Genomic DNA, 288358 nt, shown 5'->3' on the forward strand with positions numbered 1-288358 from the left:
ACTCCTTTGAGGCTCTCTTTATCGGTTTTTAAAAACATCAGTAATATTTACCTCAAACTCAGGGCTGTTGTAATTATTTAAAAAGACAGTTTTTTAAAGCATTTCACACCAGTGCCTGTCATGTGACAAATGATAATGAATGCTTCATTTTCTGTTGCAAAAGTATGTTTGATTAGTGTACTATCTAGGAATTTACAGAATAGTTTGACTATGCATGCAGCTTGTTGTAGAAGTCTGAAAAATCACCCGGATAATTGTTCCACCCCAGGGAGGTCAGGGAGTAATCCTATAGTTAAAAAAAGGCCCACACCTGGTTCCCATCTTCCAGGACTCTGCACTCCAGAGGCCTTAGAATTAACTCTTGGGACTTTTAATTGTTCCAAGTGGTCTCAAAGGGCAATGGTGGAAATATGCTGAAGAGTAAATTTAATGAAACTGGTCAGAGGAGAGTTTCAGGAAAAAGCTATAGTCTCAGGGAAGACAAACAGTAAAGCAAAAAGGATACAAATTATTTGTTCTAGAAAAGTTGAGTACACTAGTGAGGTTGTATTTGAATGGGCTTCAGTGGTGGCTCCGACCCTTAAGAATCTGGCGGCAATGCAGGAGGCCCTGGCTCCATCGTGGGATCACGAAGATCCCCTGGAGAAGGTAATTGTTACCCTCCAGTATTCTTGCTTGGTGAATTCCATGGACAGAGGAGCCTGGCGGGCTACAGTCCATGGGGTCGCAAAGAGTCGGACACGACTGAGCAACTTTTTCACTTTCAAACTTTGTTAATAAAAAGTAAACTAGTGGGATGGGGGACCGGGATGGGGAATACGTGTAACTCCATGGCTGATTCATATCAATGTATGACAAAACCCACTGGAAAAAAAAAAAAAAAAAGAAAAAAAAAGTAAACTATATAAAACAGGGCAAGCTAGGCTAATCTGATTTTGTGCACTTGCTATTTCCATACGCAGAGCAAGTTTTGCTCTTTGAATCCCAGAAAATACAAGAGGAATGGGAGTAGATGACAGAACATCGACCATAAGTCTGTCTAGTCCCGACCACTAAAACGAGTGGGCTAGTCAGACCATGATCAAATGCCTAACTTTCACAAAGTCAAAGATAATCTAGGTTTGGCTGCTCTTTGCGGTCCCACTTCCATCATTTTTCTTTTACTGACTTCTTCCTTGCCTGGATAAAAATTTGCATTCTCGATTGGGATTTTGGTGGGGCCTAAAAATTATTCCCGAAAAAGCAAGTTTTTCTGGTTGGGTAAACACTGCCAAAATAAAGTTCTTCATTGCATATATAAATCCTTCTAAGGCAGGCCTTTTTCTCTCTCCCGGTCCAGGATTTTCAAGCTTTCAACAGCCAAGTAACGCGCTCCACTCGCTTGTGTATTCCCTGGGAAAGAATTCCTCCTTGGGGGCGATGGAAACGCCCTCAGTGAATTTTCTGGCACCAGCGGGAGTTTCAAGTTTCCACCGCTCGCGGGGAGGCGGCAGGCCCACTCCCAGCTCTGGGTTTGGGCGGTTCCGCTTCCCCGGGTATCGGGCTTCACTCTAGCCCAGTCCCCCGCACGGAAGGAGTCGCCCACCCCAGTTCTCGGCCCCGTTCCCTCGGGACTGCGGAGCCGCGGCCGGGTCCTCGCGCGTCCCCGCCCCGGACGGAGACCCTCCCTCCCCCGGGCGACGCCCCGGCAGGCGAGTGGCCGCTAGCCCGAGGGGCTGGGCGGGGCTGGGCCGGGGCGGGGCGCGGGCGGCCGGGCGGCGGTCGCCGCAGCGGCGTTGGCGCTCGGGCCGCGGCGCGAGGCCGGCCGGCCGGCAGGGGGAGGCGGGGGGCGCGGGGCGCGGGGCAGCCCCGCCTCTCCCTCGAGGAGCCGCCGGGCAGCCATATTGCGGAGCTGTCTGCGGTGGCGGCGGTGCCTCTCCTCTCCGGCGTCCCGGCGCTCGCTCCACCGCCGCCTCTCTCTGTCTCTCTCCCTCTGCCGCAGCCGCGACGCCCGCCGCCGCCGCGCAGCGCCCCGGCCACTCTCGCGGCGGGAAGGAGCCGCCCGCTCCTGAGGTAAGCCGCCGGCGCGCTCCCTTCCCCCACTGCCGCTCCCGGGCTCCGCCGCAGCCGCTGAGGTGGCGGCGAGAAGTCCGGCGCCCCGTGCTGCCCGGTGGCCTCGCCGCCAGGCCCGCGGCGACGCTCGTGCTAGCGGTCCGGCCGGCCAGGCCGCTCCCGGGGTCGTGGATGCCGCGAGGCTTGGCCAGCCTCTCGGCCGCGGCCTGAACTCGCCGCCGCGAGCTGCTCCCCCCCGGGCGCGGGTCCGCCCTCAGCGTCGGCCCCGGGCTCGGTCGGGCTCCCGCCGCTCGGGCGCCGCCCCGGGCTCGGCCTGGCTCGTCCCTTCTAGGCAGTCTTGAGAATTCAGATTTAAGCTTAGGAAAAATGACATTTTTTTCTTTTTTTTTTGCTGTGGTAGGGAAGGGATTATTACTTCTCCCCGGTCTCCGATTTGAGAGTAAAGGTGTTGAATTACTAGAGAGCGTGAGTTCCGCCGTGGCGAGAGAGGGAGGTTGCGTGACGGGGCTCGGGGCGCGAGCGGCCCCCCGCACCCGCGCGGCGGCCCTGGCGGCTCCGGCCCCGGCCATACCTGCTGCTGCTGCTGCTGCTGAAGTTGCAGGCGCCCCCAGAGCCCCGTAACTTTCTCCGATTTTGTATCTTAGATCCCAGTAGACAAGTTGAGTACATTGCAGTCCCCTCTTCGTTTAAAGGGTTGTAAACGTAATTGTAAACGTAATTCTCAGGCTAACTTTGAAAGGGGCGGTCGGGGAAGCACTATATTATTTTAGTTTAAATAGAGCACATCACATCCTCTACAGATGTAGCGTGGTTCTTTATTCACACCGTGTATTGAGCGTTTTTTTTTTTTTTTAATACCATTAAGAAGTCGGTTATTAGCGAGGTTGGAAATGTGTTGAAAGTCAGCTTCATCAACGATATGTTTTAAAATCTACTTGAGATTTTTGTCGAAATTTTAATGAGTTCTGTGACAATAGACAAGCATGGTGTAAATGTAGATACCTAACATAGTAAGCATTTGTTTGATAAACGAGCGCTCGAAAATAGGCATTGCAATCTATTGTTTACTGAGCATACATTTTTTTTAGAGCACTAAATACTCTTTTTTTATGTCGGATGGAGCTCTGAATGAACAATTGCCCCGTTCATTTGCTGGATAAATAATGGCTTAATCCATTTGCCATAACAGCATTATTCGAGTTAAGAAGAGAGACTAATATTCAGGTTTGCATTAAAATTTTTTTCAGTATTACATTATTTTCATGTGTGCATTATCTTCCAAAGACTAATAATTACCTCAAATGTGGTAAAAACGTAAAACATTTCTTTTGAAGTTAGTGGATTGTAATTCATTTGTAAAATGAATTGCACTTTGTTTCTTTTGCTTAATTACTTTTTAAAGATACATAATGATATTAAACAATTTTTTTTTAGTGAGGGATGAATAGATACACATTGAAATTCTTTACAGTCTATTTAAATGAAACAAAATTTGTGGCTTTTAGGAATGTTGACTTCTTGCCCTTGTGGATTATACATCGTTTTGTTCACTACTGTATTCCCAAGCATGGCAGAGCGTAGGAGAGGCTCAGAACTGAAATTAATTTCAGCATGGGGAAAGTATGTTTAGTCTGTCCTTTGTTTTGGACATTTGCATTAACTGGAAATTAATTTGATATCTTTTTTCTGTGGTGGTGAGAAATGACAGATTGCTGTTCTTTCTCTCTTTTGCTAACACTCAGTAGTCTCAGAGAACAAGGGTTATTTCTTGATTTTTTGCTTTCTCTATTCCCAGGAGCAGAATTGGATTTTATTATTCATTTTTCTCTTTGGCAGGCGGTTGAAATGAAAGTCTTTGTGTATTTTATCTTAATTTCAGATCTGAATCTTCTAATATAATCTAATGTAATTTTCTGGTACGGTGGAGTCTGAAATCTTCAGTTAGGATGGGAGTCAAGTTTTTTCATTTATTTTTAACTTAATTCAACGTAACATACATCATTTCAAAATGACAAATTTTAATCAATATTTCCCAAAGACCAAAGCCTAAAAAAGTGTGTCGTGTTAAGACTGTGAGGATAGTTATGTTGGAGAACATACTTGATAAAGAATAGTTAATATAATATTAGGCGATTGGTGTCAATCTGGGAAGTAAAGAAAGTCACCCTTTCTTGGATGGCTTGGACATTCTACAGACCAGTAGCTCTTCTCAGGACCCTGATAACTACCCTTGGCTTACTGGAGTCAGTGGAACTGGATTGGATTGCTGTAAATTCCACTCTTAGAAGGTGATTTTAAACCTCATGGTGTCAGAAGCCCTTCAGGGAACTTCCCTAACTTCTGCAGCAAGTATATGCTCATCTGTTGAGTGGTAGGTGGCCAGTCTGACCTCAGAGATTTCCTCAATTTCTAGCCTCTTTCAGAGGAATCCTGCTTTACTGTTTATATTAGTTCTTGGTATATTTTTCAATATTCATTTACATTGCATGTATTTTAAACCACTTTACATGATTATAAAATTAATAAATTTTATGACAAAGTTAAACAGAAAGATGTTAAAAGTTCTCCCCAACTTCCCAGAACACCCTCCAGTCTTGTTTTTCAGAGGTAATTGCTCTTAACCATTCCTAGTAAATAGAAAATGCCAATATTTATGGAAGGGTAAATACATACTTTATATGTATCCCTTATTTGCAATTTTAAAGTCTTTAAAAGTAAGCTTATTTTGTAACAAACAGTGAAAGGATGTTTGTTTATTACCATGTTGAGTATTCAGTACTTAATATTTCTTGGATTTTCATCATTTGAAATCAATGGAATTTCCTATAAGAAGTGTTTACGTACCTGTGTAAATTTTTTTCATGATTGAAGGTGAACTCACTTTGTTTTCTTCCTAGGGTATGGTATATAACTGACACTGGAAAATATCCTTTAAAAAAGGGTTTATGATTTTGGATAGTGAAATGTCCCAATGATAGATACAGGTTTTTACCTGGAAACTGTTTGTAAAGAAAATGTGGTTCATGTGATTCACTTGTTTATTTCTTCTTTCCTTTTAATAGTGAATCCAGTCTTTATCTTCTTAGAGAGAGGGTTTTTCTCAGGTTAGTATTTGTATAGGTTTTTTTTTTTCTTTAATATTATTCATTTTTGAGTGCATTGGGCCTTAGTTGCAGCACATGGTGTCTTTGTGCTGCATGAGGGATCTTTCCTTGGTGAGCAGGGGCTTCTGATTGAAGCGCATGGGCTCCAGAGCGAGTGAGCTCTGTAATTGTGACCTGCAGGCCTAGTTGCCCTGTGGCATGTGGGATCCTAGTTCCTTCTCCTTCTTTGGAAGGTGGACTCTTAACTGCTGGACTACCAGGGAAGTCCCTGTATAGGTGTGCTTTTTTGTTTTGTATTTTTGAATAGCCAATATGTATAGAAAGTCTTGCACATTCATAGAATTTTAATTTTTTCTGCTATTGCAATATCAGTTACCTTTCAGCAGAATTCTAAAGTACATTTTATAGAGGCTAGTTATATATATCAATAAGGTCATTGGACTTTCTTTTACAATCTGGTGATCTAATATGAACAGAATGGTCTAGAAACATTGTTTCTTTTCTGCTTTTCTGCATCATTTACTTATATTTGAAAATAAACAGTTTTAGTTCTAGTAAAGTTGATTTATTTCAAAATGACATTCTCTTTACTGTTAAGAAGAGATCAACAAGTTACTTTGTAGACTAAATTCAGCCCACTACCTGTTTTTGTAAATAAAATTTTATTTCAACACATGATAGCTCATTGGTTTCCCTGTTGTCTGTGGTTGCTATTGTGCTACAACAGAGAGTAGTTGCAACAGAGGCTTTGTGGGCCACCAAACCTAAAAGGTTTACTTAACCTGGCCCTTTGCAAAAAAGTTTGCTGACTCCTGTTTTCAGGTATCATTCATACATTTGGACGTTTATAATCACATGCCAGATACTCTTTGCACTTGTTAAGTAAGATAATGAGACCATCACACTTTAATGGGAATATATTCGTGCCATTTTATATACCATGAAGTGTATTTAAATGCTCTTTGTGTATATAAACTGTAATTCATATTCGGTGTAACAGCATTGTAAGTACAGTTTTTTGTGATGCGAATTCTTTTTGTTTTGTACTAAAAAAAACTTGTGTTTCTTTAAATTAGCTAATAACCTTTTTATAACCAGAGTAATTTTTTGTAATCAGAAATCCTGGTAGTACTCAGAATGATGTGGGCACAAGTGTAATAGAGGGACCATTAAAAGGGAGAATGGAGATCTCAGCCCCGGTTAATTGAATCCAGTCACGCCTTGACTTTTATCGAGAGTGTGGGATGGACTAAACTAAGGACTAGCCATCCTTAGCAGTCTTGATATTTAAGCTGTTTCTAGATTCTAGACTGAAGGAAACTATAAAATTCTAGCTTGGTTATTAAGCAAAGTTGGCACTCTAAATCTGTGCGTTTTCCGAACCTTGACTGAAAATATTCTGTGGGGGTGGGGAAGAATTCTGAAAGTTCCAAAAAGTTAAACTTGAATTTGCTACACGCTGGCAAGTATTTATATAGCATTTACATTGTATTTACAATGATTTACATAGCACTTAACATTGTATTTACATAGTATTTACATTGTATTAGGTATTATAAGTAATGTAGGGATAATTTAAAGTATGTGGGAGGATGTGTATAGGTTATATGCAGGTATAGTTTACATGTATATGTAAACTATATGTGTGTGCATGCAAAGTCTCTTCAGTTCAGTTCATTCACTTAGTTACGTCCGTCTCTGCGACCCCATGGACTGCAGCATGCCAGGCCTCCCTGTCCATCACCAGCTCCCAGAGTTTACTCAGACTTATGTCCATTATGCCATCCAACCATCTCATCCTCTGTTGTCCCCTTCTCCTGCCTTCAGTCTTTCCCAGCATCAGGGTCTTTTCCAGTCAGTCAGTTCTTCGCAAAAGGTGGCCAAAGTATTGGAGTTTCAGCTTCAGCATCAGTCCTTCCAGTGAATAATCAGGACTGATTTCCTTTAGGATGGACTGGTTGGATCTCCTTGCAGTCCAAGGGACTCTCAAGAGTCTTCTCCAACACCACAGTTCAAAAGCATCAATTCTTCAGCACTCAGCTTTCTTTATAGTCCAATCTCACATCCATACATGACTGCTGGAAAAACCATAGCCTTGGCTAGATGGACGTATGTTGGTAAAGTAACGTCTCTGCTTTTTAATATGCTCTCTAGGTTTGTCTTAACTTTTCTTCCAAGGAGCAAGCTTCTTTTAATTTCATTTTTATTTAATATTTTAATTTAAAGTCTCTTCCGTTGTGTTCAACTCTTTGCGACCCTATGGATTGTAGCCTGCCAGGCTCCTCTGTCCCTAGAATTCTCCAGGCAAGAATACTGGAATGGGTTGCCCTGCTCTCCTCCAGGGGATCTTCCCAACTCAGGGATTGAACCCGAGTCTGTTATGTCTCCTACATTGGCAGGTGGGTTCTTTACCACTAGTGCCATCTGGGAAGCCCACATATGTATAAAGATGTACATGTACATGTATTTCGTATAAGGGGCTTGAACATTTTTAGATTTTGGTGTCTGCAGGAGGGTCCTGGAACCAATTCCCTGTGGGTACCAAGAGGTGACTGTATACCTAAAGTGCTTACCATTTATATCTAATTGCTAAGCAGTATGACAATAAAAGTGAAAAAGTGAAAGTGAAGTCACTCAGTCATGTCTGGCTCTCTGTGACCCCATGGACTGTAGCCTACTAGGTTCCTCCATCCATGGGATTTTCCAGACAAGAATACTGGAGTGGGTTGTCATTTCCTTCTCCAGAAGATCTTCCCAACCCAGGGATTGAACCCGGGTCTCCTGCATTGTAGGTAGATGCTTTACTATCTGAGCCACCAGGGAAGTCTATATGACAATTATAGATATTATTAGATGTGTCAAATTAACTGGCCTTTAAATTTGATTGTCAAATGAGATTATTGAAAGAGTCTTAAGTGGGATGATAAAGGCCTGAATTTGGAAGACCTAGTTAGGGGTTTTTATTTTTCCCCCAGTATTCATGGTTGCTGTTTCTTGTAGCCTTTTGCTTACTAGTTCACTCATCTGAGAGGAAAATAATTGACCTTGATAATAATCAACAGAAAAGTTCCAGTGAATATTATGTACTTAATTTAATAACATCTGAGGCCCTACTGTGAGCCAGACACCATTCCATTTTCTCAGAAGGGAGATCGAATATCTCAAAAGTTAGAAACTCACTAGGACTGCCATGTAACCTTTCTGACTGCATGACAAAGTACTGTCTAATTTTAAAGATATTTCAGAAACATACAGACTTTGTTCTGCTTTGAAAATTAAGTTACTGTAATAGCTGGTGTTTCAAAACATGTGGAGAGGATTCCTCAGGTCAGTTTAAGACGTTTCTTTCCTGTATCTAGGAAACTTACACGAACCTGTCTTTGTTTTCCCATTTTTAAACATTTATTATATGAATTTTTGATGTTTCCTTAAGTGTAAAGTGAAGAAACTGGACTGGATTTAGCTTTCTTACCTTTTAGCATTTAAAATTAGTTTTTGCAAATGGTACTATGTTGTTTTTCTGCCCTCCTAGGAAACAATACAAATATAATGTTTTCTCTTTTTTAAGTTTAAAAAATTCATTTAGAAAAGAATTTAAATTCAGTGTAAAACTTAGCTTTCTGCTTTATGTTTGTTTTAGGTTCTAGAAATGCTTTGCATTTCCAGTAATGTGTATATTGCTCAAAATGTTGAATATTTTATTTCCTTGAACAGAAATCACTTCCTACATAAGCAAGTACTTAATACCTTATTTAGAACTGCCTGTCTTCCTTACAGAAAATTAGATTACAAAGGTAATTATATCAATATTAATGTGCACTTACAGCATCTTTAGAAGTAGTGTTTTTGACCTGAAAACAATAGAGGAAAGAGCTTTAACTTCTTGAAATGCTCTGGTCATTGGGATGAGCTTCTCTAGAATAATGTCAGAGGAAGGCAGAATAGGATAGCCAAAAGAGCACAGAACTTGGACAAAGAGGACTTCTGACTTTGTTGACTGGCCTTTTTACCTTGGGCAAGTGACTGATTTGGATCTTCATTCGCTTAGTTAGAAGAACAAGGGATTGTGATTCTTACCTTGGTCAGAAGGAGGAAGGGCATTTATTAGGAAGATTAGATAATGTAGGTAAAGTGGCTGAAGAGTGAACTTTCTGCAAATAATTCCATTTACTACCCTTGTCCTTGCTTTTGGCCTTATTTCTTTTTGGAGCTAAAATTCTTGTCCTCTGCTTCTCTTGGAAAGTCATGGCATTATGTAGGTAAAGTACATTATTACTGCTGTTAGATTCAGTACTTAACAGAGCTAAAAAATTTAATAAACAGTTCTTTGTATATTTGAGGTTTTAATACTGTAGGTCTGTAAACTTGAATAGAGAGAAAACTTAACATCTTTACATGTTTTCTTCCATTATGAATGTGGACAGCAGTAGCAGAGACTGTTTCCAATAGAAATTGTAATATTTTCATGATGCATTATTGTCGTAGGTCTCAGAATGATGTTTAATACCCGTCATTACTTAAAGTTTAATTATTAGATGCACTGGTAGATATTTATTTAAACATTAATAAAGCACATAATTTACTGTATCATAAATTTGTGCACTTTATATTTTGATAGTTATAGTTCAATATAATTGGCTTTTTATGTGATACTGTGTATTTTATGTATCTAAAAGATACTTTTCTAGGAAGGAGTTCATAGACTTTACCGGAGGTACCATGTTGGGGGGAAAAAGTGATTAAGAACTTTTTTGGTAAATGCCATTATTGCATTAATTTGACTGTCAGAATTACCTTATTAATTCAGTTTGTATTTTGTTATACTGCTTCTCAATCCCCCAGTAATGTGACAGAGGAATCCTTTTGTAATTTTATGGTCTGTGGAGAGACCACATTTATATTCAGAGATGAGGTCTCAAAAGACAGGGAAAAAAAAGTATAGTTATGCTTGGGGAAAAGAGTATCTTAAGAATAAAATTAGGCATCCTCATATAAATTATTGAAGCGTCATTGTAGGCCCAATATGGACAGACTTAGCACCTGTTTTACCACCTGACAGGTGGGGAGAGTCCGCCGTTGTGCCGTGGATTAGTAGAGCTTGAGGTGTTAAGTGTGAGGCTGTTTTTTCCATTGTACGGAAGAAAAGAAGCTGTTTAGGGTCACCCTCAGAGTTAAAGGACCGAAGAAGAGAAAGTTTTATGTGAATGTTTTGTCTCTGAAATGTGGCACTGTGTTTGAGTACATGTTCATGCATTTTCTGGAAATGAGATGTGTATGTTGGCGGCATCTCTTAATACTGTTTGCCATGACCGCTTCATTGCTTCTGTGGGAGCCTGTGTGGAAAAGAGGTTGGGTGAGACCACTAAGAAATTTAGAAAGAGCAGGGAAGGAGGAGTAAATTTTTTTTCAATAATTATTTATTATGAGGGTAAGGGGAGAAGAGTTTGTTTTTATTATATATCTTTGATATACAGTGGTTAAGTGATTATATGCTATCATTTTTCTAGAGAAGAAAGGAAGGCAGTGAAACAGTTTTCAATATGAACCAGTTAGAGGTATAAACTGAGGACATGTATCTAGTTACCTTGGCTTTTCATGTGACATTTTATTAAATTGTTCAGTCTGCTACTAACAGGTGCCATTTTCAAGGGGAAAAATGTGCTAATATAATCATAGGAGGACTAGAAATGTACTATTGAGGTTGAATAATATTATGATAAATACTTTTTCATGATCCCTAAATTGGCTAAAATCTTAGGATTTAACTACATTTATACACAGCTTCATCCTAAAAAATTTAAGGTAGAATTCTTATGTATACCATGATAGGAATAAATTGGTATGTAGTCAAATATATTTTTTAAATTCTTATTTGATTTTTAAAATTAGTAACAGTGAAAAATAAGACTCTGGTTAGTATTAAATGCTCAGTTCTCTATACCCAAAATCCTTTGTAAGGATACCTGCTTTTTTAGTTAGTTACAATAGATGGCTATGTATTCTACATTTTTACTTATCCTTACGTAAATGTTGACACAGTTTGTCCATCTTTATCATGTAATTTCAACATTACTTTAATTGTGACTTTGATTTTAATCATTGGCTGTTATAATATCATTGTACTACCGAGAATATCTTAGTACAGTTTTCTTTGTTTTGTATATTTATTTATCTGGAGTGTACTCCAAAGTAGATTTCCTGTTCAGAGAAGCTTTGTTGCTTTTGTTATATATTGACAACTTATTTTCCAGAAATATGGAGTCAGTTTATGATGCTACTTGATTTTCAAGAGAGAACACTGGTCTGAAAATATTATTTTAGAAACTTCCTTTAGAAGTCAACTATATCCTTATTTGCAGAAGCTTTTTGTTAGGCTAGTCACTTTCCGCAGTTCATACAGATCAGTTAGGCTTGTTGGAGATTTTAAAAGCTTACTTAGCATGTGTGTAAACCTGGTTTTGTATATGTGAGCCAAGATATATTTGTTCTTTTATGTCACCAGAGTGTTCATACTAAACCTAAAACTTCAGTAGGGTTATTTTGCTTGAAAAGTGCTTTTCTAAAGAGTGTAATTTGAAGTAACTCTACTATGACAAACTTGGATAAATTATTTCTTTAGGGAAAAGGAAGCTTAGTTATTTACCTTTAACTTTTTTGTTAAATACAAAAATTACATTTTTTATTTACCTTTTTTAATTCCAGTATTTGATTAATACGTAACTTTAAGAAATTCTGCAAAACCTTATGTACATGATGTTTATTTACCTGCCTAGCTGACCCTATGTTTGATGAATACTCTTGCTGTAATTTGAGTGCTTTAACTTAGTTTATAGTCTGGCATGCAAGTAATGCTCACTTCTCCCCTTTGTTCTTCTTTACCAGTGAGATCTGGCACAGGCAGGGCTCAGCAGCCATATGGTTTAGCAACCAACAATCATCAGGACAGGAGCAAGCTGTCTTGAGGATCTGCTAACTTCTCTAGGGTGTGGCCATGGGGTCTGATATGGTAATAGAGTGCTAAATCAAGAGTGTAAAAATTGATCAGTTGTTCATTTTCTAAGTACTGTCTGACTCTTTGGGACCCAGTGAATTGTCCTGTCTCCCAGAGTTTGCTCAAACTCATATCCATTCATTCGGTGATGCCATCCAACCATCTCATCCTTTGTTGCCGCCTTATCCTCCTGCCCTCAGTCTTTCCCAGCATCAGGGTCTTTTCCACTGAGTGGGCTCTTTGTATCAGCTGGCCAGAGTTTAGGAGTGCTTCAGCATCAGCCTCTTCCAATGTATATTCAGGATTGATTTCCTTTAGGATTGACTGGTTTGATCTCCTTGCAGTCCAAGGGATTCTCAGGAGTCTTTTCCAGCACCATAATTCGAAAGCATTAATTCTTTGGCACTCAGCCTTTTTAATGGTCCACCTCTCACATCCGTACATGACTACTGGAAAAACCATAGCTTTGACTATATGGACTTTTGTCAGCAAAGTGATGTCTCTGCCTTTTTTTTTTTTTTTTTGTATAGATTATTTTATTTATTATTGTAATTAGATCTATACAATCAAAGTTGTCTTTTCACCGTCTGTGTTTTGTTAACGTGAAATTGTAGTTATAAGCAAAAGTTGGTTGCCTAGGGAACAATAATTGTATATTCAGTTTAACAGAAATAAATATTTGTCATAAAATGCAAGATTGTTACATAGCCTTGCGCCATGCAATTTATATAAAAAATTTCAAAAAGTGAAAATGGATGTTTCTGTTTTTTATTATACGATCTAGGTTTTTCATGGGGCTTCCTTTGTGGCTCAGCTGGTAAGGAATCCTTCTGCAGTGTGGGAGATCTGGGTTCGATCCCTGGGTTGGGAACATTCCCTGGAGAAGGGAATGGCTACCCACTCCAGTATTCTGGCCTGAAGGATTCCATGGACTGTATAGTCCATGGGGTTGCAAAGAGTCAGACACGACTGAGTGACTTTCACTAGGTTTGTCATAGCTTTTCTTCCAAGGAGCAATCGTCTTTTAATTTCATGACTGCAGTTACCATCCACAGTGATTTTGGAGCCCAGGAAAATAAAATCTGTCTCTATTTCTATGTTTTCCCATCCTATTTGCCGTGAAGTGATGGGACCAGATGCCCGTGATCTTAGTTTTTTGAATGTTAAATTTTAAGCTGGCTTTTTCACTCTCCTTTTTACCCTCATCAAGAATTCCTTGAGTTTCTCTTCACTTCCTGTCATTAGAGTGATATCATCGCATATCTGAAGTTGCTGATATTTTTTCCGGCAGTCTTGATTCCAGCTTGTGAGTCATCCAGCCCAGTATGTTGCATGATGTACTCTGCATAGAAGTTAAATAAGCAGGGTGACAGTATACAGCCTTGACTTACTCCTTTCCCAATTTTGAACCAGTCCATTGTTGCATTTCTGGTTCTAACTGTTGCTACGTGTCCTGAATATAAGTTTCTCAGGAGGCAGGTAAGGTGGTCTGGTATTCCCATCTCTTTAAGAATTTTCCACAGTTAGTTGTGATCCATACAGTCAGAGGCTTTAGTGTAGTCAGTGAAGCAGAAGTAGATGTTTTTCTGGAATTCCCTTGCTTTTTCTATGACTCAACAGATACTGGCAATTGGATCTCTGTTTTCTCTGCCTTTTCTCTGGTTCCTCTGCCTTTTCTAAATCCAGCTTATACATCTGAAAGTTCTTGGTTCATGGACTGTTGAAGCCTAGCTTGATGGATTTTGAGCATTACCTTGCTAGCATGTGAAATGGGCTCAGTTGTATGGTAGTTTGAAATTCTTTGGGATTGGAATGAAAACTGACTTTTTCCAGTCCTGTGGTCACTGCTGAGTTTTCCAAATTGGCTGGCATGTTGAGTGCAGCACTTCAACAGCATCATCTTTTAGGATTTGAAATAGCTCAACTGGAATTGCATCACCTCCACTAGCTTTGTTATTCATGATGCTTCCTAAGGCCCACTTCACCCTCCAGGATATCTGGCTCTAGCTAAGTGACCACTCCACTGTGGTTATCTGGGTCATTAAGACCTTTTTTGTATAGTTCTTTGTATTCTTGCCGTGTCATCTTAATCCCTTCTGCATCTGTTAGGTCCATGCCGTTTCTGTCCTTTATTGTGCCCATCTTTGCATGAAATGTTCCCTTAGTATCTCTTAATTTTCTTGAAGAGAAGATTGATCTAGGGCAATTAAAATTTCTGGTACTGTACTCTGGTAGGAGCTGAAATAACCTCTGTAAGGTTACATAGACAGCTCAGGGCTTACAGAAATGCCACACTGAGGAGTGGGTTAGGGACGTGAGCTTTCTGACCAAAATTATAAACTCCATAAAGAAACAAGTCATAATGAACTGGAAACAAAATTTAATAGGGATATAAAATAAACATTGTAGGGATAAAAGGATTCCAAGCAAATTATAAAATAGTATAGCATTGAAAATTTTTTTAAGAGACTAAAAGTGAATTTTTGGAAGTTTATATAATCACTTAAAATTTAATATAGTGGACAGGTAAAACATTAAGAACACCTGCATAGAATTAGTGACTGGAGGAGTGTTACACAGAAAGGTAAAGAGATGAAAAATATGAATATGTAGGCATGGATTAGAAAACAAGACAGTCATTATGTATCTAATTAAAGAATTGCTGACTGGGAGAGACAGTGGCTAACAATTTTCCACAGTTTGAGAAAAGCATGAATCTTCAGAATAAGAAAGCTTACCAAATCCTCAGCAAGAGAAATAGAAGCAAATCTGAAGAATGTGCTCACACACACAATCTTAAAGAAAAGCAGAGAGAAAAAGCATACCTGGAATAAATTAAATTGACAACAGACTTTTTGTCAGTAATAGAGGCCATGAGAAAACTAGTATTTTCCAAATACTGAGAGAATAACAGTTGATGTAGACTTTTATATGCTATTGAATTATTACTGAATGAAAAAAGGAAGTATTTATTACAAAGATACAATAGTTCTAAACCTTTACTCACCTAATAACATAGCATTACTTGTTTGCTAGGTTGCTCAGTCGTGTCTGACTCTTTGAGACCCCATGGACTATATAGCCCACCAGGCTCCTCTATCCGTGGGATTCTCCAGGCAAGAATGCTGGAGTGGGTTGCCATGCCCTTCTCCAGGGGATCTTCCCAACCCAGGGATCAAACCCAGGTCTCCTGCATTGCAGATGGATTCGTTACATTCTGAGCCACCAGGGAAGCCCAATAACATAGCCTAAAACCATATAAAAAATAAAATTAAAAAACTGGCATTTTGTAAGAAGAAATTAACATCCACTATCAGTTGAGAAAATGTAATACATTTTTTCTCAATTTGATCAGCTTAAACTGAAGGGACTTCCTAGGTGGCGCTAGTGGTAAAGAACCCGCCTGCCAATGCAGGAGACTTAAGAGACAGGTTGGATTCCTGGAGGATCCCATGGACGGCTCCGTGCTGCCGTCCGCAGGGTGGCACACAGTCGGAGACGGCTGGAGTGACTTAGCTTACAGGCTAAACTGAAAGGAGAGAGACTGGAAACAGAACTTGAAATACTTGATCCGGCTTGCTCTAACTCATCAAATGCAGACATACTTTATTTTCATTTATATCCAGAACAATCAAAAAAGAAACTAAGCTGATCAAGCACTAGACATAAGGGGAATGAATTCTTTGACTGTAATAAATAATAAATGTAGAAGTAAATAATAAAAAGACAGCACTCTGCCCCCAGGTCTCTAACCATTCTATTTGAAAATTTAAAACCTACTAGTGAGTAGAAATTATAATTGGACACTGAAGCACTTAAACAATAATGAAAGTGGTACAGAAAAATAGTAGAGTTTTAAATATAAGACATCAAACCCAGGTCTCTTGCATCGCAGACACATTCTTTACTGCCTGAGCCAGGGAAGCCCATATATAATCTTAGGTTTTTGATTTAAGGGCGTACATATAATAATTTTTTGTTTTATTATTATATAATTTGTGACTGAGGTTTATCTTTTTATCCTAGGATCAGTGTTCCTTTCTTCATCTAACAAAATTTTTTTTTCTTTTTTTAATGAACTTTTTCGTCAGTTTTTTTGTGTGTGAAGAAAATCATTGTTTTTTTGTTTTTTGAATTTTCTGGCATGACTGTCACTTTTGAATTACTTTTCAAGATTGAGCAGGTAAAAGGTGCATTGTTGGAGGGAGAGAAGAATAAAAAGATAAAGGTATAATCAATAGAAAGCAAGGATTACGTTTTTTTCTATTTGCAGATGACATGATTATGTAAATAACCTGGAATTTACAAAACAGCTGTTAGAACTAATAACAGAATTTAGCAAGATTGTTGGACATAAGGTTTTATGTTTTTTAAAAATCAGTTTTATATACAAGCAGCATAATTCAAAAAATGTAAAAATTCCATTTGTAACAGCATCAAAAACATAAAATATTTAGGAATAAGTTTTCAGAAACTGTTTAGAATCTCTACATTGAAAACCTTTAAGAAATTAAAAAGCCAAGTTAACTAAGCAAGACTATAAAGATACAGATTTAGGAGTTACTAGGTTAAAATGGTGTAAAAAGTTGGTTATGAGGCTGTTTTAAGACCTGAGATGATCTGATAGTAGAGATTAAAAAGAGGATTTAGAAGTGGAAGCTAGGACTGAAGTACAGTAAAGTTATTTAATGAAAGTAAGGTGATCGTAGATAGCAGAGTATCTGTCATTTCCTAGTTAAGAGTTAAGCAGTAAGAGAGAGATGAGATACTTCATGCTTCTCACTGAATTTCGTACCCCATTGTATCAGGTTGAGAAATTTCTCATGATGAAGTTCCCTCTTGTAGGGAGGTTTATTAACATGTGATCAGCTAAAATTTAGAGAAATGACTTTATTTTGATCCTTTGTTTTTATTTTAATATGAAGAATTTTCGTTTTTATTAAAGTAGTATCTTAAAAGGGAGTTGATAATACATTTTTTAAATTCAAAATTAATCGTATGTTTATCAGTAGTTCATAGTGTAATGAATAAAAGTTCTTGACAGATACTACTTGTATATAGTGATTTTCAGGTAATTATATACTTCTTACAATAGGTTTTCAAATTGGAATGATAATAATTTTTTTTCCTGGACAGTTAAATGGTTAAGAATTTTAGATCTTTTGGTAGTTTTATAGGGGGAAAACCCAATTTTGTTAGATGTTTGTAAAGACATTTACCCTAAAATAGCATGTTTTCCCTGGATTAAGATTTAGTTCTGTTGTCTTAGTGGGTGAAGATATAATTTAACGTTGGTTTTAAGGATAGTTCTGTACTTCAGGGAAGGCCATTTTCTTGCTGGTGAGTAGCATGCCAGTTGCTAGTGTGCAGACTAAGACTGTTTATATCCACCTTAGGTGGAAAAGTTACTGTTAACATATATGTGTCTCTACTTGGACTTTTAAATTTTCAAGCAGGAAAAATAATTTTCTTTAAAAGTTTATCTTTGTGTAGTTTACATTAATCAGTATTTCCTTTTTTGTCTTTGTCAGTGTAGAAAAAGGGTTGAAAAGTGTTCTGGAGTTGATTTCTTTAGACTCTGAATCAGTTCTCTGCTATCCCTCTCTCTACCAGTCTGGGCACAGGGGAGAACTTGACTCGGAAAGAGAGAATTTGGGCTCTTAGTAATCTTTCCTTTTACTATGTGTTATCTGTAATTAAATAAATTTTTAGTTGATAATCAGGATGCTTTTATATTTTTATATAGTATGTTGTTTGAGATGTGTGCTATTTTAAATCACCAATGTAAGTATTTTTAAAGCATGAGAAATAATAGAAGACTTTAAAATCAGAATAAAATGAGAACTCCGCGTTAATTGTTAACATTTTAAAATGTGAGTTTAAAATTTTATTTAATCTGTACTAATTATATTGTTAACATTATTATATAAAAAATAGATCAATTATGCTTTCTTTTCTTTAACAGGCATAAAAGAGAATTCATAAAACTGAAGAATTTTCGAAGAGGGTGACATAAAGAGAAGAAAAATGCCGAAACCAGTAGGTGTATTTTGTTACTTTGACACTGCTTACTTAATAAAGTATCAATAGCATCAAGTTCCTTTTGGAACAAGGCAAAATATCATGGTAGAGTTTTGGTGGGGGAAAAGGCACTGATATTACTGTTTGTTTTAAATTTATGTGGCTAAAGTAACATGTTATATGGGCCAGTGATAGAGGTTTAAGTATCTTGTATGTATTAAGATTACCATAGGTTGTAGGGTCAGACTTAGTTCTTATCCTCACCCTGCCACTTAATCTGACTGATCTTTGTTAGATTCAGTCCCTCCTGGTCTTAATTTCCTCACATGTGAAATGGAGATGGAATTAGTACGTGAGAGTCTGGTGAGGATTAGAAGATCCTAGTACAAACACATTCAGTGCTCAGTAGAAAGTTACTTACTGTTAAACAGGAGAACATGATGAGAGGTCAGAAGGATTTGTGCAGAATTAATTTTTTCTTAATTCTAGCTTTGATACTAGTGATAACAGTGCTGATGTTATATATAGTCGTGAAAATGAAAAGTGTTAGTCACTCAGTCGTGTCTGACTCTTTACGACTCCAAGGACTAAAATCTGCCAGGCTTCCCTGTCCATGGGATTCTCCAGGCAAGAATACTAGAGTGGGTAGCTATTTCCTTCTCCAGAGGATCTTGTAGACCCAGGGATCAAACCCAGGTCTCTTGCATCGCAGACACATTCTTTACTGCCTGAGCCAGGGAAGCCCATATATAGTCTTAGGTTTTTGATTTAAGGGCGTACATATAATAATTTTTTGCTTTATTGTTACATAATTTGTGACTGAGTTGTATCTTTTTGTCCTAGAATCAGTGTTCCTTTCTTCATCTAACAAAAAAAATTTTTTTTCTTTTTTTTTTTTTTTTTTTTTTTTTTTTTTTGAGGTTGGAATTGCTTTTATTGGGGCGAGCGCGGCAGGCCCGCCGTGGTCAGGTTAGTGTTCTGCCCTCGGAGGCAGCCGAAGCCGGGTGCCTCCACCCGCCACCTCCCTGGGTTAGTGGAACATGCAAAGCTCAGTCAGAGGGTGGAGGCAGGGGTGGAGCCGCCAGGGCCCGGGCGATGGAGCAGGAGCGGGCGGCACCGGCTGGCGGCCTGGTTGGCACGAATCGCCCGGGTTTTTCTTTTTTTAAATGAACTCTTTGGCCAGATTTTTTTTGTTTTTTCTTCTTTTTTTTTTTTTTTAAAGAAAATCATTGTGTTTTAGTTTTTTGAATTTTCTGGCATGACTCACTTTTGAATTACTTTTCAAGATTGAGCAGGTAAAACGTGCATTGTTGGAGGGCGAGAAGAATAAAAAGATAAAAGGCATAATCAATAGAAAGCAAGGATTACGTTTTTTTCTATTTGCAGATGACATGATTATGTAAATAACCTGGAATTTACAAAACAGCTATTGGAACTAATAACAGAATTTAGCAAGATTGTTGGACATAAGGTTTTATGTTTTTTAAAAATCAGTTTTATATACAAGCAGCAAAATTCAAAAAATGTAAAAAATTCCATTTGTAACAGCATCAAAAACAAAATATTTAGGAATAAGTTTTTAGAAACTGTTTAAAAATATCTACACTGAAAACATTTAAGAAATTAAAAAGAAAAAAAAATTAAAAAGAACAAAGGATATAGAAAAATATACATTGGTCATAGATATTTCTAGAGAATACTATTAGACCAGTTCTCCCCAAATGTATTGGTAGGTTGAATGTAATTCCAATCAGTTGAATCCCAGCAGTTGCATCCCTTTGGATAAAATTGACTAGCTGATTATAAAATGTTTATGGAACTACCAAAACTTATGTGGAATATTTAAAGTGATTTGGAAGAAAACCAAGGGTGGAACAGTTAACACTTCTGGATTTCAATATTTATTTTCAAGAGACAAAAATAAGACCGTGTGGTATTGAGAAATTAGATAATAGGATCAGTGGAACAAAAATGTACCTACACATACATTCTTACTAAATATTTTTGACAAGATGTCACACAATTCAATGGGGAAATTAAATTCTTTTCAAGAAATGATGCTGTAGCAAAGAGTTATCCATACAGAAGAATATGAATGTTGACCCCTTATATCACAATTTACACACATCTAATTCTAAATGGATCATAAGCATAAGTTAAAAGCCCCAAAGTATAAAACTTTTAGAAGAAAATAGAAAACATTTCTACAGTCGTGAGGTAGGCAATGATTCTTTGATAAGACACAAAAAATTTGAAGCATTTAAAAAAAATGATCAAAATTAAAAACTGCTATTTGAAAAACAGCAGAAAGAAAGTGAAAAGGCAAGGCAGAATGGGAGAAAATAACTGTAGTGTAGTGTTCTTTTAGAACTCTAAGACAACCCAGTTTTTAAAAAGTGGGTCAAAACTTTGAGCAGATACTTCACAAAAGAAGATATATTAATAGCCAATAAACACTTGAAAAGACCCTCAGGGAAAAATAAAATTACAGTGAGAAACCACTTTATCCTTACTAGAGGGGCTAAAATCAGACTGTAAAGACCATGTCTGTAAGGATGTGCATCAACTGGAACTCTTATTTCTGGTAGGAATGTGAAATTCACAGCTACTTTGGAAAACTGTCTGAATAAGTACTGGAGGATCAAGACCATCCCCAAGGAAAAGAAATGCAGAAAGGCAAAATGGTTGTCTGAGGAGGCCTTAACAAATAGCTGTGAATAGAAGAGAAGGGAAAGGCAAAGGAGAAAAGGAAAGATATTCCCATTTGAATGCAGAGTTCCAAAGAATAGCAAGAAGAGATAAGAAAGCCTTCCTCAGTGATCAATGCAAAGAAATAGAGGAAAACAATAGAATGGGAAAGACTAGAGAACTCTTCAAGACAATTAGAGATACCAAGGGAACGTTTCATGCAAAAATGGGCTCAATAAAGGACAGAAATGGTATGGACCTAACAGAAGCAGAAGATAACTAAGAAGAGGTCGCGAGAATATACAGAAGAACTATACAAAAAAAGATATTCATGACCCAGATAATCATGATGGGTGTGATCACTCACCTAGATCCAGACATCCTGGAATGTGAAGTCAAGTGGGCCTTAGGAAGCATCACTACAAATAAAGCTAGTGGAGTTGATGGAATTCTAGTTGAGCTATTTCAAATCCTAAAAGATGATTCTGTGAAAGTGCTGCACTCGATATGCCAGCAAACTTGGTAAACTTAGCAGTGGCCACAGGATTGGAAAAGGTCAGTTTTCATTCCAATATCAAAGAAAGGCAATGCCAAAGAATGCTCAAACTACTGCACAATTGCACTCATCTCTCACGCTAGCAACGTAATGCTCAAAATTCTCCTAGCCAGGCTTCAGCAATATGTGAACTGTGAACTTCCAGATGTTCAAGCTGGATTTAGAAAAGGTAGAGGAACCGGAGATCAAATTGCCAACATTCATTGGATCATCGAAAAAGCAAGAGAGTTCCAGAAAAATATCTACTTCTGCTTTATTCACTATACCAAAGCCTCTGACTGGGTGGACCACAACAAACTGGAAAATTCTGAAAGAGATGGAAATACCAGACCACCTGACCTGTCTCTTGAGAAACCTGTATGCAGCTCAAGAAACAAGTTAGAACTGGACATGGAACAACAGACTGGTTCCAAATAGGAAAAGGAGTATGTCAAGTCTTTATATTGTCACCCTGCTTATTTAACTTATATGCAGAGTACATCATGAGAAACACTGGGCTGGATGACACACCACCCTTATGGCAGAAAGTGAAAAAGAACTAATGAGCCTCTTGATGAAAGTGAAAGAGGAAAGTGAAAAAGTTGGCTTAAAACTCAACATTCAAAAAACTAAGATCATGGCATCCGGTCCCATCTCTTCATGCCAAATAGATGGGAGAAAATTGGAAATATTGACAGATTTTATTTTCTTGGGCTCCAAAATCACTGCAAATGGTGACTGCAGCCATGAAATTAAAAGATGCTTGCTCCTTGGAAGGAGTGAAAGTCGCTCATTTATGTCCAACTGTCTGCGACCCCATGGACTTACTCCATGGAATTCTCCAGGCCAGAATATTGGAATGGGTAGCTATGACAAATCTAGATAATACGTTAAAAATCAAGGATATCACTTTGCCGACAAGGGTCCGTCTAGTCAAAAGCTGTACTTTTTCCCGTAGTTATGTACAGATGTGAGAGTTAGACCATAAAGACGGCTGAGTACTGAAGAATTGATGCTTTTGAATTGTGGTGCTGGAGAAGACTCTCTTGAGAATCCCTTTGACAGCAGGGGGGTCAAACCAGTCAATCCTAAAGGAAATCAACCCTGAGTGTTCACTGGAAGACCTGATGCTAAAGCTCCAGTATTTCAGCCACTTGATGCAAGGAACTGACTCGTTGGAAAAGACCCTGATCCTGGGAGAGATTCAGGGCAGAAGCGGGCGACAAAGGGATGAGATGGATGGATGGCATTACCAACTTAATTGTGATGAGCAAACTCCAGGAGATAGTGCAGGACAGGGAATCCTGGCATGATGCAGTCCATGGTGTTGCTCAGAGTCTGACACAATTTAGTGACTGAACAGCAATGGAATTACTCCTAGAATCAAATGAAATAGCTCTGAAGTTAGCCTTCTGGGCCTTTTTAAAGCAGACTTATAAGTAGGCTTTTCCGAAAAGCCTACTTGATGTTTTTTATGTTAACATCTGATAGGTTTATTCTGTTATATTTAAGTATTTTAAATATCTTAAAATTTTCTCAGTTTTAATTTCTAATGTGAATATTGATAGAGAACTCACATAAAAGCTTTTTGGGAAGAGCATGAGGAGATCCTGAGACTGTGAAATTGGAGAAATTCTAACCTAGGGCATTATTATTGTCTTTTTAGTTAAAGGTAATTTACTGTTCAGAGAAGCTTGGTGGGCTACAGTCCATGAGGTTGCAGAGTTGGTGAGATTAATTCAGATTCACCCACAATAATTTTCCTATCTTAAGATCAACTGATTACTAACCTTAAGTACATCTTCAAGATCCCTTTTATCATGTAATGTTAATGTAATCATGGGAGTAAATTGTAGGGGTTGGGGAAGTCATGAGGGCTGTCTTATAATTCTGCATATACACGTAAAAAAATGTTCCCAACTTCATTAGGAATCAAGAATCTGCGTATTAATAACATACTGAGATATTAGTTTATACCTACTAGGTAGTTAAATATTAGCAAATCTGATAACTACTAGTGAAAACAAAGCAGCAGAAATTCTTATTCACTGTTGGTGGGAGTGTAAATTGATGCTGTTGTGTTAGAAGACAATTCAACATACGTTGTAAAGTTGAAGGTGTGTAGTTTGTCACCCAGGGGTTCTTCCAAGTTATACTTCTAGAGAAACTCAGACACTTGTACTAGGAGACATGTACAAGAACGTTCACAGCAGTTTTGTTCTTAATAACCAAAAAATTGGAAACAATTCAATGTCAATTGATAGGAAAATGATAAATGAATTACTCTCTAGTCACATAAAGATGAATGAATTGCAACTACTAACAAAAACATCAATGAGTCTTAGAAATATAACTGAAAAGGCAAATTATAGTTTAGCAAAATTTTTGTTTAAACTTTTTATTGAATTAGAATATACATATGCAAAAGAATATGTGTGCTGCTGATGCATTTTCATAAAGTAAATACATATTGTAATTGTTGCCCACATCAGGGAAGACTTTATTGGCAGGTTCTATACAATTTTAGAAAGATCCCCTGGAGAAGGAACTGACAACCTGCTCCAGTATTCTTACCTGCAAAATCCCATGGACAGAGAAGCCAGGCAGACTACATACAGTCTGTGGGGTTGCAAGAGTCAGATATGACTTAGCAACTGAACAATAACACAACAGCTAAAAATCAAAAACTAAATAATATTTTATCATAGATACCTACATTTCTGATAGCACAATTGTTTTTAAAAAAACTAAGAGGATCACAAACAGAAAATTTAGGTTAGTGCTTACCTGTAGAGATTGGGATCCCAGAAATTCACAAAGGAGAAATATACTGGTGACACTGCTTTGTCATTTCTAGTTTTTAAGTTGAATGGTAGATTTATGGGTAAAGGAAAACACTTTCATAATTCAAAATGTTCTGATACTGGATGTGTGGGTTTTCCATACCAATCAGTTCCCGGGTTCTATGTGGATACCAGGTGTGTGTCCTGCAGTTAGTATATTCTGACACAGCCACCCAGAGTTAACGCAAACCCCAGAGATTAAGGGCCCAGACCACTAGACTGCTGAAGCTAATCACTGGTAATATATGTGACTCTCTCTTCTGGCTAACTTGGCTAAGGTTTGGAGATTCCTACAATCCCCTCTTCAGGTTCTGTAATATGCTGTAACAGCTCACAGAACTCTGGGAAACACTTCACTGCTGTTACTGACTGGTTAATGTAAAGGAAACTATAAAGAGTATGGATTTAGAGGACGAGGTCCAGAGGAGTCCTGAGTATTTTCTTTCTGTCTTTGTGGAGTTTGCGATGCACCACCCTGTCAGCAAGTGGGTGCATTCTGAGCTCCTTTGTTTAGAATTTTCTGGAGCTCCAGTTCATAGGCATGATTGATTAAATCATTGGACCTTGGAGATCTGCTCTCTTTCCTCACCGTTCACCCTCCTGGATAGTTGGGATGGGTGGCTGAAAGGTTCAGTCCTCTAATGGCATGATTGGTTTCTCTGGGTACTGGCCCCCATTCTAAAGCTATTAGGGCCCATCTAGAGTCACCCATTAGCATAAACTCTGGTATGATTGAAAGGAGCTTGTTATGAATAACAGAAAATCCTCTCAAATCTATTACTCAGGGAATTTCAAGGATTTTAGGAGCTCTGCTGGGAACCAGGATAAAAACCAAATATGTATTTATTATTATATTATCATTGTTTATTTTATTATACTTCATTGTCTATGTATGTTACATATATTTTATGTGTATTAATATTTCCTAAATTATTATAAAGAAGGAGCTCTATAAGATATCTTTGATTGGAGAAAGTATTTCAGATAAAAGTACATGTGTGGAGGTACATGTGGTTTTTAGAATGAGTTAAAGATAAGGGGAAATAAGTCTGATTTAGAGTTCTAGTGTGAGTTTAAAGATAGGTTTTTACCATGTCACGGTGGATTCTAGGCGAAGATGCTGTTCTGGAATAAAAATTACTTTGGTTAAGCATGTTACATTTGTGATCAGATATTAACCTAGGAAGGTATTTACATATAAAAATTAGAATTTGAAAAAGTCTAGCAAGTAAAAGGCAATAGATGAATGCTTTTTATAAAGAATGCATTTGCAGTATAAATAAAACTAAATATTTGATTTTTGTGTTGAAAGAAATATGGAATAGTGAATGACATTCAAAGAATTTGGAGTTGTACCTCAGTTAAATACCTGCCCTGCTTTTTAGTATCTGTGTGTTCTTGGGCAAGTGACAAAGAGTTTTTTATATAAATGAACACTTCTGTGGAAATGCAGATATCTCCTGCTGTTGTTGTAGAAACTAAATAAGAATGTGAAAAGCACCAGGCCTGGCACCTCCTGTATGATAAGTATTCAATAAATCAAAAATATAAAATATCAATAAAGAAAATATTAGCTACATTGAGTTGTTTTTTCATTGCTTAAATATTTTCTCATGCCTGACATTATACTTAGGTATTTTCTTTTTTCTACTGATTATACCTTTTGTTTTTATTGCAGATCAATGTAAGAGTAACAACGATGGATGCTGAGCTGGAATTTGCCATTCAGCCCAACACAACTGGCAAACAGCTTTTTGACCAGGTATCATTCACTACATGAAGTATGCAATTTTGACACCATAGTGTGCATACTTCTTTCTGTGTTTTTCTATATCTTTACTTAAAATGCTACAATGTAGCATTTGGAATTTTTCACAGTACTTGTTCAGATGTCTTGAACAACTGTAGGGATAGTCTTTCTTATTCCTAGATTTGAGAGATGAGCCTTTAAAAAAATAATTATTAGGTATTTATTAAACATCTGATATGAAAATCATTGTAATGAGGACTAAAAGGAATTCAGTGATATTCTCCATAGTCCATGAGTGGAATAGGTGGAGATCCTAGACAGAGGGGGTAAACGAGCAATGGGCTTGTGTGTCCAGTGCACAGAAAGTCAGACTCAGCAGTGAGAGTTTGCAGTGGAATAAGTGTTTATTGCAAGACAAGACCCCAAGCAAGGGAGTGGGAGACAAGTCTCAGATCCACTCCAACTTGGTCTTTGAGTTAGAGGCTTTTTTATAGAAGGGAAAGAACAAAGAAGCTGGGGTTAATCATTATGTGATATTTCTGTGACATTTCTTAATTGTAGTTTTGGTTTGGTCAGTCAGGATGTCTCTGCTTTCGTTATCCCAGGGTCTCTTAGCTTATCTTGCCCTGGAGAAGTAACCTGTGTGTTAATGATGATGTATGATACAGGAGCAGTTTTACTGCATTATTGGTATTATCAACAATGGCAGCAGTTTTGGCCATCTGACTCTGGTTGATTAGTGTTCAGTTAGCACAGGATTAAGGTCAGAGGGGACAAGAAAGGGAGTAAAGTTGGATAGAGAGATTAATCATAAACTCAGCTGGGGAACTTGGGTTTCAAGGAGATGGCGGGAGCAAAGGCATAAGCTATAAATAGGGCCCTGATAGCAGTTTGATGTCCTAGGCTCTTAATATGCTAGCCTGGAGTTAGAACATGGATGTCATGTTAAAGAACTTGAACTATTGATTTTGTCCTTTTTGTCACTCTTGAGTGCACACTTGAGCCACCCTGGGGAGTTTTAAAGAGAAAAATAAAGCAGTGCCTGGAAACCGCCTCTAGAGATTCTGTTTGATTGTCTGGGACCTACTCTAAACTATTAGTACTTTTATTGAGGCTCCCCAGGTAAAGCTGTATATAATGATTTAAGTAGTCAAGTTTTATTGAGAAAAGGAGGAAAGAGATTGGTGACTAGGGGGTCAAGTGTTTAAGAAGCGAATTGATTGTAGAAAGGAGGAGGTAGCTTTTACATGAACTTTTACAAGAACTTTTACATGAACTTATGATCAGGAGAGCAGTAGTCTGTGGTCATGCTAAATATTGACCTTACGAAATGGGAGAGTTCCTGGTATTACAGCAATAAATAACATACTGATTACCTACTGATCCCAAATATGATGAAATAAAAATTTAAAACTCCTGGGAAGTTGTTTCTTCCCTTGACTAGCTAATAAACTTAATATACTAATTAGATAATTAATGAGCTTGAACGCCCAGATAAAATCTTTTTGGAGATGAAAGAATTTTTTTGTTGTGAGTGAGCAATTTTTTAAGGCATCATCGTAAGCAATTGCATGCAATTTATGTTATGGGTATTTTACTTTTGTGAACTAATACTTCTGTTGATTCTTCTAGGTCTCATGTTTGTAAGTACATAAGCTGTCTTACTTGAATAAAAATATGGATGGAGTTAGCATTTACTGTACTCATAGCAAATTGAAATGTTATTTATAGTGAGCAAAATGTTTTGTGTTAGTCAAAAACAAATTAGCACATGGGCCTTTTTGGTATTGGTTAGTGAGAAATAAAAGATTTGTTTTTTTTCTAAGCAGAATTGCTTTAGTTTAGATACCAGGGAAAAGGAAACTACATATTTTATGATGCAGTAATGTGTACTAGTTGAAAAACGTGGGCTCTGGAACCACACTGCTAGAGGTAGAGTCCCAGATGTCGCTGTTTGACTTCATACAAAATTACTTTCTCTCATTTTTCTCATTTGTACAGTTAGGATGGTGGTAACATTATTCCATCAGGTTTTTGTCAGAATTAATTGAGACTTCAGAAGTGTAAACTATGTAGAACAGTGTTTGATACACAAAGACACACATTTCATATTGTAAATGAGAAGATCTAAGTTAAAGACTGTTGCTGGCTGTTCCAGCCTGTCTCAGCAGTTAATTCTTGTGGTCCCTGTTCTGTTTCTTGGCAATTTGAGCCCAAATTCCAGATCCAAATCTGGTGTTACCTTGGCTGAAGTTGAGTATACGGGTGAGCTAGCTGTCAGGTCAAGGTCAGTAGGTTCAGAGTCAGACCAGCAGCCCTAGAGGCAGGAGTTCTCTCAGATGAATCGACCTGTAGCAAAAGCTCAGTTCTAATTAGGACGTCCGCTTGGAGCCGTCTGCCCTGTGGAGGGGCTCTGGTGGAGTTTGTGAGGGCCTTTGGTTTGCTGCCTGCTGACTCTCCTCACTGGCCGCCTCTTCCAGTGTACCCCTGTGGGGTTAGAACATTACTCAGCGTCATCTGTTACGATGCAAGAAAAAAATGGTAAAAGTGTTTGTATTTTTATCTTTTAATTTTTTAGGATAGGCTTTCTGATGTATTAATGTGATAGCATATGTATAACTTATAAATAAATATGCATATATTATAGTTACAATATGTTTTTACTTGTAGATGCATGATTTAAAGTTTGCTAGAAGACTTTCAGAAATAGGGAAAGATGGAGCCTGTTAAGGAATTTCACACCTGTGGTCTCTTACTTTTCTGGTGTGTTGTGACAGTCTGAAGTTAAGAGGCTGTCCCTTGTGCCCCACTGGCAGATCCCTTTTTTACTTAGCAACATTGACTCACAGAAAACCTGGAGACAAAACTGAGGCTTGCTGCTTTGGTACTGCTCTTGACATTTCTTGTTTCTGCTACTCTGAGCTGAAATATTTTCTGTGGCTCTGTTGGGACAGCCTATCTTTGCCAAAGTTAAATTTTCTGGGGTCTCCTTTGTCTATGTTCAAGTTTTTGGTTGTTTGGCATTGATCAGCTTTTACTATCACTCTGGGTATTTATATACCATATCATTCAGAGAATTCTCTCTCTTTTTTTTAATGTGGTAACCTTTCCTGACACAACTAAACTTTTTTTTTCCCACAGCTAAATTTTTTTTTCTTATTTTTAATTTTTGTATGTGTCATTTCAGTGAAATTTTTTCAAGAGGGAAAGTAAACTGAAGGGTTCCATTTACCATCTTGAAACCAAAAGCCCGGCATGTTTTTAGATTTTTATTTTAGAAGAAATATTTCTTATTATTATTTGTTTTAAACCAAGAATGTTTACTACTTAAGAACTAATATGGAATCTTTTTGTAAAGCTTTTAAAGTCCTAATAAACTCTCACCTCCCTCATTTTAAATATAGATTTAAAAATATGCTTTTGTTGGCATAATCCTGAGTGTGAGTTAATAATCCTAGCTTACCACTTTAGTTACTCTGTAGTACTCTTGGGTACCTACTACAGGCTAGTCATTCTTGGAAATGACATGAATATTAAGATGAATAAGGCAGTAATCTTTTCCTTAGTTTTAAACAGCCAAGGAGGGTAAATAGACACTCTACTACTAATAATTAATTATGATAAAAGAAGTTTAAGCAGCAGTATAAATAAAGTACTGTGGAGTTACTAAGGACCAAGTGATTAATTTTGTCTAGATGATAGGAAAGCTTCATTCACAGAAGCATGTTAGTTGAGCTGGGCCTTGCTGCTGCTGTTGCTGCTAAGTTGCTTCAGTCGTGTCCGACTCTGTGCGACCCCATAGACGGCAGCCCAGCAGGCTCCCCCGTCCCTGGGATTCTCCAGGCAAGAATACTGGAGTAGATTGCCATTTCCTTCTCCAGTGCATGAATGTGAAAAGTGAAAGTGAAGTCGCTCAGTTGTGCCCAACTCTTAGCAACCCCATGGCCTGCAGTCCATCAGGCTCCTCCGTCGATGGGATTCTCCAGGCAAGAATACTGGAGTGGGTTGCCATTGCCTTCTCCGGAGTTGGGCCTTGAGGAATACATTATTTAACAGGTGGTAAAAGTACAGAAGAAAAGCAAAGAAAAATAAAAGTACAGAAGAAACATTCTAGGGAGGGGAAGAAGCATGAGCCAAAGGTATAGAAGGGTAAAATTTATGGCATGTTCCAAGAATGGTTTCTTGCTCAGTGAGAGTGGAACATAGAATATATGAGGCTGAGTGAAGGGACGTAGGAATGGAGGTGAAGCAGCAGCTGGATAGCTTGAGGCATGGCATTTACAGGTCCTCAGAGAGTCTTCGTACCAAAATGATACTGTTTGTTTGCGCTACTTGATAGTATAATTTGGGTTGGGGGAAGGGTAAACTGAAATAGGAAAGTGGGATTAGGACAGCTCTGTGTCTTTTGCCCAGATTCTTCTTTTTATCTGTTAGGGTCATGTTGGCAGATGAGAAGGAAAAGGCACACGGAAGAGTGGATCAGATAAGGTTGAAATGACATTACGGAATTTAATAAACAAAACCTGAACTTAAATTTTTAGGAATATTGCTTTAATTAGTATGTTAAATTTAGGAAAGATCTTTACTATAATTTCCATGTGGTTTTGTTCTTCCTTTGAAGTATAGTGACTTCTGGTTACAATGTGAGTGTTGAACTGAACTTTTTTTTTTAAGGTGGTGAAAACAGTTGGTTTGCGTGAAGTCTGGTTTTTTGGGCTGCAGTACATGGACAGCAAGGGCTATTCTACATGGCTTAAACTAAATAAAAAGGTAAACTGTGTATGATAACGTATCTAGCTAATAATTAAGTTGCTTTGAAGTTAATCTTGATCATGTTAAATCGGACTGAGCGAGAAAAACTCAGAGTCTGACTGATTTTAAACCTCTTTTATAGTTATCTCTGTGAATCATTAGAGGAGTCATGTCTTTTAATTTACTAAGGTACCATCACCATATCATCTTCAAAAACAGAAATGTTCATTTTTTTCCTGTTTGAAAACTCAGCAGTAAGAAATACTATAAGGTATTGCTTACTACTTTGATCTTAATTTAAACATATTCAGGATAAGTTGCTCTGGAGAAATTTCAATTAGGTTATTAATTAGGATCTGTGAGTTATCAGTCACATTCATAAGCATAGAATCTTTTTCTCACATTTATTACAGGTTTAAGATCTTACTTAATAGATTTAGAATCTTATGTTTTATATCCTATTTTGTTCCAAAAGAGACTATTATGTGACTATGGTCAGTTATTGTGAACCTAAGATTTTTATTGAATATACTTGAAATTACTATTACAGGTGACACAGCAAGATGTTAAAAAAGAGAATCCTTTGCAATTCAAATTTAGAGCTAAATTCTTTCCTGAAGATGTTTCTGAGGAATTAATTCAAGAAATAACCCAGAGACTTTTCTTCTTGCAAGTTAAAGAAGCTATATTAAATGATGAGATATATTGTCCACCAGAAACTGCAGTTCTTTTGGCTTCTTATGCTGTCCAAGCCAAGTATGGAGATTATAATAAAGAGATTCATAAACCAGGCTACCTGGCTAATGATAGACTCCTCCCCCAGCGGTAAGTGAAGCATGCTTTTATGCTATAGTCTCTGAAAAATCATATTTTAGAAGCTTGTAAATGGTTGTGTTTTTTGTTGGTTTCTTTTTTTTTTTTTAGATTTTTAAGTTGCTAATTGGGTTAGGGTATACTTTAAAAAGTTATGACCCAGAAGCTACATAGATTTATGTACTCTGTAATTACTTAAACGTTTTGTCTCTTCTCCTTCTCACAGATAAGCAGTAAGTGGAGGCAGTCATAATTTGGGCTTGAGGAGGCATGACTTGCTACTTATTAGTAAAAATTCTCATTTTTACTAATTTTTACAAGGTAGACCGTTGCTTAATAAATGTTTTTGGAAATAGTAAGTTCCAGGCTACATTTCCTCCATATAATTAAAATTAAATTTCTAACTTTCCAAAAGACTTTTTAAGCTTGGTTATTGGACTCTTAGTCTAGTGCTCTGTTCCCATCTGCAGCATACTATTGCCTGTTCTGAACTCGGGTCTGTTCCCCAGACACAGGAAAGCCGATCTACTGACACCTGTTTGTGGTGAAGGAAAGCACAGCATTTATTGCAGGGTACCAAACAAGGGAGTGAGAGACAAGTCTCAGATCCACTCCCACCTGATCTTTGAGTTAGGTGCTTATTAAAGGGAAGGAACAAAGACGCTAGAATTAATCATTGTTTGGTGACAGCTTGGGAGTCAGAAGTCTGTGGTTTAAGATTTATCTGGCTAGGTGGCCCGTGACTGGGAGGTCTGCTAAATAACCTGAGTTTGTACATTACTGATGATATCTATAATAGCAGTTTTAGTATAGTAGCAGTTCATAGTGTTATTGACAACAGCAGCTTTAGCCATCTGGCTGTTGGCTGATTAAGTGTTCAGTTAGCGCAGGACTGAAGTCAAGAGGGGGCAAGGAAAGGCAAAGAAGCTTTGCATGTAGAGGTTAATAAAAACTCAGTAGGAGAATTTGCTTTCGGGAGACTCGGTTTCAATACAAGTTATTTCAAGGTAGCATGCTGCAGGAAAGCATCATTAGCAGGCCTTGGTTTTAAATGCCGATTCTACCCTCTGCTAATTGTGTGGCCTCAGGTATATCAGGTATATAACCTACACTCTATGAGCCTTAGTGTCTCATTCTGCACAATGAGGGTAACAGTTCTGCTCTGTCAGCCTATGTTTATGACTACAGTTCATGAACTGTGTGCTTTACAGTCCTAATTGTAAAGTGTGATACAACTGTTAGTTGGTAGTATTATTTATAAAATCTAGAAATTACATCAAATATTACTTTTGAACATTTCAGTTCTTAATGGTAGTAGTATACGCGACCCTGATGTTAGAATGTACATAGGGACTTTTCTCTAGAATCCAGAGAAATTATTACTATTTGCATAGATTCCTGAATTTTAAAATTTCTATTTAAAGGCAGAACTGCATATTATTAACCTAAAATTTAAGTTCTCTATCACTTCCTCATTTAGGCTCTTAAGTGTAATTTCTTTTTTGTAGGTACTAAATATGAAGAAATCAAAACTGTCTATTTTTATTATTAAGTTCCTTTGGTTGTAGCATTAACAATTAATTTTGGTTAGTAAATTATATTCTGTTGCTGTGTGCTTTATGGGTACCATTAAGTGCAGTAGATTATAGTAATTGATCATTAAATGTTATCTATTCTTTTGCTGTTTAATTTTATAACAATAATAGTTTTAATAGTATATATTATATATTATTCACTGAAAGAAACAGGAGTATGAGATACTTGTTAGTTTCTTCATAACTATTGGTCCAACCCAAAATTCAGTGTCTCAGATTTTGTAAGCATTGAATGGAGTAATTGATTACCAATGTAGTAGAATTGCATTTCAGATGAGTTTTTTTTCTTTTAAATTTTAAAATTATTTGTTTTTTTAAACTTTCTATTTTTGTATCAGAATATAGCTGGTTAACAGCATAGTGATAGTTTCAGGTGAACAAAGAAGGGACTCAGCCATATATATACATACATCCATTCTCTCCCCAACTTCTCTCCCATCCAGGCTGAGCAGAGTTCCATGTGCTGTATAGTAGGTTCTTGTTGGTTATCCATTTTAAATATAGCAGTGTATACATGTCCATCCCATACTCCCTAATTATCCCTTCCTCCCAGCAACCATAAGTTTGTTCTCTAGTCTGTGAGACCTAGAGAAACCCAGTCTATTTAGGAAGAAGAAAGATAGCACCTGCTGCTCAAGATTTGGTTTTTAACTTTGAAGGTCCAGTCAGGTGTCCTTCAAGTTGTTAGTCTCAGGAGGATTCATTCAAGTTATCTAAGTTTAAAAGAAATCCATAATGTCAGAATACTAAGTTTTTAGTTTAGAATGGAGGAGATACTTTCAGTCATTGATTTTATTCCATGTGTGAAAGTGAAAGTTGCTCAGTCATGTCTGACTCTTTGCGACCCCATGGACTGTCCATGTAATTCTCCAGGCCAGGATGCTGGAGTGGGTAGCTTATCCCTTCTGCAGCGGAGCTTCCTGACCCAGGAATCAAACTGGGATCTCCCGCATTTTAGGTGGATTTTTACCAACTGAACTATGAGGGAAGCCAGATTCCATGTATAGTATATAACAAACTTTTATCACTTAAGTGCCTGGGGGAAAATTAGTAATCATGTTATTTGGTGAACCTAAGTCAAACACATAAATTTAATGATTTTGATGGATGTTTATAATCCTTGTATTGAAAAACCCAGATAAGCAATCTGGTCTCCCACAGTAGAGTTTAACAGTCTGCTGATAGGAACAGTCAGCCCCACAGATACTATCCCTCTCTTGAAAAGAGCTAGATATGCATGTTTTTCTGTACCCAGTTTCTGATGGGTATCTGGGTGGTTTGCAATAGCTTTTCAAGGTGAGAAGGAACCCATTTCAGAGAATGAAGATGTCAGTTTTGAACCTACTGACATCTCCAGTGTAAGAGCAGTTTTAGTATAGCATTGGGGGTTGAACCCAGATTGTGGTAGACTGGGGGCAGTGATGTGAGGTATAGAAATAAAGGACAGTAAATACAAACAGTTCCTGAAAGGAATTTGGCTGTGATAAAGAAAAAAAACTAAGAGGAGGGGAGCATAGGTTTAAAGTGTTCTTTAAAAGATGGAAAATAATTAATTCCTTTATTCACTCTACACATTTTTGCCTCATCTGTTTTAGCACTGGGCATAATTGGCGAGGAACATGGATGTGAGTGTTGTGTGCTTCACGCAAATGAGTATACTATCATACCTCCTTTTTCTGTGCTTTGTTTTACTGTGCACTGTAGGTACTGTGTTTTTTTTTTTTTTTACAAATTGAAGGTTTGTGGCAGCCAGCATCAAGCAAGTCTGTTAGCACTATTTTTTTTCCAGCAGCTTTAGCTCACTTCATGTATCTCTATCAGGTTGGGGCGTCCTGCAACATTTCAAACCCTCCACTAGCAAAATGATTATGACATTCTGAAGGCTCAGATGGTGGTTACTTTTTTTTTTTTTTTAACAATAAAGTACTTTTAAATTTTAGTATGTACATTGTTTCTATGGACAGAATGCTGCTGCACACTTAATACAGTATAGTATAACCATAACCTCTGTATGCACTAGAGAACTGAAAATTTTGTGTAACTTGCTTTGTTGAGGTGATCTGAAAATGAACCAAAAATATCTCTGAGATGTGCGTGTATCTGGTAATATAGATAGGCAGGGATGGCAAATGATGGAGTGAGAAATATTTCCTGAGAAAATAGAGGAAAAAGTCATTTAAAGGGGTTTCCAGGAGGCACAGTGGTAAAGAATATTCACCTGCCGACGCAGAAGACACAAGAGATGCCGGTTCCACCCCTGGGTCAGGAAGATCCCCTGGAGAAGGAAATGGCAACCCACTTGTGTTTTCTGGCCTGGGAAATCCCATGGACAGAGGAGCCTGGGGGGCTACAGTCATGGGATCGCACAGTGGGACGTGACTTAGCGTGTGCACGCACACACACTCACAGGTCGTTTAAAGGCCCAAATAGACTTAAAGCCAAGGTGAAACAGATTAGCCTTATCATGAAGAAAAGACTCCTTTTTTTTTTTGGACAGAAGATTTAGCTTCCCTACTCACCTCTCAGTAATTGTTGCTTTTTTTTTTTCTTTTTAAAATATTTTCAAGGTTTTTATTTTTGGCTGTGCTGAGTCTTCCTTACTGTACACAGGCTTTCTGTAGCTGTGGCAAGTGGGGGCTACTCTCTAGTTGTGCACGGGTTTCTTATTGAAGTGGCTTCTCTTGTTGCAGAGGACGGGCTCTAGGGCACATGGACTCAGTAGTTGCAGGCTCTAGAGTCATTTAGAGTCAGTTTTTTTGGCGGGGGTGAGATTTAATAACCCCTTTATTCCATGGAGAAGGAAATAGCAACCCACTTCAGTATTCTTGCCTGGAGAATCCCATGGACGGTGGAGCCTGGTGGGCTACAGTCCACGAGATTGCAGAGAGTCAGACACGACTGAGCGACTTCACTTTCACTTTATTCCATGCACTAGGGACTCTGGAAGGGGCTGGGGTTGGGCTGAGAGCAGAGAAGGTACAATCCTAGAGCAAGGAGGGCAGGGAAAAGGACAGAAGCCAGGGAAATATGGATGCTCTAACTTATAGACCACATCTCACCCACATGCGACCAGCGCCCTCCCCAGTACCTTCTCACCCGATACTGGGTGCCTCTGCTGCCCTTGGGCTAGAGTCTGTTTCCCCAGCCCCCTCCCACCCCCCAAAACTCAGGGCCAAGGTCTCTAGAAAGCTCATGGCAGGGCCCTGGGGCCCTGTCTTGTCTTGGAGGCCTGAGGCGGCAGTGGCAGTCTGGTGAGGGGACCTGTGCCCCGGATTGCCTGGCTCTGGGGGCAGGGGTCCGGCCCCCGCGCAGTATGGAGTGGGCTGGGGAGGCCCTACTGCACTGAGCATGGTGGTGAGCGCTGGACCAGGCGCTGAGGTGGCGGAGTCCAGCGGGAGGCGCGGTGCTTGGGGCCTTGACTGATGAGTTCTGGCCAGGGCGGCTTGGGGCGCAGAGAACCGTGCAGCGCAGGGGAGAGCTGGGTGCTGGTGGCCGGTGGCCAGGCTGGCAGTGTGCGCGGAGGCCCCCAGGTGAAGCAGGCACTTGCGGAATTCGGACAAATGGCCCCTGGCTAGTGCCTCCGCATCCTGCACTGGGGACAGGGAACCCTGGGGGCTCTACCGGCTTCCACTGTCTCAAATAGCCCATAGCAGACGCCACTAGGGCTCAGTAGTTGTGGCCCACCAGCTTAGTTGCCCCACAGCATGTGGATCTTCTCGTGCAAGAATCAAACCTGTGTCCCCTGCATTGACAGGTGGATTCTTAACCACTGGACAATGAGGGAAGTTCTCTTTTTTTTTAGTTTAATTTTTATTTTATATTGGGATATTATATTTGATTTACAGTGTGTTACTTTCAGTGTACAGCAAAGTGGTTCAGTTATACATAACGTATGTCCATTCTTTTCCATATACTTTTCCAAATTGGGAATTTTTAGATACCTGCAAACCAGTCATACAGATTAATAATGCAAGTACATTATATAAAATGGAAACGAGGGAGATTTGAGATGCTTAATATAAAAAACCAGAACATAAATCTTAGTGGCATTCAATTTAATTAACCTGTACATTCAGATTTTCTTAACATTGTCATTTCTGCAGTTGGCTGCATTGCATTGCATTGCATTACATTGCCCTCAAGGCTTGCCTCTTGATGAGCACAGAGGGCAGGTGGCAAGAGAGTATTAAGACAAGAAAAATGCGCAAATTTAAGTGCTGTAAAGGTGTTCGATTTAAGTGTTGAAATTAAGAATGTTTGTTCATGTTTGCTTACATTTGTAGAAGAAACACTTAAATGATACAAAAGAAACTAGTAAGTTACTTGAAGTTTGGGGGGTGGTGAAAAAATGCTTTTTCACTTGTAAACTTATATAAAAGTATACCTGTAGAAAACATAAAAATTAAATTTTGCATAAAAGCAAGTAAATACATATAGGCAAAGAAGAATTCTGATTTTTGATTTGTTCCTCTCAAATCTTATTATTCATGGGAAAGTTACTTTCCCTGTTTTTGGTACAATATTTTATTCATTGCAAACATTTGAATTCCCATAAACTATCCATGTAACTATTTCTAAAACTTAATGTAAAATAATTTTAGGGTCATAGAGTCTCTATATTTTGAGTTCATTGTAGGTTCACCCACAGTTGTAATAAAAAATGGTAGTGAGGTCTGGGTCCTCTGTATCCTTCCCCAAGCCTTCCGTAATGGTAACATCTTGCATGACTTCAGTACAATATCACAACTAGGATGTTGGCGTTGATGCCGTCCACTGACCCCATCAAGTTTCATCAGTGTTACTGCAGTCCTTTGTGTATATGTATGTATGTATTGGTGCAGTTTTATCATGTGTATAGCTTTGTATGATTACCACAGTTAAGGTACTGAACAATTCTAGACTTTTTAAAAGCATGTTGATTTTGAATCTAAGGGGCATTTTTATAGATTTTTTTTTCCTTACAGTGTTTTGGAGCAACACAAACTGACAAAAGAACAATGGGAAGAAAGAATACAGAATTGGCATGAAGAACATAGAGGAATGCTAAGGTATTGAGTGGTTATTTTCTTAGTGTTTTTCCTCAAATTAAGGTTTTTTTTCATAACACTTTTTATTATATCAGAGTATCCCTCAAAGATTATTAGACTTATATGAATACATGTAAAGCACTAAACTTTAATCCTAAATGTTTTGTAATTTGTTTGATCTTATTTTTATATATGTTAAAATTAGCTTTATTTCAACAGGGAGGATTCTATGATGGAGTACTTAAAGATTGCACAGGATCTAGAAATGTATGGAGTCAACTATTTTGAAATAAAAAATAAGAAAGGAACTGAATTGTGGCTAGGTGTTGATGCTTTGGGTCTGAATATTTATGAACGTGATGACAAGTAAGTAAATTAGGTGGATAGTGAACTAGTCTTTATTCAGCAGTCTGTATGGCTTTAATCTTATGTGTAAAGTTCTCTTGGGGATTGGTAACTCTTAACTGCTTCTCCCTTGCCCCCAAATTAAAAGATTAATTAATATTGGATAGGTTCTCAGATAGCATACCTGTTTTCTCAACATCTTGTAGTTTCAGAGTTCTACTTCTCAAGAAGTGTATTTATCAAATAGAGTGATTTCACTTCTCTTTGAAGTGTGCTTCCTGATGTCTTGTGAGTTATGTCTGGTAACTTAAAATTTGTTCTCTCATAGATGAAAAGTGATTACTTAAATGTTTTCCTGGCTTGTAGGTTGAAATTGAAATTAACATGCATAAACAGCAACAGTGAAACAATGAATTATAGGTGTATGCGTGCTCAGTCACTTCAGTCGTGTCCAACTCTCTGAGACCCCATGGGCCATGGCCCGCCAGGGTCCTCTGTCCATGGGGTTCTCCAGGCAAGAATACTGGAGTGGGTTGCCATTTCCTTCTCCAGTGATAAAGTATGAAGTGAGTGAAGTGAAGTCGTAATTTACTGTATTTTGTAACACTTTTTGTTTGAACATTTATAAGAATTATTTTGAATATTTTTAGACATCAATAAAGTAGAATATATTGAGCAGTGACATTTTATTTTGAAATCAACCCAGAATGTATAATATGTCAGGCTCTTAGAGAACTTTTAAGTAATGATAACTGCAGTTATTTTACACCTTTCTTTTGTTTACCATGTCACATAAGCATCTAAGTCTATGCCAGTAATGCTTTTTTCCAAGATGTTTCTTTTTATTCTGGTCTCAGAACTTTATTTTCATTATTTGTAGGTATCTAATAAAGTATACATTCCTAAGCAGATACAATAATTCCAAAAGAGAGTATTTTACTGATTTTACTCTCATATTTTTTCATATATTACAAAGCAAATTAAAATGCTATGTGATTCAGAAGAGAAAATTTTGAAAGTTTTGAATGAAAAGCAAAAATGACCTGAAGAGTAAATCTTGTGGATGAAATCTTTTCTTCCTTTAAAAATTTTGAAAGAGTTTCCGTTAGAGTACCTGTTAGAGGTGTGACTTCAAATAAAGATGGGGAATATGAAAGAGGGGTGAGCTCAAGATGGGAAGGATTGGAATTGGGGATTGTGGACAGTGGGGACTTTGGACTTAACTGGAATGTGTCAGTTTCTTTTTATAATGAGAATATATTCATCTTAAAGCATGCTTTTATTCTTTAAGGTTAACACCTAAAATTGGTTTTCCCTGGAGTGAAATCAGAAATATTTCATTTAATGACAAAAAATTTGTTATAAAGCCGATTGACAAAAAGGCACCTGTAAGTAAAATTCCTTTAGTTTATGTATTAACTCTTTAAATTTTTGCCACTTTGCTATGCTAGCACTTGAAGAACGACATTGTCTATTTATTGAATTGCTTCTGAGAAGTAACCCTTTTCACAGTTTTAACTGAGATTTAACTATAGGGTAGGCAGTTTTTATTAGGGGATGATTGGAAACAATCAGCATTCCTATTTAAAAAAAGCATGTTCGTGGCTAGAATTAGTGGAGGTAACCCTTCTCTAAATTACTTGCTTAGAGAGTATTACATAATGAACTTTGGATTTTTGTAACTCAATGCCTTGAACGTAAGAAATCTTTATATTTAAATAGTTGTTTTTATTGCTCTAGTGTCAGGTGTACTCTAGTATTTTAGCTCAATTATTGAAAACACAAAGATATGGAGAAAATTTCTAGGTTAAAAAGTTTAACAGAGTTGAACAAAGATCCAATTTTGAGATTAATGGCAAAGGCAAAACAAACAAAAAATCCTCCTCTGAGGTTGAAGGAATTGATGTTCATAGTTTCTTTGGAGAAGAAAAAAGAATAAGTGTCATTTAATACATTGATAAGATAAGAATGTTAGCTTCTCCACAAAACCAGTAGGGAATGAAAGGGTGAGGGAACCAGTTTTGTGAAGGTATGGCATAAGGAGTGAAGAAATTCTGTGATTTCTAAACTATATGGAGTATGACATTAGAATTCATAGGAGAGGTTAAAATTTTGTAGAGATTATTGTGGGAAGGACTATCCTTCATGAAGATTTTAAATTCAGGCTCCTTTATGTTTAGGATTTTGTTTTTTATGCACCTCGTTTGAGAATCAATAAGCGGATTTTGGCCTTATGCATGGGAAACCATGAACTCTACATGCGAAGAAGGAAGCCTGACACTATTGAAGTACAGCAGATGAAGGCCCAGGCTAGAGAAGAGAAACATCAGAAGCAGCTGGAAAGGTACGGAGTTTATGGCCTTTCTTTTTCTTAATCTTTGACTGTGCTGGGTCTTCATTGCAGCACATGGGCACGTCTCTTCTTTTGTTGTGGAACATGGGCTCTAGAGCACACGGGCTCAGTAGTTGGGGCGCTTGGGCTTCTTAGTTGCATCATGTGGGCCTGTCTGTCCCAAGGTACGTGGAACCCCAGTTCCCCAACCAAGGGTCAAACCTGCATCCTCTGCTTTGGAAGGTGGATTCTTAACCACTGGACCACCAGGCAAGTCCCTAGTCTTTCATTTTTAATTGATAGCAGAAGGTTATCTAAAATTTAAGAATCCTCATCAGTTTCTATAAAATACTCTAAATTTACATTTTTACATTATATTCATTTAATACCATGATATGGTTGGCCAAATAGTTTGTCCAGGTTTTTCCATAAGGTGTTATAGAAAATGCTATTAAAATTGAATGACAGCATGAGTTATCACTATCCTCTTTTAAAGTGAGTATGTATGATTTTCAAGTTAGAAATCTTTTTGATAGTTCTGAGAAAATAGCTTTTTGAGACTTCACAGATGTGCTTTTCTTGAATTGTGCTTGCTTTTTACTGACAGACTTTGGTGTGGACATAGTATGAAATTTTCAAGTTTGTTTTGCTTGTGACTTGTGTATCTTCATTTTTCAGGGTAGGATTATGCTGAATATTTTGATTGGAAACAATGTCAGTGACGTGAAGTGAACAGTCACTATTCAGAGTTTAATAACACTAGCACTCCCTGCCAGTGACACTGATCTTTTTAACCAGGGTTCACTTAGACTTTCGAAAAAGATGTTAAATATATTAAATTAAGACTTCTGAAACATAAAAATACTGAATAAAATCCTTGTTTACCTTGGAACCACATTTCTGGCTCTAGCAGTCATAATGCCCAAATCTGATTCTATATTAATTTAGACTTTATGCTTTATTTGAAAAAATTTAGAGATCAAATTAAAGTTAACATCTGTTGAGGAAATCATTATAGAATAACACAATAATCTTAAGAATAGAGTAAGTCTAAAGAAAACAAAATCGAGGACCCCTAACAGAATACATAAAAACATATATTGTGTTGGAAATAACGTGATTTGAATCCAGTAATTAAATCAGTCCTCTGCCAGAAATAGTTTTGCTACCTATATTTTTAATCATTGTATTAGATACATTTTTTTTTCTTAAATGTTTTGTATAATTCAGATATTGTATTAATTCACATTGTTTCAGTCAAGTTGTCTGCCTTTGAGAAGTCAGGTCAGTTTAGTTCAGTCGCTCAGTCACGTCAGACTCTCTGCGACACCTGGGACTGCAGCATACCAGGCCTCCCTGTCCATCACCAACTTCCAGAGTTTATTCAAACTCATGTCCATTGAGTTGGTGATGTCATCCAACCGTCTCATCCTCTTGTTATCCCCTTCTCATGCCTTCAGTCTTTCCCAGCATCAGGGTCTTTTCAAATGAGTCAGTTCTTCACATCAGGTGGCCAAAGTATTGGAGTTTCAGCTTCAGCATCAGCCCTTCCGATGAATATTCAGGACTGATTTCCTTTAGGATGGACTGGTTGGATCTCCTTGCAGTCCAAAGGACTCTGAAGAGTCTTTTCCAACATCACAGTTCAAAAGCATCAATTCTTTGGCACTCAACTTTCTTTATAGTCCAACTCTCATGTTCTTAGTTGACTACTGGAAAAACCATAGCCTTGACTAGACGGACATTTGTTGACAAAGTAATGTCTCTGCTTTTTAATATGCTATCTAGGTTGATCATAGCTTTTCTTCCAAGGAGCAAGCTTCTTTTAATTTCATGGTTGCAGTCACCATCTGCAGTGATTTTGGAGCCCCCAAAAAGAAAGTCTGACACTCTTTCCCCATCTGTTTTGCCATGAAGTGATGGGACCAGATGCCATGATCTTAGTTTTCTGAATGTTTAGTTTTAAGCCAACTTTTTCACTCTCCTCTTTCACTTTCATCAAGAGGCTCTTTAGTTTTTCTTCCATAAGGGTGGTGTCACCTGCATATCTGAGGTTATTTATTTCTCCTGGCAATCTTGATTCCAGCTTGTGCTTCATCCAGCCCAGCATTTCTCATGATGTACTCTGCATTTAAGTTAAATAAGCAGGGTGACAGTATACAGCATTGATGTACCCTTTTCACTATTTGGAATTAGTCTGTTGTTCCATGTCTGGTTCTAACTGTTGCTTCCTGACCTGCATACAGATTTTTCAAGAGAAGTTAACTGCTTTTTAAAATATGTTTTAAACAGACATGAAACTATCCTGTAATTCCTGACCCCATCATTAAAGTTGCTAAGTTGAAATGTTACTTTGAGCTCTGTCATTTTTTACTGCTCTCACGTGGCTTAGGATCACATTGTAGTTCTTGATTTACTTTTAATTGAAGGATAATTACAATATTGTGTTGGTTTCTGCTATTCATCAACATGGATCAGCCATAGGTATACATATGTTCCCTCCCTCTTGAACCTCCTCCCCGCCTCCCACTCCATCCCAGCCTAGCTTGCAACTGGCCCAGTGTGAGCTCCCTGAGTTACACAGCAAATTCCCCCACTGGCTGGCTATTTTGCATATGTTAATATGTATGTTTCTGTTCTATGCTTCTCTCTATTCATCCCACCCTCTCCTTCTTATATTCATCTCACCCTCTTATATTCATCTCATTCATCATCTTATATTCATCTCACCCTCTCCTGCTTACACCCCCTGTGTCCATAGGTCTGTCTGTGTTTGCATCTCCATTGCTACCAGGCAAGTAGGTTCATCAGTACCATCTTTCTAGGTTCCATATATGCCTTAATATAGGATATTTGTTTTTCTCTTCTGACTTACTTCACTCTGTGTAATAGGCTTTAGATTTATTCACCTCATTAGCACTGACTCAGATGCATCCCTTTTTATGGCTGAGTAATATTCCATTGTGTACATGTACCACAGCTTCTTTATCCATTCGTAGACATCTAGGTTGCTTCCATGTCTTAGCTATTATAAATAGTGCTGCAATGTACACCAGGGTACATGTGTCTTTTTCAGTTACGGTTTTCTCAGGGTATATGCCTGGTGGTGGGATTGTTGGGTCACATGGTAGTTTTAGCCCTAGATTTTTAGGGAATCTCCTTACTACTTCCCATAGTGGCTGCATCAGTTTACATTCCACCTAACAGTGCACCAACATGTCATGTCCCTTTTCTCCGCACCTTCTTCAGCTCTTATCATTTGAAGATTATTTTGATGGTGGTCATTCTGATGGGTGTAAAGTGATACTGCAGTTTTGATTTGCATTTCTGTAATACTGAGTGATCTTGAGCATCTTTTGGTGTGTTTATTAGCTAGCTGTATGTCTTCTTTAGAGAAATGTTTGTTTAGGTCTTTTGCCCACTAAGTCCAATGACTTAGTTATTTGCTTTCCTATTATTGAGTTGCATAAGCTGTTTATATATTTTGGAAATTAATTCTTTGTCAGTTGTTTCATTTGCTATTATTTTCTCCCATTCTGAAGGTTGTCTTTTCACCTTGTTTAGAGGTTCTTTTGCTGTGCGAAAGCTTTTAAGTTTAATTAGGTCTTCCTTGTTCATTTTTGTTTTCCTTTCTGTTATTCTAGGAGGAGACTCAGAGGATCTTCCTGTGATTTATATAATAAAGTGTTCTGCCTATGTTTTCCTCTTAAGAGTTTTACAGTTTCTGGTCTTACATTTAGGTCTTTAGTCCAGTTTGAGCTAATCTTTGTCTATCATGTTAGGAAGTGTTCTAGTTTCATTCTTTCACATGTAGCTGTCCAGTTTTCCTAGCACCACTTACTGGAGAGACTTTCCTTGCCTGAGTGTATTCTTGCTCCTATGTCAAAGATAAGAGTTTATCGCTGGCCTTTCTGTCTTGTTTCACTGGTGTATATTTCTGTTTTTGTGCCAGTACCATACTTCCTTGATGATTGTAGCTTTGTAATATACTCTGAAGTCAGGAACGTTAATTCCTCCAGCTCCATTTTTCTTTCTTGAAATTGCTTTGACTGTTTGGGGTCTTTTGTGTTTCCATAAAAATTTTGAGGTTTTTTTGGTTCTAGTTGTGTGAAAAATGCCGTTGGTGATTTGATAGGGTTCATATTGAATCTGTTAATTGCATTTGCTGGTTTAGTCATTTTCACAGTATTGATTCTTCCAGTTCGGGAAAAATGGAATATCTCTCCATCCGTTTATGTTGTCTTTGTTTTCTTCTTCATCAGTGTCTTATGTTTTCTACATGTAGCTCTGTTTCCTAAAGTTGATTTATTCCTACGTATTGCATTCTTTTTGTTGCAGTGATAAATGGGATTCATTCTTTAATTTCTCTTTCTAACTTTTTATTGTTAGTGTATAGAAATGCAAGTAGTTTTTGTGTATTGATTTGGTATCCTGTGATTAGCTGTAGTAAGTTTCTGATGGTATTTTTAGGGTTTTCTATGTATAGTATCGTGTCATCTGCAAACAGTGAGAGTTTTACTACTTCTTTCCAGTCTGGATTCTTTTTGTTTTCTTTAACTCTGATTGTCGTAGCTAGGAATTCCAAAATTATGTTGAATAATAGTGGCGAGAATGGGCACTCTTGTCTTGTTTCTGATATTAGAGGGGATGCTTTCAGGTTTTCACCATTGAGAATAATGTTTGCTGTGGTTTTTATCGTTTTTGGCCTTTATTATGTTGAGGTAGCTTCCTTCTATGCCTATTTTTTTAAGAGTTTTATCATAAATGGGTACTGAATTTTTTTCAAAAGCTTTTTCTCCCATCTGTTAAGATGATCTTATGGTTTTTATCTCTCAGTTTGTTAATATGGTATATATCACATTGATAGATTTGCGTATATTGAAGAGTCCTTGCATCCCTGGGGTCATGGTGTGTGATCTTTTTTTCTTTTTCCCCAAATAAGTTTCACATATTCATTACTGAGCCTCATAGACTGCTAGCGAGGAAACAAGAAACATAGGAGCCAAGCATTCCATCTCTCCCATAAGTTTAGACAGTTGTGATGTTCCGACTGTGATTTGGCTGGAAGTATTCTTTCCTCTGCAATTTTTTGAAAAAGTTTCAGGAGGATAGGCACTAGCTCTTCTCCAAATGTTTAATAGATTTCACCTGTTAAGCCATCTGGCCCTGAACTTTTGTTTGTAGGAGATTTTTGATCAGTTTTGATTTTAGTGCTTATAATTGCCTTGTTCATAGTTTTTATTTTTTCCTGGTTCAGTCTTGGAAGATTGAACTTTTCTAAGAATCTGTCTGTTTCTTCCAGGTTGTTCATTTTATTGGCATATAGTTTCTTATAATAGTCTTTTATGATTCTTTGTATTTCTGCATTGTCTGTTGTAACCTGTCCTTTTTCATTTCTAATTTTGTTGATCTTTCTCCCTTTTTTCTTGAGTCTGGCTAACGGTGTGTCTGTTTTGTTTATCTCCTTGAAGAATCAGCTTTTAGTTTTATTGCTCTTTATTATTATTTCCTTAATTTCTTTTTCATTTATTTCTGCTCTGATCTTGATGATTTCTTTCCTTCTACTCATTTTGGGGTTTTATTCTCCTTTTTCAGTTGTTTTGGGTGTAAAGTTAGTTGCTTAGTTGATGTTTTTGTTTCTTGAGATAGGACTGTATTGCTGTAAACTTCCCTCTTAGTATCCCATAGGTTTTTGGTTGTTGTGTTTTCGTTGTCACTTGTTTCCAGGAATGGTTGATTTCTCATCTTCTTCAGTAACCTGTTCATTTTTAAGACATGTATTGTTTAGTCTCCATGTATGTGTGTTTTACAGTTTTTTTTACCCCTAATTGATATCTAGTCTCATATTATTGTGGTCAGAAAAGATGCTTGATATGATTTCCTTTTTTTTTTTTTTTAATTTACTGAGAATTGATTCGTGACCTGAGATGTGGTCTATCCTGGAAAATGTTCCATCTGCACTTGAGGAAAGTGTATTCCTTTGCATTTTGGATTGAATGTCCTGAAGATATCAACTAGGTTCATATGGCCTAATGTGGCTTGTGTTTCTTTAATTTTCTGTTTTGATGAACTGTTCATTGGCGCAAATGGGGTATTAAAGTCCGTACTATTGTGTTACCGTCAGTTTCTCCTTTTATGTCTGCTTTTGTTTGCCTTAGTATTGAGGGGCTCCTTTGTTGGGTGCATAAATGTTTGCCATTGTTATGTCTTCTTGAATTGATCATTATGTAGTGTGTTTCTTTATCTCTCATATATTTTTTTAAGGTCTCTTTTGTCTGACAGGATTGCTACTCTGACTTTCTTTTGATTTCCACTTTGCATGGAATGTCTTTTTCCATCTTTTCACTTTCAGTCTATATGTGTCTCTGGGTATAGTTTGCATATGTATGGGTCATGTTTTTGTATCCAGTTAGTTAGTCTGTCTTTTGGTTGGAGCGTTTAATCCATTTACATTTAAGGTAATTATTGATACGTATGTTCCTGTTGGAATTTTCTTTATTGCTTTGGGCTTCTTTTCGTGGGTCTTTTCCTTGTCTTTGTTTCCTTCCCATGGACGTCAGTTTAACTTTGTCTGTAACGCAGGTTTTGTGCTAAATTCTCTTAACTTTTGCTTCTCTGAAAGGTGTTAATTTTTCCGTCAAATATGAATGAGATTCTTGCCAGGTAGAGTAATCTTGGTTGTAGATTTTTCCCTTTTAGTACTTTAAATATATCCTGCCATTCTCTTCTGGCCTACAAGTTTCCTCCTGAAAGATCGTTAATTGAATGGAGTTTCCCTTGTATGTTGCTTGTTGCTTTTCCCTTGCTGCTTTTAATAAATAGTCTTTCTTTGTGTTTAGTCTTTATTAGTTTGACTAGTACGTGTCTCACTGTGTATCTCCTTGGGTGTATACTATATGGGACTCTGTGCTTCGTGGACTTCATTGTTTTCTTTCACATGTTGGGGAAATTTTCAGATATAGTACCTTCAAATATTTTCTCAGACCCTTTCTTTTTCTTTTCTGGTACTGGGGCACCTATAATCCAAATGTTGGTGTGTTTCATATTGCCTGAGAAGTTTCTGAGACTATCCTCAATTCTTTTCATTCTTTTTCCTTTAGTCTGCTCTTCAGAAGTTATTTCCACCATTCCATTCTGCTGCCTCAGTTATTCTGGTATTGATTGCTTCTAGAGTATTTTTGCTTCCCTAATGGCTCAGGTGGTGAAGAGCTTGCCTGCAATGTGGAAGAGATCTGGGTTCAATCCCTGGGTTGGGAAGATCCCCTGGAGAAGGGAATAATAACCCACTTCAGTATTCATGCCTACAGAATTCTATGGACAGAAGAGTTTGGCGGGCCATAGTCCATGGGGTCACAAAGAATCAGACACGACTGAGCTACTAACACAGAATATTTTAAATTTCATTGTGTGTTGTATGTCTCTGTTTATTCTTTATTTCTTCTAGGTCCCTGTTAAATGTGTTAATTGATCCTTGCGTTTTGTTCATTCTGTTTTTGAGTTTTTGGATCATCTCTATTATCATTACTCTGAATTCTTTTTCAGATGGTTTGTCTATTTCCTCTTCGTTTATTTGGTCTTGTGAGTTTCTGTCTTGTTCCTTCATTTGTGCAGTATTTCTCTGTCTTCATTTTTATTCTAACTTAATGTGTTTGAGGCCGCCTCTTCCCAGGCTTTCAGGTTGTATTCCTTCTCCCTTTTGGTTTCTGCCCTCAGTGGGTAAGATTTGTCCAGTGGTTTGTGTACGCCTTGTGTTCTGGTGAAAGGAGGTGAGGGTTTTTTCCCTTCTGATGGGCTTGGCTGTGTGGGGTGGTATATTTTGGGGTGTCTGGTAATCCTGCCCGCTGATTGGTTGGGTGTATGGTGTAGTCTTGTTCGTTGTCTGGGTGACGTGTCCTGCGCTGAGGTGTGCCGGCCGTTGGGTGATGCTGGATCTTTTAACACAGTTAACAACCCCGTGATTCCTTACTGGATTCCATGCAAGGCTGCAACCTTCCATTAGTGAGTATGTATTGCCTGCTTTCTATACAGTAGGAATTCATTGACTCTTTATTTCATTTGAACACCTGAAGGTTGTTTTATGTTAGTCCAGCCACATGGGAATTGATGGTCTTTCAGAAGTGGCATGCCAAGTCTTTGTTTATTCCCTGCTTTATAGGTCAGGGAGAGAGAAGTGACAGCTGTGTATGTGGAAACAATTTTGGTCAACCCCAATGACAGAGGAGCCAGCATACTTGGGGGAGTGCCCAGAGGTGTGCTGCTGGAGTCTCTTGGGCAGGAATAGTAGTTGGGAAGAGGCAGCAGGAGGCCTCTTTCCCTGCAGTACTTTGTCATATGTAGTTATATCCTCCTGCACAACTCTCATAACTTTTCTTTAATAGTGAAAATGATGTTCTTTTCCATGGGTTATTGGTCCTTGTAGTCTGTGTTCTTAAGTTACTTGCATCCAAATCAAATTGAGTTTACAATTTAGAGTCAGGTACCTACATTTGTAGGTACCTACACATGTAGGTTAGCTATGGGATAGTCTGTGTCACAGCTGACTGCCTGTATGACTGGAACTGAGCTGATGTCATACCAAAGAATACAGGCTTTGGAATTAGATAAATCTGGGTTTGAGTTCTAGTACTTGTTGAACCAGTAACTTCTTACCCACTATTCTCTTATCCTTACTGTGAAAATAATAGTCCTTTCAAGAGTTTTTGTGAGAAATAATAATGTCAGTATAGAAACATTTAGCAGAGTACCTAATACCTAATTAAGTAGTAGCAATAAAGAATTTTTAATATTACTAGTACATAGTTTGAATAGAAGTTGAATATAGGTTACTTTTTAGTCTTAATTTTAAGAAAACTGTAATTGGTGCCATTGATGCTCTTTAAAAAGCAATATATTCTAATATGGAGCTTCTCAGGTGGCTCAGTGGTAAGGAATCTTGACCTGCATACAGGTTTCTCAGGAGGCAGGTGAGGTGGTCTGGTATTTCTATCTCTTTAAGAATTTTCCACAGTTTGTTGTGATCCACACAATCAAAGGCTTTAGTGTAGTCAATGAAGTGTAAATAAATGTTTTTCTGGAATTCTCTTGCTTTTTCTATGATCCAACTAATGTTGGCAATTTGATATCTGGTTCCTCTGCCTTTTCTAAATCCAGCTTCAACATCTGAAAGTTCTTAGTTCACATAGTGTTGAAGCCTAGCTTGAAGAATTTTGAGCATTACTTTGCTAGTGTGTGAAATGAGTGCAATAGTGTCGTAGTTTGAACATTCTTTGACACTGCCTCTCTTTTGGATTGGAGTGAAGACTGACCTTTTTCAGTCCTGTGACTGCTGAGTTTTCCAAATTTGCTGGCATACTTAGTGCAGCACTTTAACAGCATTATTTTTTAGGATTTGAAAAGGCTGAACTGGAATTCTATCACATCCACTAGCTTTGGTCATAGTGATGCTTCCTAAGGCCCACTTGACTTCACACTCCAGGGGAATTCTGGCTCTAGGTGAATGATAACTCCATCGTAGTTATCTGGGTTGTGAAGATCTTTTTTGTATAGTTCTTCTGTGTATTCTTGCCACCTCTTCTTAATATCTTCTGCTTTGGTTAGGTTCACACTGTTTCTGTCCTTAATTGTGCCCATCTTTGCATGAAATGTTCCCTTGATATATCTAATTTTCTTGAAAAGATCTCTCTAGTCTTTCTCATTCTATTGTTTTCTTCTGTTTCTTTGCATTGATTACTTAGCAAGTCTCTCTTATCTCTCCTTGATATTTTTTTGCAACTCTGCATTCAGATGGGTATCTCTTTCCTTTTCTCCTTTGCCTTTCACTTCTCTTCTTTTCTCAGGTACTTGTAAGGCCGCCTCAAACAACCGTTTTGCCTTTTGTATTTCTTTTTCTTGCAGATGGTTTTGATGACCACCCCCTATACAACGTTATGAACCTCTGTCTATAGTTCTTCAGGCATTCTGTCTCTCAGATCTAATCCCTTGAATCTATTTGTCACTTGCACTATGTAATCATAAGGGATTTGTTTAGGTCATACCTGAATGGCCTAGTGGTTTTCCCTACAAAAAGAAACTGGGTATCACTACGAAACGTGGAGAGCCAGAGTCCTTTGTATTAATTGAATGGGGTATTAGTTGGTGATGGCTGTAGGCAGGTGAGAATTCTTGTGAGATGAGAAATACAAGCCTTGTAAGAGTGCAACATAGTAAACTTTACAAAACACTTTAAATATCATAATCAAGTTAAATATTGGCTGTACATTTATTTCATTTTTCAGTATAAAGACTAAAATTCCTCCCCCCAACTTGCTTGTTGTTATCTTCAGTCTTTTTTCCTAGCTTCCATGTCTCCTTTACCTCCATCCTTGAGGAAGAACAAATGAAACATCAATAGGGAAAAGGTAAACAGCACCAGTGCCTACCTCCAGGAGGGGTCATCTATGTTCCAGAGAAGGACTGGAAAGGTTCTGAGTTTGTAGAATATTATTGTACCCTTTGGTCTTGAGATCTGGTGAGATGTAAATATTCATAAAATGTCTCAGGGCCTCCTCAGTGTCTCAGGGCGGAAGCTAACTGTCTTGGAGACTCTGGCAGTGCTGGATTTGACTCAGCAGGGACTGAGGAGTGATGTGGGCAGCCTATTCAGCATCTTAGAGTAGCAGGCAGCTTGGCATGGAAAAAGTAGCTAACGCATATATATATGGAATTTAGAAAGATGGTAACGATAACCCTATATGCAAAACAGAAAAAGAGACACAGATGTACAGAACAAACTTTTGGACTCTGGGAGAAGGCGAGGGTGGGATGTTTCGAGAGAACAGCATCGAAACATGTATATTATCTATGGTGAAACAGATCACCAGCCCAGGTTGGATGCATGAGACAAGTGCTCGGGGCTGGTGCACTGAGAAGACCCAGAGGGATCGGGTAGAGAGGGAGGTGGGAGGGGGGATAGGGATGGGGAATACATGTGAATCCATGACTGATTCATGTCAATGTGTGGCAAAAACCATTACAATATTGTAAAGTAATTAGCCTCCAACTAATAAAAATAAATGGAGAAAAAAAAGAGTGGGAAACAAAAAGTAGCTCTTGAGCATACTAGCAATTACTTGAGAAGTGCTGTGCTCTTGATGTCACAGACAAGCCTGCTTTTTCAGCTTTCTAAAGAATACAGGAAGGGCAGCAGTATCTGTGGGGCCCCTAGGCCCTTGTTTTTCTCAGGGAAATTGGGATGCTCAAACTTTCCTAAACCTGTGTAACCCCTGGCTCATAGAGCAGTGTGGGCTGTTTACCTGTATATACTCTGTTGATTGAGATAGGATGAAAGGTGAATGTGCTAAAAGTGAGTCCAAGTCTTGGGGGAAGAGGGGCGCTTAGTTATTCAATCTTTCTTCTGGCTGTTGAGAAAGTACCTTGTAGGGAAGTCTAGAACAAGGGGGAATTCCCCTCTCATGAATGAACCATAGGCCGTAGATTATTAAATGCTGTGAGGATCCATTAAAACCAGTTGGGAAGATATGGCCACCCTTAAACTTAATGCATAGGCCTACTTTTCTTGCTGATTTATTATAACTCTCCCTGTTTGCCCCAGAGCTGGAGTCTCTCTTCATATTGTAAGCAGATAGGTACTAGGAGCTGCAGGAAGAAATAGGTAATAAAACTTTGATGATAAGCTTATCAGAGATTGCAAGTTGAGAAACTATATGGTTTGGGCTTGAAATTCAGAATTGACATCAAATGGCAGCTATGTCTTTTATAAATATTTAGGTATATTTAGATAAGTTTTAGATGAAAGCATAATTGATGTTTTTTTTAACTAAAAAGAGAAAATTATTCCATTAAAGTAGACAATATCTGATAATTAAATCTTATTCATCATTGTATTTCTGGCCCTCACCATAGAGTCTTATCCACAGTAAGCCCTTGGTAGATGTTTGATAAATGAATTTGGCTATATTTAGGCCCATGGCAGATGCATCTAAATGACAAAAGCACCCATTCCCACCAAACTCTCAGGAGGATCTTTTTAGATAGCATTAGATGCATATTATCATTTTAAGGGATTTGTCAAAGGAGATAAAACTGAGTTGTCATCTTGTACCCAAGTTTAAGTTGATACTACCTTAGAAATTAAACTTGTATTAATTGTTAATGGTTGAAATTTTTTGCCCCTCCGTGTTAATTTGCCGTTTCAAGTGAAACAGTCTTGTGCACTCCCTTCAAACCTTTGCTGTTTCTGCCAGTGGGTGGTTCTTGCTAATCTAAAGGAGGCATGTTCTTGGGTATGCAACTGTACAGTTACCTGGTTTTGTGCTTACATATAATTTATCGTCGAGTTTATTTTAAACGGTCGCTGACATGAGTTTTTGTGACCTCACAATAAAAGATATATTTTAATCCAGTGTATGTATATGTAACAGTGTTGTAGTCCTATATTCTTAACTATATGATTTTTTAATACATGTAAATTTAATGATACTTAAAATATTGATATGCTGTCATTTCTTCTTAGTTGATTCACAGTTACTACTTAGGTTTCATGTATATATTTTCATATTAATTTGCAACAACACAATGTAATTCCTTTTAAGGGCTCAATTAGAGAATGAAAAGAAGAAAAGAGAAATAGCAGAAAAGGAAAAGGAAAGAATAGAACGTGAAAAGGAAGAGCTAATGGAACGTCTGAGACAAATTGAAGAACAGACAATGAAAGCCCAGAAAGGTAAAAGTTTCTTTTTGATACTGGATTCAAAATTGTTGCTCTGTCATCAGATAATATAGTATTTCTTAATTCTATTAAATCTTTTTTAAAAAATTTTTTAATTGGAGGAAAATTGCTTTACAGTGCCATACAACTACGTGAATCAGCCATAATTGTACATGTGTCCCCTCCGTCTTTAGCCTCCCTCCCCTCCCATCACCCCACCCCTCCAGGTCATCACAGAGCACCAGGCTGAGCTCCCTGTCTTATCTCGCAGCCTCCCGCAAGCTGTTTATTTGACTCATGATGGTGTATATATGCTGATGCTACTTTCTCTATCTGTCCCACCCTCTCTTTCCCCCAGTGTGTCCACAAGTCCATTCTCTACATCCGTTGTCTCCATTCCTTCCCTGCAAATAGGTTCATCTGTACCGTTTTAGATTCTACATACAGTGCAAATTATTATGCCATGCTTGGTTTCCTCTTTCTGACTTAATTAATTCTGTATAACAGACTTTAGGCTCATCCACATCACTACAACTGGTTCAAATTTGTTCCTTTTTATGGATGACTGATATTCTTTTGTTTTTATGTACCACAGCTTGTTTATCCATTTATCTGTGGATGAACATCTCGGTTACTTCCATTTCTTATATAGACCTAATTCCATTTAATTGCCAATTTAATACTTAGTGGAATTAAATCATAAACCTTTTTAAGGTACATTCATGTATACAACCCTTATGTATTTGTTTTTCATTTACTTAAGCACTCAAATAGTTTTATATATACTTTTATTATACATTACAAATGACTGTATGTGTTAATTTTGTCCTTTGAACTATCCAGTGTTACATACACAAAAATACATTTTCAGTGCTTTCTGGCATTGAAACAAAATCTCTTTATGGATGTTTAAGTACTTTAAGGCATCTAGGTAATTTAAGGCATTTTAAGCTATTCTGACTGTCTAAACTCTTCTAGAACTCAGTCTCTAGGTTCAGTATATTAAAAAATACACAACATATAGCCATGTTTTGTTTGTTTTTGATAACACATTTGGAAGAACTTACTTCCTAGACAGTAGGTAACCAAAATGTTATATTAATGCTTTATTATTTTAATATCGTTATTATTTGGCTGTGGCAGGTCTTAGCTGTGATGATGCAGGATCTTCACTGTGTTATGTGGAATCCTTTTTCTGTGGTGCATAGACTCTCTAGTTGTGTTACATGGCATGTGGGATCTTAGTTCCCCAACCAGGGATTGAACTGGCATTCCCTGAGTTGTAATTCAGACTCTTAACCACTGGACCATCTGGGAAGTCCCAACTACAATGTATATTTAGAAAGGCTACATTTATATTTAGCAAGTGTGGTTTATATAAAGTAACTCTTCAGTCAGTTCAGTCTCAGTCAAGTCTGACTCTTTGCGACCCTGTGAACTGCAGCACGCCAGGCCTCCCTGTCCATCACCAACTCCCGGAGTTTACTCAAACTTATCTCCATTGAGTTGGTGATGCCATCTAACCATCTCATGCTCTGTCGTCCCCTTCTCCTCTTGCCTTCAATCTTTCCCAGCATCATGGTCTTTTCAAATAAGTCAGCTCCTCATATCAGGTGGCCAGAGTATTGGAGTTTCAGCTTCAACATCAGTCCTTCCAATGAACTCCCAAGACTAACCTCCCTTAGGATGGACTGGTTGGACCTCCTAGTAGTCCAAGGGACTCTCAAGAGTCTTCTCCAACACCACAGTTCAAAAGCATCAATTCTTCTGCGCTCAGCTTTCTTTATAGTCCAACTCTCACATCCATACATGACTACTGGCAAAACCATAGCCTTGGCTAGACGGACCTTTGTTGAAAAAGTAATGTCTCTGCTTTTTAATATGCTATCTAGGTTGGTCATAACTTTCCTTCCAAGGAGTAAGCGTCTTTAAATTTTATGGCTGCAATCACCATCTGCAGTGATTTTGGAGCCCCCAAAATAAAGTCGGCTACTGTTCCCACTATTTCCCCGTCTATTTGCCATGAAATGATGGGACTGGATGCCTTGATCTTAGTTTTCTGAGTGTTGAGCTTTAAGCCAACTTTCTCACTCTCCTCTTTCACTTTCATTAAGAAACTCTCTAGTTCTTCTTCACTTTCTGCCATAAGGCTGGTGTCATCTGCATATTTGAGGTTACTGATATTTCTCCCGACAACCTTGATTCCAGCTTGTGCTTCTTCCAGCCTGGCGTTTCTCATGATGTACTCTGCATATAAGTTAAAGAAGCAGGGTGACAATATACAGCCTTGATGTACTAGAATAGACAAGATACTGAGCAAAATAAAATGCTATTCTCCTTCTTAAGAATTAGTACCTGGTTTCCTGATGACCAGTAGAATTAGACATTCAGTTCTGTTGAAAATTGCTGTTAGTCTTATTTAAGATTTATTTTTGCTCCTTGCTGGTGTTGGGGCGATGCTTTTGAGCAGTGGGTAGAATAATTTGCCAGATGGGTAGCTGGAGGAGGAAGTCACAAACATTGTTATAAATGCACAAATTGATGATCCCAATTGTAAGATGATTGGAAATAATATTTCTAAGAGAAGAAATAGATTTTAAAAAGCCCTGGGTTTTTCTCTGACTCATGAGGAACCTTACTTCTCAGAGCTGTAGGAGACCTAGCGACTGTTTATTTTGAAACCCTGAGGTAGTAAAGAGACTTGTTTGCAGTCCATAGCCCATGGGTAAAACTTGTTTCCTGAATTCCGACTTGATGCTGCTTATACCACTCTGGGCTTCCCTGGTGGCTCAGCTGGTAAAGAATCCTCCTGCAGTGTGGGAGACTTGACTTCGATCTCTGGGTTGGGAAGATCCCCTGGAGAAGGGAATGGCTACCCACTCCAGTATTGCGGCCTGAAGAAGTCCATTGGGTCACAAAGAGCTGGACACGACTGCACGAGTTTCACACACACTACCACTCTAGGTGGTTTTTCATCAGTTAAAGCAGATATTCAGGATGTGCCAGCTTTGTGCTGGATTGTAGACGGACAGATATGCAGCATTCATGGGAGTGAAGCCTGTGTGCTTGACAGAAGTGAGATGGATACATACAAATTTTATTAAAGTTAGATAACATGTGCTAAGTGGTATGTGAAGAGTATAAGCAATATTTATATTAGAGGAAGAATCTTGAAAAAAAAAAAGAGCTAGAATGTACTAAAGTGTTTTTTATAAAAGGAAAATTTAAAGAAATTTATGATACTGCTTTGATTTTAAAGAGAAGACTGAAGGATAGCAGCTTTTCTTTTATAATACCTTTTCTGAGAGAACAGCTATTTACCAAATCTTTCAATCTCATTTATTTAAATATGTAATAAAAATATTACTGATTTACATACAGACAAGTACTTAAATAAGTGAGCACTAAAGAATATAAGGAAGATAGAACGCAAGAAAAAATATAGAGCATCCTTGTCAAGACAGTTTCAAATCAGTCATCCTAAGGTGAAGGACATCCAGTTTTGCTTGTTTTTTGTTTTTCTTTTTTCCTAATAATAAAACTTTTCCAGGCTGTCTAAAACTCTCTATCAGTTGTCTTGTAATTTATGCTAAATTCTCATTCAAATGATAAGTAGCTCTGACCATTTCTAAATCATAATATTTAGTAGATAAATCAGTAATTTTTTGTTTGAAAGGAAACATTTCATTATTGTCATTTTCTTAAAAATTTGATATTGATGGTATTATTTGAAATTTGAAATGTCACAAATAATTAAACAGAACCATGCTAACAGTTTGCATTGCCATATTCATTCTTGTTAAATTATTTAGCTTCCTTTGTCATTCTTTTTCAGATACATTGGTGACTGTATTTGAGATATAAGACAGTCAAACTTGAATTTAGTTTCTGTTCTAAAAAAATACCAAATATCAAAATGAATTTCCACCTTCACAAAAACAAAGCACAGGAAAGAGTTAGGGGTATACTAATTTCATTTTGGACGCTTGTTGTCATAATGACCCATAGAACCATGATGGTGTCATCCATCACCTGGAGCCAGAGTGCGAAGTCAAGTGGGCCTTAAGAAGCATCACTACGAACAAAGCTAGTGGAGGTGATGGGATTCCAGCTGAGTTATTTCAGATCCTAAAAGATGATGCTGTGAAAGTGCTGCACTCAATAGGCCAGCAAATTTGGAAAACTAAGCAGTGGCCACAGGACTGGAAAAGTTCAGTTTTCATTCCATTGGAAAAGAAAGGCAGTGCCAAAGAATGTTCATACTACCACACAATTGCACCACTCATTTCACATGCTAGCAAAGTAAGGCTCAAAATTCTTCAAGCTAGTCTTCAACAGTATGTGAACTGAGGACTTCCAGATGTTTGAGCTAGATTTAGAAAAGGCAGAGGAACCAGAGATCAAATGTCCAACATCCATTGGATCATTGAAAAAGCAAGAGAATTCCAGAAAAGTATCTACTTCATTGACTACGCTAAAGCCTTTGACTGTGTGGATCACAATAAACTGTAGAAAATACTTCAAGAGATGGGAATACCAGACCACCTTACCTGCCTTCTGAGAAACCTATATGCAGATCAAGAAGCAACAGTTAGAACCAAACATAGAACCATGAACTAGTTCCAAATTGGGAAAGGAGTACATCAGGGCTGTATATTGTCACCCTGCGTATTTAACTTCTGTGCAGAGTACATCATGTGAAATGCTGGGCTGGATGAAGCACAAGCTGGAATCAAGATTGCCGGGAGAAATATCAATAACCTCAGATATGCAGATGACACCACCCTTATGGCAGACAGCGAAGTGGAACTAGAATCTCTTGATGAAGGTGAAAGAGGAGAGTGAAAAAGCTGGCTGAAAACTCAGTGTTCAAAAAATAAAGATCATGGCATCTGGTCCCATCACTTCATGTCAGATAGATGGGGAAACAATGGAAATAGTGACAGACTCTTATTTTTGGGCTGCAAAGTCACTGCAGATGGTGACTGCAGCCGTGAAATTAAAAGATGCTTGCTCCTTGGAAGAAAAGTTTTGACCAACCTAGACAGCATATTAAAAAAAACAGACATTACTTTGCAGACAAAGGTCAGTCTAGTCAAAGCTGTGGTTTTTCCAGTAGTCATACATAGATGTGAGAGTTGGACACTAAAGAAGGCTGAGTGCCAAAGAATTGATGCTTTTGAACTATGATGTTGGAGAAGACTCTTAAGGGTCCTTTGGACTACACCGAGATCCAACCAGTCCATCCTAAAGGAAATCAGCCCTGGGTATTCATTGGAAGGACTGATGGTGAAGCTGATGCTCCAATACTTGGCCACCTGATGCAAAGAGCCGACTCCTAGAGAAGACCCTGATGCTGGGAGAGATTGACAGCAGGAGGAGTAGGGGACGACAGAGAGATGGTTGGCTGACATCGCTGACTCAATGGACATGAGTTTGAGCAAGCTCCAGGAGTTGGTGATGGACAGAGAAGCCTGGAGGGGTACAGTTCATGGGGTCACAAAGAGTTGGACACGACTGAGCCACTGAACAGCAACGGCAACTTGTTAAGCACCAGGCTGTTCTAGGCCGTTTCCTAGCTGTTGGGGATATAGTATTGAACATGTAGGATCCCTACACTCATGTAGCTTACTATTGAGGAAAGACAGAGTAATAAATGTAACAGATAATAACCATTTTATACAGTTCTAAGTGCTGTGAAGGAGATAAGCAGGGTAAGTGATAAAAGTAATAATTCTGAGTAGGAGGGGATTTATGTATGCATTGTTTACAAATAGAAGTCAAGCTTTAATTCAGATATTAATTTACAGTATGACCATAAGCAAGTCACTTTTAACTTCTAGATTTCCTTAGGTTCCTAACTTCTAAAATGGAAGTAAATAATCTAATTTTGTTTACTGAGGTTTTTTGAAATGTAGTTACAGTAAAAATTTTTTGTTGAAATTTTTTCATAAGTATAGTAATGTACATACCTCTTATTAGATGTAAGGCTCAGTAAATTTTTATAAAATGAATTTATTTTTGTAGCTACCCAAAACAAGATAGAGAACATTACCTGCCCTCAGGGAACCCCCTCTTGTGTCTCTTTCCAGTCAGTTTTTCATCCCAAATGTGACATATCTTTCCGATTTATATCATCGTATAGTTTAGTCTTATTTTTTTTCTAGCTGTGTTGAGATACAATCTACATACCACACAACCATTTGAAGTGTATGATGTGATAGCTTTTGGTATTATTCACAAGAGTTACGCAGCTGTCACCAAGATTTTGGAACAGTTTCATCCCCCCTAAAAGAAGTCCCATACCTGTTAGCAGTCACTCCCATTTATTCCCAGCTCTCCCTGCTTCCCCACCCCCCATACCTGGGCAGTTACTAATTTTTTATCTCTATAGACTTCCTGTTGTGGGCATTTCACATAAATGCAGTCATGCAAAACATGGTCTGTTGTGACTTGTGCTGAACATAATGTTTGCAAGTTTCATCCTGTCTTAGCATCTTTGAGGGACTTTATTGCTAAATAATATTCTATGCGTATGATGCCACATTTTACTTTTTCATCAGTTGTTGAACATTTTGGTTGTTGCTACCCTTTGACTGTTCTGAATATGCTGCTGTGAACATTTGTGTTACAAGTTACTATGTATTCATACGTGTTCACTTCTTTTTGCTGTAAGCCTGAGAGTGTAATTGCTGGGCCATATGTTTAACTTTTTGAGGATCTGCCCATCTGATTTCTGAAACAACTGTTTGCCGTTTAACATTCCTACCAGCAAGACATGTTTTCTCCACATCCTCACCAGCACCTGACAGTGTTTGTCTTTCGGATTATAGTCATTATAAATGGCAATGAAGTGGTGTCTCATTGTGGTTTTGATTTGCGTTTTCCTGATGGCTAATGAGAGGCATTGGGGGCAGGAGGATGAGATGGTTGGATGGCATCACCGACTCGATGGGCATGAGTTTGAGTAAACTCCAGTAGTTGGTGATGGACAGGGAGGCCTGGCATGCTGCGGATTCATGGGGTCGCAAAGAGTCGGACACGACTGAGTGACTGAACTGAACTGAACTGAATGACTAATGATGTTGAGCATCTTTCCATATCCTTATTGGCCCTTTGTATCTCTTTGGAGAAATGTATTTTCAAATTTTCTCCGCATTTTTCAGTCAAGTCTTTTTGTTGTTGAGGTATAAGACCTTTTTTTAAAAAAATTAATTAGTTTATTTATTTTGCTTTACAACATTGTATAGATTTTGCCGTACATTGACTTGAATCCACTGTGGCTGTACATGTGTTCCCCATCCTGAACCCCCCTCCCACCTCCCTCCCCATCCCATCCCTTGGGTCATAATATAGCAGTGGTACATATACACTATGGAATATTACTCAGTCGTTAAAAAGGATACATTTGAATCCGTTCTAATGAGGTGGATGAAACTGGAGCCTATTATACAGAGTGAAGTGAGCCAGAAAGAAAAACACCAATACAGTATACTAACGCATATATATGGAATTTAGAAAGATGGTAACGATAACCCTCTGTATGAGGCAGCAAGAGAGACACAGATGTATTGAACAGTCTTTGGGACTCTGTGGGAGAGGGCGAGGGCAGGATGATTTGGGAGAATGGCATTGAATCATGTAAGTTATCATATGTGAAACGAATCGCCAGTCCAGGTTCGATGCATGATACAGGGTGCTCAGGGCTGGTGCACTGGTATAAGACTTTTAAAAATTTGTGTATAAATCTCGTATCATATATCACATATATAATATGCAGATATTTTCTCGTGTTCTGTGGGTGATCTTTTCACTTTGTTGGTGGTATTCCTTGATTTTAAATTTGGATGAAGTCCAATTTATTATTTTTTGGGGGGCTTTTGTTACTTGAGTTTTTGTCATAATCCCTTAGAATCATCTTGCCTGTGTTTGAACTACATAGAAATTCATGTGTACTTATTTTTGGCTTCTTTTTGCTCAGACTTATGGAGATAGCTGTATTTTTTTTTTTAGTTTCTTTTTTTTTTTTACATTATTGTATAATATTCTACTGCATGTATTTGCATGTTTACCCATTCTCCTGGTGATAGACATTGGGGATATTTCCTGTTTGGAGCTATTATAAAATCAGGCTGCTATGAGCATTCTTGAAAATAGTAGTTGGTGTACTTATCTACTAATTTGTTGAATGTACACACCTGGAGTTGTGAGTGGACTTGCAGGATCACAGCTGTACAGAGCTATTATAGATATTGCCATCAGTTTCCCTAAGTGGTTGTATCAGTTTTCATTCCTCCCAGTGCTCTACATCTTCATCATTACATCTACCACTCATTGTTGTCGGGATTTCTTTTTTGTTTGTTTAGTCATTCTGTGAATACAGTTAGTACAATGCATTTCCTTGATGACTGATGACTTAGAGCACCTTAGCAAATCCTTATAGCTCTCTCTGAAGTGCCTTTTCACTTGTTTTGCCCATTCAAAAAAAAAAATGGATTTTCTTCTTTTTCCTATTGATCTGTTGATTCTATTGATCATGTAAAGGAAATCTTTACATGTATTTTTAAAAAAAATCTCTCCATAGTTTACCTTTTTACTCTCTTAATGGTTGGTGTCTTTTAATGAAAAGATAGCCAACTTTAAGCTCCATTTATCACTCTTTTTCCTTATGATTATGAATGTATTATTCTTTACTACCATCTAGAAACTTTGTTTTACCTTTCACATTTTGGTCCATAGTCCATATATGTGACTTTTGTAAGGATCAAGGTTTATTTTTTACCCATATGTATTTCTTACTGACCCAGATCCATTTATTGGTAAGACTTTGTACTATACATAGCATTACCTTTGTCACAAATCCAGAAGTCTCTATGTATGAATCTATTTCTAGACTTTGTTCCACCTACTAGTTTGCCTGTTGTATTGCCAGTGCCGCAGAGTTAATTTACTAGTTGTATCTGAAAAGGTTTTTAACTGATGTGTCTCATAAATATGTCATAAGTATACAATAAAATGGTAGGAAGCATATTTCAAAGACAAGGTGACTCTTGGGCTGCCGTGTTACTTTATTTTTTTTACTTTAATACTGATGTTATTCAATTCTCTTGTAAAGTAATATAAAGTACAATTTAAGTAAAAATTTTTTTATTCCCAATTGGGTACATTTCTTTTTTTTTTTTTTTTCATTAATTTTTATTAGTTGGAGGCTAATTACTTTACAATATTGTAGCGGTTTTTGTCATACATTGACATGAATCAGCCATGGTTGTACATGTATTCCCCATCCCGATCCCCCCTCCCACCTCCCTCTCTACCCAATCCTTCTGGGTTTTCTCAGTGCACCAGGCCCGAGCACTTGTCTCATGCATCCAACCTGGGCTGGTGACCTGTTTCACCCTAGATACTATACATGTTCTGATGCTAATCTCTCGAAACATCCCACCCTCACCTTCTCCCACAGAGTCCAAAAGTCTGTTCTGTACATCTGTGTCTCTTTTTCTGTTTTGCATATAGGGTTATCATTACCATCTTTCTAAATTCCATATATATGTGTTAGTATACTTTAATAGTATTTATCTTTCTGGCTTACTTCACTCTGTATAATGGGTTCCAGTTTCATCCATCTCATTAGAACTGATTCAAATGAATTTTTTTTTTTAGTGGCTGAGTAACATTCCATGGTGTATATGTACCACAGCTTCCTTATCCATTCGTCTGCTGATGGGCATCTAGGTTGCTTCCATGTCCTGGAATATCCCATGGTGTATATGTACCACAGCTTCCTTACCCATTCGTCTGCGAATGGGCATCTAGGTTGCTTCCATGTCCTGGCTATTATCTTTTATCTTTAATCTTTTATGGTATTAGTTGTTAATGGTTATATGTTATATACCTTTAAAATACTGAAGTTGAGAAATGGAACATATTAATTACTTGAAAAACTTAGTAGAGAGCCATTTAGTTTATAAGAAGACATCTAATGTCTACAGAAGAGTTTAATATCTGCTAAGAGTAGGCTCTTACCTTTAAATCTGAATATGCAGCTGTTTCACAGAGTAAACCCTCTCCTCCCACAGTATTGTGAGGTGATGCACTTCCTGGTTCATTCCTAGATTGGAAGTTTTCTCTTTGTTTGCTATATAACTATTCCTTTCCTCCAGTCTTTTGTGACTTCATATTCTAGTTATTCACAATACTTTTTTGAATAGAGAGCTCCTACTCTGGAAATGGAAAATCCAGGAGAGGAAGTTAAGCTTCTTTTTTCTCCTTTAATGCATGATTCTAGTGTGTAGCTCACTGTTTTGCTAAAATAAAATTAGCAGTGTGTTTAGTCTCTGTCAAAGAGCTAAGCGTTTAGCTGGTTGTCTTTGTAAAGTGATTGTAGATGGTGAGCCTAAAGGTAAAGGTGGTGTGGAGTTTCTAGAAGGTAGTAAAGGAAAGACTGTGTTCATAGCCATAAGAAAAAGATTGATAAATTGAACTTTTATAGTTACAAATGGGACTCTAGCCCTTGGTGTCTTTGCAGAGGGTTTTTTGGACTTCTGAAAATCCATTTCTGCATTATTGCCAGTGTTCGTCTGGCTTTTGATTCTTTCCTCATGCTTTGCTTTTTTTCCAGTTCTCCTAGATGAGCAGTATCAGTCATAGTTCTTTTAATAACCTTGCTTGTTAACTCCAGTGTCTGGCTAATTTATGGGCCTGTTCTGTAGTCTGTTTTCCCTTTTTGGGGTGGAAGAGGGGATTTTAAAGGGCCTCATTTGGTCCTATCTGGTATGCCTGGTAGTTTTGATTTAGATGCACGACACTGTATGTAAAAAAGCTATAGAGACTTTATTTTATTTTTCATTTATTTTTATTAGGCTATAGAGACTTTAGATGGTGTTATTTTTCCTTCAGGGCTGGTGGGGGTGGGGGGCGAGTGTAACTCAGTTGTGTCTGACTCTTTGCAACCCCATGGACCATAGCCCATCAGGCTCCTCCATAAGATTCTCCAGGCAAGAATACTGGAGTGGGTTGCCATTCCCTTCTCCAGAGGATCTTCTCAGTCCAGGGATTGAACCCGGGTTTCCTGCACTGCTGGCAAATTCTTTACCATCTGAGCCACCAGGAAAGGCTTACATTTTCTTTTAGAGAGGATTTAATTTTTTAGAGAGGATTTTTATTTTGACAGGCAGGGTATGTGCAGATCACCTTGATGGAGTTGTGCTGGGTTTCAGGCTTTGCTAAGGTTGGTCTCTTTGTGGTTTTCCCTTACTGCTAGTCTGTAGCCACTTGGGGGCGTCATCTGAAAGACTTGAGTATTTAATGGGACAGTTCTATCATCTTAAAGGGCCTCGAATCCAGCCTTTGATTCCCAAACTGCAAGAGGTTGCTAATCTCTCGGATGAGCTCTTTGCGCTCTGACAGCTACTTTTTGCTTGTTTCTGTAGCATCTGAGCTCATTTGTGTACATTTTAGGAGTTGGCAAATATCCTGAGGGGAAATAACGCACAGATTTTGAGACTTTTCTATTTATTTCTTTTCAGGATCTTGTCCTTTCAAGTCTTGGATGCTTTGGCAGCTCCAGAGTCTAGATCTGTTTTCTTAGCTTGATAGAATATTGCAGGCTCTGCCTTTATTCCGCTCTGCTAGGACTATTATATACCATTTTTTGTATATAAAATAAGCAAGTACATGATATGCACACAGAGATATGCTTTTCTCTCCACTTCTTTCTTAAACTAATTACACCTTGCTGTTTTCAATTAACATAATCTTGAAAGTCCATACGTATTCAAAGGTATCTTCCTTACTTTTTTACAATAACACAATACTCCATTGTAGTACATTGTACTCCAAATGTAGTACAGATACTTGAAAGTTGCTTTTTCATCAGGTAATTTATGATCATATTCTTTTTCTGTGATTTCTAAGAATTTTAATAATAGGACTTATATTTGCTTTTGTTTTATAATATCTATTCTTTCTCCAGTGTAAAAATGAACTATTGCCCTAGATTGGAAAGAGGAAGAGAAAAAATCTATAATTGTTCTGAGGTTTATAACTGTTCCAATTTTATAGTTTCCAGTCTTTGCCCTTGGGAGTAACATTAGAGATCATTTGGCTTGTAAAGTCTTAGACTTGTCAAAATCAAGTGGTACTTGTATTCAAACCTGATTGAGAAGGAGAAACTTTCACAAATTTTATTAGCTTGAACTTAGAATAACTTTCCTGGTCTACTCCTAATTTAGCTTCCATAACCATCTACATCAGTATGCTGTGTACTATTAGTGAGAGAAGCAATCTATTCTGGAAGCTTTTCCCCTTTATCCTGAAAGAGCTGAGATTCTTAAAGAAGCCAGATTCCTTGACTTTCCCACTTGACAGATCCTCAAAAATTGTGAGTTCTAGATTTTTATGACCCAGATGGGTAAAAACATTGATGTTATTCACCTTGCTTATCTAATTTTCTCAAGCGCTTCTGACCTGATCCAACGTCTGGAGGGATGTTTGTTTCATAGAAATTCTTCTTTTTTTTGACTGTGCTACATGGCTAGCGGGATCTTGGTTCCCTCCACCAGGGCTTGAACCCAGGCCCAAGGCAGTGAAAGCACCACGTCCTAGTCTTTGGACTGCCAGGAAACTCCTGAAATACTGTAATTCATGGTTTCACAAACTCCTTCTGTAAAGGGTTTGATAGTAAATATTTTAGGCTCTGCAGGCCACATGATCTGTTACAGCTTTCAGCTCTGCCACTGCAGCATGAAAGCAGTCATATATAATACCTAAATGAATGAGGGTGTGAGCGCCAGTAAAACTTTATTTACAAAAAAAGATATTGGGTTGGGTTTGGTCAGTGAGTCATAGTTTACAAATTATAGTTTACTGGAAGGGAAAGCAGGAGGATCTTTGTGAGATGTATGGCACAAAATCTTACTTTCTGGAAGAGGCTAGAGTAGATTTGAAGTTTTCAGTGTATTTCTCAACATTTAAAAAATTAGACTTTTGTACATATTTCTTAATATACCACAAAGCAATCATTGCTTTATCTACTGTTCCTCAAATTAATACTTACTACAAAAAAAAAAAAAAAAATGATAGAAAATAAAGAATACTGGGAAATCTTTATTTTGAAATTTAACTTTGTAACTCAGACTTATTTTTCTTTATTGTATCATAGTACAGAAAGAATTTTTGTTATGAGAGAAAGCTTTGTTTTCATTTGTAAACTTTTCTTATTAGTTGTTGTTTGCTTTTTTAGAAGGAGGATAAAGCCATGAACTTTGTGAGCTTTATTTTATATGTCAGTAAACGAGATAGAATATTCTAAGAAGAGTTAGATGGGTTAGCTAGCTCTGATGTCTGAGTTTTAGAAGACAAATAGTAAAATGAATTAATTTTAGAATTTAGCTTCAGTAACATCCTTTGTTACATACATTTCATCTTTATAGCCAAATAGCCACATAGAATCTTTCACATTATCTAGAGTTTAAAGTCATTTTTCTTTCCAATCTTCTCAAACCCTCCCAAGTCGTAACTGTAGTTACTTTACTTAGTTCTGACCAAAAACAGCAAACTTAAGAATAGTAAGGTGATTTGTACATGACAGTTAGTTTTCAAACCTTTTGACATACAGATTTTTAGGTTTTCCCCTTCTCTGAAGTATACAGAATGGGAGAGTCATCCTTTGTAGGACATTGCACCCACCTTCATAGACGACATTCTCTTGTCTTCTGTCGCAGATGTCTTTGCTACTTAACACAGATTGTCAGAATTAATATTTAAAATTAGTACTTTCAAACTGATTTAAACTCTTTTGGCTTTATGCTAGTAATATTTTCCTTTCTCACTCAGCTCATTAGAATAAGAGAATTAACTTTATGATCTGTACACTTAAGGATTAAAATTCATCTCATTCATCACCAAATACTATCTTCTTATCTTCCTGCTTGAGGAATGGATGAGTACTAATAATTCAAATTTTTCAGTAATTCATAAAATCCACATCAAAATTTCTATTTGAGTCAGTATTGTTTTCAGTCTTAATTTCTTGGGTTTACTTATCTAATACTTAGTTTAGATAAGTAAAAATTTCAGCAAGTTTTAAAGTGTGGTATTTTATAGATTTTTGAAATAGATGGCAGCTTGTTTGGTCAAAACTCTGGAGAGGGAACTTCCTTGTTGGTCCAGTGGTAAAGAATCTGTCTTCCAGTGTAGGGGACATGGGTTCGATCCCTGGTCAGGCAACTAAGTTCCCACATGCCACGAGGCAGCTGAACCTGGACACCCCAACTAGAGAGCCTGAGCACCGCGACTCCTGAGCCCAGGTCCTGTAGAGCTCCTGTGCTGCAACTCAAGTAAGCCCACACGCCACAATGAGCACCCAGCATAAACGAAGTAAAAACTTTAAAAAGAGCAGTATATCTGTTCTCAAAGTGTGGAGAGAGTATTTGTTTTTTTGAATTTTCATTGAAGTGTAATTGATTTACAATGTTGTGTTAGTTTTAAGTGTACTGCAAAGTGAGTCAGTTATACATATATCCCCTCTTTTTTTTTTTTTTAAGACTCTTAACATATGGTCCATTACACAGTATTGAATCGAGTACCCTGTGCCATACACACAGCAAGTTCTTATTATCTGTTTTACATATAGTAGTGTGTATATGTCAGTCCAAATACCGCTCCCAGCCCCCAGCCCCTAGTAACCATAAGTTTGTTTTCTCCATCTGTGACTTGACTTCTGTTTTGTAAATATGTTCATTTGTACCCTTTTGTTTAGATTCCACATATAAGCAATATCATATGATATGTTTTTCTCTGACTTACTTCACTCAGTCTGATAATCTCTGGTCCATCTATATTGCTGCAAATGGCATCATTCAGTTCTTTTTATGGCTGAGTAATACTTCATTGTATATATGCGCCACATCTTCTCTATCCATTCCTTTGTCTGTGGACATTTAGGTTTCTTCCATGTCTTGGCTGTTGTAAATAGTGCTGCAGCGAACATTGGGGTGCATATATATTTTTAAATTATGGTTTTCTCTGGGTATATGCCCAGGAGTGGGATTTCTGGGTCATATGATAGTTGTATTTTTGGTTTTTTGAGGAACTTCCATACTGTTCTCCATAGTAGCTGTACCAGTTTTTACATTCCCACAAACAGTGTAGGAGGGTTCTTTTTTGGAGAGAGTATTTTAAAAATAAAGGATATGTTTCTAGAGTTATAACTTGAGTTATAAAGAATTTTCATTTCTTTGCATTTTTGAAGTATAAATAGAGTTTTAAAATGTATTAGGCCTTTTTCAAGTTAACATACGGGTGTATGTTCATTTAAAGATTGCTGTTTTTTTTAAAACTGTACAGGTTATATTCCTTGCTTGTTTCAGCTTCTTTTCATAATGAGAAAATTAGAATTAATCATTGTTTTGGGGAATACATATATTTGACAGAATTGGAAGAACAGACTCGAAAAGCTCTAGAATTGGACCAGGAACGAAAACGAGCAAAAGAAGAAGCAGAAAGGCTTGAAAAGGAGCGTCGAGCTGCTGAAGAGGCCAAGTCTGCTCTAGCGAAACAGGCTGCCGACCAGATGAAGAATCAGGAGCAGCTGGTAAGGGAACCTGGGTTCTATTAGGGAAAAAGAAAAATTGAGACAAAAGCATGGATAAAATCAGTCCCACAGTTTCAGACTATATATTCTCTGAACACAAATGCATCCTTCCATGCTTAGTGGCTCAGTCGTGTCCAGCTCTTTGCGACCCTTTGGACGATAACCTGCCAGGCTCCTCTGTCCATGGGATTCTCCAGGCAGGAATACTGGAGTGGGTTGCCATCTCCTCCTCCAGGGGATCTTCCCAACCCAGGGATCAAACTGGCGCATCCCCTGTGTCTCCTGCATAGGTGGACTCCTTCACCACTGAGCCACCTGGGAAGCCCTCTGAACACAAAGGTGTTGGTTAAATGTGTTTTCAGCTCTCCTCACTATGGTATGTGTGCACTCACTGCAAAGACATACCTTTGTGAAAGTCATTCAGTCGTGTCCGACTCTGTGACCTCATGGACTATCCAGGCCATGGAATTCTCCAGGCCAGAATACTGGAGTTGGTAGCCGTTCCTTTCTCCAAGGAATCTTCCCAGCCCCAGGATTGAACCCAGGTCTCCTTCATTGCAGGTAGATTCTTTACCAACTGAGCCACCAGGGAAGCTGAAACGTGAACTCCTAAAATACATTCAAATATCTTTTTATTTGAATGTATTTTAAAAGCAGTAAGTAGAATAACAAAGAAACATGAAAACCATTTTCTCTATTCAGACAGAGGAATACCTGTCATCATAAAGGTAGTACCAGTGTAAAAATAGACAGTTTGGAGGTTTCAGTATTTATTTACTGTAATAAATAAATGATCGATATTGTGTAGCCACTGCCAGAAGTGTGCTGTACCCAAAATCAGCAGTAAAAATTCTGTTTGCCAGTGAGGACTAGTAAAATAAGAAAACAAGTTCAGATAACGGAAACTGAAAAAAAAAGAAAAAACTTCTGTAAAATTAGGCATATTATACTTTCTTTAAAGCAAACCAGAGATACAGGTAACTTAATGACAAAGTTTGGAAATGAGCCTAAAATGTTTATTTCTTCTTTTAAAAAGAAACCTAGAAATAAAACCATAAAAGCTACATGAGCCTGTAGCTAACAAAGGATACTGATCCACTTAGATTTTGTATAAGCTACTGGCGTGTTTTGCTTTAGACAAATTGCCATTATATATATTCTAAATTTTATAAGATGATCATAGTTTGACTATAAGATGGGTCATGATTGGATTTTTTTGTGTGTATTTAGTGGACCTGCAAATGATGAGTATGCATGACACCTAGAAGAATTGGGATTTAAATATTGGTTTAGGTGTTTCCTTGCTCTATGTCTTTGGGTCTTTCTGAGTCTCAGATCCCTCCCTTTGAAAAAATGGAGTAAAATCGTCTTAATTAGGGAGTCAAATGAGATTATTTGACAAAGTGCTGTAAAAAGCATTATGTAAACAGTTTTTTTTTTCCCTTGTTAGCAAGTATTTTATTGATGAAAGTTAAAAAGTAGCTCCTAGGTTCTTGCTATAAAAACAGGACTAACTTTGTGTACATAGAATAATAAAAAAAACTCACTTTGTTTCCTTATGAGCTTATAATACAAATAAGATATTTATGATCTTAAAGAAATAGTTCCTTTTTTTTTTTTCTAACAGAAGGCTCTATGAGAAACACATAAAAAGAGTCCATGTGGGAATTCCCTGGCAATCCAGTGGTTAGGACTTTACACTTCCCCTGCAGGGTGCATGGGTTCTGTCTTTGGTGGGGAAACTAAAATCTGAAAAGCCACATGACGTGTCCAAAAAAGAAAAAAAAGTTCATGTATATTAAAGCTTTTTTGACTTAAATTATCGAAACTCTATTATGTTTCTTAATATTGGTAATTGTCTTATTTATTTTAGGCAGCAGAACTTGCCGAATTCACTGCCAAGATTGCACTTCTCGAGGAAGCCAAGAAGAAAAAGGAAGAGGAAGCTACTGAGTGGCAACACAAAGTAATCATTTGTTCATCACTATCATTTACCGAACACTTATTTTGTACCCAGCATATGCTGAATTTATAGAGATTAAGATACAGTCATGATTTAGAGGGGAAGAGAGACCACTGTATGAATGTGTATGTATTGTATTTAAATATAATCTAGTGATAAAAGCTAATAACTACTTTGGGAACACAGAAGTGTTAGATTCAGTAGGAATGAGGCAGGTGTTGGGGACACCCAGCCTTAAAAGTTTAAGCTGGCTCTTGAATGACATTCAGTTTGGGGGTAGAAAAGATGGGAACTGAGGAGATAGTCATTCCAGATTGTAGGAATTGAATGAGCATAGGAAAAATCTGGTTTTAGGAACTTTGAGAATCGAGGCTAGAAAGTTTGAGAGGTCATTAAGCTGTGAAAAACTTTAAGTAAACGCCCTGCTGAAAGGAAAGAAGTTAGGAAGTATCTGAGACTTTGGACTCTGAAGATTTCAAAACAACGTTTGTACCGTGATGAAACATGGTTTTATAAAAACAGCTTAGCAGTCAGAATGATGGATGGATTAGGGTAGTGTGCAGGATTGCTTACAAGCTAATGACTCACTAAGGATGTGACATTGAGAAAAGAGGGACAGGAATTGTTGAAGGACATTTTTTGACAGATTCAAAGGGGCGTGGCAACCAAGTGATTGGCTGTAAAGTTGAATTAGAAGAATGTAGTCAATTGATACTGAGATTTCTAGTTCCAGTACGTGAAACCACTGTTGTCTGAAATGGCAAAAAAGTGAGAAATTAGGCTTTACTTGGAAGGGTGGGGAATATAGGATAGGAGAATTTAATTCAGACTTTAAACTTTTTATGAAACTATAATAATTTTTTACACTCAAAGGTATATAGTTCTGTGACTTTTCTACAACAACATGTACTTATTAGCTAAAATGGTTTTCTTTCACTCTTAAATTTTCTTTGTAGCACTTTGGATTTCATAGGGGAGTTTTTTATATCGAGAGTTATGTATATATGTACATGTTGTTTAGTCGCTAAGTCGTGTCTGACTCTTCTGTGACCCCATGGACGGTAGCCCTCCAGGCTCCTCTGTCCATGGGATTTCCCAGGCCAGAATACTGGAATGGGTTGCTGTTTCCTTCTTTAGGGGATCTTCCAGAATCAGGGATCAAACTCGCATCTCCTCTATTGGCAGGCGACATGGGAAGCCCATATATGTACATAGAACTCCACAAGAGTGAAAGCACTGTTAACTTATTTGTTAACACTTCCTTTATTAGAATTGTATAGATTCCTCTTAGGAATGATTTATGAACTTCAGGGATACATAAACTTATAAAATAATGTATCACAGAAACACATCTTGTGAATTATAGAATTTAGAAAATGCACGTAAAAGAAAAACCACATTCCCACAAACTAGGATCAGTACTTTAACATCGCAGTGCATATCCTTCCAGGATCTTCTCCTATGTGCGTATGGGTGTTGCTGTTGTTCAGTCACCGAGTTGTGCCCCGATGCTTTATGACCCCACTGACTGCAGCATGCCAGGCTCCTCTGCTCCCCTGTCTCCAGGAATTTGCTTCAGTTCATGTCCATTGAGTCAGTGATGCTATCCAACCCTCTCATCCTGTGCTGCCCCCTTCTCCTTCTGCCCTTGGTCTTTCCTAGCATCATGGTCTTTCCAGTGAGTTGGCTATTCCCATCAGGTGCCCAGAATATTGTAATTTCAGCATCAGTCCTTACAGTGAATATTCAGGTTTGATCTCCTTGCTGGACTTTGAAGAGTCTTCTCCAGCACCACAATTCAAAAGCATCAGTTCTAAAGCTCTCAACCTTCTTTATGGTTCAACTCTCACATCTGTATATGATTACTGGAAAAACCATAACTGACTACACAGACCTTTGTTGGCAGAGTGATATCTCTGTTTTTTAATACACTGTCTAGGTTTCTCATAGCTCTCCTTCCAAGAAGCTAAGTGTCTTAATTTCATGGCTGCAGTCACCATCCCCAGGGATTTTGGAGCCCAAGAAAATAAAATCTGTCTCTGCTTCCACTTTTTCACCTTCTATTTGCCATGAACTGATGGAACTGGATGCCATTATCTTAGTTTTTTGAATGTTGAATTTTAAGCCAGCTTTTTCACTCTCCTCTTTCACCCTCATTATGAGGCTCTTTAGTTCCTCTTCACTTTCTGCCATTAGAGTGGTGTCATCTGCATATCTGAGGTTGTTGATATTTCTCTGGCAATCTTGATTCCAGCTTGTGATTCATCCAGCCTGGCATTTCACATGATATGCGCTGCATACAAGCTAAAATAAGCAGGGTGACAGTATACGACCTTGTACTCCTTTCCCAATTTTGATCCAATCTGTTGTTCCATGTCTGGTTCTGACTGTTGCTTCTTGTCCTGCATACAGGTTTCTCAGACAGGTAAGGTGATCTGGTATTCCCATCTCTAAGAATTTTTCACAGTTTGTTATGATCCACACAATCAAAGGCTTTAGTGTAGTCAGTGAAACAGAAGTAGATATTTTTCTCAAATTCTCTTGCTTTCTCCATGATCCAATTAATGTTGGCAATTTGATCTCTAGTCCCTCTGCCTTTTTGAAACCCAGCTTGTACATCTGGAAGTTCTTGGTTCATGTACTACTGAAGCCTCGCTTGAAGGATTTTGAGCATTACTTTGCTAGCATGTGTAATGAGTGCAGTTGTGTGGTAGTTCATACATTCTTTGGCATTGCCCTTCTTTGGGATTGTAATGAAAACTGACCTTTTCCAGTCCTGTGGCAACTGCTGAGTTTTCCAAATTTTCTGACATATTGAGTGCATGTATGTGTATACATGTACATTGGTATCACTGAAGAATTGATGCTTTTGAACTCTGATGCTTTTGCACTGTCATGCTGGAGAAGACTCGTGAGAGTCCATTGGACAGCAAGGATATCAAGCCAGTCAATCTTAGAGGAAGTCAACCCTGAATATTCACTGGAAGGACTGATGCTGAAGCTGAAGCTCCAGTACTTTGGCCACCTGATGTGAAGAGCCAACTCATTGGAAAAGACCCAGAATGCATGGAAAGATTGGAGGCAGGAGAAAACGGTGACAGAGGATGAGATGGTTGGATGGTATCACCAATGCAATGGACATGAACTTGGGCAAACTCCGGGAGATAGTGAGGGACAGGGAAACCTGGCGTGCTGCAGCCCATGGAGTTGCAAAGAGTTGGACATGACTTGGTGACTGAACAGCAACAATACATTTGTATGTCCAGAGTGAGCTCATTCTGTACATACTGTTTCATTTTAGTCAGTTTTCATCTCATCTTAGACTATATTCAAAAGTTTTTCATTTAGATATAATTGACATATAATGTATTTTCAGGTGTATAATATGGTTCGGTATTTGTATCTGTTGTGAAATGATCATCATGGTAAGTCTTGTTAACATCCATCATCATGTAGCTACAGAAATTTTCATCTTGTAATGTAAACTTTTAAGATTTGCTTTCTTAGCAACCTTGAAATATATATATTATTAACTATAGTTCATATTAGTCCATATAATACTGCATATTATATCCCCATGACTCATTTATTTTTTACATGGGAGTTTGTACTTTTTAATTCCCTTTTCCCATTCCTCTTCCACTTTTGTTTCTGGTAACCATTGGTCTGTTCTCTGTATCCATAAGCTCAGTTTTTTTGTTTGTTTTTTGATTTTTTAGATTCCACATTTAAGTAAGATCATGTGATGATTTGATTTTTTCTGTCTGACTTGTATTACTTGGCATAATACCCTCAAGGTCCATCTGTGTTGTTGGAAATGGCAATATTTTCTTTTTTTATAACTGAATAATATTCCACTGTATATGTGTACTGGATGAAAATCCAGTATCTTAAGATTATTATTGTATTTATATTTATACTTGCATTGTATGGGGACTTCCCTGGTGGCTCAGCAATAAACAGTCTGCCCGCAATGCAGGAGACCTGGGTTCAGTCCTTGGGTCAGGAATTTCCCATGGAGAAGGAAATGGCAACCCACTCCAGTAATTCTTGCATGGACACTCCTACAGACAGAGGAGTCTCGCAAGCTACAGTCCATGGGGTTGCAAAGAGCCAGACACAACTTAGTGATGAAAGAACAACAATACAGTATACATATACTGCCTTTTCTTTATCTGTTCATCTACTGATGGACACTTAGGTTCCTTCCATATCTTGGCTGTTGTGTAAATAATGCTGCAGTGAACATATTGGGGGGATGTATATTTCATCTCGAGTTAGCATTTTGTTCCTGTGGATAAATACTGAGAAGTAGAATAGCTGGATTATATATAGTAGTCTGTTTTTAAATTTTTTAAGGGATCTTCATACTCTTTTCCACAGTGGCTACACCAGTTTACATTCCCAGTGAAGGTGATCAAGTGTTCCCTTTTTTCCACATCCTTACCAACACTTGTTATTTCTTGTCTTTTTGATAATAGCCATTCTTACAGGTATGATGTGTTATCTCATTGTGGTTTTGATTTGCATTTCCCTGATGATTAATGATGTTGAATATCTTTCCATGGGCCTGTTGGCCATCTCTGTCTTCTTTATAAAAAATGTCTATTCATATCATTTGCTTGTTTTTAAAAAATACTATTAGGGTTGTTTTTTTTTTTTTTTTCCTGTTGAGCTGTACGAATTCTTCACATATTTTCGGTGTTAACACCTTATCAGACCTATCATTCACATATATTTTCTCCCATTTTGTATCATGCCTCTTCATATTCTTGATATATATATGTACATATATATATATATTTTGCTTTGCAAAGTCTTTTGGTTTAAAGTCGTTCCAATTGTTTGTTTTTGTTTGTATTGCTTTAGCTTTTCGTATCAAATCTAAAAATTTACTACAAAGACCTATATCAAGGCACTTACTGTCTATGTTTTCTTGAGAAATTTTATGGTTTCAGGTCCTATGTTCAAATCTTTTGATCCATGTTGGGTTGATTTTTCTCTGTGGTGTGTACCATAGGTGTCCAGTTTCATCCTTTTGCATGTGGCTGTCTAGTTTCCCTTCTCCAGTCTATATTCTTGACTGCTTTGTTGTAAGTTAATTAACCATATATGCGTGGGTATATTTCTGAGCACACAGTATTCAGAATTGACCCAAAAAGTCTATTATAGCTAGTTTGCCAAGCCAGTGTCCAAAGTAGGACTTTGCGTTGCATTTGTTTGCTCTGTCTCTTAGTAGGACAGTTCTTCTTTTTGTGATACTGATTTATTGAAAGGATCCGCAGATTATCCCTCCTTTTGTATTTTTCTAGTTTCCTTATGGTGTCATTCAGCTTTTCTTTTTGCCTTCAGTATTCTTGTAAGCTGAAAGATAAGTCTAAAAACTTGAAGGATTCAAGTTAAAAGTTTCTGGCTATGATGTCTCATAAGTGAAACTTTCATATAATTTATTATCCAAATTGGAACACTTTTTGAGAGTGAAAGGGAGTGTTAATAATTACATCAGGACTTTTCCAGGCAACCCAGCACAATATAATCACTCAGATAATTGGTGATGTTTGATATTTCCTGTTGTATTATATCAGAGGACACTTAATATCTGATTAGCTCCCCATTAGTTATTTTAATTGATTTTGGGATTAGAGTAATAACAGTCTTATTCTTCCCATGTGTGATTATATTTTATCATTGCTAAAATGTAATCTATCACATGTGGATTTCTTTGTATTATATCTATATCCGTTTCTCATCAACCATTTGTACAACAATTTTAGCAGCAATTGATAATCCTTGCTAGAATTAATAGTTTTATTAGGGTTTGCACAGTGGTGTCTTTAATTCTGAAAATAAACTTCTGTCAGTGGGGCTTGTTTTTATTATCTTGACATACAGAAAGAAAGGATGACTTTTAATTACTGGTTTTCAAAGTAAGTTGCTGATAAGCTTATTTTTATGTTTAGGCTTTTGCAGCCCAGGAAGACTTGGAAAAGACCAAAGAAGAGTTAAAGACTGTGATGTCTGCCCCGCCTCCGCCTCCACCACCACCAGTCATTCCTCCAACTGAAAATGAACATGACGAGCATGATGAGAATAACGCCGAGGCTAGTGCTGAATTATCAAATGATGGGGTAATGAACCATAGAAGTGAGGAGGAACGGGTGACAGAAACACAGAAAAATGAACGTGTTAAAAAGCAACTTCAGGTATTTAAATTTGCAGTTTGTATGCACATTTAAATATAGTTTGCATTTCCCCCATTTGTTAAGACAGACTTACTAAAAAGGAATACTTGATCTTTGGAAACCTTTAGCTCTAGCTGGCCTTGTGATTGGTTTGTAAGTACTTGGCCTACAGGCATATTATTTTTTCCGTTGTATGTCCTTGTTACCAGATGTTTGTTAGCCTTGTGTAGAGATCTTAATTAGTAAGTTATTATTTAATTATAGCTTTTAACTATAGTTAATTATAGTTAAAAAGTAGAACATAATGTTAATACTGTGTTTAAGAAACAAATTTTGTTTTTAAATAGTATACGTATAAAGCAATGATAATTTAATAGACTACCTGTAAGACGTTACAGAATCTAAATTTTTTGTTCAGATTTTGTAATGGCAAAAGATCAGCTTATTAAATGTACATAATTAGGTCAAAATAGTAAATTTTAGTATTACTATACCCATTGGAGAACTTACTAAAATAAGTTCTCTAATTTTTAAATTGTGAAATCTTTAAATATTAATAAGGAAAATGAGGTGATAGTGGTACTAATATCCTTTTGGAGAAAGTTTCTCGTGGTGTAGATTTTAGATCTTATGGTAATACCAACCATAATGGCTACATTGAACCTTTCTAAGTCATTTCAAGTATTAGATGATAAGGTTAAGGAAATTTAAAATAACACACAAATGATCATAGTTGCAGAGTATAGAAATGAAAGGTCATGGGTATTCCTCTCTAAGCACTACCTCCCACCATTACTAAAAGTACAACAAACTTAAACAATTTAAAGAAAAAGATTTCACAGTGGAAATTTTAATGTAGTACAAAGTCAAAGATGTGTTATGTATGTATTTTTGTCTTTAAACCTTTTCCATAGATTTTTTTTTTAATCTAAGAAAATAATAGTTGTCGTACTGTTTATTTTTTAAACAGGCATTAAGTTCAGAATTAGCCCAAGCCAGAGATGAAACCAAGAAAACACAAAATGATGTTCTTCATGCTGAGAATGTTAAAGCAGGCCGTGATAAGTACAAGACTCTGCGACAGATTCGGCAAGGCAATACAAAGCAACGTATTGATGAGTTTGAAGCAATGTGAGAGCTGTTATTTTGCATACATGTTCTTCATAAGCTGAACCACCAACAGAGAAAAGCAGGCCTTTGCGGATGTGATGGAATGCATCCCACCTTGCCAAAGCACTTACACCAGTTTGACTGTGGTGGCTAAAAGACATTTAAGGGGAGCTTTTCAACATTAAGGCAGTGTGATACCATGCTTGATTTTCTTTTTCTTTTGGGCCAGGGAATGAAGAACAGTGCTCCATCACCTCCTTTTTCACCTTTTTCATTTTCCGTTTTTGTTTTTTTTTTCTGTTGAAGATTAACACTAATTATCATGTCTGACAAATGTGTGTGTATGATTTAAGCACTTTGTTCATTTTACAGGATGATGGTGACTTAATGAGTGTTTAGGTAGAGCACTCTTTCCTTCTCCTTCCATATTTTAGCTGCATGTATTTCCACATTCTCTCTCATTCACATTTTCTCAGTGTGTACTTTTCATACCTTAATATGCCCTCTAACCATAGCACTGCATGTTTTAATCATTGGCAGTGATTAAAATAAGCATAGGTGAAAAGTCTTTGATTATTGTGTAGAAGATGGCTATGAATCATGAAAAGGATTAGAGAGTTTAATAGTGTAGTGTACAGCTTGTGGTTAATTTTTTAAATCTCAATTTAAAACATTATTGGATTTTTTAAAATTACAGTCCTCTTTGACAGAGCTGGATTGATTGATGTTTCATCTCCTGTCATCCTTTGGTTTTCTTTGCCCACTGATATCACAAAGGTATAGACAGCAGGTAGTAAGTGGTTCCCTAGGAAAGTTTATTGATGAAACACTACTGCAAATAATAGTTGTCTCTGAAAGATTTCATAGATTGATTTAGAAAAACAGATATTTAATAAAAGAAATTATGCATTTGTTGGTAATTGATTGTCATCATTAAAAAAAAAACCCTGGACCTTTCTGGAAGGGCAGTGTATGAAAACATCAGTCCCAAGGAGGGGACAGTAATACTACCTCACTACTATACCTGCAGTGACTGGTCATTCAAACATAGTGAAATGTGTAAGCTATATGTTTTATAATACATAGAGATACTTTCCATCATAAAGGAATATTTTCGAGATTTCTTTTCCTTCAGAATATCTTAAGAGTGCTAAATTTTAACTGCCTTTTTGTTGAACTGAACTGTGGGACTCTGATTTGTATTAAAATTGTAAGCTCTCACTGGTATACTATCTTCTGGAAGGGTGTTGTATATCTGAGGAAGTGTGTATGTGTGTGTGAATGTGTGAGAGGTTGCTCTTGTAGCATACGACGAATGTCTGTACCTTCATTCTTGATGTAATTATTACATAATCATTTTAGCATATTTGGTTTCTAAATCATTGTGCTTATTTTTTTCAGTCTCTAAAGATACTTAAATTTGGTTAGTTAAATGTATTTTAGAAATTATAATTTTAGATTATATTAATTTCATTTATGTTTTACAAAGAAATCTTTCCAGTTTAAAAGATGTTGAATATTCCCATGTTCTAACATTTTCTTTACTGTAAAACACCTAGATTTGGAGATAAGGAAAGCCTTGTTTTCTCTGTGTGGTTCAGCTACTTTCCATCTGGTATTATGTGTTCAAATTTACATTTAGCTATTAAAATTGCCATTTTGTTAGACATTTTTCATGCACAATAGATTTAAGTTGTGTCTGAAAGTATCTCTTGTGCTTTTTTGATTTTGCTGACTTTAAAAGGATTAATCTGGGCAGACATTTTGAAGAGGAAAGGTTGCATTTAATAAATTTTTTGGATTGAGTAGGACAGAAGATAACTGGTTAACCTTGAAGTGACTGTTGTGCAGTGGTTGTGCACATCCTTCAAAACACTGTGGAAGAGGATGCTTCTCGCAGCACATGAGAGGAACAGATGGTGAGCCCTGCTACTCATGGTTTAAAGCATGTGTTCACTTCAAAGCATTAAACAGTTGCCATAATAGGTGAAAATTTGGATTTCTATTGGATTTTTATTAATTTGCTTCATTTTGAATTGTGTGCACTACCATTCCTACTTCAGTTTGATATCAGTGTTGAAAAATTACCAGTTATATCTGCTGTTTATAATCTATTTGTAGATTAGGATTAAAATGGATTTAATCCATTTTTAAAGCTTTGTGAATTTTTCTAAACAGGAACAACTATTTGCAATATGGGTTTTCATTAAACCAATTATAACTTTTATTATTAGCAGTTGAGAAGCACATGTTCATATAGCAGTGTAAAAATATATTAATGAGTATTTGGTAAATTCCAACAGGCTTTTCCCATGAGCATAATTTTGTGTTGTACAATTAAGTTACATTACATCTATTATTTTGGATAACATTCATTGATTAACAATAAAGTGACAAAAGCTCATGCCTTCACAGTTCACTGTTGTTATTTAACATGGATTTCTTATATACATTTCCTGAAAATTATAATCTTTAATAGATCTGTAAATTATTATATTTTTAAAATGAGAAGTGAATAGGAAAAAGTTTAAAATCCTCATACATTTACTCTTTCCCCAAAATTATTTATCTCTTTTGGTATGGAAGTAATAGTGATTGTTAATTTTCTGGAGAAATTAAATTATTAAAAATCAGCCCTCTTCCTAATAGAATATCATATAAGATTTCTAGTCATTGCTCTTATTGTATAGTGAGTGTTTAGTTTTCCTAAGGAAGAAATAATTTCATTGTCATTGATTGATCTCACTGTTAAAATGTTAATTTTTTTTAAAGAGCTATATACTAAGTGCTTCTTAAAAATCATAAAGATTATTCCTAAAGAAACAAGTGATAAATCTATTCTAAGAAAAATAAAAGCCAGGTGTCTTCTCAGTTTGTAATAATATTTGTCACTTTATTATTTCTACTCTCAAAAACAGGTAGTGATCTCTTTATTCTGATCCTGTTAGAAAAGAAAAGAAAGGGGAATTTTGTGTTAGAGGATTTTGCTTTTTTTCTGAGTAGAGTTTTTCTCTTAGAACTAGAATTAGCACTTAGGAAGTTATCTTAGACTGATTAGAACTCACTCCTGGTTATCATTAGAAAAGAGTTCCAATGTTATGATTAAAAATACCATTACTTTCTGTCTCAGCTCTTGTAACCTGTTGATAGGTGATATTTTAGAATTGAAGATAAAAAGATTTTTTAGATCCCAAAGCATCCCATTTTATGTATGCATGCATAATGAAAGTAATTAGTCTTTTTGAAATCTAAAACTTGAAAGTATAGGGATTATTGCCGTTAGCATTAATTTACTGATTAGTAAACCAGAGCTTAGATATCTGTCTATCATAACAGGAAACATTAAATATGGAACTACACTGATAGTTCTCTCTTGTTTGTTTGTTCTAAATAAATAGAACTTTAGCTGTTCTTATTCTGTACTTTATTCTTTTTTTTTTAACTAGAAGATAATCTATTAAATATTCCAGTGTGTTTATCATGTAGAATGACAAATACTCTACTACATTTTAAAAGCACTGTGGATTCAGCAGATAGCATAACTTCGTAAACTGTCAAGGCAATATGACTCCTCACGTATTACACTGTTAGCAAGGAAAAATTGGCCTGTCGTATATTAAAGCCTGTCACCTTCTCATCCCTGGCTTTTCCAATTAATTTTAACTCCCCTTGTTTCCTAGTGGACCTATTTCTTAATGTCTCCATCTTAAGAGATTTTAAAAGCTGCCATTTTCCCTCTGGAAAGATGATGACTTCTTGCTTTGCTGCCTCAATATTTCAACCTCCCTTAAACTGTGATAACAAAAGTTTTCTGATTTGAGGTTACATATACTGCTTTAGGGGATTCCCTGATAGCTCAGTTGGTAAGGAATCTGCCTGCTATTCAGGAGACCCCAGTTCGATCCCTGGGTTGGGAAGATCTGCTGGAGAAGGGATAGGCTACCCACTCTAGTATTCTTGGGCTTGCCTTGTGGCTCAGCTGGTAAAGAATCCGCTTGCAATGCAGGAGACCTGCGTTTGATACCTGGGTTGGGAAGATCCCCTGGAGAAGGGAATAGCTACCCACTCCAGTATTCTGATCTGGAGAATAACATGAACTATATGTTCATGGGGTTGCAAGAGTCAGACAGAACTGAATGACTTTCACTTTCATGCTGCCTTAGGAGTTGAAATATTCTATTTTTTCTTACAGAATTTTAGGGTTAAAGATTATGACTAGGATAATTACCCTATGGCATGTCTTTCAGTTCAAGCTTATGTTTGGCTATGGAGTTCCTTAGCTACTAAACAGTTCCAGGTTCTTAAATGCCCTTCATCTAGCGATGAACTGAGGCAACTTCGCACACACACACATTTAGCCAATACACTTTTATTCAGTATGTTGTTATATTCTAGGATATAGAAGTATGATTAGAATGACTGTGACACATCGTTTTGGACTATCTTGAAGTGTGAAACCTCAAATATTTATCTTATCTCTTGGATCATTTGCAATAATCTGTTATAATACTAAATTTCTTTTAAGATGGCAACACCATTTTATTGATTCATGGTATTTGTATGCCCAGATTCCTCCATGCTTATATCTAGTCAGTTGCTTCCATTCTTGTAGTTTATTACTGTTTTAATTGTTCAGTTTTATTTAATGGACATTTTTAAAATTTAGGTTTGCTTTGATAATCATGCATGTCATTCAGTTTGCTTCTAAAAGTAGTTGACTGGTGGTGTTTATCTTTAATTAAGTCTATATAGCCAAATGTCCATTTTCTTAGTGGTAACATGGGATCAGAATTTCTGAGATTTATGTAATAATCCTTGGGGAAATTCCTTTTGATAAAATATGGATTTATTATATCAAAGCCTTCTAGTACTGTATTATAATGTATGCCATTATATCTTATTTGTGACTTAAAAAGATGTTTTATATTATAGACCTAAAAAATGCATGAATGTCTTAGACTCATAGGGCAACACTACCTCCTTCCTTTCTTTCCTTTTGTTTATACTCAAATCTATGTAATTCAGATGTAGCATTTTAGTTTTATATGCCATCATTCTATTTATGTAATTATTTGCTTTTAAATTTTAGCTAATTTGGATAAAAAGATATACTGTGTGATGAAGGAGACTACTGCAAGATAAAGAAGAGCAATAGAGGAAAATAAGCAACTGGTAGAGAATAAGAATATACAGTACAGTTTAAGTATGGTTGTTCTCTGATAAATGACTTAATTTTCATTTTATAGGTCAAATTTTAAACACTGATCAATATTTAAAGATACTCTAAAAAAATAAAGTGCTTAATTTAAAAAGTTTTTCTAACTTTATAAAAAGACCCATTTTATACCCAATTGACAACCAGTCAGTACATAGTAATTAGTAATCTGTGTTCAATACTGAGAAGGTTAGTAGAGTTAGATTTCAGCTGAATCTTCATTACTTTATTGTATTAAAATATAAGATTTACCATTTTGACCATTTTCAAGTGTTTGGTGACACTAAGGGTGTTCACATTGTTGTGTAACCACACATCACCACTATCCCATCTCCAGAGCTTTTCATCAGCCCTAACAGACTCTCTGTACCCATTAAATACTAACTGCCCATTCCTCCCTTTTCCCGGTGTCTGGTGATCATTATCCTAATTTCTGTGTTTCTTAATTTGACAGTTCTAGGTACCTCATATAAGTGAACTGACTCCTGTATTTATCCTTTTGTATCTAAATTATTTCACCTAGCATATTTTTAAGGTTCATCTGTATTGTAAGACATATCAAAGTTTTATTCTTTTTCAAGGCTAAGTAATATTCCGTTGTACACATATACCACATTTCCCTTATCCATTCATTAGTTAATGGACATTTGGATTATTTCTGCATTTTGACTACTGTGAACAAGTGCTGCTTTGTACATTAGTGTACAAATATCTGTTTGAGTTCCTGCTTTCAGTTCTTGAGTATATACCCAGGAATGTAATTGCTAAATCATGTGGTAGTTCTGTGTTTCATTTTTTAAGAAACTTGCCAATACTGTCTTTCTCAGCAACTACACTATTTTCTATTCCCACTGGCAATGCTTAAGAGTTCCAGTTTCTTCACATCCTCAGCCAACAATTGTTATTTTATTTTATTTGGCCACTCTGTTTGCAGAATCTTAGTTTCCCAACCAGGGATTGAATCCCAGACCACAGCAGTGAAAGTGCTGAGTTCTAACCACTGGACAGCCAGGGAAATTCCTTTCATGTTGCTTTTGCTAATAGCAATCCAAGTGGATGAAGTGGTATCTCATTTTGATTTTGATTTTAATTTCCTTATGATGCATTTCTCTCTGGTGTTGAACATCTTTTCTTATGCTTATGGACTATTTGTATCTTGTTTGCTGAAATGTATATTCATGTTTTTACCATTTTATACTTGTTGAATTGTAGAAGTTCTTCATATGTTGTGGATGTTAGCCTATTACCAGATATATGAGTGCAGGTATTTTCCCATTCTGTGAGTTGCCTTTTTATTCTATCAGTAGTGTTCTTTGATGCATAAGCATTTTTGATTTTGATGAAATTTAATTTGTTTATTTTTCTTTTGTTGCCTGTGCTTTTAGTCTTGTGTTTTTTTTTTAAGAGGAAAAAACACATTTTCATGAAGGAACTATTAATGAGACAGAAGAGAGATTACGTAGAGTGGTCAAAGTCTAGAGAGATTGAAAAGTAAACTGTTTTAACTGGAATAGAAAACGTAATTTCCTGTGTACTGACTTCAGGATGGTAAAGCTAGGGAAGGTTGAGTCAGGAATTAAAGGGTGCTTTAATCCTCTGCTGAGGTGGCTTAGTTTGATTTGAAGACATCTGGTGCCTTTGGGAATGCAGTTACAGAAGGGAATAATAACTGAATTTTGCTCCAAAGGAAATTCATGCTGCTCTATACAATGGACTAGAAAGGACTGTAGTGTAATTAGCCTGCAGAAAGGCTGTGGTCATGGAAATGGTTTTACTACCTTCTGAGTATTTAAAGGAAACATTTAGATGTAATTTGCTCTCATGTTTGCTGTATGTGGTAATGTTTTTCCTTCTGCTTGTTTTCCAAATAACGTCTTTTGAAGACAGTTAAGACCTCCATTTTATCCATGAGCTTTTAAGAATGGGTTCTTTAGTGGGACGAAAAGAGAGCTGGAAATTAAGAACACCCAAGAACAAATAGACTAGATTCTGAGTTCTTATTACAGGTTGTTGTACTCTTTTACGCTCTAGTTTTATAAGCGGTTTCATAGTTCCGAATCAGAATGTCTGTTTTGGAGCATGTCACTGGGATCAGATACAGACGTTTAGATTCCAGACTCATTGTTTCATTGGAATATATTGACCAAATGTGTACTTTTGAATTATTAAGAATTGTTTATAGTTGAAAAACGCTGCAAAGTGTGCTTGCTGATGACTCTAATAATGTAGTGACTGGAAGAAACTTGAAGGTTTTTTCAAATAGGTTTTAAGGGGTTGGGGAAAAAGTTCTTTCAGATAATGATGAAGGGAGTATATATATCAAAATACACAACTCAATGAAGATTATCTCAATATACATATATAATTTTCACTGTGACAACTTTGAACAAATTAATTTGGAAATTTCTGAAGGTTTTTTAAAGTTGAGACTCATTTGATTATGCTCATCAACTTTCTTTTTTTTTTTGATTCATGTACTTAAGCCCAAATGATATGTTTTTTTCCCCTTATTTTTGCTTATCTTCCCCAGACAGTTTTAATATACTTCTCAATTTTTAGGCAATACAATTTTGAATGTAAGTGTATGATCTTTTGGTAATCTGAGTTATAGATGGATGGTTCCCCCCCACTAACTTTAAAATATGTTGATTTATCATTGGTATATAGATTAAATGTAGAAGTTTGCAGCTTTTTAATTTGTGTTTTGAGAGTACTTTCTATCAAGACAAAATATATGTAAAAAGAAATCAATCTGATGAATATGTTTGCTTTCTTTTAAATTATTTCATTAATAATTTGCAAGTGTACTACATGATCACACATTTTAGTTTCTTAGGACTTTCACTTTGATTAATTTTCTAAAAAATTTAAAAATTAAAAAAATAGTTGAAAAATATTTCTGTTGATGGGGGCAAAATCAAACAAATCACTTTTATTTAGCAGTTTATTTGTATTCTTAAAATACATTGAGAATACCTTCATTGTGTAAAAACCAGTACCAAAGAGTATAAAACCTGAATTAGAACCCAGAATCTCACCATGTGTATCATTTACAGTTTAATGTGCTGGGCCACATTGTATTTCAGTATACTTGATGTTTTAAGAATATAATGAATTGAGGGGGGCCATAGGCTATATCAAAGGCTTTCCATCAAAATGTATAGAAGATACATCCAGTGGAAAAGTAATTTGATTTTTAGAGCAGATTGTTGGCATTAACGTTTTGGGAATATTCTCAAGCATGAGGAAGACTGGAAGCCAGTATGTCTTCTTTTTTTTTTTTTTGATTTGACTCTAGTTTCTTTCTTTTTTTTTTTTTTTTGGAGTTACATGTGTTCCCCATCCCAATCCCACCTCCCACCTCCCTGCTCCACCCATATGTCTTCTATAGATTACTGATGTGATGTACAGAAATAGGAAAATGTTCTCCACTACCTATTTTTGAGCCATTATGTGTTAGTTCTTAGGCATTAGAAGTTTTAAGAGGTTTTCATTTTAATGGTATTATGAAAGGAAAGGTGAATGGGAAACTAGGGGGCATGGATTTTCTTCCATTAAGTAATGAGATTAATACATACATGCATATGCATTCACAGAGGCAGTCATTCTTGCAGTGATTTACAGAGCAGTTGCTATTTCTGCAAAGCCCTGGTAGAGTTATGAGACATAGATTTGACCCTGTGAATGTGTCAAGGAAATTGTAGTTAGGCACTTGAGACACAAACTCAAATTAAGGTATAGAAATTAAAGTAGTAAAAAATCAGAAGAAAAATTGAGGTAAAATGTTCAGGAGTTAAAATGAGAGGTTATTATGATTAGTATACAAAGAAGCATGATATTGACTTGATTAATGAAACTGGGAAAATTTTCCTTCATTTGTAAAATTCAAGCTACTGGGGAGCATCAGAGTTACAAATTAATCACTGAGTAGGCTTCCTAATAACTTGATTCTCTGCCACTAAGTAATTGCATTTTCTTTAATATCAATGTATCTGGTTTTTTTATAATAGAGTTTACTGAACAATAATGGTTTATGTTAGAATAGCCAGTATTGAAATATAATTTAATGTTCAAGTTTTCTTATAGCCCTTTTGCTAATTACTTGTTTAACTTTACACTGTTTACCATTTTTTTTTTACTATAAATTATTTTTTTACTTTAAGTAAATATCAGGATATCCATTATCCCAAATAGTACAGGTAGAATTTCCTTCTCAAACAGTGGTTAATTGTTTGTGTTGATTTTTGTAAATATCCATATATATCAACAGTTTGTATCACAGCAAAGCTTCAGAAAACAGGAGTATTGAAGGATTTTTTTTTTCTTTTGGTTATTTTTTTTGGAGATTATTTTAATCATTAAAATAATTATTGCCATATTCCCCCTCTTTTTTATTAAAAGAATTTTGAGCTATATATAAAGAAATTTTCAAAAACTAGAAAAGTAGCTATTAAGTTATAGCTATTAAAGGCATACATTTTTCATTGTCGTTATTATCACGTGAAGTTCCTTTTTAAAGGTGCTGTAGGTCATATTTAACTACTTTATGACTAAGTGTCATTTTTTTAAGAACTTGGTTAAATCATTAAAATTTTAAAAAATATGTAACCATTGAAACTGAAGTCAGTAGGTAGAAATAAGGTAATACAGAAAAGTTAAGCTTACTTCCCTCTGTCCTATAGTCTTGCCACTCTCCCCAAAGTTAGCTGTTGGGTTGGCCAGAAATTTCAGATTTTTCCATGAGATGTTATGGGAAAACCCGAATGAACTTTTCGCCAACCCAGTATCTTTTTCCAACTTATGCCTTATGGAAATTACCTATACATACAGAAGCTTGCATATGTTGTATACTTCTTGTTGTTTACATAAGGTATAGCATTCTGTATACATAGTTTGCACTTCTTTCACTGAATGGTGTATTTTTTAAAACATTACATATAGAAGTACAAAAATACCACAGTATTTAATTATGTGAATGCCCCTTAACTTATGAACATTTATATTTTTACTAATACTTTGCTTTATAAACAGTATTGCCATGTATTCTTGTACAAATACTGCTTGCATTTTATCCTGTTTAAGATACTGTGTCATAGTGAGTGTGAATGAGGTAAGTTTGTATAAGATTTAGATATTCCTAAAATAAAGGAAGTTTTTTTGGTTTTTTCAAATGATGTAAGTGCACTTTTTACATTTAAAAAATGTAAATAGTAATATGTACTTATAGAAGCACCTTTGTAGTAAACGTAGACACTTTTCATAAATTGTATTTCTGTATTTCAGGTTTAAAAGGTGAGATGGCTGTAATGGTGTTTCACTATTGAGGGCCAAAGGGTAAAAGATCTGCCAGTATATAAAACTCCTCTGACTTCTTCAAATTTTGTAATCAGAAAATGTTATTTAAAGAAAAAAGCAAATCAGTAGGGTAGGATCTTCTAAAGGTACTTTGGTAGCTTTTTGGTTTTTAATTTCCTTTGAGTGCCACCATTTCCTCAGTGTAGAGTTTTCATTTGCTTACTTTTATTAAAATGAAAAATGGCAAGGTCAGATAATTGCAAACTCTTAATGATACAAAGCTTCCCTGTTGGTTCAGACGGTAAAGCGTCTGCCTGCTGTGCGGGAGACCTGGGTGTGATCCCTGGGTTGGGAAGATCCACTGGAGAAGGAAATGGCAACCCACTCCAGTACTCTTGCCTGGAAAATTCCATGGACTGAGAAGCCTGGTGGGCTACAGTCCATAGGGTCGCAGCGAGTCGTACACGACTGAGCAACTTCACTCACACTCACTCTCACTCAATGATAGAAAGCACTTGACCATGACACCAAGCAGAGGCAAAAGTATTTCATAGAATATAAAAGTTTTCTTTGGTTTTTAAGGAGGTAGATCAACTTAATTCATCCTATTATTTATGTGATCTTCCTTTCTGACTTTAGGAGAATGTCCTTTGATTTCAGACTTTACTTTTCAGGTTAAATATTGCTCTCGTACCTATAGACTTTTGGTTAAGTGATTTTCTTGGACCCCAAATATTTTGGGGGGATACAGCCTAGATTAGTTTCAACGTGCAAATGATGTTTCATGTTCATTAGAAGAAACAGTGATGTTAGTGGTTTGCAGTCTGCCTCTCTTCCTACTCGCTTAGAGTCACAGTAAATTCTAAGCTAATGTACCAGAGAGGATCATAAAGTCTCGGTCCTCAATCTGTAGTAGTTGCCATCTTTCTATTGCTCTTCCAGGTGCTGAGTTCTGTTTTTGCGTAGGTTTCAGGCATGCTCAGAAATGCTCAGTCAAGTCAACGTATAGACTTCATAGCCCATGGTTATCTCCTTTCTAGGGGTGCAGGATCCTTTCCCAGATTCTCTGACTTTTTCAGCAGCGGTTTTGTTTTTTACAGTAGATACATAGATCCAGATGTTATCAGTCCAGATCAGGTTAGATAAACAGGCAGTCTGCTTGTCACTTAAAGAGTGTCTGAAATAGATAGGCTGAAACATCACAATGTAGTGAATTTTGTCAGGGTTTGTATTATGGCCTGGCCACTTTCTAGATGTGTAATGTTCAGAAGCCACTCAGCCATTTTGGGCCTCAGTTTCTCCATCTGTTAAACGGGAGTACCACTGACTATAAGCATTGACTATAATAATGTACATGGAATATTTTGTTTACAGCCTGGTGTATTAAAGGCATTTACTATGTCATTTTTGTTTTTCATAATGTTTTTTGTTCATCTATCAGTGTTGTATTAGTATTTGTACCTCCCTCAGTCCTATGGGTTCTATTTTTTCTGTCTTCTGTTTGCCTTTTAAGGACTTTGCGATTCTCTTTAGAAGATATTGCTCGGCATATGTTTATTGAGTGTGTGCCAAGCCCTGTGCTAAGTCTGTAGAGATAAAATAGGTTGTCCTGAGCATGAAGAGTTTGTGGTCTACTGCTGGAAAGTATGTGTGTGTTTGAGTAAGTGAGGTTCAGGGAACCTCAGCCTCTAAGTGTTGGAGTGTACCAGGGCCCAGGCGTGCCCTGTCTACAGTACTTGGCTGTCTTAGTGACCTCATCCAGTGTTGTTGCTTGAGATAGCATCTGTATGCTAAAAACAAATCTCTAGCCAAAACCCTCTCCCTTGTACTCCAGATGTGTGTGTCTGTTTACCTGATATTTCCACTTTGATATCTAATAGGCATCTCAAACTTGTTACATCAAGCTAAATTCGAGATCTTCCTCCTCCTCCCACCCACTCGTTTCTGCCTCAGCCTTCCGCTTCTCCCGCCCTCGTTTCGATGGATCTGGCCCAAACCTTGACTGTAATGTGATTCTTCTTTTCCTCTGTTAATCCACACCCAATCTAATCACCAACCTGTTGGTCCGACATTCAAAAATACATTAAAAAAATAACCATTCATACACCCTCCACAGCTGTCACCCCATCCCACAGACGGATTGCTTGTAGTGTTGTTGCCTTCTGATGGGTTTTCTGGCGTCCTCTCTTGCTCTGCTACAGTCTGTGAAGACAGTAGCCTTAGAAAGGTAAGTCAGATCCTGTCACTTATGCCCAAATAACCCCCAGACCTTTTACATCTCAGTAAAAGCTATATCCCTCTCAGTGGCCATTCAGAGCCCAAGATCTGATCGCTTGTCACTCTCAGACCTCATCTGCTGATTTCCCCATTCTCACTGAGTTGAGGTCAGCTGGCTTCGTTGTTATCCTCTAAGCTAGCCAGTGCTGCTGTTGACCTCAGTCCAGAATGGCTTTTTCCCTAGATATTTTTACGATGTGCTTCCTTACCACTTCCAGGATTTTGCTTCAGTGTCACCTCAGTGTGGCCATCCCTTTACCACCTTATTTAAAATTGCGCTTTGCCCCAGTATTCCCTACCTATGTCTTTTAACTGCTTTTCTATGTGGCACTTCCTACCCAATGTACTTTACATATATTTTTATATTTCAATATATATGTTGATGTGTATTTTTATTAAAAATGGGGTGGATGAATTCTGGGAGCTTAGAAGGAAGGCATCTAATCTTGGTGGACGGCTTGCTGGAGGAGCCAAGTCTTTCAGGATGAGTTAGTTGGTGGTTGGCGGTGAGAGGCAAAGCTAGGAGGGCCATCCAGATAGCAGGAGTTATGTGCAAAAACCTCTAGACAAGGGGGTATGCTGGAACTACCTATTCAGTCGCTAATTTCTATCCGACTGACCCCATGGGCTGTGGATGTCCAGTGGTATTCTCAAGGCTGGTTCACACATGGGTTAAGGAAAAAAGTGTACCTTAAGAGTAATTTCCAATGCTAAAACCAGGGGCATCATCTATGTAAGCAGAGACTGATGAAGTCTGAGACTAAAGCCAGCTCTAGAGTTGAGCAGGGGCTAGACAGTAGAGCTGCCTTGGGCTGTGGGTTAGGAAAGTCCACCTGGGTTACTTCTAGGGACCTGAAGACAGGTTAAGATGGCTTTTATGTATGTTCTGGAGCTACTAAGGAACTTTTGTGGAGGAGCCCTTGCATTTATTCACCCGAATATTTTAGTACCTGGTACCTTCCAGGTACTATGTACTAATCACTGGGAATATAATAGTGAAAAAGACTAGATCCTTATCAATGGGCTTACTTTCTGTGGTAAAACATGAAACACACATGCAGAATAATTTAAAAGTTTTAAATTGTTTTAGATTGAATCATGTAAAATTTATGATGTTCAACCATCTTTGACCTATAAGAGCAACAAATCTATGTTAATACTTTCAAAGGAACAAGGGAGTGAGTTGGGGAAAAAATGATAATTAGAGTAGGAAGGTCGGAAAAAGTCTCTGAGAGGAAGTGGCATATAAAAAAAAGATTTTAAAGTAAATCAAGACAGCAAAGGTAAATGCCCAGAAAGATCAGATGAGCACAGTGGGCCTGATGGGGAATCCACGCCTGTTCAGAGAGGGCTCAGCTCCTCAAAGCAGTACCCTCAGTGCTGCTGTCCCTTCTGATTCTCCAGGATAAGCCTGCAAACACCTTTTTTAAAAAGTGTCCAAAGAATAATGCTTTAAACATTTAAGTAGAAATGTAATGTTATGTGAAATCTCCCAAAGTTTGCATGTCATTTATTTCAAAACATTTAGAAAACATTTTGCAAGCCAAACAATGTGTCTGTTCTCCAGAAGTGGCCCACTGCACACTGCTTTATAAGCTTTGCTTCAAAGTATTCCAAGGGGAGAGAAAAGCATGTGCAAAGAACTTGAGGCAAGAAAGGGCATCAACTGGTTCAAGGAACAGGAAAGAGGGCAGTATGTCCAGAGCTAAGTGAGCCTGAGGGAGCATTATCTGTGCGATGAAGTTGGAAAGGAGCCAGATCTCAAGGAGCGCACAGAAGCACAGGGCAGAAGTGGAGGGACAGACGTGCAAATTTAGTGTGTGCCAGACAAGTGTGCACCTTGGGACCATGTGCCTGGAGGGAGGGACACCCTTTTCTAATCTGTACAAGGATGCCGTAAATGCTGCAGGCGTCCTTGAAGGTAGGTGCGCTATCCCATTTCAGACTTCAGTGACCTGCTCCCCTGGTGGCTCAGACAGTAAAGAACCCACAGGAAACCCAGGTTTGATCCCTGGGTGGGGAAGATCCCCTGGAGAAGGGAATGGCAACCCACTCCAGTGTTCCTGGAGAATTACAGGGACAGGGGAGCCTGGCAGGCTACAGTCCATGGGGTCCCAGAGAGTCAGACGAGATTGAGCGACTGACAAACAAAGCTTGCCCAAAGGCCACTGTAATGGCAGAGTGTGCCTTGGGTTTGGGTTTCTTTGAATTGAAAGTTGCCCTCCCGCTGTTTTTTAAAACTATAAAGGGTTAAGTTTCCAATCGGGACATTTTCACATGACTGTCCTTTGGAGGATTTTCCTGTCTGCATAACTTAAAGGTAAAGAAGAATGCCCTAAATATTATACTGAATACAGAGTAACACTGACCTGGAGACCAAACCCCATCAAATTGGAGACCAGACTTAGTCCACTTCTCATGTGGGCTAGTAACGCCAACCTGTGAAGAGCTTAGTGCTCTTGTTTTCAAGAAAAGGTGAGTATGGCTTAAGGATTTTAAGTTGAAATATGTGATTTGTTCTTGTGAGGGTAAGAAAACGTCCTTTTATTGAGTGTTAAAACCCTCAAAATCACCTGGCAGGGGAGATACCATGATCACGAAGGTGGTTTTCCCAGGGCGAGGCTTATCCATTGCACTCCGGATGTGCTGACCCCTGTGATTTCCCCAAATGTGGGAAACTCGACTGCATAATTTGTGGTAGTGCGGGACTACGTTCGCGCTTTCCCCTGATTTTAAAAAAAAAAAAAAAAAAAAAAACCCTCAAAATCAAATGGGTCTACGCTCAAGGGATCTTAGAAATCTGGTGGAAAATAAAATTTGAGATGAAGGTGGTTATGGCTAGAAACAGGCCGTTTCAGCTAGTTGATAGATGTTAAATAAAATATATTTCTGGAATTTGGTGAGCAGGACTTCAGTAACAAGTGAACTTGGTCTAGAAAAAAGTCAAGAGACTGAGGATCAGATTGCCTAGAGAGTTTCAGCCAAAGAGGAGCCGTGGAGCAAGGTGGCTGCAGTGTGAATGCCTGAGAAATAAGTCTCTCCAGCCTTGAGACGAGTTCACACTTTAAGTGAGCCATGAGGAAATGCCTACGGAGATTTCTAAACTAATTTCCAGAGCTAAAGGTGATGGAATATTTCATTAAAATTCACCAGCCGTTTTTTTTTTTTGGTCACTTAGAATATTTGAAGACAGAGAAAGCATAATTAAAAACATTCTTCAGATGCTCTGTGTGGGTTATTTGCTTTACCTTGTCGATAAAAAATGGATCTGATTTAACTTTCCTAAGAATACTTTCAAACTATTAGATTTTTGCCTGTGGAATTAAAAGGGATATTGTACTTTTTGGAGAAAAATCACTAGAATTGTATTTCGCTTTGAGGTTAGTGGACTGTAATTACTGAAAAAAGTAGGAGTTAAACTTTCTGTAAAGGTATTAAATATTTTCAGGTCCACATGTTAAATATTTTCTTTTCTTTTCTTTTTTCTTTTTAATATTTTCAACTTCTTGTGCCAGATAGTTTCTGTCACATTTCACAGCCCCGCTGTTCTGGCAGGAGAGCAGCCATAGGTGTATGTGAGTGAAGGAGCCTGGCTGCTTTCCAGTAAAACTTCATTTACAGACACTGAAATCCAACCTTCTTATAATTTTACGTGTCATGAAATCATCTTTTGACTTTTAAATCATGGTCTCAACAAAAAAATTGATGAGCTGGACTGTCCTTGAGCCATAGTTTGCTGATCCCATATTAAAGGATTTAAAAAACCATCACATTCTTCTAAGGGCCAGTGATGCGGCTTTCGCAGCTGTCTAGACTGTTTATTTCATGGTAGAGGGGTTTTATTTTGTAATAATGAGGAGATTTCCTTATAAATTTGAAAAATTTTCAGCAAGGATTCTCAAACTGGGCACATCAGAATCAGCTGCAGACTTTGTTAAAATGCTGATTTGCAGGGCTCCTCCCTCCCAAAGTTTCTGATTCAGCAGGTCTATGTGGGGCCCAGGAACTTGGATCTTTAACCAGGAGGCTGATGCTACTGTTCTGGGACCATACTTTGAGAATCACTTATTTAGAATGAGGGTGTGCGACCCTGTGGGAATAACACAGTTGCTGCTTTTCTCAGTGTCCTCAGAGTAGCTATTGACTTCTTTACCTAGAGGGTTTGAGATCTTCAAGTTCTAATGATTAAAAGACCAAAGATAATTGGAACCAAATTTATAACTCCCTATTATAGTATTTTCCTCCATCGATTTCTGGAAGTTTTAAACATATACAAACAAGAGAGTGCTTTTCAACAGGTTTAAGAAAAGGAATGTGCCTAGGAGAAATATGAACAAAGAAATATATTATTTATATATAGTATATTTTCTTACATAATATTATACTAGTAGTGTAATACTACTATACATAGTAAATATATATATATATATAATACTCAGGCATCAGGTTTTAAAATAGTATATTGCCAGTCACTTTGGCATTCTGTATTCCTCCCCTATCACATCACCCTTTTCTTCAATTTTAACTGTTTATATCTACAAGTAATGTCTTCTTTTGCATGCATAGGAACTTTACCTAATTTTGATTGCACACACACACATCTGTTTTGATGAACATAGCTGTGTTCATTCATTTTCACTGCTCTGAAGGTGTCTGTCTCATGAGTGCGCTACAATTTTTCCACTGCCCTAATGATGCCCACTTGGATTGTTTCTAGTATTTTTTATTTTATAAACAATATAGCCTGAAATCTTCTTGAACACATTTCCTAGTAATGTGAGCAACAATATCTGCACCTAGGAAGGGGAATTGATCAGTTACAGGGGCATCTTCAACTTTTCTATGTAAGCATCAACTTGTGATCCAAAGGAAGACTATATCCACATTGACTTGAGCACACTTGATATCACCAGATTTTTAACTTTTTGCCAGTTTGAAAGGTTTAAAACGTGCTTTTAGTTTGCATTTTCTTGATTACTAATATAGTTCAGAATTTTTCTTAAATTTATGGACCTTTCATGTCTCCTTTGAAATGACTTTTTTTGCCCGTTTTAAAGTTTCTCCACCTTGTTTTGATAATAAAATTCTGACTAGTTTTGACTCTTTCTTATTATTCTACATAAATTTTAGAATTAGTTTAAATACTATGGGGGAAAAACCTTTTGGTGGAAACGTACTAATAGATTAATTTGGAAAAAAATTCCATCTGTATAATAGTTAAGTATTCCTAGTCATGAATATGTAATATCTCTGCATTTATTTATGTCTTCCTTAATACTTTTCAGTAAAGTTAAAATTTTCCATTAAGATCATCTGTTTCTTTTGTTAGACTTATTAAGCATCTTATTTTTACTATCTTTTTAGTAGTTACATTTTAAAACTATTTGTGACTGGTATATAAACATGAGGTTGAGTTTTGTTTGCTGATCTTATATTTAAGAATCTTGCTCAATTATTACTATTTCTCATAATTTGTGAAGTCTTTTGGGCTTTCTGCATAAATAGGCATCTTCTGCAGTTAATACCATTCTCAGCCTGTCTTCTCATTCCATATAACTTCTTTTGCTTACCTACCAACTTGATTTGACTAAAGCTTTTGGTACAATGTAGAACATGCATGCACCTCATTTCTGATTTAAAAAGATCCTTCTTACATTTGCTGTGACATATGTTTGCTGTTTTGGTAGATGACCTTTATCAGGTTAATGACACTTCTTTATATGTATATGCCTATTTTGCCAAGAGTTTTTCTTAAATAAAAATATACTTAAAATTTGTCAAATGCAATTTCTGTGTATTTTGAGATAATGTGTGTGTGTGCTTTTTTTGTTAGCATATTGAATTAGTAGAATTTTAGAATGTTAATTAAACCAAATTTCATTCTCAGGATAACTTAGTATGATTTACATCCTAACCTATGGCTTGGCACTCCATGAACAGAGAGTCACCTGTATTGTGAATGTTGCCTCTCTGATTTGTCTGTACCTCTCACAGCTCCCATCCCCATCAAGGTCGCTGTTTTTCTTAGAGGGCTTTTAATTTTATGGTGCCACCTGGTGACGAGCTTTCAGCATTTCTGGTACTCTTCACCTTTTAGGCAACTGCATGCATGGTTTTCTCTGTTATAACTGTAACCCCTCATTTATTTTTATTTTTATTTTTCTTATACCATAATATTCACTTTACTCCCCATTCCTCCTTTTTCTTGCTCTTAGGAAAATTTTTTTCAGTATACTCATGCAAATCATTCTCTTTTCCTTCCTTTTCCTTCTCTCCCATTTTGTTGCTTTATGGGTACTGTAAATCTGCCTCATGGTTAAGAATGATGAGAACAGCACTGGCTACTAGGGGAAAATATACAGCAATACATTGTAGCATGGAATTTCATGCAATAAAGTGCCAGCTCTACTAACCTTCAAAGTCTTTGAAAATACTTAAAATTTTCTGTGAAGTGTTCTTAAATTTCAAATACTACTTAATCACCCTGTAATTAATTCTGCCCATTTAACATCAAAATTCACTATAAAGAATAAATTGTAAAACTCCTTTGTTTCATTGTTTCTGTGTTCCTTTATCCAAGTTTGAGAGTTCTACTGTATTTTACTACAAAGGCTCATGCATTAAACTGCTTGGAAACCAAACTAGTCATCCGTAACATGGTTTCCATGGGAAACAGCCCACCACAGCTGCCCTTTTGATAAATAACCCGCTTATAAGATAGAGCTATCAGTAACTGCATTTCCAATTGCTTAACCCTCAAGCATAGAAGATATGATAAACAATATTTTCCATTCTCCCTAGTCATAAGACTAAGACTAGTTTGTGCAGAATGGCTGCAACTATGAGAATTCTAGCATCTCTTTATTTTTTTTTTCTAGTGTCTCTTTAAAAAGGAGATTGAAAGTTGTTCTTATTTTCACATTGTAATAATTGTGGAGATTCAGAAGTGATTGAAAAAGAGAAGTTAGAGGTTAAAGATTAGGAAAAAGATTGCTTTGGCAGTTTGGTTACCGAGACGGCTCTACAGAATGCAGGGGACAAGGGTGCTTCTGGCTTCTGTACTGCAGCGCTGGCTTCCTTCTGTGTTCTTTTGCTGAAATGCTTTCTAACCTTTCTATGTCTCTTTTAAAAGGTGGGGACCCAAACTGTATGCGTTGTTCCAGATGCGTTCTTGCCAAAGCAGTATAAAGCAAATGTAACAGTTAGGAAGAAGGCTTTCTCACTGGGTAAGTACAACTGGTAACAGCTTCCCAGTAGACCTGCCACACCCTTGCCACTTCAGAAATGCTGGCAGGACCCCATAAAACCTGAGTCTGTGCACCCACAGCCCCGAGCCTTTCGTCTAGTGAAATGCCAGTCCAAAGAGCTGACCCAGATCCAGCCCTCCCTGTGCAGCTCCTAATCTCACCCACTCTAGATTCTTTCTCAGGTGTTTGCCTCTCTTTGGCTCTTTGCCAGTCAAGAATGTTGAGGTCAGATAGAGTTTACTACAGTGAGATTTTAGCTGTAATCTTCGTGAGGTGATTAGACATGCTACCTTAGACTGTTCTCTTACTTTGTGAAAGAGCCTTCTTGATGTAGAGTATCACTGTGCCAGCTCACACATATGATACTTGTGTGCTGCTGGTAGGATTTTTTTTCTTCTTATTTGAAAAAATGTTCAGATATACTTAAAAATGAAGTGTCATACCTATATATTTAAGAATTCCAGAATTGGTTCATAAACCAGATTAGTACTGTGCATTGATCGCAATTTGGAAACATTTAAAAATCATTGATCAACGTGATTACCATAAAAAATTGTTTCAAAGTTATGTTTCGACTCATCGCATTTCTAAATAAAACTACAGCAGTACAGTTTATCTTATAGATCTTGAATGGTACATTTGAGTCCCCCCAACTTGCTGTTTAAACCTCCCCAAATCCTACACACAAAACTCAGTGTGAATACATTGGAGACAATACTTTAAGATGTGGAATAACTGTCTGTTATTTTTTAATTCTTTTCATGTGACATTAAACACATGGTGATATATTTTCACTTAGCCTGGATAATTTTTGGAAATGATTTGCTTGTTTGGCCTTGATATTTATTTATTTTCTGATCCCAAACTCCCAGTATTTCCCTTCCCAACTCTTACTCCCCTCTGGCAATCACAAGTCTATTCTGTCTGTCTGTGAGTCTGTTTCTGTTTTATAGATTTGTGTCATATTTAGATTTCAGATGTAAGTGACATCATACGGTATTTGTCTTTCTAACCTATTTTGCTTGGTACAATATCTCTAGTTCCATCCGTGTTGCTGCAAATGGCATTATTTCATTCTTTTTAATTACCTTGACTTCTGGATTGCTATGAATTGAGTTTAAGGTCATTCACGAATCTCTGACATCCCCCAAATATTTTCATTGTTTTCAAATCCACTTGAAGGGCTTGTTTTGAAAGGCATGTAGCTGTTTGTGACTCCATAGAATCTAGTTAATCTTATTCCTGATATTTGAGCTAAAATCCTTGGTTAAAACATGTTCTGAACAATCCATAGATTGCTACAAATAATGCTGTTCTTAGCTATTCATCTTTAAACCATTTCTTCCAGTGTCTGAATTTATGTAACTCTTTTCCATTTTGGAAAGTAAGAAGTCAAGGGATACCTGGAATAACAGGCAAGTGTGGCCTTGGAGTACAAAATGAAGCAAGGAAAAAGCTAACAGTTTTTCCTAGAGAACACACTGCTCATAGCAAACACCATCTTCCAACAACACAAGAGATGACTCTACACATGGACATCACCAGATGGTCAATAATGAAATCAGATTGATTATATTCTTTGCAGAAGAATGGAGAAGCTCTATACAGTCAGCAAAAACAAGACAGAGCTGACTGTGGCTCAGATCATGAATTCCTTATTGCAAAATTCAGACTTAAATTGAAGAAAGTAGGGAAAACCACCAGGCTATTCGGGTATGACCTAAATCAAACCCATTACAGTTATCCAGTGGAAGTGACAAATAGATTCAAGGGATTAGATCTGATAGAGAGTGCCTGAAGAACTATGGACAGAGGTTCGGAACACTGTACAAGAGGCAGTGATCAAAACCATCCCCAAGAAAAAGAAATGTGAAAAGGCAAAATGGCTGTCTGAGGAGGCCTTACACACAGCTGAAAAATAAGAGAAATGAAAGGCAAAGGAGAAAAGGAAAGATATACCCATCTGAATGCAGAATTCCAAAGAATAGCAAGGAGAGATAAGAAAGCCTTCCTAAGTGAACAATGCAGAGAAATAGAGGAAAACAATGGTATGGGAAAGACTAGAGATCTCGTCAAGAAAATTAGAGATACCAAGGGAATATTTCATGCAAAGATGGACACAATAAAGGACAGAAGCTATGTGGACTTAACAGAAGCAGAAGATATTAAGAAGAGGCGGCAAGAATACACAGAGGAACTATACAAAAAAGATATTAATGACCCGGATAGCCAGGATGGTTTGATCACTCACCTAGAGCCGAAAATCATGGACTGCAAACTCAAGTGTGCTTTAGGAAGCATTACTACAAACAAAGCTAGCAAAGGTGATGGAAATCCAGCTGAGCTGTTTCAAATCCTGAAAGATGATGCTGTGGAAGGCTGCACTCTTTGTGCCAGCAAATTTGGAAAACTCAGCAGTGGCCACAGGACTGGAAAAGGTCAGTTTTCATTCCAATCTCAAAGAAGGCCAATGCCAAAGAATATTCAAACTACCACACAATTGCAGTCATATCACATGCTAGCAAAGTAATGCTCAAATTCTCCAAGCCAGGCTTCAACAGTACGTGAACCAAGAACTTCCAGATGTTCAATCTGGATTTAGAAAAGGCAGAGGAACCCAAGATCAAATTAACGACATTCGTTGGATCATAGAAAAAGCCAACGAATTCCAGAAAAACATCTGCTTCATTGACTAAGCTAAAGCCTTTGACTGTGGATCACAACAAACTGGAAAATTCTTAAAGAGTTGGGAATACCAGACCACCTTACTTGCCTTCTGCAGAACCTGAATGCGGGTCAAGAAGCAACAGTTAACCGGACATGGAACAATGGACTGGTTCAAAATTGGGAAAGGAGTATGTCAAGGCTGTATATTATCACCCTGCTTATTTAACTTCTATGCAGAATACATCATGAGAAATGCTGGGCTGGAAGAAGCACAAGCTCGAATCGAGATTGCCAGGAGAAATATCAATAACCTCAGATAAGCAGGTGACACCACCCTTACGATAGAAAGTGAAGAGGAACTAAAGAACTTCTTAATGAAGGTGAAAGAGGAGAGTGAAAAAGCTCACTTAAAACTCAACATTAAAAAAACTAAGATCATGGCATCCGGTCCCATCACTTCATGGCAAATAGATGGGGAAACAATGGAAACAGTGTGAGAGACTATTTTCTTGGGCTCCAAAATCACTGGGGATAGTGATTGCAGCCATGAAATTACAAGACGCTTGCTTTTTGAAAAAAAAAGCTACGACAGACCTAGAGAGCATGTTATAAAGCAGAGACATTACTTTGCTGACAAAGGTCTGTCTAGTCAAAGCTATGGTTTTTCCAGTAGTCATGTATGGATGTGAGAGTTGGACCATAAAGAAGGCTGAGTGCCAAAGAATTGATGCTTTTGAACTGTGGTGTTGGAGAAGACTCTTGAGGGTCTGTAAGGAGATCAAACTAGTCAATCCTAAAGGAAATCAACCCTGAATATTCATTGGAAGGACTGATGCTAAAACTGAAGCTTCAATACTTTGACCACCTGATGCGAAAAGCCAATTCATTAGAAAAGACCGTGATGCTGGGAAAGATTGAAGGCAGGAGGAGAAGGGGACGACAGAGGATGAGATGGTTAGATGGCATCACCGACTCAATGGACATGAGTTTGAGCAAGCTCCAGGAGATGGTGAAGGACAAGGAAGCCTGCCATGCTGCAGTGGAGTCGCAAAGAGTCTGAGACATGACTGAGCGAATGAACACCACCACCAACAAAATCCTTCCAATTGAAATTTTCCAGATGTTTTGCAATTTTTCCTCATTGATTTTCACACATCAACATTTTTGCTTTTTAGAGTGAATCCTTTGAGTGAGTTTAACTCTGCTATTGCCATCGGACATAGGAAAAGAAAGTTTCTGCATGACTCACACGAAAAGTCAGATCAAATGACCGACATTTTCAATTGTCCAAAGACAGATTTATTAAAAGATCAAGGGAGTTGGCAATCACCACATCCTTCAGCTTGAAAAGTCACACAGTTGTCCGCCTCAGAAGAACAGCTGGGCCCCTCCTTAGCTGATTATAGTGTTATTGACCCAAGGAAAAAACAGGGACTTCTGACAGGTTTCTAGTCCTGCGGATTTCTCTGTCAGAATCCTCACCCTCTTCCTTGTGATTGAGTGGTCCTGAGGGATTATGATGGCAAGGAATTAGAGATGATATGGATAGCCATGGACCAACAAACTATATCTGGCAGGTGTCTTCAGGGATAGAACACCTACAGCTTCGGGTGACAGGCTGTATCTGAGTCATGAATCAGCCCCAGAGGCCTCTGGTTGTCTGGTGCATTCAGACCCACAGGCTTCTTGTTCTCAACCTTTAGGCCTTGTCATTTCTCTGAGGTGCTAGGCTGATTTTGGCTTAGGAGGCTGTGTGAGACCTGATCTGATGACCTTTCCTGGACCCCTGGTGGTGGGGGAGGGGGAGTGGCCCGAGGTGGGTAAGACAGAACTGGTGAAAATAAAGTGACTGATCCTTTGGGCACACCTGTCTCACGGGCTGCTCAGCTTCTTCTCTTGTGATTCACATACAAAGGCTTATCAGAATGTGACATGAAGGGGAGTTTGTTTATACCATGATCTCATATCTGGGTCAAGATTCTGGATCTGAACACTGCAAGATCTATCATGTTAGATTCCTTCTGAGAAACGGAAGTAATTCTAGCAAGACTGGGGTCAGAGTGTAGAGTCTGGGGAACCACCTTTGTTTGGTTGCAGTGTGTACATTATTGTGTTTCCTTTGTGGCATTCCATCCCCCTTCATAATTCAGCAGTAAACTCAGCCTTGGCCATGTGTCACTGGAAAGGTGTTCAGGGTGTGCCCTTTTCATCCGTATTATGGTGATATAGAAAAGTTTCATTTTCTTCTCTCTTGCCTAATTTTCCTGTTCACTTTCTGTGTCTTCGTGCAGGTCCCTGGCATCTGACACATGGCGAGCTTTAGGATAAGGTCATACCAAGACATGCCTGATGATTTGAACGTCTCTCTCCCCCAAAGTCCAGAATCTCAGCTGGAGCCCGAGGGACGAATGTTCCCCCAGTCAGGGCTCTTGTTGATGGTTCTTTCCACACCTCAGTCGACTGTTGGCTTCCCTTTTCTTGCTATTCTGTCTCTCTCCCCACCCTTCTCGATTGTCTTTCCTAAGGACAGAGCTTAGAGAGCTGGGCCAGGACGGGGGAGCTCTGCACTGCACCCGAAAGTCCTAAGCCAGCATCCTGTCTTCAAGGCTCCATCTTCACAACAGATGCCTGAAGGCATAGGCTTCTGAGAACCCACTTTTTTCTGCATGACTAGCTTGTAAGGAGGGATAAACTGAGAGGATTTCCAAGAACTTTCCATTAAAAAAAAAATGTATGTGACATTTTTGGCTTTGAACCAAGAGCAGACTCAGTGGTATACAGCTCTGTTTCCTGGCACACATCTGTGGAATCTGGAACAATTGTTGCAACACTCTCTTTCATTCCTGGCTGTTTGTATAACTGTACATAAATGTAGCAATAAATATATTCTAACATCAGCCTGGGGCACTAGTTTCTGCTTGGTTCTGCACACTGCTGGTAGGCGGTGACTACCACATTCTCGAGGAACTGCCCTACTGACCAGCGGGCTTGCCTACCCTGTCTCAGCTTCTTGTCTTCTCTGATTTCACAGAGTGTTAGCTTGGAGTTGGCCAGTGTTTGAGAAAGAAGGCTGAGGGGTGTGGTGGCAGAGCTGGGACGTGAAGCCACATTATTAATTCACTAGGTGGCACTATTCCTGACACTGCAGGGTGGCTTGAATGTCTGAGGACTGAAGCTCAGAGGATTGGGTGACAGGTTGCAACAGGAGTCAGCTTTTTCAATAGCCACTCTTACATCCTTCAAGAATGTATTGTGCTTCAATTATATGACAGGTGCTCGCGGGGCAGGCCCAAAATCACCTCTTAAAGACTTTCAGAAAAACGACACAAAATATGCCAGCATGACATTGAATCTGTTCCTGATGTTTTTCAAGGGCACTAAGTAAGTCTGGTTATTTCAGAAACAGTGCCCTTCCAAAGGGGACACAAAGGAAACAACTTTTTTGTTATGCCCTTTGTCAACTTTCAAGAAATACCTGTTCCCAGACTGTTCTCATAGTTTATTTGAAGTCTTTGCTTTATCAGGCATTTTTTATAACTTGAAAGATAACCACATACTTTGTGTGGTTTCTTATCACTGTGGTTTCCCAGGCTGCTCCTTGATTACGAGCGGCAGGTGGTGTAGCAGCGTTGGGCCTTAAGGCCTGGGGGTGCGGTGGAGCCCGAAGCTGGGATCCTGTGGCCAGGGTTCTCAAGCAGCACTTGAGAGACTGCTGTTATGTGTTAAAACAATGCAGACAGAAACACTTGAGGAAATCACCTGGTTGGGGCCTTTGAACCACTGATCAGGTAACAATCCAAACAGTCATGCCAGGTATGTCCTTACTTTCACCTTTTAATAGATCCATCGCTGACCCCGAGGTTTCAGGCCAGCAGGGAAAGGAGGCACAGCGCGGGCCGCTGCTCCCACAGCAAATTCCCACGTGCTGCCATCAGATCCTTCCACACAGAGATCGGTCTGGCTGTGACTGCTGATACAGGGGGAAATACCAGAAAAGAGACAGGATGAATGATCAGTCGCCTCTGATACAGTGCGATAAGAGATAAACACAATTATAGATAATGCCATCTAACCAGCTGCTCACAAGCTTGTTTGTGGAGATGGGGAGGGTTGCAGATTTTCAGCCTGTGGATGTCAAACCTAGGCATGGGTCATGGTGAAGACCCTGGACGGGTCCCTACAGTGCCCTGGGCCTCGGATGTGTCTGCCAGAAAATGAGACGTTTGGACTAAGTGTCTAAGACCCTTTCTGTTCTTTGGATTAGGAAGGGAGTTAGCCTTCTTTGATCATGGGGGCAGCTGGGAGTTGAGGAGAGTTTGAAGCTCACTCATTTTCAGGTTATAAGAAATGCATGAAGATAACAAGCTAAAGCACCACCTTTGTCAAACCCCTTCTGAGGAAACAACATAGTCAGCTCCCACTTCCTGTGGGAGAGGAAACTGGCCGGACCTCGTCGTGAGCTCTCTTCTGCAGGGACAGAGGGACTGAGGTCTACACTGGGCCCTGGGACTGACGGGTGGGGAGTTGAGGCCTCAGCACAAGCCCCTTTTCTTCAGGAACTGCCCACACCAACAGAGGGGGTGATGCTGTGAAGCACGCCAAGGCCCTTGTGAACTGCTGGACTTCAGTCCTGGTCAAGCCAAGCTGTCAGGGGCATAGCAGCCAAAGGGAGCAACGCCGATCACTCCCAGTCATTTAGGAATGCACCGGCGGGCAGTGCGACCTTCGCCCAGCATAGACACAGCTGTCTCCAGCACGGCCTCTGCCCCCTTGGCCTCTGCGGGCCCCTTCCTTCCTTTCCACGCAGGTGGGACAGGTCGCTTGAGTGGTGAGTTTGCAGAGGCATGGTGTCCCCACTCCTGTTCTATGTCCCCAGAAAGCACACCTCATCTTGGCTCCTCCATGCCCGAGTTCCAATGAGGCAGGCCCGGGCTCCCGGACGAGACGGGTGTCTGTCAAATTTGGGATTCAGTATTAGAATCTAACTGCAATGCAGGAGGCCTGAATTCAATCTGGATTCAATCTGGATTCTGGGGTGGAGAAGATCCCCACTCCAGTATTCTTGCCTGGAGAATTCCATAGACAGAGGAGCCTGGCGGGCTATAGTCCATGAGGTCGCAAAGAGTCGGACATGACTGAGCCACCGACACATACATAGGGAGCCCAGTTGCCTTAGACACAAGCCCAGATTCTACAGCACTAGCTTCATCAGTGATGGAGGTGATCTTGTGAGTTTCACCCGCTTACTATTTTGCTTTAATTCCCAGTTTCACTTAGTGGTTTTACTTTCAACTTGATGAGCATCAGTATCATCTGGAGGGTTTGTGAAACCACAGATATCCCCCACCCTACCCAACCCGCCAAGAGTGTCTGATTCTTGGGTCAGGGGTGGGGCCCAGGACTGGGGACCACACTTACAGGCCCCGGGGGGCACTGAACAGAGAGGAGTTCTGTTTACTGGTTTTGTCAAACTCCAGAACCAAATGTTCTCAAGGCTGTCTGAGTCAGCTGGGTGCCCTTCACTCAGCTGGGGCCAGAAAACATTCTTGGTCTGTATGAGTAATTCTCGCAGATCAATGTCCTCTTCTAGCACACAGCCTTGGGCAGGAACAAATAGTTGTAGATTATGCTCATTTCTGTTCTGAGTAAAACATGAGAGGAATCAATTCCAGCCATAAAGCAGCCTGAAGTACTGATTTAAAAACAGAATCCAAGACATGTATGGTTCTCCTTTGATAAAAGGAGGAAAAAATGTTGCTGCTGTGCCCGCCACCCCAGCATCACACCGTCTCCCACAGGACTGAGCGGCTGTCTGTTCCCAGGGCCAGAGAGAGGCTGGACCCCCGACTCCCTTGGCCGCTGGTTCCCTCCACCCAGCTCTCCTTGCTGTTGGGTCTCTGCTTTGCCCCGGGCCCTTGGCAGAGTATTACTGCGAACGACAAGGTTTTGCTTTACAACCTGAAAGAGCCCATGCCTCTCAAAACCATTTCTTTCCCCCTGGGATGATACAGTTAGCCCCCGAAATGTCGGATCGATCAGAGCGGAAGGTTGTGCGGGCAGAGCCTGCGGCGGTTGCAGGGGGAGGCGGTGCACTGTGAGCCCACGCAGAGAGGGGCGATTGTGCTTGTGCCTCGCATTCAGCAAAGAAGGCTCAGGAAGGCAGTCTGGGGACAGGGCTACCTGTTTCAGAGGACCCAGAGGCCTGCAAGGTGGGCCGCCAGTTCGGAGCCACGCCCCGCCCCGCCTCCCCGAGCGCAGGCCACTGGAGCTGGTCGATCCTGGGGTGGCTGTGCATCTTAACCCCAGAACGAGGGCCTGTGGCCGGATTCAGAGGTTCCCCGCACCTCCGCTTTAACAGCTTGGCATTTCCCACGCCCAAACTGGGAAGCGGATTCAAAAGGCTGTCAACTGTTAGAAAGATGGAGGAGGATCTCTGGAAGCCTGCGGCTGCCTTCTTCCCGCGGCCTCCTGATGGTCTCAGCCGCAGGCGGACTCCGGCTGGGGCGCCGGAAGGGGCAGAGCTGAGGAAGCTCCCCCGCGGGGAGACTCAGAAGCAGGAAGAAAGGCTGCGGGGTGCGAAGCTCTGCGCCCTCACGGGGAGGAACCTGGGCCTGGCGGCCTGGTCGCCGAGAGGCCCCCGGGCCAGCGGCCTCCTCGGGGCCCCCTCGGGCCCTGCTGCAGCTCCGCACCTCCCGAGCTCCGCTCAGCGCAGCCGCGGAGCGTGGACTGGGGCCTTCACTTCCCTCCGCTCGCCTTCCAGCCTCATGATTTGCAGCATTTTACCCTGCGCCGCCTTCACAACTGCGAGAGGCGCCTCGTCCTGAGTTAGTTAATCTGGGAACAGACACGGCAAACCGATACATCTCCTCTGGAGTTTACTCAATAGCGTTTCGTGTAGTCATAAATTGTATTTGCCGTCTCCCTTAATCTTTTCGCAGGCTTGTTTGAAATAATTATTCAAGTGAATGAGGATTACATCTTTAGAGAGGGGAGGGGGAGGGGAGAGCTTTGAAGGCTGAGGTGGTGACGAGGCCCGCGGCCCGAGGGCGGAGCCGACCCGAGGCCGTGGGATGGGTGGGCCGGAAGCCCATCGCAACGTTTCATTCACCTTTCAGCACCATATTCTGCCTCTCATCCGGCTCTCCTGGGAATTTGTTCGACAACGAATCTAACTTCTATTTCTAATCTTATGCTGAATTTGTGCAAATGGAAAAAGCAAATGGCAGAAAGCATGGAAAATGGCAATGGCAGCTGCCTCACACAGAAGCTGCTGTGTGCTCAGAAGGCCTTGTCAGGAATCTGAAAGCTAAATGGGGCTTTGAAAAAGACACCTAAGGGCGACCCTGTGCCTGACGGAAACTGTTAGAAATGAGTGTACTGCCTTTCCTCTCGAGGCCCACAAGGAGCGCCAAGGAGTGGAGACGGGGGTGCAGACCGTAAAAACCACCTCCATCCACCACAGAACCGTTTTGCTCGTCAGAGAGCCTGTGGCCTGGGCCCTGGGCCTAACAGCTGGGCCAGGGCCAGTCCTCACAGGCCTCCCGACCCGCAGCTCTCTGGGAAAACTTCCCTCCCCCACAAGAGACAGGCTCCTTATGACTCCACACGAGCCAGCGTTGACGGTGTGGGTCTAGGGAAGTTCTGGTGCAGTTTTCCAGGTCTTGCCCTGTCCCCAGGTAAGTCAGCATGTCTAAGAATGTACAGCGGCTACACAATGCCACAGGTGTAGCATTCCTCAGAACTAGATTTTAATAAAATAGCACACCTAGGATGATCATAGGTTCATTCCTATTACTGTCTTGCAGCAGAACGATACGAGTTTGGAAGCATGCAGAGAGGCATTTGCTTTTGAGCAAGTGCTTTAGTTTTCTTATTTCTAAAATAGGGATAATGCCTGTTTCGTATGATTATACTTTATCTACTGTACCAGACCTTCACATGTGAGTGGTCTCCCCACAGCCCTCTCTCTCCAACTGGGATGGGTAGCCTGTTCCCTTCCCCAGGGCATCTTCCCAACCCAGGGATTGAAACCAGGTCTCCTGCATTGCGGGCGGATTCTTTATTGTCTGAGCCACCAGGGAAGCCCTTAAGAGCAGCAGTTGTTATAAACCACGAAGCACCAGCTCCTCTGTCCAGACTGGCTTTGTAGGTTTTGATGGTCGGGGGCCAATATCCCCTTCCTACAGGTCAGGGGGAGGGGCAGACAGGTCTGCCCAGCCTCACATTCAGGAGTGAAACTGGAGCTCAGCCCACAGCCTATTGAACTATAGCTTCTGGAAGGGTTTCTGTTTTATTACTGTTATTTTTGTTATTCCATTTAGTTTCTCATTAAAATACTATACAAAATCCTTAAGCCAAGAAAGGCAGCCAGAGGGATAAGAAGGACATGGGGTACCAAGAATTTTTTAAAGGTGAAAGTGTCCCTTCTGAAAGGCACATGGGCATGGAATATTCATTACACTAATGGCTAGAGTCCAACTCTTCTGCAACATAACATATAGACAGGAAGACTCTCATGAAAACATCTGAAACGACTGTTTTTAAGTACCTCGCATTCACCTAACAATAGCTGTCCTTAAATGTACACTATGGATCTACGTGTTCAGAGGGTTTAACTCATTTAGTCTAAACAAGCCTAGGGTTTGGGACATTATTACCTCTGTAACATGCCCGTCTCTACCTGTAGGATGTATGCGGCAAGATGGTGCCTCCAAAGGCTGTACTCTTAACTTAAGAGAAATACATTTTTAAGAAAGGTTAAAGATCTTAAAAGAAAACCTGTAAAACACTGACTGATAAAAAATGCTTATGAAAAGGCTTAAAACACCAAATGAACATCATTAATTTAAAAACAGCATCTGAAGCTGAGGCATAAATGATATTAAGTACATACCCTAACTAATGAGAGGGCCAACTAGAGGTATTTTGTTTTGAATAAGTTCATCATTATAGTTTCTGTTTACAATCTCCTCTTCCTGAATGTTACTTGATTCATCAGTGTTTATGAATCTTTTCTCTTCAGACAAAGGTTCTAGGTGGGGGAGAAATAAACTACTAGCCCTAGCCAACACTGTAGCCTAACACTCTGAGACTCTCAGCTCAGACTCTCCCACCTAATATGGGAGATTTGCAAATGTGGATTTGCTGAGTTCTCTGCCAACCACAGTTGAACATGAAAAATTAACTTTGCTGACAAAGCTGAAACAAGTTACCTAAATACATAAGATACTTAAAAAGTTTAAGTGGGGCCGAGGCAGGGGGGCGGGCGGGCAGAGTATACCTTTAGGGAAAAAAATAACAAGAAAAGTAAAAGTCTGAAAAGCAATGAGGGGTAAAAGAAATCTCCTATCTGAAATACAACAGTTTCTCACTGACACAGAACACAAGATCATTTCAGAACTGTGACCTTATCTGAAATGAAAAATCCCAGGCGGTCACAAAAGAAGTGAAGTGAACCTATTGGGGGCAGCATTAGTAAGATACTAAACTTGATTAACACAAGAGAGAGATGCAGAAAGACCTTTACAACAAAGATTCACAAGAGGTGATAAAGAAGCCTCAAGGCAAAGCCACAAGCAACCTAAGTTAATCAATGATGGAACATTATTAGAACCATAAGGTAGGACTAGCTGTCTCTGGCATTTAATTCTGATTGTCATATGAATCTCTAACACAGCTCTAACACACGCTGATACTGAATGTGTGCTGATGCTACAGAGGACGTGTCTGCACTAGCCACTGAAGGCACGCAGGCCGGCCACGGGGCGAGGGGAGGATGCTTTTACTTAGAGGGCTTCTGTGCTGCTGCATGTCAGTTTCTTCATGAAACAAAAACAAACCACCATAAGAAAAGTGAATTTTTTAATACATTTTTTTTCTCAGTGGCAGAATCACATAGCTATTTTGATATGGATTTCTGGTAGGTCTAAAATACTGCTTTTTTGGAGCTGTAAAAATCCCATTACACAAACACATAGAACAGACATAGAATAAACAGAATCACATGAATTCATCAGACAGTTATTCTAAACATATTCTTTGCCTTGTTTTCTTATAAGTTTGAAGGATCAAACTGAAATTTCTACTCTCAGCAAACGACTCTGATTTGGGAGGATAAAACCTAGAAGGAAAAGATAAAAGTCTGTAACTAGGTTCACTGGCAATGCCATGTCCACATGTTTGTGGAAGTGTGCATGTTGATGGGTGTTCTGTATTAGATGAGATATTTATAATTTCCCCAAACTGAAGAAAATCTTCATATTTAAAACGTATTCTTTATAAAAACAAACCATTGTTGTTCAATGTTATCTTCCCTTGAGGCACAAGCTGCTTCAAGAATGGGGTCAAAAGTATTAAATGAACAATTTGTTATTCATCTGAAATATCTAGACAGAAAATTGGCAAATTCGATATATGGGTTAAAAAATGAAATTTTACACTATCTATAAAACTGAATTGAAACATGCACAAAATTTCTTTTTTTACTGCCAAATTTGTCAAGTGGTAAAAACCTTAAACTGTTTTTCAGTCTGAAAGACTAAGAGCTTTAGGGAAAAAGTCACTCCCAACATAACAAAGTATTATTGTAACAGAAGCAAAAAGCAGGATAACAGAGGGCATTAAAGAAAAAGAAAAAAAAAAAATTAAAACAGTAAACACTCGTTAAAACTAGAGTTATATTCCGATCTTAAAAGAAAATATAGCAACTTAAGTGGATGACAACATTCAAAACTACTGTTCCGACAGATGTGCGTTTATGATGTTAACATCATTTATAAAGCACTGTGAATGAACACGCTCAAGTGGTATACTCCAATGAATTTAAAACCATACATGATCCTGTTAAGAGTATCATTCACTGAGAATAGTCCTAAGGTGTCTTAAATCTATACTAAAGGTTTGGATAGAGAAAGCAGGTATACATTTTGTTTCTTATAGAGAGTCACAATACCACACGTGCACTCACAATTATACTAGTCACAATTTTTAATTTTACAGAATAAAGTTTACAGCATGTAAACTTACAACATATTGATCTTCTTTAAAACAATTTTTAAAGAAGGGCCGATCTGTCATGTTTTAGAAATAAAAAACCAGCAGAAAATTGTAACTGATAAATGCAGTCTTTAAAATATTTTATGGCTAATTATATGCTAATTTTCAAAATACAACAGAATTTTTGGTCCATGAGGCCCTTAAAATACCAAAAGGTAGGTAAGGATTCCCATTTATCAGTACAAAGTTCATGAAAAAAATTCCAATACTTATTAAAACATCTTTCTACAGAATGCTTTTTTTGGATGGTTAAACACAAGAAATTAACTCTACTAAATAATGGGTGTGACCAGGCAGAAAAATAAGTGAATTAAGATGCTTTTAATATGTGACTATCTGAGAAATCTTTTTAAGGTTCTCAATAGTGGATTTTGTTTGAATGCCAACTGAAATGTAAGTATGATTTCTTAATGTGTATCAGGATTTGCTGCTTAATATGCCTTTTTTTTCTCCCTTTAGGGTAGAAATCAGCAAACTACGGCCCCTCGGTCAAATCTGGCCTGTAGCCCCTTTCTGCGAGTTTTACTGACATACAGCCATACCCATTCAGGTATGCATTTTCTGTGGCTGCTTTCACTTTAAGGGATGAGGGGCATGGTTTACAGGGATCATATGATTCTCAAAGCCTGGATGATTTACTCTCCTATCCTTTACAGAAAAGGTTTGTCAACCCTTGCCCTGCAGGGTTTCCCATGCCAATATAAAATAATGCAATTATTTCTCTACTATTACTGACACACTGCTTTCTCGGTGTGTAACAAGAAAACTCAACACACTAGCTGAATTCCTGTGTTTAACATATTTGGGACACAGCTGATCTCTCCAGCCATAATCTGTTCGATTTTAGGTCACTCAGAAATTCTCCAGGAGCTGGGTGATAATAAAATGGATGAGCCACATCTAAAAGAATGGCCAGGAAACTGTACATCCTATTTATCCTGAATAAGGAAGCTGAGTTGCAAGAAGAATAATGAAAAGCAAATATCTCTTAGAGTAATTGCCATTAAGTCAGGGGAAAAACAGCTCGAGAGTTTTCAAAACACACACAGACATATGAGAGTCATCTATCCTCCCATCTATTACAACAACTACAACATAAAGTATATTTGTTTCATAAATATATTACTGTCTATATACATATAGATACATCCATAAAAGACATGTTAAATAATTATCTGTATAAGCAATACTACTTTAAGTTTTTTTGTGTGTTTTAAAATTACACATTCTATTAAAATTATTAAAATAATTCTTTAAAAATATCAGGAATAAAGCCAGTAAAGAGTTGCTTTCCATTCAAGTGGTTCCAAATCTTATCATTGGTCATCCAGACTCCAGACTTGGTCGTCCATAACTCAAAGAAACAGTTCAATTAAGGAAAAGTTAGCCATCAAAAGCGTAACATTCTTCCATTTTTAATACTTCTTAACAAATGTGTATGCATGTATGTGTATATATATATATAAAACACTCTTTTTAGTTATATTACATATTCTCATAAATGAATCTTCATAAAAACACAAAGTTCAAGTTTCTACCAGTATCAAATATTTTATACTGGTGTGCATTTCTTTCAAATGTTTAGGTCAATGACACTCTATCAGGATACAGGGATCATATAAAGGAGGCTGAAAACTTGGGTATCGCATGCAAGAAAGGAGGAAATACTAAGGGCCAGAATTTGGCCAGTTGAATACAACTCCCTCTGTACTAAGACACAGAGACAACAAACCGGCTAGTTACTGTGTAAAGTCCAGTCAACTGTCAGTTACTCAGGGCAGAATATTCTGGTCTGAATCCCTCCTCTTCTGTCAGCTGACCACCACTGGCAGTTTCACGACTTACTAACACACCTCTCTCTGGTTATTTGTTAGTCAGTCTGAAGATATGATTAAAGTGAAAGTTTTGGCTAAAATGAAGTTCTGAGATGAGCTCTGAATTTAATTTAATGATGGATCCTTTTACTTATTGCTTTAGATAATTAAGAAATTGCTGTATCTAAAGTCAGCCAAATTGCTGTATCTCATTCTTAAGCTCGGAAAGCAACGTCAGTGCTTCCAAAAAAGGGAGAGGAGTACAGATTGCCTCTTGACATAAGAAAACTGCTCCTTCTTGGCTTGCAGTCAGTTACACTCAAGGATTTCAGTGTGGCTGCTCAGAGCTATTCATGTCAGGACAGGCAGCGGCAAGCTCCACTGTTTTGCCATAGTCTAAAATCCAGGATGCAGTGACAGATGGTTCGCTACAGACATTAGGAGGTCAAATGAAAGGGTGTGCTATACATTTCGCCTAAGAGCTCACTTAAAGAAAAGTAATAAAGTTTGGCAAGATCTTCAAACAATTCAAATGCAAAAAATTAAGAAAATGGAAGCAAAACCTACATGTACAATTTAAAAATGATTTCATACTTAAAAAAAAAAAGCAAGCTTAGAAGAAGACTGAAATGAAAGGTACTCCACGTTTGTAACCCTACTTTTGGCACTGGGTTAGCGTCTACATTAAACTTGTTTACAGAGAGTGACCGAGAAAATCAGGAGAACGATTTCACAAGTGAGCAGGTCGCTCAGAGGACGCTGCGGCAGGTGTGTGCGGCAGCGCCCGTATCCTCTGCGGGCGCAGCGAGGGGCACCTCACCTCGCAGGCGGCAGCAGCGACTGTGAACCCCACTTTCCTGAATTAGGTTTGCTGAACACGGTTCAGATTATTGGATATGTCAATATGCACAATGCCTTTTAGAAGCATTTACTGTAACCCAAATCCTACTTCATGTGACACACAGTGTCACATGAGTAGTGAAAATGTTGTACTAGTCAAAGGTGCTTGGACGTTATTTTCAGGCAGCATTTTACCTTTATTTTAAGTTCACGCTAGGTAAGTTTTAGGAGAAAGAAAATGCCAATAAATTCATTTAATATATTTTAATATATAAAACTATAAGACAGACACTTTTATTTACCTAAATTGTTACTTTTATCTTCTACCCTATTCTAGACTTCGATTTTACTTTAAAAATTTGTATTTAAATAAGGGATAAAATGTTGCCCAAAAGTCTAATCAGAGTTACACATCTGTGTTTTAACTAGATCTACAAATCAAAATAGTTCTTATAGTTAAAAAGATACAATTTGTATCAACAGTAAAAGGTACTTTCTGGTTTTTCAGGGCTTTACTTCAAACTGTAGCACGTAGAATAATCAGGATAACCATGGCATCTAGGCAGACTCCAAAAACAGCTCAGAATGAGTCTGTTAAACTAAGCAAAATTCAAAAACTGGAGGCAACAGTGAAGTCCTGTCAGTCACACAACTGTCTGCCATGGATTGCAACATCTCTCTTCTAACCAACAACAGAAACGAATCTACTCAGCAAAACCCGTGACTTTGAAACCAGAAATATCCCTTACTAATACGAGAACAGACTTCAGTCTGTATCTAAAACTACACTATTTGTGGCAAGAGTCTGGCCTTAATAATATGACAGGCCCCCCCAAAAAAATTACCTTCAGGAAAATGGAAAATATACAGTATCTTACAAAAATTTTAAGTTACCATTTACAACTCCTCCATCACCATTTCTATAGTGCAGTATCAACAAGTGTTGCATATCCTCAACACATAAAACCACCTCAGGCCAGGACAGCTAAAGAGTATATTAAATATAAAAGTTGCATTGAGAATAATTAGATTCATTAAAAACAGGCAAGTACTGCAAAAGGGTTATTTTATCCAGTATTGTTGTGCCCCCAAACAAAAAGACAAACAAACACATTAAAAAATACAGGTTAATGGAAGTCTAGGAATTCAATTCCATTTCTACTGTCTAGAAGCACATCATAGCTGGATAGCAAAGCTCTATATACTGTAACAGTTAACGGCTTTTGCCTTTTTTATTTAAAAAAATGGAAACGATTTTTTCCATTGATTGCATCTGCTTTCCTTTAAGTCAACCATATTAAATTAACTAATTACTTAACACAAAAAATCCAAACGAAAATAAAACAATGAAAAGTGCCATATTGTAAATCATTCTAATATATACTGTTACCCATTTCAACATAAACTGGTAACTTACATTTTGTTTAAAATATAAAGTCAGTGCTGTAGTAATCTTTGTTTCTATAAATAATGATTATAGCACAAAGAAGCCCACTTTCCCCAAATAAAAATAACTTAAAAAGCTGTAAAAGATTCCAATTAAGCTTGGCTTGAAAAAATAGTTTGCTAGGTCTAGTCAAATGTTCAACATTCTGAAGGTATTGTAATTGCTTGCAATTGATAGACAAACACCAAGTTAATAAAACATGAAACAAGGATAAAAAGTGCTGCATATAAACCCCTGATGCACCAAAGATTAATATCAAAGATCACAGATACATCTAATAAATCAAACTGGAAAAATTTCCAGCCAAGGATATATAGCTTTAAAAAGGAAATGTTTAAAAAAAAAAATGTTTGAATGTAAAGCAATCCCGTGATACTTCCACTATGTGGGGCTATACATACAGATTCCATGATACAGTATTTCACATAAATGGATACTATATAACCTCCTTGCTGAGAAGGAGATCACATGTGCTATTGTAGCAAACCTCCCTCAGCGTTTAAGCTGAACAAAAAAAAACTACTAAACACCACAAAGATGCATCATCTTTCAATAGCCCAGCTGTGATTTCTCCACTAGAATCGCTGCAGCCAGCTGCTGGGCGTCTGTCATGTGAGGGTTCCTCTTCATGACAAGTCTCACCAGGTCGGGCGGGAAGATGTTGCACAGGTTGACGAAGATCTTTTCTCGGCTGTCCTGGTACCTGGGGGGGTCCGCCGGCGGCGCGCCGCAGTACGGGACGCGCCACGTGGGCTCGGGCTGCTCGGGGAGGCTCTGGAAGGTGAACTGCTCGTAGCACGGCTGCGTGGGGTTATCGGGCAGGGAGTAGGTCTGCCGGTAGCCGTACGCGTCCAGCCCGTAGCTCTGCCGGTCCCAGCCGCCCAGCCCTTCCTGGCGGGCGTGGGGCTTCCGCGGCCTGGACGGAGAGCCGTCGTAGAGCCGCGAGTCGGAGATGCTGTCTATCCTCGTGGCCACCAGGGAGCGCCCGAGGTGCGGCGCCTTGGCGTGCGCCGAGCCGGGCGGGGACGGGTAGTCGCCGGGACAGCTGGACCGCGCGCCCACGGCCGGGTGCGGCAGGCGCACGGCCAGGTGCGGGAGCGGAGGCTTGTGATGGTACTTTGGTTCTTCGTGACTGTAGCTCTGCACTCTGGTTAAGGGGTCGTGGAAACTCTGCAGGAAGGGCTGGGAGTTAAGGCGGCCGTGAGGGTGCATGTGCGGACACTTGAGGTTCTCTTCCAGCTGCGGGTCGGGGGAGCTGACGTAGGGGCGGTCGTTGTACCCCACGTACGAGTCACTGCTCCCGCAGCTCAGGCTCCCTTCGCTGCTGCAGTCAGAGGCGACAGAGCTGATCCTGTAATCTGTGTCTAAGGAGAAACGCCTTTCAGGGCTCCGTGGGCCTGAGATGCTCAGATTTGAATATGCATTCAACATGGAGTAATATCCAATGTCGACGGGCGAGTCACATTTTGGATACTGTTCATAAGGCATTGGCGTTCCATGATTTTTGGTTGCCATCATCATCGGAGGATATTGCCCCTGTGGTCTTTGATCCTGAGGTGGGAAGTGAACTCCAGATGGAAGGCCATTGCTTAAAGATGTAGTGCTTTGGGGTTTGGCGGTAGAAGTAGCCGGTATGCTAACTAAGGAAGGTACAGACCTGGTTTCCAGTTTGTTTTTGGTGGGAAGCTTTTCCTCTAGGTCCTGGTAGACTTGAGTCCTTATGCTTGGGTCTGATTGCCTCTTTGGAGCGCCTCGCTTGACGTCAGAAGTGCTGTCGGCCTTAGTGCTGCAGGGGACGCTGTTGCTTTTCACCAGTCCCCCTTCGTTCGCAGTTTTGACTGCTGTGTTTCTGGACATGGCACGCAGCTCGTCAGCCACTGACCGCTGAGGCTGGCTGCCCCTTTCCGGATGGTAGTATTTGCACTTGTGTCCATACGTACACTTCTTTCCTACGAAGAGTAAAATCAGTTAGGCAAAGGAGCATTCCGCCAGATCCTAAACACTCCGTGTGGCACTCTTAACTTAAGAAAGAAGCAAGCACAGGAAAGGGAGCTGTGCTCAGGGCCACTCTGCTCCCTGCTTCTGAGAAATGCCACCTTTCAGTCTTCCCACACTAGTGCTAGCAAGAGGAATAAGAAAGTCAGCTGACTGAGTAATAATTCCCTCCATGTCCTCAACTCCTACCTGCCTCTTCTCTTCCAGTACAACTCTGCAGTCAGGTAGGACATTCTGTTTTGCAGAGCAAAATGTGCTGCTGTGATGTGATAAAGCCACTCTAATCTGATGTGCAGCTAGATGGAAGAACTTCAAGTTTTTATCTACCTGAAAACTAACTTCATGTAGAATTATCTGAGTTTTTAGAACAGTGCTTTAATTCAGAGAAAATGCATATACACTGAACCCAACTAGGTAAAAAGAACTATTTTTTAAAAATTTAATTACATTCAAAAGAACCACATACTACATGCCATCCAAAATTTTAAATGTTTATTTTTAATAACAAACATTTAATATTGTGCTCTAAAGTGAAAAAACTGAAAGTGTAGTCACTCAGTGTGTCCGACTCTTTGTGACCCCATAGACTGTAGCCCACTAGGCTTCTCTGTCCGGGGCATTTTCCAGGCAAGAATACTGGAATGGGTGGTCATTCCCTTCTCTGGGAGATCTTCCTGACCTGGGGATTGAACCCGGGTCTCCTGCACTGCAGGCAGATTCTTTACCATTTGAGCTACTTAAAGGCATTTATTAGATACTATAAAGAAAGTTACCATACGGACAAGGCTGCTTTTTGTGTTCAGGAACAATAGGTTTCTTCCTTAGAAAATTATCCAGGCTTGGGCCATGTCTGCCAAGAGGGTCATCCGGGGGCATGAACCTGTCATGGACATAATACAAAATTAAATCTAAGTAGAAGGTTGACAATTTAGTTCTAAAGACAGAGTGTAAAGAATATTCACCCTAAATTATTTATTTTGAAATTTTGATTCCACATTTATAGGATAAAAAAAAATCAGTACAAAAAGTTTTCTTAAAGAAAACAAAATTAAAATGTTTCAAGCTGAACTTGTATTTGTTTTAATTCAAACAAGTTTTGGGCCTAGCATGTTCTAATTAATTCTTCCTTTTCTCATGGAATTTTGTAAGGACTTAAGAAAACGATCACAATGGGATTTTAGGACAGGCTTTAAGAACATTAATCTTGCGAAGCAATATGAGGCAGGTGGGAGCCAGGAGAAGCAGCTGAAGGGCAGAAGGGAGAGGTGGGAGAGAGGATCAGGAAGACTGAAATGACCCAGACCCCTAGCATGCGTCAGATGCCCTGCACACATCGCTGCATCTCATCCCAGCAATAATCCCTTGAAGAATTAGTTCCATTTCACAGGTGAGTACACTTTTCTAACTTAGGTTCAGATGAACTAAGTATTTTTATCTTAGTTCACATGGCATAACCAAGATTCGATTTGTCCAACTCCACATTCATTCTCTTCCCACTATAACAAGGTTACTTCTTAGCTGAGATAGAAAAGATCTTAAGGAAATAAACATTATTTTAGATCGACTGTCCAATGGAAGCAAGAATTCATGGCATGAATACTGTCAAGAGGTTATGGCTGAGCAGTTCTATTACTTGTTATGTTACTGAACATGAAATAAACCACATGTTTACCTGCAAAATGTGAATAATGTGTCAACTCATGTGTTAACATGCCTGAGTAATACTATTGAGCAACTATGATGTTTACTATTATTATACATACAATATGGTAATATTAAAAGATTAAAAATGGAAGACAAACTCACTCAATCCTACAGTCTTAATATAATTATTTCCCATTATGTGTTGCATTTTAGTTATTTTTCTCTATGCACATAACACTTTACAAGCACAAATGCAATTTTATACTTTGCTTTTTAATAAATATTTGTCCATGTTTCTGAATAGCTGAATAATATTCCACTAGGAGATGTACTGCAATGTTACTGATTTCTGTTGTACCTTTAGTGGTCTTTGAATTCTTGCAATTATGAATATACCGAAGTGAACATTTTTGATCTTCTTTTTTCCCTTATTATATATTCCAAAAAATGAGACCATTGTTTTGAAAGGGTATTTTTAAGATTTCTGCTAAACCATACCCAAACTTATCAGTTGCATTATGCCTTTAATAGCATAGTGAAGTGAAGTGAAGTGAAGTGAAGTCGCTCAGTCGTGTCCAACTCTTTGCAACCCCATGGACTGCGGCCTACCAGGCTCCTCAGTCCATGGGATTTTCCAGGCAAGAGTACTGGAGTGGGTTGCCATTTCCTTCTCCAGTGATAATAGCATAAGGCATATACAAAAATATATTTTTAAATTTTGTGAATTAAATGGGTGAAAAATATACTCTTTGTAGATTTAATTTTCATTTTTGATTATCAACTGGTGTGCTTTTCCCCCATGTTGGCAAATCCAGTTGACCTGACATCTTTGTGCATGTCATGTGTCCATTATTGATTTAATCATGAACAAATCATGAATCATTGCTACAATATTTCAAAAAAAATAATATATTTTAAAAAGCTCTCGATACTCTAAACTAGATTTTGAAAGGCAGTGTCCTGGTGGGTCAGTGTGTTCTGCACTTGCATCCTCTGAAGGTGGCCAGCCTCTGCATGTCAGTCACTCAGGGTAGCCTGCATCTCACACAGGGCCTCCTGAGGCAGGACTCTGCGTTTCCTGACTCCCACTGAGGATGAGTGGGGACATCGGTGGTTGGAAAACACTGTCTTAGGTCTGGTCAGTGGCAAAAAGATAAGCCTGTAGCCTGCTGCCAGGGATCCTCAGATTTGCAGGGTAGCAGTGTTACTGTAAGTGGTTTTACTTACTTGTCATTGACAAATGAGTACATTAATAATCGCTCATCTATGAACTTTTTCCATTCTGGTTTCTCATTTGCCAAATCCCTGTAGTTATCATTGGACACAATTATACCATCCGACTCAAAGGCCAGTTTCACGATGAACCTGTCATCATAGCACACCACTCGCCTCCCCTGCACTCGCCGCGATGGTGTGAACACCAGGATTTTTTCCTTCTCTAATTTACGTAGGATTTCTTGATCTGTAAGAATAATCAGGGTAGGGTTTTTAGTAATAAATACATACAAAACACATCTCACAACTTTCATACAAAGTCAGTTTTTGTAACATGAACTGGATGCATGCACCCATTTAATTAGGGATTATGATTTACAGTTTGTAGATGGAGCAAATTTGTAGCTCCCAGTAACAGTTTTCCTTCGGGATTTTCAGTTAAAAAAAGGTTTAAAAAAAGCCAAAACAAGTGAACCTGAAAAACATGGAAAGTTTAAAACTTAAAAAAAAAAAGTATAAAACTGAAACATGACTGAGCAAAGTCTGATTTTCATCACATAAAGCTTTTCTTTGATAGCTGGAGCCACGAGCCATACACAGTGAACTAGCTTCTCACACATCCCTGGCACGACATTGTCCTAGCAAAGCAGTTGTGGTGGGTCCACGTCTGAGCAACGGATTCTTTCCCCCATGTTTATTTTGTAGTGCTGTTTTTCTAACTAGTAGATGAGATGATGGCGGAGTGTGCGAAGTAAAGAGGTCGAGGTAGCAAAGGGAAGGGTATTCAGATGCAGAAGTTTCAAAGAGCAAGGAGGCAGTGAAGTCACAAGTGCTGTTCTGGACGAGGCCGTTCTGTGTTCTGTGTCCTTTCCTGCTGAGACAGGTGCTCACAAAGGCCAGCCATCTGGTGGGGCTGGACTGAGGAAGAAATCAGAAGCAATTATGTGGGGAAAACAGCCATTGATTAAGAATGGACAGGCAGGGAATGCTCATTTTCTCCCTGGTTGGCATACTCTTTCAGCATTTTCTAACGCCACTGACTTGTTAGTGCTCTGGGGTTTTATTGTTTGTTTTTGTTTTTTTAAAGGTAGCAGAGCTCATATTTTGATTAATGATAAAACTGTCTACTCACCACGCCTTCTTCCTAATTTAGCTCTTTCACTCCCAGACTTCCCACCATTGTAAATTCTCGCACAAAGTGCTGGGTATGAGCTGACAGACGTCATAATATTTTTTTTAAAAAGGCTCACTTCTCCTCAGTGCTTACTAACTGGAGTTACTGATATCTGAAAAATTTCTCTTTTCAGTGGATAATCACTACAAGCCTATTCTATGGTATGTGCTGTGCTAAATGTCAGTGACATCCAACATGAAGAACATTCTCTCCTCAAGGAAGCCTCATTTATTGGGTTGGACAAGCACATAGACTGGGCAAGCCGGGTTTGTAATTGCCACAAGGGAAGTATGAGCAGAGTGTAAGGGATGGAGAGTGACATGGGCCAGCTTGGCATGTAGATTTCATGATGTCCCAGGCAAGATGAGTTCAGGACCAGAACTCTGGTTTAGAAAAGCAGCAGAGAAGTAGAAGTCTGAGTGTTAAGAGTTCGTAACTCATGGATGAATCTTGGGTTCTGCCACTCTCTATCTGGCAATTGTAGTCTTACGGAGCCTGCTTCTTTACGTTCTCAAATGCAATTTGTAGGCTGTGAGGAGTCAATGAGTTATCATGTGTAAAAGCACCCAGCACAGTGTTTAACAACTCTCAATAAGCACTGTGTCCTTCAACTAACAGATGCATGTAATTATTCATCTCTTTTGAAAATGACAGAAAACCAAAAAAAATTAAAAGCCCAGTTTCAGCCACAGATTTTCCATATGATAGTTATTGTGTGTGCTCCCTACAAACATTGAGACACCCCTCGACATCTATCAGTGAACTCATCATCAGCACTCGGCATAAGAATACTCAATAAACGACTGTGAAAGGAATATGGAAGCTACTTAAAGATGTGTATTCAGAGGTGTTCCAGTTTATTCACTGTCCAGTTTATGCACTGCTCATGCATAATCCACGGCCCTTTATCTGTGGGAGTGTTTACTCATGTAGGGTATGCCTGGATCCTGGAAGTGACCAGAGGAGTAAGACGTAGCCTAACAGTCATCACCATCTTGCTTAATTTGAATTTCTTTACCAGCTAATAAGGTTAAAAGAACACTAATTAGGAAGATAATTAGTGATAATTAATTATGTTAAATAGTCCTAACTTAAATAAATATGAATTCAGTCTAGCTGGTAAGTTAATTGAATTTCTAGTTCCTAGCACAGTACTTGATAACACACTTGTGCTCACTTGTTTAGTATTTGTTCAGTCAGTAGAAGCCTAGCTAAAGAGTCAGAGTGAATCTGTATCTGAAAACTTTATGATATTTCTTGCTGTTGTTTCAGTCATTAAGTTGTGTCTGATTCTTTGTGACCACATGGACTGCAGCACATCAGGCTTCCCTCTCGTTCACTTTCTCCCAGAGTTTGCTCAAAATCATGTCCATTGAGTCAGTGATGCCATTCAACTATCTCATCCTCTTGTCTCCCCCTTCTCCCTCTTCCCTCAGTCCTTCCCAGCATCAGGGTCTTTTCCAATGAGTCAGCTCTTTGCAACAGGTGGCCAAAGTATTGGAGCTGCAGCATCAGTCATTCCAATGAATATTCAGGGTTGATTTCCATTAGGATTGACTAATTTGATCTCCTTGCTGTCTAAGGGACTCTCAATAGTCTTCTCTAGCACCACAATTTGAAAGCATCAATTCCTCAGCGCTCAGCCTTCTTTATGGTCCAACTCTCACATCTGTACATGACTATAGGAAAAACTATAGCTTTGACTATATGGACCTTTGTTGGCAAAATGATGTCTCTCCTTTTTAATACACTGTCCAGGTTTGTCATAGCTTTTCTTCCAAGGAGCAAGCATCTCATAATGTCATGGCTGCAGTTATCGTCTACAGTGATTTTGGGGCCCAAGAAAATAAAGTCTGTCACTGTTTCCACTTTTTACCCATCTATTTGCCATGAAGTGATAGGACTGGATGCCATGATCTTCACTTTTTGAATGTTGAATTTTAAGTCAGCTTTTTCACTCTCTTCTTTCACCTTCATCAAGAGGCTTTTCAGTTCCTCTCTGCTTTCTGCCATCAGGGTGGTATCATGTGCATATTTGAAGTTGTTGATATTTCCCCTGGAAATCTTTATTTAAGCTTGTAAGTCATCTAGCTTGGCATAAATATTTCTTATCAAGTTTCTTTTTTTGGTATAGTGAAAAAAGACTGGACTGTTCAACTTACCAGTTATTATCTTGTTGATGGTTTTAGTCAAGAGAATTGTTACCTGGAGGAGAAAACACCTAACAACTTCTGACAATAGTGGTACACATTTTACAAAGTAAACTGCATACTGATGAGTTCCAGAGACCTGATGTGCTAGTATCTTAAAGATTAAACTCAGCCACATCTCACTCTGAGTATTACCATTTTCTCTTCTTTTGGATCTCATATTCCTTTCACACTCAAGAAGCTTTCATTTACATGTTTAAATATTGCTTTTTCAGTTTATCTCCCCCCTGATTATTAATGCATTATAGTTTCCTGTCAAAAACTGGGAAAGAAAAAGTACTAAGAAGCAGGGAGAAAATAAGACTTCATAAGACATGACCCAGAGGTAATTACTGTTAATATTTTGGCATATTTCCTTCTAACCATTTTTCATGTATGTTTTTTCTTCTATATTTGTGTGTATTATGTATGTACATATATGTGCACACACCCATAAAATAACAAAACCTGCCTTAAAGTAAAAGCATTTCCTGAGATTATTAAAAATTCTGCCTAAATATTCTAATACTACATATTTTATTATATAGATATAATACTGAGCCATTTTTCTAATTAATGTATGGTTTATTTCCATTTTTTTCTATTATAAGTAATATTGCACTGGATGTCTTTGTGGTCAAAAATTTTTCCCTATACCTTTGTTTATTTTCTGGGGCATTATTCCTAGAAGGGGGACTAGCAGATTAAAGTATTAACATTTTAAGACCAAACTTTTCCAGTAAGGTTGTAACATCTATGTTTCCATAGCAGTGTACAAGTAACTCCCTCCAGGCACTGAGTATTATCAAGTTTTTAATCTCTGCTAATTTGATGGGTTAAAAAAAAAGTCATTTAAATTTGCATTTCTTTATTTACTAATGAGGTTGAACATTTTCCCCCTCTTGGCATTTGCATTCTTCCAAATATACTGTTTTTATCAATGTGTAAGAGTTTTTTTTATGTTATGGATGTGGATTCTTTATTTGTTGTATTTTTCTTGCTTATTTTCAAGAAAATTTCCTCAAATACAGATGTTTGATCCAATTAAACCTATCTTTCCCATCATAATTTCTTCTAAAACTTTTAAATTTAGGAAGGTCTTACCCAGTCATTCAAAGACTATTTATAATCTCTGATGGAGATTTTTGACAATTAATTCTTCAACCATCTGTAATTTATTGTTATATGGTATAAGATAAGGATCTAAATATGCATATTTTTTCCAAAGAGTTATCCACTGTCTTGGTACTGCTGATTGAATTATGCCCACCCTTCCCATTTTACAGTTTATATAGGCTAGGGTCTGATTCCATGACTCTGGGCTCCATCATAACTTGTCTATGGGTCCTTATTCTAATTTAATGATAATTTAATAATTATAGAGAAAAATAAAGTCCTAAAATAACCATCTACATGGTGGGTGGTCACTCCACTGGTTTTTTATTTGAATAGTGTAGCTTCCTTCACACGGGTTCCTCAGTTTTGTTAATGTTAGGTGCAGAAAGGGGCAGGAAGGGTTGAATGCTGTTTGAGAACCACTGACCTGAGCAAAATGTTGAGCAACCAACAATAATTAACAGTTACAGGGGACACCTCGGCCTGAAACTCATACATTTAAAAATTACAAGATAATGCAAAATATTGGGATTGAATCATTTCCTCTACTTGACACCAGACAGCATGACCCAAGGGTCTTTTCTGATCTGTAGTCACTGTTGTTGTTCAGTCGCTAAGTTGTGTCTGACTCTTTGTGATCCCGTGGACTGCAGCATGCCCAGACTTCCCTGTCCTTCACTATCTCCTGGAGTTCAAACTCATGTCCATTGAGTCAGTGATGCCATCCAACCATCTCATCCTCTGTGGTCCCCTTCTCTTCCTGCCTTCAGTCTTTCCCAGCATCAGGGTCTTTGGTTATTGCCCAGTTTCATACCGTAGATGAGAAAGCTGGAGCCCAGAAGGGTCAGTGTGCTGCTCCAAGCGCCATGGACAGTACCTGGCACAGCTGGAATTTGAATCTAGGCCTCCTGACTCCTAGCATGTCTCTAAACGTCAGAATTTTTACAAAATTTGAATTAAAAAGTTGCAAAGTTAAAAAAAAAATGGTTTATGTAGCAAGAATTACTCTAGTTAACATAACCAGAAAGTTTTTAAACTAAATATGTCCCACCCAAGGGACTGAGTAAATCATGGCAGACACACGGATTATTCAGAGACGCTGGCTCAGGTGTGCTCGGAAGCTCACAGGCTCACCTGTAATAAGTGCATCGGGCCGGGACTGCTCTTTCCTCCAAGCAGGAACAAAGACGGTGACATCCTTGTGGCCCCTTTCCAAAAACCAATCCACTGCTAATTTTATTCCTCGGCAGGAAAAGACTTCTTTGTTTCCATGGCTGAAATATTATTTTAGAACACTTAAAATCACAACAAAACCTAAATTTGACTCCATTAATTCAAATTTGTAAACAGACATGATAACATAATTAAAATAGTTGTAAGAAGTTCAAGTTTAAGATGGAGTTTTATGGCTCAGAGAAACAATGAAATAACTAAGGGATGGAAAATTGTAAGGAACAAAAAGGAATTAGGATTATTGTGTGGAGAATAAAGAAAAGTGAGTTTTCAAATGAGAAGTTGTAAACTAGTTAGAAAGAGAAAGCTGTTTTTGATAGGAGAGGGAAAATCGGGCCTGAGCACAGTGAGAATAATTTCAGTCAAATGTAAAAAAGAAATCACATAGAAAACAAAGCTGTAAAAACAATGGAAACAGAATACTTAAGAGTTTCTAAAAACTTTTCCTTCTCAAGAGTTCTTATGCATATATTTCAATCCAGTGATTAAGTAATGCACAAAATTTATTAGGTGACTAACATAAAACACATTCACACATGCACTCAAATGAAAAATTCAATGCTTAAGGTCATATAAGAAACACTTCCCATGTCCTTCAGTGAAAAGACACCTGGTTTCTGTTTAACAATATTGTGTTGGACAAGGATTAATGACAAAAGGGCATTCAAAATGGATTAGCAGTTTTAGTGTCTAAAAGAAAATGCCCAACTAACAGTGTGGTCATTCAATAAATATTTATCTTAGCACTGGGCTCTGCTTGTGCACTTAAACCTAATAATTCAAAGTAACACTATTCTAATGTTTTAAAAGAAACAGTCTCCCACTTTCACTGAAATAATTACATTCTTATTATAGGTTTAGCCCTGAAGGCTCCATTCTTATCTATGGGACAGAAATTCTTTAATTCTTGGGCTAAGGAGGGCTGAATGGAATAAGGTAAGTAAATGCTCTGTTAACCTTTAACACAAATCAAACATTAGGTGTATTAATATATTGTTCTGGAGGTTCTCTGGGAAGCACTAAAACTGTCTAAATATGGTTAACCATATTTGAAGAACAAAACAGAAATAGGCTAACTTGCTTTGTAGGTGCCAGAGGCTATAATGCAAACCACAGGAACTGTTTGTGTTCCACAGAGCTGTCCTACTAATGGTTTGGGACAAGATTAGAGGTGAAATCAGATGCAATGAAAGTTTCAGAGGAGGGGATAAAGGAAGGGGGAGTCTGAAGTACATTTGCTAGGAAAGAAGGGTTACCTGATGGCTTCGGCAATGCCCCAGCAAATGGTACAGAGTGATGTTAGGTTTCCTAGAAAATACTGAAATTTAAGCAGTCTTCTGAAAACTATAAAAAATGATGGCATTTTCTTGTGAGGATATATATACTAATTACTCCTCAATACAAAACTCAACTTGCTGAGAGCCAAGTATATATTTCCTTTGCATTACTGCTTTGAGATTTGAGTGCATGGTGCTTTGCCAGTCACTGTGACACTTGGTGTCCTGAGACTTGAGCGTTTCACTGCTTCTGGCTCTAAAGAGAGGACCATAAGCATTTTGTGTCAGGTCAATTCATTTGGTTAAGGCAACCGTCACTTGTACTATAGAAAGATTCCATCTTGTAAGTAAAGAACTTTCATAAAATGTGTATAAATAGCAAACCACTTACAAACATGGAACATAGATTTTATAGATACTAACTCAGGTATTATACCATATGCAACACTCAGAACAAAGATTGTTTCCATTATCCACTCCGTCCCCTCTACCCACAGCCCTGCCTCCCATCCTACAAACCCTCATGGGGGAACCAAGCAAGAGGATGAATTCTACTGCCACACTCTGAATGGCAGTAGGACTGATCAACTGCTGCTGGACCCACATCTATCTCTGATTTTGTTATTTGAGAACAAATAGCTCCCTAACATTAGTTTAAGAAGAAACTAGTTGCAGCTAAACACATCCTTAACTGCTATGTTATTCATACCATAAACCAACAGAAAACTGGCAAAACTCTATTAATATCAGGAAAAATATATTTTAAGGCAAAACATTACTAGGAATAAAAAAGTTATTACATAAGAGTAAAAAGGGAGCAATTCACAAGGAAGCTATGATAATTGTGAACTCAATCTCCATATGAGTGAAAAAGATCATGGGATGACGTGAAGAAATGAACAAATTCACAGTCATACTATGAGACAGGTAAAGCAGAATACATTTAGTAAGAATCCAGACAAGTGAACAATTAATTACAAGCTTGACCCTACTAGACAAATGCAAAACCTTGCACAGAATTAAAGAGAAAATCTTTTCAAGAACACACAAAGAGTTATAAAATTGGCTGTGCTCTAGGCCACAGAACAGATTTCAACAGACATTGAGAATCTATCATACAATGTTCTTTGACAATGATATTAAAGATTAATATTGCTCTATACTGTAAACCAATTTAAAATTTTAATTTTAGACATGACCCTATTTGTAATTGTAACAAAAACTAAACAAATGTAAAGATATTATAAGGGCTCTATAGAGAAAATGAAAATTGAAAACCTGTATTAAAGAGCATAAGAGAAGACCTAAATGAGAGGAACAATATCCCATTTTCATGGATGGTAAGACTCAATGTATGAAGATGGTAATTCTCAAATTAATGTTAGTACACTAAAATCCCAATAAAAATCCTCAAAGGGTTTTTTGTGAAACTTGAGAAGTTGATCCTAAAGTTCATTTGAAAACACAAGAGGCCAAGGATAGTTAAGTAATCCTGAAGAACGAAAAAGGAGGAACCTCCCCACTAGCTATCAGTACTTTTGCATAAAACTACAGAAATCCAATCAGTGTTATATTAGCAAAGATTAAAAAACAGAAAATAAAGAACAGAAAAGTGAACCTAAGAACGATCTCTCTCTCGCACACATACATACATGTGTATAAATTATAAAAGTGACATTACAGATAGATGAAGAAAAATATGGATCATTTAACAAATGGTACTAGGACAATCAATTATTTATGTGGAAAAAATAAAATTGTACTTTCACCTCATACCACACATAAAAATAAATTGTATATAGATCAAAGATTTAAATATGAAAATACGGTAAAACTTTTAGAAGAAATTATAGGAGACATTCATATCAAGAAAGAGAAATTCTTTTTACTACCAAGGAAAAGAATGATACATTTGAACACATAAAACTTCTTTGTGAAAAAGATTCCATAAACAAAAATGCCATAGGCTGGGAGAAGGTATTTGCAATACATAGGATTGATAAAAAGACTAGTACTCAGAATAACATAAAGTATTCCTGTACATTGAGAAGGGTAATCCTCCCCTTTTATTTTTTTTAAGGCAATAGATATAAACAGTGAATTCACAAGAGAGGAAACCCAAATGACCAACAAACAAATGAAAAAAGCTCAACAGTGAAGAAATGCAAATTAAAGCCAAAGTGAGACAGCACTTCACACCCATCATATGGGGAGAAATAAAGTTTGCAAACACCAGATGTTGCCACGGATGTGTGACAGAAGTAACTCATACATTACAGGTGGGAGTATAAATTGGTATGACTATTCGGAAGGGCAATTTGGCAGTACTTTATTAGCAAGTTGAAAGCGTGTTTTCTCTCAAACATAGTAATTCCACAGCCAGTGGTACCTTGAAATCGGGTTGAAAGCACTCGGCCATTGGCCAGCCTGAGCTCTCACATGGGGGCAGGCTAACGTCTTCCTTCTCTTCTGTGGTTGGGGTGGGGAAAGGGACAGGAGCGTGGGGATGTGTAGAGTTGGTCCCTGGGTGTCCAACACTTCCCCAGCCAATCCCTTCTGGATCAGGACAAAGCAATGAATGCTAACCAGGAAGCCCCTGTTAGCTGCCCAGGCCCAGAATCATCCCTGGGAGCAGGACAATGAGCAAACTGCAGGAGGGACTGCCACAGTCTGGGAGGGGCTGGGGGAGACTGAGCTGGACCTAACCTCATGAGGCATGCTGAAGGATGTGCTGGTTATAAGGGGCCACTGAAGGAGGCTCTGATAAAGAATTATAAAACAGAGTGATCTCGATAAAGAAAATTATGAAAAACAGGATGTCAGAGTGAACACAGTGTAGCTACCGGTGCAAGTTAACTGTCTGTTGAGTGTTTACTAAAAAAGTAGGATGTTTACAAACTGAAGTTCTACTGCCATATAAATAGAGGAGAAAATTCATCATGGTTCTGTAGTCACTTACAGGCTATATGTGCATGCATTTAGGGTTTTTTTGCTTAGTAGCAAAAATAGCTAATTCTCTATTTATGAATTGGCATGGTCCTATGGGCCTCTATTTGTTATTTCAACAGTTTGATAACAGGATGCTACACCACAAGCAAGTCCTGTTGGTGACTCAGAAGATTTGTGGCCACTTTTGATTAGGAAGGAGACCCTGGATGTTTGCTATAAAGTATCCTTTTGACTTCTTTGGCTCAGTGGGATTGGTTTCCCAGGGAAAATGCCAAAGTCACTGCTAATTCTAAGTTCCTGTTGAGCAAAATGGGTAATACAGCTTGAAGGCTGTGTGTGATTAAACCGGGCCTTTAGTGCACAAAAATATAAGGAGCCTGCCAGTAGGTCTCTTTCTTAAAGGGCTTATTTTACTCTGTCATGTTTGGAATAGGCATGTTTATAAAAATCTTGCTTTGCAGTGGCCAGAGGAAGGTTCATTTGAAGCAGACAAATTGGTATATTTACACCAATTTTTAGAAAAACCCCACTTAAAATAAAAGGATTATCAGCACCTCTGGATCTCAGGAAATAAATGAAAGAATGAACTGGACAGCCAGTAAGAATGAATTTAAAAATGGAAAGAAGGGATTAAGAAATGGAAAACACCTTTCTCTTTCTCCAGGTTCTTGACCCTTCTCTGCGGTTGCTCCCTTCTACCTGCCTCAGTCTTCTTTGCTCATGTGGGACCTGGGAGAGGGAGATGACGGCTTTTGGGACAGATGATTCCCAAGGGTTTTAGGATCTGGGGATAGCTTACTTGAATGTTCTGGAATGGGTTCCACCTCCAAGACTCTGCCTGCATTCAACATGCAAAACGTAGCCAGGGAGGCAGAAATGATCAAGAGAAAGTAACAAGGAGTCTGAGAAGGTGGATAAGAAACTGTCCTAGAATTAAGGCATCAGGTTGGCAAATGGTTGCCCTGATAACTTGGAAGGAAGGGGAAACAAAAGGAGTCAGGCTGCAGAACAGCAACATGAGCCTGAAACTACAGGGCCACACAAGCCAACTTAGTTTTCATCAAATGTGGAGAGAATCCGCCTTCTCCCTTAGGAGCTCCAGGGACTCTAATGCTTTTTAGAATTTAGTACTGCTGGGTGGATCAGATCTGGTGAGGACACCACAACCCTTTTCTCCAGCTGATATCCACCTTAAGAGTTATCTTCCAGTGCCCTGGAAAGATATGCAATCATGTGCCAAGGTTTTCTGTGGCGTGGTTTCAGTTTACAGGCACGTGTGTGAGGATGGACACTTGACTGACGCAACAGGCATGATTGGTGAATGGAGTGCTGTGGCCGCGGGTCCCTTCTCCAGCAACTCGGGAGGCTCAGGAGCCTCGGATGCTCACTGCTGATGGCAAGCTTCCAAGTCTTTCTGCAAAACGGGGTGTGGGAGAAGCCACAGTGCTGCTGCTACCTGAGTCCCAGTGATTCCATCAGTGGGTCACTGAGGCATTTTCTAAATTAAGGGGGATGGATTCCGGGGTGAATTAGAATAGACACTAATACTCTCCACTTCTGTGGTAGCTTTGTTGCTGGAATTCAAGCACTTATAAGAGAAAAGGTATCTGTACATCAGAGGATAGATAGTTACTTAGGTACTGGCAACAGTAATCTAGTTGGGGGTGAAAATGGAGAAAGGTGAAGACAAAAAGAAACTCAAGAATGCAGTGCTACCTGCCTAGTGAGAGTTATTCACACAGGGAGCAAACACGTCTGGGTCTACCAACAAATAAGACAAGACTTGGCAATGAAAAGTCAGTATGTTACCACCGTAGGAAGGCTGGACACTGGGAAAAGGAACGCTGCCAGAAACCGAGGGAGATGTAACGGATGTTGCTTAACTCTGACGCCTTCCCACCTCTACTGGGGACTGCTCTGCTGAAAGCAGACAGGAAAGAATTGGCAAGTGGTGCCAACTATTAATGAGCAAAATTGACCTAATGGAGGTGCCTCATGGAGAAACCTTATATATGTTTCTTTTCCTGTCTTAGTCTTTTCCTATCCTTTCTTACAAAACTGGAACCATGCACATATTCTGCAATTTCTACTGTCCCCTCTCATTTCACCTGTATCCAGAAAAACATCCAAATTGTGGGTAACCCTAGACAACCTTCCACCTCTTGTTTTTCCCTAAGGTTCCTGAGCAAATAGGTCTTCTGTTGGAGGAACATGCTTCTCTTGTCTCTAAATGCTGTTCATCTGTTGGGAAGAGACCTCCTGGATAAATGAAAGGCTATCATATTCTGTGCTCCAAGTAGATTTTTGAAACTCCTGGGAGATGGTGAGTATGTGCTTATTGATACTGAGAGTAATTATGTGCTAGGGGTGTGCCAGGCTATGGGCCCAAATTTTGAATGAGAGGTTTTCTAGTACATGGGCAATTAATATTCCACATGGAAAACAAACTGCTCATTTATTAGTCATTGCAACTTCGCCAGCAGATTTCTGTATTCATTGTAGGGCTTATTCCAGACAATAAGATGAAATTAATTTCTAGACCAAGCTGTGAAAAGTGCTACGAAGGTCTGGGACTTGGCTAATTGAAGCCTCATTGCGTGTATCCAGGGACTCCCACTCAGAGTTTCAGACATATGTACCTACTAGTGAACTAGAAACTGGAAACCAAGGGGAGCTGAAATGAACACAAATTATCTTAACAAACATATTCTTTATACGATTTTCACTATCATAACTTTTCATTATTTTGTAAGTTCACTTTATCTCATATCTAATGGGATTATCTTTAATTTATTCACATATACTACTGTAACAAATTTGAAAAGCCCATCAATTCTACTTTTCTGTCTTCAACAGAAGGGCAATTTCATAAACACTCAAACTAATATGATATTTGTTACATCTTATATAAATATCCTGTATACTTTCCACTAGAGAACTGAAGTACTCTTTCTTACTATGTGCCATTAAATTAGTCACCTGTGATGGTTAATAGGTTACAAAGGTATATTTTGTGATGCAGAGAAAAATTCAGGGAACCACACATTTTAATGTAGCTTGCCTCAATACAGGACCTAGAAGAGAGGGAAAATGGGTGAACCATTCCATCTGCTGTATTTAGGAAACCTAATTTCATGTATTATACTGATAAGTTATATATACACATATCATTACTAGGTTAACCACAGGGTAAGGAAGGGTAATTTTAGAATTATAACTGTTATCTTCCCATGGCAGACATGAAGAGCAATTGAAAAACATGGAGAAACCTAATAAGGGAATGAAAGCAACTATTAGAGGGGACTGCTTCTTTATAATTCTTTTCATGCATTAACAAAGAAAAATAAGCAGCCTTTTTCCAATTATCTGTTATTTTTTCAAATTTGATTTTGGTTTAGTTTGAGTATTCGCTTTGAATTAACTTGTTACTTATGGGTTTCACAGGTGGCGCTAGTGGTAAAGAATCTGCCTGCCAATGCAGGAGATGGTAAGAGACATGGTTTCCATCCTTGGGTTGGGAAGATACCCTGGAAGAGGAAATGGCAACCCACTCCAGTATTCTTGCCAGGAGAATCTCATGGACAGAGGAGCTTGGCTGGCTACAGTCCATAGGGTTGCAAAGAGTCAGACATAACTCAGCGTCTAAGCACACACACACATATAACTTGTTACTTATAATGCTTGTAAAGAACCTTGGAAATCATAGGTGGTTTTTTTTTTCTTATTTTCTAAAATTTATGTAATGTGTATCCCTTATACACTTGTATATGATCAAAGGAAAGCCACCCTTAAAAGGTTTTCCTTAACTCATCTAAAATCTAATTGTAAAAATCATACCTAGAAGGTCATGTTTAGTACTACTACTAATAGTAAATTGAAAGTATTAGAAAAGAAAGTGTCAGTTGCTCAGTCGTGTCTGACTTTGCGATCCCATGGACTGTAGCACACCAGGCGCCTCTGTCCATGGGATTTTCCATACAAGAACACTGGAGTGGGTTGCCATTTCCTCCTCCGGGGATCTTCCCGACCCAGGGATTGAACCTGGGTCCCCTGCATTGCAAGCAGATTCTTTACCATCTGAGCCACCAGGAAAGCAGTAGTAAATTAGCACTACTAATTACCATGATAGTATTAGTACTACTACTAACTAGCATTACTATTAAATAGAGATGGCTTTTCATGAATAGGTCAACACAGTGAAAATAACAAAATGTGGAATTAGACATGAATTTAAGTATTGTCTTTAGTACATTTCTGTGTGACCTTGGCAAGTTACTTGTTCTGAACCTCACTTTTCTTACATTTAAAATGGAGGTAATCCCACCTACATTACAGGATTGTGAGAACCGAACCAGGTAACATCCAGAGAGTACTAACTAGACAGAGCGCCTGCACACAGAGGCTTCAACAAGTACTAGTTCCTCACTTCCTCATATCCTTTGGTCCTAATTATTTAGAAAATGGTAAAAAAGCCTGCTTTGGAATGAAAATGAAACCAGTAAATTTGTAATAGCTTTAGTCTCACTACTGAAAGTAAATTGTGATTTTTCTTTTTAGATCAATGTGTTTGATATGTGGAGATCACTAAGTGAAGTGAAAGGCGCTCAGTCATGTCTGACTCTCTGCGACCCCGTGGACTACACAGTCCATGGGATTCTCCAGGCCAGAATACTGGAGCGGGTAGCCTTTCCCTTCTCCAGGGGATCTTCCCAACCCAGGGATCGAACCCAGGTCTTCCGCACTGCAGGCGGACTCTTTACCAGCTGAGCCACAAGGGAAACAAACAAAAAAGAGATCAAGCTAATCAGGGGACTCAAAAAAAAAAAAAATCCAAAAAAAACCTAACAGATAATCCATCAGTTTTTTATAACCTTCTATATATCATGTTTTATTTAAACCAACACCTTGACCTATAAGTTTGCTACACTCTCCACTGGAATATTCAAATATGATCATAAAACCTTTGTGACCTTAATGGGTCATTATGAGTGAGTGAGTGAAGTCGCTTAGTCGTAACTGACTCTTTGCAACCCAGGCTCTTTGTAGCCCAGACTCTTTGTAGCCCACCAGGCTCCTCCATCCATGGAACTTTCTAAGCAAGCGTACTGGAGTGGGTTGCCACTTTCTTCTCCGGGGGATCTTCCCGACCCAGGGATCAAATCTGGGTCTCCCGTATCATGGGCAGACGCTTTACCGTCTGAGCCACCAGGGAATCAGCTACATATAATGGTAAGGATACAAGTTTGTCAGTGAAGTACTTACAATGAAAAACATGAGTAAAATGTATCCTTTTAAACTAGAAAACCATATTTGAATCTTTAGTACTGAAAGTCCTAAGTCCTTCAAGTTTAGATATAGTTACCTTAATATATTAATATAATGATAATAAATATTTATTGAATACTAAATTATTAACATACCTAGGTGCTCTTCAAATATTTGATGACTTTAATTTTTCAATTTTTATGCCTCGTTGCACACAAATCATGTTGAATATGTGAAAATAGATTTTAATTTTAAGCAATGTTTTCAAATACTAATGCATTATCAGTGTTAAATGATTGTTAAGAAATTCTCCTACATTTATCCCATTTTCCTTAAACAGGGAGACAGGAGTGCAGCTGGATATCATCTTCAATATGCAAACAACAGAATATTTTCTTTCCTATCACTGTAGTCTAATTAAATTTCATATTGTATTTAAAAGTCTATAATTCCATATGCTGACTCATGGGCATCTAGAACTTTTATATTCAAGGCTCATAAAGAGCAATTTATGCCAATTTTGTCACTCTTGTAGCTATTCAACTTTTATTCTCTCATCTCCCTCCCACTACACCAAGATCACTTTGAACCTAAACCTAGTGGTCAAGAGGCAATACACCCAGAAAATGCTCCCTTGTTGCAAATAACTTGATCAAAGTTTATCAAGTTGTGTTCTAACTAGAAATCTATGCTCCCTTGTTGCAGATAACTTGATCAAGTTTATCAAGTTGTGTCCTAAATAGAAATCCCACAGTGTGGCTCAGAGGCCTTTGTAGGGAGCAATGAAGGGAATTTTTAAGTGGGAAACACAGCACCCACTTCTACCTTTGTTTGTTTTAAATAGTGGGCTTCCTTTTAAGATTTGCAGGATTGTACTGCTTTAAAGGAAAATAAAAGTCTGAAAAAATCACTGATTTAGGACAATGAAAATTTCAACACAAAAATTACAATGGAAGTCATAACATGAAATAGTTTACTCTTACCCTCCAGTTGGTAGACATGGGGCAGTGTGACCAAACGTTTTGAGAATGGGAAAGGATTAGGAAAAAGGGAAGTAGAAAGATTTCCTCACTTTATAAGGTTCACAATTTGAAGACAGAATTAATAATAGGAAGCACATCTAGCTAACCTAGATCCAAGTGGGTCATTAGTCTAAAGATGCTGAAGAGAACGTGTCTGTAAAGTAGATGCAGAAATGTAAAACCTGAAACACTTTTTCCTATTATAATTGGGTGACTTTCCCCATTTCTTATAACCACTAGTTTGGTGATTTATAATTACCAATAACTTTATTCATATGAAATGGGATTATTAACATTGCTATTTCCTAGGTGAAGGTTTAAATAAGCACATATGAGGTAACAGGAAAGCTTACTGACCATTTACTGACCATCTGTTAAAATTCATGACTGATGACACACAGAGGACAGACTTAGGCTTATAAAGAGATGCGGTGGAACAGAACTAGTATCTGTCTTTGTCAGACTCCACCCTGATATAATCAAACAGAAAAAACTAGTTCTGATTCTCTGATTCTTCTTGCAGTACCTAGGATTTTCTTTAAAACAATAAGAGAAATGGGACATTGCCAACTAGCCTTAAACAGAACCTATGACGCTGACAGTCATCTAGAGGGAAATTAAGCTGTCCTTTAATTGATGTTAAGCCCTTACTAAGTTGAGACTTAAAAAACATTTCACTGAGAAGCTGCCCAATAGAAGGATGATGTGAACCACAAATATAATTTAAAATTACCTTTTAAAAAGTAAAAAGTAGGTGAAATTAATTTTAGTAATATATTTCATTTAACTCAATGCTTCAAAAATTATCATTTTTATACATATATATCAGCATGAAAATTGTTGATATATCTCACATATTTTTGTACTAGATTTTCAAAATCTGGTATGTATTTTACACTTACAGACTATCTCAATTTGGATTAGGCACATTTCAAAAGCTCAACAGCCACATGTAGCCAGTAGTCACCACACTGGACTATGCAGGTCCACTGAACATAATTTTGAGACATTTTGTTGAGAACCAAAATCAGCTTTAACTGAACCCTGGCAAGTTGCAGTCTCACATCTGTAATCTAAGCCAAAAACTTGGATTAGGTGTCCAGGAGGATTTAGTCTAGTCCTATATACTAAAGTGGTAAACAGGGCTATACTAAAATGGGCTGTCCTAAAATGGTAAACAGGCAACAGGATGGCAAACCCACCCAACAATTGAAGGCAAATTATGGAGCCTAGACTAGACAGACTTCAATATTCAAATTCACACTGAAAAGAGTTCTCAAGTCCATGTAACTTTCCCAAGTCAGATTAGATACTTAAAAGCCTTTGTGCCTTTAGAAAGATTAATCTATAAATAAATCCTATTTATAAACACTGCTAAATTCTGCTTGTATTTTATAAACATGTAGGCTTAGTCCACGATTCTTGATATAAAGAAAAGTTAACACAACTTGGACATTTTCCTGTTCATATTCTGACTCTGTATCTGTCCAGACTTTAAGAAAATGACTTCAGTGACTCACCTGGAGTGCTGTTCTACACCCCAGGTAAGATTCAGATATATGCCACACCAGCTGGTTTCTAAGACAAGTCTTTTCGATGGGTAGGAATCAAGCAGATGGTTGTTTTATGTCTGTATTCTCTGCCACTAGATTGGTATACAAAAGCAATATTCTTAGTTCTTTTGCCAGAAGTTGTCCACAATTTAACTTCTGCGTGTATTTTCAAAATAAATAGGTGTCCTTGTCTGCAGTCTTAGTGCTCAAATCCTTCTCTTAATTTCTCTACAGAGTGAACTTTCTTAAAGGTAAATATAAACATAGAGGCAATACAGGAAGGGATCCTATTGGTCAAAAATGGCCCTCCTAAGATTTTTAGCAAAGAAAATATCTTCCTAATACTCTACACAAACATGCAGCAATAAGGCCTGCCCACCAGTTAGGAGATTTGATCTAAAACCAAAAGCCTGGATTTACTGACCAAGAGAGACTTGCAATGATAGGGGAGTAGCAGTGAGGAGGAGTTCCAACAGTTTGTTCATATCAAATAGAGAAGGCGGCGGCGCCTAGCTTCTATTTCATGAAACGGGAGAATCTGTGCTGCACATGGCATAGAGGTAGTAACAAGGCTCTGGGTTTTTTTCTTGTTCACCACTCTTATTTCATATATTTGGTAGAAGCAAGGACTGTGAAGAAAGCTGAGTGCTGAAAAATTGATGCTTTTGAACTATGGTGCTGGAGAAGACTCTTGAGAGTCCTTTGGACTACAAGGAGATCAGTCCTGGGTGTTCTTTGGAAGGACTGATGCTGAAGCTGAAACGCCAGTACTTTGGCCACCTCATGCAAAGAGTTGACTCATTGGAAAAGACCCTGATGCTGGGAGGGATTGGGGGCAGGAGGAGAAGGGGATGACAGAGGATGAGATGGCTGGATGGCATCACCAATTCGATGGGTTTCGGTAGACTCCAGGATTGGTGATGGAAAGGGAGGCCTGGCATGCTACGATTCATGGGGTTGCAAAGAGTCAGACACGACTGCGAGACTGGACTGAACTGAACTGAACTGCAAGGAGACTATGGAGATACAATTTTAATGAAGTCCAGTGACTAGGTCATGAAAGCATACTGAAGAAGTCAAAAACTTTTAGGAATCTAAGAGCACTGACATCCAACTTACACTCCCTTCCCTGATGGTTCCCAAGATGGTACTTTGTTAATGGCAGGAAATGTCATCTGAACCTAAAACCACAGGCAAATAAAAACACTGGACTCATTTAAGGAAAAACAAATTTAAACTATCTGATACATGTGGATAGACAATAATTCTATACTCCACTGCTGAACTACCACAGGCTTACCAGAATCAGAATTTGAAGAATGGTAAAGCTACTTGGAGGGAATAAAAATCACAGTATCATTTAGAATTTCATTTTAGAAGTATGATAAATATTGCTTATGCTTTATTTCTGTGTCTGTATCTAGAGCATAATTTCACTCATTTGAAAAGACCCTGATGCTGGGAAAGATTGAAGGTGGAAGGAGAAGGGGATGACAGAGGATGAGATGGTTGGATGGCATCACCGACTTGATGGACATGAATTTGAGTAAGCTCCAGGAGTTGGTGATGGACAGGGAGCCCTGGCGTGCTGCAGTCCATGGGGTTGCAAAGAGTTGGCCACGACTGAGCAACTGAGCTGAACTGATACACTTCATGGTATACTTACCAAGTATCTGCCCTACTATGGAAAGAGGCCTATTTGCTGAATGACCAATTTGCAAAATTATTGAGAGGGTTTTTTTGGGTTTTTTTTTAGCTTTTGAAGAATTAACTGCACCTTTTTGTCAGTAATTGCTAGTTAGTCCAGCTTCACTAAGTATTAATTTCATTCTATTTTATATTTCAGAAATCAAGTACTTTGGTACAAAAGTTTAGGGCTTTTGCTAAACTTATTAGTTTACTCTCTTCTATTTGTGAATATTTGTCAATTTTGGGTGAATTGCTTATTTAAGAAACTTACCCAGAACTTCTATCAATGTGGCACATTTTTTAAGAGGATATTAATAAGTTGAAAGAAGTATGCTTCCTGCAAAGCAACACAGGATCCCTGCAATTTTGGGAACCATGCTGTATATTACAGTTATAGGGCTCATTCCCAGGCAATTTTGGGTTCACCCAGATCTAAGAGCCCAAGTCTCCTTTATGAAACAAATAGAAATCATTGAAAACAACTGATGATATAAATATGAAGAATTAAAATATACCTATAGGTTCATAGAACAAGATGAACTGCTAAATTGCTATGGGTTAAACACTGAATTAACACATAATTCAACATAATTCTGTGATGTTGGAGAAGACTCTTGAGAGTCCCTTGGACTGCAAGAAGATTCAACCAGTCAACTCTAAAGGAGATCAGTCCTGAATATTCATTGGAAGGACTGATGCTGAAGCTGAAGCTCCAATACTTTGGCCATCTGATGTGAAGAACTGACTCATTAGAAAAGATGCTGATGCTGGGAAAGATTGAAGGCGGGAGGAGAAGGGGATGACGGAGGATGAGATGGTTGCATGGCATCACCGAGATTGATGGATCTGAGTTTGAGCAAGCCCCGGGAGTTGGTGATGGACAGGGAGGCCTGGCATGCTGCAGTCCATGGGGTTGCAAAGAGTCAGACATGACTAAGTGACTGAACTGAACTGAAACGTTGAATAAAAAAACTGAAACAACTAAGTTTTCATTACATTAGTTACTATATTCTGGATTAAAATGCAGAATCTAGCTTTTTAATGATAATAATTGTAATTTACTGAGCACCTATTACATGCCAGGCACTCGGTACTGATTATCTTTAATTCTAATAACAAGCCTGCAAGATAAGAGTTCCCCCCTTTTTAGAATCCTGAAAACTGAGATTGGACAGTTTAAACAAGTTACTCAGAATCACAAAGATAGTGTGTAGAGAACTTTTTTAAAAGCCCATTTTGGTAATTTTAATAAAGTGCCTCTCTTTCCTACTTTTAATTTACATCTAAAGAGTCATTTATATCAGTTCTATTACTAGCATTTAAATGAAATTAAAATATATTCATCTTACATATGGAATATATCTGCTTGAGAAATCAGAAAGGAAATAAAATAATACTGTATTCTTAACTTACCCTCACATTTACCTACTATAATTTACTGTGTGTGTAAATTTATTATATAATAGGTTTGCTAAAGTACCATGAGTAGGATGTTCAGTTAAAAAGTAAAAGCATGTTTGTTATATTTTATACAACAGAAAATGGGTAAAATCTCTCTGCATTTTTGTTAAAATTAAGATTTTGAATCTGAAGTAGATATGCATTTCTAAATGACTTTTTAACTTTATGCAGATCTCATAAGTGGCAGAATGTAAAAGTTTACTGTAAATTTCCATAAGTTCTGGCGCTTTCAAAGTTATGGGCATGGCACAACATTTCATTGTGACTTACAGTATAATGCTGCTATAATAAAAATTTCCTGTCAAGTTGTTCTCTCCTGAAATGACTGAAGCATCTGTTTATGTGATGGAAGAAAATATATGATGGAGATGAGAACTGAATCTGCATTGTTCTATCTTTATAGTAAAAGGAACAGAATGAGGCCCAAATAGTGTGGGGGGTACAAGTGTGTTTTCAATAATTATATATAATAGATTGTTTGAAATGCCTCCATTATGCCATTTATTTTTGTATCTCATCATCTGGGATACATAAAATTTAGAGTTTTATGCAGATTTTCAGTTATCAAAGTACTTTTCAATTGCCACTGGGAACTAGATTTCAATCATGTGAGTTGATTGAACTGTGACATCATTTATCTAAAGGACATCCATTTTAAAAGAATTTACTTCTGTGGGCTTTGATGCTGTTTCTCCCCTCCAGGTTGTTCTGCTGACAACCCCAAAGTGCCTTTACCTCCAATGCCAAATTCTCCACTCGCGTCTTTCTTGTCTCCTCCTTCAGAGAACTCTGCTTCAAAAAGTGAACTCTCATATTATTGCTGTTGTGAAGACTTTCTCTCAAGCCCCTCAGCTAATATAGTTTCATTTTATGTAAAACTAAAAAGTCCTTTCCCAACTCCTCCTCTTCCTTCCCCTCCTCTGTCAACTTTCTAGAATAACAGTGTAGCTCTATTCCTTGGTTTCTTGACATACTGTAACTGGGTTTCTATCTTCAGTACCATATGGCTCTTGAAGACAATGACTTCCTGGCTGTCATGTCCTTGATCTGTTTTCACTTCTACCCACAGGATATTCTCTCCTTAAAGCCTCTTCTTTGATAGCATTTGTGTGTGTCTTGGTTTTACTAGCACTACTTAGACTGGTATTTTCTAAACTACTCTTTCCCTGGATCATCAGTTTTTTCCACCTCCCGACCTATTGCTATCCATACTTTTCATGATGAATGGTTCTCAACACTGACTGTGCATCAGAAATACCTGGGCACTTAAAAAATACTGTAGAGTTATTTGAGCTCTATCATATACTTCTGAGTCAGAGTTGAGCCCTGGAAAATGTATTTTGTTAAAACCCGCTCTGCTGCTTTTAGCTGCATATGACTATGGCGGCAGGTGTTTCTCTAGGCTGCCTTCCTTCATTACTTGCTTGCTTGGTGCTTCCATGGTGTTTTGGCTTTACTCATTATCACTCTGCTAAGGTACTTGTTAAACAGTTCGAAAAAAAATAAATAAATAAAAAGAGCTCCAAAAAAAAAAAAAGAAAAAAATCATTTCATGACGAAGTGTGGGAAAGGTTAAACAGAGAAGATTATTTTGCTGAAGGACTTCTCAAAGTTGTATGTACACGTCATACCTTTATGATACTTAGGGCCCTTTTACTCCATTAGAAAATGTTGTTTGCATCCAACTTGATCGCCTGCCTCCTATAATCCACTATAAATATCATGGCCAGATTATCAGTTTAAGGCACAGCTCTACTCTTGACATTTCCCTCCTCAAAGATTGTCAGTTACCTGTGGCTCAGAGCCAAGTTTAAATTCTTGAGCTTGGTATTTGAGGTTTTGGAAAATCTGACTTGAACATTTTTAACTTGCTTTTTACCTTTCATTAGATGATGAAAAATGTATAGACTCTAAAGTCAGACATATTTGGAGATGAATTACATTTTACCTGCAGCAAATTTGCTTATAAATGAAAGATAACCTTTCCATCAAGTGGAAGCAGTATTATTTTGAGGATTACAAGTTAGTCCTTCTCATACCCTATGCAGAAATACTTGCTAACATCTAAAAAACAGTGGTTCTCAAATTTCAGTAGGCACCATTATCAGTGGGGGTATTTGTTAGAAAAGGAGATGGCTGGGCTATACCTTGATCTAGACTTGGTAGGTCTATGTGTGGACTTGGTAGTTTCTAGAACTACACTGTCTAATATGTAGACACAGGCTACAAATTAATCATTTGTAGTATGGTTAATCTGAACTGAGATGTGCTATAAGTGTAAGATACCCAATTTTAATACTCAATATGAAAGAAATAATGCCAAAATATTTCTAACAATTTTTTTATTGGACATACATTGAAATAATAATATTTTATCTATATTAGCCTAGCTAAAATGTTTTTCATATTAATTTCACTTGTTTAATTTTTTATTGTGCCATTGAACAGCACTGCTCTAGAATGTACACAAGTTAACACAAGTTCCCCCAATGATTCTTTGGTAGTTATCCTCAGATCACTTTGAGAAACAATATATGAAATGTTAAGCTTTCTGAAAGAAGAACTGATACCTTTATATATCTTTATATCCCCACAGTATTCTGAACATCGTGGGCAGTTAACTATATACAAATTGAATTTACACTCACTTTACATTGTAAGCCATCAAAATCCTAAAAAAAAATTTTTTTTTAATTACATTTCTTAAGTGGAACAACAACAACAACAACAACAACAAAAAAAACAAGCACCTCAAATCATGGCTTTGTTCCCACATTAAAAAAAAAAAATCTTCTCAAAGAACTGGGATTTTATCCTATGGTTATTTGACTTTGTATAGAAATAGGCCATTTATCCCTCTAGGTTCCAAAACTGTTCAGTATGATCATACTCAAATTCTTCAATTAAAACTAATATTAACTTTATACTGGGATATGTGCTAATTTTTATACCATAGTAAAGTTAGCCAGATGAGTGGGGGAAAATATATCTGGGAAAAAGGAGGTCTTTTATTTAGGGACAAATGAGGTGAGAATGGCTGACCACTCTGGAAGGAAGAGCGAGAACTAAGACAGACACGATTAGAAATATGGAAGCTGATGCTGGGATGAAGAACAACTTTGACATTAAGAGAAATGGTCACAAAATTAGAAATATGTCTTAAAGATTGTTTAGTAATAATGAGTGAAGATTTCCCCACTTACCTCATTGCCACATTGCTGCCATCGATAACTATTGGTCTCAGATTTTCCCCATCATCTGTTATAATCTCTTGCATCGGAGATTCAGACCGCTGAGATTCCAGGGAAGACGTTTCCCGCATTATAATGTTAAGTGTACTAACTGTTTGTTCAGCCTCACTTTTATTTCCAAGTTTGACAAGTTCTCCCAGAATATCATTGATTAAAGCATCAGTACCAAGTTTGTTTAGCACAAGTTGAACCTGTTCTTCAGAATAACCTAACTTCAGTGCAAACTCCAGTTTTGTTTGGTATTCTCGCACCACATCAGGGGGTTTTTTCATTTCCTTGGATGGCTGGGACTCTTCAGGTTTCAAGTCTTGCAAAATTTCACTGCATTTGAGTATGTGAGGCTCTAAACAGGGAGACCTACATAGCTGTCTGTGAGTCTTGGATAATAAGCATGGCTCTACTGAGATGCTACTCAATTGTTCTGACTCATTATCAGAATTTGTGCTTTCTTCAGAGTCACCAGAGCTCGCATTCTCTTCAGACACCTCTTTTTCTTCCTTCCCGGAATTAACTTTATCCATTGTTGGTTTTTCTACCATTGACCAAGGTACAGATGTACTTAAATGTGGCTCAGTGCTCTCCACATAAAGGTGGCCTGGGTCATGCCCCAGATGATCCTTCAAGCCCATGAAGCTGTTATGTGTACTCGACTCCACTTTGCTGTTTTTTCTGTATTCTTGAATGCAAAGCACCCCGTATTCCTAGAGAAAAATGTAGAATATTTAGAATTTCATAGTTACTGGTTCATTTCTGGTTCAATAAAGAAGTTGGGAGAGAGTTATCAAACTACTGGATATCAACTTCTGTTTTGTCTGCATCCTCTCATCACTCATAACATCCTTCCAAGATAGTATCATGTCTTTTTCAGACAATGAAGTTAGGAATTAGAAAGGCTAAGTATTCCCTACAAGGCAGCAAAGTAAATAAGTAGAGGAACTGGATTTTTTTTACCCAGTTTTGTCTGGTTTCCAAACCCGTGCTTTCCCTACAGTATCATGCTGCTTCTCAATCAAGATGGAAGAGATTTTCCCAGAGTTAGAAAGGCCTGTTTCTACAGTGACACACAGAATATTATAAAAAAAAAAAAAAAAAAAAAAGCATGTTTTAGATATGCTATGACAGGTTATATACATTTTCTCTAAAAGAATCCATAAAAAATTGCAAAAATTCTTTTAAAGAGAAAGCCATGTGAAAAGGAAAACATTAACTTACTATAATTTAAACGTTGTTAATTTGGATTAATCTAAAGACTTTCAAAAATAATTTAGGTCTGTAATGAAAGAGCACAGATTCTACAAGAGCCAACAAGGAATGAAATAATTACAAAGTGAAACATGTAAATCCATGGCTGATTCATGTCAATGTATGGCAAAAACCACTACAATATTGTAAAGTAATTAGCCTCCAGCTAATAAAAAAAAAAAAAAAAAGAAAAATAGTAAAAAAAAAAAAAAAAAAACAAAGTGAATTATATTCCACCTAAGAGGTGAATAGTTTTGCCCTAATAATCTTAATTTTGCAAATCCTGAACACAGTAACAGAATACAACTCTCAACACTGTGCTACCCTTATTAAGTGCCAAAGACTAGTCTCTTTCATTCCACGGGGAAAAGCTCTTATTCTAGCACAATTATAGAAAGTATAGGAATATATTTCATTAGCAGCAGATAATTAAGTACACTGAATAAGTGAATAGTTTATTCAAAATAAAATTAAATAAATGTTATCTTAATTTCTTGAATTTTATGGCAGAAAATACTTCTGTATCACATTAGATAATCACCTAACTGCTATCTGCATTTGGTTAAAGTCATCTTTTCTTCTACTTTCCCCATGCAGGAATGCGTTTATGTTTTAAAAGCTTTTGCCATTTTACTAGTTTCTTTAGAATCAACTGAGATTAATCATTATTACTCTACCGGGAACAGGTTAGCAAAATAAAATTATTTTCTCTTGTGCTTCATTGTAGGGACTATATGCACATCAGTAGTTTATTTATTAAGGCAATTTCAGTGTTCTATCCATGATTAACATTAGTAAGCCAATGGCAGCTGAATTTGAGACTGTCACAAAACACCTATTTAAATAACCTAAAAAAGAAAATTGGAAAAACATTTTATTCTACTGTTCCTCAACATCTTATTTACAGTAGAAAGAAGCTATTATATAAATGCTAAGAGAAAATGCTAAGTGATTTTCTAAGAAGCTGCACATTTGAATGCATTTGGTGAACTTATTACAGAGTGAAGTATTTCTACATAATGAAATAAATTATATTACCTATGGTAAATACTAGAGAAGAGACCATGGAATCTTTAGCTTGATAATAGTACACTTAAAATCCCTCCAGTGTAGAACTCCTACACATTTCCACAGGAGTTTCTTCAGGTTTTATCCCTTGAGAAGACAGATAACTTTAACATCATTGTTCTAATATGGCATTCATTAGTTTTTAAAGAAACATCACCCTCTTTTTGCTTCTGATTGCACAAATGATAAAAAAAAGAAATTTTCCTTGGGAGACCTCTATATACATCTGCTCTATTATGAAGCTGTATCCATTTCAATTTTTTTCTATTAATATGGATGTGCATGAGCCCAATTATTAGAATTAAAGGAAGGGATTCTGAAAGCAAATCTTTATACTCAGTGATTTATTAACTACTGTAATATACTGACACCATAATGCAAGCAACAAATCACAACAGCGTTCTAATAAAGGGATACAGTTAAAAAGAAAAATCTGTATTGTGGCCTTGGTAGAGCTTCCACCAAAAGTATCTTAAACAAGGAAAACCTATTGGAAGCTGGGCTGCCTGGCAACCAGAGCTGGTTGCTAAGCGGCACTCTTTTAACGTGCCATCATGAATGCTAGCACAGTGAAAGAATAATTTGGTATGAACAAAAGCCTATAAAAGAGACTGGGACTTAAGTGCGTCTGGTTTACCCTCTGAGAACAATGCAGCTGCCAAACCAATCTGGAAGCTCCGACATCATTGTTCTGTAAACCTCACAATCTGCTCTGACTGCAGGAAGTGTATTTAATGGGCAACATTTTTGATCTCCCCAAAAAAGTTTGGATTTTGCATAAGTGCTGTTGTGAGATAATTCTTCAAGATAATGATTCACCAACCAAATCCCTGAATTGAACTAGGAAATATTATTTTAATATTGAGCTGTAATGTTTTTCTTTTGGACCATTTTAAACAAAATGAACACTTTATGGAAAATACAGTCAGTGGGGAATATTAGAATGAAATATTATGTTTAAAGAATTTTCACATTTGTCACAGAAGTAAAACCAGATATTAAAAAGTTTTTAAACTGAAAATTAACCAGCCTAAAAATGTATTTAAATCTTTTCTGTTATCACTTTCAGTCTCATACTAAAAGTATTGGTAACACTATGTAAATCTGCTCTGCTGTGTAATTTTATTATAGGACTATAATGATTAGATAGGAATAAAATGGTATTATCAGTTGTTTTCTTCTTATAATATTAAGCTAGATAAAACTCACTTGTACTGAGTGAATACCACACCTTTAGGTTGTGATAATTCACATAATTTATATATACTATGAAACTAAAATGTTTCCAAGTAAGCTAACCTGATTTTTAATATTAGGTATAAGTGTAAGCTTGATTTACATTACTTCAAAAAATTTACACCTAATTTTGTTAGGCAAAATAACTTCTCTTTTAAACTATTCTGGCTGAACTTTTTTTCACACTGACAGGCCTCTCTTCATCCTCCAGATTTCATTGGTTACCTCAAAGAAAGTTATCCAATGTCATCTTGTACTAAGCAAGCAGTTAAATAATTTTTAGTTCCTATAAATCAACAGACTAAATATGAAATAGTACATATAATGACAAATAAGTTTAATTACCAGACCTATAAGATGCATATATTTTCTCCATTACATAATATAAATTTGAAATAAGTTATTTTTATTGACCCAAATGGTAAAGATTTGGTTTTTAAAACTTTAATCTCTAAAATGCTTTCTTATTCACTTGTAATTAGTAAAAGATTGCCCTGAATGAATATGGCACTAAGAAAAATTGGCAATATTTTGAAATCCAGTCAAGAAAAAATTCAATGCTATTCTTAAAATTTAAAAGCCAACAAAAATAGTTTCATAGACTGTGGTACTTCTTAATGTAATGCAATGTGCAAAACTTTACAAGGAATTTTTATTATAAGACATCTTAGAACAAAGAATGGTATATGATCTTAATTTTTGTTCAGTGCCTTAAAAATGACCAATATAATTTTGAAAATGATTAGCAAAGACTCCAAAAACATCACAAAATTTACTATTACATGCAAGAAAGAAAACATTTTTCTCCTTAATTTTTAAACCATGAACTTTTAAGTTTTGCCATTTACTGAAATGCAAACACATATAAATCATCTTTAATCTATTAACAAGAGTCAGTCAGTTCAGTTCAATCGTGTCTGACTCTTTGCGACCCATGAATTGCAGCACACCAGGCCTCCCTGTCCATCACCAACTCCCGGAGTCTACCCAAACCCATGTCCATTGAGTCAGTGATGCCACCCAGCCATCTTATCCTCTGTTGTCCCCTTCTCCTCCTGCCCCCAATCCTTTCCCTCATTTCATGAAGAAGCAGCCTAGACAGTCTCATACACAAAGTAGGTCAGTGTTTATATTCTCACAGTTATCAAAAAACTCCAAGAATACAGCTTAACTTTTAGCCTCTATATCAGAGACCCATTATAACTGGACTTTATATACTATATTCATGAACACAAAAGGTACTGAGGAAACATTTAATGGTCTAAAAACAGATTTCTGCACTTACAGAGCTTTAGATTTCCTTCAAATATTGTATTGAAAATGAACAATTTTTCTTGCTGAAGGCCTAGTAAGTTAAAAAATAAAATAATATTATATGTTGAAAAAAGAACAAAAATGTCATGCTAATTTTGTTGATGATAAAGTATAAATATTTTAATTGCCAAAAAGAAGTTTTATACTAGCTGAAAGCAGATTTATGATACAACAGCTATTTACTAAAAATCTGCTGCATACACAAAGATTCCCCCATTTAGTGAGCTTTCCTTAAAGTTCTCATTAGATAACTTAGATAAGCCTTTATCTCAAATCCAGTAAAAAACTTTTTTATATTCTAAAGAGCATCATATTAATCAGGAATATTAGACCATAAACTTGTTAAATCAAATTGTTTGTAACATCGAGTTACAATGCCATAAAGTAGGATCTGATTGTTATCGAAATGGTAATAGTAGGAGAACAATGAAAATAAAATAATGAATATGTAATAAATACCTACTGCTGTAGTCTCTGTGTATTTAATTCCCATTGTATTTCAGTGAGTGCTGTTGTCTGCATCCCTCTAGCTAACAAAAGAAGGATGTCCCTTTGAACAGATTGGTTAATGCTCTGGGGCAACAGATGTCTACTGGGACTGCAGGAGGCCAGCAACTGGTGGCCTGCCCATCTTCCGAAAACTTTCAATAGACTTACGCATATGCTCACACAATAGGGCATGTGGGAGAAGTGAAGACCTCTTTTTAACCCTTTATGCTCTTTCTTTTCCTCCCAACTGATAGATGAAAGTCTTTGTCTCCTCCCTTCCCCATTACAGATCTCTTGAAAGCAACAGTTCTCTAAGTGACATATTCAATCTCATATCTAAAACTAATGCAAGCAAAAAATAAATAAATAAAAAGGTGGGAAGAAACTCATGAAACTATACATGAGTACTGAAACTGCTGACAAAGCAACTGAATGCTTAATCATCATAATTAAAACAAGATGAAACATCTAATAGTAATCCATCTCCCCAAGCTAGATTTTTAAGACAATGGAAAAATCTATCAAATCTTACTATCATTTTGCAGCATCTAGGTCTGACAGTGACACCTTAAGGAAACTAGGAATGTGACAAGAAGATAAAAATCTAAATTCAAAATACCATACCATTTTAACTTATCTTAAGTACAAATGATTACTCACATGCCTACTGTCTTGCAAATGTTTATGAAACTGTAAGTAATCATTTATATAACTGCAGAATAACAAGACCAACATTAAAAAAAAATGTAAAAAGTCTGCTTCACAGATATGTTTTACATAAAGAATTAAATTTTCGGGTAGTTTGGCACTATGTAACAATTTGTGGCCTTTCATCTGTGGTGCATTCTGTCCTTAACAGAGTTCAAAGTAATATTCTGAATATTTAGCAAAGTTTAACTTCCAAGGTATTAAGTAGCCCATGTACTCACGTTCACAGGAAAATACAAAGACATTGGTTTCTGTAGCAGCTTCAGGAGTAACTCCTTAACACAGTTTTAGCTGCAGACTTCCAGGCAGGCGAGAAGAACAATGAATGAGTGAACAGATGGAATGGCAGTCTCTTTGCTTAACCTATTACCGAGTGGAGTGACAGCCAATCGCAGGCCAGAAAGCTCACAATCAGTCGGCCAGGCAGATGCAAGCCAACCTCAGCACCCTGCGTCAGGTCCGCAGGTTTCTAAGATAAGCAAGTTGATGTCATGCTTGGGTCTGCCCCGGGCAGCCTGTGTATTAACGAGGGGGTGTGCGGCAACAATAGGCCATACAAAGCGGACTAGCAGGCAGCTGCTCCTGGAGAGCAGTCATTAGGGAGCAGGCTGCCAGCAAGAGACACCTGGCTTGGGCAGGCTTCAGCTTTTCCTCCTTGTTTTTAAACAAAACAAAGAAAACAATTATATTTTAAAGCAGTAAAAGTTGCCTGTTTCCTAAAAGTTGAGGCTATCCTCTAGTCTTTTCGTTTTTTGGTTCTGAGAAAAACAGAAAATGAGGTGTGTCAAAGTAGTAATTAACTACCGCAGTAACCCCTTTTCTTTAAGAATGATTTACAGCGGAAATGAGACAGAGGTTAGAGTAGAACTACTTCCCTGGAAATACTAAGGAATATAAAATATTTGTAAGTATTGGTTGATTTGTTGCAAGACAATAAAGCAAACATGATGAAAGTAAGATTGCAAAAGAAAAAGGTTTAAGAGCTTATAGACAGAACTGATTTTTAAAAGTTCATTAGAAGTCCAGTGTAGTAAGATAAAGCAAGTCTGCTCCAACTTTGTGCCAAGTGAGTGATCTAAACTGAATATTTAGACAAAACTACTTAATTTCAATCTAAAACCACCAAAATGCCCTACTTTATGTCAAATAGTGTAAAATTATTTTGTTATAGAAACTAATCATGTAATTAAAGAAAAATCTTTCATTATGTTTTAATATACAACATGATGTTATGTGTTCTATTTGTATTTCATAAAATTTGTCATATGTACAAATTTCAGTTCAGGAACAAGTTACAGAGAAGTTATTTACAAAGAAGAAACACTAACATTTCTAAATGGGACCAAGTATACAAAAATCATCCCTGTCAGTGAGGAAGCTTGTTATCCTGGTTTATTTCAAAGATCGCCAGACTCTTTTTATAATGTTATGGACTATCTGCTTTTGAGAGCTGCATAAATTATATCTTGAGTGGTCTCTGATTATGAAAATTCAATCAAAATTTAAACACCATCAGGTGTTGTGAGAATATTTCCCTACTAAACAATATCTAGAGCCGTCCTACTACTTGCTTATGTGATGCAGAACACACACACACACACACACACACACCCTCTTTTATTCCAGTGCAAATTTAGAAGAGTGAAAGCAGAAAGCTCCTCTTAAAATACAATTTTCTGATATAAGCTCATTTAAGCAGAGGTTAGGCTTTCCCATTATAAAGCACTCTACAGGTATAAAATTTGGCTAAAGCACCCCAAACAATCTCAAACAATCTAAATCAATCTCTCTTTTCACACACAAATATAGACACTACTCACAAGACCAGCTGAGAAAACTTAGAAAAAAAGTTAATATTGGCTGGGACTCTTGGGCTTGTCTTTATTGAGCTCAGTCAAATGTAAGTCAGATAGACGCTTTCTGTTTACAAAATAAGAGGAAAATATACTCTATACGGTTAAAATTTTTCAGTTACCTCACCGAAAACATTCCATATGCCTTCTAAATGCCTAAAAATTATTGGTATTTCCAGAAAGAAAACTAAAATATGAAGTATGGTGTTTGTAGGTCATTGTTTGTCTATAGACATTTTTCCTCAAAAAGAACTTAATATCCCATGGAAGTATGTCATTCCAAAAATGTTAGAAAATTTTTAAATTTTTGGAAATATTTTTAAACTAAATGTAATGATTAGATTCTAAGTATCAAACTAATTTCTAAAGGAAGAACTATTCTTTTTCTACCAAGAATTACAGCAATGTTTTTGTAACCGTTACACCCATGGCCTAATTTCATACAGCCACTAGAGATCAATATAAAGCATTTCTAATATTACAGTTTATTGCACATTATGAAGTGAATTTCATACAGTTCAAATTTTATGTCTTGGGTAAGCATATGAACATCACAGGAATCAAAAAAGTTAGAATTTTATCTTTATTTGGTGATGTGGTGGTACTTTTTAAAAAAAATCTCATGAATAAAAGGTAAGAAAGATAAATCAAGGCCACGAGTATGGTTAGTAAACAGACTTTTGGTAAAACTGAATTTGATTAAACAAGATGAAGATAAAAAATATAAATATATTCATGCAAAGTTGTTAACGACTAAAACCAAATAAAACTCTACAGCCAGCTATGTACTGACTAGAGATAGTGAGGTCAATATTTATGAATTTACATTGAACCCTTTTCCCTTTTGTATATAAAAAAGACACTCTTTAGTATGAACAGACAGTCCCTCTTTCCCTTGGACTTTCTTTCTTCTCTTTTTCCCCCATTGCTACTATAGTTACTACTTTATAGCTTTAATTCAGGAGGAGGAGGGATCTTCTCACTAATTCCTGCCAGTGTGAACATAAAGAATGAGAGAAAACTACCCACAAGCTCAGCGGGAAGCCTGATCCCTAGCACTGGATTAAGCTTTTTTGCAAACAGCAAATAAAGGCAGTGATCTGAAAAAGCTAATCAGATCCTGCTGTGGCATTTAGACTATGTTGGTTGCTAGTATTGGATAACTTGATAAGCACATTAAAACATCTGTCGGTGAAAAGAGGCCCTCCCCTGCCTTTTTTAGTCACATGGCCCCGGTCCACTCCCAGTTGCAGAGAAAATGCAGACAGCTGTACCAGGCTGCCCGGATCACTGCAATACCTACTGAGCACAGGGCGCAGTGATTGACAGTGTGGCTTCAGCAATAATACTAAAATCTGTCAGTGTCAGAGGCTTTTCTAACATTTGAAAATTCAACTGTTTGCTGAGGTATGAATGTGAAACACGTGGGTTGTCACGCTGGTGTTGGCATCAATTCTCTTTGTCAGGGGTGATCCAAACGGGCTTCCTGGTACCTTTCTCCTGCTATGGATTTGTTCTCCTTCAATCTACAGTCTCTTTTGATCCTCACACCACCACCATCGAAATAAGATTATTAATTCAAATCTTCCCAATTGCCCCCAGAAGTCTGAAAGGTTAAATTTAACAAAAAACTCTTATCAATCTGATTAAACAACAACAACAAGCAACTAACCAAAAACCTAACTTCTGGACCTGGTGTAAAGGAATGGAGCAAAATCAATCAGGGACTACTCTCTAACCTATGAGAGTTATTATATATGTAGTAAGTCAGATGAGCATGAGAGACCTTTACTATATTTCATTTCCTTAGGCTTAGATTATTTTTGTTTCTTAATTTATCTCCTTCCTTCAATACTCCCTAAATACATCCCTGCCAAAGTAATTTTCACTGACACCACTCTTAGATTTAAAAAAAAAAAATCTCAGCAGTAGATCACATCTCTTGTCCTCTGAGGTGTTCTCAAGATTCCCCTTACAGTGGGGGCTCCTCTAAGCCCTGTCATCTTATTTCCCACTTCAATTAAGGTGAAGTCACAGATGCTGAAACAACGGTTCCTTCACGCGTGTTCTCTTGCATAGCCTCACTTACCCAGATCATATTTGTTATTCTAATTCCAGCTCAAGGATTACTTTTCCATAAAATCTCCTTGGACCAGTCCGGTTTTTACTGAATTTCTATAACATGAGCAGTCTGTACTGCACAATATAGCATTTACTTATGAACCAGGCTGTAAGCTCCTTGAGGGCAGATCCATTTAATCTTCCATAATCCATACAGAAAAAAAAACCTACATGGTACCCAGCAGTGTGTTGCTCTCTAGAAGACATCTGACTGAAAAATAGGGCCAGTAAAGAAACGAACTGCAAATCTGAATGCGGGCATTCACATGAACAACATGCTCCCTGCTAGCTTTTATTTCTCCTGGTGAACAGGGGGAGCTTATCAAAGAGCCCGCGGTGATCTGCAGTGTTTCTACAGCCCTGGCTCTGCCATGAGGGCTGCTTTCAATATTCAGGGCAGCTGTGCAACCGAGTAATAGGCTCAGGCCTGGCAGGCACGAGAGGCCTCTTCTTGGTCTCCTTCTCTGGCTCCAGCTTCCTGACTAGAGAGGCACCCCTTGGAGTTACACTCCGGCCTCCTACCCCTCACCTGGGGAAGGGGGTCTGTGTCAGCCAAGCGCCCCTCCCCTGCACATCACTCTTGGGGCCTGCGCTGGTGCAGACGGCACAGAGCTGCTTTGCTCTCCAGTGCTGCCTGAGATTGAGTGATTAAATCTTTCTAATTTGCGGGTTCAATGTTACTAAGCCCTTTATGCTCTGCTCCTAAGTCATGCTCTGCAATAGCTTCATCAACAGGAGATGCTGCTTTTATGTCCATCTGCCTGGCTCCTTTGTCTATTTCTCAGCTGGTTCAGAACTAAGGCAGGAAAAAACAATATTCAATAATGTTTTGTTATAAAGAGCTACTAAGGGGGAAAAAAGGTGATGAAAAGACTTACATAAATTAACTCTGAACAGATCACTTTAAAAATACTATGAAGGGATAAAGTTAAAAAATAAACAATTCTGTAACAAAGAAAGATAATGCTTCCCCAAGTCAAAATTCTTAGGGTTTCACTATGAGAATACCTCAGCACCCTATCACTAAGAGAAGATAACTCTTGATTCTCTTTATGGTTCAGAAACAAATAGTAAATCCACAAAGTAGTATTTCTTCTCAGTGATCTAAAAACAAAAAAAACTTTTCTATAGTCACTTTAAGTGACAATATAACCCATATCCTAAGACTTCAAATATTTCCTAATGACAAGCTTCCCATTTAGTTTTTTTGTTTTGGGCTGTGCGGCTTGACTTGTGGGATTGAAGTTCCCAGACCAGAGATCAAACTTGGGCCCACAGCAGTAACAGCACCGTGTCCTCACCACTGGCTGGCCAGGCAATTCTCTCTCCTAAGCCCCCACAACCTCCACTTCACATTTTTTAAAAATTCAAGTCAACAAGCAAGTTTTTTAAAAAGGTGATCTTCAATTCCTATAGAACTTGCAGATACTCAAGGAATGAGAGGTTTTAGCAGAGCTCAGGGAATACAAATGAACCCAAAATGATGTACTAGGTTGCTAAGGCAGCTGTGTGGGGAGCAGGAGAGAGAAAACTCCTGAGGGAAAAAGGACCTGTATGATTTTAAAAGAAGTGTGAAACACATGATATCATCCATGTTAACAAAACACACAGTTGTATTAAGTACCACTGAAACTGAGGAAAAGCTGACGCAAACTGTATAATTTTGTATAATGTTTATATAAGACATATTCTCTGCATTATAACACAACTGGATGGTATATGTGGCACCTTATCTCTGACAGTAATGATAGTAACATTTACAACATCCCTCTCAAGGCCTAGTCTCTCCTGACCCCACAGCAGGTACCTCCCACTTCCCACCCACACACGGTCACTGGTGCACACTCATTTCAGCTCAGAGTATGTATACAAGCTGTATGTATACAAGTATGTATACAACAACAAGCAACTAACCAAAAACCTAACTTCTGTACCTGGTGTGAAAGAATGGAGCAAAATCAACCAGGGACTACTCTCTAATCTAGAGAGTCTTTTCTTTTTTAGGTGGTAAGTAACTATTTAGCGAACTAATTCAAAACTGCTTGACCAAAAGTTTAAAAGTGAAATTGACAGACTCAGACTATAAGGAATAACCATATCAGTCAGAATTAAAAGAGGACTCTATCATTAGGGGTCTCTTCTTGTTAATGATCTAGAAGATAGTGTAATAGGACATTAAATATAAAGGAACTCAGGAAAAAATGAAACGTAGCTTACAGCAAATAATATAAAAGGAGTTGCAAACCAACTACGACCCAATTAAAGTTCTTTGCTAACTGTAAGTTCGATCTAAATATAAATTCTTACTAATAATCAAGGCAGTCGTTTCTTATACACCAATTCCTATAAGATGAGAAATGAAATGCTTGAGTTAGTATTTCCAATGGTACTACTGGTTTTAGATAATTGTCCTAGTGTGCAAGAAACTGAAAAACTCTTGAGAGGTTGTGTTAGAAAATGCTAAGATTAGCACAGAAGTTCATAACACAATTTTTCCTTTATAGGATTCTATTCATATCAGAAGATGATATAGTAATTTACATTAAATTTAGAATTCTGAGCATTTAGGACAAGATTCCTTCTAAATGCAAATCACCAAATACTATAAGCTAAATCTAGACTATGAATCATCCTAAACAGCTGCCAAAACAATTCAACCATAAACTCTAACAGACCAAAGATTCTTGTATTTCGTTTTCTGCCGTATCTCCAGCACTAGCAGAGTGCCTACAGGTGCTTAATAAATATGTGCTAAATTACAGCATTTCAATAACTGGGCCAAAAATCTCTTTACCAGATTTATTTGTTCTTTACTTCCCTTCACATAACCTGCACTCCAGCCAAACACGAGGGTTTAAAGCAGTAGTTCTTTCAATTTGGTTGCACATTGGAATCATCTGAGGAGATTTAAAATATACTGGCATGAGTTTCATCCCGAGAGATGTTTATTTTTTTTTGGTCTGGGTGAAGCGTGGCCATAGGCCCGGTGATTCTAACGTACCACCAAGTTTAAAAACACTGACTTAAGGATTCTTTCTCCTAAAATACCTTTCTCCATAGCTTCACAGGTTAAAATCTCACCTATTAGTATTGAAGGTTCCCAACTCTGCCTTGAAACCTTTCCCAGAACACTGTTAAACTCATATTTGGATTATCTGAGTATTGCACAGGGCCTGGCATACGGTTAGGACTTGATAAATGTCTCAGTGTCTGGGGGCATGGCACCTAGTGGAAACACAGTAAATACTTACTGGAAGAATGATGTATAGTTGGTCCTCATTATTTGCAGATTCTGTACTTGCAAACTTGCCTATTCACTGACATCTATTTACCCCCAAATCAATCTTTGCAGTGCTTTACAGTCATTCCACAGCCGTGTGCATGTGCAGAGAGGCGAAAAATCTGAGTTGCCAGAAGCATACATTCCAGCTGAGGCTGAACAAATCCCTCATGTTGAAACAAGTGTCCTAAAAAGGACTAGTTAGCTCCATGATTTTCACATTTTTGTGCTTTCTGTTGGTGAATTTGCTGTTTAAATGGGCCCCAAGTCTAGAGCTGAAGTGCTAAGTGCAAGAAAGATGCGATGTGTCTTATGAAGAAATACGCATGTTAGGTAAGCTTTGTTCAGGTACGAGTTACAGAGCTGTTATAGGTTGCGAGTTCAATGTTAATGAATCAACAGTGTATACTTAATCAAGTGTCTCTAAACAGTGTTTAGCTTCCCTGGTGGCTGAGACAGTAAAGCACCTGCCTGCAATGCAGGAGACCTGGGTTTGATCCCTGGGTTGGGAAGATCCCCTGGAGAAGGAAATGACAACCCACTCCAGTACTCTTGCCTGGAAAATCCCATGGATGGAGAAGCCTGGTGCAGGCTACAGTCCATGGGCTGCAGAGAGTCGGACATGACTGAGTGACTTCGCTTTCACTTTTTCAAACATGTACAGTAAGGTTATGGACTGATTGGTCCATGAAAATATTCTGACAGGAGGGTTGCAGGAACATAATCTTGTATTTCCTCAGGAGCAATGGTTCAGTATTTGTAGTAACTTCATAGAACATAACTACAGTTGACCCTGGAACAACAGTGGGTTTGAAATGCATGCATCCACAAGACTATGTGATTCTGGGATGGCTGATCTGGAGATGTGGAACCCTGGATCCTGAAGGCCGACTGAAGTTATAGAAGAATTTCTGACTGCACAGACGGTGGGTGGTGTCCCTACTGCCTGTGATGTTCAAGGACAGACTCTTCAAGGAAAAACAAGATTGACTGTAATTTCACTCTCTCCTCAGAATTCTTAGTGACCGTACCCGTAATTTTTAATGCCAGTGTCATTCGGCAAATGGGCGCCTCTTAGGTGCCAGGTCCTGTGGATACAGCAGGAACAAAGCCAGTCCCTTCTCTCACCAAGTTCACAGAGGGGGAGGATGCAAACGATAGACACTACAGAGAAACTTTTAATCAGGGAAGGCTTCTCTGATAAGGTGGTATCTGTGCAGATACCGACATGAGGTGGAAGGAAGGTGTAACAGGCGGAGGCAGGGCTAAGTACAAAGCTCTGAGATGAAAGTGTGTTCACGGGACAGCAAGGTGGCCTCTATGACTGGTGGCAGATGAGCAAGGGGAGGAGTCAGAAAGTGAGGTCAGGAAGGCAAGGTCCAGGGAAGCCGCATCATGAAGAGCTTTGAAGGCCAACGCTTCTCAAAACTTCACACACCATTTGAATCATAGGACAATCTTGTGCATGTATGTGCTTCCAGATACTTAAGAACTGCTTTGACAAGTTTCAACCAAAAAGCTAATGGGAGTTTGATGGAGAGTGTGTTGCAGTAATACTTGCTTAAAAAGCATGAAAGATTATATTGTTTAATCAGGAATAATTTATTGAAATTTCCTCTCTCAATATAGTTCCCTAGATTTCTTTGTAGGGGGCTTATACATTTCTTTTTAAACTTGTCTTAAAATATTTTGCTTTTGTTCTTGCTATGAATGGTGGCTTTTTTCCTTCCCTCATATTTTCTAACTAGTTATTGTTGGTGTCTAAAAAAATAATTATTTTATTCTCATATATGAAACTTTAATGAATGAGGTATCTCAGGGAACTCAATGTTTCTATTAGTGCTTCACTGAGGCTCTTGGGTTTTCCAAGGAATATATAATAGTGTAAAATCATCAGACTGCCTCTTTCTTACCAATTTTTATATCTGTTGCCCCATATTTTTGTCTAATTACATTGTAATGTTAACAGTGATTATTTTGTGTTGTTCCTGATATTAAGAGGATGAGATGGTTGGATGGCATCACCGCCCCAGTGTACATGAGTTTGGGTAAACTCTGGGAAGTGGTGATGTCGGGAGGCCTGGCGTGCTGTGGTTCATAGGGTTGCAAAGAGTCGGACAAGACTGAGCGACTGAACTGAACTGAACTGATATTAACGGGAATGTCTTTAGTGTTTTACTATCAAGCATTATACTTAGCACACAGCACATCACACTGATGGCTGGTTAGGTTGTACATACACATTATACAAAACATACTTTTACATCATGTTGGGCATATTTACCTCCTCATGCTTCAGCTGTAAATAAATAGTTGTTTTGAGATTTAATGAGTTAATACATACAAAACACTTAACACTGGAACAGTGCCAGGCACAAAGTAAGCACTCAATAAGTGTTACCTATATGTAATTATATGTATATAGAGCTATACACTTACATACCACACGATATGTAGCCTTTAGAAAGTTCTTTATAGAAGTATGCTTTCCTTCTACATGAAAGATTTAGGGAAAAAATTAAAAATGTGGATTGCATTAATATATTAAGATGATCATAATCATCTTTGAAATACTAATATTGTGAACTAAATTAACAGATTTACTAATATCAAAACATTTTGGAGGATTATATATGTTGATACTTCCCTATGAATTTTTACATCAATAATCATAAGACTGGTTTGTTATTTTTCTTCTTTTTTACTTACTTGCTTTGCCACATTTGGGTACCACGATTTTGCTAATGTTAGAAAAGGGATATGGTATTCTACCCAAACTCTTTCTCAGTGACAAAGTAATTGCCCCACGTACCAAAGGGAACTAGACTAGACTGGGCCATGTGTTCCTATATATGCACCACTATTTCTAATATCTAATTTACTGGTATTCTGAAACCTGTACCTGACCCCTTACTATAAATTCTAGGACAGAGCTTATTCCAGCATGGTGTTCACAGAAAACAGGATGAGCAAGAGAGAGATCTTATAACGTAATGGCCATAAGAACTGACACCATAACACACCCTCTCCCAGAAAGTCTCCAAATATCCTGGACAAATGACGCAACTGCTCCGTGTCTCCATCTCCTCAACCATAAAACAGGGATAATAACACCACCAAGAGCACAGAGTTGTAATAAATATATAGTAACTGAGAATAGTGCTTGCGTGCGTGCGTGTGCGCGTACGGGCTGAGTCACTTCAGTCACGTCCAACTCTGTGCATGCCTCTACCAGGCTCCTCTGTCCATGGGATTCTCCAGGCAAGAATGACAACAACTGGAGTGAGTTGCCATGCCCTTCTCCAGGGGATCTTCCTGATCCAGGGATCGAAAAATAGTGCTTAGCACATAGTAAATACTAATTCTTATCTTAAAAGTTTATCCTGAAAGTGAAACTTCAGTACAAAACACAGAGAACCTGATTTTCATTATTTTATGTTTTCATTAATATAATTCTAAAGTTCTGACTTTGTTCATGATCTCACAATATGAATTTTGTTAAATTAATAGAATAATTTAGAACAATGTTTCTCAGAGGGAAAGGGGAATAACATTTAGTTTGGAAAAGCCAAAAACTTTTTTGAAAAAAGTTTTTCTTTTTTAGAAGAAAAGCAATTCAAGATTTAAGTGTCATGGAATACTTTGGCTAATAAGGATAATTAGAAGACAATGGTATCAATAAATACGAATATATATGGTGACACATCATAACTAGACTTATCTTGGTGATTATTTTGAGAAGTATAGAAATTCCAAATCACAATGATGTGTAACAGGAACTAACATTGTGTTGTAGGTCAATTATACTTCAAAGCAAACAAACAAACAAAAAAAAAATAGAAAAAGACAGATCAGATTTGTGGTTATTAGGGGCAGGGGTAGGGGAAGGCAGTAAAAAGGTACAAACTTCCAGTTATAAGATAAAAAAGTACTAGGGATGCAATGTACAACATTATAAATATAAATAACACTGCTGTACATTATATATTAAATTTTAGATTAAATCTTAAGAGTTCTCATCACAAGGAAGAATACTTTTTCTATTTCTTTAATTTTGTATCTATATGAGATGATAGATGTTTACTAAACTTATTGTAATAATCATCTCATGATGTATGTAAGTCAAATCTCTGCTGTAAACCTTAAATGTATACAGTGCTACAACAATTATATCTTAATAAAACTGGAAGAAAAAAATATTCCAAAAAAAGAAGGTAATGGTAAAAAGCTTACTAAGGAATATGAGTATAAAAATGGCTGGTTTTTTGGACCTTGGTGGTCCAGTGGTAAAGAATCCACTTGCCAATGCAGGGAACATGAGTTCAATCCCTGGTCTGGGAAGATTCCACATGCCTTGGGGCAACTAAACCCATGCGCCAGAACTACTGAAGCCCACACACCTAGTGCCCATGCTCTGTAACAAGAGAAGCCACTGCAATGAGAAGCCCACTCATTGCAACTAGAGAGTAGCCGCCATTCGCCACAACTAGAGAAAGCCCGGGTGCAGCAACAAAGACCCAGTGCAGTCAAAAATCAATAATAAATTTTTTTTTAATGGCTGGGATGAGGGAAAACAAGGCAGAAATAAAGACATCTATTTCCTGTTTTTTTAAAAAGACTGGCAATCAGTAATTTACAAGAAATACATTGATTCTGATGGTGGGTAGAAGTGAAGGGACATGGAAGAAAATGGAACTAAAATTAGAAGAAAGTATAATAAGCACTTGAAAGGAAACAAAAGTTTTCTTATAGAAAATGAGAAAACATTTCTTTCAGTTTAGCAATGTAGATGGTGGATTGTGGAAAATGATTTTAAAATAAATGGCTGTAGACAATGTTCAGCCATTGCCTCCACTTCTCTCATAATTTCATTAACATTTAATAAAGTAATAAATTAGTATACTTTTCAGAATTAGCTTTCTCTTAAGATCTGTAAGTTACTATAAAAAATTAAAGCCATAATAATTTTCTCCCTTAAATAATTGTTATTTAACAAGTCTTTTATGAAAAAAAATCCTATGACTTAGGAATCTATTTTCTTGATAGCATTATCATTAGATATGAAGTAACTGAGTTCTTATGGCATTTTTGCAGATGTTAGCTAGTTGACCAAATTCTATTTTTAAATGTGCACAACTAATACTTTTTATAATACTCTGGTGAAAGGCAGAACAATAGCAGCCTGGGGCATGCTCACCTAGTTAAACTAAATCAATCAGGTTAAGTCAGTATTCAATGAATTCATGTATTCACTCAAGAAATGTTTATGTTTATTATCTACTATGTTAGATAATATGTTTATCTATGTTTATGATATTACCTACTATGAGAGATACTGAGTGAAGATGAGAGAGGGTACAAACATGAATACAACTGCTACACCAAGGAATATAAATATATTAAAGAAACCAAATCTTCCCGACCCAGGGATTGAACCTGCGTCTCCTGCACTGGCAAGAGGATTCTTTACCACTGAAGCATCAAGGAAGCCCGATATCATGGAATACAAGAGACAAAGACATTGGCTCAGATTTGAGAAAGTTCTGAGAGGTGGATGTATAAGCTAAGAACAGAATGACAAGGACGACACATTCCTATATATACTATTGTGTATGTGTCTGTGGTAGGGCAAGATGTGGAACGGAGTAAGGAATGGAAAGAATGATTTTTCCCTAGAGAAAACAGGATCAAAGGCCCAGAGACATGAAAGATGATAAAATAAATAATGTACAATTATTGCTGCTGAAGAAGAGACTAGAAAGTCAAGAGGTAGATAGTCCATGAAAAGACTTGAATGCCATACTAATGTCTCAAATTTGTTACCTGGAAATTACTGAAGGGTTTTGAAAAAGGGAATGGTGTAGTTCTACCCACATTTTAGAAAGGTAATTAAATCAACTATACACTAATATAAAATAAAACTTGAAATAAAAACAGAAAGAATGGGGAACCACTGAAAGTTTCCAAGAATGTGAATGACGTGTTTCTAACTACATTTTAGGATGGTAATTCCAATTGTAATTAGTTTTGAGGGGCAAGAAACTCAAAACAGATGTTAGGAAGGTATTATGTGATATTTTCTAAGATGAGCCAATGGGTCCACTAAGGATTTGATATTAAAGACTAAACCGGAGAGAGTAACAAAAAATAACTGATGGCATCAAATGATATAAATACACTGCAGAGTGACGAGGACATTGGCTAAGGTGATGAGCGGCCACCAAGGGAGCTGTTTTGGAGGTATGAAGACAGGTGGGGTTAAGAGGCAGCTGCTCCTAACCAAGTTTTTACATCACAGATCCTTTATCAGTCTAATGAAGACTAAACACCACTTTTCCAAGTAATGTTTTAAATGGATAATATAAAAACAGACTGTGATACAAAAAATCAATTGTATTAAAATAGTCATCAAAATACTTAAAAATGTGATACAGTAAAATATATGTCTTTTATTAATACATTAAAATAACAAGATGTAGCAGATCTAATAACTCTCATGATTCAAAAGAAGTTAAAAGTGATAGTTAAGAGTATTTATTTCAACTGTAACACCATAGGGGAACATTTGATTTCTATGGCTGATAGGGAAACATTTGCTGTTATTAAAACTGGACTTGTTGCTTACATTAATAATTGAAACAGTAAACTTTAATTAGAGGATATGAATATAAATACTAAATCTTTTCCCATTCAAATCAGAGAATGCCCAATTTCTATCAATGGATGCTTCAGGGAACCACAGAACACAGGCTAGAAACTCCCAGTTAAGGAGTTAAGTGTGATCTGAAGAAGAGATGACAGCATCTTATTCTTTTAAAGTTTTGCAGGAAAAGAGTAAGATATAGAAAGATATTTTGGTGGGGAGAGATATAAGGTTTTTTTTTTTTGTTTTGTTTTTTTAAGAACTTTAAACCAGAAGAATGGATTCAATGGGGCAGGAGAGGAAAAAAAGGCATGCCCACCTATGTATGAATTAAAGACTAGTAATAAATAAAAGGACAATAACTTAAGAGGAAAAAAAAGAAGGAATAGCAGTGAATTGGGAAAACAGGTAGTGCTAGTGGTAAAGAATCCACTTACCAATATGGGAGATGCAATAGACGTGGGTTCAATCCCCGGGTTGGGAAGATCCCCTGGAGGAGGAAATGGCAACCCACTCGTGTTCCTGCATGAAAATCCCACGGACAGAGGAGCCTGACGGGCTATGGGGTCCCAAAGAGTTGGACACAACTGAGCAATTGAGCACATATTCACATACGAGAAAACAGAGTTGGTTCCATGAAGCAAATCTTGGTTTTTCTTTACCGTGTAATTCTCAGTCAAAATTAGCCAGGCTACCACCCTCAACCCTGCAGTCCTTTCCCAGCCCCACAAGCCCCAGAGGGCCAGGACCGCCCGGGAAAGGAGCGCAAGGTGAGGATGGGCCCCGCCAGTGTTCGGGGCAGGAGGTGCGCTCCGCTCGCTCTTCTGCCTCCTTTTTTTAATGCATCTTCAATTCTTCTTTTTCAGCTCTCAAATACCTAGAGACTCGATGCTGCCGTGTGGCAGTCTAAATACTCCTGTCCTAGTTGCTCCATCCAGTCTCCCCACAAAAATCAAAACTCGAAAAGAAAGATCAGTGCGGGTAGTGTGATGCTTATATGATTACAGAAATCATTAAGCATCTAAGTGTGAAAGATTCTTGAGGAAGGGGTCCAATGGCTACGCTAAGGACAGCTTGTTAAACAAAGTGACTGTTTAGGTAAGACTGATGAGAGACTGTTAAATGTAACAACAGCAGTCTCGGACCCCTTCCTTGTGGGCGCGCCCTTCCTTGTGGGCGCGCCCTTCCTGCTCTGTGCCTGTGTATGTCGTGGGTGCTGTGTGTGCGTGCACACGCACCTGCCTGGGAGACGGGGATGCAGGGAGAATAGAGCCCGTTCACCACACTGCTCCCTCCTGGAAGGGATTCTCAAGCCATTGGGCTTGGTAAGCAAAAGGCTACCATATTAGGAAGCAAAGATCTAGCAATTAAACTATCAGTCTCTAGACTCAGTACTTTTTTTTTTTTTTGGCCATGCTACACACCATGCAAGATCTTAGTTCCCAGACCGAGAGAGAATCAAACCCACACTCCCTATAGTGGAAGTACAGATTCTTAACCACTGGACCGCCAGGGAAGTCCCTAGACCTAGTATTTCTAAACTAAACAACTGATTATTTTATCTTCTAATTCTGATTATTTTTTAAGAGCTACCACAAAAAATTGCAGAAGATGCTAAGTACACATTGACAGGAAAATTATTTCAGGATTTTGACCAAATATAAATCCATGTTGAACTGAATGAGCTTATCCTAGGTGTTTATCATCAAATAAGTACTCGGTCTATTAACTTAAGTACTCATTTGCTATCAATGTGGGAAATAAACATTTACGATCTACCGGTTACTCTGAGGAATGCTCAGGCCCAAGGCTCAGCACCTGGCAGCGCTCTTGCCAAATTCACACTGTGCTTTCTGGCTGGCACTCAGGAATTCCAAGTGCTTTCTCTACCTGCCAGATCTTCACTCAGGTGCCACCCCAGCGTGCGATGGTCTAGAAGCTAAGTTGCAGCTGCCAACCTGGCGTGTGCTTCCCAGCCCTCTAGGCCAGTAGTAAAATTTTCTACATCAACCAAATTCACAAAATTAATTTTGTGAAGTTTTTTTTTCTTATAAGCCAAGTAACTCCTGATGGTTTTTTTTCAGAATCACACTTATAGTAACTATATTCTGAACCTACTCTCTTAGTACAGAAAATCTTTTTTAATTTTTGGATCGGGATTGACTTCAAACATTAGATGCCTCTGATTCCCTATAGACGTTCTTATTCAAAGGGAGAGATTAAAGACCTTAGGACCGCTAAAGAGGTCTCTTTAATGTAATCAAAAGGCCTGAAAGAATGCTGAAAAATAAGTTAATGGGAAATAAAAGGGCAGCAATTTAAGGCATTTTATTTTTCTTACTTAAAGGGATAACCAGAATTGTCTCCACCGTCCATTTTAAAGAATGTGGAATACTTTCTATAATTCTGCAATTTCTCCTGGCCAATCTATTCATCCCATCCAGAAACAGGTCAGGAAAGAACTAGTTTTTATTTCCAAAGCTTTACAATTTGGGGGGTAAGAGTGGGCAGTACCTGGAAGGTGCACCCTGAAATACTTTAAACTAGTAAAGAGCATAGAAATACAGAGCTGCTGGTTCAACTTCCAACCTCAGGAAATCCTAGAACACACACAGAAGGGAGTACATGAGGATCAAGAGGTGCAGAGATCTGCAGGCAGATATGCCCCATTTATGGAACACAAATATTTTTAAAATAAACTGGGAACTTAGCTTATTTTGGAAGTTACACCATCCTATCCTTACACATTGATGACACAAAGCCCTAACAATCCAAAGCATTAGATTTACTTGGTTTATCCATTGGCCTTAAATGATAAAAACCATAAAAACTTGGTATCTATACGAAACAGAAGGGAAGGTGGCAGGGCACAACCTTTAAAAGAATGACATAGCCAGAGGACACAACATAAACTGATTAGAATTAAATGGATCCAGATGGCAGACAAGTCAACTTGACTTGACCTATATCCTCAGTATACACTCATTGTAACACATGAGCAAGCTAAATAACACACCCAGAGGCGCCATGCCAGTTCCAAGGCTGACCATCAAAAGCCAAAACGTGGGCGATGGCCCAATCCTGGAAATCTCAGCCCCTTCCCCAAAAGGGCTGTCATAACCCTCCCACTCATTAGCCTATGAAATTACCCGACCCATAAAGCAAACCACACCACATTTCAAAGGCACTTGCACTCTGTGAAGGCCCACACTCTGGGGAACCGTGTTTCTCTCTGAATAAAGCCACTTCTTATCTGTTACTTTGTCTCTCACTGAATTCTTTCTGTAATGAGACATCAAGAAACTGAGCTTCATTAGGTCCTAAAACCAGGTCTGAGATCTCTGGTGGAAGAGTGTGGACTTTGTCTGGGTTAGAGTCCCAGGCAGGATTTTGGCCAGCTTCGAGTCCCAAACTGGGTTTTGCTAGGTTCAAGTCCTGGCATATGGGTTCAAGTCCCAATCTGAAGTAAATGGTTTCATATACATTAAATCTCTCTACCAGATAACCTGGTGGTTAAAAAAAAATAAAATTATGGACATTAAAAATGGATGACAATAGGGTTATAACCTGTGAGATGTGGTCAAACAGATACTCAATGAAAAAATTAATGGTGTAAATGTATTTAAAAAAAAGAAAGGAATTAAACATTTAAATTACAAAGGTCAAAATGAGCAAACAAACCAAAAATAAAGGCACACAGAAGAATAAAATAAAAGCATAAATAAGTAAATTAGGAAGCAAAAAATTGTAGAAATGGAAAGCTGGTTCTAAATATGAGGGAATAAACTAATAAGTGAATAAATTCCTAAAAACATGACCAAGAGGTTGAGGAACTCTACAAATATATAACAGTAAAAACATAATGTTCAATGAAATGGAAAGCATTCTTTCCATATATCTTTATGCCAATAAACAAGAATCTATAATTGAAGCCAATTTAAGAAAAGGTTTTAAATGTGAATAACCATGGAAGAAATAAAAACTTTAAGATTTATGCCCTCCATTCCATTTCTCACAAAGAATACTATACCTATAGGTTCTATGGGTATGTTCTAGCAAACTCCTCTGTTACTGAGATTTTCTAGGGCACCTAAGAACATGAAAAACATCCCAACTGGCTTTTGAGAATAGCATAATTATGTCGACAAACCTAACAAAGATGGACAAAACTAACCAAATATATGTATAATCTTACTTATACTTTATCCAAAAGCCCTACATGTAAGAAAGATAAGTTATATAGTATATTCAAATTATAATAATACACATTAGCCAGTAGATTTTACTCTATGGTAATAGATTTTTCTAATATTGAACATTGTTAATTCATTTAATCACAAGTAATGATTAAAGACTTGTATTGGATGGATGTGGAAAATGAAACAGACATGAAGAACCAAGAACCTTGAGATTTTTGGTTTGAGCAGCTGACTGCTCAAAGTTGGTATTAACTCTTACAAAAGTGGGGAAGACTTGGAAAGAAGACAGATTTGGAAGGACAAAAATTCTGTTTTAGATAATTTTGTTTCAGATACTAATTGCTATCCAAGTAGAGTTGTCCCAAGGTAGCTGGGTAACAGAGAGAAGTCTGGATTGGAGATAAATATTTGGTAGTCATTAGCACGTAGATGGAGATGGCAATGGTGACCCACTCCAGTGCTCTTGCCTGGAAAATCCCATGGATGGAGGCTCCTGGTAGGCTGTACTCCATGGGGTCTCAAAGAGTCGGACACAACTGAGCGACTTCACTTTCACTTTCGTGCACTGGAGAAGGCAATGCAACCCACCCCAGTGTTCTTGCCTGGAGAATCCCAGGGACGGGGGAGCCTGGTGGGCTGCCGTCTATGGGGTCGCACAGAGTCGGACACGACTAAGCTACAGCAGCAGCAGCAGCACGTAGATGGTATTTAAAAATATAGTATTGGATGGATGGAAAAATGTAGAAAAAAGAGTGTTCAGGATCCAAATTTTAGTAATCTAACAACAGACAGACACTAGATACTAGATAGATTTGTGAATACCATATTTTCATATAGAATATGTTGCTATACTTATCTTTGAAATCAAGCTAAATTAGGATCTTGATACAAAATTATTTAATATAAAAATTAAATTGGTTTGGTTTCCTGCTGGCCTCTGAATACTTCAGTTTCAGTAGCAGTGTCATTTCTGTGATCTGTAAATTATCTGAATCTTTTTTGAGGGGCAGTTGTTTTTAAAGTGTTCTGAAAGCTGCCTCAGAGGCCGAGTAATGAGGGCACTGGGACTCTGACTCTAAGACTTTATTTGAAGAAAGGGTTTTATTCCAAGGGACAAATCTGTTTCATTTACTTTAAATCATATTTTTAAAATATCATGTAATAGTCGACAATGCTGAAAAGTAAAGTGGGTCTCAAAATCTGAGATAAGGATGGAATCATTAAGTGGGCTGAAAGCAGTAAAATTCAGCCTTACTGACATTTAAACCTTACTTAAAATGACTGACTGCATGCTTAATTTAAAAAGAAAATAACATGAGTCAAATGCTGAAAATACATTTTGAAGATGTGCCTAAAAGATACTTAGGAATTTAGTAATTTAAGGGAATCTTCCCATAATACATAAATCTATTTTCAAGCTTCTTATATTTAACATTTATAGATATTTACAGGAATATATGTATGTAAGCAGGGGATACCTATGTCAGGAAACAATAGCCATTGGCATTTAAAAAGTGAAACAATAGGAAAAAACCCATTAAAATCAGAAATAAGCTCAAATACCTATTACTAGTCAATACTGTTCTATGATGTCAACCAATGCAACAGGACAAGAAAAAAAGCTGAAATTGTTAAAAAATTGGTATTATTTTGGGGTCACTATAATAGATCCTGAAAACCGAGACTCAACTGAAAACGTACTGGAAGTAAGTCCTACAATATAACTAACAGTACATAAGAGTTCAGTAGGGGATTCCCAGGTGGCTGGGTAGTAAAGAATCCACCTCCCAATGCAGGAGATGCAGGTTTGATCCCTGAGTCGGGAAGATCTCCCGGAGAAGGAAATGGCAACACACTCCACTATTCTTGCCTGGAAAATCCCATGAACAGAGGAGCCTCGCGGGCTACAGTCCATGGAATCACAGAGTCGGACATGACTGAACACAGGATAACTAGGTTATTTAAAATTGAATAACTTTCTTTTATACCACCCACTACAAAGTATAATATATAGGCATATCAAGTGCAAAATATAGTAAGGCAAAATGTCATTCATAATAAATAATGATTGCTAACATCTCTCAGGGGCTTATACATTATTGGTTAATATCCACAACCATGATATCATATGATATTACCATGATAATAGGTACTATCATCACAATTTCACACAAAAAACTGAGGCTTAGGAAAATATAAGAAATTTGCTCAAGAATACACAAATGTCAGGACAGGAATTCAAATTCAATCTTTCTGACTCTACTGAAGGAGTTTCTTAGCACTATTATGTCATTCTTATCTATCAAATTAACAAAGACAGGTCGTGCAAGGAAACAGTGATGGGTACTGAGAGCAGCACACATGGATTTCTAAAAAGAATATAAACTGGTGCAAATTTTCCAGAGGGCAATTTGCATGATCACATCTATAAATTTCTATCAAATACATTCATAAGTGTGTACAAAGATCTACATACATGGACATTTATCATTGTTCATTATAACAATTAAAAAAATGGTCATACTCTAAATACTTAACAATATAAGCTTGATTAAATTACAGTCCTACTTGAACATGCTGAATGCCACTTGGCATTTAAAATGATAATCACAATATTCATATACAAAAATAATCTTTAAAAGGATATTTAATGATACAGGAAAACATAGTATATTGAATGAACAGTAAGAAACAAAACTACATATGCATACAAATTTTTTAAAGGATGTGTTTATAGTTACTAGGAGAGTTAAAAAAAATTACCAAAACTTTAAGTTATCACTAGGGGAGAATTATGGATCACTTTTTTTTTTTTAACTTTTTCTCTAGTTAAAAAATGTGATAAAATAAATGTGTTAAAATATTTAACTCAAGTGAGAAGTTGCTATCTGACTCAGGGAGCTCAACCCAGTGCTCTGTGACAACCTAGAGGGGTGAGAGGGGATGAGATATGGGAGGGAGGCTCAAGAGGGAGGGGACATATACACCTGTGGTTGATTCCTGTTGATGTATGGCACAATATTGTAAAGCAAATATCTTGCAGTTAAAAAAAATACTTAACTTTAACTCAAAATTTAGTTTTAAAAGATAAAATGAAGTGGTCAAAATAATAGAAATGCCCTTTAGAAAACATATCTATTTGAAACCATTTTCTTCCTATGCATGATACTGCTAATTTTAACACACTTGATGACTTAAAAATTTTATGTTACTTAAGGCACTTTTCTATCTTAGCAAAAATAGAAACACCTACTTTATCAAAATAGATAATTTATTAAACATTTCCAGCATTTTAGATCTATACTAATCATTCAAAATGACAGCAAAATTCCAAGAAGTATCTAATACATAAAATTGCCAACTCAGTGGGAGCAATTCAAGAAAAATGATGACTTAAAGATAAAAAACACTGAGGTCAACAGTGGGAAGGCAGCCTTAATTACATGGGAAACCTGCTCCCTCTAAGTATACAAAACAACAAATTATAAAGTAAAAGCCAAGATTTAAAAATGACCAAAGTTACAGAATAAGGATAAAATTAAGCCCACATAATTTTGAATGGGAAATGAGTAGAGATGACCAAGAACAAAGAACAGAAACTAATTTAGCTTCACCCTAAAAGACAGGAGGGAACAAACTGGAGAGCCCTTTGAAAAATCTAGGGCTTCCCCGATAGCTCAGTTGGTAAAGAATCTGCCTGCAATGCAGGCGATCCCAGCTCAATTCCTGGGTCAGGAAGATCCCCTGGAGAAAGGAGAGGTTACCCACTCCAGTATTCTTGCATTTCCCTTGTGGCTCAGTTGGTAAAGAATCTGCCCGCAATGTGGGAGACCTGGGTTTGATCTCTGGGTTAGGAAGATCCCCTGGAGAAGGGAAAGGTTACCCACTCCAGTTTTCTGGCCTAGAGAATTCCAGGGTCCCAAAGAGTTGGACATGACTGAGCGATTTTCACTTTGAAAAATCCAAAATGTAAACTGACATATTAAAAGCAGTAAATTTGATTTTACAAATATTTTTTAATCTGGTAATCCCAATTACTCAGGATACAAGAGTCAGTGAATAAGTAGACAGAAAAACAAAACAAAATCTCTGTCTAATCAATTCAGTGAATACTGCTAAATCATTTTACAATAACATTAAGTGTCTTCTATGTTCTGGGCACTTTTACATTCATTAGCTTGAATTAGTAAAAACAACTTGCAAAGTACTGAACAAGAAATCAAAGAGAGATTGAGTTCTATCTAGGGTCACAGTCAGTAAAGGACAGAGCTGGAATTTAAACCCAGGTCTAGCTGATGTTGGCTTCCCCACTGGCTCAGTGGTAAAGAATCTGCCTGCAATGCAGGAGCTGCAGGAGACAGTGGGTTTGATCCCTGGGTGGGGAAGATCCCCTGGAAGAGGGCATGGCCACCCACTCCATTATTCTTGCCTGAAGAATCCCATGGATAGAGGAGCCTGGCGGGCTACAGTCCATAGGGGTGCGGAGTCGAACTCGGCTGAGGGCAGTTAGCTTGCACGCTCTAGCTGACATCAGAGGGCCCAGCTGCTCTCTTTCAAAGTAAAGTCTCTCAGTTCTCCAACCGAGGCAATCTGAGAGTCCTACAGGCCTTTAATTGTTGCCTAAAATACTTTTATTTTAGCCATAATATTAGCTGTTGTCATTCACCTTCACAGTCCATATCAGTCATCTGCTTCAAACTAGAGGATGTGAAAATGTCAGCAAGGAACAGCTAACAGCAAGGAGAGATGACCAAAAATCACTGCTATAAATCAATAGAAATCATTGAATGCTGCTGTCATCAACATCTATAATAATAATAATAATAATAATAAAGCTAAACAAGCATTGCTGTCTAGCTAGGATAAATCAGAAATCTTGATAACTTCTGTTCCATCACCTGGAAGATAGGCAAACAACAGTATAAACTTTATCCAATTGATGTACAACCAAATTAGATAAAGTAAGTAAAGTGCTTAACACTGTACCTGGCATAAATTAGTGCCCAATAAATATTGGCTATTATTATGTTTTACAGTAAGTGAACTTAAAGGCTATATGACTTGAAGGTAGAAAAATACAATTCATGGGTATAAATTTTTCTATTTAAAAGTTAAAATGATTTGCTCTTGGAAGATCTTAAGACTAACTTTTAGAAATTCACTTTTATAATAACCTTCCCCAGCTAAGTGGGGTAGATAGGGTTCATTATATTTTTATAGGACAAATGTATACAGCCACTCAAGAAATGACATTATACATTTTAAGTTAATTTTAAAAAGTTGGGTATACCAATTGTGTTATTTGCTCTGCACTGATTACTATGATCATCTCTTAACCATTTCCTGGCTTTTGTTCATCCTACCACATCTCAGCAGATCCATTTAAAGAGCATACTCTGTGGCCTTTAATATTCATGAAGTATCTACGAGGTGCCAAACACTGTAGAAGACTTGGGATAAAACAATAGCCCACAGTCCTTGCCCTTGAGGAGCCTAAAGACCACAAACAAGATAAAGATTCCCAGAGACAGTATAAGGTATGGTTATAAACATTTTGTATTACTGTTAATCCTTACAACAATCCTTAGCTAGTATTTTTTGTTTGTTTTATAGATTAAGAGCACCGGCACAGAAAGTAAAAAAGGAATAAAAATGAAACAGCTAACTATCACTAAATATGCAAGTGCTATAGATGGATTCACAGTATTTTGAAAACACAGGAGAGTAAATAAATAATTTTGCCTAAAGATGGGGGATTAGAAAATGCTTGTGTTTTCAATTTAAAACCCAAGTAAAAATTCTGTAACATATAGATACAGAAATAAAAAAGTAGGAGAGTGTTTATCAAAATATATACAGAAGCTATTTATGGATAAGATTTCAGGTGGTTTTACTTTTCTCTGCTTTTTTCTTAATCAACCTGCTCTACTTTAGTATCTTAAAATATAAGTAGAACAAAAATGAGCTTAAAATTGTGCTAACGCTCATCTAGGAAACTGTCAAGATTTTAAAGTTAATAGTGCATTCACTGTTTATAATAGCCAGGACATGGAAGCAACCTACATGCCCATCAGCAGACGAATGGGTAAGGAAGCTGTGGTACATATACACCATGGAATATTACTCAGCCGTTAAAAAGAATTCATTTGAATCAGTTCTAATGAGATGGATGAAACTGGAGCCCATTATACAGAGTGAAGTAAGCCAGAAAGATAAAGAACATTACAGCATACTAACACATATACATGGAATTTAGAAAGATGGTAACGATAACCCTATATGCAAAACAGAAAAAGAGACACAGAAGTACAGAACAGACTTTTGGACTCTGTGGGAGAAGGCGAGGGTGGGATGTTTCGAAAGAACAGCATGTATATTATCTATGGTGAAACAGGTCACCAGCCCAGGTGGGATGCATGAGTCAAGTGCTCCGGCCTGGTGCACTGGGAAGACCCAGAGTCGTCGGGTGGAGAGGGAGGTGGGAGGGGGGATCGGGATGGGGAATACGTGTAACTCTATGGCTGATTCATATCAATGTATGACAAAACCCACTGAAAAAAAAAATTAAAAAAAAAAAAATAATTGACAACAACAAAAAAATAAAAATAAAAATAAATAAAGTTAATAGTGCATTCAAATATGGAATGAAATCAGCTCTCTCTTTGCTGCTGAGTGTACATATCAATAAGCTTTTCTGGAAAACTTTTTCATCATCAAAGACCTTAAAGCTTATTCTCTTTGATCATTACTTCTACGAATTCATCCTAAGAACACAGATGCAGAAAAAATTTTTACTATGATGTTCAACTCAAGTATGATATTAAAATATTGTGTGTGTGTTCAGTTGCTCAGTACTGACTCTTTGCAACCCTATGAATTGTAGCCTGCCAGGCTCCTCTCTCCATGGAATTTTCCAGGCAAGAATACTAGAGTGGGTTGCCATTTCCTACTCCAGGGAATCGTCCTGAACCACGGATTGAACCTGAGTCTCTTGTGTCTCCTGGACTGGCATGTGGATTCTTTACCACCGTGCTACCTGGGATGTCCATTAAAATATGGGGAGTAACAAATACTGAAATAGGAGAATGATTAAGTAAAATATGTTCTTAGGAAGCAAATGTTTGAAATATTTTTAAGCTCATGAGAAAATCCTTAGTGCATGTTAAATGGGGATGGAAAGATGGAGCACCAAGCTCTATAAACAGTGTTAATTCCAACTATATAAGAAAAAGATACACCTTTTTAGAACCAAATCTATGAGATGATTCCATTATATAGTTTAAATCTCACAATAACAGATATATTTATTAACATGTATTAAGTTAAAGAGACCTTAATATTTGGTTCTTAGCCAACTTGAACCAAATATTCCAACTGGTTGGAACACTTGCTCTGCCATTATTAACTGTGAGACCTCTAGTAAGTTATTTAAACACAAGTTAGTTTGGTTTCCCCATCAGAAAAAAAAAAAAAGTACCAAAACACTTCTTCATAGGAGTGCAGTAAGTATCAGATGCATTAAAGTACGTACAGCACTTAGAACAGTGCTTGGCACAGCGTCACCTACTATTATCTCAACCTATAATAACCAAGTGAGATCTAAGCTGAGGTCTGAGTAATGAGCTGTGAACAAGGCAAAAGGTGAGAGGGACTACAGGAAGAATATTCCAGGCAAGCAGGAAGAACTTGGGATTTTTATTCCCTATCCACCTTTAGAGATTTGGTAATTTATCTTAAAGGCAGAATGCTTTGAATGTTCAGACATCTGCTTATGGGTTTTACCTGATGCTAGTTCACTGGGCATAGGAATTATCATGCATCTTTAAATTTTCAAACTATACTTATCAACATACAAACACACAATGATACACATTTTAAAGAACAAACTAAAAAACAGTATCACAGGAAGGCAGAACTACCCAGTAGTTAAGGGATGACTTTCAAAGTCAGACTCAGGTTCAAACTCCCTTCTGCAATTTACTAGATAGATGTGTGACTTTGAGCAAGTTATTTAAACTTTCAGTCTCCGTTTCCTCATCTGCAAAATGAAAATAATAAAAACAAAGAATAAGCATGACATTGGCCTATCTGTGCACAATTGTTCAGCTACCCAGTCGCGTCCGACTCTTCAATAGCTATTATTATGTTAGCTATAAAAACCAAAACAAAGTTAGAGAACTGATATCTCATCACAGACCTGAAAATTATCTGTATGCCATCAGATCCAAAATACAGTTGCTCAGTCATGATATCCACTGAATACCTGGGTTCCAATTTGGCAGATATAATCCATGAAAACATAGCTTCAGAGAAGCCAGTAACATAAAATAGGATACTTTTATTAGTCCAGTAATTAAAACAAAAACGTAGTAAAAGGAAATGACTAATAAAAACTCCCATCAGCATACAAACATTCCAAGTTTCTGTTTCCTATCTTTTAATATTTTCCATTATAATAAACTAATTTCATTAGACTTTCGTTTTTAAAAGCAGTTTTAAAAAAGTGGCCTCTTTTTTGTTGTTTTGTTTAAAAGTTCATTTTACTTTACATATAGTGTTTAAGTACTTGTGTGATGCTGGAGGTAAAAATGTAACTTACTTTGAAAGTAAAATGCATTTTTAAACTAAATAAAATACTCAAACATTTGAAATTATAGATACACAGTGAGTTATTAGACCATTCTAATTTTTAGGGTACCTTCAAGTAGACAGATTAAGGTAATTTAAAATCAGAATGCCAAACTGGAAGAAAACAGGTGAATAGAGAGGCAAGTCTGAAGTAATCTTCGTGGGGTTATCAACAGTAAGACAATTTTACAAATACTTGGTGAAGCTATCCTTATATTCAAACAACAGATAACACCAAAATTGAGAAAGTGCTACTAAAATTGCATATGTGATTAAGTAAATCAAAGTCATAGCCTCAAACCCTAAATATACTGACTTTAAAAAATATATAACACATTATATTCCTTGTGGTTTTAATAAAGTCCAAAAACTTGTATGAGGCATATCACTGTTTTCCGTTTATAATATGCATTAGAAAAACTAAATGAGGAAATAAGAGAACTGATGAACTTTCTCAAATTTCTAAATATACTGAGCCACAAGTATCTCTGCAACTATTCTAAGATGATTTAAAAAAAAAAATAAACCTGAATCAATAAGCGTCTCATGGGCATGGGGATATTCCAACACAATCTTGCAACCAATAGGAAAACTTTCCCTAAATCTGGATTAGTATTTCATCCCTTTATCCATCACAAACCAGGATTGCTAACGGTTACCCAAACGACAAGATACCCAGTTAGGCTAATCAGTCCTTGAAAGCTTTAGGCTGTTTTTAAGGACCTCAAGGGGGTAAGGACGAGGCAGTTAAGGGAAGAAAAGCAGGGTTCATTTCTCCGAGTTATATCTGTAACACCTCTTTGTAGGGAGTTTAACGTGGGAACCGGCCCAGCTGAATGAGCGCAGGGCGAAAATGAGAATTCGTCTGGAGATTGAGCTAGGGGTGCAGTCAGGATGGGAGGACAGAGGGGATTTCGCCACGGCCCGCCTGGGGGCGGCAGTTTGGCTGGACCGACGGATAATAAAAATCGAATGGCTGGGGCTGGGTCAGAGCGTTCGGATGCCGCCTCACCCCACAGGCGCTCCGGGTCCGAGCTGCAGCAGACTGGCTGCGGGTCCGTGTCCATCCGGGGCGCCCGGGCCCGCCTCCATGTTCGGCCGGCAGTGGACCAGAGCCCTAGGCCTCGGGGCCGGGGTGACCGGCCTCATCTCGCCCTACATCCCCGGTGGGGCCGGCTCTACCCCCGAGGGGAGGATGCGCCGGGCTTTCCGCTCGACCCCGCCCGAGCCCCGGGAACGGCCGGGGCGCAGGGACTCGACCTCCCGGGACCCGGGCCTCCCGGGGCCTGGAGCTGAGCCGGCGAGGCCGCCCCGGGTCCCGGCCCCTTCGCCCAACGCTCGGGCGCGGCCTCCCGGCCCGCAGCCCTCCCGTCGCCCGGCTCCCTCAGGAGGGCCACGGTCGGTGCGATCCGCCCCTCCACCCCCTTCCCGAGGGACAAACCTGGGGGCCGCTACCCGGCAGGGCCGACCCGGCGAGGGAGAGGCGCGCGGCGGCGGGCCCGCAGCGACAGCAGCCACCTCGGCCCTGCCCGCTCGGCGCCTCGCCCGCCCGCGGCCCCTGCGCCCCTTCCCCGGCCGGCCCCACGCGCACCCCACCCGCCACGCGCGCGCGTCCGGCTCTGTTGCTCAACCTACTTGCAGCCTCTCCTCAGCGGCCATCACCACATGCCCGGGAAGCCGGGGCCGCCCCAGGTCCCGCTGGCGGGCGGCCGCGTCTCCTTCAGCCCCAGGCCGCCGCTAGGGCGCCGGGCGAGCGGGAGGCTCCCCCATTGCCGCCCGCCCGCCCGCCGGCCACCCGCCGGGGCCCCGGCTCGGCCCGCCGCCCGCGCCGCCGCTCCGCGAGGAGGGCGAGCCAGTCTCTCCCGCGGCCGCTTCGCCCCTCGCCTGCCCGCCCGCCCGCAGCCGCAGCCGCAGCCGCTGCGCCGCCGCTTCCTCCTCCCCTTTCCTCTTTTCCCTTCTCCTTCGTTTCGTCGGGAGCCGAGCTTGGCAAACCAGCACCTGCTGCTGGAGATCACCGAGAACTGAAACAGGAAACCCCAGCCCAGGGGAAAACCCGGGAGGCGTGGAGAGGGGTGAGGGGAGCTGCTGGAACCTGTCGGGCTCGGCCGGGCCCCTGCGGCCATCCGACGTTCCCGCGCCGCCTCGCCTCGCGCCCGGCCCGGGGGTCCCGACCTCCCCGCCCCGCTCTCCACTGCCCGGGCCGGGTGGGCGCCCCTCGGCTCGGGTACGCCTCCTCCACCCGGCAGTAACACGGATCATTCCCTGGGCGGCCAAGGGAATCGCTGTCTTCCTTTCCCGGTGCTTGTTTGCTTATTATCAGTATTCCGTAATGAGGGGGTAAAAAACCACACCCGGCAGTAGCAAGACCAATACGGGAATTTATTAATAAACAAATGAAGCTGTTGGGATTTCACCCAGGGGAAGGACTTCTTGCAGTAAGGAAACTGGCCCTGTTGGAAGTGGCAACATGTCAAAATGGAGGCGAAAGCCAGGTTGAATTCAGACTCTTTCCTGAGGTTGGGAGGAGACAGCAAAGGTGGGAGCTGCGAGTGTGAAAGCTCTGAGCGCATCGGGCCTTTCTACTTCTGCGGAATGTCCACCATCCAGCACGGCCTAGGCCAGCGTTTCCGCGGTGTTCAAATTGGCTCACTCACCTGCCTGTGCAATTGTCTCCTGACGCCTCACTCCCAGCCTTGGGCAGGAGGCGTGAACTTTTAGAGGGAGAGGGAAAGGGCCGTCCCTGGATTGTGCCCCTCCCAGGGGTCACAGACCAGCCAGCTGCTTTAAGTGCCTTATCTCATTGAAGTGTTACCACAGCCACCTGAGCTAGGTGTTATAATCCCCCTTTTCCTACAGAAGACAGATGAGAAAAATTTCCCGAAATGACCCTCCTTGCAGAGGAGGGAGCCAGGTCCGTCTTCATCGAAGGCACGTATTTGTTTCAGGGGACCTTGAATCACACTTTTGATCACACTATTCACCTTTTAACAAAATTATTTCTTGCCTCTCTGAATTGTTTTCAGTAGGGGCATGCTTTCTTTAAGCCTGGGTTCTGCTGAAGCTGATTGGACTGCTTAATGGTAGTGATATCTGTGATGTTTACTGGGGTTCACACTTTCCAGTTTCTCTGCTTTTTAAAAATAGCTGTCTTTATGGCTCAGTTGGTAGCACAGATGCCTCCACCTCTTTGGCCAGCATCTGTTACTCTAGCTATGGATGATACGGGGTCCCAGCTGAGAGTATCCCTGCTGGCTGGTGTTCATGGCACAGTGACACTGCAAGATGAAAGGTGAGCATCTCACTGAGTCTGCTTTCCGCTACAGTAGGCCAAGTCTTGGGGCCTAGTAACTGAAACAGTAGACCAGTAGGCTTCTTTGGGGGCATATGTGAATTCTGTGGTCTACATTTGTAGTACCACGTTCAGAAGTTTGGCAACCTGCTCTCTGCCGCCAGGTCAGTTTGAATTGGCAGTGAGGGAGGGATGCTTGGGAAAGCATTCCATGTTCTCTGAGCCAAACCCTCAGAAGTCTCTTGAGCAGTATTAGGGAGTGGCAGGGACTTAGAAAGAGGCTGGCTTGCTGACAACAGTAAGTGACAGCATCTGTGACATGATTTTAGTGATGCCAGGAAGTTCCCCTACTCCACAATAATACCACCCACATAGTCTATCTTACTTCCCTCAATTGACTCAACTGAATTCCACTCAATATTGATTTAGCATGACTGTGTACTATATTAGGTACTTAGGAGGTGAGAGATAGAAAGTATTAAAATAGACAACATTTAGTGAATGTTCAGTATGTTCCAGGCACTATTCTGAGCACTTTGCATATATTCATTCACATAGCACCCACAAAACCCCTATGAGGGAATAACTATCACTATTTCCATTTCACAAATGAGAAAACTGAGCCCAAGGTTAAGGTCAGTAAATAACAGTACAAAGATTAAAACACAGGCAGTTTAACTCTACAGTTCAGGACTCATTATGTGAATGATACAGTAACTACCCTTAGTTACCTTACTATGTAGTTGGGAGATAAAAACTTGAAAGTTAAAAGAAGACAAAAGAATTTTTAAGTGTTAAATATGTGTCATGGGTAATAAAGGCAATGGAGGTTCAGAAGACAGAGGAATCACTTTAGACTGGAATGGATGAAAAGATAGGGTTTCAAAAGGGGGAGATTTAAACTGGATAATGAAGATGAATAATACTTTGATAAGCAGAGAGGATAAGGAAGGGCATATGAGTGAAACAGCATAAGCAAAAATAGAATGCCAGGGAAATCTGAAAAATAGGGATAAAAAAAGCTGGAAAGAAAAGTAGGACAAAATTACACAGAGATTTACAAATGAGAGAGGGAGAGAGAGAGATAGGGAGAGAGATAGAGAGAGAGTTTGAGCTTGTGTTACCTTTATACACAGAGGAATCTGTGAAGGGTTTTGGACAGAAGGTAACATGGAGAACATTTCTAATTTAGTAAAATCGATATTGCGTTGGTTATTGGATGGTTTGGAAAGGGGAAGAATTGACGCAGGGAAACAAGTTTGAAGGTCAGGATGGGAGAACAGATGGGAATGAAGAAATCCTGAGGGAGGGAATGAAGGAATCAGTTAGGTGTTTTGGTGACAAAAATCACTGAGACTTTGTAAATGACTGGATACACTTAATGGAGACTAACCTAAGAAAAAGGAGAAGTTCAAAATGACTTAGGAGTTTGAATATGAAACCTGTAATATCTCTGACTGGAAAAAAGGGAAGTCTGGGGATAGAGGAACTACTGTTTTGAGCAAATGTTTAGAGGAGTTTGGTTTTAGGCATGTGTTTGTGGTAATAGTGGGGATATGCTTGGGGAAGCGTTTCATAGCTTTATCTAGAAAAGGCAAAAAAGTTGGGTTAATGAGGCTTTTATTTGCTACTGAGAGAATAAGGATGAACATTTTATATGGTCACAGTTATAACAATAACCAACCATGGTGTTCATCTTAAGCAAACCAGAGTTCAAAGAATATTTCAATCCTTCTGTGGCTCTGAGATAAATAAACTTTAGGGAATTCCTCCTCTCTTTACTCCAAGTTCTATTTACTTGAAAGGAAAATAAGATATATGGGAAAGAAATTTCATGGCTTCAGAGAATGTCGGATTGAGGAAAGAAAACTTAAGAGATCATTGAACCTGACCACAATGTTCAGTTTGCAAATGGTGAAACTGAGGATCAAATTTTGAATGGCTGATGTTAAAACTTCAAAAATAGGCATTAGGCAAATATGGCATATTTGCTAATTATCAATGCTGGATAGCCCATTTGTATTTTATAAAAGTAGCCTGGACCTTGAATTGTGAGTCTGAATTGCATGTAATTAAAGAACTTGAGAGGCTATGGATCCATAATAGGCAAAGACTTGGGACAGCCTCACTGATAAAAGCAAATACTTTGGAAAGAACAGGTTGGAGGCAGAAGGCGCGAGGAAGAATGGTTGCAACAGCAGGACTTCTTTAAAATGTAGCTCCCGGGTAGACTCTCACACAGAGATTCATATTCGAACCTAAAAGACTGAGTTTCAGGAGTCCATCACAACTTACTCAGCTGCCTCATCATCCAGATGCCTAGTCACCTTGTCTAAGACCTCTCGGAGCCTCAAAAGTGATGGCCCATAGGTCACCTTCAGGTTCAGAACTGGTACACACCCCTGAAAACTACTTCTAGTTCTATCTGGAGTTTTATTAGTGGTGCCCTTAGGAATATTCTCATCCCCTGCTACACGTGGGGATGAGAATTATTTTCTTTGTTCTCACATCTCCTGCTTTATCAGTTATGCCAAAACACTTACCTTAGTTGAAGTGATGTCACTAGACTGTTGGATGCATCTTCTTCTCCAGCATTTTGTCCAGCACTTGATTTCCTCTGATTGAAGAGCTTCATATATCCAGGTGACAACTGTGAATTTTCATTCACAGTTTCTTTTATGTCTTTCAGAGAAGTTCTGGTTAATTCCAACAACCCATGATATGTTACGCTTCCTTAGTATTATTACTCTAAACGGCCACTTCCCAAGCACATAATCTGTGTAAGATGGACACAAAAGGATAAAACACTTCTTTTTTATGTACTACAGTGACTGGTTAGAGTTGCTTTTTAATACTGAGTTCTTAGGGAAAGGAAACTAGAGGGTGTGAGATATGGGCTGTTGGCCAATCCCACGACTTCTTTCTTTTGATGAGTTACCACAGGTTTCAATATCAGCAGCATGACTCTTGTTTTCAGCATGTGAGAAGTCAGACAGCAAGATTTTCAATATGCTTGTGTCATAGTTATGTGATTATTCTACCTGAGCTGGACAGTGTGGTTGCACTCATCTCACAGTATTTGACCAACACAGGACTTTTGAAAAAACAAACACTTAAGAAATACTCCTAAGGTGACATTTTGCCATCTCGACAAGGACCACACCTGTCATTGCAGTTCATCCTGCCCCAAAGTTTTAAAATTGCTATTTCAACATGGATTTTCAAACATACCAAAAACATCCTCATCACCTCTGTAAGCATCTGTTGTTTTAGAAGGAAGTAGGCATGTAGAATTACAAATGTACAAAAGTGAAAGAGTTGGAAACAGAATTATGGAATTTCCAGGTTAGAGTACGTCTTATGTTAAAAGGCTAAATCACAAGACTACGAATTGCAGCATTAGTTGCAAAGTCAAAAAAATTAGGATCAACTTAAATGTACATTAATAGGAAACTATTCAAATAAGTTGTAATGTTGTCATATATTAGGGTGCCATTCAGCTATGAAAGAGAGTGAAGTGGCCCTATGTGTATGGAATAAACTTCAAGATCCTTTGTTTATTGGAACAGTGAGGTAAAAACCAGTGTATATAGGATGCTATCATTTGTGTGAAAGACAAAGAATATCTCTGTGTTTGCTTATATATGCATATAACATCTCTGGGAGGAAACTTAAGAAACTAGTAAGTGTTATCCTCGACAAGGAAACTGGATGATTTGGAAGAAAGGGAGGAAGAGAGATTCAGTTTTTACTCTACACTCAACAATGGCTTTTGAATTTTGAATTGGGTACTTGAATTAGCTATTTGAAAAAAAATTTTAAGTTTGCATTTATTGGTGATGTGTACTACCCCAGGGAAGATCCCCTGGAGGAGGGCATGGCAACCCAGTATTCTTGCCATGAGAATCTCATGGACAGAGGAGCCTGGTGGGGTACAGCCCATAGGGTCTCACAGAGTTGGACATGACTGAAGCAACTTAGCACACACATTACTATTCACGTCATTCTATTTGATTCTATAAATAAACAGATATTATTTTTTTTTCAAATAGTTGAAAAGGAAGAGAAAGAGAAGAGGAAGTTGAGGGAGTCCTATGAGTTGCACGTGTGGAGTCTGGGGCTTCCCAGGAGAGGGGAAGATTCTTATGATCATGTGGAAGGGGAGATCCCATAATTGCTAAAAGATTCCCATACAGTGTTAATAACACTGACCATTTTTTTAAAAACAATGTAATTGTCAAAAGCTCCAAACTCAGATTCTATGAAGATTTCTGATAGAAATTGCTTTAACTAAGGGAAGTTCTCCTCAAAAGATGCAGGAGAAATTCCTATAAGCAAAAGGTATTGTAAATGAACAGTAGACCTGGGCAGATGAAGCACATTTTGGGTTGTTTTTTTTTTTTTTCCCATGAGACTCATCATCATTGTATTTGCTTATTCATTTTACTATGTATCTCCACATCAGAATGTGAGCTCCACAAAAGCAGGAAGTCTGTCCGTTCTGTTTGCTGCAGTGTCTTCAGTTCTCCTGTGCCTGATGTGTAGAAGGCACTTGGGTTGGTTCTAGACTGCTGGAACTGGGGACCACACACTCAGTGACTCTCTAGCTTGTGACTGCTTATTTAGGCCATAATATGTTAGAAAGCAGTAAAGATATGGCCGCGGGAACCAAATTTAGGGCTTCATTATTAGAAAGAGTGGGGCTTCCCTGGTAGCTCAACAGTGAGGAATTTGCCTGCCAATGCAGGGAGACATGGGTTCAATCCCTGGGTGGGAAAGATCCCTACCCACTAGGGAGTAGGGAGTGGCAACAGTCTCCAGTATCCTTGCCTGGAGGATATCATGGACAGAAGAGCCTGTCGGGCTGCAGTCCATGGGGTTGCAAAAGCGTTGGATACAACTTAGAGATTAATAACAACAACATCTGAAAGAGTAGGCAAAGCAGAATTCAAATCTCAGAGCAATTGGGAAATTAGAATACTTAAACATGGAGGAACAAGGCAAGAAACCAACTACTGAAGTAGTGGAGCAAGGTAGGGGCTTGGCTTAAAAAAGAGAGAGAGAAGCGAAACATAACCAAGCAGCAAACAAATGAAAACAAAGAAATTTCCCTAAACAAACAAATAGCGCAACAATAAAATAGAAGAGATGGCTGCATAATTAAGGGCTGCAGTTTACAGAAAGAACAGGACTATAAACAGAATAGCTTGCTGCCGTCACTGTACCACTGGAGAGTTGGGTGGCTGAAGTGGGAGTCACCTTGATTTAGAGTCTACATTGGCTTCAGAGTCTAGGATAGAAGTGAGTGAGCCTAGATGCTGGGGTCTGAGGGATACAGAGACAGTCAACCTAGTGCCAACAAAGGTCTGCATAGTCAAAGCTATGGTTTTTCCAGTAGTTATGTATGGAGTGAGAGTTGGACCATAAAGAAGGCTGAGTGCTGAAAAATTGATGCTTTTGAACTGTGGTGTTGGAGAAAACTCTTGAGAGTCCCTTGGACAGCAAGGAGATCAAACCAGTCAATCCTAAAGGAAATCAACCCTAAATATTCATTGGAAGGACTGATGCTGAAGCTGAAATTCCAGTGCTTTGGCCATCTGATGTGAAAAGCTGACTCATTGGAAAACAGCTGATGCTGGGAAACATTGAGGGCAGGAGGAGAAGGGGGGTGAGGACAGAGGATAAGATGGTTGGATGGTGTTAGCAGCTAAAGGGACATGAGTTTGAGCAAACTCCAGGAGAGAGTGAAGGACAGGGATGCCTGGCATGGTCCATGGGGTCACAAAGAGTCAGACATGACTGAATAACTGAACTACAACAACAAGGAGGTTCCAGGTACTCCTATCTAACCTTAGAGTAAAAAGTAATGAGACATTTACAGTGTCTACTTTTTTTTGTTTGAATGTAGACAGTCCAGGGGATAAACCGGAGCATCCAGGAGCCAGAAGTGAGGAGTCCAGTCAAGTGGCTTGAGTCTTCTCATAAACAAGTGCCACAGGCAGAGGCAGGAGATCATCTTGGCTGAAGAGATAAATAGATTGGAGCTTATTGTCGTTCAGTCGATAAGTCGTGTCTGACTCTTTGTGATCTCATGGACTGCAGCACGCCAGGCCTCCCTGTCCTTCACTGTCTCCCAGAGTTTGCTCAAACTCATGTCCATTGAGTCGATGATGCCATCCAACCATCTCATCCTCTGTCCTCTTCACCCTTCTCCTCCTGCCCTCAATCTTTCCCAGCATCAGAGTCTTTTCTAATGAGTTGGCTCTTTGTATCAGGTGGCCAAATTATTGGAGCTTCAACTTCCACATCAGTCCTTCCAATGAATATTCAGGGTTGATCTCCTTTAGGATGGACTGGTTGGATCTCCTCGAAGTCCAAGGGACTCTCAAGAGTCTTCTCAAGCACCACAGTTCAAAAGCAACAATTTTTTGGTGCTCAGCCTTCTTTATGGGCCACCTCTCACATCTGTACATGATGGGAGAAATATCAACAACCTCAGATATGCAGATGATACTACCCTAATGGCAAAAAGCAAAGAGGAACTGAAGACTGGAGCTATCTGATGGCTTTTAATGGTTTTGGATAGAGTACAGCCATTTATCTGTTTCTCTGTCTCATGACCCTTCCTTTGGTTCAAACATTTACCTAATTTGAAACAAAGTCAGTATTCCCCCCGAAATGTTTCTCTAGCTCTTCAGTTATCACATGACTTCCTCTGTTTTTTTTTTTTTTTAGTTTTGTACACAGACCCCTGGTTTACTGAGAAGGTTTAGGCCTTCTGGGTCATTTTTACAAGCATCTATTTTTAAAAGTGAGCGTTTTCTGTCTTTGGCAGTTCCTACTTTTTAATTGCAATCTTGCTTAGAGAAATTCTGGAACTTGTCACTTTATTTTTTAATTTTTACTTATATATATATATTTTTTTCTCTCAGTAAATATTTTAATGAGAACTGAGGTCTGTAACATACACAGCAGTAAGCTCCCTGGCCTAAGACTTTTGCTCTAGCCTGAGTCTGGGGCTAACAAACTACACTTAACTCACATTTGGAGAGAAGGCCATTTTGAGTGTCATTCATCAGTATCCGTTTTCACAGAAGATACCAATCTGGCGCCAGAGTCTCAATGCTAATACTTCCTCTCAAGGAAAGGGTCACATGGCAACACAAACACAGGAGCAATTTTGAAACATCTTATTGCTCTTTGATCAGGAGGGCCTTGGGATACCAATGGTTCTGTAAACACAACTTTGTCAAAATACAGTAGAACACAGAGAAAGGGAAGAGAAGAGTAGAAAGACTGGCAGGCCTTGGCTCATATATAATTCAATCCTTAGGTTTGAAGCCTCTTGAGCTGCTTGTAACTGTAAGAGGCAGCTAAATGCTCGACAAGCTTTGGCAAGGACAACTTGTTTACTAGCAGACCCTTTCCTGATGAAATGGATTACTGCTACTTTCTGTGTTTACTTTGCTAAAATGTGTGCTTGCAAGAACGTTTTAGAGTGTTGGTAGGATTGGATCTAAACAATTGTTTTTATTGTCTTGGTGGTCAATTCATTATGTACAGAAGCAGGAGCTGGCATTTTCCATGACTTTTTTTTTTTTAATATATGTAGCTGACCAATAGAGAAATTAAAACTCAAATACTTCAGCTGTATGGATCTTGAACAAGGGTTAATGGAGATGGATTTCACTGGCTTTAATATCTAGTAACCTTATAGTATCATTTTAAATTATAAAAAAAAAAGTACATTTTTTTGGTAGAAAATTTTTGTTGTTTTGTTGTTGGTTAGTCACTACGTTGTGTCTGACTCTTTTGTAACCCCAGAGACGTAGCCCTCCAGGCACCTCTGTCCATGGGATAACCCAGGCAAGAATACTGGAGTGAGTTGCCATTTCCTCCTACAGGGGATCTTCCTGACCAGGGATCAAACACGCATCTCCTGCATTGGCAGGTGGATTCTTTACCACTGAACCACCATAAGTTTTTTAAGATAAAAACATAAGGTTTCAAAGATACAAGTCATCTTCCATCCCATCACCCAGTTATAACTAACCACCATTTAACTTTTTCTTCCATTACGTATCCATATTCCACTGCCTCTCCTGATTTATTTTTTGAGTTCTATTGTTGAAGTTGGAATCATAAAAGACACAATCCATAACTTAAAAAAACCAAGTACTTTCTCAGAAAGGTAAGACATACTTTTGAAAAAACTGTAGAGAAAACACTAATTTAAATATGATTAAGTGCCAGACTTGCCCATGTTAGGGGCTCATTCAGTCAGCTGTGATCACCAGGATGCAGATCTCAAATAATTCTGTCTGCCTTAGCATTCATTCAGTCAGCAAATGTTTACTGGGCATTTACTGGATGCTGAGCTGTTTGGCTGCACCCTACTTCCTAAAGCAGACTTAGAGAGCCCCTAAGATGAAGGCAGTTGCGGGTTCCTTCCATCTCCCCTGTTCACTGCCAACCCCTCGTCTCCTTCCACCCACCCCTGCTCCCACTCACTGCATGGGATAATACAGCCCTGACGTTTTGAAAACATTCAGTATATGTTAACTCTAATTACAGGCACAGTCTCTGTCCTTGAGAGCCATATGGTCAAATGAGGGAGCTAAATGTCTAGTAAATACATTAATAAGTTGGAAAAAACAATTTGAACACTAGACAGATCTTCACTATGGTAGGATCTAAAACTAGAGTTTAAACTGCTTCTCTTACTCCTGTCTGTTTCTGTAAAGTTGTTGTTGTTGTTTAGTCACTAAGTCGTGTCTGACTCTTTTGCAACTCCATGGACTGTGGCCTACCAGGCTCTTCTGTCCATGGGATTTCCCAGACAAGAATACTGGAGTGAGTTGCCATTTCCTCCCCCAGGGGATCTTCCCAACGCATGGATCAAACCCACATCTCCGGCATCTCCTCTACCACTGAGCCACCAGGGAAGCCCTAGCACTTTCTGTAAAGTCCTTGCCACTTAATACAGTGATGGTGACACTCTCTGAAAAAGAAAATATTAAAAAGAGGAGCATGTATTTTATGGAAAAAAATATTGATAAAATTCACTTTTAGACACATTGACTTTGTCTTCTGGGAGGTCTTCTGGAACGTCCGGTTAGAGATGACAAGTGGGCTGAACAAATGCCTGCATAATTCACCCTGTGGCTTTAGCATCATCCTGGATTCTCCCCTTCCCTCACTTCCACATCGAATCTAGAAGCCAGCCCTTGTTAGTTCCACTTTCAAAATATATCTGTTAATCTGCCCTCTTTTCTCCTCTCCCATCACCCTGATCCAAGTGACCACCATCTCTCTGTGTCTTGCTTTCTTCATCTGTAAAATGTAAATACTGATAGTGCTTACCTTATGGGATTGTTATGAATCTCAAATAAGATAGTTTCTGTAAAGCACTCGAATGCTGAATGACAGACCAAAAAGTAGAGAGGATCAAAGTTGTTTGAGGCCACAGAACCTAGAAGAAAAGTAATTATCAGAGGTTAAAAGATTGGGAACTTCCAACATGTGGTGTTCCATTAGGGCATGTTTACATGAGAGTGGTGGAAAGAAAATTGAAAAAATTGCTCCATTCTATGTGTTAATTAGAATAATGTGTACAACAATTATCTATAATAAGTTTGAGTCAATTAGCTCTGTTGAGTCAAAACTTTTTGTATCAGGCCACTTCATAGACGTCTGGCCAGTCTGTGAATTTGCTTCCTTTTGGTCAGCTGCCCAGCCTGTTCAATTAGTGGGGCCCACAGAGGGTGTGACCAAACCACCGTGGTAGAGGCTGCCCTGTCAGAAGGGACTCAAGAGGGAACAGTTTCCCTTAGAAGTGGCTCTGGATTCTGGGTGTGGCAGGTACCATGAATGACACTTAGAGCTGAGAGGTGCAGTTATGCAGAGGAAAAGTAGGCGGTTTGAAGCCTGGGTTTTGAGTTCCAGCGATCAGTTCCATTTCGAACCAGCTCTGTCTGGTTCAATGTGCCTGTAATTAGAGCTAACATATACTGAGTGTTTTCAACTAACTTCAAGCAAGTTAGAAAGTTTCTCTAATGCCCAACTGCTCCTTCATCAAGTGCATATGCTCATAATTTCATAGACGCTTGCTTTGGAAAGTTCTATGTGAACTTCACCATCAGGTCCCAAATAACCTTTTTGTTTAGGAAGATGGATGGTTTTAATTAGTTATTTACTGAAAATTTTGTTAAGATACTACGTAAAGTAGCACTGCTCTTTGGGAATAGAGCAAAGATACAATTCCCACCAAAGATTTTCTCATCTTTCAGAGGTATAGGGAAGAGACATTCCTAAATGCTAATGAGAGATAATAGGGTAACCCCAGCAAGCACGACTGACATCGATGAATTTATCTCCTAAGAAGTAGGATGAAATGGGGTAGATGAGCTAATTAAGGCTCCTCTTCAAAGAAGCAGAATATTGTACTAAGGAACTCTGACAAAATAGTGTGAAGAGAATGAATAAAATGAAGGAAGGTCCCGTGGAACAAAAGGTTGACCTAAGATTTCAAAGCTGTTCTCAGTGACTGTGAATGGGAATTACTTCCAGTCAGGCACCCTGAGGGGGTCATTTGAGATGGAGAAAGAGCAGTTTGGAAGCCATAATGTGGTTTGAGGACTATAGGACAGGAAAGAGAGAGCAGTTAAATGCTAACTCACATCACATGTTAGCGCACAGCCATTGCCACCTGAAAAGTACATACTGGAATTCAAAGTGAGAACCCCCCGCTAAGAGCAAATGTTTTTGCTATGACTGCCAGCTGCCTTGTGGTGCTTAGGTTTCCATGTTTCCTTCTCTTTTAACCTAGAAGAAAACTGCCACCTACCTCAAGCTACCATGGACAGCTGGAGTAATGAGTTCAATATTTAAAAATAAATAAAACAAAATAATCAGGATTCTGGTCTTACACAATGAAATTTATTTTAAAATGTTTGGTATTCGATATCATAATTCAAGAGTTGGACCATAGAGAAGTCTGAGCACCAAAGAACTGATAGTTCTGAACTGTGGTGCTGGAGATGACTCTTAAGAGTCCCTTGGACTGCAAAGAGTTCAAACCAGTCAATCGAAAAGGAAATCAATCCTGAATATTCACTGGAAGGACTGATGCTGAAGCTGAAGCTCCAATACTTTGGCCACATGATGCAAAAAAACGGACTCATTGGAAAAGACCCTGATTCTGGGAAAGATTGAAGGCAGGAGGAGAAGGGGATGACAGAGGGTGAGATGATTGGATGGCATCACCAACTCAATGGACATGGACTTGAGCAAACTCCAGAAGATAGAGGACAGGGAACCTGGCATGCTACAGTCCTTGAAGTTGCAAAGAGTTGGGCATGACTGATTGACTAAACAGCAACAATTTGATATCATCTCTAGAAGGGCTTGAAAACCAAGCTTGTAGGTGATAGAACCAGGCGTCATGTCCACCATCACATTGCAGAAATTTCCCAGTAAAATATCACTGTCTCTGTTCACAGGTTCAGACACTTGCCCTAATGCTGGCACTGCAGGTGGTCTGGAGTCACCATGCTCTGGAAAACGAATGCAGCTTCTGTCCCTGCTATTATTACTCTTATAATTATTGTCAGTCTTGTCAGAATGGACTCTGAGCTTCCTCCTTCTTTGGTCCAGTTTCAAAATCGGAGGTGGCTGCATCCAGTCAGAGGAGTCTAGATCATATGCCAGCAGCCTAGTTGTGAGGGAGGCTGGGCAACTGGAGCTTCTGTAGTGGGAGGTGGGTTCTGTCTCATAAGCTTTCTCATGTATAACAAAGAGGTTTAGATGTGGGGGAGCCAAAAACATTAAAAGTGTAAGCAAGGTTTGTCTTATAAGAATTCTTTGTTTTGGTTACAACCTCTTGATTTAGATAGTAAAAGATATTTTAGCATACCATGCTCAGACTTCTAGACATTTCCTTTTAGCTTCTAGTTATTGCTGACAATTCCTGAGAAATACCAAAGAAAGTGAAGACTAATTCATTAGACCCTTTTACCAAAGTAATTTTTCCCACTGTGAGATATTATGTAAACATTTGCTTAGTTCAAAATTTTGAATATTTACTAGCATGAAAAATTAGGATGTGTTAGTTTTTACACAAAAAGAGTTATAAATATATTGAATAATCACTCATAAAAATAATGAGTAGGTTAAAAGAAAAAGTTATGGATTAATAAGACACTTTCTTACTTAAGATAGTCCGTGATTAGGTAGGATTATATGTTGGAAATCATCATCATCAACATTAGGGAAAGAGTATCACACTTTATATCTTATAAAATATATGAATATTTTATGTATTTTTAGATTTCTGTCCAGACCTCTGACAGAGTATACATACAGAAAGAAGATTCAGTCTCCTTTTGTCACCAATTGAATATTTTCTGTATTGTCACCAGACTGTAAATAGCAAGCTTTCTCATCAAAGCTATTTAACATTCGTTTCACAATTGATTAGCAATGCCAGTCATGATGCAGATGCATACCACATGTAAATATTTCTAATATCTATGGTCCCTGTACATCTTGCCCCAACTCCTAGTGTAGCTAATTTAGAAGTTATGAAATTTATAAGCCAGATGGGAATTGGACCATCCTCAGAAGCCTGAGAGATTTTGTCCATGTGTTTTTGGTTGTTCCATAGAGAGATCACATCTTCCCAAGTGATGCTGAAGGGATGAGTGGCTTGTCGTTGGCGCTTACTCAGTTCTTTGTCTTTCCTGTGAGTCATTATTGTTTTCTAGCTAGAAGCTGTGGCCAGCCTCTCTTTCAGGGTGCCGAGTTCATTCATTTGGAAACTAAAGAGCTGTGCTTTGCATCACGTCCTCACTGTCAGCAAAGCCAGCTCTGCTGGATTAAAATGCAGTGATGCATTAGCAGTTAGTGCAAAGGGCGGCAGGCTGCCTATCTGAGCCAAGCAGCCACGCTGAGCGCATGGAAGGCCCTGTTCAGAAGGGGTCAGGGCTGGATGCTAGGGTTAGTAGCACGTCAAGGCTGGTCATGGCAAGAAAACTGCTTTTATTTTGTGACTGGCAAGTACAAAATATGGCATGTAGGGGTGATGTGGGCTAGTAGAGCTCACTTGAAAGTGGTCACATGATATTTATCCCTAAGCATCTGATATGGGATGGACACCTTGGAAGGGATAAAGTAGTGAATACATATAAAGTACTGAGAACAAAGTGTAGTTAAACTTTTAACTACACTTTAATAACTTATAAGTGTTATTTCATTTAATCTTTATGATAATTCTATTCAAATGAGAAAACTAGATTCAGAGATGTTAAGTAACTTTTCCAAAGTCACATAGCTAGTTAATGATTTGGAGACAGAATTAAAATCCAGTCTGCCTGACATCCAGAACTCTTATTAACTCAAATTCAACATCTAGAGTTTTTTCTGTTGGTAATAGGAGTGGAAAAGTGCTGTATGTCACATGGAAAGGAAAATGTGAATTAAAGACAACTGCCCCAGTGGGCTGCTCAGACAAAGGAAGGGACCCTTGCTAAACAGATTGGAACTTCCAGAATGAGGTCCCTCGAGCCATAGCTAGAAGCTGCTTTAAGCTCTGAGGAAGGATTCTGTTGACTTTTATTGTTCTTCAGAGTATTTGACTCAAATTACTTGACTATATAAACAAACCCACAGGTGTAGGAAAACTGTGTGTGATAACTGAGTCAGGAAACAAAGAATTAAAAAGTCAAGCTATGCTAACCCTTGGGGTAATGGTGATAATCATAATATCCCAGAGAATGTTTTATTTAATGAAAGAACTTAGAGATTGTCTCAGAATGTTTTGTATGTAGAGCAAAGGTTACAGGCAAAAAGAATTAAAAATCGTTCTGACTATAGTAAAATAATTTTTGCATGTATAATTTTAACAGGTGTTTTGGAAAACACCTGAATCCTTCCAAGAAGAGACATGTGGTTGTTAAAACAGAAAGACATTTCTGTGATTTCTAGGAGGCACGGAGACTCCAAACGCTACTGGCCCAGGCATCTCATGTTTTTCATGTCTCATTTGCATATATCATCATCTAAAGATTGAATATTCAATGGACATGAGTTTGAGCAAGCTCTGGGAGATGGTGAAGGACAGGAAAGCCTGGTGTCTGCAGTCCATGGGGTCACAAAGAGTTGGACACAACTTAGTGACGGAACAACAGCAACAAGGAGTAATGTTGCAAGAAAGCTAGGGATGCCCAAGACCCTAGGGTATTGCTCTCCAGAGTACCCTAGACCTTGTCATTAATAGTTAGAGAAGGGTGCCTCTGGACCAGGAGTGCACCTGGGCGGCTGGTTGTTCAACTGTTAACTTGGTGGGTAAACTTCACAAAACCCTGTGCTCTGAATTTCAGCCAGGTTTCATTTCTCTAACTCCAAAATTTGCAAAATTGCTTCTCCTTAAATTTTTCTATGACATTTTGTGTTACTCTGCTGTGACTCCCACAGGACTTGATTACATAAACTGACTTACTTGTCTGTCTCTTTTCTAGATTCTTGGGACTGTTTTATATTTACTAAGAAAGTTTCACAGCCTAGCACATTGCTTGGCACGTGGTAGACACTAGACAGACAGCTTTGCTGAGTAACTGATGTTAAGCCATAAAAGAGTAGGAAATTTTAAAGAGGGCATGGGAGAAGGATGCTCTCTAATTGCAGTTAGTACAGTAGGGATTAATTAAAAGTCCTTCCTTTGAATTACATTAAATTGCAAAGAATTTTACATATGTTTAAAAACCCACTTGGGCTTCCCTCATGGCTCAGTGGTGAAGAATCTATCTGCCAATGTAGGAGACGAAGGTTTGATCCCTGGATCGGGAAGATCCCCTGGAGAAGGAAATGGCAACCCAGTCCAGTATTTTTGCCTGGGAAGTCCCATGAACAGAGGAGCCTGGCGGGCTATAGTCCATGAGTTCACAGAAGAGTCAGGACACGACTTAGCAACTAAACAACAACAACAAAAAACCCCCACTTATTGTGCATTTACTTTATTCCAGGTCCTGTGATGAACGAGACAAGATTCTTGCTCTTAAGAAGCTGCCAGTCTTGCTGGGTAGAATGAAACTGAAATAAATAATTGCAACCCAGTATGATATGATCAATGATTACTATGTGTTAGAACCTAAGTACTCTTAATTCTTTCTATTGTTTAATTCTAACAACCCTATAAGATAGATACTATTATTGTCCCCTTTTGCAGATCAGGAAACTGACAGTCTTTAGGTTAAATAAATCATCCAAGATCACAGAGGTGCTAGGTGGTAGAGACAGGAGAGAAACTCATCTGAGTTTGAATTCACAGACTAAGCTAGAAACCATTGCCTTGTAACTCTCTAGCATGGGAGAGGGAGTGATTACTTTGGGAAAGGAAAAGAAAAAGGGAAGAGGGAGGCCAGCAGGCATAAGTGAGGAGGTGTTCCTTAAGCAATGGTCTGAATGACAATGAGAGCAGTGCGTCAAATGGACAAGTTGGCAAAGGAAGGGTGACGGCAAACAGTTGCACAGATTTGAGAACTGAAAGACGTCATGTGTTCACGGGAACTGTGGTAGTTTGGTGTTGATTAAGCCTAGGGTGCAAGGAACAGAGTAGGCAGAAGGGTTAGACAAGGATCATGTCATGGGAATTAGAATATCCTCATGTCAGTAGCCTCTGGTAGAATCTGCACCTATATTAAACTACATCTCACTCGAGGGCCGTTTTGAACTTGGGGTCAGGGGCTGTGCAGGGGTAGAATGGACATTTGTATTACCCTGATGCTCAGGTCCTTAATGGGCGTGGGTCTGGTACTGTCTACAGAGCCCTCTGGTTTAGAGAGACCTATACAGGGGTTCAGAGAATTGCAAAGAACCTGGAGTTTTTGATGGAGAAATTGTAAGTTTGTAAAAGAGCCAAAAATAACAGCATGAGTTGATTCCTAGCTTAGACTGTAAACTACATGACTGCTTCTGTCTTTTTTTTTTAAAATTAGAGGATAATTGTTTTATAGTGTTGTGTTGGTTTCTGCCATACAACAGCATGAATCAGCAATAAATATATCTATATCTCCTCCTTCGGGAACCTCCCTCCTAACTCTCACTGTTCTGTCTTAATCACAATCACCAAGGCTTGGCATGTAGTGGGCTCTCAATGCACCACAATACATTTTGTTGAAAGAATGAATAAAACAGTAAAACTGAGAGTTTGCTACTAAAAAAGGCTTACACCTAAAGAAAAGAGGGGGAAAGCAAGAATAAGTGGAAAAAGTAACTTGTAAATTCAGGAGATAGCAAGTAAGTGCTGGAGTGACTATAACACCTGCTAATGGCTAGCAGAGCTGCTGCTGTGAGCTGGGCTCAGAGGACCTGCAGAAATCAGCTTCTGGGCTGAAATTTTCACTTCCCTTGCTAAAAAGGAGGAATCATACACAATTTCTCTCAGAGTAGCTAAGATCTTCCTAGTCCTGTTATTTTTTTTTTTTTTTAATCTTAAGAAATGTTACACATGAAATTTTTTGTTAGGGATGGTCATTAATTTTATAGGAAATCAAACAGAGGATTTAAGGTGACTATTTCTTGCAGGTTTTGTTGATAAGCATCTCATCTGACGGTTTGATTTGATTTGATGCAGTAACATAGTACCTAGAAGAACAGAGGGACTGCACTTTCTGAAAGACAATTGCTAAATCATACCACTCTCAGAGAGGCTCTTGATCGGAGCCGAGTAGGAGGCAAATTATGCTGAGGGCATCTTCTCTGCTGCCCGATATGTCCAGGGGGTCTCTGTACATATCTGGGGCTGGTGGAGATCGATATGTGCTTTGAAAATTAAAACAATAGAGGTCATATTGTCATCCTACTTTTAATGTATAAGCTCTTCCAGTGCACTCTGGAATAATTATTTCTACCCCCACATGGAAAGAGATCAGAAAATCGAAAACATCTGAGACATGTAGGGTGGAAGAATAAACTTATTTCTCCCCATCCAACTTTTCAGAATTAAAAAAAATTAAAATTCAATTCTATATTATGTATTATATATAATTATATGTGATATATATAATATATTTCATATTATATAATTCCAAAACATATTTTTATGCTTTATTTATAATTTATCAAAAATATATACAATCAGCTGTGTATGTTGAAAACAGACCTCAGGATTCTATTTATTCTTTCTCTGATATTCTATGATATTTACTCACACAAAAAATATCTTCTTTTTCCTTCAGTAATATAGAGAACAACAACAACAGCAAAATTTGAACACCTTGTATAACTCAGTTAATAATAGCAATTCTATAGTGTCATCTTTTCCTGGCTGATGTCCTGCCTGCTATGTTTGCTCAAAACATCACTTACAGACTTACATCACTGGGTGTAAATTTTCCTTACCTCCTAGCTTGTACAATATTGGTTGGTTAATATTTTTTTGTCAGTAACTCATATATTGAAAATGTTACCAAAGAAAAGTTTTACTTTTTTTTTTAACCTGGCAAAGCCATCAGCTACTATCTTTTAAAATTTCTTTCATTCCCTTCCCTTCACCTCTTCTTTTTCAGAGTTCCTGGAGAATGTGCAGGAATCACCAGGGACCCAGAGAAACTCTCACAAAATATTGTTCAAACTAGAGAATATGTGTTTCTTTTTCTTCTCATCCACCTTAAGGAATCAGTGATATTACCAAAGTCAGGTAGAGTTACATTTTGTTTAAAGAATGTGTTTTGCATCTACTTTAACATTAATTAATTTATTTATTCCTTCACTCAACAATAATATGGGTCAGATATGATGCAAGGAACTAGAGATTCAAAAACAATTAGTGAGAAGACAAATATTAAAAACAAATGATTACAGTGATAAATAAAGAGATTAGTAAAAAGCACTGTAAGATGTACAATAATGATATGATAAACTCTGCTCAGAGAAATGAAGCAAAGTTTTCTGACTATATATTTAAAGACTGAGTTAGAATTAACTTGGTAAACAATCCAGACAAAAGCATTCTAGAAAGAGGGGATAGAAGAGGTAAGGAAATCATGGTACATTGCGGGAAATGCAAATATATCATACTAGTTAAGAAGAGAAGTGGTTGCGGAAGGGCGGTGAGTCAGGAGGCAGGAAAGGCGTTAGGGGCAACATCACCAACACCCTTGTCCACCATATTTGCCATGAGGAGTTTTGACTTTCTCTTGAAGTCAGGCTGCAGGAGCCATTGCAAAATTTTAAGCAGGGGTGAATTTTAATTTTAGAGAGATGAATCTGGCTCCAGTTTAGAGGATAGATAAAGTGATTAAAACTAGGAAGTTTCCAGTTTCATTTGGCATAGGCGCTGAAAGACTGTTGTGGGGAGGGTTAGAGGTATCTCTTACCCAAGTGCTAGGTGGAGAGTGATATGAAGTGAACACCAGGATTCTGTTTGAGAGAGATACTGGGGTTGAGTTGGAGTAGAATTGTCCAAAGGAAACCATTAAGCTTAGAGTCAGAGACCCAGAAGAGTCAAGAGTGAAGGATAACAGAGCGGAATACATGGAGCAGGAGGTGCCTGAGTAAATTCCAAAGATGGAAGCTGGGATCGTCAGGTAGTGGGACTATAATATTTTCACACATATGTATGGGCAGAGTGGGTTCATTGAATGTAGTCAGGATGAGACACTTGTTAGAACTCGGTTGTGACTGTTCAATCAAGAAACACTGAAGAGCGGCAAAGTTGATAAAAAGGAAGAGATAGGTTTGAAAGGTTTTCAGTTGCTTTCTTAGGATATTTTCTAAGATAAATCAACAGCAAAATGTATCTCTAGGTAATGAATCAAATTTATTTATGGTAAGTGGTTATTTTATGTTAAACTTTGGGGTTAATTTTGGAGCCTATCAAAGACAATACGCTTTAGTTTTTGCATAATTAATACCAAGACTCTCTTTCTGACAATAGATTCAAGAATCAGTTGTTTATGAATCGATCCCCTATTCATAAGAAAACCTTATTAATAGCACATAGTGAGATACTTGCCTTTTTATTATGTATGGGAGGGGATATCCTCCAGGCCATCTAAAGCAATTTTAAGCTATGAATGTAGAAATTAAAAAGAAGTGGGGCCAGAACACAAACCACTGGAGGTTATCATCTGACTTCTCAAGAGATCACTTGTGCCTACCCTCATTTTGTGTGAACATAAATAGCCAGTGTCTATATTAAGTTCATGCAGCTTGGCTCAGAGGCAAGCTGCCTGGAGGAAAGGGCAATTGAGAGCTGCAAGCGGTAGTAATGGAGGTGCCTGCTCTTCTCTATGACACAGCTCTTTCATCCCGTCCTGCTCCTAATGCCCAGTGACCTCACCTTTTGGCCCTCTCACCCTCTTTTCCAGCCAATGGGGCTCTGTTCTCCTTTTTACAGGTGGCCACTCTATCTAAGTACCCTTGTACCCCTTGGAAAGGTAGCTGTGCTAAATCCTAACATCCTCCTTTCCAGGCTGCCTAACTTTAATCCCTATAATCCCACCCTGGCCTAAGGGTGGAGGCACTAAATGTCTACCCACCCCTCTTTAGGGATGAATCTTCAAGTTTCCCGTTTCTGTACCAGGAGGTGTGTAAGCATCCCCTTGGCTTCCCCTGTGGCTCAGCTGGTAAAGAATCCACCTGCAATGAGGGAGAACTGGGTTTGATCCCTGGGTTGGGAAGATCCTCTGGAGAAGGGAATGGCTACCCACTCCAGTATTCTGTCCTGGAGAATTCCATGGACTTTATAGTCCATGGAGTCACAAAGAGTTGGACACAACTGAGTGACTTTCACTTCAGGGAAAACAGAAGGAAAACGATGGAAATTTATTCTCAAGTAGGCATTCTCTCCAGTGTTAAATTTTTCTTTTCTGATTTCTCTGTGAAATGAAAGTGTTACACAGTCAGTGTTGGGTGATGATCTAGTCACTAAGTCGTATCTGAGTTATGCGTCCCCATGGACTGTTGCCTGCCAGGCTCCTCTGTCCATGGGATTCTCCAGGCAAGAGTACTGGAGTGGGCTGCCATTTCCTTCTCCAGTCAGTGCTGGGAGTAGATACTAAATTGCTCTGTGACAAAGCATAGTCACCCTCAACTTCAATTTAAGAGATATATTCAGATGAATTATAAAACCAGTGACTGGGTTCAGTTTAAGAACAGCTTGGAGTGTTTGAAACTTGAGGAGCTGGAGACACTCAAGGTCCCTTCAGAATTATAAAGCTAGAGGAAATAGGCTGTTCAGATTTTAATTTTTGTCTGTGCTTCCAGTATCTTTTTTGAAAACACTTTCCATGCAGCACTATTGGCAAAGAACCCATCTGTGAATGCAAGAGACACAGATTCAATCCCTGGGTTGGGAAGATCCCTTGAAGATAAGCATGACAACCCACTCCAGTATTCTTTTTTTTTTTTTTTTTTTTTTTTAAATATTATTTTATTAGTTGGAGGCCAATCACTTTAATCTCATGGACAGAGGAGCCTGGCAGGCTACAGTCCTTAAGGCTGTACAGAGTCGGACACAACTGAAGCATCTTAGCATGCACACACAGTGAAAAATTGTCAATAAATATATCTTTACAAACTAAGCTTAGGACCTCCCACCTTGGTATTTTACACTTTTTAATAAAATATTTTCAAAATTTTGAAATATTTATTTCTTGAGCGGTAACGTGTTAGCTTGACTCTTTCCAGTTGCCAAAAAAGGCAAGTTCTAGTAATTCTAGGCTTACTTAAGGAGCCGGCCTCACCCCTGCTATAGTGTTTGGCTCACTTGTTTGTTAACTCTTTTGCCCTAACTCTTCTCATGTTGGGTGTTTTTCAGTTTTAACTTCCTCAATGAGAGGACTTGGGGCAAGTGATTAGCATGGTTGATTATGGTGTTTCTGGGGCAGTTTTGCCCTATTGCCTGGCTAACCAAGCCAGGTTCATTCTTGCTGCCTAACAGTCCTCAGCAAACACCTGTAGTAGACGGATGGTGTTGTCAATCTATCAGTAGGATATAGGTAGGGCAACTGAAAACAGGATTTAGGAGTTCTTTCAGTTAAAAAAGATTCCCATACAAATAGGATCATCCTTCCCATTTTAGTTTAATAAACTCTTATTTTTTAAAATAGTGTGATGATGTATATAAATAGGTTTGAGAACCACTACCATATTAATGTAAGTGTTAATAAGAGGAGTCATTTTTCTCCTTTATGTCATTCATTTGCCTACTTTATTTAAAGATTTTTTATTGTCTTTTCCATAGTTAAATATTTTTATTTTTATATACAATTTAAATTGATAATTTTATATAAAATTTAAGTATATTATATAAAATATGCTTGTTAATTAGTATAAATCACAATAAACTGTGGAAAATTCTGAAAGAGATGGGAATACCAGACCACCTGACCTGCCTCTTGAGAAATCTGTATGCAGGTCAGATTATATGCAACTGTTTGCAACTGTTAGAATTGGACATGGAACAACAGACTGGTTCCAAATAGGAAAAGGAGTACGTCAAGGCTGTATATTGTCACCCTGCCTATTTAACTTATATGCAGAGTACATCATGAGAAATGTTGGGCTGGATGAAGTACAAGCTGGACTCAAGATTGCTGAGAGAAATATCAATAACCTCAGATATGCAGGTGCAGATGACACCACCTTTATGGTAGAAAGTGAAGAACAACTAAACAGCCTCTTCATGAAAGTGAAATAAGAGAGTGAAAAAGTTGGCTTAAAGCTCAACATTTAGAAAACTAAGATCAAGCCTTCCAATCCCATCACTTCATGGCAAATAGATGGGGAAACAATGGAAACAGTGTCAGAATTTATTTTGGGGGGCTCCAAAATCACTGCAGATGGTGACTGCAGCCATGAAATAAAAAGATGCTTACTCCTTGGAAGAAAAGTTATAACCAACCTAGACAGCATATTAAAAAGCAGAGACATTACTTTGCCAACAAATTTCCATCTAGTGGAGGCTGTTTTTCCAGTAGTCATGTATGGATGTGAGTTGAACTATAAAGAAAGCTGAGTGCCGAAGAATTGAAGCTTTTGAAATGTGTTGAAGAGGACTCTTGAGAGTCCCTTGGACTGCAAGGAGGTCCAATCAGTCCATCTTAAAGGAAATCAGTCCTGCATATTGATTGGAAGGACTGGTGTTGAAGCTGAAACCCCAATAATTTGGCCACCTGATGCAAAGAACTGACTCATCTGAAAAGACCCTGATACTGGGAAAGAGTGAAGGCAGAAGGAGAAGGGGACGACAGAGGATGAGATGATTGGATGGCATCACTGACTCAATGGACATGAGTTTGAGCAAGCTCTGGGAGTTGGTGATGGACAGGGAGGCCTGGCGTGCTGCAGTCCATGGGGTTGCAAAGAGTCAGACACGACTGAGTGACTAAACTGATAGTAAGGTATGGGTTTCCACAATGGCTCAGCAGTAAAGAATCCACCTGTTAATGCAGGAAACATGGGTTTGACCCCTGAGTTGGGAAGATGCCCTGGAGGAGGAAATGGCAACCCACTTCAGTATTCCTGCCTGGGAAATCCCATGGACAGAGGAGCCGGGAGGGCTACGGTCCACGGGTTCGCAAAAGAGTCAGACACAAGTTAGTGACTAATCAATAGTGAAGTATGAGAGACTGAATATACAGACAATGGCCAGAGCATATACATAAGTAGAATTCTAGCTCAAAACCTGCAGCAACCTGCCAGGAAACCAACCCCCTTACCTTGAGCCCAGGACGACAGTCCACTGTAAATCAATCTTGCAGGAGGTCAGCTTGCTATCTCTAGTGATAATCCAGGAAGCTAAACAATGACTTCTATAACAATCACTCCAAAATGATCAGAATGTGATTAATAACTGACAACTTCCCTGACCTTTGACCCTGCTTTCAACTGAGGGCCAACAGGGGAAAGCTAAATGTGTACCCCTAACCAATCACACAGGATGCCCCAGTCCTAGCTGGCCCAGCCACGGCATCCCCATGCCAACAGCCTCCAGTGAGAGCGCACCTGAAGCCTTCTAATTTTGCTAATAGAGCATTTCCTACTTCGCTGTCTGCTTTTAAGTCTCTCTGAGCCAAACACAAGTGATGCAGTTCACCCCTTTGCTATAGCAAGCTCTGAATAAATTGGCTTTGCTTTTCTCATTTGGTTGGTCTTTGTTTATATCCCCAGATATTATATATAAATGAATTTATATAAAATAAGCACACTCTCTTCTTAAAAACTTCAAGCAACGCACACAATGTGTTAAAAAATGCAATTAAAAAAATACAATTAAGCCAAGAGATTGAGAAATTAAAAAAGTTAAAAATGAAAGCAAGAAATGCAAAACAGATAAAAATTCTAAGTCTAAGCTCTCCACATGAGGACAAACCTTCAAAGCTTCCAGAATGAAGCCGCTTACTTAAAAGGTAAGTCCCCGGATTGCTGATGGCCCCGAGCAGGGACTTGGGGCCTCTGCCTGCCCCTTGCTCTGCCGTTCGCATCATGCCCACAGGTCCTCTTGGTTAAATGCTCTGTGTGCTGTGGGACAACTGGGTCCCTGCCGTACGAAACAGCTGTACATGGCCCAGCTTGGCGTACCAACCAGCATCCTTGGTTGCTGGACAACGTTGCCAAGGTTTCAGCTGGAGGACAGTCTCCCAAGATAGCCAGGAAGTGCCTAATACTTTAAAATGTTCCGGGTTAAAAAACAAATTTAATAGACAGATGTGCTTGGGCTTGTACTTCACCTTAATTGTTTGCATGATACCCCATGAGGCTGTCTTATCTAGCTGGTAAAATCCAGCAGTAGTGGCACTGAGGGTACGCTAAGCATGTTTCTTGGTAATGGTCCTGTGGGCTGAGGAGAGAAGGGTAAAAAATTCTGGGAATTTCAGGTTCCCCATCTCTGGCTGCTGCTGCTAAATTTCTTCAGTCGGGTCTGACTCTGTGCAACCCCTGTGGGCAGGCTCCTCTGTCCACAGGATGCTCCAGGCAACAATACTGGAGTGGGTTGCCATTTCCTTCTCCAATCCCCACCTCTGGGGGGAGGTACAATATGGAAATCAGTTAGAAAGGCAGTTGGTGGTTAGAATTCAGTGTAGAGTGTGAGACAGGTCCGCAGTCCTGCTCCTTAACCAGTGTTTCTCACTTGCTCAGCACTGGACACGTGTTTTACACTCCAGTATTTCACTCTTCATGCAGTGACCTAAATTTAAATGGCCTCTAGTAATATAGAGGTGTTTGCCTGCTCAGTCGCTCAGTCGTGTCTGACTCTTTGCAACCCCATAGACTGTAGCCTGCCAGGCTCCTCTGTCCATGGAATTTTCCAGGCAACAATACTGGAGTGGGTTGCCATTTTCTACTCCAGGGGATCTTCCTGACCCAGGGATCAAACTTGTGCCTCTTGCCTCTCCTGGATTGGCAGGCAGATTCTTTACCACTGCACCACCTGGGAAGCCCTAAAGAGATGTTTACCCGAATCAAATCTCAATAGAATTTATGGAATTGACTTACAGTTTTCATTGCTTCATGTAATTGTGCCAAATCATGTCACTTGGTTTGTACATGTTGTTGTACTCAGATGGCTTTACATATGCTGTGTGTATAAAAATATTTTCTGATTTTTTTTTCTGAAACTACATCTATAGCCAAAATTTTAGTATTCTGTGTATTATCTTTTGATTTTGGAGGGATTATTTTAAAATGCATTCATATATGGACGATTCTTTTCTCCTCAATTTGTAATACTGCCTACTCTGTCTTCATTCTCTGTTGGTGGTCTTACTTCCTACTTCAGTGAAAGAGCGTGGGAAATGTGAAACAAATAACACACGCTCCCCCATCACATTTACCCACTTACATTCATCTATGCCCATAAGCTCTGCATTCCCCCATGGCTACTGATGGAACCTCTGTGAGTGCGCTCCTCTGCCTGCATACCAGACCTCCGCTCTCTTTCCCACTCAAGTACATTTCCCAGAAGTTATCCCTTCTTGTCCTTGGAGCATCGTTTCTTGTCTTTTCACTAGAACAACACCCATCAGCTTACAAAACCCCACGGTAACACAGCGTGTCCCTGCCACACTACAGCCTGTTCTTAGCTCAGCAGCCAGGGTAATCCTGCTGAAACCTGAGTCACACTACATTATTCCTCTGTTAGGAATCATCTGATGGCTTCCTATCTCAGAGGAAAGGGAAATATCTATAAAGTGGCCAACGAGGCTCAACACAATTCCCTCTGCCCCTGCTTCATCTCATGTCCCCTCCTTATTTGCTTTATTTCAGTCAAATTAGGCTCTTTGCTGTTTCTTGAACAAGCCAAGAATGTTTACTTTTGCTTTCTTCTTCCTAGAATGCTTTTCCCTGGACATCCAGCTCCCTATCCTCCTATAAAACTTGGCTCCAGTATCACTTTCTCAGTGAGTTCTATCTTGACCACTTTATTGCATGTTCTATCCACATTCCATTTCCTTTCCTGTTTCAGTACCTGTAAGCCCCCGGGATCTATTACTTTCCAATATGTCAGTATTTGTTCTTTTGTGGTTTTCATCGATTGGTATGTAAACTTCATGGAGACAGGAATGCATATCCACTGGTAGACTCCATGAGAGAACACTGTTGGTTTGTCCATTGCACTGCCTCAAGTGACTAGAAAACTGGCTCACAACCATTTTTATTACCTTATTTTTTATTTTTTTAAAGATTATTTATTTTTGGCTGTTGGAGAAGGAAATGGCAACCCACTCCAGTATTCTTGCCTGGAAAATCCTGTGGACAGAGGAGTCTGGTGAGCTGCCGTCCATGGGGTCGCACAGAGTCAGACACGACTGGAGTGATTTAGCGTGCATGCATTTTTGGCTGTGCTGGGTCTTTTGTCGGTTTGCGCTGGCTTTCTCTAGTTGCGATGTGAGGGCTCCTCATTGCCATGGCTTCTCTCGTGGGGAGCACGGGCTCTAGGTGCCTGGGTTTCAGTAGTTGGGGTGCACGGGCTTAGTTGCTCCGAGGCTTGTGAGATCTTCCTGGACTAGGGATCCAATCCATGTCTCCTTTGTTAGCAGGCAGATTCTTAACCACTGGACCACCTGGGAAGCCCTACAAAAATTTTTAAATAGCTAGTTGTTGAATGAAGGGATAAACGAAACAAAGAAACTAAGAAAAACTGTGCAGTGTTGACTCATGGCCCTGAGCTACCCATCCATCCACACCACTGAGCTGGCTCTGAGAGTTATTTGCTTTTACCTGCATTAAGCTCAGAAAAGATCCTAGGTAAAACATCTAGGTCTTCAGCCTCATCTAATTCCTTAGACATTTCCAAGAGAGGGGTGAGCTTGGGGGTGGGGGAGGGCAGTGAGGAAACTGGAATTATAACCACAAGGCCAGAAATTCTGCCCTGACTTTTATCTATTGGATTGAGTTTACTTACTCATTCAAGAAATATTCCTAAAATTTCATCTATGTGCTGGGTACTAGAGATACAGTTCTTTCATTCATCCTTTCAGTTAACAATGCTGAATGATGCCTCCTGTTCCTGCGGCTCCAAGTTGTCTTTGCACAGTGCTAAGTGTCCAGATGCAGACAATGGAGCCTTGCCCTCAGGGAATGGTGAGGAAATGTCCTACAACCCCCTCCTGCAGGGAGAAGGCAACTGGGAGGGGCTCATTTAACTCAAGATTGGTACCTGCTGGATAGTTTGAACCAAAAGGAGCAAGCAAAGCCCAACACTCTCCTGGATGTTAAGCCTTCTTTAAGTGAGAATGTTACTTGACTCTCTTGATAATAGAAGATTCAGATTCAGCTGACAGTAGATTTGTGTTCCTTGTCCTTGGATGCTAGTATCTTATTTGACCTAAAAAGCTGGGGTTTGTTTGATAGTGTCCTACTACTTGAAGAATCTTTGTCTTTAGCATTTGTTTTGTTTCTGGTCATGAGATTTATGTTTACAACCAGAAATAGATTATGAACAAGATTCTTAAACATCCAGCGACAAATCCCTCACAGAATGCTTTGTACAGAGATACCCAGGAACTATTTGTTCCATTCATTGTGTGTTTTGCATACCAAGGAGGAAAGTCTGCCTTTTCCTTCCTGAAGGCACCATCACTATCTTTTTCTTAGTTAAAAATTTCCCTGTTTATTAAACACCCATACCAAAAAAGCGACAAAAATCAATCCCAGTGTAGGATATAGATTCTCTCTCTACTGTCTTGAATGAAGTGGATTGGAGATCCTCAACTGAATCCTCAATTGAATGAGGATTGGAGATATGGGTTATTCTTTTCAAAAGCCTGGTCGTAAAAACAAACAAACAAACAAACAAAAACCTGGTCCTTAACGAAGACAGAGGGTGAAAGCCAGAGAAGCAGACTGAGTTAAGGGTGGACTTTTGAAATAGGGTGAGAGTAACTTTACTGTGCTTGTGTGGCCTGAGGGGCTCAGCTGAGAGGTTCAGAACACATTGAAGAGAAATGAAATAATTTAAAGAACAAAGAAATGAATTAGTGTGCTGAGGGGGTGGAGGGTGTTAGGGGAATGATGGGGGAAGTGGGCTTCCAGAGAGCCGTGCAGGCTTAGAACACCCCCTAGAGCCATAGGTCAGGGCCTCCAGCCACAGGCTCTGGAGAAAACTGCTGAGCTCCTGGCCAAGGCCTCACAAGCTCAGGAGCAAGAGGAGAGCAGTGTTACTTCCCAGGGACTGGAACTGTAAAGGCCTGACCCAGTGCCTGGCACACACAGATACTGAGGGGCATTAGAAATTGTTATTACTAGTGAGTCCATGGGTCACTTTGGGAGAAAATATAGGTGAGAAAATCTTTATTCTAAAATAATTTCAGACTTTAAAGATATGTAAAATAGTGCAAAAATTCCTGTTTACCTTTCACCCATAGTTACCTGGATTTTTTACATCATACCACGTGTACTTTATTTTATAGTTCTCTCTGTAAGTGTGTGTATAATTTGTTCTCATATGTTTTAGAATAAGTGGAGATATGTTGACTCCTTTACCTCTAAATACTTCAGTAAGTATTTCTTAAAAACAAGAGCATGCTCTTATATAACCACAGAGCAATTTTTAAAGTCAGAAAATTAATATCAATCTAGTATTATTATCTAACCTACAGACCTTATTCAAATTGACTTTGGTAAAAATTTAAAAAGTGGGTTATTATACCTGTCATCTTTCAATAGACTAGGAGAGATTCTTTTCTTAACGAAGATGATATATATATTCTCTGTAAATCAGAGGGTGATCATTCAAAAAGCAAGGTTTAAAAAACAAATGAAACTGTTAACAGCTCTATGTTCAATTAAAAAAAAGATGGATTGATTTAAAATTGTTTGTAGTGGTTACAGGAAAAGGTTCAGTCTATTCGAGTAAGATTGCTAAAGGGGTTTTCGGTAATGCAAAAAAAGAAAAAGAAAAAGATGTCTGGGTCATTGTTTTTACAGTAATATACCACTGAACTCAGGGTTATTTTAGAAAATTACTAATGGAGGTGTAGAAATAGTGACTATCACATTTCTCAATGCTTTGTAAAATGTGGAATTTTTATTTCTAGCATATAAAAATGTCAAGATGTGTTCAAAGAGGAATATGTTGTTTTGGAACCACGGTCACACTCAATAGGCAGGGTCCCAGGGTCAGGGAGAAGGCGAGAGGGCCTGTCTCTCCAAAGCTGAAAAGGTTATACAACTCCTGGACAAACAGTAGGAGAGACAATATGATGAATAAGCAGCTATTTTAAGTGAGAAGCGACTGAGGTGGACTTCCTCCTGGTCAGCTTCTCATAAATCCTTAGGGTCTTGGCTGATTCTGCTTATTTAACTCAGTACAGGAGGGAGTATATACATATTCTAGTTTTCTCTTTTCTTTTCTTATCCATTTGTTAAAGTTACAAAAGCAATACACAAATATTCTTATTCTATTAAACTGGGTCTTATGAAGTTTATTTTTTTGTAGGTCAAAATTTCAAATAGCCCAATCTAATAAAAGAGGTATAACTTAATAAAAGATTCAAACAATAGAAAATACACAGAATAAAATGTAAGAAACTGTCTATTCTTACTTTTTACAATTCTCTTCCCAGAAGTAACATCTATAACTTCTGGAAGTATACCCTTCAAGTCTTTTTCTGAATATTTAAATGACATAGATATATATAATTTAAAATGCATAAGGGGGTTTGTTATATATGCATTGCTTTACAAATTGCACTATGCATGTGAAATTAGATTGCCTCATCCTAGTAATAGTAATACATTCTGTATGACTGTTTCATGCTTTATTTAACCTCAGTATTTGCTATTAATTTCTTTTTTAACATGTAGCTATATTTTTAAATGTCTTGAATGATACTAAATGGAGATCCTAGTGCATATTTTTAAATAAAATTTTTATAAATTAAATTTCTAGAAATGAAATAGATGAATCAGAGGTATATGCATCTAAAATTTCATTAAGTACTGCCAAATTCCCTTCACAAAAGAGTTTGCCAATTTATCTACTAGCAGTAGCTATTTTTCCATATCCTTGCTTATACTAGGTATTATAAATCTTTTAAATTCTAATTAATCTGATGGGGGAAGTATATTATCTTTAAAAAATATTAATTTGAAATGTATTTCCTTGATTACTAGTGAGGTCAGACACCTTTTGATAGGTTTTTATTGGCCATTTGTATTTCTCCTACCGATTATCTTTTACAATCTTTGATTTATATGTGGATTGAATATTGCTTCCCTGGTAACTCAGCTGGTAGCTCCTGTAATGTAGGAGACCCCGGTTCGATTCCTGGGCCGGGAAGATCCCCTGGAGAAGGGGTAGGCTATCCACCCCAGTATTCTTGGGCTTCCCTGGTGGCTCAGATGGTAAAGTGTGGGCTGAATATTAATTCTCTGTTTGTTTTACATTCTACTATCTCCTACTGGTATTGTCTTTTAACTTTATGGCAAATCTCATCATTAAGAAATTTTTAGTTTTATTTAATTAAATCCATCAATGTTTTCCATTTTGAATTCTGGAGCTTTACAGTTCAAGAGGAGAAGGAAATGGCAACCTGCTCCTGTACCCTTGCCTGGAGAATCCCATGGATGGAGGGGCCTGGTGGGCTGCAGTCTATGGGGTTGCAAAGAGTCGGACATGATTAAGCAACTAACACACACACACACACACACACACACACACACACACACACAGTTCAAGAAAGCCTTATCAATTTTAAGATTTCAAAATTATTTTTTGTTTTTTATTATAATTTTTATATATTTTTCCTCTAGTTCTCTATTACATTTGCCATTATTGTTTTGTATATATGTAAGTTGAAGTAAAAGTCTGGTTTTATTTTTTCCAAATTGACATATATTCTAATATTATTTGTTCAATGAGTATATTTCCTAACTGACTGTGATGTCACCTTTATGGAATATACTGAAGTCCTATTTATTTACAAGCGTGTTTTTGGACTTTGTATTCTATTTCATTTATCTCTGTATTTTTATATCCATGTCTTATTAATCTAATTACTATAGCTTCAAAATATTTTAAGGAATATCTGGGACAGTGCTTTCCTCATAATATTTTTTTAAAAATCTTTGCTATTAAAATACTCATATTTTCTTTGCATATGAAACTTAACATCAGTTAAAGATTCATAATATTTTTGTTGAAGTTTTGTCCAGAATTAAATTGAATATGGATTAACTGAGGAGCAGAATTGACTGGAAAGAGATATGAAGGAATTTTCTGAGGTCAACTGTCTTAGACCTTACTTTGTGGTAGTTAAATGGATAAATGCAATTGTCAAAACTCAATGAAATGAACACAAAATTTGTACATCTTAAGATTAGTGTGTGTACATCATAAAGCAATTTTTTAACGTGACACCTGATGGGAAGAGCCGACTCATTGGAAAAGATCCTGATGCTGGGAAAGACTGAGGGCAAGAGGAGAAGGGGGAGATAGAGGATGAGATGGTTGGATGGCACCACCGACTCAATGGACAAGAGTTTGAGCAAATTCTGGGAGATGGTGAAGGACAGGGAAGCCTGGCATGCTGCAGTCCATGAAGTTGCAAAGAGTAGTACATGACTTAGTGACTGAATAGAATAGAATACGGGAATGGGTTGCCATTTCCTACGCCAGTGGAACTTCTTGGTCCAGGGATTGAACTCCCATATTGAGTCTCTTGCATTAACATGCCTGGGGAGCAATAGATCTGATACCATCTCTATTAAAATGTACACCAGATTTTTTATAGAAACTAACAACATCATTCTAATATTTATAGCTAAATGCAAAGGAACTTAAATAGCCAAATTGAAAAATTATTCCTTATTTTAAAATTTACTGTAAAGCTATAATAATCAAGATAGTGTGGTATGAGTATAAGAATAGACAAATAAATTGAAAAAACAGAACAGAAAGTTCAGAAATAGATCCTTATATCTGTACTCAATTGATTTTTTTTCCCCCTCAATTGATTTTTGACCAAGGCACAAAGTCAATTCAATGGGTTAAAAAAGACTTTTTAACAAATGCTTCTGGAACAATAGAATATTTTTATGGGAAAAACGGAATCTTGATTTCATCCCATTCTGTGTGCAAAAATTAATACAAAAGTTCTTGAAGAAACATAGGAAAATATCTTTGTGACCTTAAGAGTAAACCAACATTTCTTGGAAGGGACAGAAAAAGCATTACTAAAATATAAATAAATTGGGTTTCTTCAAAATTTTAAATTTTTATTCTTCCAAAGTCAGCATTACAAAAAATAGGTAAGCCATAGATGAGGGGGAAATATATTTACAGGATTAATATATGAGAGAATATATTTGTATACAAAATATAAAAATATCCCCTCAAATCAATTAAAAATTTAAAAGAGGTTAAAGATTTAAATAATAACTTAATGAAAGAAAATACATGGATGAGGAATAAGTCCATGAAAAAGTGACCAGTGTCATTAGGGATATGCTAAACCTCAGTGGGATGGCATCTCATCCACATTAGAATGGATTAATAAAAGACTGACTCTACCAAATATTGGATAGGATCAGGAGCAACCAGAACCTTCATGCATTGTTGGTGGGTATATAAAGTGGTACAACCACTTTGGAGAATACTTCAGCAGTTAGGTATAAAGGCAATCAGATGTTTATCTATGAACCAGTAATTCCACTCCTAGGTATTTACCAAAGGGGAGTGAAACATATTTTCACCAAAAAAAAAAAAAACCAAACCAACCCTTTATAAGAATACTTATGGAAACTCTGTTTGTAGTAGCCAAATACTGGGAACTATCTTGAATGTCTATTTACAAAAAATTGGATAATCAAATTGTGATTTATTTATACAGTGGAATATTACCCAGAAGTAAAAAGGAACAGCCACCATCACGATCAACAACGTGTGTAAGTCTCACAGATACGATATGATATTGGATGATAAAACCCAGACACAACAGAATATACACAGGGTATTTCCATTTAGATGGAGTCCAAGAACAGGCAAAGCTAATCAACAGTGATACAGTCAGAAGGCAATTGCCTCTGAGGAGAGGAACTGACTGGAAAAGGATATGAGGGAATCTTCTGAGGCCACAGTCTTAGATTTTACTTTGTTAGTCACTCGGTAGTGTCCTTCTCTTTGTGACTGTAGGCTGCCAGGCTTCTCTGTCCATTGAATTCTCCAGGCAAGAATACTGGAGTGTTTAGCCATTCCCTTCGCCAGGGGACCTTTCCAATCCAGGGATCGAATCTTTGTCTCCTGCAGTTCCTTGCAGGCAGATTTTTACTTTGGGTTGTGCTTAAATCGGTAAACGCAATTGTCAAAACTCAGTGAACTGAACTCAAGATTTGAGCATCTTAAATTAGTGTGTGTACATCAAAAAGAAAATTCTACATAGCCTCGCCGATATACTTTATCTTCTATTTTTTAAAAAAATAATAGCCATCCTGGTGGGTATGAAGTGGCATTTCACTGTGACTTTGACTTCAGTTCCCTGAAGACTAGAAATGCCAAACATCTTTTCATGAAGTCATTGTCATTTGTATAACCTTTGGAGAAAAGTTTATTCAAGTCTTTTGCCCATTTAAAAATCAGATTTATTTTTGTTTTTGTTGTTTAGTTGTAGAAGTTTTTTTTTATATTTTGGATATTAACTCTTTATTAGATAGGGTTTGTAAATATTCTATCATTCTAGAGTAAGAATTGCCTTCTCACGCTGTCAATAATGTCTTTTGATGCATGCAGATGTTTAATTTTGATAAAGTTCAATCTTTTTCTTTTGTTGCCAGTGCTTTTGGTTTCACATACATGTTTTTTGTCTATCTTTTCTTCTAAGAATTTTAAAATTTGGATGATTCGCTTTACTAGTATGAAATGTCTCATTATGTTGGGTCAGTGCATTTTACCTTGGATTCTACTTTATTTGCTTCCAAACCAATGGAGAAAGAATGAGTGGGCAAAGTAGGGTATGGAAACTATAGCAGCCACAAAGGAACAGGGAGGTGTTGGGGCTGGCCAGAGTGGAGATGCTGAAGAAATAAAGAAGCAGAGGACAGGCTGAGGTCAGGAAGAGTTACCAAGATTTCTTTTTTTTTTTTCTTAAAATTATTTTATTTTGGAGTATAATTGATTAACAATGTTGTGCTACTGTTTATAATAGCCAGGACATGGAAGCAACCTAGATGCCCATCAGCAGATGAATGGATAAGGAAGCTGTGGTACATATACACCATGGAATATTACTCAGCCATTAAAAAGAATTCATTTGAATCAGTTCTAATGAGATGGATGAAACTGGAGCCCATTATACAGAGTGAAGTAAGCCAGAAAGATAAAGACCAATACAGTATACTAATGCATATATATGGAATTTAGAAAGATGGTAACGATAACCCTATATGCAAAACAGAAAAAGAGACACAGATGTACAGAACATTTTGGACTCTGTGGGAGAAGGCGAGGGTGGGATGTTTCGAGAGAACAGCATCAAAACATGTATATTATCTAGGGTGAAACAGATCACCAGCCCAGGCTGGATGCATGAGACAAGTGCTCGGGCCTGGTGCACTGATAAGACCCGGAGGAATCGGGCGGAGAGGGAGGTGGGAGGGGGGATCGGGATGGGGAATACATGTAAATCCATGGCTGATTCATGTAATGTGTGACAAAAACCACTACAATATTGTAAAGTAATTAGCCTCCAACTAATACAAATAAATAGAAAAAAAATAAAAAACAAACAAACAAAAAACAATGTTGTGCTAATTTTACACATACAGCAAAGTGATTCAGTTATACATAAACATGTATCTATTCTTTTTCAAATTCTTTTCCCATTTAGGTTGTTACCGAATACCAAGCAGAGTTTCCCGTGCAGGTCCTTGTAGGTTATCTATTTTAAATAGTGTGTGTAAGTCAAACCCAAACTCCCAATTTATCATTCTCCACCACCTTTCCCCTTTGGTAACCCTTCCCCTTTGTTCACTTACTCTGTGCATCTGTTTCTGTTTTGTAAATAAATTCATTTGTGTCATTTTTCTTTTAGATTCCACATATAAGCAATATTATATGATATTTTCCACTTAGCATAATAATCTTCAGGTCCATCCATGTTGTTGCAAATGACATTATTTCATTCTTTTTAATGGCTGAGTAACATTCCACTGTGTATATGTACCACATCTTCTTTATCCATTCATCTGTTGATGATGTAAACAGCACTGCAGTGAATCTTGGGGTGCATGTATCGCTTCTATCCCCTCTCTCATAGACCTTCCTCTCACCACACCCCCAACCCACCCCTCTAGGTCAACACAGAACATGGAACTGAGTTTCCTGTGCTTTATAGCAGCTTCCTGCTAGTTATCTATTTCACACATGGTGGTTTATATATGTCAATCCCAGTCTCCCAATTCATCCCACCATCCCCTTCCCTCTTTCTGCCTGTGTCCACCATGTCTGTTCTACTCCTACCTTGGAAATAGGTTCATCTGTACCATTTTTCTAGGTTCCACATATATATGTCAACATATGATATTTGTTTTTCTTTATGACTTACTTCACTCTGTATGACAGGTCCATCCATGTCTCTACAAATGGCCTTTTTCATTCCTTTCCATGACTGAATAATGTACCACATCTTCTTTATCCATTCATCTGTTGATGGACATTTAGATTGTTTATACATCCTGGCTATTGTAAATAGTGCTGCAATGAACATTGGGGTACATGTGTCCTTTCTGAATTATAATTTTCTCAGGTGTTTGCCCTGTAGTGGGATTGCTGGGTCATATAGTAATTCTATGTTTAGATTTTTAAGGAATTTCCACTACTGTTCTTGAAAGTGGCTTTATCAATTTACATTCCAACCAACAGTACAAGAGGGTTTCCTTTTCTCCACACCCTCTTCAGCATTTATTGTTTGCAGATATTTTGATGACGACTCTTCTGATCAATGTGAAGTGATACCTCATTGTAGTTTCGATTTGCATTTCTCTAATAATTAGTGACTTTGAGCATCTTTTCATGTGCTTCTTGAACACTTGTGTATCTTCTTTGGAGAGATGTCTGTTTATGTCTTCCACCCATTTTTAGATTGGATTGCTTGTTTCCTTGATATTGAGTCACATGAGCTGTTTGTATATTTTGGAGATTAATCCTTGTCTGTTGCTTCATTTGCAAATATTGTTTCCCATTTTGGGGATTAGTGAACTAAAATGGACTGGAATGGGTGAATTTAACTCAGATGACCATTGTATGTATTACTGTAGGCAAGAATCCTTTAGAAGAAATGGAGTAGCCTTCATAGTCAACAAAAGTCTGAAATGCAGTACTTGAATGCAATCTCAAAAATGACAGAATGATTGCAGTTCATTTCCAAGGCAAACCATTCAATATCAGAGTAAACCAAGTCTATGCCCCAACCAGTAATGCTGAAGAAGCTGAAGTTGTATGATTCTATGAAGACCTACAAGACCTTCTAGAACTAACACCCAAAAAAGGTGTCCTTTTCATTATAGTGGACTGGAATGCAAAAGCAGAAAGTCAAGAGATACTTGGAGTAAGAGGCAAGTTTGGCTTTGGAGTACAAAACAAAGCAGGGCATAGACTAACAGAGTTTTGCCAAGAGAATGCACTGGTCATAGCAAACACCCTCTTCCAACAACACAAGAGAAGACTTTACACATGGACATCACCAGATGGTTAATACCAAAGTCAGATTGATTATATTCTTTGCAGCCAAAGGTGGAGAAGCTCCACCTTTGACCAAGCTCCACCAAAGCTTGGTCAACAAAACCAAGACTGGGAGCTTGTGCGTCAGACTATGAACTTCTTATTGCCAAATTCAGACTTAAATTGAAGAAAGTAGGGAAAACCACTGGACCATTCAGTTATGACCTAAGTCAAATCCCTTAAGATTATACAGTGTAAGTGACAAATAGAGTCAAGGGGGTAGATTTGATAGACAGAGTGCCTGAAGAACTATGCAGGGAGATTCATGACATTGTACAGGAGGCAGTGATCAAGATCATCCCCAAGAAAAAGAAATGCAAAAAGGCAAAATGGTTGTCTGAGGAGGCCTTATAGACAGCTGAGAAAAGAAGAGAAGCTAAAGGCAAAGGAGAAAAGGAAAGATATACCCATCTGAATGCAGAGTTCCAAACAACAGCAAGGAGAGATAAGAAAGCCTGCTTCAGTGATCAATGCAAAGAAATAGAGGAAAACAATAAAATAGGAAATACTAGAGATCTTTTCAAGAAAATTAGAGATACCAAGGGAAAAGTTCATGCAAAAATGGGCATAATAAAGGACAGAAGTAGTATGGACCTAACATAAGCAGAAGATATTAAGAAGAGGTGGCAAGAAAATACAGAACTATACCAAAAAGATCTTTATGACCCAGATAATCATGATGGTGTGATCACTCACCTAGAGTCAGCAAAGTCAGGTGGACCTTAGCATCACTACTCACAAAGCTAGTGGAGGTGATAGAATTCCATTTGTGCTATTTCATATCCTAAAAGATGATGCAGTGAAAGTGCTTCACTCAATATGCCAGCAAATTTGAAAAACTCATCAGGGGCCACAGGACTGGAAAAATCAGTTTTCATTCCAATTCCAAAGAAAGGCAATGCCAAAGTATGTTCAAACTACAACACAATTGCACGCATCTCACACACTAAGAAAATAATGCTCAAAATTCTCCAAGTCAGGCTTCAACAATATGTGAACCGTGAACTTTCAGATGTTCAAGCTGAATATTTAGAAGGCAGAGGAACCAGAGATCAAATTGCCAACATCTGTTGGATTATTAGAAAAGCAAGAGAGTTCTAGAAAAACATCTACTTCTGTTTTATTGACTACGCCAAAGCCTTTGACTCTGTGGATCACAAGAAACTGTGGAAAATTCATAAAAGAGATGGGAATATGAGACCACCTTACCTGCCTCCTGAGAAATCTCTATGCAGGGTCAAGAAGCAACAGTTAGAACTGGACTTGGAACAACGGACTGGTTCCAAATCGGGAAAGGAGTACGTCAAGGCTGTTTTTTTTCACCCTGCTTATTTAACTTATATGCAGAGTACATCATGAGAAATGCCGGGCTGGATGAAGCAGAAGCTGGAATCAAGGTTGCCAGGGGAAATATCAATAACCTTAGATATGCAGATGACACCACTCTTACGGTAGAAAGTGAAGAAGAACTAAAGAACCTCTTCATGAAAGTGAGAGATGAGAGTGAAAAAGTTGGCTTAAAAGTCAACATTCAGAAAACCAAGACCAGGGTATCCAGTCCCATCACTTCATGGCAAATAGATGAGGAAACAGTGGAAACTGTGAGAGACTTTATTCTTCTGGGCTCCAAAATCACAGCAGATGGTGACTGCAGCCATGTGCTCCTTGGAAGAAAAGCCATGACCAGCCTAGACAGCTTATTAAAAACCAGAGACATTACTTTGCCAACAAAAGTCCATCTAGTCAAAGCTATGGTTTTTCCAGTAGTCATTTATGGTTGTGAGAATTGGACTAAAAAGAAAGCTGAGCACCGAAGAATCAATACTTTTGAACTATGGTGTTGGAGAAGACTCTCGAGAGTCCCTTGGACTGCAAGAAGATCCAACCAGTCCAACCTAAAAGGGATTAGTCCTGGGTATTCATTGGAAGGACTGATGTTGAAGCTGAAACTCCAATACTTTGGCCACCTGATGTGAAGAACTGACTCATTTGAAATGACCCTGATGCTAGGAAAGATTGAAGGCAAGAGGAGAAGGGGATGACAGAGGATGAGATGGTTGGATGGCATCATTGACTTGATGGATATGAGTTTGAGTAAGTTTGGGAGTTGGTGATGGACAGGGAAGCCTGATGTGCTGCAGTCCGTGGGGTCGCATAGAGTCAGACACGACTGACGAACTGAACTGAACTGATATGAATTGAGCGGTTTCCTTTGTGGTGCAAAGGATTTTAAGTTTAATTAGGTCTCATTTTTTACTTTTGCTTCTATTTTCATTGTTATAGAAGGTGGCTCAAAAAAGATCTTGCTGTAGCTTATGTCAGAGAGTGTTTTTAAATATGTTTTCCTCTGAGTTTTATACTGTCCAGTCTTATATGTAGATCTTTAATCTATTTTGAGTTTACTTTGTGTATGGTGTTAGGGGGTGTTCTAATTTCATTCTTTAATATGTAATTGTCCAGATTTCCCCAAACCACTTATTGAAAAGGTGGTCTTTTCTCCAGTGCATATTCTTGCTTCCTTTGTCATAGGTGATCATAGGATTGTGGATTTATCTCTGAGTTTTCTATCCTGTACCCTTGGTCTATATCTGTTTTTGTGCCAGTCCCACACTATCTTGATTATTGTAGCTTTATAGTATAGTTTGAAGTCAGGGAGCTGATTCCTCCAACTCCATGTTTCTTTCTCAAGATTACTTTGGTTATTCAGAGTCTTTTGTGTTCCTATTAAGTAGCAATTTTTTTTTTTTTTTTTTGGTTCTAATTCTTTAAAGAACACCATCGGTAATTTGACAGGAATTACACTGAATTTGTAGATTGCTTCTAGTAGTATAGTCATTTTCACAATATTGATTCTTCCAATCCAATAACATGGTATATTTCTCCATCTTTTGTGTCATCTTTGATTTCTTTCATCAGTATCTTATAGCTTTCTGAGTATATAGATTTCTTTTGTCTCCTTAAGTAAGTTTATTCCTAGATATTTTATTCTTTCTGTTTCAGTGGTAAATGGGATTATTTCCTTAATTTCTCTTTCTGTTCTTTCATTGTTAGTGTATAGGAATGCAAGAGATTTCTGTGTATTAATTTTGTATCCTGAAACTTTACTGAAATTATTATGAGCTTCAGTAGTTTTCTGTTGGCATCTTTAGTGTTATCTATGTATAATGTTATGTTGTCTGCAAACAGTGATAATTTTACTTATTTACCACTTTGGATTCCTTTTATTTCTTTTTCTTCTCTGCTTTGGTTAGGACTTCCGTGACTGTTGAATAGTAGTGGCTAAAATGGACATCCTTGTGTTCTTTCTGATCTTAGAGGAAATGCTTTCAGCTTTTAAGTCTTGAGTTATAATGTTAGCTGTATGTTTGTCATATATGGCCTTTATTATGTTGAGATAGGGGCCTTCTATACTCACTTTCTGGAGAGTTTTTATCATAAAGGGGTGTTGAATTTTTCAAAAGATTTTTCTGCAACTATTGAGATGATCATATGGTTTTTATTCTTCAATTTGTTGATGTGGTGTATCACATTGATTGAACTGTGTATATTGAAAAATCCTTCCATCTGGGGGTTAATCCCACTGGATAATGGTGGATGATCCTTTTAATGTATTGTTGGCTTTGATTTGCTAATATTTGTTGAGAAGTTTTGCACCTATATTCAAATTTTTTGTACCTATGTCCCTTGGACAGCAAGGAGATCAAACTAGTAAATCCTAAAGGAAATCAATCCTGAATATCCATCGGAAGGACTGATGCTGAAGCTGAAGCTCTAATACTTTGGCCACCTGATTCAAAGAACCGACTCGTTGCAAAAAACCTTGATGCTGGAAAAGATAGAAGGCAGGAGAAGGGGACGACAGAGGATGAGATGGTTGGATGACATCACTGACTCAATGGACATGAGTTTGAGCAAACTCTTGGAGTTGGTGATGGACAGGGAGGCCTGGAGTGCTGCGCTCCATAGGGTCACAAAGAGTTGGATATGACTGAATGACTGGACTGATATTCATCAGTGATATTAGCCTGTAATTTTTGTGTGTGTGTGTGTGATATCTTTGTTTGGTTTTGGTATCAGAGTGATGGTGGCTTCATAGAATGGGTTTAGGAGTGTTCTTTCCTCTGCATTTTTTTTTTTTTTTTTTGAATAGTTTCAGAAGGATAGATGTTAACTCTTCTCTAAATGTTTGATAGAATTCATCTATGAAGACTATGATCCTGGACTTCTGCTAGTTGGGAATTTTTAGATCACACTTCAACTTTAGTACTTGTGATTTCTCTGTTCATATTTTCTTTTCTTCCTGGTTCAGTCTTCAGAGATTTTTAAGAATCTAAGAATCTTTCTATGAATTTGTCTATTTCTTCTAGGTTTCCATTTTAGTGGCGTGTAGTTGCTTGTAATAGTCTCTTATGACCTTTGTATTTTTATGATGTCAGTTGTAACTTCTCCTTTTTCATTTTATTGATTTAAGCTGTCTTCCTTTTTTTCTTGATGAGTTTGGCTAAAGGTTTACCACTTTTGTTTATCTTTACAAAGAACCAGCTTTTAGTTTCCTTAACATTTTTTATTGCTTTCTTCATTTCCATTTCTTTTATTTCTACTCTAATCTTTATTATTTCTTTCCTTCTACTAATTTTGGGTTTTGTTTGCTTTTCTTTCTCTAGTTGCTGTAGGTGTAAGGTTAGATTATTTATAAAGATTTTTCTTGTTTCTTGAGGTAAGATATTATTAATATAAACTCCCCTCTTAGAATTTCTTTTGGTCTAATGTAACATTTAAGGTCTGTGTTCCTTTACTGATTTTCTGTCTGGATGATTTGTCCATGGGTATAAGTCAGGTGTTAAAACACACTTCTGGAGTTACTGTTGATTTCTCTATTTATGGATGTTAGCATTTGAGATGCTCCTATGTTGGGTGCGAATATATTCACAATTGTTATATCTTCTTCTTGGATCTAATCCTTGTTTTGTATACAGTCAGCCAGTCTATGTTTTTTGGTCGGGGCATTCATGTTTAAGATAATTTTCCGTATGTGTGTTCTTACTGCCATTTTAATTGTTTTGAATTTGCTTTTGTAGGTCTTTTTACTTCCATTCCTCTTTTGTTCTCTTGTGATTTCCTGACAAATTTAAGTGTTCTGTTTGGATTCTTTTTTCTTTTTTGTGTGTATCTCTTGTAAATTTTCTGTTTGTACTTACCAAGAGGTTTTTAAATATCAGTGCATACATAGACAAGATTGTTTCAAGTTGCTGTTCTTTTAATTTCAAATACATTTCCAATATCCTGCATTTGTACTTTCCTCTTCTCAGGATTGCTGGTTTTGATGGCGTTTTTTTGTGTGGGTGATTTCCTACCTTTACTCTATGTTTGCTCTCACTGGTGAGCTTTCCCTTTCATAATTTTCTTGATTCTAGTTCTGGCCTTTTCTTTTCTGCCTCAAGAAATTGTTTTAGGATTTGTTGTAAAACTGCTTTGGTGGTGCTGAATTCTCTTAGCTTTTGTTTGTCTGTAAAACTTGATTTCTCTGTCAGATCTGAATGAGAGCCTTATGGGACAGAGTATTCTTGGTTGTGGGTTTCTTCTTTCTTTGGATGTAAGATATCTTTTTTGGCAGGTTCCATTATTGTTTTGTCAATAAATGCCCAGCAGTTAGTTGTGATTTTGGTATTTTCATAGGAAGAGGTGAGTTCACATCCTTCTACTCTACCATCTTGTCTCTGCCCTAAGATTTCTTTTCTTTAGTTTTTTCTTAAAAAAAATTATTTTTAATTGAAGGATAATTGCTTAACAGTGTTGTGTTAGTTTCTGCCATATATCAATGTGAAAAGACTTCTTTCTGAAAACAAGCATCCTCTCCTTCAAAGATTCTAGAATCCTATGTTTTAGCTAATGTCTTGGGACTCAATTAAGTCACAGACTGAACTGCTTTGGGAACAAGGACTTTATTGGCTAAGGCTGTGACTTTGTCCTCCTTGGCTCAAGAGTCTCTGGAGTTCAACTCAAAATTAAACTCTTTGCTACATTGTCAGGAAATGTGGGGCTCTACACCTACCATGACATATGAATGGAATGATAACATTCTTTACAATAATGGGGACATGGAAAAGACAGGTTTAAAATGTTTAAAATATTTACACATTGTATTAATATTGGAGGCAAAATGTCATCTTAGACAGGAAATTAAATGAACCAAGAGGGGTACAACCTCCAAGACCAAAATTTAATAATAGAAGCCCTGAATATAAGCTGAGCATCTCAATCTCTTTACAGACTAATACCCATTTGTTCTTTCAATCTATGTGCTCTTAAGAAATATTGATGACATATTCACTATTTTCTATTTTGCCTACTATTGTCTACATTGTGAAAATCTATAAAAATATTCACTTCCTTTCCCTCTATTTTTGACTTCAGATTCCCAATCACAAGATTGACATTTGTGTCCTATAATTAGGTAGCTTTTGGCAGGGTCCATGAAACATGATCTGGGTTAGAATCCAAGACAGAGAGTCATCTGGGACAATAAGGTAAAATCCAGGAGAGTTTAGGCCAATGCAAGACACAGGTTATCTTATAAACAAGGAACATTTTTAAAGGATGAGGCATTTAATTTCAAAGCAAATTTTATATTCATCATAACCAAACTCTTTTTCTCTGTGTATCTTTAGGAGACAGATATTCTCTGCAGAATAATGTCCATTTTATCAGAACTAAAATTTTGATGTGGTAAGTGAAAGAGACAGAATATTTCTCTTACATTAATAATAGTCACTCTTTCTCTTTTTTAAAAGACCTTTTTTCAGGACAGTTTCAGGTTCACAACAAAATTGAGCAGAAAGTGTAGCGAGTTCCCATTTACTCCCTCAACCCACACACTAACCGCCTTCCCCATTATCAACATCTCTCACAGAATGGTACATTTGTTGCAACTGGTGAACCTACACTGACACAGCATAATCACCCAGTGTCCAAAAGTGTTCTACATTCTGCAAGTTTGAACAAATAAATCATGATGCATCTACCAATCAAGTATCATACAGAGTAGTTTCACTGCCAGGAAAACTGAAGCTCCACAAAATTACAGAAAAGTTGCAAATTCAGTACAAAGGACTTCTATTTCCTGAGCCAGGTGAACATAATTGCTAATCTGATACATCACTCCCTTCCCCCTGGATACCTTAGCATGTATTTCCTATAATGAGGACATGGTTCCATAGAACAACACAACCACTGAAAATCAGGAAATTAATAACGATACATTTTAATCTATTACTGAATCCTCAGACCACATTCAAGTTTCACTAATGTGGTCTCTATATATTTTTAAAAATTTATTTATTTTCATTGGAGGATAATTACAATATTGTGATGGTTTTTTGCCATACATCAGTATAAATTGGCCATAGGCATACATGTGTCCCCTCCATCCTGAAAACCCCCTCCCAAACTCCCTCCCTATTCCAACCCTCCACGGTGTCACAGAGCATGGGCTTTGGATGCCCTGCATCATATATCAAACTCCACTGACTATCAATTTTACATATGATAATGTATATATATATATATATTTCAAAGCTTCAAATCATCACACCCTCCCCTTCTCTCACTAATTCTAGAGGTCTGTTCTTTACCTCTGTGTCTCCTTTGCTGCCCTGACTGTAGGCTTATTGGTATATGGTCCCAATATTTAATAACTTATCTAATGAAGGGATCCAACTCTGCTTCCTGTGTTGTACTTAGTTATCATCTCTCTTTAAAGAACTTCAGTTTAAAAGAGTAAATCCATGGCTGATTCATATCAATGTATGGCAAAAACCACTACAGTATTGTAAAGTAATTAGCCTCCAACTAATATAAATAAACAGAAAAAAATAAAAAAATAATAATAAGAAGAAAATAAAACAATGATTTTGCCTCAAAAAACAAAACAAAACAAAAAACAAAACAAAACAAACAAAACAAAACAAAACAAAACAAACCAGTTCCTCAATCTTTCCCTGACTTTCAAGATGTTTATATTTTTGAAGATAACTGGCCAGTTATTTTGTAATATGTTTCCCAATACGAGTTTGTATCATGTTTCCTCATAAATAGATTTGAATTATGTTGCTTTGACAGGACCGTGACAGAAGTGAGTTGAGTTTTCCTATCATGGGGTGGTGGTGCAGAGTTTCAAGTTTTCTATTACTGATGAGGTTCAATTTGCTCATTTAGTGTCTGCCAGTTTTCTCCACTTTCTTACATTTCGTCCTTTGTAAATAAGTAATTTGCAGCACATTACTTGTATATATCCCATTCCATCTCAAACAATTTATGAATTTTTTAATCTTTATGGACTCATAGTTTCCTATTTTTAAAAATTTTAACTTACTTTAATTTGCATATTTAAATCATTTTACTATTTTATTTTGCATATTATTATCATTTTTTATTCTGATGCTCATATTGTCCTTACTTAGGTTAGTAGGAGTTCTTTCACAGTGGCTTCTCTATCCTTTTGCCATGTTCCTATCATTCTTTGAACATTTTCTTATTTTTTTGGCATCAGACACTCCAGACTCACATCTTCCTTGCCTGAGCCTTGGAATCAGGCATTTTCCCAAGGCATGCTGGTTCTTTGTTGTGGAAACTCCTTACCCCACAGCCTCCCTCCTCTGATGCCCATCCCCAGGTTGCCCTGCCTAGAATTACTCTCCTTTCTCGCTTGGGCTCTGCCATCCTTTTGCTTGGCGGCCCCTGCCACACACCTTACTAGCCTGTTTGGGCAGAGTCCTTTGAAAACCAAGGTCAGATCATATCGCTTATTTGACTCCAAGCCCTAAAAGAACTCCAGTTCACTCAGAATAAAAGTCAAAATTTGCCACAAGCTTTGAGCTGTGACACAGTCAGGGACAGGCTCCGGCCTCGACCATCCCCTCTCCTTCCGCTGTCTTCCTGCTCACCGGCTCTGTGCGCATACCAGGCCCTCTCCTGCTGGAGGGCTCTTGCGCTTCCTCCCAGCAATGCCCTTCCTCCACAGAACCTCTTGCCAGCTGCCCCACACCCTTAGAGTCTTTGCTGAGATCTCACATCTTTAGTGAGGCCCACCCTGATCTTTGCTGACGTTGGCCATTTTTTTTTTTTTTTTCCTTTTTGGAAATGTGCATAAATGGACATTCAGTGATGCAAGCTGATGTTCACAGGATATGGGCCTGAGAGGAAGGGCAGAACCAAAAGAGATCTGAGCTGCTCTGCCTCTGAAGTTTGCACAGGCGCTCCCCAGCAGAGGGATGAAGGCTCTGGGAGCAAGGGTGAGCAGCAAGATGTGAACAAGGTCCAGAGGTGATTCAGGACCGTTTAAGAAGATGTTTCACACTCAAGTGGAAGTTGTTTTTTGCAACTTGCAGTGACAGCAGCCATCCTGTTTGAGGGTGCAAGTAGTGTTTGCCTCACTCAGGCAGTTAGAAAATGCAGTGGAAACAATCCACTGAGGAGAAAGGTGTCACATGCAATCCCAGAAAATACGGCTGGGGTGAGGGTCACTGACCTTTTCACAACATGTGGAATGACAGGCCATGCTGCTGAAACACACTGTTAAAGGGAAGGTTGATTCCAAAATGCTGGAAGTTTCAGGGACTCCAAGGTGCAGGTGATACATACAAATGCAAGAGTCCTCCCAAAGCTCCTTACTCTGATCTGGTCCAAACAAATATCTATTACATGATCAGAGGAAGGAGTTCACCATTCCGAAGAGTCCATCTGAAAATGCTGGATGTGCTCTGGGAATGAAGAAAATCCTGGACTAAAGTCAAGAGTTCTCAAATTGGGAGGACAAGCAGCGTGAGCATACAAGTGTGGGAGCCAATTTGACACACTTTCCTATATTGTCAATTTAAATGTCATTGTGTATTAAAACGGAGACAAAATGAAATAAGCTGCAATGTTGGCCACAATTCTTAGGTAAATCTAAAACAGAGTTTTGCACTGAAGATTAGCTGCTTTATGTTTGCCTTTGGACCCTGTGAGTTGTTTATTCCTCTCTGCCACTGGATTACTACATTCTAAGAGTTAGAAAAGCACTGAAGGAAGGTAAAACAGCCAAGTGCCCTTTCCTCATCACTGTTAACTTTGGGCAAATTACTAAACTCTTTGGTTTTCCAGTTATAAATAGAGTAAGGAGGCTGACTAGATGCTTTTTAGTTGGGCTGCTTTTGGCTTTAGAAATGCCCTTAGAGATCCTCTCTCTTTCCTTCTCTGTCAGTATCTCTTTTTCTGTAGGTCTGTTCTCTACTCACCTCTCTACCATTTGCCTTCTTGTCCTCTAGTTCCTATATTTTTTTGTTTGTTTTTTAAGAACTTTGACCTTTACCTGGTTCACTATGAAGATCCCACCTCTCTCTACTTTATGGCAGTTCTTCTCTTTAAAACGTTTTATTTTGTATTGGAGTATAGCCAATTAACAATGTTGTGTTAGTTTCAGCCATTCATATACATGTATCCAATACTTTATGACAGTTCTTAATTTTCAGTTTCTGCCTCTACTGTCAATTTTTCAGACTGTCAGCTTCCACTTAATTGCTTGTACCTGGAAGGAACCTGACTTGCCCCACTCATCATTCTGGAACAATTCACTCAGCTACAGACTGTGGCTGGCCCATAGATGAGGTATCCCAAGATGAACTCTCATCCTGATACAGTCAGAGTCAGTGAGTGATAAGGTTCTGTACTAGAAAACATGGCTGGTGTCCTTTAGCAGGACTATAGGAAAATCATAGTCCCTTAGGACTGAATGTAATGGGCAGGAGTTGTTTTCAAAAGTCAGATTTAGCCTCCAAACCTCTTTTGACTCATTAATTTTATAAGTAAGATACCTCATCTCACACCCAGGTTTACTTTGACATTTTTGTCTCTATTTACGGATATGAATGTGATTTATAATATTCATCTAAAGTAAAGTAATTCCAGAAAATGAGCACAACATTATTAACAATTTTTAAAGTTGTTGAATAATTTAGATTCAGGAAAGATATGAATTAATTACCTATCCATTTCTTTTTACTCAATTCAACAGATATTTATTGAATGCCAACTCTAGACCAGACACTGTCCTAAGTACTGGAGATACAACATAGAACAAGGTGAAAAAAATCCCTTTCCATATGGAGATAGTATTCTAGAGAAATCTATATAAGTTTTTGTTTGCTTGTTTCTTCTTTTCAAAAATCTTTAAGCATAAAATATTACTAACAAAACTCATATATTCCCTGCTGTTAGTCAGATCTGAACAGTTTGCCACACTTGTTTAGCTTTTCCTTTTTTTTTAAGGAAAAATATTGCATACTAGTTAAAGCTCTCCATGTAGCCTCTCCTTCCCAGAGTGCTATGGACTGAATTGTGTCCCCTCAAAATTCATATACTGAAGCCCTAACTCCCGATGTGATTGTGTTTGGAGAAGGAACCTAGAAGGTCAAAGTCATAAGGGTGGGGTCCTGATGCACTAGTTGCCTTAAATAAAGAGAAAGAAGCACAGAGCTCTCTGTCTCTACCATATGAAGACACAGAGAGGAGATGACTGTCTAAAAACCAGGAACAGGGTCTTCACCAACCAGAACTTTGATCTTGGACTTCCCAGCATCCAGAACTATGAGAAGAGAGATTTCTGTTATTTAAGCTGCCTAGTGGAGAAGGCAATGGCAACCCACACCAGTACTCTTGCCTGGAAAATCCCATGGACGGAGGAGCCTGGTAGGCTACAGTCCATGGGGTCTTGAAGAGTCAGACACGACTGAGTGACTTCATTTTCACTTTTCACTTTCATGCATTGGAGAAGGAAATGGCAACCCACTCCAGTGTTCTTGCCTGGAGAATCTCAGGGACGGGGGAGCCTGGTGGGCTGCTGTCTATGGGATCGCACAGAGTCAGACACGACTGAAGTGACTTAGCAGCAGCAGCAGCAGCAAGCTGCCTAGTTTATGGCATTTTGTTATAGCAGCTGAGCAGACAAATACAGAGGTTAAACACTGTTCTGAAGTTGGTGTTTACCAACTTCAAGCAGGGTTTATACTTTTACTACATTTATGTGAACAATAACCTCATATTTTTTTATTAATTAAAAAAATTTTGTGTAAATAACATCGTGCTCCACATACACTGAGCATTCTAAAGACAGGGCTATTTTCATCACAGCTGCTTTGAAAATGTAATGAAACTGATGGCCAATTTTATGACAGGAAAATTGTGCAATATTTTGTATTTAATTTCTAACAGCTCATAAACTATGATGCTCAATTATGAAACCCAGATTAAGAACCTTTGCTAATAGTTATAACTACTCTTCAGAATATTTACCCCACAATATTGTAAGGTCCTTAGTCATGTAGAAATAAACTAAATCCTGACTACCGTTCCGTGCTTATCGAGACTGCCAAGTAGACTCATACTTCCAAAAGAGCTTTAATAATGAATATTAGAAATAAAAATGATTTTCTTTTGATGGACTAGGAAATTGAATTATCTACCTATTCTATTTTTCAAGTTTCTAAATAATTTAGGTCCACAGCAGAGAATCACACAGGACTGATATTGGCTTGATAAGGAGTTAATAAAAAATAGGGTTTATTTGACATGACAGGAAGGATTTCAGGTAATATAAATGAATAAAACTAAAAGTTCCTGTAATTTAGTGCCTTGATTGCTACAGTTAATATCAAATTCCATCTTGTTCCCCTGTAAAATGTAAGGACACTTAGCTACTTCTCTGGAAAACTGGAAAGCAAAGGATTTTAAAGGATGCCCAGAATAGGATGTAATTGTTTTTTGACTTGCTGGTAGGTGTCTCTGTACTGCACTCTATTTCCTTGGATCATAGCAAGAGTACTGTGAAAGGCGTTCAAGGCCAAATGAACATTTACAGATGAATTACCACCTGCCATGAACACAGAAAGAAATATTGCTGTTTAAATAGAGTCATTTGAGATCTCAAGTAGAAGAAAAGACTGTGGAACCCATCGCGATCTGAAGAACCCTGCAAGTTTCAGAGAGGCACGGTTAAACTGTCCTGCAAAAAACAGCACAGGTCTAGAATGAAATGGGATCTTTTCTGGGAATCACATTCTTGTTTCTGTTGAAGTCTAGTATTGCCTGTCTTTATCAAGGAGGGCTATCAGCTATGAAGGAGACACAGTCTGAGATTTACTTCAGAGCAAACATTTCCCAGGTAGGAAAGAAAAGGAAAGGGCTTAAGTATAATAAAGTTGAAGCATGAAGATAGCATATGTATAGTCAAAGAGAGACAAATTTGTAGATAGGAAGGATCAGTGGGAACAAAGACCATTTTTAGGTGTTTTGGGACACAAAGAGAAACAAAGTGGCAGAGAGGTAGAAGGAAAAAGACTGAGGAAAGTGAGTTGCTAATATCTGTAGGGAGATGGGGATTCTGAACATTGTTTTATAGGTGATTCCTGGACGGACAGAGCAGAACTAAGGACCAGCGTGCACCCTTGAGTCTGTATATAGAGAAAGAGAGACTCATTTCCAGTTAGGTATAGAAGAGTGAATGTTAATAAGATTTAGGAAGAGAGAGGAAAAGGATGAAGAATGGGATAACCACACTTTGACTGACTCCCCCAGAGGGCTATCTTCTCCTGAGGCTCTGGTAGTTTGAAAAACAGCCACCAAAAGATGTCCATCTCCTAATTCTGGAAACTATGCCGCATTTTGAGGACACTTTGTTCATGGAGTGTGTTTTTCTAAATAAATCCATTTCTTACCTACCACTTTGTCTCTCACTGAATTCTTTCTGCACCAACATACAAAAAACCTGAACCTCAGTAAGTCCAGACACCAGGTGAGGGAAAATAATTAAAAAACGATGAGTTTGAGCCCCAATCAGGGTTTTGTCTGGGTTCGAGTTCCAGATGTGTGGGCTCAAGTCCCTGTCTGAGTTACATGGTTTCAGCAAGGAGTTGGATTTTATTCTATTGAAATGGAAAGTCATTTGAAGACTTTCTGCTAGAGAGTGCATGTCCTAATTATAGGAGAGGTGATGGTGTTTTTCTACTAGGTTCCCCAACAAAGATAGTGGGGACTGGAAGGACAGGTGATAGCCTTTCTAGATGAACATCAGAACTTACTAACTGAATATGACTGCAAGCAAAGGAGAAGAATTAAGAGTGAGCCAGATTCTTGGCTTAAGCAACTGGTGACTGGTGGTACCATGTAATTAGATAGTAAAGACAGGGGAGAGTGGATTTTGGAAAAGAAAAAACAAATTTCTGCTGTGGTAGGGTTAAATTGGAAATGTTTATTAGACAACCAATTGGAAATAGCAAGTAAATAACAGAAATACAAGTCTGGGACAGGGAGAGCTCAGTCATAAATTTGAGAGTTATTAGCCTATTAGATTAGTTGGTATTAAAGCCATGGGGAAGAATGCAGATGAAGGAGAAAAAAAATCCAAGGACAGATGTATCTCAGCACATAGTGGGATAAGGCCCACAACTGTGGCCTAGAATTCTCCTGACCTTATCTAATGCTACCACCTTCCTAGTCCAGCTCAAAGCCAGAGGCTCTGTTTTTCCCAGTCAACCCTGGCTTGGTTTAATCTCAACCCCAGCTGCTGTTACAGCATGGCCTTGCTTGGTTACTTTATCTTTTTAGTTTGCTTTAGTTTCGCAGCCTCACCTACATTGCTGCCTCCTGGAGGGCAGTAAACATGTCTAGTAAATCCCTGAACCATCTTCAAAATCCAGCAGAGAACTCTTAACTGCTTAGAAGTTCATGCTGAGAGGAGGTTGTAGAGAAAGGCCCCATCAGGCCTGTTTGCACTGCTGTGTTTGTGACCCCCACGTCTCCTAGCATCTTCCTTCCAGAATGATGCCCCCAGGCAGGGATAAACCATTGGCTCCACTATGACAAGTTAAATAAGCATCAGAAAATATCCCAGCAAGGCAGGTGGGCAAAACAAAATACAAAGAAGTAAAATTGCTTTCTTGGAAAACAGGCAGAAACAACGCACCACATATAAATAAATCCCAAACCAAACTCCATTAGAAGGGAAAAGGGCTTCGGCATCCTCTCTGGCAGCCTGACCACAAGAGCTATTTGTTGATGAATCAAGCCAATTTGAACACTAAGACTTAGTCCCTTTTATGTTTCTAGGACACTACATTACTGAAAAGCTTGTGGCAGGATATTTTCTCTGTGCTTGTCTTTCTTGCTTGAATGTTGCAAGCTGCCTGCAGCTTAAAGAGCTGTTAGATCATTTGCAGCGGCCTGAATGCCAGCTCCTCACAGCCCATGCAGCTCTGACCAACAGTACCAAAGACAAAGAAACTCAAGAAGTTTGCAGGAAGAGAGGACGGTGAGGGAGGGAGGAAAGTGCAGAGAAAGTGGTGCATTGAAGTCAGAGAACACAAAGGTGTTCTCAACCATGGTGGCAGAAGCAAGAAGAATAAGAAAATATAGATGAATGGATTGGAGTTGGTGAATGGACAGGAGTCGAAACCATCAGAAACAAAGAAGATTATTGAAAGGAACAGAAAATGAAGTTCAGGACATCTACCAGAGAAGAGAGAATGAATGTAAAGTAGTTAGAAAAAGTCAGTAAAGTGTAGATAAGTGGAAAAATTAAATACTAAACTGGAAAAAGTAATATCTCTTTTTTTTGGGTATACCTTGAAATAATTTATGGCTTTTTCAATACTTGGTTGAGAATGATGAATAGCAGTGCCTTTGATGGAATTAACTTAATACATTACTAATTAAATTTGATGGTATAGCACATGGTTAAATTTATTTGGAAAATCAGAAAAATTATATAATACCTAATTTATTTTATTCATGGAAGTCACAAGGAAGACTTTTTTGTTCAGTTAATAAGTTACTAACATGTGGGCACTCAGGGTAATCAGTGAGTTTTCATGTTTATACTAATAATGAAATAATATACAATATTATATATTCAATATATATTCAGTATATTCAATATATTTTAAATAATGTATTCCATATATATTCAATAATGTATTGTATATATACAATAATATACAAACTATGGGCCATGTGTTATTCCAAAACTAAATGTGAATAGCAAAATGCAGAAAGCAAAGGAGTTGTTTTATATTTTTTTTCTAGGTTATTGTATTGCAGGAAGACTATTATTTTCACTTTACCATAGTCACATTCACAAAATTATAGAATAAAAAGTTGGAAATTATCCTATGAGTACGATTTGTCCATTTCTTCTGGTTCTAAATGCAAATCGTAAGAACTAAAATAGTTGGTAAGATTTGATAATGGTCAAAAGGGATCTATAAAAGCTAAAATCTTTACTTAAGAACTCAGTCAATTTTTAGTGACAGAGGAATACCCACGTATCCATTTTGTCACATGTCCAGCAATCCCACACCTAGGTATTTATCAGGAAAAAAAAAAAAAAAAAAACCACCGAAGTCAGGATCTTGAGGAAATACTAACACTCCCTTGTTCATTGCAACACTATTCACAATAGCCAAGATGTGAAAACAATGTAAATGTCCACAGACAGATTAATGGATAAAGAAAATGTGGCACATGCAAGCAATGGAATACTATTCAGCCATAAAAAAGAAAATTCTGTAATACGTAACAAAGTGGATAAAACTTGAGGACATTATACTAAGTGAAATAAGCATAATCCCACTTATATGAGGCTCCTAAAATAGTCAAATTCTTAAAAAGGAAAGAGTGGAATTGTGGTTGTCAGAGGTTTAGGGGATGGGGAAATGGGGAGATGCTAATTAGTGAATGTAACTTAGTTTCAGTTAAGCAAGATGTTAAGTTCCAGAGATGTGATGTACAGCATTGTATCTGCAGTCAATAACACTATTGTACACTTATTTGTGAAGGAGATATAGCTTCCCCTGTGGCTCAGTGGTAAAGAATCTGCCTGCAATGCAGGAGCCACAGGAGACGCAAGTTTGATCCATGGGGTGGGAAGATCCCCTGGAGAAGGAAATGGCAACCAGCTCCAGTATTCTTGCCTTAGACAGAGGAACCTGGCAGGCTATACAGTCCATGGGGTCACAAAGAGTCAGACATGACTAAACAACTTAGCACACATGCATGAGGATATTATATGTTAACTGTATTTACCACAGTCTAATCAAGTCAAAGATGAAGACTAGTGTATTGCTGAAAATTTTTAATAACTGCTATTTTTTTTTAAATCAAGAAGTCCAAATATATTCTAGAAATAAAGACAAAAATTTATTTAAGAAGTGCAAAGAATATAATAGATCTGAGATTTAAGATGGTCAGCTATACAAGTACCTGCCTTTCTCTGACACCAATGACCTAAGTGACTTGTTCAGTGGCTGCTTTTATACCCCATGCTACACTGATCTATTCTTGGGTTTCAAGGATCCTGGAGACTCATTTTAGGTGGTCATGTCAGGTTCAGTGTAGACTTTGGGTAGGTTCACCCCAAAATATGGAAAAAAATTGGCCATGGCTTCAGACTTGTTTAAGAAGCCTCAAGAGTCCTGGAAGAGCTGGCAGGTAATAGGTCTCCTGGGTGACTCACAATCTCTGGAACCAGCTTGCTAACTTGGTAGCTCTGGATCAGGTTTTAGCTCAGGACCATAAAAGACCTTGAGGGGGAACTGCAGGAATGTGGAGTTCCCATGTGATCCTTAATGTTGCCCATTACCAAGGCCATTTGCTAGGGGAAATAATTTGGAAAGGGAAGGCTACCTATTTGCTTCTCAAAATTTTATGAGCAGAACATCCATGATAGAGAAGATAATATGAATAAATGTAAGCTCCCAGCAGTATGACTGTATTGCACCCTCTCACTTTTTGTCAGAGACAGAGACATTAAACTACAGAGGTTTAGAGACTTGCTTGATTTTACAACCAGCTGAAGAAGCAGCGGCTCTCTCTTCCTTCCACAAACCTGTATTCTTCATGTGCGGTGAGAACTATTTTATGGTCTCACAGGGCAAAAAGAGGCCAATAAGATAAAACCCCGAAGTTCTCCCCTCGACCCTTGGCAGGTGGCCACGCTATACTGGACTTTCCCTACAGCCTATCTTTTCAGACGTGGCTTCTGCGCCTTCTCCCAGGGCAGCAGGCAGTGAATGACCAGCAAAGACTTTCATCAGAGCATAGGGGCGCTGCGTTTGGAATGACTTTACACTTGTCTTAACAGGCATGACCTTTCCTCCTGGGACACATTTTTCACTGTCATGGCTGCCTTGTAGCCTAAGTCAAGGCAGAGATTCATTGGAGTTTTTCACATTCTCTCTTTCATTACTGAAAGAACCCTTGGGTCATTTATGGTTTGGACCTTGGCCCCTGTTGTCCTTTATTTATAAAGAAGCATGAACATTCTCCCTTTTCACAGGGAGGCCAGCTTCCCTGGCACTCTATTTCCTTTTGTTCACTAGGTCGGTATTTTTGTCTCCTCTCCTCACATGAAATATTTCTACGTATCTGATAGAAAGGAAGCTCAAAGAAGACTTTTGAGTGGCCCTGTCACTCTATGGCTTGTTAAATCCATGTTGCCTTGTCTTTTGCCTAACACCTCTCCTGTGATTTAAAGTGTTTTCTCTGGTGCATGCAGTTATGTGGAGTGGATTTTGGTGCAGTAGAAATGCAGGCTAATAACAGTTATAGGTACCAGAAGTAGGGAACTTCTTGGCTTTGCCAAAGGCCATGTGCTAGAGATAAAATCAGAGAGGATTTATAAATCCTCTAAATCCTAGATTAAGTTGGCTCAGTAGCAGTGAATATTTATGTATTTTTTTTTTTATACTATGGGCAAGAAAAGCACAAGTAAGACTGTCTAGCAGGGTTAAATTAGAAGATCCTCCAGGTTCCTTTCAATCTGAAACTACATATAGATATAAATGCTCCAATCTTTAAGAAAAGTCTTAAATGTGGCATGTTTCTTAGAGTTATTGACCTGGAGTGATCTTTACAGACAATTTTTGTTGAGCCTATTTTTTTCTCTAATGGAAGAAGAAAATTAGGCCCCAACAGGTGAAGTATTTCCTCCCTACACCCCCAAGATCACATCACTAGTTATGTTTGTTTAAAAACAAAAATAGACAAACTCCACAGATTACAGAGTGGGCTGAACACTTAAGTCATGGGAGTATTCTAAATTTCCCTTCTGATTGGGTTTGGAAATTCCTACCTCTTTAATTGCTACTTTAGCTGCAGTTTGGCAAAGATTCTAATTTTGCCCCTCTGTAAAACACCCTGATTCATGAGACATAAGGGAAGAAAGTGGTGGTGGTGCTGTGGGTTTCTGTTAAGACCTCAGAAGCATCATCCAAGAGGAAGTAGGGTAGCAATAAGCAGGAAGGTAGTTAATTGTTTCCATGGTGTGATTTCAGGGGGGTACTATGGTTACCACTTCATATATCAATGCCAGTGGTCTTTCTATAGGAACAGTTTCATTAGGCCTTGAAGGCATTTGTAGTCAAAGAGTTCTCTATACAAAAATCACAGTTTGTGTACCTAATTTTATCAGCTAATACTTCAGTTAGCCATTAGCACTTTGAATATCTGCTATGTGCTAGGCCCATAACATCCTCTTTTTTCTTTTTTAAAATATTTATTTATTTTGGTTGCACAGGTCCTTGTGGTATGCGGGATCTTTAGTTGTGGCATGTGGGATCTAGTTCCCTGACCAGGGATCAAAACTGGGCCACCTGCATTAGGAGTGCAGAGTCCTAACCACTGAACCACCAGGGAAGTTCCTCATAATGCCCTCTTTTGATGCACTGGCTGAGTGATAGTTGAAAGAAAGGCTCTACAAGAAATGGGATACAACCAGGCACCTTGAGGAGGAATGCTACCAGGATGATTAGCTTTGGACTCAGATAGAACTAGGTTCTAAAGTCAACTCTGTGTTTATTTGTACTGTGACCTTGAAAGTTAGTCAACTAATGTATAGAAGTCCAACTTTCCTTATTTGTAGAATAGGGATAATAATAATAGTACATCTTAGGGTTATATTTCAGAATGGGTTAAACAATATCTGTAAGGCACTTGTGAGAGTGCCAGGCATATGTGAAGTATTTCATGAATGTTATTAATTTCTGGCATTATATCAGAATCAAAGAAATGGCTTGAATAGGGGACAAAGAAGGCCCCAAAGAAAAACCGGGCCTGCAAAAGAGCTTTGCCCAAAGCCAGTTTTATCTAGGCAGTCATCCTGAGAAGAAATATTGTGTGTCAAAAAAAAGCCAAGGAAAGCAGTCCTGTGAACCATGTTGCAAAAGGTTTTCTCCCCTTCACCAGAGCCCTTGGAGGATGGTGAGCTTGAGTTGTTCTGCTTGCATGGAGTCTGGCATTTGAGTGTGCCTTGTAGCTTCATTTGTTCTTCCTCATCCCAACCTTACTGCAATCTACACTGCCAGTATTTGGAATTTCTAACTTGCAAACAATTTCATGTGTTGTTGTTTCTTCTGCCTGGAAAACATCCCAGTTGACGGGCTTTGTTAATTCTGGTCTGAATGTTAGGGCTCAGCTTAGGTATAACTTCCCCTGGGAAGCCCTCATCCCCTTTAGGCTGAGCTGAGTGCACCTCTGTGTTTTCACACACTACCCTGCCAGAGAAGTTACTGCATTTATTATAATCATTTGATGATACTTGTCTTTCCACCGGGTTTAAATTCAGTGAGAGGAAGAGTTCACCTAGTTTGTTCACCTCAGCACCCCTAGCTTCTAGCATGATGACTGGTAGTTGAGGAACACAAAAAATACTTATCAAATAAGTGAGTGGATGAATGAATTATATGCTGAAGTTTGAAGGGGGAGGAGAAATTGCTTTGGATTTATCCTGGCATTTCTACTTTTTATGTTAATGGTGATCTGAAAAGATCCTTGTTAGCATAATGTCATTATTGTTCCCACTTTCCCTTGTAGAAACTGTCCACAATTATTTAAATGTCAAAATACTGGAAAGTTTTTCATAAAGTTATAGAACAATGCATGCACGGACCATCTCTGATTATCAGACCTATAGTTGACCAGGATCTTGATGTTTTATCAGATGAAGAAGAATGTATATCTGTTCAGGTAGTGGTGGAGATGTCTTCCAAAAAAAAAAAAAAAAAAGAACCTACAGCATCACTGTGAAAGGGAAACAAACTTGGGTTTCTTCTCAGCTGGAAACTATTTTTGCTATTTTGGATACAAAAACTCTCAATTACTTTCCCCTCCGCTGGGACTTTTCAGTTTAGCACATGACCTTGTCTTAATCAGTGGTTAACAGAGAGTGATCATACATTTATCATTCAACCTAGGTAGTTTTGAGTTTCAGACTGTGCCCCAGGCTTGACACACTTCCTCTTTGTGTTGTGTGTTCAACAAGTTAAAGGGGAATCACAGGCAACTTTCTCTGGAGAGGGGCTGGGAAGGTGCACCTAACTTAGTGGAGTTTGAGACTCATGTGAAGTTAACCTTATTTAGGTTGTTGTGCAAATGAGTTTTGGAATGGAAGAAAAATAATGTGTTGTGGTACAGGTTTTAACTTTCCATTAAAAAGTTTATTTTGAGATGATTTCAAACTTAGACATAAAACTTGCAAATCAAGTACAAAGAACTCAGAGACTCCCTCTCACCTATGCCCTCACGGTAATATTTTGCTGCACTGGCCCCATCTCTGTCTCTCTGCGTTTGTCTCTCAGCCATGTGAATTGGAAAAAGAAGAGGAAACTCCATTCTTCTAATTAAATTTATGGGGGTACAACCTACAGGAAGACTTGGGAAACTACAAAATAAGAAAGGCTAGAAACTGGAGGACAAAAGTATTTTGGGAGGCAACATCCATATGCTGACAACTGTGCTCATTGCTTTGAGAACATTTCCTCTTTAAATCCTTGGAAGAGCCTCTGAGGTGGGTTATATTCCCACCTCACAGAGAGGAAACTGGGGCTCAGAAAAGATAAGCAACTTATCTTTATATAAGGTGGCCATCGTCTAGGTAATTGGCTGGCCTGAGTGTTCCATTTTAAAGTTTTTAGAGCACACCTGTCATTCTAAAAAGAATATTCATTTGAGAATAAAAAGACCCAGTTCTGCCTCTAAAGCTGTGTGGGCAAGCCACTACAGTTCATAGAAATTCAGCTTTCTAATGGTAGGAAGCCTAGACAAAATTAATCTGAAGATATCTTCCAGTTAGAAAACTCTCTGAATAATTTAATAAGTGTAATATTTTTGCTGGTTCACTGACAAAAATATATTGAACATATTGTTCACCATAAGAATGGGAGAGATGGAACTTATAGAAGATTTTATTCTGTAGCAAAATAGTGATTTCCCCCCCTTACGTGTTGGGTTGTCTATAACTTAACCTCTTGAAAACATCTGTGGATCTTTGACTTTTGACTGCTTTTCGCTATACTAGTCACTGGGCTTGGAGCTTCAGGTGTTAGGATAATTCAGAAGAATTTGATTAGACGTCTCTGATGGATGAACTGAAGAAGTGAACTGAAGGACTCTACTTTTGTTTGGAAGGTTGGTTTAGAATTCATCCTTGGTAGCTTGGTGGCTCAGCTCATAAAGAATCCACCTGCAATGCAGGAGACCTAGGTTTGATCCCTGGGTTGGGAAGATCCCCTGGAGAGGGAAAAGGCTACCCGTTCCAGTACTCTGACCTGGAGAATTCCATGGACTGTATTGTCCATGGGGTCGCAAAGAGTTGACATGACTGATGAATTTTGACTTGGTAGCTTAGAGGTTAGATTACTTAGGTACAAGTTTCCTTAGATAGTCCATTGCATTCTCAGACAGTTCTAAATATTTTTAAAAACACCTTACTTTAAAATATTTATTCTTCAGAAACTGGAGCATGTATACCCACAGATTTAGGCATTGATTTACCAAGAGGCCCCCAAACAAGCCATAAAATAGAGGACAGTGTTTCAAATTAAATTGTTGGTATTCAGAAAAATATTTTTTAAACACTGATGTTTTATTTTTAACATACAACATGAGTCCCATCAATTTAAGGAAAAGCTGAGAACCCCTAACAATTATGAATCCTTTTGGTTTGCCCTCTGTGGTCTGGAGGTAAGCATTTGCTTTTTTTCTGTCATAAAAGGTACTGGGGTTCAAAGGTTTGAGATGCAGTGATATTTAAGGGGTATAACATAGTGCCTCATATACAGTATATGCCAAAAAATAGCCATTTTTGTTAATATTATATCAAGCTCAGTTTTTGTTAATGTAATTTTCTAATCCCAGCTCCAACTTTTTCCTTATTGTTTCATTTCTTTATAACAGGAATTGCTTCAGCATTTCACGCCCAGTGAAAGCAGACCCAACTTACTTTCACTTATTCTGAATCCATCTCTTGATTCTAAACCCTATTGGTTTAAAGGAGAGATAAGGAAGTCTTTTTAAGTGAGCAATGCAAAGAAATAGAGGAAAACAATAGAATGGGAAAGACTAGAGATCTCTTCAAGAAAGTTAGAAATACCAAGGGAACATTTCATGGAAAAATAAGCACAATAAAGGACAAAAATGGTATGGAGCTAAATGAAGCAGAGATACTGAGAAGAGGTGGCAAGAATACACAGAAGAACTACACAAAAAAGATCTTAGTGACCCTCATAACCATGATGGTATGATCATTCACCTAGAGCCAGACATCCTGGAGTGCGAAGTCAAGTGGGTCTTAGGAAGCATCACTTCAAGCAAAACTAGTGGAGGTGATGGAATTCCAGCTGAGCTGTTTCAAATCCTAAAACATGATGCTGAAAAAGTGCTGCACTCAATATGCCAGCAAATTTGGAAAACTCAGCAGTGGCCACAGGACTGGAAAAGGTCAGTTTACATTTCAATCCCAAAGAAGGGCAATGCCAAAGAATGCTCAAGCTACCACACATTTGCACTCATTTCACTTGCTAGCAAGTTAATGCTCAAAATCTTTCCAGTCAAGTTTCAACAGTATGTGAACTGAGAACTTCCAGATGTTCAAGCTGAATTTAGAAAAGGCAGAGGAACCAGAGATCAAATTGCCAACATCTGTTGGATCATAGAGAAAGCAAGAAAATTCCAGAAAAACATCTACTTCTGCTTCATTGACTATGCTAAATCCTTTGACTCTGCGGATCATAGCAAACTGTAAAATTCTTGAAGAGATGGAAATACCAGATGACCTTATCTGCTTCCTCAGAAATCTGTATGCAGGTCAAGAAGCAATAGCTAGAACTGCACATGGAATGATGCACTGGTTCAAAATTGGGGAAAGAGTATTTCAAGGCTGTATATTTTCACCTGCTTATTTTTTTTCCATTTATTTTTATTAGTTGGAGGCTAATTACTTTACAATATTGTAGTGGTTTTTGTCATACATTGACTTGAATCAGCCATGGATTTACATGTATTCCCCATCCTGATCCCCCCTCCCACCTCCCTCTCTACCCGATCCCTCTGGGTCTTGCCAGTGCACCAGGCCCAAGCACTTGTCTCATGCATCCAACCTTGCTTATTTTTACTCTTACTTATATGCAGAGCACATCTTATTTTCACTTTTACTTATATATAGAGTACATCATGCAAAATGCCAGGCTGAATGAAGCACAAGCTGGAAACAAGACTGCTGGGAGAAATATCAGTAACCTCAGATATGCAGATGACACCACCTGTATGGCACAAAGCAAAGAGAAACTAAAGAGTCTCTTGATGAAGATGAAAGGGGAGAGTGAAAAAGTTGGCTTAAAACTAAACATTTTGGTTCCATCACTTCATGGCAAATAGATGGGGAAACAATGCAAACAGTGACAGACTTTATTTCCTTGGATTTCATAATCACCGTGGATGGTGTCTGCAACCATGAAATTAAAAGATGCTTGCTCCTTGGAAGAAAAGCTATGACAAACCTAGATAGAGTATTAAAAAGCAGGTACATTGTTTTGCTACAAAGGACCATATAGTCAAAGTTATGGTTTCTCCAGTAGTCATGTATTAATGTGAGAGCTGGGTAATTAAAATGGCTGAGCGCTGAAGATACCTTTGAACTATGGTGCTGGAGAAAACTCTTGAGAGTCCCTTGGACTGCAAGGAGATCCAACCAGTCCATCCTAAAGGAAATCAACCCTGAATATTCATTGGAAGAACTGATGCTGAAGCTGAAGCTGAAGCTCTAGTACTTTGACTATCTAATGCAAAGAATCGACTTATTGGAAAAGACCCTGATGTTGGGAAAGATTGAGGGCAGGAGGAGAAGGGGACAACAGAAGATGAGATAGTTGGATGATATCAGTGACTCAATGGACATTTGCTCAAACTCAGTGGAGTTTGAGAAGACTCCAGGAAATGTAAAGGATGGGGAAGTCTGGCATGCTGCAGTCCATGGGTTTGCAAAGAGTTGGACACGGCTGAGCGACTGAACAACATTGTTCTAAATCTAATCCTTGGGAAGATAGTGACTCTAAGATCATCAACACATGACAAATACGTAATGGCAGCTAACCTACCCTTCCTGAGACCTTTTCCTCCTGACTAATATTCCTAGTTCTTTCAACATTTCTTCATATGAGTTTTATTACCTGGTTCTATCAAGATAGCTCTTTCACCATCCTCAGTTCAGTTCAGTTCAGTTGCTCAGTCGTGTCCGACTCTTTGCGGCCCCATGAATCGCAGCACGCCAGGCCTCCCTGTCCATCACCAACTCCCCGAGTTTACTCAAACTTATGTCCATCAAGTTGGTGATGCCATCCAGCCATCTTGTCCTCTGTCATCCCCTTCTCCTCCTGCCCCCAGTCCGTCCCAGCATCAGGGTCTTTTCCAATGAGTCAACTCTTCGCATGAGGTGGCCAAAGTATTGGAGTTTCAGCTTCAGCATCAGTCTTCCAGTGAACTCCCAGGACTGATCTCCTTTAGGATGGACTGGTTGGATCACCTTGCAGTCCAAGGGACTCTCAAGAGTCTTCTCCAACACCACAGTTCAAAAGCATCAAATTTTCGGCGCTCAGCTTTCCATCCTATCCCCCCGTAAAAGATACTCTGATTTATCTGTATCTCTCTCAGAGAACTGATCCTTATTCATGTTTTATGTCTTCCACTGAAGGCTGATTAGCTTTAAGAGGGGCATATAGAAATCATCTTCATCTTACTGAATTTGTTCACCAGTACTAATTGGGAATTTTGACATAACCTATTAAATGGTTAAAGGTATTTGGCTATTCAACATTCTCTCCCTCTCCCTTTCTCTTCCTCTTCCTTCTTTCCTCCCTCTGTTTCTTTCTTCCCCACCTGATTTCCTTTTTACGAATTATCTCTTGGGAAAGATTGAAGGCAAAAGGAGAAAAGGTGACAGAAAATGAGATGGTTAGGTAGCATCACCAACTCAGTGGACATAAATCTGAGCAAACTCTGGGAGACAGTGAAGGACAACCTGGCATCCTATAGTCTATGGGGTTGCAAAGAGTCAGACATGACTCAGCCACTAAACAAAAAGCAGTGGATATTGCCTGTTGAAATTGTAATCAGGAGGCCTCTTTACTTCTTCCCAAGGACTGGATACTGTCAATAGCTAGGCCAATCTGTGGTCCTGTCCATGGAATTTTGAATTTAAATTGAATTTTAAACAGGAGTACAATGATTCTCAAAGTATGAATAGTTGGATTTCCATCTCACATAGCCAAGTTCCTTGATCATACTGTTCTTCCTATGTGGTTTCATTGTAATTCCTGCTTTCTAGCTTTCCATTCTTTCTATAAACTTCCTAGTACATGTCTTTGGTTTAAGCTAGCAGAGTCACTATCTATTGCTTACAATTAAAGGACAGTAATGAGTATTACCATTGTACATAGTGATGTGCCTATCTACTGTATAAATACTTCTACAACATCTTTCCCTAAAGGTTTCTTTAATCCTTAGTCATGCAATTTAAAAAATTATAAGTAATCTCTTGCCCTTAAATTTCTGTCATAATGTGCTAGCTTTATTTCCAGAAGGCTGAATCCATGGTAGAGAAATCTGAAGATGTTTCCATCTTCCTCTCATTTGCACCACATTTAGTTCAGTTCAGTTCAGTTGCTCAGATGTGTCTGATTCTTTGTGACACCATGGACTGCAGCACACCAGGCTTCGATGTCCATTACCAACTCCCGGAACTTGCTCAAAAATCAGGGTCTTTTCCAATAAGTCAGTTCTTTGCATCAGGTGGCCAAAGTATTGGAGCTTCAGCTTCAGCATCAATCCTTCAAATGAATATTTAGGACTGATCTCCTTTAGGATGGACTGGTTGGATCTCCTTGCAGTCCAAGGGAATCTCAAGAGTCTGCTCCAACACCACAGTTTAAAAACATCTTTGGCACTCAGCTATGTTTATGGTCCAAGTCTCACATTCATACATAACTACTGGGAAGACCATAACTTTGACTAGATGGACATTTGTCAGCAAAGTAATATCTCTGTTTTTTTAATATGCTATCTAGGTTGGTCATAACTTTTCTTCCAAGGAACAAGCGTCTTTTAATTTCATGGCCGCAGTCACCATCTGCAGTGATTTTGAAGCCCAAGAAAATAAAGTCTCTCACTGTTTCCATTGTTTCCCCATCTATTTGCCATGAAATGATGAGACCAGATGCCATGATCTTCGTGTTTTGAATGTTGAGTTTTAAGCTAGCTTTTCACTCTTCTCTTTCAATTTCATCAAGAGGTTCTTTAGTTCCTCTGCTTTCTGCCGTAGGGTGGTATAATTTGCATATCTGAGGTTATCAATATTTCTCCCTGCAATCTTGAGTCTAGTTTGTGCTTCATCCAGCCCTTCATATTACATGATGTACTCTGCATAGAAGTTAAATAAGCAGGGTGATGATATACAACCTTGACCTACTACTTTCCTAATTTGGAACCTGTCCGTTGTTCCATGTCCGGTTCTAGCCATTACTTCTTGACTTGCATACAGATTTCTCAGGTGGCAGGTAAGGTGGTCTGGTATTCCCATTTCTTTAAGACTTTTCCACAGTTTGTTATGATCCACACACTTAAAGTCTTTTGCATAGTCAATGAAGCAGAAGTAGATGTTTTTCTGGAACTCTCTTGCTTTTTCAATGATCCTACAGATGTTGGCAATTTGATCTCTGGTTCCTCTGCCTTAATCCACCTTGAACATCTGCAAGTTCTTGGTTCACATACCATTGAAGCCCACAGCATTATTTTGAAACTTTTACTACAATTACATCTAATTTGAATTTCCCTGGTGGTTCAGATGGTAAAGAATCTGCCTGTAATGCAGGAGACCTGGGTTTGATCCCTGGGTCAGGATGATTCCCTTGAGAAGGGAATGGCTATCCACTCCACTATTCTTGCCTGGAGAATTCTATGGACAGTGGAACCTGGCAGGCCACAGTCCATGGGGTCACAAAGAGTCAGACAGGACTGAGCGACTAACACTTTCACTTTTTTCTTTTCACATCTAATTTAGACTGAACATAAAAGATTAAGGACTTTTTGAAAAGGCAGAATGCCTGCCTTTTAGTGGGGAGAAGTCAGCTCAGTTGTGGAGTTGTAAAGGGACACCAATGTTGTAACGCTGTGGGAGTAGGAAGGGTTCCTATCTGCCAAAATGTCCTTATTCTGCAATTGTCAGGTTTCCTCCTCCTATTGGCGTTGAAATGACAAAAGGAAAGCAATTGTACTAGCATACTGTTAAAACCAGTACTCCAGCAAAGATGAAAGCTTTGTCATCTGGGCGGCAAAGGGACGTGAGGCCACTGCTTTAGCGCTGCAGTGAGACGTCACAGACCTGCTCCCCCTCTGCACTCTGTGAGCTGGACAACTTTTTGTGCTCAGCATCTCCAGGGCAGACTTTTGTTACTGAACTTTCATGTGCTCTGCTGTGCCTAGTGGCTCAGTCATGTCCAACTCTTTGCTACCTCATAGGCTGTAGCCCACCAGGCTCCTCCGTCCATGGGGATTCTCCAGGCAAGAATACTGAAGTGGGTTGCCATGCCCTCCTCCAGGGGATCTTCCCAACCCAGGGATCGAACCCAGGTCTTCCACATTGCAGGCAAATTCTTTACCATCTGAGTCACAAGGGAAGCCCAGGAATATTGGTGTGGGTAGTTTGTCCCTTCTCTGGGGAACTTCCTGACCCAGCAATCGAATTGGGGTCTCCTGCATTGCAGGCAGATTCTTTACCAGCTGAGCCACCAGGGAAGCCCGCTGATCTTTCATACTTCTTCCTTCCTGGTGAGTTCTTGACTGGATATTTTACAGGGAAAACCAGTTATTTCCTCCGAAAGGTAGATGCTGAGATGGTGATAGTAGTTCAAGAAGTTTTTTGGTTTGCATTCCCACCAACAGTGTAAGAGGGTTCCCTTTTCTCTACAGCTTCTCCAGCATTTATTGTTTGTGGATTTTTTGATGATGGTCATTATAGGCTGATACCTCATTGTAGTTTTGATTTGCATTTCTCTAATAATGAGTGCTGTTGAGCATGTTTTAATCTGTTTATTAGCCACCTGTATGTCTTCTCTGGAGAAATATTTCTTAGGTCTTCTGCCTACTATTTGACTGGGTTGTTTGTTTTTCTGGTATTGAGCTGCATGAACTGCTTGTATAATTTGGAGATTAATTCTTTGTCAGTTATTCCATTTGCTATTATTTTCTCCCATCCTGAGGGTTATCTTTTCACCTTCCTTATAGTTTCCTTCATTGTGCAAAAACTTTCAAGTTTAATTAGGTCCCATTTGTTTACTTTTGTTTTTATTTACATCATGCTGGGAGGTGGATCATACAGGGTCTTGCTGTGATTTATGTCAGAAAGTGTTCTGAGTGTGTTTTTCTCTAAGAGTTTTATAGCTTCTGGTCTTACATTTAGATTTTTAATCCATTTTGAGTTTATTTTTGTGTATGGTGTTACGAAGTGTTCTAATTTCACTCTTTTACATATAGCTGACCAATTTTCCCAGCACCATTTGTTTAAGAGACTGCCTTTTCTACATTGTATATTTTTGCCTCCTTTGTCAAAAATAAGGTGTCCATAGGTGTGTGGATTTATCTCCCAGCTTTCCATCTTGTTCCCTTGGTCTATATTTCTGTCTTTGTGCCAGCACCATATTGTCTTGATGACTGCAGCTTTGTAGTATAATCTGAAATCAGGAAAGTTGATCCCTCTAGTTTCATTCTTCTTTTTCAAGATTGCTTTGACTGTTTGGTTTTTTTAGTGTTTGCATACAAATTTTGAAGTGATTTGTCCTAGTTCTGTGAAAAGTACTATTGGAATGCAAACTGATACAACCACTATGGAGAATAGTATGGAGATTCCTTAAAAAACTAGGAATAAAACTACTATATGACTCAGAAATCAAACTACTAGGTGTATACCCTGAGGAAACTATAATTGAAAAAGACACATGTATCCCAATGTTCATTGCAGCACTGTTTAACAATAGCTAGGACATGGAAGCAACCTAGATTTCCATCAGTAGATGAATGGATAAGGAAATTGTGGTGCATATACACAGTGGAATATTACTCAGCTATAAAAAGGAATGCATTTGAGTCAGTTCTAATGAGGTGAATGAACCTAGAGCCTATTATACAAAGTAAAGTAAGTCAGAAAGAGAAAGACAAATACTGTATATTAACACATATTCATGGAATCTAGAAAGACAGTGCCAACGATCCTACATGCAGGACAGCAAAGGAGACACAGACATAAAGAACAGACTTTTGGACACAGTGGGAGAAGGAGAGGGTGGGATGATTTGAGACAACAGCATTGAAACGTGTATATTACCATACGTAAGTTAGACAGTGGGAGTTTGATGTATGACACAGGGAACCCAAAGCTGGTGTTTGTGACAACCTAGAGGAGTGGGGTGGGAAGGGAGGTGAGACGGGGGTTCAGCAGGGAGGGGGTTCAACATGTATGCCTAATGGCCGATTCATGTTGAAGTATGGCAATGAATCCTTCAATTAAATAAATTTTTTTGACAAAGAAGTTTATTGGGAGTAATATCTGTGAAAGTACTAGAATGAGGAAGCAGACTGAGCAGAGAGAGCCTTGGGCCACTGTGCAGATCTGATGGTTTCAGCCAACCCAGCAGGGAGCTCCAGAGCAGAACCTGCCTGTTACAGGGGCTGCTTTGGGCAGAAGCAGCCAGGCCCTGGTGCCCTCACCTTGTGATCACTGGTGGAGGAATGTCCAGGGAAATCATGGATCCTGAAATAGCTGGAGCCTGTGGCTACTGAGCTCCTTGTTAACTGAAGCTGAGCAGGCACTCTCATGGCTAGCTCACTGTTCCTCTGAACTGTGTCCTAAATTCACTTGTGGTATAATTGCTCAGCACCTGGACTCAGGAGTCAGATAGTACTGGTTTGAATCCAAATTCCAACACTTGCTTCTGTGATACCTTAGAAAAAAATTTAAGCCTCCCTGTTCCTCATACTCCTTATCTTTGAAGTAGAGATAAAATCAGTAGTAACTTTATAGAATTATTATGGAGCACTTACACAGTAGATAGTGCAGTGGTAAAGAATCACTCCAGTATTCTTTCCTGGAGAAATCCAAGGACAGAGAAGCCTGGTGGGCTACAGTTCATGGGGTTGGAAAGAATTGGACGTGACTGAGCACACACATTACCTTACGTTACACAGTTTATTAATATAGTAAATTAATGTATTATCTTCCAATATACTTTTAATATATCAATATACTAAATGCATTACCCAGTATATATTGCTTATGAGTATTTAAGTGTAAAATGCTTGAACAGTATATATTTGCTATTATTTATTTATTCACTGAATGTCAGCTATGTACCAGTCTCCACTGACCTACCTTGTAGGATCATTCAAATGACCTTTTCTGAGTCAGCTTACTTGTCTGAGAATCATTTACCTTTCTTGAAAGCACATCTGAATACCCGGGAGACTCATCAGTGATAGTTCCTGGATCAAGGGCTTAATTCATATCTTGTGTGTAGACATTGTTTGTGACTTTTATTATTTTTTAAAAGATTATTTGATTTTAGCTTTCCTTAAAACACCAGCTTTGACCCCAACAGCTAAATATAATGTTACAGCCTATCAGCTTTAAATGTCAAGCTTCACCCACTTACCTGTTTGTTGAGGTGGAACAAGGAACAGGCTTTACAAACCATCAAGGTGATGTGAGGGGGCAGGACCACGGGTGCCACTTTTAAGAACTATGGAGAAGGAGCTTTCTTACAAGGAGTCCCCAAATGCTGTTGAGTACGTGTTAGTTTTTCAGTCATGTCTGACTCTTTGCAACCCCATGGATTGTAACCTGCCAGGCTTCATTGTCCATGGGATTCTCCAGGAAAGAATACTGGAGTGGGTAGCCATTTCCTTTTCCAGGGGATCTTCCCGACCCAGGAATTGATCCAGGTCTCTCGCTTTGCAGATGGATTCTTCACCATCTGAGCTACCACAGAAGGCTCCTAAATGCTCTCTCTCTCTCTCTTTTTTTTTTTAAAAAAAAAAACTTTAAAAGTCGGTTTTAAGTATGATTCTTTTTCTTTTTCCCATTTATTTTTATTAGTTGGAGGCTAATTACTTTACAATATTGTAGTGGTTTTTGTCATACATTGACATGAATCACCCATGGATTTACATGTATTCCCCATCCTGATCCCCCCTCCCATCTCCCTCTCCACTCAATCCCTCTAGGTCTTCCCAGTGCACCAGCCCGGAGCACTTGTCTCATGTATCCAACCTGGGCTGGTGATCTGTTTCACCCTAGATAATATACATGTTTCTAAGTTGTTCTCTCGAAACATCCCACCCTCACCTTCTCCCACAGATTCCAAAAATCTGTTCTGTATATCTGTGTCTCTTTTTCTGTTTTGCATATAAGGTTATCATTACCATCTTTCTAAATTACACATATATGCGTTAGTATACTGTATTGGTCTTTATCTTTCTGGCTTACTTCACTCTGTATAATGGGCTCCAGTTTCATCCATCTCATTAGAACTGATTCAAATGAATTCCTTTTAATGGCTGAGTAATATTCCATGGTGTATATGTACCACAGCTTCCTTATCCATTCATCTGCTGATGGGCATCTAGGTTGTTTCCACGTCCTGGCTATTATAAACAGTGCTGTGATGAACAGTGGGGTGCACGTGTCTCTTTCAGATCTGGATTCCTCAGTGTGTATGCCCAGAAGTGGGATTGTTGGGTCATATGGCAGTTCTATTTCGTTTTTAAACGAATCTTCACACTGTTCTCCATAGTGGCTGTGCTAGTTTGCATTCCCATCAACAGTGTAAGAGGGTTCCCTTTTCTCCACACCCTCTCCAGCATTTATTGCTTGTAGACTTTTGGATAGCAGCCATCCTGACTGGCGTGTAATGGTACCTCATTGTGGTTTTGATTTGCATTTCTCTGATAATGAGTGATGTTGAGCATCTTTTCATGTGTTTGTTAGCCATCTGTATGTCTTCTTTTGAGAAATGTCTGTTTAGTTCTTTGGCCCATTTTTGATTGGGTCATTTATTTTTCTGGAATTGAGCTTCAGGAATTGCTTGCATATTTTTGAGATTAATCCTTTGTCTGTTGCTTCATTTGCTATTATTTTCTCCCAATCTGAGGGCTGTCTTTTCACCTTGCTTATAGTTTCCTTTGTTGTGCAGAAGCTTTTAAGCTTCATTAGGTCCCATTTGTTTATTTTTGCTTTTATTTCAATATTCTGGGAGGTGGGTCATAGAGGATCCTGCTGTGATTTATGTCGGAGAGTGTTTTGCCTATGTTCTCCTCTAGAAGTTTTATAGTTTCTGGTCTTACATTTAGATCTTTAATCCATTTTGAGTTTATTTTTGTGTATGGTGTTAGAAAATGTTCTAGTTTCATTCTTTTACAAGTGGTTGATCAGTTTTCCCAGCACCACTTGTTAAAGAGGTTGTCTTTTTTCCATTGTATATCCTTGCCTCCTTTGTCAAAGATAAGGTGTCCATAGGTTCGTGGATTTATCTCTGGGCTTTCTATTCTGTTCCATTGATCTATATTTCTGTCTTTGTACCAGTACCATACTGTCTTGATGACTGTGACTTTGTAGTAGAGTCTGAAGTCAGGCAGGTTGATTCCTCCAGTTCCATTCTTCTTTCTCAAGATTACTTTGGCTATTCGAGGTTTTTTGTATTTCCGTACAAATTGTGAAATTATTTGTTCTAGTTCTGTGAAAATACCGTTGGTAGCTTGATAGGGATTTTATTGAATCTATAGATTGCTTTGGGTAGTATAGTCATTTTGACAATATTGATTCTTCCAATCCATGAACACGGTATGTTTCTCCATCTGTTTGTGTCCTTTTTGACTTCTTTCAACAGTGTTTTATAGTTTTCTATGTATAGGTCTTTTGTTTCCTTAGGTAGATATACTCCTAAGTATTTTATTCTTTTTGTTGCAATGGTGAATGGTATTGTTTCCTTAATTTCTCTTTCTGTTTTCTCATTGTTAGTGTATAGGAATGCAAGGGATTTCTGTGTGTTAATTTTATATTCTGCAACTTTACTATATTCGTTGATTAGCTCTAGTAATTTTCTGGTAGAGTCTTTAGTGTTTTCTATGTAGAGGATCTTGTCATCTGCAAACAGTGAGAGTTTCACTTCTTCTTTTCCTATCTGGATTCCTTTTATTTCTTTATCTGCTCTGATTACTGTGGCCAAAACTTCCAAAAGTATGTTGAATAATAGTGGTGAGAGTGGGCACCATTGTCTTGTTCCTGATTTCAGGGGAAATGCTTTCAATTTTTCACCATTGAGGGTAATGCTTGTTGTGGATTTGTCATATGTAGCTTTTATTATGTTGAGGTATGTTCCTTCTATGCCTGCTTTCTGGAGAGTTTTAATCATAAATGGATGTTGAATTTTGTCAAAGGCTTTTTCTGCATCTATTGAGATAATCATATGGTTTTTATCTTTCAATTTGTTAATGTGGTGTATTACATTGATTGATTTGTGGATATTAAAGAATCCTTGCATTCCTGGGATAAAACCCACTTGGTCATGATGTATGATCTTTTTAATATGTTGTTGGATTCTGTTTGCTAGAATTTTGTTAAGGATTTTTGCATCTATGTTCATCAGTGATATTGGCCTGTAGTTTTCTTTTTTGTGGCATCTTTGTCTGGTTTTGGAATTAGGGTGATGGTGGCCTCGTAGAATGAGTTTGTAAGTTTATCTTCTTCTGCAATTTTCTGGAAGAGTTTGAATAAGATAGGTGTCAGCTCTTCTCTAAATTTTTGGTAGAATTCAGCTGTGAAGCCATCTGGTCCTGGGCTTTTGTTTGCTAAAAGATTTCTGATTACAGTTTCTATTTCCTTGCTTGTGATGGGTCTGTTAAGATCTTCTATTTCTTCCTGGTTCAGTTTTGGAAAGTTATACTTTTCTAAGAATTTGTCCATTTCTTCCAAGTTGTCCATTTTATTGGCATAGAGCTGCTGGTAGTAGTCTCTTATGATCCTTTGCATTTCAGGGTTGTCTGTGTGATCTCTCCATTTTCATTTCTAATTTTGTTAATTTGGTTCTTCTCCCTTTTGTTTCTTAATGAGTCTTGCTAATGGTTTGTCAATTTTGTTTATTTTTTCAAAAAACCAACTTTTAGCTTTGTTGATTTTTGCTATGGTCTCTTTAGTTATTTTTGCATTTCTTTCTGCCCTAATTTTTAAGATTTCTTTCCTTCTACTAACCCTGGGGTTCTTCCCCCAGGAGAATTTCTTCCTTCTTCCCCATTTCTTCCTTCTCTAGTTGCTTTAAGTGTAGAGTTAGGTTATTTATTTGACTTTTTTCTTGTTTCTTGAGGTAAGCCTGTAATGCTATGAAGCTTCCCCTTAGCACTGCTTTTACAATGTCCTGTAGGTTTTGGGTTGTTGTGTTTTCATTTTCATTCATTTCTATGCATATTTTTATTTCTTTTTTGATTTCTTCTATGATTTGTTGGTTATTCAGAAGCGTGTTATTTAGCCTCCATATGTTTGAATTTTTAATAATTTTTTTTTCCTGTAATTGAGATCTAATCTTACTGCACTGTGCTCAGAAAAGATGACTGGAATGATTTCAGTTTTTTTGAATTTCCCAAGGCTAGATTTATGGCCCAGGATGTGATCTATTCTGGAGAAGATTCCATGTGCACTTGAGAAAAAGGTGAATTTGATTGTTTTGGGGTGAAATGTCCTATAGATATCAATTAGGTCTAGCTGGTCCATTGTGTCATTTAAAGTTTGTGTTTCCTTGTTAATTTTCTGTTTAGTTGATCTATCCATAGTTGTGAGTGGGGTGTTAAAGTCTCCCACTATTATTGTGTTACTATTAATTTCCTCTTTCATACTCGTTAGCGTTTGCCTTACATATTGCGGTGCTCCTATGTTGGGTGCATATATATTTATAATTATTATATCTTCTTGTTGGCTTGATCCTTTGATCATTATGTAATGTCCTTCTTTGTCTCGTTTCACAGCCTTTATTTTAAAGTCTATTTTATCTGATATGAGTATTGCAACTCCTGTTTTCTTTTGGTCTCTGTTTGCGTGAAATATTTTTTTCCAGGCCTTCACTTTTAGTCTGTATGTGTCCCTTGTTTTGAGGTGGGTCTTTGTAGACAGCATATATAGGGGTCTTGTTTTTGTATCCATTCAGCCTGTCTTTGTCTTTTGGTTGGGATATTCAACCCATTTACATTTAACGTAATTATTGATAGGTATGGTCCCGTTGCCATTTACTTTGTTGTTTTGGGTTCACGTTTATACAACCTTTCTGTTTCCTGTCTAGAGAAGATCCTTTAGCATTTGTTGAAGAGCTGGTTTCGTGGTGCTGAATTCTCTCAGCTTTTGCTTGTCTGTAAAGCTTTTGAATTCTCATTCGTATCTGAATGAGATCCTTGCTGGGTACAGTAATCTGGGTTGTAGGTTATTCTCTTTCATTACTTTCAGTATGTCCTGCCATTACCTTCTGGCCTGGAGGGTTTCTATTGATAGATCAGCTATTATCCTTATGGGAATTCCTTTGTGTGTTATTTGTTGTTCTCCCTTGCTGTTTTTAATATTTGTTCTTTGTGTTTGATCTTTGTTAATTTGATTAATATGTGTCTTGGGGTGTTTCACCTTGGGTTTATCCTATTTGGGACTCTCTGGGTTTCTTGGACCTGTGTAACAATTTCCTTCCCCATTTTAGGGAAGTTTTCAGCTATTATCTCCTCAAGTATTTTCTCATGGCCTTTCTTTTTGTCTTCTTCTTCTGGGATTCCTATGATTCGAATGTTGGGGCATTTCACATTGTCCCAGAAGTCCCTGAGGTTGTCCTCATTTCTTTTGACTCTTTTTTATTTTTTCCTCTCTGCTTCATTTATTTCCACCATTTTATCTTCTATCTCACTTATCCTATCTTCTGTCTCCGTTATTCTACTGTTGGTTCTCTACAGAGTGTTTTTGATCTCATTTATTGCATTATTCATTTTTAATTGAGTCTTTTTTATTTCTTCTAAGTCCTTATTAAACATTTTTTGCATCTTCTCAATCTTTGTCTCCAGGCTATTTGTCTATAACTCCATTTTGTTTTCAAGATTTTGGATCATTTTTATTATCATTATTCTAAATAATTTTTCAGGTAGATTCCCTATCTCCTCTTCTTTTATTTGACTTGGTGGGCATTTTTTATGTTCCTTTAGCTGTTGGGTATTTCTCTGCCTTTTCATCTTGTTTAGATTGCTGTTTCTGGAGTGGGCTTTCTTTATTCTGGTGGTCTGTGGTTCCTTTTTATTGTGGAGGCTTCACCCAATGGGTGGGGTTGGATGATTGGCTTGTCAAGGTTTCCAGGTTAGGGAAGCTTGTGTCGGTGTTCTGGTGCATGGAACTGGATTTATTCTCTCTGGAGTGCAATGGAGTGTCCAGTAGTGAGTTTTGAGATGGGTCTATGTGTTAGGTGTGACTTTGGGCAGCCTGTATATTGACGCTCAGGGCTATGTTCCTGCGTTGCTGGGGAATTTGTGTGGTATGTCTTGCTCTGGAGCTTATTGACTCTTGGGTGGTGGTTGGTTTCAGTGTAGGTATGGAGGCTTTTGGATGGTCTCTTATTACTTAATGTTCCCTGTAGTCAGGAGTTTTCTGGTGTTCTCAGGTTTAAGTTTCCTGTCTCTGGATTTCAGTCTTATTCTTCCAGTAGTCTCAAGACTTCTCCATCCACACAGCACTGATAATAAAACTTCTAGGTTAATGGTGAAAAGATTCTCCACCGTGAGGGACACCCAGAGAGGTTCACAGAGTTACATGAAAAAGAGGAGAGGGAGGAGGGAGATAGAGATGAGCAGGAGGAGAAAAAGGGGGGCTCAAGAGGAGAGAGACAGATCTACGAAGTTGTCTGTTCCCAAAATGTTCTCCATAGCCCAGACCCCCACAGAGATTCACAGAATTGGATTGGGAAGAGAAGAGGGAGGGAGGAAATAGAGGTGTTCTGAGGGAGAAAACAGAGAGTCAAAGGTGGGAGAGAGTAGTCAACACACTCCTGAGTAATAATGGGTACTGAATATTGGATTCTTAAATGTCCACAATTTATATCAAATACTGAAAAACAAATATTAAAAATGTAGAGTAGAGGATAGACTCTTAGAAATACAATATTAAAAACAAAAACAAAAACAAAATATTTTAGAAATATATATGAAATTTGGTTTAAAAATAGGGCCTCTTCTTTATTTTTTGCAAGGTTATAGTGAAATGAAAATGAAAATTAAGGAGTAATAGAGGAGTTTAAAAGAAAATAAGAGAAAAAAATAAAAAAAGAAAAAAATTTATTTTCTAATAATAAATAGTAAAAATATATGAAGATGAAAATGAAAGTTAAGGAGTAATGGAGGAGTAATAGGGAATTTTAAAAGAAAATAAAAGAGAAAAATAAAATAAAATAAATTTATTAAAATTTATTAAATTTATTTTAAAAATTAAAAAAAATAAAAAATTTAAAAAAGAAAAGAAAAAAAATTTTTTTAGTTAAAAAACAAAAAGTAAAAATATATCTAGGAATTCCTCTGGAGCTGTTGCGGTCAGTATGGGTTTGGTTCAGTTTCAGATAGCTCCTCATTCCAGTTTACACTTCTTGATATCTATAGGCCCCTTCCGGTGTAGTTGGTGTTACCTACAGGGATTTTAATCTGTTGCACTGGTCACTTCTGAAGCGGCTCCCTTTGTTTATTTGGCTTCTGTTTGCCGGTCTCTTCAGTCTAATTTCCGCCCTGACACAAGTGGGCGGAGGTGGTCTCTTCTTAGGTTCTCTTGTTCAGTCGTACTGCGGGGAGGGAGGGGCGCTGCAGACAAATGTCACTGGCCTGTGTGGGGAGCACTCGCAGTGTTCCGGCCATACTGGGTTTGCCCCAGCTCGCGGGTGTGTGCTTTCCCTGTCTGCATTGCTCAGGCTCCCAGCTGCTCTATATGGAGCGGGCCCTGCATTGTGTGCGGTTCCAGTTTTCGGGTATTCCACAAAAGCGCAGACTCGGTTGAGCCTGCATTTTGTGCCTTCTCCGGCCGGAGCAGCTCAGGCAGCCAGGAGCTTGACGGGTGCACTCTCCCCAGGTGCAGTGTGCCTTCTCCCTTCCGCGGTCCCAGCCTCAGTTTCCTCGCGCGAGGGTTGGGTGTGCCTTGTGTCTGTTCTCAGGAGCTGGCCTCTAGCCACAACCCTCCCAGCGGATGTCAACCATCCAGAATCTCAGGAAGTCTTTAGTTAGAAACTGGGAGCCTGTTTGCAGTTTGGTAGGGGGGTGCAGTCTCTGAGGCTGAGTTTGCCCCTTTCCCCTCCCCCCCTGCCTCCTGCCTCGGTTGGGGATGGGCTGGTCCACAGCTGCTAACTCTTCTCTGGAATTGCTCAGTCCCTATGTTCTGCAAACGGCTGGCAGTGTGTTCGGGCCGGTTAATTTTCTCTCTCTCTTGCTATCCCATAGTTTAAGTTGCTATCTCACCGGTTAGCTCCCTCCGATTGCCCTCAGGGCATTCGGGCCTGGTCCTTACCCTAAGCAATGTCGCCCGCTCCTCTCCTCACTTGCTGGTGGCGGATGCGGGCGTCTGGGATACTTTTCTGCTGGGAGTTGCTTTTAGGCACGTAATCTGTGGGTTTTATTTATTTTTCCTCCCAGTTACGTTGCCCTCCGAGATTGGAAAATTTCCCCCAGACCCGCCAGTGAGAGAGTTTCCAGGTGTTTGGAAACTTCCTCTATTACGACTCCCTTCCCGGGACGGGTCTCCATCCCTAGCTCTTTTGTCTCTCTTTTTATCTTTTATATTTTGTCCTACCTCCTTTTGAAGACAATGGGCTGCTTTTCTGGGCGCCTGATGTCTTCTGCTAGCGGTCAGAAGTTGTTTTGTGAAGTTTTCTCAGCGTTCAAATGTTCTTTTGATGAATTTGTAGGGGAGAAAGTGGTCTCCCCGTCCTATTCCTCCGCCATCTTAGCTCCTCCTCCTAAATGCTCTTGAGGAGATCATTTTGTTTCTTCAGCAAACACTAAGTGTACTTTAGTACTTAGAATTCCCAGTTACTCTAAGTGCTTTTACAGTATTAATTAATGTAATCCAGTATTGATCAGTGTAATGTAATCTTTATGATGTAAATTCTCAGTTTAAGTACCACCAACACCCTCATTGTACAGCCATGACAACTGAGGTTAAATGACTTGCCTAGGATGAGAAGAAGAGTTGGACTTTGAACACAGGTAGAATTTGTGTCTCCAGGATTTATGCTCTTAACCACCAGATGTCCTGTCCCCTTAGTAAGGGCCCATCCTAAAATGCATTCTTTGCTTCTATCACCTGCATTTCACATGATGTACTTGGCATATAAGTTAAATAAGCAGGGTGACAATATACAGCCTTGACATACTCCTTTCCCAGTTTGGAACTAGTCCATTGTTCCATGTCCAGTTCTAACTGTTACTTCTTGACCTGCATACAGGCTTCTCAGGAGGCAGGTAAGATGGTCTGGTATTCCCATCTCTTTAAGGATTTTTCAGAGTTTGTTCTGATCCACACAGTTAAAGGCTTTAACATAGTCAATGAAACAGAAGTAGATGTTTTTCTGGAACTCTCTTGCTTTTTCTGTGATCCAACAGATGTTGGCAATTTGATCTCTGGTTCCTCTGCCTTTTCTAAATCCAACTTGAACATCTCAGAGTTCTTGGTTCACATACGGTTGAAGCCTAGCTTAGAGAATTTTGATCATTACCTTGCTAGCATGTGAAATGAGTGCAAATGTGTGGTAGTTTGAGCATTTGATGGCATTGCCCTTCTTTAAGATTGTGGCCACTGCTGAGTTTTCCAAATTTGCTGGCATATGGAATCCAGCATTTTCACAGCTTTATCTTTTAGAATTTGAAACAGCTCAGCTGGAATTCCATCACCTCCATTAGCTTTGTTTGTAGTGATGGGCCCACGTAACTTTGCATTCCAAGATGTCTGACTCTAGGTGCGTGATCACAAACACATCATGATTGTCTGGTTGTTCAGAATAGAGCACTGAATATATTTTGAGTTACTTTCCCCAAGTTTAATTTTCCTTTAAGATTTTTAGAAGGAAGTATGCTTATTTTCAAGTAATTTCTAGCAGAAACGTGTTTATCTGAAAGCAAGATCACAATTAAACAGTATATACAATAACTATAAATTCTAATTTTTAAATGAAACTCTTTTTCAAACAACTTAATGTAGATATGTTAAATCTTAGCTTTTTAGTTTAGTCAAAATTTAAGAAGAAGGCAGATTTTCCTTCATTTTTCTAAATAATTTGGATACAGAGAAGGGATTTGATTTATTCAATGTGGCAATCTCATTTCAGTTGAATACTCCATGATGGAATATTGCCTTTGATTTGTGGATTATTTTTACTTAACTCTCACACATTCTCTCAGACTTATACTAGTCATATGATAAGGACAAAATTTATAAAAAACATTTTACTAAAGTGTTCTTTGCATACCATAGGAGTCATACATTTTAAGTTTATAGTAGGAAGAATTTGAACAGCTGTAGTCATCACCTCAAAAGGCTCCTTCTTTCCCAGTCAGTGCTCCCCATCCCAGTCCCAAGCAATCATGGAGTCACGTTGATCACTGTACATTAGCTCTGTCTTTTCTAGAGTTTCACATTTCAAGCAGTTAAGAAGTTCCTAAGCAACGGCGTCTACTGCAGGTGCAGGTCTGACTGACTCACCCTCCAGAGACTCAGCCAGGGACAGGACACGAGCCTGGATGATTCAGACAGTTTTCACTCACAGCACTGTAGGCAGCATGAGCACTGTGTTCTCACTGGTTCTCCTTACTCCCCAAGAACCGTGGGGGTGATATGGAGGAGGGCCCAGGTGAATGCTTATGCACACAGTGGATCTGTCTCATAGCTGAGTAATGCTGAGCCCAGGAAACCCCTCCTCTTATAAACAGACTGCTGATAAACCTGTCCATTCTCCTCTGTGGTGATAGACATCATTCTTACTCCCCTGGTCAGGAAACAAATCTGCCTATTGACTTAGGGGAAGAATTATCTTTATAGCCCTGGAATGACTAAAGGGAGAAGAGCAACTTTAGGGTAAATATCAAGCAATCTAACATATGTTTATTTGAAGAAATAATTCCCCCAAATGTCAGGAAATCAGAAAATTGCTAATTGTTTCAGAACTTATGTGCCTTCTATTTTTCTAATATATCCACTTTGCCTACTAAAATTGTCTCCTTTGAAGTTAAATAATTCAGTGTCTTTCTTGCAATAGATGTTCAATGATATTTCTCCCATTTGTGATGGCAGAGAATGAGTTAGACTCTTAATCTAAGCCCAAATGTAGAAACTTTTTCTTTTTAATTCTACATGTATGGATTGCAAAACCAAATAAATAGAACCAATGGATGTTAATCGTAACATCCAGCTCTGATACAAAATTGCAGCTAATCAAGGAGCAACTGCAATGATATTTTGAAATAAATCTCATTTTATTATGTTACAGAAAATTATTAAAATTAAAAGTTAGACAAGTATAACTTAGAATGAAAAAAATCTTCCTGTGAAGCCTCTAAATTCAGACTGAGAGGTCATTTCAAATTCTCCTAGCTCTCTAAAGATAATTAGTTTCTTTTGAATAATGCTTAAAGAAAAACAGTCTTTCAGCTCTGTGAGTGGGCTAATCTTCTGGGATTCCCCCCACACACCTGCCCAAACAGAAAATTCCTCTGAAACTATAGAGTACAAAATTACAAAGAAAAGTAAAAAATCTTGGGTTGATAAACAAGAAATCAAATTTGGTTGGTTCGTCCAACTACATTATCTCTTATTATGTGTGGGAAAAGCAACCATCCTATAAGTTTTTACCAGCTAGAAATGAGGAAGGAATGTTCCTGCTATAAGTTGAATAGAAGTACTATTCAGGTACTCAGTAACTCAAGCATTAATGCATCTTGTCAAACAGTGAAGTGGATCCAGGACATAGGACCCTCCTAGACTAGCGAGGGGACATTTAAAAAAGGGAGCATATCATCCTTTATATTACAGTATCCACTGAATATCAGTAGTAAAATTTGTTAGTACATTCATTCAGCATACATTCTTCATTATTATATCTAATAATTATTTCTGTTGTTAAAAAGTTACTTATATTGCATTTGGCTATCAATATTATTCTTATTTACTGGTTATTATTATTATTCCTATTATTATTAGGAAAAGAGTCATCTTCTACTCTCGGAATGATTGCATCCAAACTAGGCACTATCTTCAGATTGCTTCCAAGGCTCTCTTTTCCTATAGTAAAAACAGTAAGAAACATGCAGCACTGACACCCTGCCAGGGGCAAAATCCAACTGAAATAGACCCTTAGTGTTGAGTTAAGTTGAGTTCAGTTGAGTCGCTCAATTGTGTCCGACTCTTTGCGATCCCTTAGTGTAGTAAAACACAAAAATCACAATATCTTATTCTTAAGAAGAGAGAAAGTAACCCTGATTGAGTGTAGACCATGAAATCATACCCCCAGAACCTAAAAAATCTTCACTAACCAGAGGATATGGACTATCTGTCCTCTGTAAATAAGACTCAGAACCACAAGCATGATGGGAGGACTGATCATAAGACAGGCAGTGCTCACCAACTTGAATTATATCTAATTGGCCTTTTCTTCCTCAGAAATGTGGTGTCTTTGTGGGTCACAGTAAAACTGGTAAATACACGGTAAATACAGTTTTTAAAGAATATTTTGCAAGTATAGTAATTGAAATGATTATGTTTATTTGTTGGCATAGGAGAGTAAGTACACTATGAAAGGAATGATGTTTTCTGAAGATTATTTTTGGTTCAGTCTTGGAAGATTGTATCTTTCTAAGAATTTGTTCATTTCATCTAGATGGTACATTTTATTCATATACTACTGTCTCATGATTCTTGTGAACCAAGAAGAAATAGAAACTATGAACAGACCAATCAGAAGTACTAAAAAGGAAAAAATCTGTGATTGAAATCTTCCAACAAACAGAAGTCCAGGACCAGATGGCTTCACAGGCAAATTCTATGAAATGTTTAATGAAGAGTTAACACCTACCCTTCTGAAACTCTCCCAAAAGTTGCAGAAGAAACAATACTCCCAAGTTCATTCTATGAGACCACCATTACCCTGATAAATGAAACCAGACAAAGATATCACAAAAAAGGAAATTATAGGCCAGTATCACTGATGAACATAGAGATCCTCAATAAAATACAAGCAAACAAAATCCAACAACACATTATAAGGATCATACACCATGATCAAGTGGGATTTACCCCAGAGATGCAAGGATTCTTCAATATACACATGAATCAATCAATGTGATATAGCATATAAACAAGTTGAAAAATAAAATCCATATGATCATCTTAACAGACGCAAAAAAACCTTTTGACAAAATTCAGCACCCATTTATGATAAAAACTCTCCAGAAAGTGGGCATGGGGGAAACTACCTCAACATAATAAAGACCATATATGAATAGCAAGGAGAGATAAGAAAGCCTTCCTAAGTGATCAATGCAAAGAAATAGAGGAAAACATTAGTATGGGAAAGACTAGAAATCTATTCCAGAAAACTAGAGATACCAAGGGAATATTTCATGCAAAGACAGGCACAATAAAGGACAGAAGCCCTATGGACCTAACAGAAGCAGAAGATATCAAGAAGAGGTGGCAAAAATACACAAACTATACAAAAAAGATCTTCATGACTCAGATAACCACGATGATGTGATCACTCAGCTAGAACCAGACATCTTGGAGTGCAAGGTCAAGTGATCCTTAGGAAGCATCACCGCGAACAAAGCTAATGGAGGTGATGGAATTCCAGCTGAGATATTTCAAATCCTAAAAGATGATGCTGTGAAAGTGCTGCACTCAATATGCCAGCAAATTTGGAAAACTCAGCAGTGGCCACAGAACTGAAAGGTCAGTTTTCATCCCAATCCCAAAGAAGGGCAATGCCGAAGAATGTTCAAACTACCAGACAACTGTACTCACTTCACATGCTAGCAAGATAATGCTCAAAATTCTACAAGCTATGCTTCAACAGTATGTGAACCAAGAACTTCCAGGTGTTCAAGCTGGATTTAGAAAAGGCAGAGGGACCAGAGGTCATATTGCCAACATCTGTTGGATCATAGAAAAAGAGAATTCCAGAAGAACATCTACTTCTGCTTCATTGACTATGCTAAAGCCTTTGACTGTGTGGATCACAACAAACTGGAAAATTCTGAAAGAGATGGGAATACCAGACCACCTTGCCCGCCTCCTGAGAAACCTTTGTGCAGGTCAAGAAGCAACAGTTAGAACCGAACATGGAACAAGAGACTGGTTCCAAATTGGTAAAGGAGTACATCAAGGCTATATATTGTCGCCTTGCTTATTAACTTATATGCAGAGTACATCACGCAAAATACCAGACTGCATGAAACAAAAGCTGGAATCAAGATTGCATGGAGAAATATCAATAACCTCAGATATGCAGATGACACCACCCTGATGGCAGAAAATGAAGAAGAACTAAAGAGCCTCTTAATGAAAGTGAAAGAGGAGAGTGAAAAAGCTGGCTCAAAACTCAACATTCAAAACATGAAGATCATGGCATCCAGTCCCACCACTTCATGTCAAATAGATGGGGAAACAATGGAAACAGCTACAGACATTTTTCTCTTAGGCTCCAAAATCACTGCAGATGGTAACTGCAGCCATGAAATTAAAAGATGCTTGCCCCTTTCAAGAAAAGCTATGACAAACCTAGAAATCATATTAAAAAGCAGAGACATTACTTTGCTGACAAAGATCCATCTAGTCAAAGGTATGGTTTTTCAGTAGTCATGTATGGATGTGAGAGTTAGACTATAAAGAAAGCTGAGCACCAAAGAATTGTTGCTTTTGAATTGTGGTGTTGGAGAAGACTCTTGAGAGTTCCTTGGACTACAAGGAGATCAAACCAGTCAACCTTAAAGGAAATTAGTCCTGAATGTTCATTTGAAGGACTGATGCCAAAGCTGAAGCTCCAACACTTTGGCCACCTGATGTGAAGAACTGACTCATTGGAAAAGACCCTGATGCTGGGAGGGATTGGGGGCAGGAAGAGAAGGGGACGACAGAGGGTGAGATGATTGGATGGCATCACCGACTCAATGGACATGAGTTTGAGCAAACACTGGAGTTGATGAGGGACAGGGAAACCTGGCGTGCTACAGTCCATGGGGTCGCAAAAAGTAGGAGTCAGCTGAGTGACTGAACTGAACTGATGACATACTCATAGCAAACATCATTCTTGATGGTGAAAAGCTAAAAGCATTTCCTTTAAGATCAGGAAGGGGACAGGATGTTCACTTTTGCCAGTGTTTTCAAGATAGTTGTGGAAGTCCTAGCCATGGCAATAAGAGCCGAAAAAGAAAGAAATCTAAATTGGAAAAGAAAAGTAATTATGCCACTATTTATAGGTGATGTGATACTATACACAGAAAATCCCAAGGACACTACCAGAAAACTCCTAGAGCCCATCAATGAGTTTATTAAAGTTGTAGGATGCAAAATAAGTATGCAGAAATCTCGTGCATTCCTATACACTAACAACGAAAGAACAGAAAAAGAAATTAAAGAAACAGTCTCATTAACCACTGCATCTAAAGGAATAATATACCTAGAAATAAATCTGCCCAAGGAGGCAAAAGACCTGTACTCAGAAAATTATATGATACTGATGAAAGAAATCAAAGATGACACAGATGGAGAGATATACCATATTCTTGGTTTGGAAGATTCAATATTATGAAAATGACTATACTACCCAAAAGCAGTATACATAATCAATCTATCCAATTACCAATGGCATTTTTCACAGAATTAGAACAAGAAGTTTCATAATTTTTATGGAAACACAAAAGACTCTGACTAATTAAAGCAATCTTGAGAAAGAAAACAGGAGCTGGAGGAAGTAGGCTCCCTGACTTCAGACTATACTACAAAGCTACAGTCATCAAAACAATAAGGCACTGGCACAAAACCAGAAACATAGATCAATGAAGCAGGATAGACAGCCCAGAGATAAGTACCTGTGCTCACCTAATCTGTGACAAAGGAGGCAAGAATATACAATGGAGAAAAGATGGCCTCTTCAGTAAGTGGTGCTGGGAAAGCCAGATAGCTAAGTGTAAAAGAATGAAACTAGAATACTCCCTAATACCATACACAAAAATAAACTCAAAATGGATTTAGGCAGAACATTCTTTAACATAATTTGCAGAAGACCTTTTTTGATCACCTCCTATAGTAATGTAAATAAAAAAACAAAAATAAAGAAAAGGGACATAATTAAGCTTGAAACCTTTTCCACAGCAAAGGAAATCAAAAATAAAGCAAAAAGACAATACTCAGAATGGGAGAAAATATTTGCAAATAAAGTAACTGACAAGGGATTAGTTTCCAAAGTCTGTATACATCTCATACAACTCAATATAAAAAAAACAACCCAATCAAAAACTGGGCAGAAGACCTAAATAGACATTTCTCCAAAGAAGCCATATGGATGGTCAAAAAGTACATGAAAAGACACTCAACATCACTATTTACTGGAGAAATTCAAATAAAAACTGCAATGATGTATCACCTCACACCGGTCAGAATAGCCATCATCAAAAAATCTATGAACAGTAAGTGCTGGAGAGGGTGTGGAGAAAAGAGATCTCATTTATACTCTTGGTAGGAATGTAAATTGGTACCATCACTGTGGAGAACAGTAAGGAGGTTTCTTAAAAATCTAAAAATATAATTACTATGTGATCCAGCAATCCCTCCTGAACATATACCTAGAGAAAACCATAATTCAAAAAGATACATACAACACAATATTCATTGCAACACTATTTACAATATCAAGGAAATGGAAATAATCTAAATGTCCATCAACAGAGAAATGGATAGATAACAAAGATGTGGTACATAGATACAATAGAATATTACTCAGACATAAAAAGAACAAAATAATGCCGTATGCAGCAACATGGATAGACACAGAGATTGTCATACTGAGTGAAGTAAATCAGACAGACATATGATATTTGGAATTTTAAAAAAGAGTACAAATGAATTTACTTATGAACCAGAAGTAGAGTCACAGATGTGGAAAACAAAATTAGACATACCAGGGGAGAAGGGACAAATTAAGAGAGTGGGACTGACATATACATACTACTATATATAAAAGAGATAACTAATAAGCACCTACTGCATAACGGGGAATGTTCAATACTCTGTAATGGCCTGTGTGGGAAAAGAGTCTAAATAAAGAGTGGATTTATGTATATGTGCGACTGATTCACTTTGCTGCACACCGGAAACTAACACAACATTGCAAATCAACTGTACTTCAATAAAAATTAAAGAAGAAGGCGAGGGGGGGATGATCTGAGAGAACAGCATCGAAACATGTACATTATCAAGTGTGAAACAGATCACCAGTCCAGGTTGGATGCATGAGACAAGTGGTTGGGGCTGGTGCACTGGGATGACCCAGAGGGATGGGATGGGGAGGGAGGCGGGAGGGGGGATCGGGATGGGGAATACATGTAAATCCATGGCTGATTCATGTCAATGTATGGCAAAAACCACTACAATATTGTAAAGTAATTAGCCTCCAACTAATAAAAATAATTGGGGAAAAAGATTTTCTTAGTGAAAAGATTTTGGCTGGAACTTCCACTTCTGGTCATGAGACAGTAACAGCTTCCAAGATGAGTCTCCCACCATAAATAACTACAACTGTGGAACAAAAAAGCAACAGTTTCAGATGTGAAGCAAGAGGAAGCACAGCACTGTGGTGTCTCTGACAAGGGAAAGAAATGAGGTGAGCCCTACAGTTACTTTGGCTCTTAGCCTGGAGACAACCTCTAGGGGCCAGCTGAGGGACAGAGAACCCAGGCAGAACCCACAAGTACTGTTGGATAGAGGAGAGAATGGAGCGTGGGGGGATGAGGCTGGCAGGCATTCACAGGGCAGAGCACTGGAGAGGAGGCACATACACAGAGGAAGGGCCCCAGAAATCCACCCAGGGATCTGCTTGAATTGTGGACTGAATACTGTGCTTCACATGCATAGGATGAAACTCCTCAAGGCCAGGAAAAATTAACTTCTGGCGAAAGGGAAATTGCCAGGGCAAGTTCCAGAGCTGACATAGGCTAGGAATCTTTCAATGTCCCAACAGCCAGAGTAAATAGATGCTGATGACTACACAGGACATTCAGTTGAATCCCAGAAAGTTCACACTTTGTATCGGGACAAAATTAATCATAGTAGAAAGATTACTCTAGACTTTAATCATAGATGAGTTTTAAAAACAAGCCTTGATTAATTTGCATGTAACTCAACACCGGGCTTCCCAGTGGTAAAGTATAAATATAAGAAGGATCAAGGAAAATGTGGTTCACAATGAGGATAGAAGGTTAATAGAAATATACTCAGAAAAAAAAAAAAAAAAAAAAAAGAAATATACTCAGAAGTGACAGAGATGATGAAATTAGCAGGGAAGAACACCAAAATATCTATTACAAACATTTTCAATATGCTTAAGAGCTAAAAGAAAACATAAACATATGAGGAGAGAAATGGAAGATTTGAGAAAGAACCAAATGGAATGTCTAGAGATGAAAAATAAAATATCTAAAATAAAAATTCCATTGAATAGGATTAGCACCATATAAGACACCACAGAAGGAACTATTAGTGAACTTAATAATGTAGCAAAAATCTATCCAAAATGAAAGAAAGAGAAAAGACTGGTGGGGGTGGGGAGGACAATGTAGGTGTGTTTTTCTCAGAATGAATTTATGATTATATTCCATAAGTTCATGTATGTTCCATTATAATGGAACATTTCATAGTGTTCTATGTAACATTTCATATATTTCATAATGTTCCATTATATTAAATTCCATGGCAACCTGAAAAGGAGGTGGACTTTCTTTAAATTTGGCATTTGTAAACATATTAAAATAATGCTCAGTTCAGTCTCTCAGTCATATCCGACTCTTTGCGACCCCATGGACAGCAGCACACAAGGCCTCCCTGTCCATCACCAGCTCCCGGAGCTTGCTCAAACTCATGTCCATTGAGTCGGTGATGCCATCTAATCATCTCATCCGCTGTCATCCCCTTCTCCTCCTGCCTTCAATCTTTCCCAGCACCATGGTCTTTCCCAATGAGTCAGTTCTTCGCATCTGGTGGCCAAAGTACTGGAGTTTCAGCTTCAGCATCCATCCTTCCAACGATTATTCAGGACTGATTTCCTTTAGGATGGGCTGATTTGATCTCCTTGTAGTCCAAGGGACTCTCAAGAGTCTTCTCCAACACCGCAGTTCAAAAGCAAAAAATAATGTTATCATTTATTATTCATTTTTGATGCATGTAATCTTTTAGGATTGCATCATTATATTAATTTCTTCATGTCTATAGTCATTTCCTTTTTAACTTTTAAGCCGTATGTATTAGGGTATGCTTTTTGACACATATGTTTCTGATAGATGATATTCATTGTGAATTTTCAGATCTTGACAAAAGTGACTCTATTATATTTAATGTTTTTTCCTCTTTATTTCTACTTTGATGTTTACACTTCAACTTGTGCTTTTTTGTTCTTTGTTTTTTCTTAACTTTTCTGAGTCATTATGAGTATAACACTTAATGATAATGTATAATTGGATTTTGTGTTTTGACCTGATTAAGAATCTTTCCTTTTAGCAGATGAGATTATTTCTTTTACATTTATTTTTTATTTTATTTTTATTTTTTATTTTTCAGTGGGTTTTGTCATACATTGATATGAATCAGCCATAGAGTTACACGTATTCCCCATCCCGGTCCCCCATCCCACCTCCCTCTCCACCCGATTCCTCTGGGTCTTCCCAGCCCACCAGGCCCGAGCACTTGACTCATGCATCCCACCTGGACTGGTGGTCTGTTTCACCACAGATAATATACATGCTGTTCTTTCGAAACATCCCACCCTCACCTTCTCCCACAGAGTTGAAAAGTCTGTTCTGTACTTCTGTGTCTCTTCTTCTGCCCTGCATATAGGGCCATCGTTACCATCTTTCTAAATTCCATATATATGTGTTAGTATACTGTAATGTACATTTATTTTTATAACATATGTTTGTTACTTTTCCTATTTCATTTCATGTTTTTTGCCTTTTCTTGGTTTCATTTATATTCTATCTTGATATATAGCATATGTGGTTTCCCTGTTTTCATTTTTTAAATATAAGTAAGTATATGATTCAGTAGTGTTGTGAATTAAAGTCAACATTTAATTTCATTAGGCTTCCGTGGTGGCACAGATGGTAAAGAATCTGCCTGTGATGCAGAAGATTTGTTTTAAATATTTAAATGCAAACTTTCTTAGGTTATAAATATGAAATAACATCTACTGACTGTCATCTTGCAGATGAAGAATTTATCAGTAGTGACAATTCTTTCCATTTCCCAGGTTTTTGTTGATATGCTGTATATTTTGAACATTAATCCCTTGTCAGTTTCACTTGCAATTATTTTCCTTTGCTGTGCAAAAGCTTTTAAGTTTAATTAAGTTCCATTTGCTTATTTTCATTTTTATTTCCATTATTCTAGAAGGTAGGTCAGAGAGGATCTTGCTATGGGCACCTTATTTTTGACAAAAGGGACAAGAATATACAGTGAAAAAAAGACAGCCTCTTGAGTGAGTGGTGCTGGGAAAACTGGGCAGCTACAAGTAAAAGAGTGAAACTAGAACACTTTCTAATACCATACACAAAAATAAACTCAAAATGGATTAACGATTTAAATGTGAGGCCAGAAACTATAAAGCTCTTAGAGGAAAATATCAGCTGTGTACACTCTTTGACATACATCACAGCAAGATCCTCTTTGACCCACCTCCTAGAGTAATGTTAGTTCTTTATATACATCTCTTTTTGACCATTAGTACATAATCTCGTCATTTCTGAGTAGAACATATTGGTTGTACACTTACTGAAGCTTTGCAAATTTGATTTTCCTGTTATCTCTATATGAAAAGGACATTTTACTGAATTATAGAACTCAGTATTGTTTTCTATTTCATATTATTATTATTTGACTCTGTGTTATAGCTTTTTCCCTTAAAAAGTAATGATTCCTTTTTCTTTTGGCATTTAATGTTACAAAGAAGCTATCTGACTCCAGTCTGTTTTTTAAAAGAATTTTTCATCATTCTTTTATAGATAACCTGGAGTGCTGGATTTGTTGGATAATGTTTTCAGTTCAATTATTCAGGAGCCTGAATAGGGTAGGGGGGAGTGGGAGTTACATGTGGATCAGAAGTGGGGGAAATCTATACATTTGTCTCAGAAGTTGTGTTTCCACTTTTTGCTGAAATTGTTGTACCAGAGGCCAGATTTTTCATTTGATATTTTGTTCATCCTGCTTCTAACTCCAAGGATACAGGGTGGGTACAACTTTCTTTGGGCTCTTCCTGAGGGGTTTTGCCCTCCAAATTGGGAGAGTGACTTGTCATTGTGCAGGACTGTCCCTCTACAATGTTCCCAATTACTTCTAATTTGGGAATGTGTTTTAATGTATCAGGAGGAAATGGCTAGGGAGATATAATTTTGGAGAGAAAGCTTGGAGGCCGTTCCATGGTCCACCGGTTCAATATATTCTGGAGTTAGGGCCAGTACAAATGTGCCTCCACGAGGAGTGGTCTCCATCTCTCTCATGGTCTTTGCTACCCTGTCAGAGTGGGATCGAGGGTCCTGCCTCCTTCCCCATTTTGGAAAGTGCTTCTTCAGGTCAAAACACATCTGCTGTGGAGCATCTGGATGGCGGCAAGCTGAGTTGCTGCAGATTTTCTGCTCTCTTCAGGGCTTGCCTTCCCTGCCTGCCCCAGCCTCTGAATCCGTGTCCATCCACTGTCACTCTCACCTCTTGCCCTCATCACTCATTCTTAGAGATTGCTGGTGAAACTTGTCAAGATTTGCTTTACTCTCTTCCTGTAACCCTGCATTTCCAGGTGGGAAAGCTGAATTGATTTTTAGTGACACTTTCTGATCCTGTTTATCCCTTATTTTATAGGTCAGATAATCTAACTAGTTTGTTGACAACATGCCTTACTTTCAGTACGGAGGAATCGTTTCCTATTACTTTTGTGATTTTTGTCTGTGTCTGAGGAGATTTGAAAGTAGTTGTTTCATTGTTACCTTACCTAGGATTTAAAAGATTAAGTAGAATTTTTGCATAAATTGTGGTTTATCTCCTTCTTAAGAATCAGAAAGATTTCTTTGCAAATTCTTCTCAGCATGTAACTTAGCTCATTCATTTTCTTTCTTTCTTTCTTTTTTTTTTTTTCTCTTTCTGGATAGCCAACCTAGAAAGAGATAGCTAGATCTTTTCATTTTTAAAAAAGTTTTATTTTGTGTTGAAGTATAATCAATTAACAAAGTTGTAATGGCTTCAAGAGGACAGCAAAGGGACTCAGCCATACATATACATGTATTCATTCTCCCCCAAACTCCTCTCCTATACAGGCTGCCACATAACATTTAGCAGAATTCCATGTGCTATACAGTAGGTCCTTGTTGGTTATCCATTTTAAATATAGCAGAGGGTCATTCATTTTCAATAGATTTATATTAACTTTCTTTATATTTGCTCCCTCAATTTGGAAGTATTTTTTTTTTTTTTGAACTGTAAATATTTTATTGGTAAGTATATGATTTTAGTGGCAACAATAAATCACTTGAACAGGAGGCAATAGGCAAGTCAAAGAATAAATGCTTGCTAATCATTGTAAAATCTGTGGACTTTAAGGTGTTAAGGTAGAAATCCAAATCACTCAGAGGTCAAATCTTAAACAAGACACATTCTCATATTAGCTTGCCTAGAATAGGTCCAATAGTACCTGCAGTCTGTAAAATTCTGTAGATTTCCACCTTCTGACCAAATATGATCTATTGGCACATAACTATAGCTTTTAAAAAATATATTTATTTATTTATTTATATGGCTGTGCTGGGTCTTTGTTGCAGCACACGGATTCTTCAATGCTGTGAGTGAGATTTCTCTAGTTGGAGTGAATGAGGACTATTCTCTGGTTGTGGTGTGCAAACTTTGCATTGCAGTGGCTTTTTGTCACAGATTACAGGCTCTAGATAGCAGGCTCAGTAGCTATGGCACACAAGCTCATTTGCCCTACAGCAGGTGGGATCTTAGTTCCCTGATCAGGGAGCAAGCCTATGTCCCCTGCATTGAAAGGTGGATTCTTAACCACTGGACCACCAGGGAAGTCCCAACCATAGCTTTGAAAGAAACCTGATGAATTATTGCTGAGGATTTTGTCTCCTTCCAAAGCAATCACTCTTTTACAAATATCTGATTTTGGATCACTTGGGATTTTTGCAATCACAATGTCACCTTTTTGGATGTCATAAAAATGTTGATTAAGAGTCTCTGCAAATTAACAAAGATTTTAATGTCTGAATTTTGAATTGTAGAATCCATTGATGGTCTAGAATTCATGACAACACCATCAACATGTTCAACAACACAATAAGCTACACAGTCATTTTGAACAGTCTAGCCAACAATTTGAAAGGTTTTATCCCAGAAGGTCATGAAGCAGAGTTCTAGGTAGACTCTGCCATCATTGGTTGTAAGTCTGTTCTAAAGTACAATCAATTTTTAGAATAGTTGCAGGGTTTCTAAAAGAAACATCTAAAGCATATCTCGAAACATCTAAAGCATATCTCAAAACATATATGGATGATATGTGGTTTCAGAGAAGCCCAGGAGGCTCTCCTTCAGGGCCCAGGTGGTCCTTTCTCATGAGGCCCGTCCTCCACAATGTTCTAACCACGACAGCCCTGAAGAGGTGAGGTACATGCCTAGAGGGAAGGAGGACTGCAATGAGTAGGCATGCTTGCAATCATTCTTCCCTTGGGCTGCCTGGGGTGGCTGATGGACGGCAGAGCCATCAATAACGTGCTTGGTCTCACTCCCCTCCACACTCTCATGGTTCCAGGCTGCATGTCCTAATGACAGACACAATTTGTGCTGTTGATTATTTCTGGCAAAATTTTATTTATCTGTACCCTTGAGGATACCATCGGGTATGTTTCCCTATCCATCAGGTAATGAATATCCAAAAAGGGAAACAAATCTTAAATATGATTGGGAAGATAAATCTACTGCAAATAATGTGTGTGTGCTTAGTCACTCAGTTACGTCTGACTCTTTGCGAGCCCCTGGACTGTAGCCCACCAGGCTCCTCTGTCCATGGGGATTTTCCAGGCAAGAATACTGGAGTGGGTTGCCATTCCCTTCTCCAGGGGATCTTCCCAACCCAGGAATTGAACTGGGGTCTCCTGAATTGCAGTCAGGTTCTTTACCAACTGAGCTACCAGGGAAGCCCTCAAAACAAAACAAATATAAAAAATTTCTAGATTATCTTTACTGCTGTATATGATTAGCATAGATGATGAGTTGAGTCTAACAGTATTGATTTACTTGTGCATTATTCTATAATTCTACCTCCATTTCTTCAGTACATTCCTTACTGAAATGATTTCATGTACTGGCAGTCACATTTCAACTGCTTTCAACACAGCACCTTGGCTGTCTTTATGAATGTTATTTTTAAATTATTCCTACCAAATGAGATTTAGATTTTGAATGCTATTATATTTACATTATTTTAAAGCTTTCTTTTTTGCAAAATGTATGCATTCTAGCTTATTATGTAAGGAATTAAGAATGGGGTCCTAGCTTAGATCATTTCTATTTCTTTCTGACATTTAGTAAGCTGTTACAGAACACTGATGAGGGCGACTTACTGTCTTCAAGTTACATCAGCTATTTAGTGAATTGAATGAGAATACATTAAGCTTATTTTTAGAATGTTCCTTCTTATAAATGTATCATGTACGTCATAGAGACAGCAGCCCCGCTAATGTGGGAAGTCAGATATCATTCCCTTTATGGGGTCAGGTTTAATTGAAACTTAAGAGAGGGAAGTAGGGGACCGATAAAGAAAACTCCAAGTGATTCAAGTAGTGGTATTTATAAACCTCTGAGTCAGTAATGATTCAGCACTGAAGCACAGTGCTAAGGACACTGCTTGGCTAAAGAGACAGTGGGGTAAAATCAAAGCTCAGATTACTTGTGGTTCTTATTTGTGGATCTGTGGCATCACAAGTGGGCAAGAGTCTTTGGCATGAGATCCTGTTCACTCCAGGTTCATTTGTGTCATTCTTTACAAACTTGAGAAGTAAATTTAAACACTTCCTCCCAACTGCTTTTTAAAAAAAAATAGTACAAGCAGAAAAAAAACAATATCTTTTTAAAATTTATTTGAAAGTAAAATTTGAGGTCTAATTAGATTAAAAAATACTACTAGCATTTCTTAGATACTTTATACCAGATACATTACAACTGTGCTGTTTGTCTTATGATGCCCATTTTATAAATGATGAAGCCCTGGCTTAGAGATATTAAAAACTTGCTGAAAGTAACAATACAGCTCATAAAAAATTTTCAGTCAAGATTCAAACTCAGATACTTGCCCTCAGACAGACCAAATTTCCCAATAGCAGGCTGTCTCCAGTGGAAGAAAGAAGTGAAGTACCATGTCAAATAAGCTGAACTTCTAAATTCAAACTGGGTCAAAAGTAAACTTCCTAAAATTTTAACCACTGAATGAGGGAGAGAACCTCACAAATCATTTTGAAATTTAGGAAGGTAAGAGCATGGTGTAAATGAAGACAATACCTCTCTATCATTGGTTTGATGTTGGTAAAATTTTAATCTTCAATTTTAATTTTTTTTTTTTAGATTTTAAGGTAGATTCAGGGCAACTTTGCCATATTTGTGATGATTACTATGGATGTATCTGGGCCAAAGAATTGATGCTTGTGAACTGTGGTGTTGAAGACTCTTGAGAGTCCCTTGGACAGCAAGATCAAACCAGTTAGTCCTAAAGGAAATCAACCCTAAATATTCATTGGAAGGACTGATGCTGAAGCTGAAGCTCCAATACTTTGGCCACCTGATGTGAAGAGACGATTCATTGGAAAAGACCCTGATGCTGGGAAAGATTGAAGGCAGGACGAGAAGGGGACGACAGAGGATGAGACGGTTGGATGGCATCACTGACTTGATGGACCTGATCTTGGGCAAACTCTGGGAGGTGGTGAGGGACAGGGAGGCCTGGTGTGTTGTAGTCCATGGGGTCATGAAGAGTTGGACATGACTTGACCACTGAACAACAACAGCGCTGGTATTTTTCTTTTAGAGTGACACTGGATTGTAGTGTTTCCCCAGTAGCATATGTGGGGGACCAAGCTTAGGACATCAGTTGGCAGTGTGGGAACAGATCCACCAGGCTCAGCAGTGCTTGGCAATGCAGTGTGTTCTTCCAGCCTCCGAGGACCGGACTCTGTACCATGTAGTCCCCTTCCCTCCAGGGGAAATCTGGTTCCTTGAATGACTGGACCATTTCCACTGCTGGTCAAGGTGTGTTTGCAGATTGAGAGGTAGTGGTCGAAGTGTATCTGTGAAGCATGGATAGTCCTTAGAAGTACAGAGAAGGGGGGACCTCCCTGGTAGTCCAGTGATTCAGGCTCTAATCTTCCACTGCAGGGGGCATGGGTTCATCCCTGGTTGGGGAACTAAGATCCTGCATGCGGCACAGGACGGCCACACACATTGAAAAATGTGTAGATAGGAAGTCACAGAAAACAGGGTTCCCCACATATTTGAATTCACAGAGTTATACATCTTATATCTATCATCTATTAAATTATTTGAGGGGGCATTCATAGGGTTGGCAACATTTATTTTTCAAGTAAGATTATTAATGATAAACTCTGCTGTCTGTTATCATTTCATAAGTTAAAGTCTAAACTATAAAGAGGAAGGACATATTAAATAGTATCAGAATAAAGAGCAATTGTCTAAATGGAATTGATTTAGCTTTACTAAAAGCTCACTATCTAGAAACTAAGTCATGGGTCAGCACTGCCTATGGACCATTGTCAGACAACCCCTGAATATGGAGCATTTGGAAGCCACATGTGAGTCCTATAGCTGTGGCACATTCACCAGACCTGAAGAGAATACTGGGGATAAAAGAGCCCTAATTAAGAAATAGTTGTTCCTTGGAAGAAAAGCTATGATAAACCTAGACAGTACATTAAAAAGCAGAAACATCACATTGTTGATAAATCTTTTTATAGTCAAAGCTCCAGTAGTCATGTACAGATGTGAGAGTTGGACCATAAAGAAGGCTGAGCAACAAAGAATTGATGCTTTCAAACTGTGGTGCTGGAAAAGACTCTTGAGAGTCCCTTCGAAAACAAGAAGATCAAACCAGTCAATCCTAAAGAAACTCAACCCTGAATATTCATTAGAAAGACTGAGACTGAAGCTGAAGCTCAAATACTTTGACCACCTGATGGGAAGTGCCAGCTCATTGGAAAAGATCCTGATGCTGGGAGAGATTGAAGGCAAAGAAGAAATGAGTGGCAGAGGATGAGATGATTAGATAGTATCACCGACTCAACGGACATGAGTTGGAGCAAACTCTGGGGGATAGTGGAGGACAGAGGAGCCTGGTGTGCTGCAGCCTATGGGGTCACAAAAAATAGTTGGATATGACTTAGTGACTGAAAAACAACAAAATAAAGAAGCTTAGGACAGGGTCTTGTACATACTGTGAGCTCAAAATATGTTTGTTGTGGAAACTAAAGAGGGATGAATGCTTTCTAAGTGCCAGGAGTGAATCTAGGGAGTGGCTGGCAGAGGACAGAGAGAACTCCCCATCTCCCTTCAAGATGCTCCCACGGGGTCAAGCGTTAGGAGTGGGGCTGCAGTGTGAGACTCAGAGGGTCCTGGCGGAGGCCCAGGGTGGAAGGAGCGCCTGAGTTTGTGCTGCACCAGCAGGGCCAGAGCCTTTCCTCTGGGGGGCCAGGGACCCTCTGTTCTGCTCTCCCTCTGCTGGGCCCTGTGATGCTCCTTGCCTGGGTTCCCTTGGGCCCAAGGGAGTCAGCGCAGTGTGGTAAAGGGGTCACCAGCTTTCAAAACAAGTAGACTGGTTGGAATCTTCATAAGTCAATTTAATATCTCCAGCCCTTCTTATAGGGTTAACTGAAACTTAGGGTATATATACTTTTATATATATATATATATATATATATATACTTATATCAAAGTATAAACACAGTCACCTACACTAAACACAGGAATACGAATATAAAAATGATATAATAAAATTAATCATTAAAATAATCCACTACAGAGTTAAGGTTTATGTATCATTTCTTAAGAAGATGACCTTAAGAAGATGTTTCTTAAAAAGAAACATCTTAATGATGTTTGTTTCATGTATTTAGCTTTTTAGATTATTTGGCACACAGAGATTCGTGACTGTTCTATCCTTTTCGTAAATGGAGTCTTTAATTTTGGTAAACTTCCTCTTGTCCTGATTAATGCTTTTTGTTAATACATTAATTTTTGGCTGGGCGGGGTCTTGCTGCTGCTCATGGGCTTTTCTGTAGTTGCAGTGAGAGCAGGTTACTCTCTTGTTGGAGCACAGGATCTAGAGCGCCGGCTTCAGGAGTTGCAGCTCTAGGATTAGTTGCTGTGTGGCATGTGGAATCTTTCCGAATGGACAGGGAATCGAACCCATGTCCCCTGCATTGACAGGTGCCTTCTTAACCACTAGACCACCAGGGACGTCTCTGATTAATGCTTTTAATCTTAAATGCTGCTTTGCTAGTTATAATTGTATGCTGCTTTTTCTCAACTTTTCTTTCTTTCTTTTTTTTTTTAAAAAGTATTTCCCTGATATCTGTTTGCCTATTTATTTCTTTCCAACATTAAAATAAATTTTGTTTTGTAAATGAAACATCCACTTAAAAAAAAAATCCAATCAGGCGATCTTTATCTTTGAAAGATGAATCCAATCTATTTACATTTAATTGAAAACAGATATCTTTGATTTTCTTTCTTTCATTTTACCTCATGCATATTATTTATATTGTGCTGTTCCCCCTCCCTTAAATTTTGGTGGGTTGATCAAAGTACTATTAATTGTCTACATTTTCCTTATTGAATTTAGAGTTTCTATCACATTTCCCTACTCTTCTAGGCATTACTCTCCCATTTCATTTACTTCTATTGAACTACTTCTTTCTCTGATATTAACATGAAAACAAGATATGACCGTCTCTCTCCATAGACGTTTATTTCCTTGCTGTCCTCTTTCACCTCTGTAATACTTTTACTTCCCTACTCAGTTGAAACCTTAAGAAAACTTACACTTCCCTACTCTGCTTGTTCCTTTCTCCCTTTCTGAGGATTTGAGATCATTTAGTATTCTTAGACATTTTTAGGTTTTCCCATGTAGGATGTTTCTTCTCTTTATATGATCACTGTTTGGCACTAATATTACAGATTCCCTGGCATTCTATCATTTTCAATTTATATTTAAGTATATGTATATCCGCTTCCCTGGTAGCTCAGCTGGTAAAGAATCCGCCTGTGATGCAGGAGACTCCGGTTCAATTCCTGGGTTCGGAAGATCCCCTGGAGAAGTGACTGGCTACCCCCTCCAGTATTCTTGGGCTTCCCTGGTGGCTCAGCTGGTAAAGAATCCGCCTGCAATGCGGGAAACCTGGGTTTGATCCTTGGGTTGGGAAGATCTTCTGGAGGAGGGCATGACGACCCACTCTAGTATACTCACCTGGAGAATCCCCATGGACAGAGGAGCCTCACAGGCTACAGACTATGAGGCTGCAAAAAGTCAGACATGACTGAATCACTCAGCACAGGGAACGGCTACCCTCTCCCGTGCTCTGGCCTGGAGAATCCCCATGGACTATACAGTCTATGGGGTCACAGGGAGTCAGACACGACTGAGAGACTTTCACTTCACTATATGTACGTATAACTGGAAAATTGTATACAAATGCACAGGCAGAGAGACAGAGATGCATACTCATGCTATTTCCTCCCCTTCCTGGAGTGGGATAAGCCCTCCTGGGAACTCTGGCTTATCCTGTCGCCATAGGGTCCTTCCTGAAGCATTGCTGTAGTGGAAGATGCTCGTGATGTCAGCCCTGGATTCCCACATATTTGCCCACACCCTCTCTCACCCTGACACGTGGCTATCTCAGTGGGGAGCAGATTTGGGGGTTGGCATCCTCATCCCTCAGTGCTCTATGGGGGTAATTCTGTTTTCTCCTGTCTAGAGCCTCAGTCCTATTGGTGTTGGCCCTTTTCTTTGTATGTAATACAGTTTTTATGTGTGACAGCCTATACATTTTCTTTATGCTTGAATTTAGGAATCCTGCCTGGATATGCCCAACCGTGTTTAAAAATTTTTTTTCCCTCATTAATTATGCCTGGAACTCAATGAGCACTTTAAATTTGCAGACTTGAGCCTTTCCTCAAACAAGGGGAAATGTCTTCTATTATTTCCTTAATTAATGCACTCCTACATCTGTTCCCTTTCCCTCCTTTGGAACTTTCATTATTCACATGTTGAGTCTCTGCATCTGTCCTGCAAGCCCTTTTTAAAAATTTCTCTTATGGTTTCCATTTCTTTGTGTTTTTATTTTCAGTGTTGAGAAAATGTATTGGTTAATCACATAGGCCTGAATTCAATCCCTAACAGAAAATAACAGCTCCTTTAGTTCATCTGTAGGATTTGTATAAAAAAACAAAACAATAAACAAAACACTCTTTGAATTCTAGAGTCTCTTTTTTTTTCCCTTAATATATTAGAACTGAATTTTTGAGCACCGTTGTTATTCTGTTTTAAATCTCTTTCAGAAATTAAAGCATCCTTATTCTCCAGCAGTTCTGGTTTATGAGGAGCTGCCAGTTTTAGGCATTCTGCTGTTTCTCTCTGGTTGCTGGGTCCTGTAGCTGCTATCGTTATTTTCTTTTTCATCTGCATGGCTCCATTCACCCCTGGGATATTAGTTGATGATCAGTTGAGGAGACTAACCAGGTGAAGGCAGCAGTCTGTGTTATATAGAACTGGCGATGGACGTCTTGGCAAGCAGTCAGTCCTTGCTCATGGAGGTTCTCCTGGACTGCTCTGCTCCAAGCCGTGACTCAGGCATTCAGGTACCTTTTATTTAATGGGCCTTTAATCATTTGGTACCTTTTCATGATCTTCTGCAGGATCTAGTAATTATAGTAAATTGCATACATTCTAGAAAGTCTATTAAAACAGAGCAGGATAAGGATGTATGAATATTGGAAATACATATGTGGGCATAATTGCATTTAAATAGAGATGATCAGAGTGGACTTTGTTAGGAAGGTGATATTTGTTAAAATCATCAAAGAGTGTGGACGCGTGAGGATAAGTGAAGCAAGAGCATCCTTGGGGGAGAACAGCCAATGCAAAGGCACTGAGGTGAGAGCAAGTCCGGAGCACTCAGGGAGTAGCTGGTATGGACGGAGTGCAGTGGTCGTGGGATGGGTGCAGAGGAGACTGCTGAGAGATCAGGTTAGAGAGCTAATGCAGGGCCTGAGGTTACTACAATAATCCAGAGTTGGTGATGGCTGGCTCTGTGGTGGTAGCAGTGGGAGCTGTGGAGGGCAGTGTAGTATAAAGCACTCAAATTTTAGATATGATTTGAAGGTAAAGCCAAAAGGATTTCTGGATTGATCTGAGAGATAAAGAAAGGGATTAAGGATGTTATTTAAGTAACATTCATGTAGCACTTACTCTGCCTAGGCATTTGACAAATACTAACTCATTTAATCCTCTCACCATCCTCAAGAGATGTAATTATCTCATTTGTAAGATTAGTAAGCTGAAGCACAGAGACCTTAACTAAAGTAATTTGCCCAAGGCCACACAGATAGTGTCATACATAGGATTTGAACAAGCAAGCTCCAGAGTCTATGATCTTAACCATCATTACTAGGCCCTTCTTGTGGGGATTCTGACAATTCCTGAGAATGTCAATTCCAACTAAACCTTGAGGCACTAGGGAAATCATGACAGTGTGAATCTCTTCATCTGCTGGGTCCATTAAAGATTTAGGCCAACATTACATTTATCACATTTATCACTTCCAGAAGTCCTCACAGTGTGGGGTGTGGTAGGCCACACTGGCATTTTGGGTTCTTAGGAATGGGTCCCACCTCAGAGCCAGTCTTCAGTAATCCCAGAAAAGTTTGGGTATTTCCATTTCCATAGTGTACAGTCACACTGGTAAAGTTAAGTTACCACTTTCCCTTTGGGGAAGACTAGAAGGAAGATTTGTGGTACTTCTGGCACCCAGTCCTTCCTTAAAGGGATCTATGACATTTCACTAGGACCTCTCTTGGGAAAAGAAAGAAAAACTCTTACTTTACAGAAATTAGATGTAAAATCTGAGATTTTGGGGCTTGAGCAAGTCCCAAATGGATGGATGTTTCTGACTGAGATGGGAAACATTATGGGTGATCCAAATCTGATGGTGCCAAAGAGATCATGAGTTCTGTTTGGGGAATATTAATTCTGAGATGCTTTTTAGACAGTCAAATAGAGTAGATGGTTGAATGGATGAGAGAAGATTTCAGAGGAGAGATCCAGCATGGAAGTACAACTCTGGTAGTCATCAGTATAGAGAGGTTATATAACACCATGAGGTCTCAAGAAAGTGTGGAGAAATAAGAGGTCCAAGAATCAAAAGTACTGGGCTTGGAGAGGAGGATAAAGCAGTAAGGGAGGCGGCCAGCACACAGCCATGAATTCTAAGTGAAGAAAGTATTTCCAAGAAATTGAATGTTATCAGCTCTGTGAAATGTTACTGATATGCCAAGGGGGATGAGGATTGAGTACTGACCATTGGATTCAGCAACATGGAGATCATTGATGAGCTTGGAAAGCAGTTTGGGGAGGGGTGGTGGCAAAAGTCTAATTAGAGTGTAGTAACAAAATTGAATGAAGAAACAGGGAATAGTCAAATATCTCAAGAAGTCTTGCTGAAAAGGAGAACAGAGAAATGGGCAGTAGCTGAAGGGGGAAGTACAGTCCAGAGAGGACATTTTTATAAGATGATAAAGATAAAACTATGTGTATGTGTTGGAAATGATCCAACCAACAGACAAGGAAAAATTGATGATACAGGACAGAGAAGGGAACGTTCCCAGAGTGATATGTCTGAATAGGCCAAAGGCTGTCTAATTACAAATGTCAATGAAACCACAAGCTCTTAGCCACAAAGAGTCACTCTAACTCCCCACTCTTGCTTCTGCTTTTCCCCTGCTAGGTCTTCATTGCCACATCTTTGTAAGTCATGTGTCCTTGTGAACCACTCTACCGAGGAACCTCTTAGTCTTAGGTTTGCATCAATGCAGACACATTTATACTTGAAACTTCACAGTATGCAGTCTGAGAATGCCATTTACCATGACTCCAGGCATAAGGAAGTGGGTAGGAGTGGACAACACTGAATTTTAAGACCTAGAGAATATTTAACTCCATTTCTCACAGCACATTGCTCATGTCCTCTACCTTCATACTCATTTATCTTGTCCCTGAAAATGTACATAATGTTTCACTGGGAGGGACCACAGTTTTTATCTTCCATTTAAAGCATCACTATGGAGCCTTTGGCCAGCTGTCCATTGATTTTCACTGTGGTCATCTGCCTTTTAGTACCCTTGATGCTTATTCATTTTATGTTTTTTTTTTTTTTTTTCTGTCAGATTATCTATTAATCTACTTTAAATACTACACTGTTAACAATTATTTAATCCTCTAACTGTTCCATTTAGAAATCAAGACTGTGCCAGGTAGCTTTTAGCTTAAGAAAATTAAAAATTAAAAAATAAAAAATTTAAAAAAATTAAAAAATAGAAACACAAGTAATTACAAAACCTAATTCTGTTTTTCTTTTTTTTTTCCAAAGCAAACATTTCTTTTTCAGTATTTTCTGTAATATCATGCAAAAGTAGATTCCTGGTGGACATAAAGTTGAAATATTCCAACTGTGGCATGATAGTGCAAGTGTCTGAGGCTTTATGAAAGAGAAAGACTATTGACTCTGAAAAGTTATTTCCCACTGGCTCTTCTCTGCTGTTATTCTGATTATTCAATCTCCTTGTGAGTCTAATTCTTAATTTAGTAGCTTCTAAATTCAAAGCACAGTATATTTTGTGCATAAGGCTGAAGTCACTGAGGGAGGTAGCACTAACCAAGGATCATTGGAGGGAAATTAGGATGCTGTCATACAGGTCCCCTGTGCTTGCTGTCTGCTTGTCCTGGGCAGAGAGGCTGAGAGTATTATAAATAGTTAGTATAAGAAGCTTTTGTTGGAACCAGAATTTTGGTTTAACCAGATGTTTTTGTAGGTAGGTTTATTTATTTTTATTTTTTGGTAGGTAGTTTTGATTTCACCTATTTCTTGTGTGATTAGATAAAATTCTTAACTTCCTGGATCTCAACTATTTCTTTTGTAAAATGTGGGTAAAACTGATCTTGATGGACTAGTGTGAAGATTTAGTGAGATATTATAAAACATGGCATAGCTATAAGTCAGTGCTCAGTAACGATAGCTGCTATCACCACCAAAACCAACACCATCACCACCACCGTCACCACCATCTTCATCATTGTCACCCTCATCTTTCAACCATCAGTTCATAGATGCTGTCCTCTGTGAAGGCCTCCTTGACTCTAGGCAGCATTAGATATTCCCTTTCACGCATCCTTTAAGCATTTTATACACCCAGCACTCATTGCATTATATTGTCTTTGTTCCTTTTCATGTCAGTTCTCTAAGGGACTGAGCCACTTACAGATGGTAACCTTGTCTTTTTAATTAACCTTGTCTCATTAATTCTCTAGTATCTAGCATCTAATATGCCAAAGAACGTTCAAACTACCACACAATTGCACACATCTCACGCGCTAGCAAAGCAATGCTCAAAATTCTTCAAGCCAGGCTTCAACAGTATGTGAGCCAAGATCTTCCAGATGTTCAAGCTGGATTTAGAAAAGGCAGAGGAACCAGAGATCAAATTGCCAACATCTGTTGGATCATAGAAAAAGCAAGAGAATTCCAGAAAAACATCTGCTTCATTGACTGTACTAAAACCTTTGACTGTGTGGATCATAACAAACTCTGGAAAATTCTGAAAGAGATGGGAATACCAGACTACCTGACCTGCCTCCTGAAAAACCTATATGCAGATTAAGAAGCAACAGTTAGAACCGGACATGGAACAACAGACTGGTTCTAAATTGGGGAAAGAGTATGTCAAGGCTATATATTGTAACCTTGCTCATTTAACTTATATGCAATGTATATCATGTGAAATGCAGGGCTGGATTAAGCACAAGCTGGAATCAGGATTACTGGGAGAAATACCAGTAACCTCAGATATTCAGATAACACCACCTTTATGGCAGAAAGTGAAGAGGAACTAAAGAGCCTCTAGATGAATGTGAAAGAGGAGAGTGAAAAAACTGGCTTCAAACTCAACATTCAAAAAATGAAGATCACAGCATCTGGTCCCATCACCTCATGGCAAATAGATGGGGAAACAGTGGAAACAGTGGCACACTTTGTTTTCTTGGGCTCCAAAATCACTGCAGATGGTGACTGCAGCCATGAAATTAAAAGATGTTTTCTCCTAGGAAGAAAAGCTATGACAAACCTAGAAAACATATTAAAAATCAGAGACATTTCTTTGCCAACAAAGATCTGTGTAGTCAAAGCTATAGTTTTTCCTGTTCATGTATGGTTATGAGAGCTGGACTATAAAAAAGGCTGAGCACCAAAGAATTGATATTTTTGAAATGTGATGCTGGAAAAGACTCTTGAGAGTTCCTTGGACAGCAAGGAGATCAAACCAGTCAATTTTAAAGGAAATCAACAATGAATATTCATTGGAAGGACTGATGCTGAAGCTGAAGCTCCAATACTTTGGCCACCTTATGTGAGGAGTCGACTCATTGGAAAAGACCCTGATGCTAGGAAATATTGAAGGCAGGAGGAGAAGGGGATGACAGAGGATGAAATGGTTGGATGGCACCACCGACTCAATGGACATGAGTTTGAGTAAGCTCTGGGAAATGGTGATGGACAGGGAAGCCTGGTGTGTTGCAGTCCATGGGGTCACAAAGAGTCAGATACGGCTGAGCGACTGAACAACATTGGACTTGTCACCTAAGATTGGTTCATTAAATGTGTACTGAATGGCTTCAGAAATAAAATAAACTTTTACTTGGGCATAAAGTTGGCATTCACCATATATCTGAAAAAATAAGATGAAAATGATAGACCCAAGTCTGGGAGACTGAATATAAGTTAATAATTATAAATATGGAGATTTAATAGGATTATATAATTTTGTAAACTCTACTTGCAATTATAGTAAATTGGGACTGATTTAAACATCAACATACAAGGTAAATTTATGCTCATTTACAGCACTTGAAATATTAATTTGTTATTTTATGTAATTTCAAAAACAGTAGCTTTTTTGTTTTTTAAGATGGATTTTGGATCAAGAATTCAAACCCTGATCATAATATTATTTGTCTGAGAGACTGCAACTGATTTAAACTTTTTTGCTTCATCACAAGGTTTGTTTGTTTGTTTTTTTTTTTGATAAAAATGGAGTCTGCCTTGACTTTCATTATGTTTAGAGTCATCATTCAGGAGTTACCATCTCTGCAAAAGCTGAGGCAAGTATGCGAGTCACCATTTTGAATCTGTTTCCTTATAGCACTCTCTGGTAACTCTCAACAAATTTTCATCTCCTTCTCACCTCTTGAAGGCTGAAAGCTGATACCAGCAGCTGGGACTGGGAGGATCGTTCAGCTGATATTTCAGTAATTTCTGTTGTTGTTGGCAGAAGTAACTAGAAATATCTAAATGGTTAGAAGGTTTGACACATATTCCTGAACTTGTTACAGAAACTCAGATAAATGGGATGCCTGGGCTCAAATTTGCTTGGATAGCATTTAAAAGTAATCAAAGATAGTCTTGAGCTTTGGAGACCCAAGAACATTGTGACTTGGGAGGCCACCACTAGTAGAAAGAACATGGGCTTTGGAGTCAAAGAGGTCTGCCAACTAAACTCAGTTCTGCTACTGCTAGTATCCATTTTCTAAGCCTTTATTTCCTGATCTTGTACCTAGAGGTGTGTGTGTGTGCACTCAGTTGTGCCTGATTCTTTGTGACCCCATGGACTCTAGTCCACCAGGCTTCCCTGTCCATGGAATTTTCCAGGCAAGAATACTGGAGTGAGTTGCCATTTTTTTCTCCAGGGTCTTCCTGAATGAAGGATGGAACCCACCTCGCACGTATGTCCTGCATTAGTAGGTGGATTCTTTACCAGCTGAGCCACGAGGGAAGTCCCCGTATCTAGGTCGTATATTATCTGTGTGTAAGGACTTCTGGTGATAAATATATATGATGATATCCATAAAATGTCTAGTATAGTTTCTGGCCCATTCATTGTTTAATTTCAATATAAAAGGAAGAGGCTGGGGGAAATAAAAGAAAGACAAAAGGGAACCTATAGATCAAAAGAGATTTAGAGTACATGTCAACTAATTGCAATATACAGAGTTTATTGGGGTCCCCGTTTGAATTACTAGAAAAATATATTGGGAAGTTTAAATGCTGAGTGGACATTCAATGATATTAAGGAGTTATTTATTTTTTAAGATGTGATAATGGTATATTCATGTTTCATAAAAGAAGTTCCTAGCTATTAGAGATACACATTGAAATATTTATGAATAAAACAAAAATTGTTTATAAACATTTCCATGATAAAGAGTTGTACCTATATACTGCTGTTTTTTTTTTTTTTTTTAAATTCAAGCCTGTATATATAGACGCAAATAAAATTTTGCAAGCAAATAAAATATTTCTGCACACGTGCACTGGGGCAAATTAAATGCCAGGCAAAGTTCAGACACGTGTGCTCTCTTTCTACTCTCACTGGCATTAATAATTAGGTGGGAAGAAGTAACATTGTGCTGAGGTGCTTTGCTGTGCCGTATTTTTGGTGCTTTTTGTATATTATGAGTGCTTCTTTTCTGACATTATGAAATAAATGCATTCGATTCTTAAATATTGCAATTCACATTTGAAATAAAAATTACCACTCAGTTCAGTTCAGTTCAGTTGCTCAGGCGTGTTGGACTTTTTGCGACCCCATGGACTGCAGCACACCAGGCCTCCCTGTCCATCACCAACTCCCAGAGTTTACTCAAACTCATGCCCATTGAGTCGGTGACACCATTCAACCCTCTCATTCTCTGTCATCCCCTTCTCCTCCTACCTTCAATCTTTCCCAACATCAGGGTCTTTTCTAATGAGTCAATTCTTCTAATCAGGTGGCCAAAGTATAGGAGTTTCAGCTTCACCATCAGTCCTTCCAGTGAATATCCAGGACTGATTTCCTTTAGGATGGACTGGTTGGATCTCCTTGCAGTCCAAGGGACTCTCAAAAGTCTTCTCCAACACCACAGTTCAAAAGCATCAATTCTTTGGTCTCAACTTCCTTTATAGTCCAACTCTCACATCCATACATGACTACTGGAAAAACAGCCTTCACTAGATGGACCTTTGTTGGCAAAGTAATGTCTCTGCTTTTTAATATGCTGTATAGGTTGGTCATAACTTTCCTTCCAAGGAGTAAGCGTCTTTTAATTTCATGGCTGCAGTCATCATCTGCAGTGATTTTGGAGCCCCCAAAATAAAGTCTTTCACTGTTTCTACTGTTTATCCATCTATTTGCCATGAAGTGAGGGGACCGGATGCCTTGATCTTAGTTTTCTGAATGTTGAGCTTTAAGCCAACTTTTTCACTTTCCTCTTTTACTTTCATCAAGAGGCTCTTTAGCTCTTCTTCACTTTCTGCCATAAGGGTGGTGTCATCTGCATATCTGAGGTTATTGATATTTCTCCCAGGAATCTTGAGTCCAGCTTGTGCTTTCTCCAGCCTAGCATTTCTCATGATGTACTCTGCATATAAGTTAAATAAGCAGGGTGACAATATAGAGCCTTGACTGACTCCTTTCTGTATTTGGACCCAGTCTGTTTTTCCATGTCCAGTTTTAACTCTTGCTTCCTGACCTGCATACAGATTTCTCAAGAGGCAGGTCAGGTGGTCTGGTATTCCCATCTCTTTCAGAATTTTCCACAGTGGTAATTTTCCACAGTGGTAATTTTCCAGAAAAATTACCAGTATTTCTCTTTTAATCCTCTAGATTTAATTTTAGACTATCTGGAGATTGCAAGGTGAGCTGTCAACAAATAAATACATTTTCAAA

The 288358-nt window shown here is 38.4% G+C and overlaps 2 protein-coding genes and 2 non-coding genes across 9 annotated transcripts; 2 read left to right on the top strand and 2 right to left on the bottom strand.

Moving 5' to 3' along the window:
* Positions 1–1795: 1795 nt before the first annotated feature.
* Positions 1796–103923, top strand: RDX (radixin). 2 transcript variants are annotated; one of them, XM_065945288.1, is made up of 16 exons: positions 1796–2052; positions 18113–18186; positions 25913–25996; positions 30659–30754; positions 31287–31561; positions 38109–38192; positions 38391–38537; positions 39808–39904; positions 40697–40860; positions 53439–53569; positions 68989–69149; positions 71023–71115; positions 77073–77315; positions 78265–78425; positions 98324–98417; positions 103397–103923. In XM_065945288.1, the coding sequence occupies exons 2-15, from the start codon at positions 18175–18177 to the stop codon at positions 98388–98390; spliced, it is 1815 nt and encodes a 604-aa protein (XP_065801360.1). In that variant the 5' UTR covers positions 1796–2052; positions 18113–18174; the 3' UTR covers positions 98391–98417; positions 103397–103923. The 2 variants fall into 2 exon arrangements, with proteins under 2 accessions (XP_065801360.1, XP_065801359.1); XM_065945287.1 differs by lacking the exons at positions 98324–98417; positions 103397–103923 and having other exon boundaries at positions 1797–2052; positions 78265–80810.
* On the top strand, positions 93757–93920 carry LOC136176158 (U1 spliceosomal RNA). The gene has a single exon (XR_010664533.1). It is a non-coding gene; the product is annotated as a U1 spliceosomal RNA (small nuclear RNA).
* Positions 103924–115863: 11940 nt separating the features above from the next.
* Positions 115864–179934, bottom strand: ZC3H12C (zinc finger CCCH-type containing 12C). 5 transcript variants are annotated; one of them, XM_065944127.1, is made up of 9 exons: positions 179711–179934; positions 150126–150185; positions 147575–147691; positions 146269–146345; positions 145247–145995; positions 126729–126868; positions 121128–121362; positions 119030–119136; positions 115864–118210 (listed from the first exon to the last, which is right to left on the bottom strand). In XM_065944127.1, the coding sequence occupies exons 3-9, from the start codon at positions 147600–147602 to the stop codon at positions 116811–116813; spliced, it is 2736 nt and encodes a 911-aa protein (XP_065800199.1). In that variant the 5' UTR covers positions 147603–147691; positions 150126–150185; positions 179711–179934; the 3' UTR covers positions 115864–116810. The 5 variants fall into 5 exon arrangements, with proteins under 5 accessions (XP_065800199.1, XP_065800200.1, XP_065800202.1 ...); XM_065944128.1 differs by lacking the exons at positions 150126–150185; positions 179711–179934 and adding an exon at positions 177429–177443; XM_065944130.1 differs by lacking the exons at positions 146269–146345; positions 179711–179934.
* Positions 179935–237233: 57299 nt separating this feature from the next.
* TRNAR-CCU (transfer RNA arginine (anticodon CCU)) lies at positions 237234–237306 on the bottom strand. The gene has a single exon. It is a non-coding gene; the product is annotated as a tRNA-Arg (tRNA).
* Positions 237307–288358: the final 51052 nt, after the last annotated feature.

The sequence above is a fragment of the Muntiacus reevesi genome, chromosome 9 (assembly GCF_963930625.1).
Source record: "Muntiacus reevesi chromosome 9, mMunRee1.1, whole genome shotgun sequence".
Lineage (NCBI taxonomy): Eukaryota > Metazoa > Chordata > Mammalia > Artiodactyla > Cervidae > Muntiacus > Muntiacus reevesi.

Excerpts from the sequence above, each read along its gene's own strand:
- RDX (XM_065945288.1), top strand. Across the intron at positions 38,538-39,807 it reads ATTTATGAACGTGATGACAA|GTTAACACCTAAAATTGGTT; the intron begins GTAAGTAAATTA and ends TTATTCTTTAAG. Across the intron at positions 77,316-78,264 it reads GTGTTAAAAAGCAACTTCAG|GCATTAAGTTCAGAATTAGC; the intron begins GTATTTAAATTT and ends TTTTTTAAACAG.
- ZC3H12C (XM_065944127.1), bottom strand. The coding sequence starts at position 147,602 with ATGGTCTCTTCTCTAGTATTTACCATAG. Across the intron at positions 121,363-126,728 it reads GCCCGATGCACTTATTACAG|ATCAAGAAATCCTACGTAAA; the intron begins GTGAGCCTGTGA and ends TTATTCTTACAG. Across the intron at positions 119,137-121,127 it reads TACTCATTTGTCAATGACAA|GTTCATGCCCCCGGATGACC; the intron begins GTAAGTAAAACC and ends TGTCCATGACAG.